At 38.8% G+C, this 288,358-nt stretch overlaps 10 protein-coding genes and 1 pseudogene across 20 annotated transcripts in view; 2 read left to right on the forward strand and 9 right to left on the reverse strand.

Annotated features, from left to right (window-relative positions):
* The first annotated feature begins 17,262 nt into the window (after positions 1-17,262).
* FAM181A (family with sequence similarity 181 member A) lies at positions 17,263-19,457 on the forward strand. The gene has a single exon (XM_085225549.1). The coding sequence runs from the start codon at positions 17,689-17,691 to the stop codon at positions 18,553-18,555; it is 867 nt and encodes a 288-aa protein (XP_085081675.1). The 5' UTR covers positions 17,263-17,688; the 3' UTR covers positions 18,556-19,457.
* A 1,817-nt stretch (positions 19,458-21,274) lies between these two features.
* ASB2 (ankyrin repeat and SOCS box containing 2) lies at positions 21,275-49,565 on the reverse strand. 2 transcript variants are annotated; one of them, XM_031553659.2, is made up of 10 exons: positions 49,169-49,560; positions 43,526-43,803; positions 41,533-41,631; positions 38,032-38,198; positions 37,254-37,409; positions 36,001-36,246; positions 33,431-33,602; positions 28,914-29,475; positions 25,674-25,827; positions 21,275-24,896 (listed from the first exon to the last, which is right to left on the reverse strand). In XM_031553659.2, the coding sequence occupies exons 2-10, from the start codon at positions 43,768-43,770 to the stop codon at positions 24,760-24,762; spliced, it is 1,938 nt and encodes a 645-aa protein (XP_031409519.1). In that variant the 5' UTR covers positions 43,771-43,803; positions 49,169-49,560; the 3' UTR covers positions 21,275-24,759. The 2 variants fall into 2 exon arrangements, 1 of the variants encoding a protein (XP_031409519.1); XR_014883738.1 differs by lacking the exon at positions 21,275-24,896 and adding an exon at positions 26,704-26,818 and having other exon boundaries at positions 25,690-25,827; positions 49,169-49,565.
* A 28,953-nt stretch (positions 49,566-78,518) lies between these two features.
* On the reverse strand, positions 78,519-97,015 carry DDX24 (DEAD-box helicase 24). The gene is made up of 9 exons (XM_003206703.5): positions 96,863-97,015; positions 94,923-95,676; positions 91,699-92,076; positions 89,102-89,255; positions 88,223-88,738; positions 86,570-86,645; positions 85,803-85,991; positions 84,714-84,843; positions 78,519-83,618 (listed from the first exon to the last, which is right to left on the reverse strand). Exons 2-9 carry the CDS (start codon positions 95,656-95,658, stop codon positions 83,383-83,385), a joined length of 2,415 nt encoding a protein of 804 aa, XP_003206751.1. The 5' UTR covers positions 95,659-95,676; positions 96,863-97,015; the 3' UTR covers positions 78,519-83,382.
* Positions 97,016-105,713: 8,698 nt separating this feature from the next.
* PPP4R4 (protein phosphatase 4 regulatory subunit 4) lies at positions 105,714-167,842 on the forward strand. Of its 9 annotated transcripts, XM_085225550.1 has the most exons (26): positions 105,724-106,434; positions 106,951-107,024; positions 128,607-128,709; positions 132,222-132,369; positions 133,339-133,412; positions 135,158-135,264; positions 136,425-136,532; positions 140,360-140,481; positions 143,005-143,127; positions 145,400-145,569; positions 146,980-147,099; positions 148,939-149,016; positions 150,489-150,572; positions 151,871-152,053; positions 154,681-154,786; positions 155,540-155,687; positions 157,593-157,737; positions 158,567-158,608; positions 158,700-158,774; positions 161,021-161,096; positions 161,530-161,610; positions 161,911-162,004; positions 162,409-162,479; positions 163,152-163,299; positions 166,385-166,480; positions 166,753-167,842. In XM_085225550.1, the coding sequence occupies exons 1-26, from the start codon at positions 106,318-106,320 to the stop codon at positions 166,775-166,777; spliced, it is 2,718 nt and encodes a 905-aa protein (XP_085081676.1). In that variant the 5' UTR covers positions 105,724-106,317; the 3' UTR covers positions 166,778-167,842. The 9 variants fall into 9 exon arrangements, 7 of the variants coding, with proteins under 7 accessions (XP_085081679.1, XP_085081678.1, XP_085081681.1 ...); XM_085225553.1 differs by lacking the exon at positions 158,700-158,774 and having other exon boundaries at positions 105,717-106,434; XM_085225552.1 differs by lacking the exon at positions 158,567-158,608 and having other exon boundaries at positions 105,717-106,434.
* Positions 167,843-170,071: 2,229 nt separating this feature from the next.
* SERPINA10 (serpin family A member 10) lies at positions 170,072-179,849 on the reverse strand. Its single transcript, XM_010711858.4, has 5 exons — positions 179,695-179,849; positions 174,056-174,836; positions 172,487-172,760; positions 171,697-171,844; positions 170,072-170,290 (listed from the first exon to the last, which is right to left on the reverse strand). Exons 2-5 carry the CDS (start codon positions 174,759-174,761, stop codon positions 170,099-170,101), a joined length of 1,320 nt encoding a protein of 439 aa, XP_010710160.1. The 5' UTR covers positions 174,762-174,836; positions 179,695-179,849; the 3' UTR covers positions 170,072-170,098.
* Positions 179,850-194,326: 14,477 nt separating this feature from the next.
* LOC100544555 (alpha-1-antiproteinase 2-like) lies at positions 194,327-204,883 on the reverse strand. Its single transcript, XM_003206705.5, has 5 exons — positions 204,827-204,883; positions 199,267-199,932; positions 198,116-198,386; positions 196,572-196,719; positions 194,327-195,658 (listed from the first exon to the last, which is right to left on the reverse strand). Exons 2-5 carry the CDS (start codon positions 199,913-199,915, stop codon positions 195,452-195,454), a joined length of 1,275 nt encoding a protein of 424 aa, XP_003206753.1. The 5' UTR covers positions 199,916-199,932; positions 204,827-204,883; the 3' UTR covers positions 194,327-195,451.
* A 19,879-nt stretch (positions 204,884-224,762) lies between these two features.
* On the reverse strand, positions 224,763-230,414 carry LOC100544713 (alpha-1-antitrypsin). Its single transcript, XM_003206706.4, has 5 exons — positions 230,310-230,414; positions 228,018-228,692; positions 227,081-227,351; positions 225,852-225,999; positions 224,763-225,095 (listed from the first exon to the last, which is right to left on the reverse strand). Exons 2-5 carry the CDS (start codon positions 228,673-228,675, stop codon positions 224,889-224,891), a joined length of 1,284 nt encoding a protein of 427 aa, XP_003206754.1. The 5' UTR covers positions 228,676-228,692; positions 230,310-230,414; the 3' UTR covers positions 224,763-224,888.
* A 5,222-nt stretch (positions 230,415-235,636) lies between these two features.
* On the reverse strand, positions 235,637-241,388 carry LOC100542070 (alpha-1-antitrypsin-like). Its single transcript, XM_003206690.5, has 5 exons — positions 241,296-241,388; positions 239,478-240,147; positions 237,823-238,093; positions 237,036-237,183; positions 235,637-236,119 (listed from the first exon to the last, which is right to left on the reverse strand). The coding sequence occupies exons 2-5, from the start codon at positions 240,133-240,135 to the stop codon at positions 235,925-235,927; spliced, it is 1,272 nt and encodes a 423-aa protein (XP_003206738.1). The 5' UTR covers positions 240,136-240,147; positions 241,296-241,388; the 3' UTR covers positions 235,637-235,924.
* A 9,849-nt stretch (positions 241,389-251,237) lies between these two features.
* On the reverse strand, positions 251,238-257,177 carry LOC100542224 (alpha-1-antitrypsin-like). Of its 2 annotated transcripts, XM_003206691.5 has the most exons (5): positions 257,105-257,177; positions 255,657-256,346; positions 254,924-255,194; positions 254,063-254,210; positions 251,238-253,400 (listed from the first exon to the last, which is right to left on the reverse strand). In XM_003206691.5, exons 2-5 carry the CDS (start codon positions 256,327-256,329, stop codon positions 253,197-253,199), a joined length of 1,296 nt encoding a protein of 431 aa, XP_003206739.1. In that variant the 5' UTR covers positions 256,330-256,346; positions 257,105-257,177; the 3' UTR covers positions 251,238-253,196. The 2 variants fall into 2 exon arrangements, with proteins under 2 accessions (XP_003206739.1, XP_031409524.2); XM_031553664.2 differs by lacking the exon at positions 257,105-257,177 and having other exon boundaries at positions 255,657-256,359.
* Positions 257,178-266,413: 9,236 nt separating this feature from the next.
* Positions 266,414-270,742, reverse strand: LOC104911228 (alpha-1-antitrypsin-like; annotated as a pseudogene).
* Positions 270,743-279,954: 9,212 nt separating this feature from the next.
* Positions 279,955-288,358, reverse strand: part of LOC100544866 (serpin A3-4-like) — a 12,572-nt gene continuing 4,168 nt past the window's right edge. Inside the window, exons 2-4 of the mRNA XM_085225557.1 lie at positions 286,388-286,658; positions 282,762-282,912; positions 279,955-281,724 (exon numbers count right to left, since the gene is read on the reverse strand). Of these exons, the coding sequence (XP_085081683.1) occupies positions 281,536-281,724; positions 282,762-282,912; positions 286,388-286,658 (611 nt within the window). The 3' untranslated portion in view covers positions 279,955-281,535. The remainder of the gene's footprint in view (positions 281,725-282,761; positions 282,913-286,387; positions 286,659-288,358) is intronic.

Consider the following 288,358-nt stretch of genomic DNA (forward strand, 5'->3'; position numbering starts at 1 on the left):
CCAGAAGGGAACATATGCTCTCTGGTCATTGACTGGCTGAGGTGGGAACAGTGCTAGCGTGTTGGAAATGTGGCCCGGGCGAGAAGGGGCTGAAGTGTGCTGGAGTGCCAAAGAAGATGTGAAGTAATGGTGAGACTCTGCCACTGACATATGGGGAAACTCCATTCAGCCTTTACAGGCTGCAACACGGAGACAAAGCTCTATATCACAGAGAGACCTGTGCTGCAAGCAGGGTGCACATAACATCCTGTGGTTGGGGTGTAGTGAATCTTGGCAACTTGCATTTATCAACATACACACAACCTTTAAGGCTTGAAAAAGTCATTGCTTTTCCCAATCTTCTGAAAAAGAGCCCTTCATTATCTATGCAAAATTGTCTAATTTTCATATCTCAGTTTACATAAGGTTGGTGGATGGATGAACAAAGAGTCCTAGATGCAGCTCACAGCCTCCTGCTCCTGGTATGCGGTTGCGGAGCCAGCTGGAGTTGGGCTGATGGGCAAAGTCCTGCATCAGGGCAGTGTGAGTGGGACCAGACTGATTCCAGCCACCTCCCTGTCTGATATGCAAAATGAAACAGGAGAGCTCAGGATTATGCGCAGAAAAATGATTTCTCCGTGCATTTAAATGAAAGAGGATGCATGAATTCATTATGATCTGAAAGCTCTTCAAACATTGCCTAAGTAGGTACCGCAGCCTCGAGTGAGCCTCAGGACTGGTTTCTAATGCGTGTACTTAAGAAAATTTCTCTGGATTTTGCACAGTGCCTACTTAGAGTTGCAGAGCTCCAGTTTGTAACACACAGCCAGGAAAAAGGAGGTACGTTAAAGGAAACCAAAAGCTGTAAAAAATATCCTTAACCTAATTTAACTCTCAGCTGTGTGCCTGCAATTCTCAGGGCTTCCCATTCACTCTATAGACAGGAAATAAACCATGCCACGGCATAGGGCTTACTGGTGATAAAGATTATAATAATAAGATGCTATAGCAATGAGCAGGTATCCTAATGTTGCATGGAAAATTAACTTTATAGAGCATAATTTTGAAGCTTAAACGATTTGCTATGATTATAAGATTGCTATCATCATCTCGTCTGACTCCCTGGTTTTATTTTACTTTTTGTATCTTTGTAAAAGAGAGTTTTATCTTGCTATGATCTTGACAAGGCTGCCAGCAACAATCTTGGAAAGGAATCAGAATCAAAACCCTGTCTTGTTGTGTATGCTCCCTTATCATAGCTGGAAAGTTAGATGAACATATACTATCTCCATGCACCAAGGTACAAAGAAAATGTGAAAAAACAAACAAAGAGGTAGAGGTGTTCAAGCTTCAGAAGTATGGTGGAACCCACACTTGGGCCCAGCTGATCTCCTCCAGCCAGTATTTTTCCTGCAAGTACCAGCCTGGGCTGCAGGGTGCCTTACTGCTCAGGGGTACAGCTCTCGCCCCTCACAGCCAAGCAAGATGGAAAGCACTACTGCTTTCCCATGATCCCTCACATATAATTTCTGACACTGAATGTGCACACCCCCAACCTCTCTCCCTTTACAGGACAAATTCTTCTTCCCAGACCAAGTTCCTGAGAAGTCCTTTCAAGTCCTTTCAAGTTTTTAAGAGCAGCTCAGTTCACTGCACATCCCCAGATGCAGCTGGTATACATTTTAAAGACAGTCCTTCATTTCTAGGAGGAAAAGGTCATGAATATCAGTCACTCAAATTCAAAAGGCTGCTTCTACCTAATCAGGGAGACAAAATGTCACAGGCTGTTCTCTGTAGCTAGCACTTTGCTTTGGGGGTGTCCAAGATGCTTAGTGGCAAAATGCATACCCCAAGTTGAGACTAGGTCTAATACAAGAAGTCCCATGCCCAGAGAAGACTTGCTCATATCTGCAATGTGGTACAGAGCTGGAGAAGAAAGTCCAAGAGAGGTGGGTATAAGGGACCTACCTCAGACTCTGTCCCTTCCAACACTTAGCAGTAATCACTCCTGCCCCTGCTATGCTGACAGGGGCTGAGTTGCCTCAGTGGAGCAGTACAAAGTGAGGAAGAGCCAGAGAGGTTAAACTGTTCACACTCAAGGGTTGATGAAGACCCTGCACTTGGGTCTCCCATGTGTTTCAGAGCATTCTCTACTTGCAATGAATATTTGTATAGAATAAGTACTTGGTGGATATGATGTCCAACTGGATCAACTTCAAGTTTAAAATTCAGGCTTGTCCAATATTTTCTCATTCAGCTTCTTGCCCTTGTCTGTGGGGGGAATGACCATGGCTTTAGAAAGCACATGGCTGTGCTGGAGAGATGAAGGTAAAGCACAGTGGTAAAGATTGCTTTCAGAACCAATGTGGATGCACCAGTTAAAATGCAAATGTTAAAATGTAAATCTTAAGCCATGGAAATCTGTAAGGTGTCCTGAAATCTTCTGCTTGGTCTGCAGAGTGGCTGCCCTGGATGTGCTGCTGGTGGATGTGTCAGTTCACAGTGGTGCTGCTGTAATTTGAGGATGTGAATAAATTACTTCATTTGTCTTTCTTTAGCCCAACCTGAGCTGGGCAACTTGTGATAATCAGATAACAGGGATCTCATGTTTGAGAATATGTAGATCTGTGGCCAGGACACTCTTATAAGTGAGTTAGCTCTGCCAGGTGAATCATAGAATTGTAGAATGGCTTGGCTTGGAAGAGACCCCAAGGATCATTAAGTTCCAACCCCCCTGCCACAGGCAGGACCACCAACTTCCAGATCTGTTACTAGACCAGGTTGCCCAGGGCCCCATCCAACCTAGTCTTAGACATCTCCAGGGACAGAGGTGAAGGTTTCTGGAACAGCTAAAGTGCAGCAGAATAGGTTATCATTTCATGAGGGAAGAGTGCAATGAGTATGAAATGGGTCAGGAGAGGCATTCTTCTCTGGTCATAGTCCTAGATGCTGGGAACAGCAAACCCACCCAGGTGGTTTTCTAAAAGAAAAGAATGTGTGGGAAGGTACTGCTGCTGAAATGAAGTGGGAGTAAGATAATGGCTGTCTGGGCCAGGTTCCTCCACCAGCAGCAGTGAGAGGAGGCATCCCTCAATGCCCTGGTAATGCTCATCTCCCAGAGGGCTAAGGAGGCCCAGCAAGGCATCATGTGTGGTCTAATGTCCCTGAGCACTGGCAGAGGCAGGGTGCTGGCAAGGGAAACCCTCTCCTTCTGCCAACCACTGTTACATTTGTCTTTGCTGCTATAGTTGGAGCCAACTGCTCCTGCTGCTTTCGTGCTTCACCCTTCTGGGCAGCCATTAACCATCTCATTTGCATGATGTTTCCAGCTGAGAGAAGGCAGCATCCTCTGGAACTCACAGCTCCCAGATATCAAAACATCATGAAATCAAATGGATGAATAAAAGGGCGTGGAAAGGAAAGGAATTCTGTCTTTTATGAACTTTGGTTTCCAATGTGCAAGGATATACACCCTTCTTTTCATCTGGGCACAGGAAAGAACTGAATCACAAACCAGCAAATATCTTTCTGTACTGAATTTTTTGTTTGAATAAAACTCTGCAGCATCCTCAGTATAAGATGCTTTCAGACTTTTTGCATTTTCCAGGCACTTAAAGGCACTGTAAATTACAATGTAATTGAAAAATGAGCTTGTTTCTTAGAAATGAAATGTAACCAATAGCCATGGTCTGCTGAGTTAATAGAGAAGCTTAACATCATTATATCTTTATTAATAACAAGGCCAGTCAGCTATTAGCAAGAGGAGTTCATTCACTGTGTGTCTCTGACACTTTCCAGGTTGCTTTTTTTCATGGTAAATGGGTGTTGCTTGTGCTCATTTTCAAATAATTCCCATTAGTGAGATAAATGCATGGGTGAAAGATCCTACTTCTCTCTACCTCTGAATAGACACTGTTAACAAGCTGATGGTAGATGGTAGGTGGAGTATCAATCTGTGACATTAAAATAGGAAGATGAGAATGGCTCATAGAGAGATTAGTCCTGGTGTAATAGAGCAAACGGAGATAAGAAAGAGGGACCAGCAACCCTGACAAAGAGGGGTTCAAGCTTTATGTTACTCCACATTTAGCTAAAAGAGACTTGCTAATGGAGAGCAGTGCTGGAGGGGCTGGGACATGTGGAGACAGCTGAACTCCCTGGATGCTTGTTATGTTTAGCTTTATTGAAAGCTCTTGGCCAAATCAATATTAGATACATGTATTCCAGCTGGTCTTTCAATCTGCCCCACAGTCTTGTTTTTAATAAACATCTCAGCGTTTGAGAGACAAGTCAGACAATATGGATATATTTCATAGACCAGCTGCACATAATATAATCCTCCTGATAGAGCACTGTGAAGGATCCATTCTGTTTTCCTCATCCCCAGCAGATGTGCACTCAACAAGTTAGATAACCTGCCTCAGAAATTCAGAGGTCCATTGAGCTCTAGGCATTGCCAATAAAGAAAAGACATCGGTTTAGTAATGTAATATATGTCCTCAGGGGGTATCTGTTAGTGTGGGCTGCAGGACTTCCTTGTGTCTCCTCTTGCTCCATTCACCTCTCCACAGGTACCAGGCATCCTTTACTGGTCAGCACTGTTGCTTAATCAAATATAACTAAATTAAACTCAGTGTGAAGTGTGATGCCTGTTTTAGATCTAAAGAACAATTTGCATGTTCAAAAGCTTACTTGCTTTTTCCAGCTGTATCAATTCCACTGATGAAATACATTTCTGCAATGTTTTGCCTTGATTCTATCTATCTAAAGAACAGTGTGAAGTCTGGTAGTCCTTAAGGGAAAAAAGCTATTTGCTTTCTGATCTAGTAGTTGGCAACCCTGCTCACAGCGGGGGGTTGGACCTAGATAATCTTTAAAGTCCCTTCCAACCCAAACAATTCTGGGATTCTCTGAAAAAGTGGATACATTCAACCAAAGTGCAGTGTGCTCTCATGTAAAATACACTGCAATAAGAACTTATTTTTCTTACAAGCCTCCCTGGAAATGGATTATCTAAATCATCCTCCGAAATCAACGTTCCCACTACCAAGCAATCTTTCCAGAGCCAACAAGTGTTCAGCCTCTTAATGCTCACTGCAATTTCTAAACACTAGGCAGATACTGCTTTTGTAGTGATGATTAGGGCTGCCTGTGCGTCAGACAGCGTTAGTAAATATTTGTGAAAAATGCTGCTGGATTCATCCCTGTTCCTCAATCATACACTAGTTATTATTTCAGATATTTTTAGAAAATATTCCCCCCTCCTTTATAATTAAGGAGAAATAAGTGTTCGTGACTGAAATTTACCCTGTACAGGTCCTGAAATGTTAAAGTTTCTGTGTACTGCAGCTGAAAAATACTGCTGACTGGTTGTTGGGCATGCTCATGCATTAAAATACAAAAACTATCTTATAAAAAAAATGTTTTTTTTTTAAATAAGTTTTACTAGATTAGCCTATACCTCTGTTTTTCTTTATTTTTAATTTTTTTTTTTATTTTTTATTTTTTTTTTGCTAACAGTTACTTTTGGGAAAGTAGTTCAGATAACAAAATTAGACAAATTCCATTGGTGATATTAGTTAATTTGAAAATTATTTAAGAGTGGCTTTTAAAAACAATAAAAGACAAACAGATAACCATGCACTTAAACTTTTTATTTCCAGAAGTAAACTTCATAAATGGAGACTGTTTCATTCAGAGCATTTGGATAGGTCTGCAAGGACATTTTCAAACTTGGTTTATCGCCTGTGCAGCTGGCGTGCAACATTCAGCCATGGTGGCTGGCTGCACTGGCCTGAATGTATTCTTGTTTTGTAGTCAGTCACACAGAAAATTGAGAATTACTCTACTGTACGATCAGGATATTCATTACTTGCTGCATCCTACCTTAAAGGTTTTGTTCACCCAATCAAGAAACAAAGGTGACACAGTGTGACACAGCTGAACTGACACAAAATGAATTAACCCAGGAGCTGGATCCTGGGCTACCAAAATCGTAGCTGGATAATTAGGGAATAGTTCTTAGAAGGAAAAAGAGCTTTATTTGGTCCCAATGAATTTTTGACAAGTAAGCTTGCATGAATACGAATTAAAAGAATAGCAAGAGGAGAAGGAAGACACTAATGCATCTGCAACAAGGCAGAGAGGATCCCATGACAGAATTCTGTGGTATTATTCAGCACAGTTTGTCCAAAAGGTGGCTGCAGTGAAAATGCTAAGTCATGGATTGAACCAGTGATTGAGCACCTGGTGGGAAGGCAGGGCCAACCCAGGGGAGCTCAGGTGCATGCAATGCGAGTGACAGTAAGGGATGAAGCCAGGATCCACCTCTTCCCAGACCTCATTTAAGGGTTGGCAGTGGAGGTGAGGGTGTCTCTTGCTGGAGATCCCTGTCTACTTTGGCTCTTCTGAAGGTAAGCAGTTTTTCTTCTTTTGTTTCTGTATCTGTGATTGCACTATTTGGGCTTGTTTTCATTTGCTGCAGCCTAGGATTGTGCTACTCTGCTATTACTGCTGTATTTTCTATCACATTTAAGTATTGTAGTGGTACATAGTATTATTAGTGTTGGAAAAGACTACTCAGACTGCCTAGTCCAACTATCAAACTATCCCCACCGTACTGCTAACTATATTTCTCCAAGTTGTATCCACACGTTTCTACACATCTGTACTCCAGAAGCAATTATATCACCATCTTCCTGGGTAGCTGGTTCCATTGCCTCACCACTCTTTTTGAGAAGAATTTTTTTTTTCTCATATCCAACCTAAACAACAAAAGTTGCTTGTGGACAGTTTAATCCCTAGATATTTTGGGATCACACCATGCTTATAGGCCTTCTCATAGATCTATCACATCTTCCCTCAACATGTGTTCAGTAGCATCCTCAGTCTCGCTCAGTGTATTACACTGATACAAACCCTGTATGGGGAACTGGCCCATGGGTGGTACAGATGGCTGTTCTTATGTGCAGCAGTCCCATTTGGTGTGGAACACTCAGATATCTGTGCTGCTTTTCATAGACTGTATCTGAATGCAACTGCCACTAGAGTGCACAAAACATCAGGCATGTGTAAAACCTCAGAACAATCTATGTCAGAATGCATTTCCTTTTTGCTTTGTGACATTGTAGAATGACAGTCTTCAACAAATTGATGTTGAAAACAACAACAAAAAAAAACTCGTTACTAGCATCAAATCTCTATTAACCATAAGTAAATCAAAATCTTGAAGACCCTGGGAACTTCTCTGAAAAACAAAAGATTCTGCTGAAAGAAAATTCCTATTTGCAGCCTGCTTTAACCAAGTCTTGATTGCTTGTGCTAGTGAACAACCCTGGTGAACACTTCTCAACACCTCTATACCTGGAAGAACAATTGATAAATGTTTCCCTGACAGAGTCCTCCTAATGTTAAATTACTGTGCATTAGTTTATTGATATTTATTTCTTCTCTATTTTTAGAGAAAGCTGTATCATTGCATGCATAGCCAGTTCTTTCTCTTGTAACATTTGTCTTAAGAATCTTCTGAAGTTCAGCTGCATAAAAAGACAAGTATGTATGTTTGGAAGGAGATCTGACAGCATGTGAGTTATCAAGGCCTGAAAGGCTGCCAATTGGGTTTTAATGTTTGAAATGAATATTGCTTATTTCACTTCCAAATAAATCATTGCAAATGTTCTTGGAGCTGATAGGGAGCTATCTTATTTTGGACAATATTTCTCCTGTTTTCCCTTGCTTGTCATGATTTATATCTGCTTGATATTTCACCTCTGATATTTCTGGTTTCCATTTATTAGAAAACAGGGAAAGGTTGCTTTCCATGATATCTTTTTCATGTTTCGTAAGTTCGGGTCCCAAATGACTGATTTTTGGCTGAGTAAGAAATAGCAAATTCTCTACTGTCACAGTCTGCATTTTATGAGGCTGTGTTGAGCAGCTGCTGCCTTGTGTAGGGATTGCCCTGTTACAGCAATATCATGTCCTTAAACAGCTGCAGATTAGCAAATTCACAGCCTTACTGAGAATGCACCGTTGCATTTCCATTGGTAATGAGTAAAACATCTACAATACTTTCCATCTGAAATGAGCTTTACTCTAAGCTAAGGATACCAGCAAGTAAGAAAAAATGTCACTTGAGGTGGCCAGCAGCCTCCTGGAAACAGTATTGATATTTCTGCTACAGGAATGGGCCTCGTGGCAGAGTCTGGGTTGAAACATCCCCTCGAGTCAGCGAGTTTCAGGTCACATGCATGTCCCTGTAGATGGCTGTGGTTTGTCCTACCTCAGGCACAGATGGAGGAGTCCCCTAGGGGACAGCTGAACTGCTGGTGTACGTAAGAAATGTTGGATGTGAACGTTGAGATCCTATGCTCGCCTCCCACAAACTTATCCTGCATACAGGAATTAGTAGGGGAATTAAAAAATAACTGGGACATCTCTGTGCTTCTCTGGTCCTAGACTATTTTGGTACAAAAAGCTCCCAAATTGATTTGATTTCCTACAGGCTACAGTAATGTTGGTGTCAGTCAAAGAGCCTGAAGGAAGAGAGTATCATGATAACTCCTATCACTTCCTTACTCTCAAAACCCCCTTCTACAGATGCAGGGCTGGATGAATTGAGTAGTAGCAATATTGCTGATTCAAGACCCCACAGGTAATATTTAAGAAAAGGAATTCTGGCATGAGACATCTTTTCAACTATTTCTCAGTGCTGAAGTAATACAAATCACACTCCATTCCGTTCTTTTTGCAAAAAATATCTGTGGTGTTTATTTCAGAAAAATGGAGTGACCCTACAGCCAAACTTTGGGCTATGTAAACAACTCTCATTGCCCCGCTACCCAAGGATCAGAAGAGGAGAGGTAGCATTTGTTTTATTCATGACCCTTGTGAGCTAAAATGGGAGGTAGTAAAGCTGTGTCTGGATTTACATGAGCAAACCACCCACTGAAATGCAATCTTCAAAAATCCTGATTAAAAAGTTGGACTTCTCTTCCAGCTACAAGCTATCCTCTCACTCTTCTATTGGAAGAATTTTACATAAATTAAAATTAATGCATTTTTTCAACTAGGTCAGTGGAATGTAAATGTTCTGTTCCGGGGAGGATTATACATAGTAATTCAGTTAAGGGACGCACAGCACAGATCAATCCTGCTCATTTATCAAAGCAGAGCTGTTTGGAGCAGAAAGCAACCAGAGTTTTTCTAACATACACTTCAAACTGCAGTATTTGAAAGCTCATGAGGCTGAGGAAAGTATTTGCCTGACTTGAGAGAAACCATAAAATCATACAATCATGGAGTTGTGGGGTTGGAAGAGACTTGTGGGGATCATCTAGTCCAATTTCCTGCTAAAGAAGATTCCCTGCAGCAGGTTGCACAGGAAGGTGTCCAGGAAGTTCATGAATTTCTCCAGAGAAGGAGACTCCACAGCATCTCTGGGCAGTTTGTTCCAGTGCTCTGTTACCCTCACAGTAAAAAAATTTTTCCTCATGTTTTTATGGCCTCATTATGGTTTATAAGCTCCTTTTAGGTACTGGAAAACAGGAGGGAGACTGACTTTCTGATTGTGATAGCACAAAGGGAGAATGGGCTTTAACTAAAAGAGGGGAGATTCAGATTAGATATTAAGAGGAAATTCTTTATTCAGAGGGTGGTGAGGCACTAGCACTGCCCAGGTTAGCTGTGGATGGCGCATCATTCCTGGAGGCATTAGGGCCAGGTTGGATGAGGGATTGGACAGCCTGGTCTGGTGGGGGGCAGCCAGCCCATGGTAGGGAGTGGGAACTGGATGGTCTTTAAGGTCCCTTCCAACTCATTGTTCTATGATTTATGTATCACCCTGGCTTGGCTTTTCTCTTTGGGCATGGAGTGCACGTAAACACATATGCTGAAATAAATGGCTGCACTGATTTCCAGCCACAATAGGGAGACGCATCAGAGCTAAGCAGGCATGTGGCTGTTTTCAGAGCTGGACTGTGGTAGTTATTTTGACAGGCTGGAGAAAAGATGATGTGACTGAGACTGTGATACAGCAACTAATACAAAATCTTCTCAAAAAGGTAACATCTGTCTTCATGATGAATGGCACATTGAATTATGCTAGTCCTCCTTTGAGCAACCTAATATTTCTTCTAAAAACAATTCACAAGTAAATCTTCCAGAGTTTCAGACTTTCTTTTATGAGCATTGAAACATAATTGCTATGAATGCAGAATAGCCCCAAACAAACTTGTAAATAGTAGGTGGAAGGAAATTAGGCTTTGCTTTTCACAGAATTTCAGTGTATTCTTTCTGTGCCTCATGCTCCACAGTCTTACCCAGAATATATTTTACCATTCCTTATGGTAACGTGCTGTAGTGAATGAAATCAAATGTTTGTCTAGTCCATCTCAGATAATAGCCTATGTGGATATTGAAGGAAGGACACAAGGACAGGGGAAGTATTTGCATTTGATTTGTATTTGATGTTCTCTTTTGGCAATCAACAGCATCAGAAGTCCTTGAGCTACAGGTTGAAGGTGAATTATTCAGTTTCATCATGGTCCTCTATGGCATGACTTTCTCTAAGTCCTTCTTAAACTCATTAATACTTTGGCAGCAAGACCCACAGATTAATGTATCACATAGAAAATTCATTCCTTATGGTTTAGACCTAGTGCATGGTAATTTGATTTATTATCCCTAATTCCTGCACTGGAGAAACAGAGATTAACCTTTTCTTCATTACCTTCTCCATTCTGGTGATGATTGTATACGCTCGAATCATGCCCCCTCAGCTTGTTTTCTTTCCAAACTGTATTTCCAACCATAAAAATGCTTCCAGACTTATGACCATCCTGGCTAACTTTTTTTATATCTATCTAAATCCAAAGTTATAAACTTTTGAGTAAGGAGAGCAAAATTGCAACTGTGTTCAAATGTGCACAAACAGTATAAACAGTGATTTAACTGCTGTTATCTGTTCTGCTTTATTCTCTCATTCAGTAATTTCAGCTATTCAGATTACCTTCTGATTGTTGCAGAGCAATAGATGAGGTTTTCAGATAACTCACACCTTTGTTTCAGTTACCTTCCAGATCTTTTGAGTGTTGCTATCCAGAGCTCAGCACTGCAGATGTGCAAGTAGTTGTTTTTTTTCCTAAGTGCCTTACATTGCACTTGTCAATACAGAATTTCATCTGGCACGTCACTGTCAGTTGGTATTATAAGTTCCTTCTGGAACAGTCAGCTTTAGCTTTGATTATTATGAATGATTTTGTATCATCTGTGAACTTTGCCCCTATTTTGTCTCTTTTACATGCAACGTACAGAGGAAGTGAACAGCATCAATGCCATCGTAAGTCTTTGAAGCACTCCTGAAGTACATCTGCCTCCAGTCCAGAGGAAATGATGCTGTATTCTGTTATTTGCACAACTACCTTTTCCATTAATCATCTTTGGTCCTTGGGATGGAGGCTGGTGTAAACTCTGTGTTGATAGCTCAGCGATTTCAAATTTGAGCTCCTTCAGCACACTTGGTTGAATGCCATCTCATTCTCATGGTCAATTCATCCAGAAGGATCTGTTTTCCAGAGGATATCAGTGCTTCTGTACTATCAAATGTGTTTCTGATGAGGACCCGTGGCATGGCTTAATAATCTCACTATCAAAACTCCAGCTCTGGGAACAGTGCAGGTACAATCACTTGTTTATCAGAAAATAACTATCTTATCCATCTTCTAGAAAAAACAGTCCCCTGTGGAAGAGGTCCTGTGTCTCTGAGTTAAGCTCTTAGACTAAGCATGATTCCTTCACCAGTTCATATCTGGGGATTCTCTCAGAATCTGAAGTTTAAATTCTATCCGTTAAACTGGGAAGATACTTTGAGTATGTTGCATTCCAAGCCTGGAGTGCTGGAATGAGCACTATACTTTGCATGTAATGCTGCAGAATAATGTATTTTTGTGAACTATTATCCAAAAAAAAAAAAAAAGACATAGCAAACTCTGCTGCAACCCACCAACACTCACATATAGATCCCAGTGAACAGAAATATGGTGATATTTCAGACAAGTAGAGTGCTAATCTGCTCTAAGTAACCAGCTCTCGTGCTTTTAACAGAAAACTCCTGGGGGAACAGAATTTCGCACCTGTAGAAATCCATGCATAAATCAAATTTGGCTTCAGTGGGAGTAACGAACTCCGTAGAACTGCCGTAGCAAACACCAGTTTCAGAGAGACTGACTGATCACTGATGCTTCACTTCATATTAGTTTTGTGATTTATTCAGTTTCTTCACTGCAGTATGTACTGCAGATCCCATTTCAATCTGAAATACCTAATGGTTTATGGAGGAAAGACTGGGCACTTTTTTTTTTTTGCTGCTTTTAAGAGATTAGCCTATTCACATGCTCACATTTATGTTTGTGTTTTTTAATCATTTTGCAGTGCTCATCAACAGAAGCTATTTGTATTTTTTGGCACTTTTCACTGATCTCAAAATACTTAATTATTTGAGAATTACATAAAGGAAACTATATTTGGCCCTGTTGCTGCTCAGTGCATACTTGATGCATGTGGAAGCAAGATTTAAATCTTGAGAAGGACCAAACCAAGACCAGGCTAATTTTTACACATTATCTGATTCACCAGGAAGAGAGGCAGTGAAAAGCAGGATGAGCTTTGATCATGTCTAATTACAGAATACATAGATATCACCATTGCCATGACCTTGCAATAGTGTTGTGTTTTTTTTTTTTTTCTCCTTCCCAGAAAAATGAAAATTTCCTTAAAGAAACAGCTGTGTCCTGCCTGCAGCCTGAAGAAGAATGGCATTAGTCACATGCAGTTCAACACGTAGCACAGTTGTAAAGTTCACTCTATGAGACTGACAGGAGCTATTCACATCAGCCCCCTCCACCATCTGCCTGAATGGCAGCGGCTGTGGGGTGGTGACAGCCCCCCCCCGCCCCAGTGCTTGGGGACAGACTCTGAGTAGGCCCCATGTGCCGTAAATCAGGGGTTGAAAGCAACAAGAGGATGTCACTCAGGTCAAAGCAGATTGTCAAGAGAAAGAAATAGAGAGGGAAGAGTCAAAGCTAGTGGGAGTACCAATTTGCTGTTCTCCTGGGGAAAGGTGTTGGCTCCAGTATGGTGAGAAGTAAAGAGAACAGCTTAGGGGCAAAATCCTATATCTCCCTCCTTCCTCACTTCCTGAACTTAGAGGACTTGGATTTGGGGACAGGCTCTGAGTTCAGAGGGCAACCTGCTGGAGGATTGAACGCGGTCAGTGTCCCCTCTTGGTATGCTTCAGGACCCCTCCTGTAGTCTAGGAAATTCAGACTGGATGAAGGAGTGAGGTTCGTTTTCATCCTGTCACCTGTTCTTTCTTCTCATTTCCAGATGGTGACTTCTCTCCTCAAAGCACAAATTCCTGCTATCAAACCCTGGGGCATGTAGCCCAGCATCCCTAAAATCCTTTCCTCTCCAATTGCAGTAACTCTTAAGGTCACCCAATTCTTGCAGTATGATGTTAAGCAACATCTCCCACTTTTATGCCACTGGCATATCATTAACATTACATCTCCTTTTTTCTCCTCACCTCTCCAAAACATAACAAACTGAAACCTTTGTTGAATTTCTAAAGAATTTTTTTTTTTTTTTTTTTTTTACAATTTCTAAGCTTTGTTTTTAAGTAAAAATCTGTTTACTACTTTTTTTTTTTTTTAAATAAATGGAGGCTGCCTAGTTTTAACTTGCATAAGGAAAAGATGAGAAGAACAGTGCTTAGCATATGCACATATCCCAGACAAACGAATACTTGCCCCAAATCAGGGAGGGCAAGAAGCTTATTTCAACCCAGGCTAGGAAGTATACTGGCACTGCAGTATGCAGCACAGTTATACTGACAGCAGGGTGAGCCCTGTGACAGTGTTTATTACTCAAGCTAAGATGGAGAAAAAGTGCTCTTTTAGGAGAGAGAAATGCATTTTGTGCCTCAGCTAGTGCCAAACAGTGATTTTTGCATCACCTCCGTGCTACTCAGATTTGCATTAACTGCTCTTTGCTTTAGTGATCATTACAATAGTAGCAGTGATTTGGGTATTTGTGTTATCTCAACTGCTCAGTGTACTTACTGCACTGCCTCCTCTCTTAATGGTTTGCATTACTGGGTCTGCTCATGCAGTCCTGGGATGATGCTGATGTTGGAATATCTGTTCTGCATGAGTCCCTGAGTGTAGAAATAAGCTGGAAGAGGTTTTAGGGTAGAATTGGCTAAATCGTGACACCAGTTACAATGAGCGGCGTTTTTAAAACACTTCTTGGGTATTTCTGTGGAAGAAAATAATTTCTCAGAGTTTCTGCATGTTAGGAGAAGCATAACTGCATCCTTTTACTGAATGGGTTTATTCCTGTGCTTCACTTACAAAAAGGAGTTACAAAATTTCGCATACCAAAAATTTCCAAGAAGACAGCTGTCAGGGGGTGACATGTCAGATATGAAGTGGCTCTCCAGCTGGTCCCTGTCTGCATGCTGGGAAGGCATGTGGAGACATTTTTTCAATTGCTGTACTAGTTTGACACATTCACAGTGGAAAATGATGTATCATTCTTGAGCCTTTGGTTGGTGGACACTTCAAAGTGCACTGGATCCTCAGAGAGGAGTGCCCTATTGTTAATTGTTCCTTTCACATGTACATTGGGATGAACATGGTGAGAGCAGTGAGGAACAAAAGGGCTCCGGTGGTCTCTTAGGGAAAACCCTGTGCAGCTCAACCTGAGTCTGACCTTGAAAGGGTGGGTTGCTCTGCTTCTTAAATCCTGCTTGCTGGTTCATTCCTCTTCAGCTCCCTGCCGTTTCCCAGCTGCAGGAGAAAGGGATGCTGGAATGGCAAGTGTGGTGAGGCACGGGAAGCTGCCACGTGGTGGCCAAGGAGCTGTGACCAGGGCAAGTGGCCCTCCTGGAAGGCACAGGCTTAGATGGACACTAGGAGAGAGCTTCCCCATACACACAGCCATAAATCCTCTATCTTTCCTGTAAATCTATAATTGGATATTGGACTCACAGTATGTGACATGAGTTTCTTAGGCCTCTGAGGACATGGTTCATTAACACCCTGAGATGTTAATGAATGTGCTACCAGGCACCTGTCCCACATCTCTCTTTTTATCTTCCTTCCCTGGACACACCACTTGGGGATAAGTGTACATGTTGTCCAGAGTGTGGTCAAATGCTCTAACACAGCAGGAAATTTGTTCCTTCAAACAGAGATGTGAACCCTTGATGTGCATCTTGTCAAATGTGCTAGAAAACACTTCTCTGTAAACTCAGCTGCAGAAGAAGGACCTGTGTCAAGTCACAAAGAGGCCAGGCCCCAGCTAGTGTATCCCAAAATAGATGCTTGAGCAGGTGACTGGAAACTCTCCCCACTGAAGATCTTACTGGAGAAGATTGCACGTAGACATGTGTCATGATGGTGTGAGGCAGATGATGGAAAGTTAGCTGCACTAGGTCTCCTGGGGAGGAGCTGCTTTTGGAATAGAAACTGGGAGGAGATAAGCACCAGTGCCTCCAGCACTGTAAGTAAGGGCAAAGCTGCTCCTCACTCTGCCAATATAATCCCGTCTCAGATAGCACAGAGGTACCCTCAAGGCTTTCTGCCTTGCCATCACATTGCAACCCACTGCAGTAGTGCAAAGGCTCTGTAGCATCTTCTGCTGTGCAGTGTCCTGGCCCAAGGTCTCCCCAGATCTGCAGCACCTGAATGCTGGCACTGAAATATACAGCTTGGGTTGGACTGGGAAAAATGGTGTGAAAATGGGGTGGCAGCGCTGAGCACACTGGCATAGGAAGACTTGAGGAGTCCTCAGCCCAGCATACAGTGGTACAGTCTAGATCTTGTCCTTCTCTAAAGAAAACTGGACTAAAAGAAATAAATGCAAAATGTTGCATTTTTCAGCTCTCAGACCTTTGGTGCCTTATGTTAGCAAAGAAGACTTTACTTGCAAAATGAAAGGTAGCTGGGACTTCAGTCCCTGCTTTCCCAGGCCTGGCAGCCTCTCCCTGGCTGTAGGCATGCTTAGCCTGCCACTGTCCCTCTCCTCCCATCCCTGGGATGCTGCAGGCAGGGAAGCAGGAGCTACCTGTGGGAGGCAGTGGATCCCAGGCTGGTACATGGGGCTGCAGAGCTCCACATCACCCATGTATATCAAGGGCAGCCATCCTGCTCTCCTATTCCCCCAGCTCCCGGTTTTGCTTTGCTATTAAGTTATTGCCACCCCTCAGGGACAAGCCTGCACGAAGGCAGAGGGCTCACATAGCTATGCATCAGTAAAGGAAGCAGCTCAATTAGCATTTCACACGCCTTTTCTTCCCTCTCTTCTTACCTTCCCTGCAGCGGGCATGCTTTCCCCTTAAAGGATTGTCCTGTTTCTGCTCCTTGCCAGCGTTGGCAGGGTGACAGTAGTCGAGTGTGCAAACTTGTGCTATTGTCCCCAGGCCAGGGGGAGTCATGGAGACCCACTAATATGACACAGGAAAATGTTTGCTGATGGCAATTCTATGGGCTTTGTCTAACTCTTTCTCCATCATGACGACTCGATTTAAGTCTCTAACTGTTTGACTACAGATGCAAGAGTACTATCCAACTCCATCCTTTTGTCCGGGTAGTTTGAATGGGTAATTCAGCTTTTGTGTAACTCAATTGAGGGGGCAAACATAAAGACAAGATTCTTGAGCGCTCAAGCTCCCTTTCCATGGATATCTGCACATCTCTTTAGAGATTTGTTCCTTTCCTACCTTTTTCTGACATCATCCTCCCCTTAAAAAAAAAGTCTCTGATGGGGAACGGTTAAAAGTAGGCTAGCCTGTTTCCCCGTATTACATTGTCCTGTGCCAATGAAGCATGGTCAGTATCAGCCCCCAGACAGCTTCAGGGAGTGCATAGAAAAGGGTGCCTAAACTTTCCTAACTCATCGTCGGCACTTTTCCTTTGGATTGTGCCTTTAAAAAAGAAAGGCCTTGGTAGGGGTGAAGAGGATAGGGGAGAATGGTAGAAATCGCGGGGAAATGATTGTATTTATTAGCTGTCTTTCTGTGGCTGTCCCCATGGTGACAATTTGTGATGGCAAAGAATGTGAGAAGGGGAGGCTGATGCCTGATTGGGATGCTTTGTATTTGGCAAAGTGGCTCCTGATTGGTCTGAGAGAGCCCCGAACTCAGCAGAGTCGATATTCATTCAGCTTGCTCAAGTGCTCGCTCAACTGCCTCCACACACACCGGCTGCCTCCGTTGGGCCTGGCAGTGTGTAACCTGCCTAACAAGATTAGCAGGAAGGGGCTCTTCTTCACCAGCACCCACCGGAAAGCCCCAGCGTGCCGGGTGAGTGTCCGCGCTTGCTTGCAGGGACACGAGAGCAGCTGCCTTGGCTTCTTCTTCCCACCTATGCCTCACCTAATGAGATTAAGTGAGCAGCCCTGTGCCGGGGCAGTGCTGCGGGGCTGCAGGTGCATGGCAGCCTGCCTGCACAAAGGTGAGCTGGCGGACAACCTGTATGCTTAGCTGAGAAGTTTGACATCTTCTCTCCACCTCCTGCAGTGTTCTTGATGCTTTTTGAATGCAGGCTTCACACTCTGAGTCTGCCCACCGTGTCTTGCAGGTTGGCCAAGGCTTGCCTGAAACGGATTATAAACATTTAATGGGAAATTCTGCACAGCACATCTAGTGAAATGGCATCGGACAGCGAGGTAAAAACCCTGCTGAACTTTGTCAACCTGGCCTCTAGTGACATCAAGGCAGCCCTGGATAAATCTGCTCCCTGCCGCCGGTCGGTGGACCACAGGAAATATTTGCAGAAGCAGCTGAAGCGTTTTTCTCAGAAGTACTCACGGGTGCCACGGTGCCACCCTGCCAAGCCCCTGGAATGTGGCCCACGCCGTGGAGCAGAGGACAGGGCCCGCAGCTGCCAGCCTGAGATGCCCGACCCTGGCCCCCTCAGTGGGGCTGCCACTGAGAAGGTGCTGCAGGCAGCCGAGACGGAGGAGAGCCTGGTGGGGGAGCAGGCTGTGCCAGAGCAAAACCCTGAGGTCAACAGGCCAGACCAGGTGCCCATGAGGAAACGACAGCTTCCTGCCTCCTTCTGGGAAGAGCCGCGGCCGCCACAGAGCCTCCCTGCCAGGGGCTTCCACCCGGGCCCCGAGGGGCTACCAGTCCCCAGGGACCCTCCTCCCTTTGAGGGGAAGAAAAGCAAAAGGAACCAAGACAGTATTGGACCTGAGAGTCATGAGCCTGCCCTGAATGCAGGGGAGAAAGACGCCACTGGCGTACTCTCAGGCCAGGTGGGTGCCTGGACCTGCTGCCCCTTCCCCTGCCCTGGGCCAGCTGTTTACCAACCCCCTGGAACGCTGCATCCATCGCCTTTCCCAGGGCTAGGGCTGTGGAGGAAGGGCACTGCCACACTGCCAGCCGAGGCACAGCCCTTCTGCAAGGAGGCAGAGGGCACAGGACAGAAACTCTACAGGCCTGTGGTTTTGAAACCCATCCCTACCAAGCCTACCATCCCTCCACCGATTTTCAATGTTTTTGGCTACCTTTAGCCAGAGGAAAGGGCCAGAGTGTGTGACACTGGACAGAACAACCCCTTAGAGGGAGTTGAGCATCAGGTTGGCCAATGGGCACAAGGAGCTGGTCGTGTGCGGAAGGAGCTTCCATCCAGAGATGGTATTGGCCCCTGTACAGGCTGGAGTGAATTAGTAACTGTACAGCTTCCATCTTCTCCTCCCATGCAGGTAAAAATCAGGAATAAGCCCTATGAATCTGGTGGTATGGCATGTGTGGCAAATCAGACCTTTTTTATGGAAGCACACTGTTGGAGCCATGGCAAGCAGGGCTCAGCCACTCGCAATTTCGCTGCAATTGTAACACCTCGGAGACCTCTTCCATGTGGGAGCATCTTCCCGGGTTGCCCTGCAGGCACAGCACTGAAATGAAATGAATTAAACTCACTGAAACTGTTTTTATACATTTAAGTAATTCCGGAGAAGTCAAGATATTCAGGTCACTTCCTTTTGCGTGCAAGAGACTGGAAGGACAGTATTTAATGTGGAAACTACATTTGTGAATTGATTTAAGCTCTTCTTGTGTGTAAATACTAAGAGAATTGAAAGAAAAAATAAAGGAAGGGAGGTAATTTTATTCTGGTGATTCTGCAAATGTAATGTGTTTACTTTTGCCCACTGAGTAGATGCGGGTTTAACTTGCAGCTGCTGGTTAGATATGACAGCTGAAATCTCTGCTTATTTAGAGTGATGTAATTCAGATTTAATCCTGGGGCTGGGAAATCAATGGGTGTTAAACTGGTGCAAATGGGAGCAGAATAATTTTCTGTTTCATAAATTGTTCCCCATCAACCAAAATAAAAATAATGTGTTATACATCAAATACAAAAACATAAAATATGATAGAGAAGTGTTTATAATAGCTTGCCCTCTTTTTTCTCTAGCAGGGATCTTTTCTTTTGTCTGATTTTAAGATACAGTCACAAGACCTGGCTACAAATGATCTGCCTATTGTTTTCTTAATTATTTTGGTGAAATGGCATGGTAAAAGCTAATAGGTGATAGTTTAAGCTAAGCTTCTCTTAAACCCATTGAGAAGGTGTTGCTAAGGCACAGAACATGAGACCTGAAAGGTTTAATATTGTGTGCCTCCATATTCAATTATACTGGAATAAATCACTGAGATCAAGAGACATGTTATGGGGGAAGGGAGGAAGAGGAAGGACAGATAATGCGCATCTGTGCCCTCTCTGGGCCTGAACCTGCTCTTCCTGGAGTGAATGGGAGCTTCTCTTGGGACTCGGCAAAAAGTGACCTTGATCTGGTTGGCCCCTGGCTATTGTAGTGCTCTATCACTCCTGATATCTCTACGAAGAGAAAAACAGGCCATGCTTCTTTCAAGCACACTGCAGTCATGAAAAAATTATCATCTTAAGCCACCAGAGTTTAATTTTGGATCTTCTGATGGGACTAGATGTTATGTAACCAGACTGCAACTGCAGTTAGGATATAAACTACTCTCAGGCTGAAAGTAGTTTATTCTTTCCCCAAACCTCTCAGTTTTAGCCACTGATGCTTATTTCAATGGAAATAATGGCTGTAGTATGTTAATCTTTCATTGTTTCATATATGTACCAAGCATGTGTAGACTGCTCTTTTAAGGAGACAGAGCGTGTACCTGCAACTCTGTGCAAGGTGCAAAGTGGTAAGGAGCTGGTCTAAGAATTCAAGGCATCAGATTCGCTCTTGATCCAAATATGAAGATGTCCTTCTGTTTTTGTCTTTTTGGGAAAAAGAATCCATGAGGAGACAGTGACCCTCTTTAATTTAGTGAACGGATAATTATGGATCTTAAATTGCAGAGCTGGAGGCAAGGAAATGTTGTATGTAATTAGAAGCACTTTCTCACATAAGCATATCTGTATCACTGTTGTAATCCACATGAAGCCAGATGCTGAATCTCATTGTTGCCAATGCAATGCACTCTCTTTGGCATTGCTCTTCATGTGGGTGACCAGAGAAGCTCAGGGAATGAACAATGGGTATTGCAGAGACTGCTGTGGACAAGTGTTCCTTCTGGAGTTCAGGGGGGAAATTTGAAAGTGGATTCCACTAGACTGTGGATTTCATCAGTATTAAAATACTTGGCAAAGTGAAGAGCTTCTGTAGAAATTTTATTTCTGAAGATACTCAGAAAAATAAGAGAGTTAAAATCAAGATTCTACCTTTTAGGTACTACATTTTTTGTTTTTCTTTTTTAGTCTTTTTTTTAGTGTTTATTTGAATATGTTTTGCTGCATTTTTGATGTAGCAGCACAGCCTGCTTTTAAGTTAAGCTAAAGAATAGAACCAGCTTGTTCCAAGTGATCTCCAGCATGCTTATATTTATCAATTTACCCTCAGATTCAGGCCAATATTATGTTTTAAAATCCTTACATTCCACTGTGACATAGGGCTTCCTTCCCCCGCACAGGGCAGGAGGTGGCCCTTGGGGCTCTGAGCTGGAGCATGGAAAGAAAACATGAATGATCAGAAGCCAGTTGCTAAGTACATTCAAAATCATAGAATGTGGATGCATTAGACATTTCAAGAGGTGTGCAAAGAATAACAACTGTCTCTCTACCAATATTTACTATTCTCTCGCCCTTGAGACTGCCATCAAAATTATTAATTGTGCAAGCTTGGATCGATTCAGACTTTTCCTGGCTGTTCTACTGTTTAGTTGTTTAATTTTGCTATTCAGGACAGCTGATAACCCTTTAGAATCTAATTGTTTAATTCATACTTTGATGAAAAGATGGAAACATAACAATCAAGAGCTGCTGTTTACTACAACAGTGCAAATTTAAACTGTTAAAACTACAATAGCTTTCATAAATAATGGTAAATGAAAATCTTTCGTATAAAATAAAATAAAAACCAAAATAGTGCACACAAACATAAAGTGAATTGCACATGTTGCAGTAGGATAAAGTACAGTAACCTGGTCATGAAATATTCCTATATTATATCACAAAAAGTTATAATCTCTGAAGGAGCTGGAACTACTGATCTGCTTACAAAGCCTAGTTTGCTTGGGATGTTGGGTATTTATCATATCACAGTTTTAGACAGATGCAGTAAATGCTCATCACATTTGTACAGATTCAGCATCACACATTAAACACTGTGCCAGTGACTGGAGTGTAGGAGAGGTAGCTGGCTCCATTTCAGTGCAAATAAATGTAAACTGGATGAGTGAAGGTTTGTAGTAAAGATCAAGCAGAAAGGGCATAATAATGTAATTACTAGGCTCTCCCTCTAACATACATCTCTCCTCAGTAGCTGTGCACACTGTGCCCTTATCCATCTCACAGCTGGTCAGTGGCTGCTGCTCAGGACAGACAGCTGAGAGCAACCAGGATATGAGTCTCTCAGCAAATATGAAGGTCTCTTGGCGGAAAGAAGAAATGGACTTTCTGTATTTGCTCCACCCAAGACCAGTTTCATCTTGTCCAAGGACATAAAAAGAAGTTGTTATTCATGAGACTTTTGTGTACATAACGATGGTTCAGAGAAAATTCCCAGTTTGGGATGGTTCATGAAATCTCATCCCTGCAGCTGGTGATTTCAAATCCTTCTGTCAGCTAGCAGTCTCCAGAGCTGACACCGCACACCAAACAAATGCTTACATAAATGGTCTCCACCAGGCCACGCTCAGTATCTACCACCTGCAACTCTGTTCTATTACACTTATTTAATTTTAACAATATTTCTTCTGATTTATATAAATGTGAGTAAGACCCGGACCTTCACTGCTCAGCCCCATTAGCTAAGGGATGCAATAATTCCACAGATGACTTTCCACTTCTCAAACTATCACAATTGTGTAGTCTAATTTTTGGGCAGTGTGGAGCTAGGAGTTGTACTCAATGATCCATATGAGTCATGTCCAACTTCGGATATTCAGTCGTTCTGCGATTATAATTACAGCTCCTTCACTGGTAGTACAGACTCCCAAAGGCTGGAGGAGTGCTTCAGAGGGCTGCTTAGCCAGCTCTTCTCCGTATGGCCAGCCGTGGTGGCCAGCTCCTAACTGGTGTCATGAAGAGGCTCCATCTTCTGAATGGCCCTACTGTGTAGGTGACACTGTACCCCCAGAGACCTCACTCCTCCTGTAAGAATGGTGGAGTTCACATTTCAGGAAAAGGAGGCAGACCCTGATAGTAATGGAATTTCATCTTATTTTATAAAGCTTTGCAAGAAGATCACAGTTCAGTGAGAATTGAAACTTGTTTTTTTCAACTGCTTTTGTATTTGGGAAGAGGACAGCTATGGACAGTGCCCTTAGCTGTGACCATTTCTGCTTCCACTTACATCCTATCCCATGAGTGCTGAATGCATTTCACACAAAACCATCACAGAATCTGGACTTTTGTGCCCAGATAGGCCTGTGTGTGTGCAACACACTTTTAGTGCTGTGTTAAGTTGTGAAACCACATACAAAGTCAGTCCAGTGCATTTTCCCTACTTATACTTCTATCTCATTCCATAGTATGCAGGCCAACAAACAAAAACAGATCTGTCAAGTCTCTGGTGGGGAATCAAAACAATCCCTACTTCACAGCTCTTATGTCACCTAAGGTAAGAATGGGTATGCTTCTAGAATAAGATCTGCCAAGACATGATTCCAAAATTAGGCTCTTCCATCCTTACTTAGGCGCCTGATCAGGACCAAGGCATTCATTAAATTTCAGTGGTTCAGCAAGTCACACCTGTCAAGTGAGCTGTAGTCACTGCCAATAACCATTCGTGGGCTCCTCAGCCTCCCCAGCTGTGAGGGAATGTGACTTGTTAAAAACTTCAATAAAAGAATTTCACGGACAATTATAGCAGTTCAGCTGATAGATGGCAACTTGTTAAGCTGCCATAAATCAGTTGTGTATCTGAGCTGTAAATAGGTGACCTAATTTTCAAAGAAGCTGAGATAATAACTTTCGTCAATGTCAAAAGAACTAATAGATACTTCTAACTTCCAAAGTCAAGAAAGTCAAGGTTAAATCGCAGGACTTATTCTGCCTCAATAATATCTGACACCAGAATTGTCCCACTGGCTTCAATGTAACTACACCTGGCACAAGAATCTTGGCACCATTTGGGCATCTGAATAAAGATTTAGAGCTAAATTCTGGGCATTTGTTTTCATAAATCTTGAAGTTTCATCATCTTGAAACACCCTCTTTTTTCTTTCAGTCATAGCATTGTTATAGTCAGAAGTCAAGGAAGTAAGAGAGGCTGAGTTTCATAGGGACAAGATCCTCTAGTGGAACAACTGATAAAGTTAGTTTAGCAGTGTTGCTGTTCCCTGTGTATCTTGCCTTTCTTCTTCATCACTGCCCATGCTCCTCTAGGGCTTTGTTCTGTTCAGACACCAGCTTCATGACAGACCATAGCTACTGTTTATAATACAGCTACTTCTAATTTACAGAAAAGATTTTATATATATATATATATATATGAGTTGCTTTCAAATCCCCAGTATAGAAAATCAGAAAATACAGAAAGTTATCTCAAGCAGAATTTCACTAATTTCACTGCCTTCTTATGTAATACAACTTGAACTGTATTTGCTAGGTGTAAATACAGTTCTTACATCCTCCTTCAATAAAGCTTTCCTGTGCTTTTAAAGGAGTCTGCACATCTCAGTATAGTTAAAAGTTCTGAGCTTTGAATGTTCAGAAATCAAGTACTCAACTGAGAAAGGTCCAAAAAATTGTTAGCAAGACAGTGTCAAACTATCAGAGAATTAGCAACCAGCACACTGAACAGAAATCCAAAAGACAGAGTAGAAACTAAAATAAAAATCTCAGTCAGTGAATGAAATGTAGTTGTTTTCCCAAATATTTTGACTCTAACAGCTTCTGAATTGTGATCACAGCAAGGATGCTAAGCTCCACCAGACCCCAGGTCAATGAGTACCCTCACTGGTACTTGCTTCAGCACTACTCATTTTTAAGCTTTGGCTTTCACTTCTTGTTCTTTGCTGACCAAGCTCTGAGGTGGATAACGTGTACTTCCTCCTGTAAAACCTGATGCTTAGATGTCCACTCCTTTCTCTTCTCACTTTCGCTCCAGAAGCATATTTCTTGTAGATTAGTCATTGGAAGACTCTTCACCAAGCCAGCAGCATGGTGTGTGCCACTGTCATGCTGATGACTCTGAGTGCCATGCCAGGAAGCTGCTGAAAGTCTACCATGCTTGAGGTCACTGTGTGTAATCATGCTGTAAGTATCGAATCAGTCTGTATGGAAGAGGCAATGTGTCAATAAGTTTAATGCGGTTTCTTCCAATCAAGCTTCGTACCTTGACACGGCAAAGATGGGCAAGAGGTCGTGGAGGCTCTGTAAGAGAGGCAGGTCAAAAATGTGAACTGAGCAGGTTTAAACTTGGGAGGGACATCCATGTCTGTGGCAAGAGGAGAATGGGAGGAGGAGGAGTAAAAACAGAGGCTTTGTCTGCAATGGTGATGTGATGTGTCTGCTCATTCATTCTGAGGCATGACATAGGGAAGGAAGTGGGGCTGGAGGATGGGGTGCTGTATCCCATGACAGCCTAGCAGTGGGCTTTCTAGGAGGATTTAAGAAAGATGCGTCACAGTACTCAGCCTCACCACTGAAAATAAATGTAGTACATTCCCAGTTCATCTTCATGCTGGACAACTAATTCTGATAATACCTGTGAAAGTCTTTGGGTCTTGTGAGAAAGGGTATTTTGGGAGAGCCATGGGTGCTTGCTGGCCTGCTGTGGAGGTGGTCACCTTGTCCACTTGCCCTGATCTGCCTATATCACAGGTGCAGACAAATGAGCCTTCCTGCTCTGGCAAGACTTATTTCCAGTGGGCCAGACCTACAACTGGGGTAAATTCAACATCATAAAGTCAACATACTCCAGCAATTTCTAGTGCCTAATACTTGGTTGAAAAATTTAATTCAATCTCAGTAGGGAAATCCTACTGAATTTAGGGGATGGATACTGACTGAATGATTCTGCAGAGGTCACGTTAAAAACCTACAGGGCTTTTCAATAGAAAAAATGGAAATGTAAGAGGAAATGGTGACTGACATTTTGAATCCAACAGTGGAAATATTTATGACAGATTCTTTTCTGAGTAACCATACCTGCTTTTTCTTTAATGACAGCCCAGTCCTCATAGCTGTCTATATGCTCCTTGAGCCGGGAACAGAGCTGGACGTTACCCACATAATCCAGGAGAACATCAATAATTGGCCCAGCCCAGCGACTTATCTCTGGAGTAGACACCATATCACAAAACTTCAAGAAAAAAACAAATTTGCAACAGTCAGTGAAAGATGAATGCACCTGTAGAAATTATAACAGCAAAAATAACCCTGACTACTTTTGTGGTCTTTCTATCAACTGTAGAGGCAATTTCCAGTTTTACCTCAGAAATTTTTTTACTAAAACCCTGTTTAATCTTCCTTATTTGGGTGTGGACCAGGCACAGCCTCTCTTGCCCATAGAGCAAGCTGCAGAGCACTCTGAGCTTTAGCATGGAGAGCTACGGAGATTCTCAAGGAGTGATCTGACTTTAAGTAGTTTCATTTCAAAACATTTGCCTTCCCACTTTAATCTAAATGCGTGCCATACCAGACAGCTTCATCTATCTCTATTAGGGTGATACATATGTTGAAGATATCTGTGGATTTGTCTACATGTGAGCAGTTAAATAAGTTAAGGTGAACTAAATCATGCTGTGCAGATAAGAGCTCAGACACATGGCCGAACTCAATTGAACGATGGTCACTTATGCACTATACATCATCTTAGTCACTGAGACTGTCTACAGGCGCCCTCCAAGTCCACTCCAGACAGGAGAGATAATGCACCAGCTTGAATCTCTTTCAGTTTAAGCTCATGTAATTAGATCACGTATGATCATACATGTATGAGCCCTAACTCATAATGAATTAAGCTCTTGCGTGGATACTCTTATCCAAAAATAAAATATTATCACATCTGTGAAGAATAAAACTACAGAAAATTGTAAGGTCTCTTCATTCAAGGTCAAAGCATTCACAGAAGCATCTACTACTCTTCTGACTTTGCTTCTCTGAGCATTCCCAGAAAAATGAGATATAATGATTTGGGAAGACCCCAGAATCCAATGGGCAATCCAGAGTTTCCTACCTGAATTGTTCATAGGAAATGTTGCTTGGGATATCTGACATTCTCCAGTGCCTACTCCTATGCCATTGCCATGCAGTTGCATATACAACATGCAAACTGAGGATCTTCACTACACCTACAAAGAGTAAATCCACTTTGTCAGAGCTTAAATGAGGATACAGTTTCAGAGTAATAAAGCACTGTATCTTACTGTTCTCTTTTTGACTCCAACCAGGGAGGTTGCCTTTTATTTTCCTTCCTCATTCAAAAGCTCAATCTAAAAATATATTTTCCAGACTAACAATGTTCCCAAACAGATCACAGGAAAAGACAGCGAACAAAATGAAGCAGAAGGCAAACCTGCAACAACAGGCCTTGGGATAGTCTCAGGAGCGAAGTAGCTCTGGTTTTGGGATGCACCGCCTGAAGTCTCGGCAGGCCCCTGAATGCCCTCTCGTGGCAGAAAGATGCTTCATTTCCTCCGCTCACGGTTTTGGCACCGCAATTTGGGAACTGGGTGCTGAGACAGCGAGCATTTTTCTGCATTCACTTTCATAGGAAATGCTAATTCAGTAGAATCAGTAATTATTTGTAGTTATGTATTTTTCAAACCAACTTCGAAGAGCTCATAGTGTTACCGTATAAAGACTAATTCTGATTTATTTTCCTTAAGTAATTTGATATAGGAAGATAAGAAATGTGCATCTTATGCATAGAAAAAGCTAAAGATTCATGAGACTCGCTATATTTTTTGGAATACAAACCATATCACAGCCATATCTTGAAGCTATCCCAGACAAGCCTTAGTTTTGTTAGCCAGAAACCTAGCATTAAGAAGCAAATTTAAAATGATACTGGAGGGAAGACACCACTTTTCCTACTCTGTGTGCAGAAACAGTCTCTCTATGAGAGACTCATAGAGACTCATCAGTTCCTCTATGCACAGATATTATCTTATACAGCTTCTGCTGCTTATGTCTCTGACCTTTCAGGTGATGATTCTGTTTTGTGTGTGACCAATTATTTTTTTAGAAATTGAAAATATGGTTAGGTGAGATTCAGAGGGAAATATTGCATCTAGCTAAGTAGGAATACCTGTTTTTGTGTGGCTGAATTATCACATAGAGTACATACAAATATTCTCTCTTTGCCTTGGATTTTCAGCCCTCTTCTACTCCACATCCAAAAGCATCATGTTTCCAGAATTAGAGATAATTCAATTTAATGCCAATCATTTATTTGGCTTAAATAACACTTTCTTTTGAATTAAACAAAAGTACACCTCAGCTTAATAGGAGTTGACTTATTGCTTCCCTAATGCTTTCCAAAAGAGAAAGAGGTCTTTGTTTTGCTGCGAGTTGAAGGATAGTAAATTTTGACAGGAAGGTCAGATTTACTTTAAGATATTTTGGAAGGAGTCAACAAGCAGAGATTACACACACACACACAAACACCCCAACAAAAAAAAAACAACAAGAAAATGTGCACTCTGCAATTCTGCAAAGTCATTTAGGGAATTGAGAATCCAATTCCAGCCCAATTGAAGCAGTAGCTGAGCTTTGAAATGGACTGTAGATATACATGCATAAGACATGATCACCTAAAACGTGTAATTGGCTTTGAAAATATGAAACCATGGATCGAAATCTCCTGGTCTCTTCTGAAAGCCTCAAATATTATGAACAGTCATATAGCTAATGTAATAATTTATGCACTCTCTCCAGGGCTGCTTATCCAGATTTGGAAACAGATGTTTACATTCACTACTTTACCCTCATAAGGTGAAGGACTATACAATTTTAATTTAACCAAGTGCTTAAATTTGCAGATAAATTATCAGATAAAACAATCATTACAGGGTAAATAACACAAACAGGTTTCTACTGCCCATTTGACACTGTCTGACAAGAAAATATCTTTCAGTTCTGGCACCTCATGTCCAGAGGAAAAGAGTACTGTGGATCTGACAATAAAAGCTGTCAAGATGGCTATCGTTCATCTGAAATTCAGGGTTGGACATCAGCAGCTTTTGCCTGTGCCCACATTGTTAATGAATGTGCAGTTGGAACACTCACTGAATCTTACAAAGTCTTATTTTTATGTAAATAAATTTGTTAAAAAAAAGGATCTTCTCTTGCAGGAAAGGTGGGAGAAGAAATAAGTGAAGTTATCAAGATACATGGCTGAGAGGTGTTCCCAAAAGTACTAAAGATAGCGTAAGGAGTGCTTACCTGCGTTATGGTTGGTTCTTTGGGCAGCTGAGGATCATTAAATCTGTCCCGCCTGTAATTTAAAGCAGGGTGTGGGCAGTTTCCATACTGGCATTGAAAACAGGAAACTGCATCACAGCCAAGATCCAGGAGATACTTCAGCACAGAAAGGTACTTCATTGAAAACATGATAGTAGCTGGAAATGTGGTGGGATGGCTTGAAATATAGGCATCAATGTTTGCTCCATGATCGAGAAGCAGTTTCATTGTCTTCAGGCAACCATGGCGTATGGAGATAAGCAGCGGGTTGATGAGGTCAATGTTAGGGTTGGCTCCAGCTTGCAACAGGAGCTCTGTGGCGTAGATATTGTTGTTATAAACAGCAAAATAGAGAGGTGTGGTGCGTCTGTCCTCGTAAAGGCAGGACCGTTCATTGGAGAGGGTGGTGTTCACCTCATAGCCAGCATCAATTAGCTCTTCCAAGATGTCGTCATTGTTGCGTTCAGCTGCTAAATGCAGGGGACTGATGCCACTGCGCTTGACACGGATGCGACTAGTCACAGGAATCAGCATGGAGACAATCCTGTCAAGTGGAGAGTCAGTGAGCAATGGTGAGTTCTAGGGGATCTACTGCAAATCCTAGCTGTATAGTAGTAACTGTAAGAGCCCACTAACTTGAGCATAGGGATGATTTGCTCTGAGAAGAATCAGTGTGAACTTGAAAACTATCTTCAACTCCCAATGCTTTTGCATTGCCAAAAATGTGATGTGTGTTATGGAGGTGTAAGTTTTTTGAAATCATCACCCAGTTTTTTGAGATAATACCAGCCACAGGGGCAATTACAATGGAAGAAACAATGTGCTTACTCCTTGCCTATCCTGCTCTAACTCATGAATAGCACAAATGGCAGACACCCAGTCAGGCTTTTCCAAGCATTCTGCACCTCTGCCATCACTCTGTGGTAGCACTGGAGGAACTGGTGCAGGTCAGAGGAACTTAATGAGGAAGCAGGGGATCCATCATGATTGCTCTGTGGTGAAGTATTTCATAGGTCACAGCCACAGCAAGAGGCTTGAGACCAGAAAGGGAATGAAACCTCCACTTCTATGGGATTGAGCTGGGATAAACTATGTATTTGGTTCCCAGACCTCCATGTCAGATTTTACAGTTCACTTTCTACTCTGGATTGAGCCCCATACTAGAGGCCCTCTGCACAGCTTTTGGCTTTGGTAAATCTGTGGGGCTATCAACATCCATCCCAAATGTTGGGAGCTAGAATGACAATTAAGAAAGGGCAGAAAAAGAAATAAAAATATTTTCCAGGCTGTTTGCCATGCTTTAGCCCAGGGAGGAAAAAAAAAGTACAGCCAAGTCCTAAACTCCAGTAATGAGGGATTGCTATTGGAAAGTGTGATGCAGCCTTAAGCACAGCAATATAAATTGAGCTGCTCTCATTACGTAATCGGAAGTTCAAACATACAGTGTACAAGGCCCCAGCTATCGTAAATCCATGAGCATTTTTATGTCTCCATAGGCACCACTGGAGCTGCATAATCAAACCCATAGGTTAAACTCTCATTTCCTGCTAATGAAGTTAGATGTTTTAGCTGAGGCACTAGCTTGCTTCTATACAGATAAGGCACCTTAAGAAATAGAATGAGACTAGAAACTGTCAAACCAAAGTCTACCTCCAGCCTATCCGTGAAAGCAATTGTCTAGCAGTGAGTTAAGACATCACTTCTTCCTCTTCCTATGCAGAAGACTCTATCTAGCAGTCAAGAGCTCTTCTAACATATAAACATGCAAAGCACATAAGTGCATCTCTTTTAAGATGCTGTACTTCTTCAGCTTGACGGCAATGCTCTTAAAACTTACATTTACATAATGAACTAAGCACAATTTAAGCTAGCCTCAGAGAAACCTTTGCCAGTGATGTGCTGAATGATCCTGTGAAAGACTGAGTCTCCACACTCCCAGCGATGAAAGAAAAGTTGAAGATGCATGACACTTAACAGGGTTATGGTGCCATTTGCATGGTGGATAGCTGATGTTTCCAAAGTCCTTTTACTTCTCATTTTTGAAACAAAGATTTTTTAATTTTTTTTTTTAACGTTAAATAAATGTCTTATGAGAATAAGTGCCTTTTTTTCTCCTTTCTTTTTTCTTTCTTTTTTTTTTTTTTCTTTAAGCAGCATCACTACTCTTATAGCACCTTAAGTCTCACCAGGGAGCAGGAATTGGGTGCTGGTGAGCTGGCAACTTTCCATTATTATCAAATGCTCTATAAGAGATGAAATAGCAAGAAGGGAGGAGAGTACTGTGAGGACACCATGCCAAGTGCCAATATTTAGTCATCCCATGATCAACTGTTTGAAGATTTAAGAGTCTGTTTTGTTCTTTCCCTCCAGGATATGTGCCTCAGTCAGCTCTTCACATCTGAATTAAAGATGTTCTGCCTCATTTCTGTCCGTGGGGTCCTGAACCTCTCTGCAGTGATGGCACACTGAGGCTTTATATCCAAATTCTGCAGTGTCCCAGACCTCAGTACAACCCCTCAGATTTTGCTGGGAGGAAAGGCTGGAAATTCTATCAGAGTCTAACCTGTTTTCTTCATCCTTCAAAGCATTTTAGTTCAGAAATGTGGCATCTCCACCACCACACTTTCCTATCTGGAGGGAGGAAGAATGTAGATAAGTGAAGATAGTCAAGACTGGACAGACAAGGCCACTGACAGTGTCTGTCACAGGGCTGTGACTCATATGCAGTTTTGAAATATTGCTGAGTTTCTCCTTACACCTGAAACCTGCTTTTGTGATTTCTGTTTGTTGGAAATTAAAGGAAGGAGGCAGAGCATCCTTAATATGAATGTGCCAAGAGATGATTGACTTGCATTTACATAATAAATCTGCCTACACTTCACAAAGTCTTCTTAGCTCCCCAGTTCCAAGGGTGAAGGAATTAAATGACAGCTTACAATTGTCTTAGAGCTGATGAGAGGACCTTTATGAACTTCATGTCAGTACTGACAAAGTGTCGTTTAAAATAAACAAACACCAAGCAACAAGAATTGACAGTTGAGCCTTGGAATCGCATTCTTGGCTTTTTGATGGTAGGGGACTTTGTGCTCTGGCAAAAAGTTGAAGTGTGGAATTCCAGCAGAATTACGTATTAAATCTTCAGGAATACAAAGAGAGGTCATTTTGAAGGGTGTTATTTTACTGAATACCAGTGGAATTAACAATAATCAGTCAATTGGGCTATAGCTTCATCATTTAGATAAATATTTATAGGAGAATATCTTTTTTCTTCCTCGTGTACTTCAGTTCATAGCAGTTGGGAAGTTGGACACAAAAAATTGTGCTCAATCTTTTACAAGTAAATAAACTCAGAGTTTGGGCTGACTTCTTATCTCATGTATGCTGCTGAGTGTTGGCAATAATAGACATGACCTCCAAATCAGGTTGGCTATTTCTGTTATAACATAGGGATGCACTCAGATTGCTGAATTTCCATGTAGATTTGTTTTCAGATTGGGCTATCTATCTACTGAGGGAAAGAACAGAATCAGAGAACGGGTCCAGATTCTATTTAGAGACTGGATTCAGATCAATTTACCATACTGTCAGATTAACTATTCTGGAAGCAAACAATTAGAGCTGGGTTTTTTCTCTGGCAGCTATCTGATCTAAAATGTGTTTGTTGTCAAAAAACTCTTTCTAAGTCAAACCCTAGAGAAAATTTTGAATCATGCCTGTGTTAGTCTATGCAAGATATTTATGTATGTGCTAGAAGTATATAAACCTTTTATATAAATTCACACTGAGCCGCCCCCTGAACATATAGCTTCCACAAAACAAACCTACTCCAATTACAGAAAATAAATATTCTTATGTCTATGAAAGTGATTTCAGAAGTGTAATTGGGCTTCCCAAATGGACTCAAATGCTAGGATAAAAGATGCTATAGGAAGGTGTAGTGCTGTCAAAAGTTTTAATTCTTCAGACATTGTGAAATATATGAGAATCTTTTGTAGCAGTTTGCAAAAACAGCTGTACTATCTAGAAATAACCTTTGCATTTGGATAACTATTTCTTGAAGGGTTTTGATAGAAATTGTGGTAATGGAGTCCTCTACAGTCACCAAAAGGTTCACTGACTGCAATTAGAAGTATGATTGTATTCTGCAAAAATAGCTGTGGGCTGTGGCAAGGAGATTAAAGTGAGTGCTAACTTCATATACAGATGCTTTTTTTCATTCCACCTCAAGTATATTTTGTGGAGTTCTGCTTAGCCTGCTTTCAAGATACATGTGGTTGTTTAGTTGTGTGATTTCTGGGCAAAGCTAATGTGATCTTTCACCCCGTATTTCTGCTCACACATCCTATTCATCCTATCCTGCAAACTCATTTTGTTCAGGTTAATGCAATCTCCCTAATTTGCAGTGCTCATAATTAGATCTAGGACATGAAGTCCTTATGAAAAGGAGAACTTAGGATTTTTACCTAAAAGGTGAAACTATAAAGTAAACTAAAACTTACTCGCAAATTCCCTTTCTGGCTGCTATGTGAAGAGGTAGGAGGCCATCCTTATTGGCTTTGTTAGCGTCAGCTCCTTGGGACAAAAGAAACTCTACAATATGTACATGTCCATTTTTACAGGCTTCATAAAGAGCAGAAGCACTATCACTGGCTTGAGTATTTATATCAGCACCTAGGAAGGAAGAAAAAAAAAATTATAGGACCAAAGGGTTGAATCAGATGGGGCAACATGCACTGAATGGACACGTAAGTCTCCATGACACTAGAGCTACACCATATGCAGAAAGGTGATGTGAACAAAATCTGATTGTAGCAAAATGAAAATGTTATACAGTTACTTTATAGATCTCCAATGGGTTTTACCATGATGTTAATTTTATGAGGGAGAGTTTATATGGGCAATCATTTTCTCATTGAGAGATTGCTGGGGAAAGTAGAATGATAAAGTGATAATGCACTCAAAAAAAGGAGAAATTTACTCAGGATAAAACAGTGGGTATCACCCATCAGCTCCCAGTCATGAATCCAGGCTCCACTCATTTGTATTTCATAGATAAACATTTTAAAATGTGCTTGTTCTTTATTCAATATGTACTTTTCTTTAGACACAACAATTCCATAAGTACTTACGTATTTACACTATATATATAGATATAGATATTGATATGTATAAAATATTCCTGAACAAGGCTGGGGACTACAAGACTTTAATACATGCTCTCTTAAGTAAATTGCTTTATGGTTATATATTTATGATTTATTTATTTAGGCTTATTAATATTGCTTATAATCTCTATATTCAAACTATAAGTTAATTTAGACTATTTATACTATATTTTAATTTTAGTGCATATCTAGGATGAAATTGGATTTTATAACAAGACATCTACATAGTAACCAGAAATAATTCTACTTTCATTTGAACAAGACTTAGTCAACGAATATTTCATTTCAAAACTCAGTACCTAAGGACCTAGTTTTTTTTTCATCAGGCTTCTATTTTGGGTCCAAGTGGTAAATGTTAGCTAAGAAAGGATGAATATTTTTAATGAGGTTGTAGTATATTTTTTCTTGTACTCTAGTGGATGCTTGTTTTAATAAACAACAAGCAAAAATAAAACAAGCCCTAATACTCTTTGACCACAGACAATCTGAAATCTTGATTTTTTTTTTCTGTGCTAGATATTTAAGGTCTGAAATACTGGGTTTTGACTGCAATATACTGCAATATGCAATGTAACTATGCTGTCCTTAGAAAGGCTGTTTTATATGTATCCTAAATGGTATGACAGTTCACTGGAGTTTTGCTTTTAAACTCCAATAAAGGAACCAATCAGTCTTCCATCAGATTGTGAAAACTCCCTGCCAAAGAGAATATTTCCTTTTGCTCTCACTCCAAAATGAAACATCTGTGTTATGTTTGGCCCTTTGAAAATGTTGTAGCTGGAAGCATCAAGAGAATTGCAGTGACAAAGCATAACATAGGACTATGTTCTTAATGAAAAAGAAATGAAAAAGAAACCCTTCTTATGATGAACATTGCTCATCGTAAACAATGCAGTGATATAATTTCTGGTATTCTCAGAGGAGTTTTAGCAGGCTTGAAACAATTGAACAGTTTTATTGGATTTTCTCTTGTGTATTTTTCTCAAAATTGAACCTTAAGGAAATCATAATGTCTAAGTTGAAACACAGATCACATTCCAGTGTAATTGCTAAAATTGTAGGCAGTTTGATGGACTAAATGGTCATACAGAACTGACTTGACAATGTTAGCTGAACAGCAGATTACTTTTTTTTTTGTTGTTGTTCCCTGTCTTTCATATCTTTCTTAGCCATAATAACTGCTTTAGAAGTTTTTCATATATTTATTGCCATTTAGCTCTCCTTTCATAAGTGCAGGATCCAATTCTTACGTACACTGAAGTATTAGTCCACTGCAGGGATAAAATATGCTTCAGAATGGTAGTAAAATCTATGCCCTTATTTACACAACTGGAGCCGTAAAAGGTAGGTTTGGTGTAAATAAAAATCAAATTCACTTTATGTTTGATTCTATATGTTTGAATATGTACACATGAGAGAAACTGAAATTGCTTCTCCTTGGTGTAAATCCATTAACTATACGATAGGATTTTGTTTTCAGCAGTATTCATTACTGGAGGAGAGCTAACCTTGTCCACTGGTGGCACATGTTTGTGAGCAGATGGGATTGGCTAATGTTCAACTTCTTCCATCTCTTACTACCTACAGTTTTCTTTTATGACTGGATTTAGACTACATGTGCACAACAATATAGGTTTTAAAAGCTGTAAGGCAATTCAATTAGAGAGCACCATATTATTTCCCAACGTAGGTGGCCTCGAATGTTCAAGAAGTACATGTGTACAGACTATGCTCTCTAAAAGACTCTGCACAAACTGCTAACTGGAGCAAAAGGGTTTCAGCAGCTCTACAGGCTAGTACTTATCTACAAAGATAGAAAAGCTGAGACAGGGAAAATTAATGAGACCTTTGAAATATCAAGAATGAAACAAGCAATGGCGTATCAGTGGCACAACTCTACTCACCACATTTTGCCAGGTATCTCAGAGCTTCCAACTGCCCACTCTCAGCTGCCACAAATAAAGAAGTGATCCCATAGGAATTTGTAGACTCAATCTTGGCACCTCCTTTCACCAGGATATCCATAATCTCAAGGTCATTTCTAGAGACAGCCTCATGGAGAGCAGTCCATCCTCGATTGCAGCGGTGGTTGGTATCAGCATTGTACTGTACCAGAAGTCTTGCAGCCTCTGCATTCTTGCGCTCACAGGCTGTTTTGAAGAAAAGGGAAGTGAATAGTACAAGCTTATGGAAAGAATCTGGGTGTTCTGGGTATTCCTTTCACAGAGCACAAGCAATAGAACACAGGTTGGCCACACTGAATAAGCCAATAGATTCATCTTGTTCAATACAAGGGGTAATGCTGCTGGCAAAGGACACTATATGCGACTTGCACAGGATGCAGCAATGAAGTCAGATTTCATTCTGGGCCTGTAGGAGACTGTGTCATTTGCAGGGCATGTGCCAAGCATAGTTCTGAGGAAGATCAAGCCCAGCTTTGTACTAGCCGGACATCACAGTGACAAAGGGAGATGACAAGGGACAGAATATAAATTATGAAGGAAGAACGTAAAATGACATAGAAATAGCATGACCTGAACATTTTATTTGCAAATTCTGAGCAAAGTTACTCTGGATCTTATTGTTCTGAACTACAAGTAAATTTCTATATAGATAAGAAAATGAAAAAAAAGGAGTCAGCAGAAAAAGATCCTTACTAAATATTAACAAGGGGAATCTATAGAACTCTGTCAGCCTGCAATTCACAGCTCAGGACCATCTTCAGACAATAGTATTTTCTTGATAATTTTTATTCTATCGGTTTGTTCGCTGCTCCTTGAAGCCCAGTCTGTCAGGCTTCCTATACATTTTTACTGTGGCATCCCAAACCAAAGGCACTTGAAATAAGCAGCTACATTTACAATTAGGTTTTGTTGTACTATGTGCAGACAGGTAGGATAGCACATTTCATAGTAGTTGTTGCCCAGGGAGACAGCAGGGCCAACTTCCCTCAAGGTGTTTCTGAAATATGTGGACGTGGCACTGAGGGACATGGTTTAGTGGTATACTGGTGATGGGTTGATGGTTGGACTGTGGTGTTCTCCAAACTTAATGATTCTATGATTCTGTGATTCTATGCCTGAGGTGAGCAAGGTAGGGTCAATACTGTGAGATCTCTCCTGGTGGAGCTCATTGTCCTGGAAGATCTGGACCTCACCTTTGTAGAGGGGAGTTTCTCTGGCCTTGTTGGAGATGTCAGGCTCAGCCCCAGCCTGCAGCAGGGCAAGCAAGCAGTCCAGATTGCCCCGACTGGTGGCCAGGAAGAGAGCTGTCTCCTCATTGAGAGTGCGCTGGTCAATCGTGCCAGGGTATGCTGTGAAGAAATCATAAGCCTGAAGACATTATGGTGTAGTGCTGTACAAATATCTGTAGCACCTTCAATCCTTATGGTTTTAGATGAGCTTTTGTTCATTCTTTTTTTTCAGTAAACAAAGTAAAGAATATACAATGAATTGTTATCAATCAAATTAATCACTGACTCAGATTAAAATGTTCATCTGTGCCCAGTAGTAATGCAGAAAGTTGTTGAGTAACTGCACTTCAGCAGCAGTTTGAAAACAATTTGCAGTAATTAAACACCTTCAGTCACTGGCAAGGAAGTTCTGGTTTCGATCTTCAGCTAGTAGGACACTGATGCCAACTGTGGATTCCAAGTAGCCCACAATAGCCAAGATTCAAGCTACAGGGTTTTACTGGGAGAAGTCTGGAGCTTGACAAAATCTATCCAAACATCACTTTCTCCTGAAGTTCCTAACTTTTAAGGCTTACCTCTGGAAGCCTATCCTCAAAGAGAAAGTGAAATTAATATGCAGTCATAGAAGCTGAATAATGCTTCAGACATAGTATCAGACAAGGACTAGTATGATACTAATTCTGCTATTTGGCTTACTCGTATTCTTCTTCCTTCTTTTGTAATCAGTTTTAATTTCACTGACCTTTTTGCAACAGACGCAGGCAACCCACTTGGCCATAGTATGCAGCTTCATGGAGGGGTAACCAGCCATCCTTATTAGGTTCAGAAAGGTCTTTTCCTGATTTCATCATGTTGCAGATCTCTTTTTCATCTCCATCCCTGATTGCTGCTACCACAGGGTCAAGTTCTCTTTAAAACAGCATTAAAACCTGATTACTGCTTCCTTCATTACTGAGAGGTCTTTTGCAGCAATATCATTTTATCATTTGAACAAAACAATGAACTCCTATAGCCCATATGCTAAGAATTTATACCTAGCTACAGGGCCTCTGGAGGTGAAATTTATCTATCTGCTCTAATTAGGTTATTCACAACAGATCAGAATAATCTCTGTCTGGAGGTGCTGATCTCTTTCCATAGAATATAAGGAAGATGTGACTAAACTTTGACATAAATATTATTATTTTAGATATCTGTAGTTGAGTAAGTCCAGTTCTACATTGTCCATGGTTGTGATAATTACATCACCTTGCCATTTGCTGACCCAAATGGCAAGACATTTCCATATATCTCAAAACCAAGTTCAGTTTAGAGAAGAATTGCCCCTTTCTACCACTGAAGATAATTTTAGTTTCGATTTGCAGGTGGCTTAGCCTTAAAGAAGAAGTTTTTAGTTAATCTTGTTCTTGTGTTGTAGAGGTACTTCTCATTTCCCTTGAGAAAGTCTGTTTTCAGAAGCTGGCTGAGCCAGACATCTTTTTTGATGTTACCTAATTCTGAACCTTTTAGGAACTTAGCAAGAGGCTCACTGATAATCTAGAAAAAGCATGGAGTACTGCATGCCACCAAGAAGTGAAGCATGATGAGCACCCTGCAGGTGGACTTCTCTCTGACAAGCCTTTCCTTTGCTAACCTGCATCCTGCACAGACCCAGAGGTGATCTGTGCCTTCCAGAACCAACAGGCTCTCTGGCTGTGCCAAGAGAATGCAGCCACTGCTTCCTTACTTTGAGGCAGCAAATTGCCAAGATCCAGGGCAGTAAATATCCCAAGGGAAAAAGTATTCTTCCAGTTCTAATGGCCACTTGCAAAGAAATCCACATGGGTTATATTTTCAGAGAGAAAATGTAAGGATGTTGAAAACCTAGGAAAGCCTGTGGTTTGGGGAGGGATGTGTGTGTCTCAGGAAGAGCATTAGCACTGCCATGGTAGGAATACAATAAGCAATGAAGGCTGTGAATGACAGCAATAGTGGGAACGTCCAGAAACTTTGATTCTAGACAGGAGATCTAGAATGCCATTGCAGGGTGAGATCAGAGACAGAAAAATATGGGTAGCTCAGTATGCATGTGAGTTCCCAAAAACCCACGTCATTGGTACAATCTCTGCATTTAGTGCAGGTTGCAGGAGCAGCACGCCAAGGAATAGAGAAAGATACCATACCCTTGGTGCCACTTGTTTTCTCTTTATATCTGGAAGCAGCAATCTCAGGACAGCAGAGTCATAAAAATAGCTACACTTGAATAAGGGGAAGATACTGGACAAAGCCAAGCATGGTACCTGATAAGATAACAGCTAGAGCACATAGCTGCTCACATAGCTGCTGTCCTGGACACAGCTGGCCAGAAGGAATCTCTTTATAGCTGAAGTGCTGATGCCCTGGGGACTCTGCTGCATCTTCATACTACCAAAAGTACCCTGAGGACTACAACTAAAATTTCTTAAAATCCCTTCTAAGGGATAAGTAATTTTTATATAGGTGCTTGAAATCCAGCATTTTGCTGCAATCAGACATCATCAGCAATTGGTGTGTTTGGGAGAAAAGGAGGTGGGGATCTTTAGCAACCTCTGGCACAAGGAGGCTGAAGCCATCTGTTATTCTGTGCAAAGGTTCACATTATATAGGCTGGGTTGCTCACCACGACTTTGCAACTGGGCATGTGATGGAGTTACCAGCACTGAATGAGTCACTGCATGCAAGGTCAGTATGGCAGAAACCCCTGGGTGGTGCTGGCACACAGCAAATGCAAGGTGAGTCACATTAGCTGAGACCTCAGTGAAAGCAGACTTATCGGTGATAGGGTTAAAAATGTGTGAAGAATCAGTTATTATTCTGCCTGAGCCCTCAGATGTTGAATGAAGTAAACTTCTGTTGAGATCCTTGACTTTAAATGATTTCTAAGTAAGAGGGGTTTGCTGGACGAGGCTGTGGATGCTGTAGCCAAGTAAATTTCAGATCAGTATAGAAAGTTTAATGAATCTCCATCTGAAATTCTTGTTTTTTGCCTAGCTCATATAGCAAATAACTGACACGTTCTGCTGCTTGGATTTCATCAGAAATAGAAAAAAAAATAGCATTAGAATGATGGAATGAGTCTGAAGTTCTGATGAAATCTTAACCTTAAGGGCCTTATCAAAAGAATTACTACATTTCAAAGGCCAGTAGCCAAGCTCATAAATACTTATTGCAGAAGAGATGTATAGCAGGGTCAGTTCTGAGTGCTGAAGAGGTTCAGAGGAGCACAGAAGGGTTCAGAAGCTCCTCCTTTTACCGGCAGCCTGATGAGATGCAGGCAGCAGGAAGGAACACCATCTCTCCAGGTGAACTCAGCTATCAGCTGTGACTGCCTCTGAGACTAGGGCCCTAAGATTGCCTTGCCAGCATGCTCCCCTGTGGCTTTCCAGCTACACTTCTGCTCTCACAGAGGAGGACTGGTTTATCAGTGTAGTCCCAGCCTTCACTGTAGACCAAAATCTGTTGAACCATGTGATGCAGGAAAAGCCATCAGCCTTCCAGTCATCACACCCAGAAGAGTACGATAAGGTATGCCAGGAGTGCAGAGCATTTCAGTTCATGAGAGGGTGCAATTTTTGTGGTACCAAGGGGAGGTGGTAGGAGATGAGGATAAGGGGGGACCCAAGTTCCAGCAGAGAGGTTTTCACAAATGTCAGGGAGGGCAAAGTCAGCAGAGAGAGGAGACAGAGCCTGGTTCAGCCCAGGTGCAAGGAAAGATGGGGGAGAATATAGAGAGGGGAGACAGATGGAAGGAAGAAGACTGGTAGAGCAGTAGTCACTGCAACCATCCATCCATGGAGGGTCTTGAATAGAATAAATAGTTCCAAACTGAGAGATAGAAAAGCTAGAAAGGAGTTTTCTGCAGGGCACAGAAAAATGCTGCTGCAACTGTTTGGTACAGCAGGTGTCTGTATCTACTCTGTCTTGAAAAGGGCTGAAATAATCCTGTCATGGTCTGGACAGTTCCACTATACCCAGACACTGGATAGGGCCACCCCCATGCAAATGGACATAGCATTCAGCAGCATTTATAAAACATCACTTTGAGAACCTGGACTTTCCCACCTTGTTTATATACTGTGGTAGAAGATTGCTTTTCACACTTTTCCCCAGAGCTGCCAAATGACCCAGAGTCCCCAGGATATGTGCACTGGAGGGATGAAGAGTTATGAAGGGAGAAAAGAGAGCAAGGGAGATGTGGAACAGGAGAAGGAGGGGAGGCACTTACATGGGCTGGGCTGTGCTGCAGAGGCTGCCGTCGTACCTTCGTCTGACTGCCCAGGCTGCCCCTGCGTTGGGCGGCTGAATGCGGCCTCTGGCTGCCAATCTGGAGTGGTGATGACATGAATGAAATGAAGAGAAATACTCTGAATAAGAGAAACAGGTCATGTTGAAGCAGAAACAGAGACACGCATCTGCAGAGGCAGAGAGAGAAAGCGTGCCGGTCAGGGCTTTGAATAAAAGCAGATGGCCACAGCTTGCTCTGTGCTGGATTCAGCTGCTCTCTCAGCTCGAGATTATTTTTGGCCCTCTGAGGAAGCGTCAGGGGATTCAAATGACCATATAAGACTACAGTGAGGTTAACCCTGCTGCCACCACACAGGAAGCAGACATACAGCAAGGCAACATTCATCAGCTCCCCAAGTGTCATGCAAGTACATCTGAGCAGGTGCTGGAGGAGGACATGTCTCTACCAAGTGGTTGAAGGACTCAGCAGCACTACAGATCTGGAGTTACAGTGCTGCAACGGCTCTGCTGGGAGGTTGAACGCTGCTGGCCTGAGGCAAAGGCAGGGGATGCAGAGAGCAGAAGATGCAGTTTTGTGCTAAAAGCAAGGACTCTTGAGGAGGACAAGACTAAATGGCCAGGGAAGTTCTTATTATCACAGAATCACAGAATTGTAGGGGTTGGAAGGGACCTCTAGAGATCATCGAGACCAACCCCCCTGCCAAAGCAGGTTCCCTACACCAGGTCGCACAGGTAGGCGTCCAGGCGAGACTTGAATATCTCCAGAGAAGGAGACTCCACAACCTCCCTGGGCAGCCTGTTCCAGTGCTCCGTCACCCTCACCATAAAGAAGTTCTTACGCACATTCGTGCGAAACTTCCTATGCTGCAGCTTATGTCCGTTTCCCCTCGTCCTGTCTCCACGTACCACTGAAAAGAGACTGGCCTCACCACTCTGCCCTCCACACCTCAGATATTTATAAACCTGGATCAGGTCCCCTCTCAGTCTTCTTTTCTCAAGGCTAAACAGACCCAGTTCACTTAGCCTTTCTTCATAGGGGAGGTGCACAGCACCAGGTCCACACAGAAGAGCTGACATTGCAAATGCACTGCAATGACCCCAAGAAGCCACAAACTTCAGCTGGAGCAGGAGTGCACTCTGTAAAGCATCCCTGTTCTGCAGCTAAGTACGCTTCCAGCTCCTCATATTGCCCCACATTTCCCAGATTTGGGATCCAAGCAAGAGCAGCAGAGTTGAGAGAAAGGAGGAGGAACAAATCTGCATTTTCTTCAGGCTTATTACAAAAATACTTCAAAGGATATTTTTGTATCTTCCTTGATTATGGAGAGATTTTCTACCCTCTTTCACCCTCTTCTAGCCCTCCTTCCCTTTTCTAACCTCCTTCCCCTTGAGAAATCAGCCTTTAAAGAAAAAAAAAGGAGAAGGATGCCTGCTTTGGCAGCAGGTTTCCACAGTTGCCACGTGGCTACATAGTGCCTGCATGGCTGGATGCCTGGAGCTGTGCTTGGCAGGGGCAGTGTGCCTGCAACCAGACCTGGACCTGAAATAACCACATCCCCCACAGCATCTAAAAGGTGGCCAGATCACACTGTTTTATACGCTGGTTTTTGGCCTCTCTCCTATGTTTTCCCATAACAAACACTGTGCTCCCTCTCTGGCAAAGCTGCAGCCTGGAGTGCAGCATGGCAGAAGAGAGTTCCTGGTTTCCGCAAGGGCTTCTTTACTTCAGGAAAACACACAGCAGTGCCCCTTTCTGGTTTAATTTATTGCTTAAACCAGACAGCTTCAGGCTGATTTTCATTTCACTGTGAGGGCGTAAATTGTTGACCTCACTGGATTTATAGCAGGCTCTGACTTTTAAACTAATGACAGACTCTCAGACCAAGCGCACGAAGCTGCTTGGCAAAGCTAATTAGAAGGGCACGTGTTTTGACAGAGGAAGCTGGCAGGCAGCACATTTGTTGCTCACTCACCTTTGCCAAGGGTAGAGGTGGTAGGGAGGGTTGTGGCTGTTGGCACGGCTGGGGGCAGCTGCCTCGCTGGGACCCCCTCCCAGTGGCTTTGGGTGTCCTTGGGCCGCTGCCTGGCCTACGGGATCCTCCCCCAGGCTCTGCTGGATGGCCATGTTGATCAGCTCGTCCTCACTCATGCTGCCGTACAGACTGTATTCCTCGCAGCCTATTGTTTGTCTTTGGGTATTTGCAGCCGTTGTAGCCATTTTTGGTCTTTTATTTTTCTTTTTTTTGCTGTCCTGTAAAAGGAAATTGTGGTGATCGAAATGTGGAAAATGAGCGAAATTCAAACATCTTGTTCTTTGTTCATCTCTGCCTCGAGTGGACCGAGTAACAAATCTTTCAGAAATCCTTCACCAGGGAGAGAACATTATCAGTCAAATCTGCACATGAACTTAGCGAACAAACTCCTTCCTGTCACGTACAAACACCTGATGCACTTGTTGATTAAAAAGGGAAGAGAGCTGCTGCACGCAAGGCAGGTTCTTATCTACTCCTGGTTACCACAGCTCAAGAGAAAAATAGGCAAAGGAAATCCTCATCAGATTAAAGAGAAACAATTCTGAAGTGAATTTATTTTGGACAACACCAATGAACATCTTTTTGTGTATATTTTGTAGTTGTTTTATTTCTTGCTGTGATGGCAGAAAATTATGGGACAGTTTGTTTGTCTGCAGGTTTTCTGCAAGGGCAGGTTCACTGCCACTGTAAAGCAACTCAGTAATTTCTTCTACCCTGTCTGGGGATCACTTTAGCAACATGCAAAGCTATTCTTTGAAGTGACTTTCTTTGTTTCACTCATCTAGCAGAGCAATGTGACAATGCTCAGTTTCAATTCTGATTTTTTGCTGTTCACAGAGAAAGTTCAAGGTCATTAGCCTTAAGACTTAAGGTAAGACCCTCTGAAAACTGGTGTTGAGAGCTGGAAAGGAGAGAAGGGGAAAACACCAGGGAACACTCAGAAATCACAGAATGAGTGCATACCTTCACCATCAAACAGACTCAAAAAAGGCAAATTACTACTGAATTTCCAGCAGTGATAGGGATGTATCAATACCATGTTGTGTGCACAGCAAATGCATACATTATGATGTTCTAGCAGGATCTTCTTCAGATGCCCAAGGGCATTCTGGCCATCAGTGTCCATGAGACAAGGGCTTATATCATGAGAGATGGTGGAAAATCTTGGCTCTTTAAGATGACAGTCCCAACCTGGGGAAAATGGTAACTCCCCATATAGAGCAGACAGCTATGTACATTAGGACACTCACACTCATTTTTTTAACCAAAACTAAGAAAATAATATAGAGTTTAAAGCATTACAAGAACTTGAATCAAGACAGAAAAAACTCCACCCTTAGATTTAAGTATTTCACCTCGGAAACAGTAATGTTTGCCACATTCACAGCTCCCTCAGGCTCCAAGCATACATCAGAGGAAGTGGGAAAGGGAAGCCCAGCAGATTTTGGATTAGTGTTATGACTCTTTGCAGGGAAGAATCTATTTTGCAGTCATGAAAACTGCCAAAATCTTCAGTTCAGATAAATAATGCAATTCGTTTTTGTCGGCTTTTGTTTTGTTTTTGTCCAGCCTTCCAAGGCTACCCCAGTGCAAGTGGATCTCAGCTCTACTCTGACCCCTTCCTGTCCCAAGGAACAGAGCCCAGGCATCAAACCACTGATAACTCCCATACAAGAGCTGCTGCTGCCCCATGCCCCAGCTGCTTTGGTGCCTGTCCTTGGCTGCACTACAACCCACAGCTGGCCCAAACCCATGACACAGCCTTGTTTTCCAGCAGCTTCTGCTGCTGCTTGGCTTGCTCAGCTCCTGCCATGCTGGGCAGCACACTTACAATCCCACAGCCTAAATACTTACCTAGTAAGTGGTGTTCTGTGGCTGTGTGAAACCCACGGGCTGGAGTCAGCGAGCTTGTTTGCAGCATTCAGTGCTGCAGTGCCCAGATGTAGGGGCCTGGCCCAGATGGTGACTCAGAGACTTCAAGTAAGCTGTCACTTAAGAGGGCAGGACCTTATCCAAAGCTCCCAATGCAGGTGGTGCACAGTGATTCTTAGGAGGAGGCAAGAACGGAGCTTAAGTGTTGTTCTCTGAGGGGAACCTGCACTGGAGGAGTTTAGGGCAGATCTCTCTCTGCATCCTCTCCAGCCCCACCACCAGCATCCTGACTGTCCAGCAGTGGCAAACTGAATTAGGTAACCCTCTAAAACACCATTGTATCTAGGTATAAAAGACATTTCTGGACATCTTACTCCCTCTCTTTGTCTTTCCTGGCTTGCTGAGGCACATTTTAATTTCACTAAATTAAAAGAACATTTTTGAATTTGGGGATTGTTCCTTTTTCACTCTTACTTTTGTACAGGTTAACTGGGATCCATCCACTCGAAGAGGAAAGGGAGAAGCTCCCCTATGTGTTGGTGATCCTCACTAGTCTAAATATTTTGACAGGAGCCCCATGCAGAAACAACAGTGCTGGCAGCAGCTCCCTCTACTGACTCATCCTGTAGGCAGAATGTTGTGGGGCCCAAAATAGAGAAAACTTTCAGTGTTGCTCATCTGACACACAACCTTGGTGTGGGTGTCAGGGTCACATGTAAAGGCCACAGGAACTTTCAGGCCCATCCAGACAGCCAAGCATGGCCTCGGCTACCCTGATCCATATCAGTTCAAGTTGGATTTGAAGCCATTCTCTGTTGAGATTCTTCAGTGAATGGCTGTGAAACCTCAGAGCTCTGATGTGAGTTCATTTCTGTTAGAAGCTGCTGAGATCCAGGAGAGCTGTGGCAGCCATCCATGTGTGTACCATCTTTTCCCTCTGGGCTGGGCACAGTCACCTGGTGCAGCCCTGCCCATTTGGGCAGCAGTGAACCACCAACCACCACCTTATGAAAGCCCATGAGAAAAATGAGCTACAGGTGCTTACCACCTGCAGTAAAGGTGCAAAAAAAAGATCAATCCTTCTTGCTACAAATGGATGAACAAATTCAGTTAAGCAAGGTATGGTCAAAGTAGTCTCCCTGAATTCATCTTGGATCTGCTTGTTTGCTTCCATACTGCCTATTGTAAATTTGAAATATTGGAGCAGGATATAGAAATGAAATGCTGGGTTAACTGTTTCTCTAACCCAGGTTTTTTTAGGAGGATTTCATGTCAGGTTGTCCTCTGCATTTCTCTGGCAGCCCAAGAATCTGTCCTCACACGTGAGCAGCACATTGCATCACTTGTACTTCAAGAGCAGAACCTGATTTTTAAAGCTGTGGTTGTAGTGCCTGTGTTAGTAATTAACACCTTGCCTTCAGGTCTGAATTGCCTCATTAGTGATCTGCCTTGTTAGAGACACATCACAGGATATTACTGCCTGTGCAACCATTTAATAGCTCAGTCTGACAAGACCTTCTGGATCTAAATTCATCATTATTTCCAGCACAGGCCTGACCCTGCTCTCCTAACACAAACAGCAGCCCCACCTGATTTGTAACTTTGCTCTCCTGGTTTCAGTTTAATTGGCTTGAGTTTAATTTAAGTGTAGCACTCAGGTCTGTTTCATACAGAGGAACTGTGGGTGCAGGTAAGGCCTAACAGTGGTCTCAGCAGGGAGGTGCTGGGCAGCCACGCTCTGCCTGGCACCATGAGCAGCTGTACCTGGCTCTGGAACCAGAGGTGCTGCTCACAGGGTGACTACTGAAGCCACTCACCTTGTGGTAAAAGCCACAGACAAACTCAATTAGGATTTGATTGTTTGTTATATTTGTACAGCGGGCTCTGTCAACATCCAGCATTTGGGAGAATGGGTTTCTGATCCTTGATGCAACATAAATAAACAATGAGGTTTACAGCTGGCTTTGAACAAGGAGGACAGCACTGTTTGACACTATTAGCATCTGGAACAACAGATCCATATAGACAGCATTTCTTTAGAAAAAAGCTTAGCAAGGCTGCCTGTTCTCCTTCATAGGACTGTAGAATGGCTTGGGTTGGAAGGGACCCCAAGGATCATCAAGTTCCAACACCACTGCCACAGGCAGGGCCACCGACCTCCAGATCTGTTACTAGACCAGGTTGCCTAAGGCATCATCCAACCTGGTCTTGAACACTTCCAGAGATGAAGCATCCACAGCCTCTCTAGGCAGCCTGTTCCAGCATCTCACCACTCTCTCTGTGAAGAACTTCCCCCTGATGTCCAATCTAAACCTTCCCTCATTAAGCTTAAAACCTTCAGTAGAGCCCAGGCAGTAGAATTATCAGAATTGCTTCTTGCCATCATAGAAGGGTAGCAGGTGAGTGAGAAGTCATCAGGGAGCAGAGCCAGGCACTCTGCCTACCACCACTCTTCATTTACCCCAGTCAACTTGTAACTCTATACAGATCCTCAGCATTTATGGCATATGGTGTGATAAACTACATCTCTAAAAACAAAATCAAGACTTTGAGAGGCTGTAAGAGGGAGAGAAGAAGAGTGGTTTGCTTGTTTTGCCTTTTGCAAGGTGCGATTGAGCCCCGGGTTCTGTGGATATCACTCCCTATGTTTGCCTTTACTTCTGGAAGCAGCAGGAGTATACAAAGGGAAGGTAAACACAGTTGGAAGTCTTTCCATAAAACTAAGCCTACACTTCAGCCCTTACTGCTACATCTTTCAGGCCAGATCTCTGCTGACAATGGAAACTAGACCAATTTACAGCATTTAAAGCATTCACATTTTTGCTTAATTTTAGGGCTGTTTCTAGCCAAATCTCTGGTATTTTTGAAGTGTATTTGTTAACTACTGCCAGAAGACAAATGATGTTTCAAAAACAGACACATTTTCAGTGCCCATCATATCTGTCAGAGCCGGAGCACTAGAAGAACAACACCTCATGCTGTCCAGCTGTGGTAACAGGCAAAAACATTTTGTAACGACAGCTTATGCAAACCGGTCAAGTTACAGCTCTGTGCTGGAGAGCAAAGCCAGGCATCCCAAAGGAATCCTCTGAGCAAACAAGTCCCTCGTTCGGCCCCAGCTGTCAAAACAGGTCACCTATCAGTCTGGCATGTGTTATGATGCCATGAAGTTCTGATTCTGTGCAAATTCTTTACTGGAAATGAATACACCTGCATGCTTTTATTTCTTCTCAGAAAGCATTAATTCATACAGTAATCACTGCAATAATAACTTTGTGTTGTATCAACCAGAAATTTATAACTGAAATAAATAATTTGCTGATGTCATCTTTCTTCTTTCACTGTGTCTTGCATGCTATCATACCTTACAATGTAATTACGACAACAACAATTATTTCTGAGTAAGTTTTCTAAGCAACAAAGATAAAAGCACTACTGATAAGTAGAAGAAAAATGAGGAAATGACAGAGCTACAGTTCTGCTGAACTCCAGTGAGAGTTTTACAGCTTGTGTGGAAAGAACAACAAAGAAAAAAATCAATACAACCACAACAACAAAAATAAACGACAAACAAAAGGAAATGACAAACTCAGAAGATTTTGTTAGGGTGTTTGGTTACGAACAGTACAAACTGCTATAAGTATTTGCATAGACATAGCAAACTGACATTGAAAATGCTAAGTAAATTCAAAACATGCATATCTGTGTTACCTTTTAGTTCTCAAATAAAAGAGTTACGATATTATTGAAATGAATTATCTTCTTGATATAGTCTTAATTCAGAAAATCCTTGTTGGTATTCATCTCCCTGTCTTGTCTGGATGTTTCGATCAACTGCAGGACAGCTTTGAAACACTCTCGCTTTGAAGCCTGGAGTTTATTTCTGGATCACCCCATGATCAGCGAATACAAGCCAAAATATAAGTTGTTCTGAATCTCAGATTTCCTGCTTGAAGATGCACTGCAGAAACTTTTACCCATTATAAAGTTCTTCTTTGTTGCATTAATGCGAGGAACTTCACTTCATCAAGCATCCTGTAGCTAAATGACACAAAGTTGACCTTTCTATTACATCATTATTTATTGTCCCTGACAAGTAGACCATATAAGGACATGTTTCTGGAACCTAAAGAAAAAAAAGAAATTTCCATATAATTTTGAAGTGAAATAAGTTGTCCTGTAGAATTTTATTTACTTGGGGAAAAGGAAGTTCAATTTACTTTCACTTTAGCTTCTACTTGTTAAATGAATTAGGTAAACAGTACTGTGGGCATTATGTTTTACAGTGGCTCATGTATTTTCAAGGTTACAAGTTCAAGACTCCAGAATTCCAGAAATGGCAAAAACAGCTGTGAGCTTGTTTCTAGAAGTATTTATTAGAGCTTATTACTGGAGCAGAACTGCTCTTAAAACACTTAAATGTGGAAGATGTCCCTCTGTCAGACTGCTTGAAGTTGTAATTTTAAAATGGTAGACATTGTCCCTAGGTCTGTATAAGGCAAACTGTCTGAGGAAGAGATAACCTTTTCCCAAGGAAACTGTCAGGCACATACAGGAGAGCTGACACTGTTGGATTAGCTGAAACATGAGGATAATCCTCAATTTGGGACAGTTACTTTGGAACACAGCTAATACTGTGAATAAAGTATAACAAATATAATACAGAATCAAAACAATATCTATCCTTTTTAGTTGAGCTAGTTCACTAATTCCTGTGGCAAAACATTGCCTATAAAGAGAACAAAACCTAGATCACAGCAGGTCTTGTTTCCTTTCAGAATACCTTGTTGAGCCTCAGCTGTACTCTCCCCATCACTGTGTAAACAACCCCATCTGTGGCTTAGCAAGAGCAATCTGGAAGGGAACCAATTTAGCAAGACCACATCATTTGCTCATGTGATCTCTTCCCAGCCACTCTTTTTGCATTTAAGGCCTTTCAGGACCAGCATCGTTCCATCTCCATGCTGCTTCTTAATCTGACATACTCCAGCACAAGATAATCGCCATTACATGACACATTCCCTTTCTCTGCTGCCCACTAAATGGTCTGCCCCTCACCTCAGTGTGAGGCAATTACTTTATCCAAAGAACATTCAGCAGTTACTGAGGCAAAGTGGACCTGGATGATGACAGCAAGAGAGTGAAACTCCATCCTAACAGCATGCCAACCAACCCTCTATGACTTTTAAACAAAATCCAGCACTTTTTTTTTTGATATTACTTTAAGATTGTCTTGGTTTAAAACCAAGATTGAGTACCTCCCAGATTTAACCCTTCTGCCTGCCTCTGAGCAGGCTCTCATCAGATCCACACCCTTGGCATTCCTACGGCCTGCATGATTACTCACTGAACTCAAGGAAAAATGTTGATACTTCACTGTCATTTCAACTTGGCAAAGGCATGGGTGCCTGAATCTTCCAGTATGGGATGTTTGATTAGAAAAAAGACACTGGGTTCAAGGTCTCAGCAGCTATGAACACTGCAGGTGGTTCCCCATTCACACCTAGCACTCTGCAATTCTCTCTTTCATGCTCCTGGGTTTCCTTGTAATGTCCATGCACTCTTCTCTCACAGAATCTCTGTGAAACATACTCTGAATCCTGAAACAAATAAGAAATGATGACTATGTCATAAGTATGGTTCATGCCTTGCTTTTCTTCAGTTTTAACCAGATCACACCCTTCAAGTTGTGGGGCACATCAGATATATGTGTATGTGGAGAGAGACATGCAGGACATACTGCATGAAGCTGGGTGTCTCTTATACCTACCCAGCAAGGAACAGGGCTGTAGCCTCTTCCCCACTACTTGTTTCAGCAAGCCAAAAACCACAGGCTGGTAGATCATGGATCAGGACTGCCAGATCTAGCTGACAAGTGAGACAGAAGCTCCAGCACGGAGGAACAACCATGCAGGAACTTCTTGCATGTGTGTCTCACTCAGTGCATGATTCTGGAAAGACCAGGCAGCATTAAAGTGCCTATTGCTGGAGGAATGCAGCACTGTGGGCACAGGGATTTGATACATTTGGAGCACCTATGAATGCTGCCGGACCATTTTCCAATAAAATCACACGACTCTGCTTCAGAAGTTCTATTTTCAGATACCATTAACTCCCCATTTTGTCTTTAGTAAATCATTTAAGTCCTCTGAGTCTCATCTGCATTACTGGAGTGGAACAGTCAAACACACTAACTTTAGAGATGAGTCCAGAAATTCTCACAAAGAGGAAGCCAGTGAGACTACTTATATGGATAGAGATTGACAAATCTCTACCTGTGAAATACTTCAGTATCCTCAGAAGAAGACCTCATAGAAGTTTGAAATATTGCTACAGAAATATTATTATGCAGTCATGAAATCATACATTTGGAAGTTGATATTTTTTCCAATAAAACAATTTTGTATCTTTATTACAACATATCCAAAACATGATAGTAACTATCATTATGATTTATTAGCATTGCAGCAGATTTGTTAATATTTCCACTGGGACTCACTTGGTTATGAATCTGCATTTTCAGCTTTACCCCAAGACATTCCAAGAGATTACAAAACATCACCTGCAAAAATAAATACATAAAAGCATGCCATTTTTTGGGACACACTTCAAACTCAGACACTGCATATTAGTTCTGTTTGCTTTCTCTTTAAATAGAAAATGGTGGAAATAGCCAACTCATGCTGACGGGGGAGTCAGCTGGGGTCTCAGAAACAGGGAGCAATAAAAAAGAGTTCAATCTGAGAGAAGACAAAGAACAACCACGTAAAAATAGAAAATGACTAAATGAACAACAACGTTCTCTTTATTCTTCATGTTTCCTAAAAATAGACAGCAGAAATCAGGTTAGGAAAGTACATTTAATATGTTATATTTTTGGATATTTTCACAGCCCCCACCTCCATTAGCAGACCTAAGTTCTTCTAAGAGCTGCTTTGTATTAAAACACAGATGAATAAAGCAACTAAAGTTGGTGAAAAAACAAAGTTCATTTGTCCATCTGAGGAGATCAACAATCCTGTTACAGACTTATTCTGTGTGCAAAGCTGGCAGTACATTTGGCACCGCCTGAAGAAATGCAGGTAAGAACGGACATCAGCACTAATTATTTTCATCCTTATTATTCTCATCCTTAGCCTGTAACTTGTAACAATGACCAACTCTGCTGCACCCAAACATTTGACTCATGGATGTCTGCTCTGAGAGCAAGAAAATATTGACTAGCTGTGAGAATAAGAATCCCTGGGCAGAGAGCATGTTTCCAGTAGATAACCGTTTTGTTTCTGCCTGTCATTCATACATAATGTTTTGAGCATGTGAGGATAGTAACTGTGGATCTACACACAGATATGATCCAGCCAAGCAGACCTCTTGCATTATGCAGCTGAATAGCAGCTACCTGATTAGGTTCCTGTTAAAATTACTTTCTTGTGTTTAAAGCAAAGCAATCCCCACAATATACTTTGCCAAAGAACAGCATAAAGAACAGCATACTGATACATGTGTTAGGTACTCTGGGACCTTTCCTTGTCCCGGATAACTTGTCTGAGCTTTTTCACTGTAGAAGGGCAGTGAGGTATTTTGGATGGTATATTTCATTGTGATTACAGACCTAGGATTCACATTTCTATATCTTTCATAATCATATTCCAGAAAGCAGAGCTTTGCTTTTCATTCATTGTTGCCATGCTGTGCTTCCATCTGACGCTCCCAAAGATCAAGTGCAAATGCCAGAAGCAAAAGCAGCTTCTCCATACCTCCTGCTATACAACTCATGTTCAAATAACAAGGAGACAGAAACTCCCACAGGGGAAGACAGTTTCCATTTCAATTTCCTTTGCAAGAACTAATGATTGCTTTGGCCACAGTACCTTGAGAGAGACAAGGAGCCAGAGGCACTTGTATGGGAAAAGGTGCAAAGTGCCACACATGCCCAGGGATAGGAAATACAATATGTAGTATTCCTTGCTGACTCTGCTGCCTCAGTACTTCACTGCTGCAAATATTTACTCTAAGAACAAAACTGCCTTTTCAGGAGGGAATTAACCCACTCCAATGGCTCCTGACTCTCACCTGTAAGTCAGGGTGCAATTCTGCACAGTGTACAACTGCCTCTTCACAGAAAGCTTTATCGTCTCAGAAAATAAAAACAGAGCCATCAATTCTCTAGAAACATGTTATGATCACAAGGGGAACATGCCATACTAGGGCCCCAAACCCCATTTGAGATATCTGATGGCTCAGCACAGAAACTGCCCTGACAGAGAGCTTTGGAAGAACCCTAAGCCATCGAAGTCACTGCCTCTCTGCAAATGTCATCGTAAGGTCACATCCGCTGACTCAAACTGAAAGAGCAACCAGTCAGAAGAGAACAAGAAATCCTCATGCAGTGTGAATGCAACCTGAAGACTGCACAAACAAATACATGTTCCTTGGAGGAAGGGGGAAAGCATAAACATTGTCTTTTAGTTAACCTTTGCTGTGCAAATATCATTTATGTTATGTTCTAATGCATGTTAGTAAGAATTCTAATGAAAGTCTTCTCTTTTTCTTGACCTTTACAAAATCCATAAAATTCAGAGATGTTGCTGCAACCCCTTTGCTCTGAGGCTTTTGCAGAGCAACAAGAGAACAAGAATGGCAACATGAAGCACAAGCAAGGTCCTGCAATAACAATGACTCTGAAACAGCAATGGTGGAAAAGTCAAAGAGATTTTGATGGGAAACTAGCTTTCTACATTTTTTAAAAGTAATATGTGGAAATATACAGTGGGAGCTCTCCATTTTATCTCATAGACTAATTTCAGAACAAAATCTCCCTCAGCTCATTCATGGTATTTGATGATTTTTGATTGATTTTTTGATTGATTTTTCTGGTAGCATCTGATTCCTTGAAGACTGATGGTTTCCAACTACTGTGACTGCTGTATATGACCTGAGAACAGGGTAGATACAGATCTGCCTATATTTTACTATTTTCTTACACATAAAAAGCCCTTGAAAACCAGAAGATGGCCCTATCTAAATTCAGCAACTTGCAAAATATACATACCTTTCAGCATGGTGAGGTTCAAGGAATTCATTTATGACTTTTCATGTGCCAGGCTACTGGAGTGGAGGCAGAGTGAGACCCTGCTGTGCACAGCTGCAGGAGAAGTGGGAAGCTTTGGTTCTTTAGGATGAGCTCCAGCTTGGACTGGGACAAATGATGGCAGTGTGTCCACCATCATCAGGCTCAGCAACTCGAAGGAAGGGACAAGCTGTCATCCCTGCTGACTCCTACCATGTAACACTGGCCTGCTCCCCTGCATAAGCTGACCTAGCAAGGGAATCATTTCTTGCTTTGCAGACGAGAGCAGCCAAAGAACCAGAATAGACTGTGCTAAAGGACACTGCACCATGATCTCTATTTACCTAGTGCTGTTTTTGAAGTGCAGTCAAATTCAAATGTAATAATTACAGTGTTTAAAGCCCTGATAAAATTATCTCTACTCTATACTGTCATTGAAATAGTTTAGCTGTCCTGCACTGACTGCTTTGAGCACACATGAGAGATTTCTTCTTCCTTTAAGTTCAAATCACAATGCAACAGGTTTGTTTTGCAGGGTTGACATTTAATTATTTGCCCTACTTCTTTCAGGTTAAATTTAGAGCTAAATTTAGGACAAGTGTCTGGACAGAATGTCATATGACACCAGCGTATATCTCTCTTGCACAACATGCCATCCAAACATGTAGCATTCAATTCAGTTAAAAATAACCATACACTTACCTAATTCAGCAGGCTGCTGGACTCTGCTGAGGTGGTAAGCAGACAGGGCAATAAGAAACCACCAGTATTTTGAGAGAAGAGACATCACTACAGGCAAGAAGACAGAATAAATCCTTTCCTGTGTTAGCTCTCTTTTCAAGCAGTATTCACTGTCCCGTAGTCACTTATGCATTACAGACTAGGTTATCTTAAGAAGAGTGTGAGCAAATAAATTACAGTGGAATTTTGGAATTCTTTTCCCACCAAAGTGAGAGATCTTTGATTCCTCAAGAGCAGTATTAACTGCCAGCTCAACCTCCCACCCTAAGCGTAGAAGAGGGCAGATCCCTTCACCATTAAGAAATGTCTTCCTAGTACAGTCTCCCAAAACACAACAGGGCTTGATAATGCCACTCAGCACAGCTGAGGCAGGGAGACCCAGATCTCCAACTTAAGCATAATCAGCTCTTGAGTTGTGTTTGGAGATCACAGCTCCAGGGAAAACCTGAGCATGTGATAAAAATAAACTGTGGAAAATCTGTTTAATACCTTTTCAGATAAGATGAGAGCAAGCATGACAGCAGAGAAGAATGCTGGAGTAATGAGCTGAATTTCAGCCAAGTTGCCTTGTTGTTGATAAGAGCTGTGAAGACATGTAGGATGCATTTTCTCCACTCAAGCTGCTGTTGTGCTTTGGTCCTTGGGCATTTATGTAGTCCCAACCCACCAATAATGGCTGGTTAAGGTGTTTTTTTCTGAGTGTCGGGGTTGCAGGCATTGCTGTCTATGGGTGATGGCCACAAATGACCTTTACCTTGGCACTGGGAATGCCAAGGGCAGCTTGCACTGCTGCCCAGCAAGCAGGGAACTGATGTGCTCCTGTGGGAGCTGAAAATGGAGAGAATTTAGTTTCAAGAGATTAGAAATGGGATACAAGCAGCTCCCCAGGTCACTAGACCAAAGCTGGTCCAGCCCAGCCAGAGGAGATTTATGCACAGCAGTTGTCCAGTAGTTGACGTGCATGTGTGGACTTCTGGGCTGCGTGGATGTGGTCCTGGGCAGCCTGCTCTGGGTGGCCCTACTTGAGCTGGGGGTTGGACTTGGTTGACCCAGAGGTCCCATCTGGACTCAGTCACTCTTTGATTCTGTGATGGGCTGCAGAAGTGTCCACTCTCCACAGCCAAAAGCTCTTATCCCCAGGTGGAACAGTCTCTTGGGACCAGAGTGAGGCATATTACCATGTCAGTGTAGGAACGTCTGTCCATCCACTTTGTGCTTAATCTCCAGCACTTTGCTATTCAGGGCATGCCAGCACAGCACCTTTTAGAAGTGCTTAAACCATGTTTATTATTTTTTTTTCCCTTAACTAGTGATTTTCTTTTGACCTGAGATTGTGAGACAAATTCAGACATCTTATCCTCATGTTCTGTATCTGTGTATGTAAGTACAACATTGTGTTAAAGACAATTTTATTTAAATACTGGAAGGAATGAGTCATTTCTTCCTTGGCACTTCCTATTTTTCATGACAATGGTTTTGTTTTCTCTGCTGTAACTGTACATCATGTGTCACTTTTGTTATTTTCACAGTTATATGCCATAGATAAATATCTGATTTAATAATATTTTCTTGTGCTCAGTACCTAAAAATCAATCTGGCCAGTGGTCTGCTTAACTAGACCCAATGGCCTGACTGACAGCGGCAGTTTAGGAAGATTTGCAAAAAACATCTGTCAGAATAGATTGTTTCTGTCAGACAAGATATAGTAGTTCATAGACTGGTTTAAATCTTCAAAACTTGGAACTCTGCAGCCCTTCCAAATGTTTTTTTGATTATTTACTTGTGAGCAACTCTGTTTTCATGTGGCACTGAGCCCAAAACTGAATCTTGCTTAATTCTTTATCTCCATGACATTGTGAAGTGATGACCCAGAGACCCAAATAGCACTGGGGCTATAAAACTTGTGACAACCTCTTGCTTTGTACCAATAGAGACCCGCACATGACTTGAAACACCAGGAACAGGGACCTCCATCTCTGATGAATGCTGATACCATGAGCCAGACATTAGAGGAAGCAAGGCTGCATGCACTATGTTAGCTTTTGACACATTGGGGAACAGAAATGACACTGAGGCATGTTTTGAACATCAAGCTCAAGTTGCATAGCAAACTTTGTAGAAAGCTTTAAAAAAAAAAACAGCCTCATACATGAATCAAAACTTCACCTTTGCAGACTGCAGCCCTTGGTGAATTTGCAGGCACACTCATCAGGGTGTGCAACACAGAACACCACAGGATATCCTTGTCTGCCTAGAGTCAAAATACTTGCATCATAAAAAGGCAATGAAAAGTCAGTGTAAATTTTCACCAGTGTTAAGAAATGTCTCCGGCTATTCATTTGCTGCTCATAATCATTTTATTTGCTTTTAACATACTAAAAGAAAAGGAGAAAAAGATTTACTAGAAATTGCTGGAGCAATAGCAGTTGGATAGTACTGTCCTCATTACTGATCTTTGCAGCCACAATCTATAGCAAATATTTGGCCTCCCGTTCACATTTTTCCTGCTCTACATCAGATCTCTATAACAAAGTATGAGAGCCAACGCTCGTCTAGTGGTATGCTCAGGTAAGCTGGTCTAGGACCAGTGAAACAGATAGTGTTACTCTATAGTAAGTGAGGACAGGGCAAACAGTCAAATCTCACTGAGGTCTCACAGAAAGAAAGAATGGATCAACCAGTCTTTTCTTTCCTCAGTATAGTTATACTTTATTTTTTATAACAAATTATTATAATTTTGCTGACTCTCCTATCACTCATGCTTGAATAAGAACTCATTCTCTCTCTTCACATATTTATGTGCATATTAAACATATTTACTAGAAATCTGCTATGCTTGGGTTAAATCCCTATCTTGAGATATTAATCACAGGTAACAATTAGTGTAGCGAGAGAGTAGTTGGATTAAATATTGCAGAAGGTGTGAACTTTCATCCAACTTTTTTTCTAATTAAAAATTCCTTTACAAACTTTGCTTTCAGATACTTTCCATCCATCTTTTACGTTCCTCACTATATGCTGCAAATTGGAAAGACCTCCCCAGGAATGTCAGCCTTTTGCATTTATTTATGTTAAAAAATAAGCAGATCTTTTCCTGGTAGTGATCAGTATAACTTTGTTTATTTTATTGGAACTGTGCTTGTTTGTTTCTAAGCAAGACACACCTTAGATCAAGGAACACAAGCAGCACTTCAGGGATTTGTGTTGCTTCCATCCAGAGATTTTTAAAAGAGTGCCTCAGGTCCACAAAATAATATGACATGCAAATTGCATTCACTGACTTGCCGTGTGAAGTTCTCACAACATTTTAGTCCCTCCTTTCAAGCTTCAGACTGATATCTACATCTGTTAAGAAGAAGACAATGCGATTTCAGGGTCTTTGGAGATGAGTGAAAGGCTCTCTGACAGTTCCATATGGTTTAGGGTAATTTGCTAAAACAGAATGACAACCACAGTTGCAAATAGACCTGGGAAAGACCTGATGATATGCTTACGCATAGAGCTTACTGCTCTGAGGAGAGCATCAGTGAAATACAAAACACAGGTGTGCATTATGCAGACAGACTGGAGATTTGCATCCATCTTGAATTTCTATTGCACGAAATTGTATTTTGCTATAATTAAAACAAAGTGGATTGGCTTGTGTTGATGCTGGCAGAAGCCATTACAAACTCTTCTAATTGAGAGAAAAGTCAGAAGTTATCCAAATACACATTTCTTGATATATAAAGGAATATGAGTCAGGAAAGGCTCCAGCTGCACACCCAGTGCATTGTGCACAACTGGGAGTCACCATTAGTCTGTCATGAAGCATTTGCTGCAGCTGCAGAACAGCAAAAGAAATGTTTTGCTGATGCAGTTGGGTAAATACAGGTAGGTATCTTCATTTCAAACCCTGACATATCCCTGAAATTGTAAGGAATCTTTATGGGGAATATACTAGCTGGGGATTCTCAGAAGTAGAAGTGTTTCTGAAGAGTTTAGGAGAAATAGGAATGACTGAGAAGTAGTTTTCCTGTATATATACATGTGGAAGAACTCCTTGTGTAAACTTAGTGCTGTGCATTTCAGAGTGGCATTTCAGAAAATAAAAACCAAACTGGGAGGATGTCATTAGGCATCCACTGTTTATTAGGAGTTTGTTACATTTCTATGCATATTCATGCTAACTGAATTTACATCTGTCTTGCAACATGGAAAAGACATTGCAGAAGGCAGTGAGATGATTAATCATTTCAAACTCAGAATTCATAGCAGGTAATATGGAGTCAGTATAAATAAAAGGACAGACCAACACCATGCATAATACGATATATGTGCATGACTGGTTGATTCAGCCCCAGAAAAGCTTAGGAGAGGTCTGGGAAACTCTGTGTGTGCAGCTGCTACTCATGTGTGGATCCTCCTAATCCGCTCCTTCGCTGTAACATGCCCACCACTGTGCTATCTGTTTACACACCTCAGACTCCAACGCATACATGTGTTGACCTGCTTGATCTGAATTACAATCTGAACCTACTTGCCCAACTGGCCTTACATCTAGGTGACTTGTTTGTGGAACTTCTTAAAATGGCAAAATAAATAAATAAATAAATAAATAAATAAATAATCCATGCGGTACTATCCTCCCAGTGTGTTCCTCATTTTTTCATCTCTTATATGCCAGGCTTATTCTCTGGCCAGCAAAAAATTAGTAACTAGGACCATATCTCATTTTCCCATTTGTAGAACCCCCCAAACCATCCAGGTACTTTCCCGGAGACTCCAGCAGTTGTGACCAGTGTATTGATCTCTGCAGAGGTGGTATATGGGAACTGTTGAGTCAGCCTGAACTACTGATTGAGCACCTGGGGAAAGGACTAGGACAGCCCTGGGAGCACAGGTGAAGGCAATTCAGCTGCATGACCAGAAGGGTTGGAGCCTGGTTCCATCTCTCTTAGACCTCATTTAAGGGCTGACTGCCACTGGGGAAGGATCTCTGGTTAGAGATCATCTTTGTGGAGTCATTTCTGTGAGCCTAGGCTTTTGGAGATGGGTGAGCACCTTTACTTTTCCTGTGAAATGTCATCCTATCTATGCTGGTCCCTTTGCTGTTACATTCCTGTATCACCCTTCCACCATGTTAATCTTTCCATTTGTAACAGGTGGTAAGACGAACATTTCACCTGAAGGAAATCCTCAGAAGCTGTTAACACCACTAACAGAGAAGGATTTGAGACATCAGACACTGAATTATACTGGTAAATATGTGTGATTCTTGCCTGTCGTTATTTAAGCTTTTGGATTTATAACAATTTAAGTTATCAGATTTTAAAAAAGATTTTAAACTTAGATTTGTTACACAAAGGTTGCCCTGCTGGTATTTGGGGGTTGAACCTTCCTATTGGAAAACTTGTCTAATTCCTGAATGCCTTTCTTCATTGTGCATTACTATACAATTTGTTTGCTTCCTGACCACTCTGTGCAGTACTAAAATATAACTTTGGCACCAAATTGTCAAGAAGCTGCACAGATCTGTTTTATATTCAGAATACAGTAATCTCTCTGTATATCGAGACTTAAAACCCCTTCGTCACTAAAAGAATCATAAACTCATAGACTCATTAAAGTTGTAAAGGACCTCTGAAAGCCATCTCCCTTGCAATGAACAGGGACACCACAGCTACATCAGGTTTCCCAGGGCCTGATGCAGCCTCACCTTAAAAGTCTCCAGGCATTTTCTTTTCTTTGCCTCTGTACAGCCCTTTTCCATTCTTACTATCATGCGAAACAAAGAACAAACATGTGCCATAGCATGTAATTACTGTTATTAGGGTTAGGCCAAGTATTATGAAAGTCATCTCTACAAGCTGATATTTCTCAAACAAGGTCTGATTCCAGGAGCAAACTCTTGATGTGTTTGTAAACATGCAGAATAAACTTTTTTAATAAAAAAAGCAACAACAAAATCTAATAAAATACACCAGATTTCCTGTTGCATTTCCATTTAACTTGATCTTAAATCTAAAAGAAAAGCTGGAATATAAAAGCCCACTGAAATGACCTTGCATCATAAAGTAAAATTTCTCAAGTAGTGCAATTGCTTTTGAAACCAACCAAGCATTATAGAAATCACAATATTAAACTTCACTTGTCAGCCATTCATATTTTTTTAATGAGCTGTTTATAAACAATCACTGAATTCTGTCTTTTGATGTCAAATCTACTAGGATGCATCTCATTGTCTCTATCCTCAGCTCCTCTAACTTACATTAGCACCAATGAACACCATTGGTTCTCTTTTAATTTACATCAGCATCACTGAGCTTATGACTTGGGCAAAAAAAGTAAATGATTGTATTCTAACAAATTCAATAACTGGAAATATTATCCAACAGAAGTTGATGTAATCTGTTGCTTGATCAGTCTCTGGCAAATAAGTGATGGTAATTTTTTTTAAAAAAAAAAAAACCTAAGTTCAGTGATTTCTCCTGGTTGGTACAAACATCTTGTCCCATGCAGGTGGTGTTACTGCCAGTAAAGACAGTCCAAGTCTGGAATGAAGATAAAACCAAGGGTACCTACAATGGCTGGGTGATAACATCAACAGTATTAACACCTGCTCAGTCTTCTACTCTGGTCTCCAGGAAAAGGAAAGAGAAATGGTCACTCTCAGCCTGCGTGTTTTAAGGCAAGAAGACTAGGTCCTCCTTTCCTCACTCCTCACATGTTGGGGTATGAGGCCAGAAAGCCTGGCAGCCCTGCATGATGTTCAGATTTTTCTGCGTGCTCTTGGGTGATGCTATGCTTTATCAGCTTTATAGAGAGGGTCTGTTATGAAGCCTGTCCTAAGGGCAAAATGCCTCTTGAAGCAGAGCCATTTCACAACATACAGATAAGTAAACAGTGAGTAAGAAATTAATGATCTGGATAAAGCTATGGTTGATTTGATTGTTGTGTATTTTCCCAGGGAAGAAGAGAACAAATGTGTCACTCACATCCCCATCATCCATGAAGTTGGATAAATCTTTCATCCCATTCATATGTCAGAGAACCTCAGCAAACTGCATTATCTCCTTAAATCAAAGCAACTGTTAACTCTTAAATTAAATGCTGCCTTCTCAGTGTATGGTACATGTGTTGGCCAAGGTCACCCAGATATTCCCATCCATTTGCCTGTTGTTATTTGGCTCCATGTTCAGGCCCCTACAGAGGTGAATGTGTTTCATTCTGCTCATCAGGAAAATTACCTCAGCATGGTGTATTGACACCGGAGGCATGGCAGGAATCCAAAGATGCAGTAGATTAAAAGTGCCTGATCAAATTTGGAACAAGTCTCATTTCTATCTGGGGGCTTCCTTCTGAGAAAATTGTACATCAAGATATTTTGTTTTTATAAATTGTTTTTATACACAGAGTGACTTGAGCAGTTATTGATTATGAGAGTAAGGTAGCAACCCAGTAATAAAATCAAAGAAGAAAAATATACTGTGTTGAGGATCTAAAGCATAGTTCCTAATTTCAGTACTAATGTTACCAATTATGGACCACTCCTGTTTGTTCTGTGGCATGTTTCTGGTCCTACCTCAGGACCAAAATGGGATGCACCTTGGTGCCTGCCTTGCTTCCCCCTCACATGAAAAGATACTGACCAGTGCTTCATGATCTTACTGCCTGCACTCCCTAAATCATGAGAGAGAAGTGATAACTCCATGGGCAGTGCAGAGCTTGAGTAGACCTCACTGATCTCTCAGGATATTTATTTTTTGTTCATCAGCTTTAAAGTTGATTAATCCTGTAATTCTGGCATCTATTTTAAATATCTAGAGCTTGCCAGGATGCTCTATGTACATTAAAAACCCCACGTAAACTTAAATCATGGTGGATCCTAGCATGGCCCAAAGATGTGTTGTGGTTTAATTTGACTAATGGGAACTTCTTAAAGCTATTACACTTCTGTTCTTGTTTGGGGTCACCACATAAGATAATGCCTGTACTGTGAGGGGATAGATTTGGATAGATTTTGGTCAGCTTTAAGACAAAAGGTCATTACACACTAACTTGGCTCTGCATGTCCAAGGGAGTTTGCTGTGTGACTTTTCTGACTTGCAAGCCAGCCTTCTTGGTAGGCTCCCAGTGAGATACTGAACAGCAGTACAAACATGTTCCAGAAGGCTGTTTCTAAAGAGTGAGCTCAAAGCCAACCGTGTCACAGCAGAGCTTATTGCCAAGAAGCAAGAAATTAAAGAGAGGGTGCTGTGTCCCAGCAGAGAACAAGTGCCAAGCACTAAGATGTGAAACATCTTTTCCCACTCTGTGCTAGGAGAGGAGCTCCAGTATCAGAGTTTGGTCCTGGTTTGGACCCTCGGTGTTCTCTCTTTTCCTTCTTTTCTCACAGGTACACACTCTGAATACAGCAGTATGAGTGACTTTCATATTTTACCATGATCGGTCACTGCTGCAGCCTCCACAGACTGAAGCTTACGTCTTTCCCTGTGCTGCAAAGTGTATTGTATTGGGTTCAGCAGTGACCCTGGGGACAGTCCTCACATGAGCCTCTCCCCCTTTGCTCTGTTCTCAGTGTAGGCATGTCAATTGTTTGGGACTTGATCTGCTGGAAGCTAATAAGACTATCCAGGATATTAGATAATCTGGCAACACTTCACCCAAGTCCCTGAATACAGTGCCTTATTCACCTTTTAAATTGATGATTTCATTTCTCTTGTGCCAAATCAGAAACTGAGCTTTTAAGTTTGAGAAGTTTTTTTAAGAATGGTGACATGAAGAGAAGAAAAGCAATCCAAAGTACCAGACAGAAGTAGAATTGAACGAAATGATAGAGGGAGAAAGCAATAAACTATAATACAGCTTGAAAAATTGCTCAGCCTGAGCAGTGCTGGACATATGGAGTTGCAGAGCTTGCAGTGCCCAGAAGACCTTCAGTGCCTGCAGGCTGTGATGTAGGCATCTCCAGTCTTGGAGGGCACTCAGAAGTGTGTACCCGGCAATGATGGTGCACAAAGGAACCATTGGTGGCACACACATCCCTAGCCCCAGCTACCATATAATAAGAAGAGAGAGACCTTGGACAATAAATACATCATCCAAGGTCTCTCACTTCTACTAGAAACTTTCTTCTAACTGATTTATGGCCCTTTATTTCTTTTGCTGCCGACTCTGCTGTTTAGCTTAACTGGCTCCTCTTTCTCTCTAGTGCTATTACCTTGCTTTATTTATAGAAAGTAGAGGTATCCATCCTGGGACATGCTCTCGCTAGCACTAAGCCAAATTTCCCTTGCCCCAAAGGAGCTCTTAGTTTGCCCGCTCTGGTCAGCTCTCCCTGCCTGCACCTGTCTGGTTCAAGTTGGTCCTTCCTGAACATTGCATACAATGTCTAGGAGCAGATCTCATTAGTGTCTAGTACCACAGGACATTAGTACTTATCATTATTAAGTATTATGATTATTATCATTGCAATTATTTCAGGAGGCCATTGGGAAACTAAATTGTGTAGCTTCACGGTGTGAGCTAGGAGCACTTGCTTCTCTAGTCAACATTGGTGCAAGAGACAAGGATACTTGTAGCACAACAGCTATGCTTGGAAGCACTAAGTCGGGACTGCATTATGTAGCTGTCAGGCATTGCAGCAGTGTTTTTGTGATGTCAGGAATTGATTTAGGCCAAGATATCATTAAGTTGCTGAAGGGGTTCACAAAATATTTGTTTAATTTCTACCTTGCTGATCTTGTCGCTATTGAAAGCTCTTGCACGGAACTCTTCGATCTGCAAACTCCAACCATGTAAATTGGTCAGAAAAGATGCTGTGCATGAGGAGGATGCAGTGAGGTTGGATGGCTCCACCATACCACCACTGCAAGCAAAGGCCATGAGTGGTTATGAGCACCCTGGGCATCCTGATCCTGTTCTTTCCATTTCTGTCATTGGTTGATGCTGTTGACTCTATACAACCCTACAACATTTGGATAGAGTCAATCCTGAGAATCTACATAGACAAGCTAGAGCCCCCTGACCTTTCTTAGGACTTTTCTCAGAACACACAGAAACATCCTTGGCCCTCAGGTTTTAGATATTTGTCCCCTCTCCCTCCAGACAATTGTGGAACTTGCCCTAAAGTGGTTTAGGGGCACATGCTTGCATCAGAGCAGTATGGATGGGAGACATCTCCAAATTTGTGCATCTTCCATTTTGTGAGTTATTTATCAGAGAATTAAAGTTGCAGTAAAAGAGGCTCCATACTGTTTTATAGCTCAGTATTTTTCAACAAATTTGTTGTGACCCCTATAGCACCACGCAAGGCAACCAAGAGGACTGTGATATGTTGAAATATTTATTACACCATAGAATAAACTAAGTTCTGCTCCTTGGCCCTCCCCAACATGTCTAAGGTCAGCTATGCTCTGTCAGCTTCTCCAAACAAGCAAGTTGACCCAACAAGCTTTGATAGTTTCTTCTTTTGCTTTTATAACAAACATACTAGGGTCAAGGGAATATTTGTGTTAGCAAGAGGGGGTCCACCATGCAGTGAATGCTGTAAAACATTTGGTGCATTTGTTGTAGCTTGACCCATCTGCTTTCTAGTACTGTGTTTTAACATTTAGGTGAAAATTCATAGATAGGTTATTTACATACATGTAAAAAATGACCTAGCATTTTAAAACTCTTTAATCCTGTTGGGTTGCATACAACTTAAAGAAGATTCATTAAATGCACCTTCTTAAATACATCCTAAATTCTACGTGAATCTTTTTATTCATTCTAGATTTTGCATATTTTATTCTGGTTTCAGTCTGAAGTGATAATTCTGCACCACAATGTTTACCACTAGCAGTTATTTAACACCTAGTCAGGTGTTAAGCCTATAAATAGTTTAGCTGTTGGCAACGTTTAGACCCTGAGCCATGAAAAGTCACTGGCTTTCTTTCACAATGAGGTCAAGTCTATTTGAAGGAATAGCCTATTCCAAGGACATAGAAGTCCCCATACCAGCATTCTTTTCTTTTCTTTTCTTTTCTTTTCTTTTCTTTTCTTTTCTTTTCTTTTCTTTTCTTTTCTTTTCTTTTCTTTTCTTTTCTTTTCTTTTCTTTTCTTTTCTTTTCTTTTCTTTTCTTTTCTTTTCTTTTCTCCTCTCCTCTCCTCTCCTCTCCTCTCCTCTCCTCTCCTCTCCTCTCCTCTCCTCTCCTCTCCTCTCCTCTCCTCTCCTCTCCTCTCCTCTCCTCTCCTCTCCTCTCCTCTCCTCTCCTCTCCTCTCCTCTCCTCTCCTCCTCCTCTCCTTTCCCTTCCCCTTCCCCTTCCCCTTCCCCTTCCCCTTCCCCTTCCCCTTCCCCTTCCCCTTCCCTCCTTCCTTCCAACAGATTCTCTTTAAAATCCATTTACATAATTGGTGTGAAATATCACACTAGATTAATTTCTTTGTTGGCTCACTGCAGACTGTCTCTATTAATTCTCCATTTGTTACTTTAAAGTAACAACAAATACTTTAATAGGTGAAGAGTTTTCCTCTTTTCCATTTTTGTCACTGTGATTGCTAGAAATTAGATTCCCTGAGATCAGAAGCTTAAAGCCCTCAACAGCAGAGGTATGAAGTCCAATGCATTTCCTAACTAAACCCCGAAATTCAGTCACTTCAGCCACCTTATTTTCTTACCTCTCTTTGAGAAGAATGAAGTTGCTTCCTATTGTGAGAGCTCCTCCAGCAGAAGCACTTTACATAACCTCAGACTAGCTGATGGTTTGAACTCAGCAGCAATCTCCACTGTTCAGGCAGGGGCTGGGGGAAAAAGAACAGTGGGTATTTTTTTCTTTTTCTTTTTTCTGAGCAACCTGTTTTAAGCCTCTTCAAAGTTTCAGGGAAAGGTCTTGAAAATGCAAAGTTCCCACATTTAAGAACTGGTAATTGCAAAGCAGTACCAATTTCTATTTTCAGAATTTGTGATTGACCTCAAGATGTGGTAGAGGGGAGAGCTGAGTGCTGACTTCTGAGTGCTCCTAGCTGATTATCTTGAAGCAATTCCCACTGCTAGACATTGCCCAGCAGTGAGATTAGATTGCTATGCAATCTATCCTGGTCCTTTATTGGTATTGCAAGGTGCAGGCTCTTCTGCAGAAGTCTATAAGCAGTTGGAATAACAGATACTGTAGGAAGAAATCTGTGTATCAGCAGGGCTTGGCACTTATCATGCGGAGACAGCACAGTAAAATATAGGTGGTAGGTGGTAGGTTGTACCTATACTCACTTTGTTGTCCATTTCCCTCGTGTCTTTCTACTGATTACCTGGAATATGGTGAGGCTTCATGGCAAGAGCTGTCATTGGGAAGCATGATGCTCTCTCAGCTACAAACCAGAAGCTAATAAAGAATGTAGCCATCCTATCAGATGATTACAATAAAAGGCAGATGATCTTGAAGCCTTGCTACAGGAATACAAAGCCAGACAAATTGCAGTGTTATTAAGCATATTGTGTATAGGTAATTGAGCCAACAGAGTCACGGTATCTAAAATATAAGGATTTTTTTTTGTGATGCTGAATGTCCTGCTTTTGCAAGAAACCCTAGAAACCCAGAATAGTATATAACAGCTGAAGAGGAGAACGTTTCTTCAATTTTTCTGATCGCAAATGTAAAATATATTCCCCTTATGTGAACATGCTAGAAAAAATTACTCTTGTCAAATGAGTGGTGTCAGTGGCCACTGCTCAGCCTGGACTCCCTTCCAGATTGAAATCTCTCATAGGTATCAAATGAGTTCCTGGAAAGGGGCCAAGTGCAATCCCGGCCACGGCGATACACAGTGTCTGAAGCCTAATTTTGAGCCATGTTTATAAAATGTTCCTACTGAAGCTGATTTCTACAGTTAAAATATTTCTCCCAATATTTTGGTTAAATTAGTCCTTGTTATTCATTATTTTAATTTGGATAAAAGGAGAAAACTTGTCCCAGATGAGAAAAGAAAGCTGTCTGATCTGATGTGCCAGGATAGCACCCAAAAAGGTCAGGAGGGTGGCTCAGGTGGTACCTGCAAGGCCTGCTGGCACTGCTATGGAGCTTTCCCTCCTGTTTGTCAGTGGCTGAATGCTCATATTGTGCTGCTTGAGGTTCACCTTGGCACTGACGGGAAAAAAAGGTGGTTCTGCAGATGCAGAAATGCAACAGCCCTTTAAAGAGCCTCAAGGCTTGCGGAGGCCCAGCCTACGCTTGTGCTGGCCCAGCCTCAGAGGGAGGTTTGGTAAACATGCAGAGACTCTGGGCATCACATGGAAGCTATTTTGTAACTGGAAGCCATCATAGGTGGCCTTCCATCTGTGAGCAAGAAATGTAGCTTCAGGAAAGCATTCTCATTTCTTCCTCCAGACATAGTGAGTGAGCTTTCTCAGCTTTAGATGGATGGCAACTTACTCAGAACAAACTGGAGCTACACATCACCCTTGAAAAAGCTCACTTCAAGTGAGCAGGCTGCCCAGAGACCAGCCAGATCATGATGGGGAGGGAACAGGGACAGGGAGAGCAGCAGCAGAATAATTAGGAAGCTCCCAAAAGAAAAACTGGATCCCCAAATGGGATTTGTATTCCTTGTGTCAAATAGGATAGAGTTAACTTTTTTCCCGGTACCTGGTATGGTGCTGTGTTTAGGATTTAGGATGAGAACAATGTGGATGGCACAGTGATGTTTTTGTTGTTGTAGAGCAGTGCTTATAGTAAACCAAAGACATTTCAGCTTCTCTTACTGTCCTGCCAGCAAGGGAAGGCTGGGGGAGCACAAGGAGCATGGAAGGGACAGAACCAAGACAGCTGACCCTAACTGTCCAAAGGGATATTTCATACCATATGGCATCACAAGGAACTACAAAACTGAGTGAAGTTGGCTGGCAGGAGGTGCAGATGCTGCTCAGGAGCTGCCTAGACAGTAGCCAGCAGTTTGCGAGCAACTGAGTTGTACATCACTCATTCTCTACATTCTTTTATCATTATGATTATTATTTTTCCTTACTTTTCTTTCTATTAAATTATATTTATCTTATATTTTATATTTATATTTTATCTTTTTTCTTGTTCTCACCCCCATCTCACCATAGGGGGAATAAGCAATCACCATACGTACATCTACGTGTGCAGCATGCACATTGCACAAAACATTGCTGGTCTCATCTTGCTGCAAGTCTATAACATGAACAGCAGAAGATTAGGCTCCTTTTAGTCAGTCTGGCACTAGGTAGGGTGTAAAAACTGTTCTTGGCTGAGATATGTCACAACATGTTTTTCAAAACTGATCTTTTCAGGAGTCAGCCCTGGGAATGTAAACCTGTGGAGTATCACTGCAGAAAGCCACAGAGCACACAGGCTGCTAGAATGAATAACTACACTCAGAGACTGCATAAATTTAGCTATATATGGACACTACATAAATTTAGCTATATATGGACATTTCTAGAAAGTGAGAATTGCTATAGTTTTTCCATTGGTATTTCAAGGGCTCTTTTCAGCCTGTCTCAAAGCAGTTTGGCAGAGTAAATCTCTTACCAAGGAGATAGCAGACACAGAGAAATACTTGGTCAGAGGCGGTTAGGGGAAGGGCCACAAAGAGTTTAAAGATGTTTTTCCCAGGCTGCTACAGCCTTGGGCCCAGCTCTGCACCTTACCTCAACTCTTTCAGTCATGAAGCAAAATCCTGAAATACCGAAGCAGGACAAAATAATTTACCTTACTGGAGTGAAAAGTAAAGAGGAAATCAGTTTAGCTTATAGTCTCAAAGCCCAGATCATGGAGACCTAGTCTGCATATCTGTGAGTTTTGTAGTGAGGGCAGGAAACCCTACAGGTAGTATAACAACAATAACATTAAATTATCCAGTACTGTATAGTTGATGGGATACAGTCAGACCCCTTTTGCACTTTTTCTGACCCACCCTCCCTGCATTCCTGGCTAGAGTGTGCCAGCAGGGATAGCCTCACACCCACTGAATGGAGTAGGCTACAGGGAGGGGACTCAAACCTTACAGCTTCTGAGATAACTGGAGGCAAGTAGTGGTATCCTGTAAAGAATCCTCTTCGTTTCTGGAATAGAATTGTACAGAACCTGAGCAACTGCAGTCTGGTTTTGGTGACCAAATTCAAAGCAAAAAGTTACCAAGATGTTACAAAAACAGCCATTTGTGAGCAGCTCTGCACAGATCTCCTCATGCTGCAGGATCCCTGCACTGTGTTATCTCAGCATCCATAACCCTGCGTGGGAAGTGACTTCTTACCTACAAAACATGGTGGTTGGACTACAGGATTTTGGTGGCCTCTTCCAACCTTAATGATTATATGAAACATGGGAGATCTGCTGATAGCTGGCTGGTGAACACCTTGCCCGAGATTTACAATGTCATAACAGCACATTCAGTTCACAGTCCTGCATGTTGCCAAGCCCCTGTACGAAAGCAAGGCTGCTGGAAAGCACAACCAAATGGGATAGGAATCCTCTCACAGTTCTTTACACTGGAGGGTAATGAACCAAGCCCTTGATTTCTTCCTCATACCAATCTAAGCAGAAGAGCTGTTTATGCTAAAGTTTTGTTTATGAAGACTCACTGAATTAGACACTCCTAAGTGAGTCACTGGTTGATGAAACAAAAGGCGCTCATTGCAGGCAGCATCAAGTTCATTCAGATCTAGCTTATAACTTTTCCTTTTTTCCCAGTCCAAGGGTAGCATCAGTTTTAATAGCTCCAGCCACTCCTCAAAATCAGCCCTCCTTGACTCACCAATTACCCAGCTAGTAAAAAAAAGAAAAACATAGGACAGCAGATGAATACTGCTCGTGCTCTTTGCCAAAACACAGGACAGTGGGCTAGGCAGGCTGGCAGGCTCAGACTGCCCAAGGTGACACTTAGTATGACAATTGCCTTCCAACTACACAGAGCATAAAAGAATTTTCTTTTCTACAGCTGGTAACACAGCTGGGAGACCATCAGCAATGGCTTCTCCTCTTCCAGAAAAATACGATGTAGCAGTTCAGTGGCTCAGCCATTCTGATTCTTCTAAGTTCCACATTTCAGATTTTTTAATGATTTTCTGATACCACAGTTACCTCTTATATTGCTGCTGTATAGTTAAAGACCCAGAATGAACCAATATTGTAGAATCATAGAATCATTAAGGTTGGAAAGATCAATAAGATCTAATAATAATATTAATAAATATTATTAAATATATAAATATAATATTAATAATAATAAAAGATCAGTAAGATCTAATCCTTCAATAAGTGTCTGTGATCACTCTAGTCCATGTCACTCAGTGCCTCATCTACTCTTTTTGAGCACCTCCAGGAATAGTGACTTCAAAACGTCCCTGGGCAGCCTCTGCCAATGCCTCACCACTCTTTCTGAGATGAAGTTTTTCCTAAGACTTAACCTGAACCTTACCTTGCACAACTTAAAGCAATTACCTCTTGTCTTATTGTTGTTACCTGGGAGAAGAAGCCAAACCCCACCTTGCTACAACCTCCTATCTCTGTGGGCTCTACAGACATAAAACAACAACAGCAGCAGCTGCAACAACAACAATAATAATAATACTAATAAACACCTGTGTTCACAGTTTTTTGGAGAAGGACTAAGACTTTCCTTCAAATTTCACAGGGCACTCTCCTCATCTTATTCTCAATACTTATCCCAACCTGGATTGATGTACCTGAGTTTGTCAACTTTCTCTCACAAATAAGCAGCAGTTAGTCTTATGGTCAAGGCACACGAACAAGACCTGGGTACTTTGTTCTTCTTGAAGGGCATGAGTTAAATCAGCTCATCCTACATTTCTGCACTTATAAACTGATGTGATATTTCTCCTCTGTCCTTAAGTGGTGTGTGGGCTCAAGTCAACAGCATTTGTAAGCTGGGTGAAAAATGAAATTTGCATGGTCTTTAGAGCTACAGTTTGCTCTCTGCCTCCATCAGCTTTCCTAGAGGGCAGGGCACTGCACTGCCCACCCCACATGGAGTGAGGCCAAGGCCACCCAGAGCGAGAAGGCTGAGGGGTTATCTGGGGATCCCAGACCCAGGGACGTGGGAGAATGACAGCTGCAAATGAGAAGCACAATTGTTAAGAGGCAATGCAGTTCTGGCTTTGACCATGGTTTTCATGTTTTTGGAGAATAAGTCAGAATTTTTCACTGAATGAAACAGTTCAATTTCGGCAATAATTTCCCTTGCTTCCCCCCACCCCCCCTAATTAAATGCTTCAAAGGATTTCAACCAAAACTGCAAGCTTCTGCCTATAATTTTTCTTTCATTATTCTTTTCTTTAGGCCACTCAGAGTCCCTTTTTCCATGAGAAAAGCAAATGCTTGGCATCACTCTGGACTTTGTTTCTGTGGCAGTCCTTCTACAGCAGCGCAGTGCCAATGCTACACTTGGTTCCACTAGCATAAATCAAGAGCCCAGACAGTGTTATGGCCAAAACTCAGAAGCCTTTCATTTCTCCTCATTGCATCCCTATATTGTAGCCTGTGTAATGTATAAAGTACAACCAAACCGAACAGGACTCAAATCCTTTAACAGATGATTCGCAGAAGTTAGTAGGCCTGACACCTCCAGACTGCTTTATGATGTGAAAAGAAATAAGTTAAATGAAAAATCAAACTTTTCCAGGCTCTGGCAAAGCTGTTTGTTTATAGCATGAGACTTGGGAGGATGGCAGGGCTATTTGTAGACAGCTTGTAATAATGTTGTGTAGGTTCCCTTCCACCCTCATGCTACAGAGCTGGCTTCCAGAATTAACCACATTTTACAATGAGTCGTAGCTACAAATCAAGTTTATACACAGGAATCAATATGCTTCTGAATCAAAGATGTGTTTAATGATGCTATTAAGAAATGACTGTTTGAGTACTGGCTTTACCAGCTGAGTGAAATGGAGGTAATCAGGTCTCAGAACCATTACAGCTGGATTACATTGGGATGGATGCTTTGAACTGTCTCTTTCTGCCAGAAGTCAAGAGGACTGTTACAACTTAAGATGTGGTTTTCCCCTCCTGTTCTTACAACAGGTTGCAATGGTTCAGCTTATGATGTATTGGTGACTTGGAAAACACTGAGGTAAAAATGCATAATGCAGAAGAACAGAGAGGGCATGTCACCAATAAAATGCTTCCTATGTCACATAGGTATCTGTATAGCAAAATCAGCTATGGGGCTGATAGACCTTGGGTGCGGGGCTGCCCCAGCGCAGGGATTTTGGGAGTTCTTGCAGCTGCTTGGGATGGTGCAGTTGCTGTTAGCATTGGAAGTGACAAGTGTATAGTTAGCCACACCAGGTCTGTGGAGGTTCTTGTTTGCTGGAAATTCTGAAAAATGCCAGTTTCTACCCATTTTGAATCAAAATCAGACTTTTAAAAAATCCCCAAATTTTCATCGATCTTTCAGTTTGTGATTATCTCTGCTTATTACTTGTATGCATAGCTTTTCATGCAGTAGTGTGACTTTCCTGGGTAGAGGTTAAAGACATGCAGCGACATTTGGGATACCAAATTCAAGAACCGAGAAAGAGGCAAAAGTAGAATTCATAGAATCATAGACTCATAGACTCATAGAATTACCAAGGTTGGGAAAGACTTTCAAGATCATCCAATTCAACCATCTACCTACTGCCAAAATTTCTCCACTGTGTGCTTCCCACGTCCCTCCGTACAACATCTAAATGTTTCTTGAACACCTCCAGGGACAGTGACTCAACCACCTCTCTGAGCAGCCTGTTCCAATGTTTAACCATTCTTTTGGAGAAGAAATTTTTCCTAATATCCAACCTGAACCCTCGTACAATTTGAGGCCAATCCCACTAGTCCTGTTGCTAGTTATGTGGGAGGAGAGGCCAACCCCCACCTTGCCACAACATCCTTTCAATAGTTGTAGAGAGTGTTAAAGTCAATCCTGAACCTTTTCTTCTCCATATTAAACCATTCCAGATCCCTCAGCCACTCCTCCTAACACTTGTACTTAAGACCCCTCACCATTTCTGTTGCCCTTCTCTGGACATGCTCCACTGCCTCTGTTTGTTACACTTCCTTTTGCCTGGCTCATGGGCTCGGTTTCTCCTACTATCAGTATTTAGAGCAAGAAACCAAAGACAAGAGAATGGAACCGCTGAGGAGAGCATCCCCTGCTGCCTTTCATGGCTGTGCCAGAGCACCAAAGGGTGCAAGGACTTGGCTGGAGAGCCCATCCCTACTGCTTTTCCTTTGTTTTGTTCATACTTTCACCCGGGAGGAACCCTTAAAGGTACAAACACTGTCAAGACTCTTGAAGCAGAGTCCATGGCACCGGCAGCCGCATTTACCGGAGCATCCCTGCCACCCAGCGTCTGCTCCGCGCTATTGCCAGGCGTCCCCGGTCTGATCCATCCTGCAAAGGGATTAACCGGCGAATTGCTGGGTACTTTGGCTGGGTAGAAAGATACTCAAGGGGGAGAGACACAGCCTCTGTGGCTTCCCCAGGCACACCATCATCGAGCCATTAGGTGCAAGGGAGAGACAAACACAGCTACGTTATTCCTTCTGCCCATCGTTGTTCCTGTTCCTATATAATCACAGCTTTTGTAAGCCTCTATTCAGACGCGTCTGCACAAAGCAGGGTGGTCTCTGCTTATCAGAGGCCACAAAACCCTTACTCATGCTTTTACAGCAAACTTGAGATCTTCAGTGCAAGATGGTATTTGACCAGAGGAGAGCAAATCAAAACAGGTATTTTCCATGTTGGATCGTACTGTAGCAGGCAATTCTGTGTACATCACTTGGATGTTCTCATCTAAAAAGCTGTTGTGATCCACAAAACAGAAAAAAAGGGGAAAACACATTTACCTCAAACTTAATTTCGGTTAGCCTGAATTTTAGTGTGTTTAAGCAAGACACAGTCCTGTTTACTTTTTTCCCCAAGTCAATGGAAATAATGGAGCAGTTTATCTGACATCACATCTGTACAGCTCCAGAAGTCACACACACACACACACACACAAAAAAAAAAATTAAAAAAAAATTAAAAGAAGTATTTTCCTGGCCATATAAGCTGTACTTGAACTCTGTGTAATAGATGCAGAGCACAGGAGTGCAAGAATCACTCACTGAGAAAAAAAAAATCCTGGAAACAGCTCACATATTTTGATGGTAAATTAACAAGCCTATCAAAGCTCCTAGCTGCAATAGCCTGAAATAGCTTTAATGCAATGTGTCACCTTAGTATGGCTGAAAGCTACTGGGCAGCACAGCCAGGCTGCTGGGTTGGGGAGAGCAGATGGATGCCCCTTGGATGCGATGAGCAGACATGCAGCTGGGCACTGAACACTCCTGCTTTATTTTATCTGCAGGTGATGCCACAGAGCGCCTGGTGGCTGCCACTATCCCACCAAAAACCCGCAGCTCAACCCAGCTTCATTGTGAAAGAAATAACCCCATGGGTAACACCCTCTTGTAGAGAATGGGACAAAATACTGGCAATGTTAATGGTCTGAGAAGGTAGTAAGAACCCAAGAAGCTTTCCTGCTTGTACTACAAATGTGGCTGGCTGAGCATGTTAAGCTGAAAGAAAATTAAAGAGTTGGGGCCTTTCTAGAACAGTTTATTTTCATAGAATCATAGAATCCTCAGAGTTGCAAGGGACTTCTAAAGGTCATTTAGTCCAATTTCCCTGCAATGAACAGGGACACCACAGCTAGATCACATTGCACAGGTCCTGATCCAGCCTGGCCTTTAAAGTTTCCAGGGTTGGGGCATCTGTCACATCTCTAGTCAACCTTTTCCAGTGCCTCACCACTCTCACTGTAAAAGACTTTTTCCTAAATCTACCCTTTTTAAGCTTGAAACCATTTCCCATTGTTCTATCACCACACATCCTGCTAAAGAATATTTCCTTCTTTTCTTTAGCTCCCCTCTAGATACTGAAAGACTGCTGCCAGGTCACTTTGCACTTTGCAGGTCACTCCTCTTCTCCAGGCTGAACAGCCATCCACCAGTACTGCCAGGTCTTTTTTGTCAGGTATAGCAGAAATGCTGAGTCATGGCTTGAACCAGTGATTGAGCACCTGGTGGGAAGGCAGGGCCAACCCAAGGGAGCTCAGATGCATACAGTGCAGCTGAGTGACCAGAAGGGATGGATCCTGGCTCCACCCCTTCCCAGACCTCATTTAAGGGATGGCAGTGGTAGTGAGGGTATCCCATTTTGAGATCCCAGCCTGCCTGAGGACTTTTTAGGCCTTCTAAAGGTAAGCAGCTTCTTATTCTTGTGTCTACTGATGTTGCATCTGAGTGGATTTGCCTTGTTGTTTTGTCTTTTCTATTGCATTATGGCAGGGCTGTGGGTTTTTTCTAATTTTTGTTTTTTTTTTTTTCCCTCCCCCTAAGCCATTTTCCATTCTAGTCCTGCTGCAAAGGCTAGGCTTAGAGCCTCTGCTAGCTTATTTTTGTGTGTTTTGATGCACTGGAATAAGTCTGCTGAAGGGCCTAGAACAGTACTGCTTATGTGGAAGGGACCTGAACAGATTATCTTGCCTAACTGCTTGTGGGCTGATGGTTAAAGCATGTTACTGGGGGCACTATACAACTTACTAGGAATACTGATGTGCTTTCTCTGTGGTGGAGCTTACACCTAGATGCTGAGAATTTTGTTTGGTAGAGAATGCTGATGGGAAACATAGTACCCCAAACAAAAAGTTCTAGGGGCTTAATTAAAACACTACTGTCCTATTTTGAATTAAAAAGAAAACTAACATGGGACATCTTAACTTAAGTGTTGGCTTGGTTATAATTTCTATGCAATGAATTGCCAGGAGCGTAACCACTCATTCCTGAATAGCTGGAATGCAACTACAGCTGGCAAGAGTTTGTTCTGGTGTAATAGCTAAATAAATATATGTAGATGAAAAAGGAACAGGAGAAGCAGTAGGGACGTACATTGGTATTTTCATTATCAACCACGATGAGCATCAGCCAGAAACAGAATAACACCTCGTACTTTGTTGCTGTGATAATGCCTGGAGAGGTGGCACAGCAAGGCAAGGGACTTGGTGGCAATAAGATACCGAGACAGGACTCGGAGGACAGAGAGGCTTTTCCTCTCTTCTTGTCATGCCTCATTTTTCTTTTACAAGAAGCAGACAGGGCTCCACCAAAACACTTGCTTGTACAGCCCCAGTGCTCCGGTCTGTTTTGAAAGTATAACAGAACTGGACCCCCTCTAAGGCCTCTATGAAACACAAACATTGCTGTAATCTCCCAATTTGTTGGCTGCTACAGTGCATGGTGCACTTTGTAATCTGACAGCAAAGTGGATTTGTTTACTTAAAATTCAGTGCTGGTAGGGAAAAATGTACTGCCAGATTTACTGGAACACATACAGCCAATGAACACAGCAGAGAGGAGACCTGCTTGTTGATCTGACACCCTAATGGGCACAGCTCTGCAGGGTCCAGCCCACCTTCTGCTCACTGCCTGTAGTGCGGGGAGCAGGCAGGAGCTGCAGCCCTGGCCAGGTATGTGCCACAGCATAATGACAGCTGGCACAGACAGGCATCTACCACTCAAACTGTCACTGCAACCCCGTCCCTCCTCAGCACCCAAAAGTACTTCATCAATTTTTGAGTGTTTACTTTTCACAGAGTCCCCTGAAGAGTTATGTGGGATGAGAGAACACGTGGTTCTAGCCACTACCATGTTACAGAAAGATTTGTCTTCCTTCAGCTTCCTCCCTCCCACCTTCACCTTGGCCATTTGTGGCACGGCACGCTCACTATCTCTGTGCCTACCTGTGCACTGGGAAACAGTGATATGCATTCAAGATCCTGACTTGTTTTTCAGGGCATACAGCACAGTTATAAATGCAAGTAAGGAAAAGAGCAGGAATGTTTATTTACAGCACTGGTTGCCTCAGCAGGAAACCAGTGTTGCACAGCTTCTATTCTTGCAACTTCACCCTATTGTTGCAGCAGGAATTCACTACAAGCTGAATTCTGGTCTCAGCCCCTGTGTGGGAGAAAGTTAGTTAAAATGCAGCAACAAGGGTAGTTGCCACTGCCATATGCTACACAAACCTCTCTGTCAGATCAGTGCCCTACAAGAGTCAGTTTTTGTTTGTTTTCTTTTTAAAATGAAGTGTCACAGGAAAATGAAAAATGCTAACCTAATGGTAAGCAGAGAGCTGCCCTGGCTACTTGTGACAGTCAGATTCCTGTGTACAGAAAAGTGCAGGGATAATGATAGTACCATTTTCTAATTAAGCAGCTCCTGATAAGCATTGTTCAATGTTTATTTGGTTCTATCATTGATTGTATTTTAAACAGAAAGCAACATGAAATTTTACCAAGCTAAAGCTTTTTACAACTCCAATTTCAGGTCTTGATTCCCTTCTTAATCTTTTTGGGCCAATGAATGTGTTGTGTCAAGTTGGGAAGAAGGCAAGTTGGTATCGGGTATGTTCTGCTTCAAAGGCTTAAAGGTGCTCTTTTTTTCTTCAAGATTTAGCTGGGACTGAATATTGAAACCACTACGACGTTTTCCAGTTAGTTTTTTTTTTTTTTTTTTTCATTTGGGAAGCACATACTTTTCTTTGAGTGAAGAAGACTTTTTTTTTTTGTTTTCCTGTTAGCTAAAAGCTAGGTATGTTGCATGTATGTGTACACACATAAACAACTGAATGATCTTAGAAAATGGACTTCTGAAAACTTCTAAGAAAAAGCACATTACACATCATGAACATGATTGGGAATACATGCAAGAATAAGCTTCATTCCCAGCTGGAATTTAGGAGACCTTAAGAACCTGGGAAAACAAGTTGAAAGAAATTATGAAATGCTTCAACAAACTTAATTCTCACAGATTTTTTAAAATTGCCAAGAAAATCATGCTGCGAGGTCATCTGAGAGCTGTGAGGATGGAAATGACTTCACTTGAGCTGGCTTAGTGACAACACTGCAGTAAACAAGCACAAAATAGATGGAAAATGGATTGGCAGCTGCAGCTTCCTTACACCTTGCCCCTCACAGCACTGTCATTGCCAATACAGGTGCAGAAATCTAATCTATTCCTGTCAGTACTAAAATTGCTTATATGGGGAAGGTATTCCCATGAAGAAAAAAGAAAATAAACTCTGCTCATATAGGAGTATCCACAGTACCAATTAGACTCCTATAATTACACCAGTAATAAAAGGACATCATACCTCTAATTAAACCAGGTGTACCAAAGACCACGTGTACTTTGCAGTGCTCTCTCTCATTTTTGAATCTAGGATTTGGAGTAATGTTCTGAAATTGTAACCATTCCCTACAGGAAATTTGGCAGTTTGTGCCATCAGGTTGGTTGCTCTGGAAACAGGCCTCCATTTCTTCCAGCTTAACAGCACGAGCTGTTGAACTCCAAGACAAACACGTACAACAGCCCTGTTCCCTTGCTTTCAGAGGCCAATAAATTTGCCTCAGGAGTAATGGATTACTGCTTTTCTCTTTCTTATCCATTCTGGTGAGGCTGGCCCCATGAGGAGCTTTTGACTCAATTGATGAAACACTGGTGCCCTTAAATACCTTTCACAAAAGTAATCTGGAACAGATGATCTCACATGGGCAAGAAAAATATCAAACAACTGCCTTAGTAGCAGAGGGGAAGTATCTACAGAGGGTTACGAAACCAGCACAATTTCCTGCAGCAGGAAAGCCTTTTCTCCATTGTCCCCTTCTTCTGCTCCAATCCTACATCATCCTGCTTCTCTGCGAAGATAACTGGATATCACTTTAACAGTGCTTGCTGGATTACCAGTCCTTTGTTAACCACTTGACTTCATAGTCTTCTGAGCTTCTTCCTTCATCAAACCAGACAGCCTAGAATTAGGCACCCCAAAGGGACCCTGCTAGCACAGGATGTATCGTGCTTTCTTGAGTGTTAAACTACTACTTTTTCTTACCAGCTTTTTCTCTTGGCATCAGAGAGCACAAGCTGGAAATCATTGGGAATGTGCTTTGCTTCCTTCTTTCCTCCTTATGGATGTGAATTTGCAAGCTGGTTGAGGAGAGCTGAGCAAGGGCAGGCACTTGCCCTTATCAGCTGCTTAATTGCTATTTTTCCCTCACGCATGCCCTCTCCCTGTGGTGAGCGTGGTGATTGTGTGGTGTCTGGCCTGTTCTCAGGGAAGTGCAAATTATTTCCCACATGCCATGTAGGAGATGCACGCCAGGACTCTAGCGTGTGGTAAGGCATCTCTCCAGTTTCTGCTTTGCTGTTTCATTAACATGCAGAGGAAGAGAGAGGAACACTGCAAAATTCAGGAAACTTAACTGTCCAATGTATGAGATCCCTTCCAAACATACTCCCTCGGCAGATGTCAAACCACAGGGACTCTTCCTTCTTCTGATATGTGTGTGAAGTTGACTGACCTCCCATATTCATAGCATAAAAGGGAATAAAAGGCTCAGAAGCTACTTGGTTTCAATTTGCTGTTACGCAGTACTGGTGGCTCCGTACCAGCTTGGCCACCTCCAATACTCCACTGCATTTGTGTCTTAATTAATCTCTTTGGAGATTGCTCTTGCAGCCTAAAAAGATCTAGGTAGTCTGTATTTTATGGGTATTTTAGTAGACGTAAGCTGCCACAAAACACAACATTACTTGTTTGAAGCCTTAGCATAACTGTTGTGCCAGCAGGGCATTACAGAAGTAACTTATTACTACAGATTTTATTAAGTATTGAAATTAAATTCCTCATAGGCACTTGATATACATTTATTCAAGTCTAATTTGCACCACTAAAACACTAGCAAATAATCAGAGCTGGAGAAAACAATTTCTCTCCCCTCCTCTCCTCCTGCAGCAACCTACTCCACACTGGAGGAGAGCAATTAAGCAGAACTATTTTCCAGTTTAACAGTGTGTTTAAATTTGCTAAGACATGAATAGGGTTCTTCCTACAGGTAGAAGATTCAGGGTATTCTAGTAGGAGACTGACAAGGGAAAGCAGGCAATCAAGAGAGCTTGCTGGATGCTAGACAAGTATCCTTTTTAAGACAGGTATTTTAGGGTCCAAGCATTGCTTGGGCTCCTGTAGGGGAGCATCATCAGTAGATTAAGAACAGAACTCGCGTTGAATGCTTCAGTAGAGTGTGGGAGAGAAGAAACAGCAGAGCATGGCATAGGCAAACATAAAGAAGGTGAGGAGGAGTGCAGAAGTGTCATGCTACATCTTAGGAAGACTCAGCAAGATGGTGGGTTGAGGGCCAGACGGAGGGGTGGAAGTGTGATAAGTAGGCTGTTAAGTACAAGAAAACAGAAGAGCTGAAAAACTTCACAGCAATGATCTCTGAGAAGAAATAATACTCTCCCTATCTTCCAGGTCAATTCATGTTGCTATCATGTGGAATTCCAAGTTGCCAAAACTGTCCTACCTCATGCAGATTTTCAGATAAGGAGGCTCTGGGGTCAGCATCTTGACTTAATTTTGTCCAATGAATCATAAGCAAAAAATATATCATAAGGTAGAGAGAGGGCCCACCTGGTCTTCAGGCCTTTATCAATGCAGGAGAGATAAGGCATGCATGGCTTTGCTCAGTCCTTTTTCCAGCTTTCCATGCAAGGAACATTCTTTTAACTGTACAGTTCTTCAGATGTCACAGTGACTCCAAAGCTGTTTCATCTTTTCATGTGGGTGAGAATAAAGAACCTCACAACTTCTTCCTTTCTCTCTCTCTCCACCAAAAACTCACCCTTCTGCTCTGAAGGACATCAGATGAACAGTGTGTTGCAAGAAAAGCTTCATATAGAATTGATAAGCTTTGTATGTTTATCATAAAAATTGCCACTGCTTTTCTTCCATAATGCAAGGAAGCAAGTGAGAGAAGTCCTCCCACAGATGAAGGAGTAGGGGAGTGTTCAATTCTTTACAAAGGAGCAAAGACCTTGTTTTTCCAGAATCAGCAAGTAATGGGAGGGGACACAATTCCATACACAAATTTCTCTTGGATTAGTTGAGTCAAGTGGTGTGCTTCCTAGCAGAGTAGTGACATTGGTTCAATATCTGAGATGCAAATGCTTTGCTCAATCTAGTGCTGGCAGGTGGAGATTCCTTGTGCTCCCACCGGTACAGATGTCTCTGCTGTGTCCTACCTGTTGGCTGGTTTTCTCCTGAATTCTCTCACCTTGTCTGCTAAGTGTGAAGGGCATGAGCTGAGAAAAACTTAGAAATCTCAAGTAATTGAAAGAAGATACAGGCTTTGGATTTTATATTAGATACAATTTAACAAAAATTCAAAATACATTTTTTTTTTTTGACATAGCTTAAGAAATATTTTTAGAAATTATTTGCCCTGAAAAGGTAAAGTGATTTAAAAGTACAATTATAAAGATATACTCTCCAAAAGTGACATTTTGCATCCTTTTCATTAAAAGAAAGGTTATGATTCGAATATGCTTTCAAACACAGACAACCCCAGATAATAATTAATAAAATCTTTCATAGCAATAATCATTCCTGAGAAATCTGCCTGGATTGCAAATCTCCCCAGATTAATCCTGGACCACGGCCACCTTCACTTTTTCCCCCACATTCTGAAACATATTAACAAAGGACTAAAGTAATTAGACAGTATGTAACAGAATTGAGAAATCAAGTCAGCAGAGGAAGAAAACTGGGAAACGCTCCCATCACTGGAACTATAGGCTTGTTGGTAACACTACCTATATTTGCTGCCTTTCTTACTGAACTGCAGTACAAGCCAGATCTGCACTGTCAGCAGCTCAGCCTGTCCTGTTACCTGTACAGAGCCTGTGTGTCCCTTTCCTTTAAAATAAAATTAAGTCTGTTTGCAGTCAGCTTTACCCAGTAACTTTTACGTGTCTTATAAAGAGAAGCAATGAACAGAACTATTCCAAAACTAATTAAATTCTAATAATATAGAGAGTAAGAAAAAGAACCTAAGAAAATAAAGTCAAAGACAAGATTCAAGAGTAACTAACTCCATGCTAACAGTGCCTTCTAGATGAACGTTTTGCTGTGTGCCTGCTCTCCCAAGACAAAAGCACCATTCTGATACTGTGGTTTTCTAGCAGAATATCTTGTTGGCCTTGATAAGGATAGTTCTTGATTCCATTGCAACAAGTGAACTTGCCCAGTCTAATTTGATTTTACTGATTTCTTTTTCTTGGCTTGTTTTTTTGATATAATACTCAGAGCAGTTTCTGAATTGCCAGCTGAAGTCTGAGGCAGGAGTAGTTTCCCCGACTGTGTTGGATACTTTGTTTTCATAAGGACTTTAAACAGTGGTTGGGACAGCATGTATTTCAGTTGTTTTTTCATTCCTTTCAGCATCTTTTGCTTCTGGCTTTCTTCTTGCTCACTAGTTTTTTTTCCTTTGGGGAGAAAATCAGAGACAGTGTTAGAACACAAAGAACTTACACTGGCCTGTTTCATCAGCCTCTTGCAGTGGTAGGGGCAGATACTAATCTAATCTTACTAAGATGACCACTGAGCAGTCTTCCAGTCATGTATGATATTTCTAGATCTCCTAGGTTGTTCACCAAGAAAACAAGATCAAGAAGAAACTTCACTACTGAGGTTTCCAGGTTATCATTCTGCTAAAGCATTCACTTTGCTCTCAATCCAGAACAGACTTGCAGGAACAAAAGGAAAGGAGGCTTCTAGCTCTAGCAGAAACTTCCTCTGTACTTAACAGCATAAAAGGGAAGGTACAAAAGAGAATCAAAGTAGTCAACAGGATCAAGAGCCTAAACTGCAGAACAAACAAAATCAAGGTTATCTGTAATGTAAATTGAAGGGACATTAATAAATCCTTTGTAACACTCTGAGAGAAATTTTATTTATGGGAGGTATGACTGAGACTTGAATTTGTCTCCAACAAGCTATGCAAGAAATAGAGAATGAATAACTGGCAAGATTCTGGGTGGCAATTACAAAATGCTTCGCTCAAGTGCTTGGATTAGATGGGCTGTTTTGAAATTCATCTCAAAGTACAGAATACTCGGCTTGTGTCGAAACAGAGTGCTAATTGCCTGAGTAATCACAAAAAGTTTAGATAGAGCTGTTGCACTGCCAGGCTCCTGACCCACTGCCAGACTATAGGTGGAGGGACCAATAAGCAGGAGTGGATAAACAGCTTCTTCTTTGACACAGAGGGAAAGGACTCAAACAGCACACACCACATCGTTAGATTATCCCAAGACGGTCACTAGAAGTTTAACAGTTCTTTTCCTGAGCTCTGTAGACTTGACTGTGACTTTCCACAATTGTCACACCTCTCTTCCCCACTGACTGCAGCACTATCTACTATACAGTCATTCTGAAAACACCAGCAATATTGCATACTAAATAGCGACACTTTTGCTTCTCCTTCTGCCCTGCAAGGTTTAACAGCTTTTGTGCCACAGTGGCGCTCCTGCACACTAGTGCTACAGCTGATTATCCCCATTACAAGGTTTTCTACTTGCCCATAAAAAGGTCATCATCCAGATCAACTTCAAGAGCCTCTGCAGCCTGCTGAAGCCAAGAGTCATGTTGCTTTGCTCGACCGTTGAAAAATTCTGCCTTCTCAATCTGCCGTGCCAAATTCACCCGCTCCTGCAACAAAAGTGCATTTCAGATATTCTAATCAAGTTTAAACATGGGGCACTCTTGCAGAATCAATGTTTGAGAGCATACATTATAGTGCACTTGAGATGTCAGTCCTGCAGTTCCTTACTGCTGTTCTAGTAGACACCTTACATAATGCAGATGTCATCATTTGCTAAAGTGATACCAGATATCTGTGATTGAAGCAGATAGCTTCTTCACTTGTCCATGATGGAACTGGACTCCTAAAACATTTTCAACTACTAAACATCTAAATGTTAGTTCCTTGTTTTTTCATCATAACAAACACGTCAGAGACATCAGGAACAAATCATGATTCAGACACCAACCGGAATATTTTTTTAAGTAACCAGAAACATTTCTAATATCTACTTGTACAACTGTCAAGATTTACAAAACATCCTGTGAGTGACAGAATGATTAAGTGTTCCTTAAAACAGGCAATAGGTTGGAAAACAAAAACAAAAAGGTAATGATGCCTTTTTCTGACAGGTTTCAGTGGCAGCTGAGGCCTCACAGCATAGGAAAGGTTTAGGAAAAGCAGACAGCTCAATACTTTAGCTAAGAAGAGACTGACAAAGACCATGGAGGGTCCTGTTCTAGTCTGTTCCCAATACAAAATCTTTAAATAACCCAACAGAGCCATCCTAGCTTTTCAGCGAGAAAATATATTCATGCCCTGTATCGTTTTGGGAAATCTAGTAATAAGCAGCTCTATGTAATAAGTAAGAAAAAATGTAAGTGACATTTACATCTAGACATCTGGGCTAGTTATTGAGAAGAAACCACAAATATTGGTGAAAAAAGACAAGTGTGATTAACTTCATTTTCAAATCCAGGTCCTGAAGAGTAAATGTCACCTGAAACTTGTAAGAACGTGACTGGCAATGCAGTAATATAAATAAGCAAGCAGTTACTTAGGATGCAAAGAGATTATTTTTCTTTACCTTGATAGCAGTCATATACTTTGTTTCAACTGGGAAAAATGGTAGCTCTTCACTCTTCTCCAAGGTTTTATAAATTTTCCTAAAATTGATCAAATCATCAGGGCCAATCAACAACAGGCTAAGGCCTTCATTGGCAGCTCGAGCTGTTCTACCACTTCTGTGTACGTACAACTCAGAAGTACGGGGGACCTGCAAATATTCAGACAAATCAGTCATGAAGCTGGTCACAGGAGGTTAGCAGCAGTTTGTCATACTTTGACCAAGAGGTTGTCAGATAGCATCAGGTCTTATGATAAATTGCTTTCCATATACCCCTGGCACATTGCATGTAACACAGCTGAAGCATGAAAGATGTTGTCTAGAGACAGTTTCTGCTTCCTGTCTAGTACTCTTCCTGGCATAACCTCTTATGACCCTTCTAGCCCTCTGCCAAGAAGGAAAAAAAACCTGTGACTCTCAAAGAATTACAGGGCAGAGCCATGTGACACTTTTTTTAATCTTGAAATTGAACAAAAAGCAAGGAGAATCTTGTATGTTATGTCATTTCTTATATATGATCACGCATTCATAAAGTACTACACATCACTGACACTGAGTCACTGTAGCAACAGTGCAAAGTATTACAAGATAGTTAAATTAAAGGTGATGAAATCCCTGTACTGTTAACACAGGACTAAGAATCACAGCTTTGTAGTTTTGGGGCTGCTATCAAAAAAGCTTACTTCAAAACCAAAATAGTAACAGTAAAATCATCAAAGATATTTAACCTGGTAGTGGATGACATGCTGCACATTGGGAATATCAAGACCACGAGCTGCAACATCTGTTGTCAGGAGGACACAGCTGAGGAAGTGATAACATTTAATGAACATAAAACTGAAGAGTAAACCATCTGCTAAGAAACATAAAATAAATGACCCAGAATTCTACCACAGCAATTTAAGAAACAAATTTGTACTATCTCATCTGCTGGGACTATACTATGCATTTGCCACTACAGAAAAACAAAATCAAATATTACCTCACAGGCTGTCTTGAAAGCAAAAATAATGCAAATGTTACCTTCAATGGGTTCATTCTGTTTCCAATAATGAAATTCTCTACTTTGCTGGATCCTATTTTTCTATGCTTTTATTCTCTCCCAATTTGTAGCAGCTAGCACAAATCACTATTCAACCAAAAAATCCAACTACTTGGTAGGGGGGTAAAAGCTCTCCTTCAGTACATTTTTCAGTGCTCTGCCCAGGCTGTGTTTAGAAGTATAATTAGTTTAATATGATCGTACCATTAATGATACAGTTGTCTCTCTTTTGTCTTTTAATTTTTGGCAGGACAGAAAGACTATTACATGTTTCACTAGTCGAAGAAATCACATTATTATTAACATTAAAGATTTAATTAACACTTCTGGGGGCTAAAGTACCAAGTTGCACTCAAATAAGATCTCAAATAAGTAAATTGAAAAGTAGAAATTTAAAGTGGCTAATTCTGTTCTGATAATTTTTCCCTCACCCTTCGGAATGGAGGGCTTCTCTCAAAGTCATTCTTTTACACAGACTGTTGCACAGACAAAAGTCTGCCTAGGGTATGGAACAACCTGTTTAAAAACAATAAATACATCTCCCAGCAGCTGAAAAGAGTTAGCTGTAGACAGCAGGAATTTGTTAAGATCTTATGGCATCTGACTGCATGCCCTATGGCTACAGAGATCAAAGCAGAAATAAATAGAAAATTCTGTGGCATACATTCTGCAGGCAGCTGTTATAGATGGTTTCACAGATTTCCCCTTGCCACGAAAATCAGTGTACTCTGAAAATGCTCGGTCTGCCTCTGCCAAGGCTACTGATATTACATTTTGCAAAGGGAAATTGCAGATCTGTTATGACAATACAATCTCTGTTTCTCCTGCCCAAGTCTGCTACCAAGGTACAATTTCCAGTATAATCAGATAGCTGGTTTACTGAAACACTGATACCACTAACATGACTCTCAAAGGCTAATCCAAAGCCAGAAGGAACCAAAGATTCTTAAAATGCCAAGTCAGGCAAACCAGGGTAAATGTGACCGCCTTCTTTCATCACATTGCTCTAGGTTACCTTGACCCTCAAGAAACTAATTCATCTAAGCAAATCTGAAGCCTAAGCCAACAAAAAGTGTTTTGTTTTTTGATGCTTTGTGAGATGGAGGTGCTGCAGAGCCAAGGCTGAGGGCCAGAGCAGGATGGTTACAAAAGCATACGACTGAGAATGGGGCAAGTAGCAGATCCTTCAGCAATAATCATCTGGCAGGCTGTAGAGTAATTCAGACTCCAAGGTGACTCCCCAACCCACTCCTCTTCTAACAGAGCTGTTTCTGTCTATTCCCCCTTGCCCTTTACATGATTTCTTTTTCTTTTCTAGTAGAACATAGAAACAACTTACCTCTCTCGCTCAGCAAACCGTTCTAAGTTTTTTAACCTTTGCTTCTGGTGCATGTTGGCATGCAAAGGAAGAGGATCACAATTTAAGATTGTGAGGAGAGAACTGAGGCGTTTTATACAGTCTATGCTGTTTGCAAAGACCATAGTTCTTCCTGGATACTGGAGAAGAAAGTAATAAAGGTAATAGTCCTTCTCGTTTGTATCACAATGGATTCTGGTCTCCATCAGAGTCTCAACAGTAGCCTCTTTCCTTGTTAAGTCTATCACTTTGGGTTTGCCCTTTATTCCTACTTTTTCCATTAACATTTCAAGTTTGGTCTTCTTGTCTATCTTTTTAGCATTCTTTTTCTGTAAAATTCTTGTGGGAATCTGATGGACTAATGTCAGAGTGGCAGAAAAAACAAAAGTCTGTCGTTTAGGATTGTATTGTGAATCATTTAAGACTTCTAGCAACTGAGATAGCTCCAAGAAATGACCTCTTTCAACCATTCGGTCTGCCTCATCAATCACAAGGCACCTGTCAAACAGAACACACAGTATAAATAGAGTTGTGTAGATAAATACGAATCTGACATACTTCTAAAGAACCTTTGCTGCTAAACATAGGGAAATTTCTGCAAATAAAACCCAAAGGAACGCTAGATGTGCTAGCGTAGCTTTAGTAGTTCTCACATTTCTTTTAGAAACCTGTGATATCAAAAAGAATAAGTCAAACTTTTTTAACATTTCCCTCTCTTAACATAACCACTGTGCACTGCTCTAAAATATTCAGGCAAAGAAATAAGTTATCTTAAAAAGTTTAAATTGCTTCATCAGTTAATCATACAACGCAGTAAAACCCAGATCAGCATTTAGCAGTTAGTTTAAAAGGCAATTTTACCTGAGCTGACGAAGATTTGAGAGATGTGGGTGTTTTTCTTTAATTAGCTCCCACAGACGGCCTGGGGTTGCTATTACAATTTCTGGCTTGCGATTCAGCACACGTTCTTGCTTCTGCGCTGCCATGCCTCCAACTAGAATAGCAGTCTTAATGCCTAGGAGATATAGATAATAGTCTTTGTTTAATTTATCAGTACCTTTGCATATATCCACTCACAAAAGTCTGTATCACAATTAGCATTAAGGTTCTCAGCCAAGAAACTGGTGAAGTTTTATATACCACTGAAAACTTGATGGCAATGCTGTCAACTTTACAAAGCAATTCTTATTTTAGGAAGATGCTCCAAAATACCCAAACCAAAAACAACATTCCTTTTTCTAGTGCATACAGTAACCTTTCTTTTGCACACCTTCCAAAAAGTGACAAGAATCATATATGACCTCCACAGCTGTTAGTTTTGATTAACAGTACTTCAGAATTTTGTCAACTGTACCTACGTGAACAAATCTGCATTAGAAATAATGTGGCCAGCAGGAGCAGGGAGGTAATCATCCCCCTGCTTAGCACTGGTGAGGCTGCACCTCGAGTTTTGTGTTCAGTTTTGGGTCCCTCATTACAAAAAAATACATAGAGGCCCTGGAACGTGTCCAGAGAAGAGCAATGAAATTGGTGAGGGGTCTGGAGCACAGTGGGGTGGCTGAGGGATCTGGGATTGTTTAGCCTGGAAAAGAGGAGGCTCAGGGGAAACCTTATTGCACTCTGCAACTTCCTGAAGGGAGGCTGTGATGAGGAGGGGTTTGGCCTCTTCTTCCAGGCAACAAACAGGACCTGAGGAAATGGCCACAAGTTGTACCAGAGGAGGTTTAGATTAGACATAAGGAAAAACTTTTTCTCTCAGAGAGTGGTCGGGCACTGGAATGGCTGCCCAGGGAGGTGGTGGAGTCACCGTCCCTGGCAGTGTTCAAGAGTGTTTGGATGAGAAGCTACGAGATATGGTTTAATGGATTGTGGGAGCAGTGGTAATGGGAGGACGGTTGGACTAGATGATCTTATAGGTCTTTTCCAACCTTGTGATTTTATGACTTTATGATCCTATAAGCATGTTACTATTAAGAATAACCAGCAGATTCTTCTAAAAATAGGACTGAGAAATGTCTGTCTTGCTAATAACTGTTCATTTGTTATGGACTAGTTTTAATAAGAACATCAGTCCCCAGTTAATGATTCTCTGGACAGAAACCTCAAATTAGCCTTAAGCAATTTTCAGGTACAGAAGGAGTTTAGCTCTGAAAGTGCATAGCACACACTCTGCTTCTTTAAAGGATATACTGACCCATGTGGTGAACTCAACGCTTCTGTGCAAGGTTCTTCCAGTATCTGGGCTACCTCACATCTCTCTTCCCTACTTCTTATTGTATAACTCCATGCTTTTAGGTAAGGATTTATTCCAAGTTGATTATAGACAAAGCAGGCACACATCAAAACTGTTTCTCTCGGACTACAGCAAATATATAATCACGTGGGCAGTAGATTTGTGTATACAAATAGCACCACTTTATCAGAACTGTACTGACATAAATTGATTGTTTCAGGCTATGAGTTAAAATTAGCCTTGTAATCAGCTGCAGACTGATGAGCACAGCAGGTTGCATAGACACCAAAGAAAGATGTGCTTAAACAGTTCACTGCACTGCATACCCTTTTCAACTGTTTAATTGCTGCTGTTGGAGAACGGGGGAGTTAATTCCCAATTCTCCCTATCTTTAGTACTTTCACATCCTCACTCATTCACTTAACAGATGTGCTAACCTTTGATTTGGAAGAGAAAGAAGCAGGATGAATCTGATTTCATCAGATATGTTACCCAGCAACATGCCTAACTACTGTTGGAGGTAAATCAGATAATCCACCTTAACATTTATGGTTTTATTATCATTATTATATACGCAGACACATATATAACTGTGGCTGAGTATCTAGTACTGATTCTATTTCTAAAGCACAAGTCAGTAATTACTTGTACACAAAAATACTTTAAAGCAGAATGTCCCACACTGTTAACTTCCACATGCATTTCTCTGAAGAATCTTAATGCACCTCTCAAATACTAACAACTGGGAGCCTTAGGCCTTCAAACACCATCCCAACTTTACGATGTGGAAGAAAGTATATATAGTGGAAATGCTAAGTCAGGGCTTGAACCAGTGATTGAGCACCTGGTGGGAAGGCAGGGCCAACCCAGGGGATCGCAGGTGCAGGCAATGCAGCTGAGTGACCAGAAGGGGTGGAGCCAGGATCCATCCCTTCCCAGACCTCATTTAAGGGTTGGCAGTGGAGGCAAGGGTATCTTGCTGATGATCCCTATCTGCTGGAGGCCTTCTAAAGGTAAGCAGATTTTCTTCCTTTGTTTCTGTGTCTATGGCTGCTGTATTGGTGCTTGCTTTCATTTGCTGCAGCTTAGGATTGTGCCACCCCACTATTATTGTTGTCCTTTCCATCACGAGATAGCATCATAGTATGTTATACATTCTGGCTCAACACCAGTTCTGAGACCCAAACTTGGTGTTTCTGGAATGTAACCCCTGAGGTCTACATACCTGTAAACTTTGCAACTGCATCGATGTGGTGCTTCACTTGCACAGCTAGTTCTCTTGTAGGAGTAAGGACCAGTCCTAGAAGAGGTCTCTTTTTATGGAGGCCAACAGTATGTTCTTTGTCACTAGAATCAAATTCAGCGTTTTCCTGCACCTTCACACAGCCTGTTGCAAAAGATGCAACATCTTCATCTCCACTATCTTCAACCTCCTGATGGTTTGGTTCTTCTGTTTCACCATCACTTTCCCATCTCATTTCATCAGGATGCTGATAGGGCTTTTTAGAAACACTGTCACTTATGCTCACTGAGCTATTTGATTTTTGCCATTCCAGTACGCAGTGAATCATAGGAATTGCAAATGCAAGCGTTTTTCCACTTCCTAAGAAACAAACAAACAGAGTAAAGCAGTCTGACAAAACATGAAGGTTATTTGAAAAAGATGAAAAAAGCAACAGCCAATCACACACTGTTCTTAAAACATGCAGCTGTAATGGGCACAAACTCTTCTTCTGGAGAAAATCTGAAACTTGCAACAATTGCAACTTGTCTCCCGTTCTCTTGATACATCCTCTTCAGGTTAACAACAATGTATTTCCTATGGAACAGGTATTTTTCCTATCTCTAGCAGGCCAGGCAGATTCATTTATTATCAAAGTAGTTTTAAAAAGCTGAAGTTACAGTCAAGATCTTTTTAAAGAACTGTATGCCTGTAAGGAGATATATGCCCTAATTGACAGTTCTGATTTATGCCCTCCCCATAAAGGAACAACAAATGAGACCAAGGCCAAACTGGAAAGTACTTGATGGATTTGCTTCCATCTTTAATTCACAGTAGCGTTTACCACTTCCAGAGACAGTATTTTGACGTAATCCAGCCTATAACTTCTTGATCTATTACCTGCTCACATTTTTATAGTCAAAATGCACAAATTTGATTTAAAATAGATAAGCCAGCCTAGAGAGAAGGTTGTCAGGAAAAAAAAAAAATCACAGTGATCCCAACTATAATTTCCAGGGTTCACTGCAACAAAACGTGAGTCACATCCTTGATACGTATTCCTTCCTGAACTATTACCACTAACAGAGATGTTAGGAGAATAACACAGTAACCTCAGCTAAGCTTCTCATAAATATCAGTTCATTAGTCATAAAAGCAGCATGCAGAGCTCAAGACACTATTACACTATTCCTGGCAGTACGCTGCTGCTGGAGAGCAGTCCTCTGGAAATCTCAATTCCTTGGGCAGCATTTGTTCATATTACAAATGCACAGTTGTCTGCCAAAGACAGCAGTGCGATATTTTCTCTATTGAGAGAAAAGCACTAATGTCAGTACCGCTACCCTGATATTAGCGATCCTGAATCAAATGCAAAGCAATCAGTGTGGGGCTAATATCAGTGTGGCACCCAAATAGATTATGGCGGTGATAATCAGAACCATTCTGTAGATTCTAGATTCGCTCACAAATTAATCACTGCATGGAACGTGTTATCTTCACTATACACAGATCGTAATACGCAATACGCCGTAGCCAGATCTGCAAAACCAAAACAGTCTGCCTTTGTGGTCCCAGATCTGAGAACATAAGCTAATGTGCATCCTTTTTCATGATTTTAGATTCTAAGATTTTACAGATAAAATCTGGTTTCTTAACTCAAAATCTTCACTAGTTCTTCACCATAAATAGATGGTAATGAACAGAACTAGTTAGTTTCACTGCAAAAAGAAAGAAATCTTGATATGGTGGTGGATCCCTATGGGGATCAGACACAAAAACATCAAGATCTTGCTATCGTCTCTTATGGTGCTACCAAAAAGCAAAGAATAGTTCTTTCATCAGTCAGTGTCCTCCCTCAGGCCCAATGCTAAGGGAAGCTGCAGGATGTGGGAAAGGAGTGTTTCACTTTCTCCCACCTGCAAAACTTTGACAATTGCTCACATCTCTGAAGTTTCTGCAGGAATACTGATAACCCATTGGGCTCTCAGGAGGGAACCAGACTTTCTCTCATAAAAGAGCAAAAGAAATGAGCAAACTAGCTCAGGGTTATGCAACATTAGGACAGTAAGAGCACAGCTGACCACTAACTGTGCTTTCTATTCTGCAGCTGGAGATGAGAGAGATTTGCTTTCCTGCACTGCCAAAATGGCACCTTTTTACAGCACAAAAACACCATTTAATTTTTCAGTTTCATTTTCAAAAACACGCTCCCTGTGGAGCTTTCCAGTCTTATTAAAATGTAGTAAGACTAGCTTGGCTAATTAAAATAAAAATGCAAAGGACTGCATATCATATTAAATTAGTAACTATACCTCTATGCTTAAGAACAGTAAATGGCTTTACAGTGAGATAAGGCAACTGTAATAGACGAGAAGAACGTGAAAGAAATCTTTAAGCAACACACCTTGCATTTGTGCTTCCTATTTTTAGTTTTTTATGGGGAAGACAGGTTGCAATGTACAAGTAGACAAAATTAAGGAGCGAGCAGCAAAAAAGTTAGCAGATCAGAGACTTCACAGTATTGTTAGATAAAACAGAAGCTATAACAAATAGCAAACAAAACCAACAATGCTCAAAGAAAAAAGGCACCAGATGGCCATTTGGACATGAGATTGTACCTTTACAGTCGGTAGAATAATGCTTCAAACAGAAGCTGAGAGCAACACAAGCTGATAACAACTTACAGTCCAAAGACAGGGCACCTGGTGAGTCTGTTTTGCTGCAATAATGCTATGATATCACAGGCTATGCTCACAATGCCTAATGCTCTGCACGTGGTTCTTCCTATTTGCTTCTTCAAGCCAGTACTGAATCATACCCAGAGAAGCTGGTTCTTTGCTTTGCCTTGACACAGGGACATTCATAAAACTGTACTGTTAAAACATGACCCTGTCTGTTTGCTTAACTCTGTGCTTTGTAGCATATCACTTTGCAGTTCTTAAAACAAGAGGCAATTTGAGAAATAACAAAAAAAAAAAGAGACTTCTGTCAAAAGCATAAAAACTCATTGGGAATTCAAAGCTTTGCACAGTCTACAAAGTATAGTATTAAAATCTTGTAACTGACAAGCATATAATATTCTATCTTTACAATGAACCACTACTAATTTATTGGACAAGCAGAATCTACAAGCCCTCAGCTTGCATACAGAAATTGTTAACAAGCTGCATCTGAAGAGGGGAAATAGAAACTTCACTGCATGTACTACCAGGCTAACAGATTCATACCTGTTTCTGCAGCACCAAGAATGTCCATGTTATCCCGGATGGCAGAAGGCAAAGTTAATGCCTGAATAGGAGTTGGAGCACTAAACCCCAGGGAACTCAAGGCCTTCAACACTGGCTGAGGCACAAACAGGTCTTTCCATGCAGACACATCAGCTTTGTGATCAGTTGAGGTAGACAAAACTTCTGTTGTCCAGTTTTTTACTTTTTTAGATGTAGTTACTGCTGGAAAAGCATCCTGAGCTTGAGAAGTCTTATTTTTAACTACCTTCTCTTTCTCTTTCTTTTTCTTTTTAGCATTTTTTGTGCTTGAAGTGCTCTCAGCTTTATGCCCACAGTCCCTATGATTTGCCTCTTTGACTATTTCTTCACATCTTTTCTCCTCATCAACTGGCACGTCAACTTCTGTTGCACTGGTATCACTGCTTTTATCTGCTCTGGTTCTCAAATCTTTGCGCTTCTTTTTCTTTTTGGGAGGGACGACAGCTTCTTCCTCCTCCTCGTTCCCTTCTTCTGAAAGATCCTCGGACTTTCTCTTCTGCTTGTTTCCTTTCCCCACTTTGTCAGAACTTACTAGCTTGTACTCTGTAAGCTCCTCCAAGCATACTACATCTTTAAACTGCTCGTCAGCAAGTAGATTGGGGTCAATTTCCACAGTTTTCCATTTTCCCAATACTTCAATACCCTTTCGCCTCAGTTTAGCAGAAGGCGTAAATCTCCCTCCTTTTCTGAACTTCATTTTTTACCTAAAAAGACACTGGGAGGGAGTAAAAACAAAACAGGACATCAGATCAAAAGAATGAGGATTACACTGAGAATACTAAAAAGAAGTGGAAACAAAGCATAATTATTTTCCTTTTTTAAAAAAACTTATGACTATGAAAAGCCTTGAACATAACTTTAAAAAAAAAAACCAAACAAACAACATAAAACTTGCTCTTGTTTCAGCACCATAAGTACTGAATACCTCCCTTTCCATCCTCTACTTTCAATACTTATTCAGAAATATAAGGCCCATCCATTTGACTCCTACACTTTAGATATTTATAAACAGTGAGGTGATCCCCTCTTAGTCTTCCCCAGGCTAAATAGTCCCAGGTCTATTAGCTCCAAGCCCCTCTCATCATCTCTGTGGCCTTCTGCTGGAGATCCCTGGTAGTTTTGGGCTGGGGAGCCCAGAACTGGGCATGGTGCTCCAGATGTGGCCTCACCAGGGCAAAGGAGAGGGAGGAGGATAAAAATCACAGAATCCTTAGAGTCGGAACAGACCTTTAAAGGTCATCTAGTCCAACTCCCCTGCAATGGAACATGGACACCCACAGCTAGATCAGGTTGCTCAGGGCCCCATGCAGCCTGGCCTTGAATGTCTCTAGAGACAGGGCTTCCACTATGTCTGATAACCTCGAGCTGCCGGCTGTGCTCTTTCTAATGTCACCACGATGACACTGTCCTTGGCCACAATGGCTCATGGTCATCCTGCCGTCCACCAGGACCCCGGGACCTTCTCAGGGGAGCTACGCTTCAGCAGGTCAGCCCCTAACCTAACCTGTACTCATGTATGCGGTTATTCCTCCTCGCCAGGTGTAGGACACGACACTTGCCTTTGGTGAAGCTCATCGGAATTAAGAACAACCGCAGCGTGCACCCCACGAGAGCTACGTGACAAATCACCAGTACTGAGTACCCTAAATCCCGTTTCACGTTATGTCCACGTGGAAATTAACCCTCTAGCAGCGCCGTGGGTGGCTCAGCAGACGCAGGCAGAGCCCCGCGGAGCGCTCTCGGAGCCCGGGAGAAGAGACGCCGCCCTGTCCGGAAACCCACCGGGACGCACTGGCACCAATTCGCGCACGCCGCCAGGCGCTCCAGCCCCCCTGAGATCAACTCACGACCCCCGCAGGAGGCTCGAGGTGCCCCCACCGCCCCCTGAGCCCAGCGCTCACCACGGTCACGGGGTCAGGGCGTGACCAAAGGGCTCGGCCTCGGCTGCCGTTAACGCCGCCGCCCGCCGCGTGCGCTCCCCGTGGGCGCCGCCATTACAAAGTGACGTCACTGCGCAGCGCCCGCAGTGCGCCCAGGGGACGGCGGGAGGTGGAGCGTAGTGCGCATGCGCTTGTGGGTCCAGCGTGGGCCGGCGGCGCGCTGCCCGCAGCGTAGCGTAGCACCTGCCTGCGGCTACGCACGCACCTCTTCCGTCCTTACGAGTACTCTCGTAGCTATGGTGCTGTTTGCATACATTATACTAAAGCATGCATTAGACGGGCTGGTGCAACCTTGACAAAGGAAGAATGGGAAAATTTGCCTTCCTGCAAATGGAATTTTTCTTTCAAAATACAGTGTCAGCATCCCCATAGATGATTTCTGTATCGTTGTGTGCATAACAGGTCTCATTCAAGTGAAAATGCGCATCTTAAATTTCAACTCTAAAATTACCAGCTAAGGTTGTGTGTCATTACCGCTTTCAGTAGGAACTTTGTCATTCTGTTTTGCTGATGTGTTGCTGTGTTCTTCATTATTCCCTGTTCTAAGTAGCATTGTGGTGAAGTAATGCGATTTGCAGAACAGCTGCCAGCAGCTGTAGAAGCAAATGTACTGCCAACGTCACAGCGTGGGTCTTTTTTCCAGTGTGATCAAATGCTGTTTGAAGCTTGAGCTTGGTGGGGGGAGATGGCATTGTGTATTGTTTACTATGATTATGGGAGATTTTATTTCTGCTAAAAGATTGGCAGTTGTCCTGAGAGGCTTTATTTTGTATGAGACATGAGGGGGAGAGAGAGAGAGAGAGAGAAGAAAAAAAAAAAAACAACCACATTTTGAGGTTGGAGAGACTAGGGTATTAGATTTAGATGCAATTACAGCAGCAATTACAATTATTTCTTCTCGGTGGTATCTGCGGATGTTTCTTGGTTCTGTGAGAAAATAGGAAAAGTGAAGGCTTTTTTAAAAAATTTGTTAAGGCCAAGGACAGAAATAAGAACATTAAGTCGTTTGAAGGATAGTTTCAGTTCCAGATAATCCTCATTAATGCAGATCTGCTAATTCATAACACAAGGAGTTGCTTCCAGTTCATATACTCCTAAGAGCAATTGAAATGTGACGCTGTGTCCTCCTGTTACGCAGAAACTGAGTTAAAATCAGTGAGAATCTGCAAGTTCAGGAAGCAGGATCTGATATAGTTAAACCTGCAAACCTTATTTATGTATAGTGAACTGGAGATGTTGATGACTGCTGGTACTAGTGAACTGGTAGAAACTATTGGAACTTCCCAGCCAACCTAAATGAGAGGTTTCAGCAGTCTTTATTAAACGTTACTTCATTCAAAGTATCTTTCTCTCCAGACTGTGTAGGTTCAAGCTTATCACTGAAACTTTTCCTAGTTTAGAGTTTTACTGCTTCATTTCTCTCTATTTTACTGGATATCAGCAAAAACAAATTTGCAGAAACAAAAGAAACTGATTACTCTCAAATTTAGATGTGGCTGCTTCTGAATAAAGAGTTAGATAAAATGTGGACAGTAGGGTACTTGGTAATTTATCTGTCCTTAAATAGCTTCAGAGTTTGTACCTCTGTCTTGAAGGAAAGATTTAACAGAATAATGACTTGCCAAACTATGTTGAATTATGCTTTTTAATTTAATTATGGACATATCTTTACAGAGCGTAGGAGTTTTTGAGATTTTTTTCCTTCAAAAATCTGTTTGTTGGTGCAGCTGATTTCTATGTGTTATTTATAGACAGAGGGACAGTCCCTAAATCCTAGTTTGAAAGAAGGCAGATTACTATTTATATGAGCACTGAAGTTCAGAATGGTCTGTCTACAAAAGAGGTAGCAACTCTTCTTACTACCATGGTATCAACTTGTTCTATAAGAGGCATTAAGGTTCTGAGTCCTTTTGAAAAGGCATAAATGTTTGCTTAGTTTTACAGTAACATTAATCTTCCTGAGTATAACCTCAGAGTGACACAGCTTTGGTATTTAGTGACAAGAGTTTCTCTACAAGACATGCACATTTCTTTCACGCAGGAATGTTAGCTGTTACACAGTTGGTAAATACAGTTCTGTTACTTGCAGTGCAGAATGAGCTGTTGGTTAAAATGCCAATGAGAAACAAAGCTTCTGAAGATCTGCTTTTCATCTTGGGACTTCTTTAGATCAGCAGTTACATAAATACCAGGAAATTGTTAATTGGAAATAATAGCTAGTATTAGTAATAGTTATGAACCATGCCCCTTTTGTGTTTGTAAGACTCAGAACAGTTCTCCTAGAGTAGGTCAAGCCAGAGATGTCTTCTACCAGTACCTTTAATTTTGGGATCAGTGATATGGTAGCCAAATTCAGGGCTAGGTACAGCTGAATCTGCATCTGAGCAACTGACGTAGGTTTTCAGTTAGTATCAAATCTGTACTGCTTTAGTGTATTTTTGATTTTTCTCTTTCTCTTGCATGAAGATCAGTAGTTAAGCAGGTACTGAGATCAGTATCTGCTTAAGAACTGATCTTATTAGCCACTATAGCTAATAAAAGAATGTCACTGTATCATGATTTATATGGATACTGACCTTATGGCACATTTTGCATGACAGAAATGTAGACTCTGGCCTGTGGGGTACTTGGAGTCTCTTGTGATTTGCAGGCTGTAGAATCGGATCTTCTGTTTTTTTTTTATGGAATGTCAGGTTAGGCTGCTGCCCTGGTCCTGGGATGGGAATGTAAAATCTTGGTTTTCTTGCTCTCAAGGCCTTTGTTTCCATATTTAAAAGTTATAGAATAGCATTCTAGACCTGGCAAGATCCATTAAGACATAGCACCATAAAAATAATAGCTCTGAGAGAGAGAATGTGAACTGGGGGAGAATTTTATCTTGGATTTTTCTTTCTGTCTTCTACAGTATTCTGAAACCTTTTTCCTATGTTTCTCTAATTTATTTATTTGAAAGCATATAATCCTTTGACTGCACTGCTGTTTTTTGTTGGTGTTTTTTTTTTTTCTTTTTTCTTTTTATCTTCCTCCCTCTCCATGCTTTTAACTTTGCAGCTGATTTGCTTATTTACCTGAAGTATTTTTGGTATAGAATACACCTTGCCAAAGACATAGTGCTGTTTCTTCAGCTGATGGACTCAGAAAAACAGGACAAGATAATCTCCAGGCATGAGTTTTAAGAGCACTGGCACATTTAACAGTAGTTACAATAGAAAAATACTTTTTCAAGTACGGATATCAAGGTTAAGATTTTTCTGAGTGACTAAATAATAGCAGAGGAATCTTCATTTAAGATGAGGGAAACATTTGCAGTTGTTGCAGATAAAGTCAGATGCAATAGGTACTTGAGAATGTATTTTGAAGGAAAGAATAATAAAGGAAGTAATGAAGATAAGGAATGAAATAGAATTCTGTACTGCTTAACAAAGTGGAAATGCGAAATTAGGCTGTTTTACTTGACCTCTTATTTTTGAGGGAGGGAAGGAAGGAGGTAGGATAGATTGTTTTCTGGGCAGAAAAATATAGTTCATCTGATATATCTGGACACGGTCAAAATATTTTTATATGAAAAATGGTTAATAACAAGGAATAGATGAGAATTTTGAGATGGAAAGAATAAGCTAAGAGGGAATGAAATGCACTTAAGGGAGCACACTGGTTCATAGGTTAATCTATCAATCTGTGCGATGTAGGGAGCTTACTTACGGAGTTTCTTAAGTCTTGGCGACTAATCTTATTTCATTAATAACTGTGATACAATATTAAATTTGCTGATGTCACAATGTTACTAATACAGAAGGGAATTAAGTTATCTGCTAGAAAGATTGAAAGGACTTGGAGGACCAGAATAATGGGATGGTTTTACTTCTGTGAAATGCAGCACCATTCAGCTAAGGCTAATAATCAGAATTTAGACTATTAAGGCAGGAGTTAATTAGTGTTAGATGATTGTGGACCTTGTGTATTAACTGATTACAAGATTACTATGACCTGCCAATGTGTATGTTTGCTAAACTAATACCTGTGCAGTTCTTCATGGAAGGTATGACTTCTCTGAGGTTTCACTATGTAATACTATATATTGTTCTGGTCACTGTTATTCTGGAAAGATGAAGTGAAGCTGCAGCAGATGCAGAGAGGGCTGTAAGGGTGACGAAGTAAATGGAGAGCCTACTCTAGAGGTGATGTCTAAGTGCTCAGTTTAACCTAGGATTTGTGTAGGTGTGAATACAGTCTTTGTCTTTCAGGAAAGGATGAATGAATTAAAGTACAGGACAACACTGGCACAAAAAGAAATTCAGTAAACTGGCCAACAGTAATTTTAGGTAGAAAATGTGAAGTTTCTATGGCAACCAGTGAGTAAAGATTACTCAAAGACAAAAAGTTGTTAGTTTTAATATAAGATTTGACATATTTATGGCAGATCTTGTTCATGGTTGTCATAGCAAGGAGCTAGACTCACTGGCTTTCTTTGTTAGGAGTGTAACAGTGTCCATCTGGCTCTGAGGTATGGTAACTGATGTGGCTTCACCGGGTCCACACAAGCAAACTCCTTCACCTCCTGAACTGGGGCACGTGCATTCTTCCTGCCTATAGGGAAATGTTGGGGCTACACTGAGCTCCAGCCTCTGTACCATGCCCAGTGTCATTTGATCCATGTTACAACGTACTCCAGAGGTGTACTCACACTTCTGGAGATGTTTTCCAGTTCCTTCCTCATTAAAAACGGTTGAGAAAATTCCTGATAGAATGTTGTGTAGAAGTACTCCCTGCTGAGGAGCTGATGTCATTGAGATTTTTAACATTATTATTCCTACTTTTAAAATGTAAATAAATTCTGCCTTATGTGTATGAATAATTAGTAAACCTGGGCACACAAAACAACAACAACAACGAAAACCTATTCTTTTTTAAAATACAAATAAACTTCATGAAGTAATTTGCTAGTAGATCTTACTCTCACATCAGAAATCTTACAAATACCTGTAGAGTATCAGAAGAAACAGAAATGTCTATTTTTTGTGTTGTTATTCTGTCTTTGTGGAAGTGCAATTAACTGTTTTTGAACAGTAGCTAGCAGATTAGGCACTGTAGGAGAACAATGCTAGTTCTTAAGGAAGGAGATGGAATGCAGCTTGTTCTGTTACAAACATTAAACATTACATCAAAACGAGTTTAAAGATCTTTTCTGTGTACACCCATTTATTTTATTTTATTTTATTGGAAGTCCCTATATTATAGGAGAAAATAGGAGAGGCCACTTTACAGGTGATGACAACACAATGAGTACTTTCCAGTGTTTTCCCTTATACCCCTTTTAATTACATAGCTGTTACAATGAGTTGACCAAAGTAGCAAATGAACAATCAGAATTTTTCTGCAAATGGCAATAGGAAAATGAAGCAACAGTTTCTTAGCAACAAAGTGGAAAATATGCTAAATAATAACCTTTTTTTTTCCTGCGGAAGCTTTGTATGCTATGTTCCAAGCATTGTTCTGAAGCAGATATGGATTTTTGTGAGTGGCTCTGTTAGATGAATATTCTTACAGATTTGCCTTGACTTGGAGGTTATCTGATGAACAGCTGTTTGTGCACACATTCTTACCTGGAGTAAGAATGGAATAGGAAAACCTCTTTTTGCAAGGCTAAGGCAGTAGATTAAATGTTAAAGCTGCAATTTTGAAGGATTTGGTGAAAATAAACCAATGAAAACCCCCAAAACAGTCCAGTCAGAGGTTGCTTATTTGAGAATGGTGAGCTACAGCTGAAGCAGCTCCTGCTGTCTCTTGTTGCCTGATGAACAGACAATCAAACTTCTGATGCTCAGTTTAGCTGCTGAGTTCTGAGCAGAACTGTGCATAATCTACGTAGTGTACTGCATGAAAGAGCATTGATATTTTCTGGAATGTTAAATTAACAGGAAAAAAAAAAAGGGGGGGGGGAGGGGAAGTGACAGAATGAAACATTTAATTTAATTTTGACCTTTAAGGAAATTCTTCATTTCAAAAGGAAGTATTCAGCTAAAAGCATAGTGTAAATTAGAAATATGTAAAGAAAAAAACGAAAATATTAAGCCAAAAAAAATCTGGAGTGCTCACAGTGTCTGAAAGCATTTATTGGCATGCCCTTCTGCAGCCTCCAAACCAGTTATTTTATATTCCAGCTGACTCAAACATTGCAATACACATTGAGACTTCCTGAATTTTCAATTTCTCTGTAAATAATTCAGTTTACAGGTTAATTCTTGGGAAGGCGTAACAAGTAGATCAAGGAATCACAACCTTTTGAAAGCCATTTCTAGAAGCAGGCACCTGTGGTGGGCAGCAAAGGAGAACTGTGCATCTGTGCAACACGGCAAATCCCCTCACCCAGAGTCCATGGGCTGAGTATGCTGATAGCAAAGTCCTCCTCTCCATCTTGTATTTTTTTCATTTGTGATGCATACTGCATTCATAGTTTATCTCTTTAGAACTCGTGAATAACACTGTTTTTCTCCTTCCACTTCATTTTCCCAGGTGCTCTGCAATTTTCTCCATCAATGAAGGATTATTTAAAATCAGCCCTGTTTTGACTTTCACAAGATGACACAGCTCCTGTGTTAAAATGGGGGTTCCAATTCACTCTGGATTTCATAAAGGCACTATGAAATATCTCTTCATATCATTGTAATAGCTGTGACAAGGTTGAGAATGAAGCGAAAGTAGAGCTTTATTTGCAAGAAGAGAGTAGTGGAAAAGTGGAGTGCTGAAAGCAGCAACAGTGTAAGGGAAGTCATGTGACTTTCATCACAAATGAGGATGACAGATCGTTGGGAAGAGTAGATTTACTGCTGGGGGGATTAACTTATATATATGTGGTTTTGGAACAAAATGTGCAAGCGTTGTTTTCTTTCCGTCTGGCAGATGTGTGCATCAAAAGGGAATAAGTTTGTATTGAATTCAGGCAACTTAATTCCTCCTGTGATGCTCCTTCTGGACTGGTATTTAATTAACAAGAAATTTCTTTTAGTTTTCCTCTGCTTTTTGCATTTTCAAGATGTTTATAAAATTGTACTACAAAAATATTTCACATACTTACTGACTTTAAAATTTACTGGAGTTGTGTCTGCACAGCGTGGCCTGGGCTGAATCATAAGCACTGACTTTTAAAGGCATTAAGGGAGTTGTCTGCATCTTTGTTATATATATATAAAACAACAGCCTGTTATTTTGTGGCTTGTAAAATTAATATAAAATGAAATATGAAAAACCATCCTAGTTGTAAATCTTAACGTATTTCATTCTTTAAGACTGACTTTTCCAATATCTGACTTGAAGACTGCAATAAGTTTCTAATTTGAAGAACACAAAAGGAAACTTCTTTGGTCTCCTAAGACCTTCAAGATTCATGAGAGCCATTTGCAAGATGAAATAACCAGAAAAGAGTTGTGAAAGAGCTTATAAAAGGGTTTTCTTGAATAAGATTTGAAGATGTCGGATGTCTCCAGAGACAGGACTCTGAATTTGAGAACATTTTATAAAGTTCTTATTATTATATATATGTATATATATATTTGTTATTTTCCATCTCCTGGAGATAGTTAGTTGACTGCTTTGAGATAAATTCAGTTATAACTTTTCAGTTTCCTGTCTGGTCACTTTCCCTATTTCCCTGTTTACAAATTTCCCTATTGCAAAGGAGATTTTAAAAACTGTTTCACTGTACTTCATCACCATTCTTGAAATGATGGACTGTTTGGGCTTTCTATTACATAACATTAATTATTTGTACTTTTGATCACTTTTTTTTTTTTTTTTTTTCCCTCTTCCTGCTGGCAGTTTTGGTCTTATTATTTTGAAATAATGGAGATTTTTTAATTTAATTTAATTAATTTATTTATTTATCATTCCATTGATTTAAATGAGCATAGGGTTTGTCCTATACAGTACACAGAGAAATAAGACACTGTTCATTTCTTACTAAATAAAAGCTGAGATACTGATTATAAAATAAAAGTTGATCAAATTCTCAGCAATAGGCTGTATAGCATTACCAAGCTCTGGAATTACATTTTTCAACCAAACTTACTGAGTCATACACATGTATCAAAGTAGCAGTGAAATGTTGCTAAGCTCTCAAATAAACTTTTACAGAATATTTACAGATATGTTGTTTTATTTATTTACTCTGATTGTTTTCATTGTGATAATTGCCACTGTCCTGAAGCCCAGACAACTGCTTGGCTACTTGAATGCTGGGTGCTCTTGTCCTGTCCACTCCCACAGGTGTTGTCATACTGAATTCTTCAGAAAGAGAGCGTTTTCCATGTTATTTGGCCATCCTTAAAAGGGCGAAAATTGGCTTTCTCATTTTTTAAATACTCTCCTCGTATGTCCAGTGTACTCTGTGAAGAAGAATAAATCCTACAGCTGCCACGGTGCAAGTAGGTGCCTCAGAAAGAGTCCCCGTGCCAGAGAGGAGGTAAATGGCAGTGATGTTAGGAAAAGTGTGAGTGATGTTGTCGCTGGAGGATCACAAATCACTGCCACGTTTGCCGGTTATCTTACTTATTAATGGAAATTGAGTTTGAAATCATTAGTCGGGGGAGGAAACTGCTTTGGGCTTTTCACTAAATTCACAACGTTTCCAGCTTCATTCTATGTTTGCTTCGAAATGGTTTGGGCGAGGGTACGGCTGAGGTGCTAGGAAGCACCGGGCCGGGGGGGAAGGAGGTGCTTCGGACGGCACCGATGAGTCAGAAACACCCGGAGGGAGGTCTGCGTGGCCACAGCCGCGCCGGGAGAACGCGGGCTGAGGGGCCGCGAGGGGGCGGCGCCCCCCCACGCGTTCGGATCTCGCCGCGCTCGCAGCCGTTCTGCCCCGCGGAGGCCGCTGTAGCGCCGCGTTGCCCCGGCGACCGGCTCGTGCTGCTGGGGCGGCCCCGCTGCGGAGGCTGCCGGCGTGCGGGGCTGCCCCGGCCCGGCCCGCAGCTCTCGCCTCCGCGCTGCCTACTGCGCTGCGCGGCGCGTCCGCCTCGGGGGCTGCGCTGTCGGAGCGGGACGGAGGCGGGGAGCGTCACTGCGCCACGGCGACCGTCCCTCCCCCCGGGGCTGGGGGGCGGCACCCGGGCTGCGCGGTGAGGCTGCTCCGCTCCGTGCCCCGCGGCGAGCGGTGGGACCCGCGGCCCGGCACTGAGCGGCGAGAAGGGGAAAGTTGGCTCCTAACAGCCCCGCTTGCGGGGTACCGCGAGGGGCACATCCGGCTCCCTGCCCGGCCGGGGAAGCGGCCGCACAAAGTTTGGCGGCGGGAGCTCGGCGGGGCCGTGCCGCAGTGTGCCGGGCTCCCGGTGGCGGTAGGCACGAAGGGGGCGTTGCGCGGTGCCGGCAGTGCGATGTGAGCCGCGGGAGAAGCGGCGGCTGCCGGGGGCTGCGGCGCGTCCATGCGCCCCGTACCGTGCTCCAGCGACATGGATTTTGGGCAGAGCAATCTGTTCGGGTACATAGAAGACCTGCAGGAACTAACTATTATAGAGCGGCCGGTGCGCAGGAGTCTGAAGGTATGTGCTCGGAAATAGAACGGTGCTTTGCAGTCCGTGTGAGATTGTCGCCGGTTGTGTCTGTGGACAGCTGTGCGGATAGTTGGTCTGTTTTACAGCACCGGGGTATCAGAGATTGTTTTCGGTCATTTTGGAGTAAAGCGTATTGGACTCTATGTTTTTAATATTTTTGTCATGAGACTGCTATGCTGAAAAAAAAAAAAACAAAAAAACAAAACAAAAAAAACCAAAACCAGACTTACTTTGGCTTTTGGGTTAACGTACATGTGACTGGTTTATACTTTCTTTCAAGTGACGAATAGCGGTAGTGTCTGATGTGGGGCTGTGCTTCAATTCTTGCCCCTCTTTCCCCCAGTGAGGGGTCGATGGGACTGAATTTGAGATGTTGGCTCAGGGACATTCAGATCACTCCTGGAGCATCCCTGCGTGTGGGGAGGAGGGGGTTGGTAACAGAAGATTAAAATAAGGCAATGGGAAGGCATTGTGAACTCATAATCTCTATTTCACACTTGATAGACACCAGAAGAAATAGAACGACTGACAGTTGATGAAGAACTCAATGACATTGAAAGGGCTCTTTACCTGCTCAGGTATTTCCTTCAGCATTACTGTGAAACATTACTTACCTCTGTGTTTACATATAGCTTTTTTAGTGCTGTTACTTTTCATTCTCTTTGTTTTCTGTCTTGTAGTAGTTGTTGTCTTTTACTTTCTGCTATATTGGATGTCTAAGTAATGTAAAGATAGGTACTGTAATAGTATTTTTTTTAAGTTGCAAAGACTCTGATGCCTGTGCATGTGTACCAACATTAGAGTTTCTATTATGGCCCTCATTAACAGTGAGTTGTACTTCATCATCTTTTCCCCAGCAGATGGTTTTGCAAGAACCTTGAGTGTTAACATTACTAATGCCCTTTATTCAATGCCTTCATGTTCACTCTGAGTGGTTACACAAGCTGATAACAGAGCTGCTTGAATACATCTGGGCTTTCTGAAGAGAAAACCTGAGGGATTAGTTTTGTAGTCCTTATGCAATACTGTGGAGGCTGCTTTGTTAATGCTTCCCTGTGGCTTTTCATTGTACCTCCTTGCAGTTACTAGACAACTTAAATGCTGATATTCTAAAATATAGATCACTTTCAGCAGTTGCGTGTCATTTTTGAGATTACAAATGTTCTGATGGATTTTGATTTGAGTATTCGTTTTTGCACAATACATGGTAATTGGAGAACCAGCTGCAGCTCCCTCTCAGTTTGCTTATTCTGCTGTTCTAAGTGTTCTTCTGGTCTATCACTGCCCTCAGTGTTTAAAGTACATAATCCTGATGCTTTAGTTTTCCCTTTTTGAGATGTGTGGCATTTTATTTAGCTAAGCATTTTTGTCTGCTGCTATTACTTGTAGTGGTGAGTTCTTTTGATGCTAAACTTTATTAAATACTGATTTAGAAACTTTTGTATTGGAAATTGTTCCTGTAATCAAAATAATCTGAAAGCAATCTGTTGACTCTGGGGAAGTTCGGAGAAAACAATTTGCATGCGCTGCATATCACTGGAGAAAATCACATCAATTTCATTTTGTACCTCACAGCAATCAGCAGGGCTGGCTTCCTCCCATTCCCTTTATCGAGTCCCCTCCCTGTAGCCACAGATTTCTTTGTTCTTTTTTTTGCTCTTTTCTCAATAAAAATGATGTTTCAAGCAGTATGTCGTTACTGGATTGTTGCCTGGTTAAAGGTTCTATGTCATATCTTTCATGTTACTAATTACTTTTGAGCTTGGCCTTGAACTTCTCTTGGTATCTTCATCTGCTTTCTCTCTACATGAACAGCTGTTCTGGGGACAAAACATTCATTTCCTTGTGCTGAAATTTTCATTTTTTGCCTCTTCATAGACATTTGTACTGAAAGGTACAATGGCTTCATCTCTGCTTGGTAAGCTTTCTATAAAGCAATCACTTGCTGTGATTGTCCAGGTATGTTAAGACACTAATCCAGTGGAAGTTTTTGCTCTATGCTGCTTTTCTTGCACCAAGTAGGATATAAGTAGAGTTGAAAAGCTGCTTGTAACACAAGTGGTATGCTTTATGTAATGCACAGAGGTATGTGTTTTTGGCTTCCCTGCCTGTTCCTGTTGGACAGTGACGTCAACTTGGACTTTTCATGCCTCGTTTTCTCACGCAGATGCATTATTTGACTTCCTTCAGGTTGTCCCTTCATTTAATAATAATAATAATAAAAAAGCAAGAGCAGTAATAAAAAGAATGTATCTTACCTTTGGTACCTACAAATAGTATTGAAATGCTTAACATTATGTCACACTGGTTTTTATATTGTCACTTATATACATAACTTGAATCTTCTAGTTAGAAAATTTTAGTTTACTAAGGGGAGTATATTTAAAGTAGTGTTGCTTGTACACGTTCAACACAATGGAGCTGAGTAATACTGAGTGAAGTCTTTGTATGATCCAGCAAAGCTGACATTTAGTAATTAATTTCTGTGCAAATACAAAAAGAGCCCTCATTTTGTAATGGCTTTCACTCTAAAACAAACAAACAAAAAAATCAGTCACTTTCTTCTCATTTTCTGGCCTTCATTCCCTCCAGAACCCACCTCCACCCTCTTCTTACCACCCTGAAACTCAGATCCTCTTGTCTGCTTATACGCAGAGCTGTTGTGTTTTTTAGTAGAAACTCCTTCCCCACAACACCCCCTCTAGATTTCTGCTTCCAAAACCTGAACAGCATAGACTGAAAACAGATGCATTGACATCCTATTTGGAGAGAATTATAGTCTTTTCTCTTTGAGGTTTTTAGCACCTGAATAGCATGTACACGTTTCTTCTTTTTCTTCTTATTCTCTTTTTTTTTTCCTTCTATGTGTATGTCTGGTTCCTGCTACTGTATATATGAGATTTCTTTCCTAGCTCTCCTACCAGTCTCATGAATTCATTCTTTTTTCATTTCTTGTGTTACTTCTCATTTGGCAGTAATACTACAACATACTACTGACATGCTCTTTTACTTATTAGTGTCATTCTTTATAAAGCTATTTGTTTTTCCTGGGCAGCACATATTCATATCCATCTCATAATCTTTCTTTCATTTCTAAATGCCATCTATCTGTATCTAGCCACAGTGTCTTGTCATATACTTTATCGATTTCTGTTCATTGTCTTCTAAGTATATAAATCATCTAGTATATAGTATATAGATCATCTAGTTCCAACCTCCCTGCCATGGGCATGGTTCCCAATACATGTCTATGCATGTACTTATTACACAGTGAATACACTGACATATTAATGCTCATTGAAACATCACTTTCAAAGGGATGTGATTTCATTTTAATTGGCTTTCTGTTGTTACATACTGTAGTTTGGTTTTGTCTTCAAAGTTACTAGTTGCAATTCTGATCATTCTAACAAGTTTGTTACATAATATATATAATTTAATATTATGTATAATGTATGTTTTATTTTTGGAATGTGAGTGGCTTTCTTTTCTGCTGCATTAGTTTTCATCTTCAGATAGCTGTGTAATGAGGTAGGTTGACAAGATGATCAAGCTAGAGCTGATTGTTTTTAGTCAGAATAGTCTTCATCAAATGAGCTCCTTGATTTGGCTCATCAGAACTGTTCAGAAACAGTTGTGCAAGTGAAATGAAAGGCTCAGTAGCTCCCTCAGTGGCCAGAGTCACTTCAATATGATGTAAGCATGGGTGAATGGTAGCTTTAGTATGATGTTACTCAGAGTACTCAATTTTAATGAGATAATATTCTTCAGTTAAACGTATGAAGTTCTAACTTAATAGGAATGCGCTGGAAAATCAGACTGTCAGTCGTAATCTCAATTAACCTTAATATTCTGATCGAGAAACTGGGCTTCTTTAGACTGGATTGTCAGGAAAACTTATGAATTTTTGTTGAAATCTAATGGATTTTGGTGCCCCATAGAAGGAGATGCATCTTAGCATCTGGAGTTTAGGTTTCAGAGCTTTAACCTGAATGCCTTGTGTTTTCCGGTGAGTCTAAGCGGAATTACCTAGAAACTGTATTCTGAATGTGTTTTGGATATTGCTGGCCCTAGAGCAGAACCAGGAGAGAAGAATAGCAATGTTTATCTCATCTGTATCTGTGTCAAGATGATCACTTATCATGGGAGGCCACCAGCAGATTAGGACAAGCTGCCAGACTTACTGCTGAAATGACTGAATGCTTTAACTCCATGACTCTTCAGGACATCATAACCTCTGCCAGGAGACTGACCAGCAGTGAAGCAGCTCGGGGACAGCAATTTTTGTTCTTACAGCAACTTTTGCCTGTAGTCTTTATTTCCATGATTTCTGATGTTTAATGGGACTCTTCGCTGTCTTACTGGAACTAACCCTTTTGTGGCAAAAAGTCAATAGTAAAGTATGTATTCTTTGTCTGGTGCAAATCTCGTTTGCATACAGGGATATTCACTAGGACACATTCTGTACAGTGGCTTGGTTTTTTTTCTGAAAGCTTTTCTGATAGGTTTCCCCAGGGGTTTTTATAATGTTTTGTGCATTGTATTATTTTGTATTCAGTTACTTTGGGTTAATTTGTGCCTGCTTAATGTTAAAACTTCCAGGCCCTGACATTTCTGTTGTACTCAAAATATCAGGGTAATAGTGAGTTATCAAGGTGGAAGATTGAATTATTCACTCTTTTGGGAACACAATATACTTTGTTTTTTGGAGTGGTTCTGTCAGTTTAGAAAGCAACTCAACTCCCCTCCAAAACATTTAGTATGGATTTTGAAGACAGAATAGATCTAGGTTAGAAAGAATCCAATGCTTATAAACCTAGCATGTATCAGTAAAAATAATGAGTGTGCCTTATTGTAGCTCTCTTTGATTAGCAAGAGTATTCTCAAATTCTGAATGTCTCTTTATACAGTATATGTTGTTAAATGTGAGCATCACAACCACCAGTTACTACTTCAAGGATTGTTATTGTTTTTTTTCAGTCTTTATGATACTAATTGCTCAGATTTTTTTTCTCTGTAGATGCAAGCAACTCACATTTTGAATTAAACACTGTATAACGTAACAGATTATAAACATTATCTAAAATAAAGAGATCATGCATCTTATGTACTTATGGTTCTGGTGCCTAGATAGGATGCTAAAGGATCCAGCTGTCACATCAAATGTTTTAGAAAATAATACTTCCAGCTAGACCTTTAAGCTGTAAATGCTATCCTAAAAAATACTACTTTAGTCTTTATTGAAGTATGCCCAAGATAATAATGTCTATTTTTAACTACAATTTATATTATGTAAAAGTTGCACTCACTTAATTGGGTGGATAAATTGATTGACCTTGACTCTGTTACACATACATGTATATGAAATAGATATTTTTGCTTCCTCAAAGTGAAAGGTATATCTGTATTTTTCTGAAACAATACAAAGTCACATGCTTTTATTAAAATTTAGACTCATGAAAATATTTCTGTTGGTCATATTTGCTGATTTGAAATGACATCTGAGGAACCAATGGTAAACGTACACATCATAGCTTAATATAACGCTCTGAGAAACCTCAGAACACGACGGAGAGAGAAAAATCTTCATTTCAATTTTCTTGCTTCTCTCAGGAATATGGCAGTGCCAGTTGTTTCACTGTTCCAGGCTTTGTGCTCTGCCTCAGAGGCACACTGGGGAATTGATTTGAGCCAAACCATGAAAATAATCATAGAATCATTGAATGGCTTAGGTTGGAAGGGACCTTAAAGATCACCAAGTTCCAACCGCCCTGCCATGGGCTAATTGCCACCAGACTGCTCAGGGCCTTGTCTAACCTGGGAATAATGGTTAAAATAATGGTTAGTTTGAAAATAGATCACCTGAGAAAAGACCTTTGCCAGCATGAGAGAAATGGGTAGCAGCATGGGAACAGGACTCTGGAGTGGTAAAATGGCTTTGGGCACTTTTAGACTTGGCTGGCTTATGGTGTGCATCAAGCTGAGGTTTTCTGGTATAGTTTCAACGTCAAGCTGAATGAAGCTCTTGCTGTATCAGACAGAGCAGTGACCAGGTGTTGCAGTGCTTTGTGTGTGCTGGCACTAATGGGATTGCACCCATGCAGTCTCAGTCTGATTAAGGAACTGACAGTCATGTTAACAAATTTTTCAGGTACTCACTTCCAAAAAAAATGTGCAACTGCACAACTATTCAAGCTAGTAGGAGGGGGAGCATGAGTGGAGAGGAAGTCACAGCTGACAGATCACTTTCCCATCAATAGCAAAATAGAACAGATTTAAATCAGGTTGTGCTAATCGCAAATTTATGCTCAAAAGTGTTTGGACTTCTGTACAAACTGAAAAGATTGGAGAGTATAGTGTATCAGCTGCAGAGTGTTTAATAAGCTCTTTGTCATTAAGTTAGACTTCCAGAAGTCTACAGGTGATATGCTGGGGCAGTGGTTGCCCTTCCTTATACGGTTGACGCATTCTCCTTTGGAGGTGCTAATTCAGTTTGTTTCAGAGCATCTTTGGGCACAACATAATAAGGAGGAACTTGGTAGTGTGTATTTGTGGTTTTTCATAGTAAACACAGTTGAAAGAATGGTGGGTTTTTTTCAACATCTAAAAACTGTTCTATTGACCTCAGAAAACCTTACTCTTCTCCCCTAGAAAAGATCTGGAATATCCAGCAAGGTATTTACAGTGCTGCTTTATTTCTACACGAGGAATACCATGCAAAGGTGACATGTTGCTCAGCAGGAGAGTGAGTTTGCTTTGTTTTTGTTTAGATAAGCATGATCACTTAATAAATAACTTTATAACAGCTGCACAATTCATTTTGAAATGGCATAATTAATGTGCAAATATAACAATTCTCCTTTGTATTACCTTTCTTAGAAAGCTTCAACTGTTCGTAACAACACTGTGTACTTTTAAGGAGCCTTTATCCTCATGCTTGCTCAGCATTACCCATTTATTTTTGTATCCTTTGCCTGTTTTGGCAGTGGGTAATAGCATTGCACAAGTTTTTCAGAACCTGATGATGCATTCAGTAGAAATGGCAGGAGGATGCAGACGGGTGAAAAACAATGTTTTGTGTTAGAATACACAAAATGCAGGCTCCTCAAAGGGTAGGTCGATCTATTCGTTTATGTAAGTCTGAGAACACTTTCACAAGATGGTGCCCCATAGTGTAATGACTGTAATATGACAGTGACTAAAGCTAGTAACTAGGAGATTTTATTGCCATCTTCTGTTGTTTTTTTTGTTTTATTGCTTCATGTGTTTTTAAATTCGGAACTCTTGGAGATGCTCCCTAATTTCCACAAATTAAGGTGGATAAAAACTCCATTATGCATTGATTCACATTTCCACAGTTTGTAAAGGGGAGCTTGCTTTACTGGGGTGAAATTCTGGTTGTAATTTAAGGGCTTCAGGAACTAGGACTGCAGGCTTAAATCTGTGCCTCAGCTGATATACTGTGACAGGAATAATTTGGAATGCAAAAAGAAATAGTTCCATCAAGATTTAAAATTAATCCTGCTATCTGGGGTATACTTGTATAACTATTTTATTTAGCTATTTTTAGAGTTTTGTCTTTGTTCCAGCAGCTTCTGGTTTAGGTGTCAATAGTGTGGTAAGGTTATACTGACTCTATCAAGCCTCAGTGCCTGAAGCTTTATTTTTCAAAAGATAAACCAGGATTATTTCATCATTTAAGCAGAGACTTTTACACTGGAGTAAGCATGATGGGAATGTAGATAGTTCTTGAGACTGAGGAATTCTAGGAAATCTCCTGTTATCGTTTAGAATTTCTAATGCTTTGGAAAGGGATGTGTTGTTTTATTTTTCAGAGGCAACTTTTTGCGCAAGAAAACTTCTCTTTAGGTCTTGAATGCAAACTCACGAGAAAATTGGAAGCAATTTCTACAGTATTGACAAGGTCTGGAATAGAAGATAATGGCAGAAGAATCAGCTGTCTATATTATATACAATTACATGATTCTGTGCCTTAATATGAAGGTTGCTTCAGATTCTGAAACTGAATGGCCCTGTGCTGTGCTGGAACTTGCATCTCTAACCAAATCCAGAACTCAAGGAAAGGTTTTTAAAGATAGGGTAGTGATTCATAAGTAGCAAAAATTATTTCACTGAAATAATGATGATGATATTCATGCTGTGAAAGTTAACATCACAGGCATTCTTTTGCCTTGTTTTCCTTCACCTTGTATAAATATCTTCCAAGATCAGCTTGTGTACAGGCCTTGGCAGACTGAACAATACCAGTATCCTTCACAGTCTTTGGAAATAAGAACCCTGCAAGCTCTGTTCGTCAGTCTGTTCAAACTAGTTTTACATAGCTGTCACATGCTCCTCACTCCCTAACCTTGCTGATTCATGGAGGCACTTCTTGAAATATTTCCTATTGAATGTGCACTCCCCACAGCTACCAGACGGATGCCACTGTCTATGGAAGAAAGATAGCTTTCTGCTTTGAGTCATAATAAAACAGAATGAGAAAAGAGACAAAGAACCGTTTGGAAACTTCTGCTGGATCTCTTAGAAACATCTATCTGAGGCCAGCCTTATTGCTTCTGGCTGATACTTTTATATGAGCAGGACAATATTTCATATCCGTCTTACTGTTTGAATGGACTCTTGATGATACAGGTATTTGTATTTAAATTCTACATTTTTAGTTTCTTTTGCATGCAAATCAATATTTCTGTATGCTACTTTTTGCAGGGTTAATGTTAAGGAACAAAGCAATCAAGCTGTGGATATGTTCCCCAGTATCTTGATAATGGTTGTTTCAGGAGCAGCTTTCTTTGTTCAATGCTGTCGTGTGGCTGTAGGTTCTGTGAATGTGTACAACTCTAATGTGTAGATGAGCTGAGTCATTCCTTGTCAGTTGTGTCAATTCCCAGCAGGACTGAGTGAAATTGCTGTGCTTTCTTGAAGCTGTTGACTGCAGTTGAAAATATCTTACCCATTCACCCCGTATATACTAAAGGATTTTTAGATACCTGTCACTTTAGTAACACATTCTATGGACAAACTAAGTATTTCTTAATCATTGTGTATCTTCCAAATTACACATTTTTTGTTTACAAAAATCATGTTAAAGTGTGATTTTTAGTCTCAATGTTCTTCTCTGTAATTTCTGTTTTGTTTATATTCTTCCATTGCTTTACTATAGCATAAAAAACTTACATTCAGACTTTGTGTCAGCTGGGATAAATTAACTGATAGGAATAGAATTGCAACATGATAGTGTTGTGTGTGTGTGTGAATCCAGGCTGAATGCAAAAACTAGGGGTATTGCTCTTATGGACTTTAGTTAGTTAGAGGGATTAGGAAAGTATTTGTGGCACATCAGATGTTTTTAAAAAACTTACATATTCTTTAAGCTTATGTAAATAAATGTTCCCAGCACCACTGAGTGGTAATAACATGTAATGAAAGATTGCAACCTCAAAGAGCATAATCTTACATGTTTCTAATGAGGAAAAAACTTGTTTACCCATCCTGCTTGTCCTTATCCTTTTTTCGATAATCATCCAGTTTAAGAGAATTCTTCTGGCTTTGCAAATGGATCAATACAGGATTTTCTGTGGCAGTTCCAGGGGCATGAGAAGAGCATGGGCAGAAAGCCTTGGAGGTTTGAGTCTACGGCTTGAAGTAAAAACAGTGAATTAATTTTGGTAGATATCAGTTCTGCCCTCCCTTCTCTCCTACCTCCAGAAAACTCTTGCTGAACAATGAAGACAACACTGGAGCCATCTGTTTATTCTTAGATAAAATGGTAATTCTTCAAAGCTGCCATATAACTGCTCGCTTTAGCAGTTGGATAGGAGCAAGAAGTTGGATTCAAGCTGGATCAGAGTGTTGATAACTCCACTGACACGGAGCTGCAAAATAGGAATCTCGTTGCACTCAGTAATAATACCACTGCATTTTGCTTGCAAGGGGTCGTGTCCCCAGAATGGGGTGCTTTACTGTTTGCTTGTACTGCTTGAGAAGTACAGCTGACCAGCTTGTGGGGTGACTTTCCAAAGTAGGATATACTCTTCTGAAAGTGCAGGGTGATGTCTACGTTACAGTTTCCTCACATATCAAATGGATATGAAACTGCTCCAGTTTAAGACATTGGTATTTTTAAATTACATTGGAAAGGCTAGGTTAGGGACAGTAAATAAATACTGAAAAAAAAAAAACCTAACCATGTTTTTGCTCTGAGTATGAACTGTATTGTCTCTGATAGAGTAAATATATGTAAAAGAGAAATGTGAAGAGCTTTTGCTTTAGTATGCATGTCTACGTGGTAATATTACTTATGTTATTTTGCAGGCCTGAAGATTAAAAAAAAAATGCTGGCTTTAGAGGGAGAAGAAGAAAAGATACAGTTTTCACTGCTGAAATTGTAACTGAGCTTTTTGAGGAGGAGGATTTATGTCCATATTAAATAGCAAAACATGAGTCATTGCCTCACTGCTGTTTGCACCAAAATGCTTCTGTTACAGTTAATCTCCTTTATGTAATTTCATTTAAAAGTTCAAGAAGAGAGTACCTATTTTTCTGCCATTTTGGGAGCTAGACATTTCTTAGAATACATTTCTCAGGTCAAGATTTATTTTTACTCTTGCCTTTTGCATCAAGTGCGAACCACTAAACCGTCGAGGAGGAGAGCAATAACTACAAATTAACCTGCTCATTTAGTATAATTATTAACCCAAGAGGATGTATATTTCCTCTTATTTTAATTACTATGTAAAGCCAATTGCAGGTGCATTTTAAGGGTTGCTTATAAATTCTGAACCTTGCATGCCTGCTGTATTATACGCAGATAAATTACTTGTGCTATAAGTTTGTTACAAAAGATTAGATGCATACCAGCATGGAAAATAAACAGGAGGGAGACTAACTTTTTTTACATCATCTGTTGGTGTTAGGACAAGGAGGAATGGTTTTAAACTAAAAGAGAGGACATTTGGGTTAGATCTTAGGAGGAAGTTTTTTACTCAGAGGGTGGTGAGGCACTGGCACTGCTGCCCAGAGAAGCTGTGGATGCCCATCTCTGGTGGCATTCAAGGCTAGGTTGGATGGGGCTCTGGGCAGCCTGGTCTGGTGGGGGGCTGCCAACCCCCAGCAGTAGGTTGGGACTGAGTGGGCTTTCAGGTCCCTTCCAGCCCAAGCCATTCTGTGATTCTATCCTTCCACTTTGATCACTGGAACTGTCCCACCTATTTGAAGTCAACGTTGTAGAGAAGTAAGATAAATAAAATAGATACCAAGATCTTTGAATCTTATTTATTTTATTGCTAATTCTGAAGACTTTAAGTACTTCCTTTTCCAGTACCTTATCTTCTTGACTAAATGAGGAGGAGGATGCCTTTTTAAAAATTGTTTCTTGCTTTGTCTAATTTTAGTGAAGGACTCTAATAAGTACTTTTTTATTCTGTTGCTCTTTCTTTTTGAGTCCAACATGGAGAAAACTGCTTTCTGCCCCCCCACCTCTTATCTTTCCCCCCCAGTGCCATTCCTTTCTTTGCAATTTCATGTATCTTATTTTCTTTTTCTTTGCCATCATCCAATCAGAGGAGGAAAAAATGTATTGCATCAGTGCTTGCCCTTTACTGTAATTTTCCTTTTCTGTGTTACTTTTACTTCCATGGAAGGATACTGATGATAGCATAGTAAATAGATATGCTAGGCAACCTGGTGGTTAAAACTGATATACTTTGAAGGATCTTTGCAGTTCAGTATATTTGAGATGCATTGAAAAGGGAAATGTATTCTTTTCTTCAGAGATGATTCTGAGCTAATTTTAGTAAATGTGGGTGGAATTACTGGAAAATGCTTTATTTATTCATTCCATTGCAGAATGTCAAACACTTTTTGGGATAATTGTACCATTAGAAATAATTTAAAATATAATTATCTGAAGGGGGAAAAATAGTCTAACAGGAGCCTATTTAAAATTGTTGTGGTGATTTTGAAGGTAGAGAACATTATAAAGACAGGCCTGGGACTATAATTACCAAAACCTGCTTGAGTAGGGGGAAGGATATTCTGATGCTGTGCTTTTAATGATTTTTAATAAGAATGTAAATTCAGATAAATTATCTGTGTATGTATAATATATATTTGAATTTACTGTTTGAAATTATTCTGCAAAACACATGGAAATTTGCAGGACCTGTAATCTCTTCAGTTTGTTTATCATGTTCCCTGGATTATATGCTTGGTTATCTGTCCAGTCCAAGCTGTATGCCATCAGTGGAATAAATCTTTCATGTTTCTGTGAGGCATGATTCTTTCTTCATTTTAATTAAGAAGGTGAATTTTGCCCTACTTTCCTAAGAGAACATGAATCAAGTAGACCACTTCTTTGTTTGACTGGATGTGAATTGGCAACAGCTTAAATTGAAGTGATTTTTAGGTATTTGCACATTCCTCTTGGAAGTTGCCTTTGATCTGTGGTTGCTGCTGATGGATGAGGGAACTGTGCTACAGTCAGCTGTTTGACTTTGTATTGCTTATGTACATAGCTGCTTCAGTCTGAAATAGATGTCCAGTACTATTTGAAAGTATTTGAATAATAGAGGCAGAAAAAGCAAGTCTTACCAGCATTTTACAGGCTAGCTTATAGCTTATGTCAGGGTTCAGTTTGTTGTTCTGTGCTTTGTTTTCTAATGATTTTTTTTTTTAAGGGTCACTAGACTCTTTGACTATGATATCAATAAGTTGGTAAAAATTTAGTGTTATCAGTTTGATGTCATTCTGAGTTCAGTTATTCTGAGCTCTTTGGCTGTGAGAAAAAGAACTGCCTCTATAGCTGAAGCATCAGAAGAGTTTCTAAAATTTCACATGCTTTTTTTCAGTGCTGACAATTTTACTCCCATATTTTTCTAACTGAAACAGAAACTCTGCTTATTATGTGTACCTCTACCTATAATATTTCTCTAGATAAATCTGTCTTGCTTAAATGTGAAAATGCTATAAGAAATAGCTTCAAACCCTTGAATTCAGTACGGCTGTACCATTTTCATTTTTTTTTCTTGTGGCTTTTCATTCATTCACTGATTTTTTCTGCATCAACATTTTAAAAATATCTCTTCTTGTCTCCTTCATTTCCTTTTTGGTTCAATTTACTGTGCCATTTCAGAAGTAGACAGTCAACTTGCATACAAAATACGTTTCACGTACGATTTGTCCAAGTTAAAGCGTCTGATATATAAACTTAGTTTGTTATTCTGGCTTATTCTGCTTTTTAATGAAGCAGTGCAGATAAACAGACCAGTAGCATTAGCTTTCCTAACCTGTGATATGCTTTACCTAATGGTATGCTGATGGAGTTAGTGTAGCGTAGTTAGATTTTTAAATAAAGTTCAAAGAGACTTACACTGAGAGATGAGGTTAAGGGAAGTGATATCTTCTGTTAGATCAGTCACTACAGTGTTTGTACATTTAAATATTTATGACAAGATTCTTATCTACTTCCACAAGTGTCAGATTAGTGCTGCTATGGAAAAACAATTTAGAAGTGACAAATTATGAAATGTGTTATGTTTCAGGAGGGATGAGTATACATGATAAACAGACACACAGTGATAAAAGTGGGAGCTTTTGGATCTGATGTGTACGATGCCTCACAATAAAATGACTCATAAGTTGAAGAAGACTCTAAGTTGACTTAAATACTCGATAGGTGATCTGAGGCATTTATTTCTTCCATGCTATAAATACATAGCTATCTCTATGGGTGATGCAGTGAATAAACTGGAGAGGTGCATATTTGGATAATGTAGTATGATCAGATTAATTTCTTCTTCTTTTGTTTCTTTCAGTGTAGAATTTATTCATATTTGCTCTAAAAATATGCTGGGCACATAGGTACTAAGTAGAAGACTGAGATGGTGATTTTGGAAAATGCGATGTTTGGGTTTTTTTTAATTGTATTTTTGAATAGAAAAGTGTTAGGATGCCAATTGTAATAAGATGGTCATACTGGGATATTACTAGGAACTTCCAATCTCATTTAAAATGAGCATTGGTTAAATGTTATATTTTCAGATTCATCTTACTTTCGGCAAATTTATAGAAGCCTAGTAATAGGAGTTTCTTCTGTGTTTAATTTGGCCATAAGGTGGGAGTGGTTGATGGGCAAAGCTTCTTGATGCTGCTTTGGACACTGTCCTTTGGAGAGCATTGAGCGTAGTTCAGTCTGGTTTGTATCTTTCTTCCAGAATCTTGCATCTAGGGTAATCCCTAGTTTTCTTGAATGTGAAGGCTGGTGTACACAAATGTTAATGTGCCTTCTACAGAAAAAGGCTACTTGCTTCTAGAACAATTTAAATTAGTTCTGAGGTTGTTACGTGCTTCCCACAGGAATCTGTGGCCTTGAAAAGGTGTTCTGACAATGGAAAATAGTGCAGTGTGTGGCTTAGCAGCTCCCCTATTGGATTTTAATATGTAAGACTCATAGAATAGCTGATATGATGCAAAGATTTGTAATTATGCAAATGTATGTATGAATGAGAAGTGTTTTTTTTTTAGTTCTTACACTATTTTTTGAAAAGGATCCACGAAGGGTTTTACCCTTGAAGGCCAACTGTATCCTGGGCTGCATCAAAAGATGGGTGGCCAGCAGGGAGAAAGGGGTAACTCTCCCTCTCTGCTCTGCCCTTGTGAGGTTCCAACTGGAGTACAGTGTCCAGGCCTGGGGCCCCCAGCACAAGGAAAATGTGAAGTTGGAGTGGATCCAGAGGAGGGCCATGATGATGAGAGAATGTCTTATGAAGATAGGCTGAGGGAGTTGGGCTTGTTCACCTTGGAGAAGATTCCAGGGAGACCTCATTGTGATTTTCCAGTACTTAAAGGGAGCTTATAAACAGGAGGGAGACCAACTTTTTATGAGAGTAGATAGTGATAGGACAATGGGGAATGACTTTCAAGTGAAAGAGAGGAGGTTTGGGTTAGATGTTAGGAGGAGATTCTTTACTCAGGAGGTGGTGAGGCAGGGGCACAGGATGCCCAGAGAAGCTGTGGATACCCCATTCCTGGAGGTGTTCAAGGCTAGGCTGGATGGGATCTTGGGCAGCCTGACCTGGTGGGGGGTAGCCAGCCCACAGCAGGGGGGTTAAAACTAAACGCTATTTAAGGTCCCTCCCAACCTAGCCCATTCTATGATATTCTTAAAGATAGTTATCAGATATATCCCAAATATCTTCACATTACCAGTGATCAGATAAAACTTTTGTTTTGATTTCAGTTACTTTTATTTGTCACTTACAGCATGTTAGATAATAATATACAGTTTTTTTTACAGCCTTTATGTTGTCTATAAAGCTTCTCTTGAAATGTGTATGTAATTTCAAAGCTGTTAATATTTCTACAACTCATTCTTCTAAACTTTTGTTCAACTGAGACTATTAAAGGGAGTTATTTTAATAAAATGACAAATCCTTCCTTGGAACTAGGTCTGCTTATTATACACTTAAATATGTCAAATAGATGTTTAGACACTCATATAATTTATGCTTACAGAAATATGCTTGAAACGTAAGCGTAGATAGCATGAAGTAAGAGGAAAATTACTGCGTTTCAGATATGCCTTGGAGTAGTGTTAGGAAAGGATTGTGTTCTTCAAGAAAATGTAAGATTACCTTTTATCCAAGGAGGATTCATCTTGAAAGACAATCACTTGTGAATATTCGTAATTTCAGGACATTTTTCTTGTTCCCAGGATTTTTTTCTTTCTTTCTTTTTTTCTTTAGAATGAAACAAAGTCTTAAATTAACCTATCAAAGGTAAAATTTAGAAAAAAAAAAAAAAAAAAAAAAACAGACTTGTGGAAGCATTAGTTTACTTAGCAAGAGTAGTCCTTAAAAAGCAATTTAGTCAGTTTTAAGTCTGTGTCTCCTTTTTTGCACAAGAAAAGCTTCTATATAAAAATCCTTGCAATAAACGCAAAGAAGATTCTCTAAGTCTTATGGGTCAAGCACCTTTTATATTACTGACAAATATTTGTCAGGATTTCTAGTTTGCCTTGGCAACCACTGAACTGGAGAACAGAAATCCTGGAAGGACAATTGCTATTGAAGGATTCTGAAAAGGGCAAAATCATGTCAGATACTGAGCTTTTATATGAGGAGGAGGTTATCTATGAATCAATCACAGTATAGAGATAGGGATCTCTGCAAGTCATCTGTTTGAATGGCTTGCTCAAAGCAGTGCCAACTTCCCAACTGAATCTAATTTATTGTTGAATTAGGTTGCTCAGGACTTTGTCTGGATGAGTTTTGAATGTCTCCAAGTACTCTCCAACTTCTGGGCATTCTATTTCAATGACTGATAATGCATCTTGTACGTTTATTTTTTCTAGTTGGGTTCTAAATTTTACTGTATGAGGCAAAGAAGAAATTCTGTAGTAGTGATCCATATCAGGTTGAATTTGAAGAACAGAATTACTAGGTACCTAAATTCTGTGAGTGAAATCTAAGGCACTGGTTTTATATTTTCAAAGTCACCTAAAGTATATGTGTTTTGTAAAAACTAAGAATAAGACTGAAAAGTGTTTTCATGTTATTCGAATGCCTCATTCATCGAAGTAGGTGAATTTTTTTTTTTTCCCCAGCGAATGCAGATTTGGACCAACACAACTTTTTGGAATTTTGCACTGAAAATGATGTCATGATGAGTTAGTGCAGTATTCCCATGCAGTTATGCATCAGAATTTCTAGGTTTGTAAAACTAAATTATGCAAAGCACAGATTCTAGTGCTTGATTCAATGCTACTTAGCAAATCATTTTTGCTGAACTACAAAGCAACAGTACTAAACAAAATCTGTTCAAGCACTGTACTTCAGTCCTCTCTACAATGTTGCATTCTGCTCCTGTCAGTGTGTTTTTGCAGACTAGAGCCAGCAAAGGAGTAAGTTGCAAATCCTTCTCTTTTTCAAGGTCCCTTGCGGTAACATTCTCCTGGGGATCATTCAGTGGCTAATTTTTGTTCATGCTGTAGAAGGAGCTGTAGTCTTTTTTTACCTTTCCAGATACAAGTATTTCTAATTAAGTATCCATAAACTCTTTAATTTTTTTTTCTCATTTTAAAGAATCAGTTTTTAAAATTAAGCAGAAGTTGAACTTTTGAAGCCTTTATTTTAAGTATTTACTTGTAAGATAAGAAATCTTATTGTTGGCTGGGAGCTAATCTGAAAATTTGCTTGTATGGATGGAAAAAAGTAACCTGCACGTAGAATCGTGACCATACGTAGAATCAATAGAATTATAGGCCCTTTCTCTGTGATTGGAAGAGAGCTTTGGGGAGCTCAAGGCAGGGTGAACTAGGGCAATATTTTCAAGGTATTGTCATGACCTCCGGGTTGGAACATATCTAAGGAGAGACTCCACTGTATGCCTTGGCAACTCATTCCAATGTTTAAAGAACTCTGATGTTAAAATGTTAAAGACTTTTTTTTTTTAATATACATTTTATTATTAAGGTTGAAGTGGAATTTTCTGTATTTCAGTGCCCATTGCCTTTTGTCCTGTCACTAGGCACTGAGAACAATATTAAATGCTGTAATGTCTTAGTCATTTTAGTGGATCTTCACTGGACTAGCTCCGGTATGTCTATGAGACTCAGAGCAATTATCTTTTCCCTTGGTCTGTTGGTAATGTTCTTTATAATACATCCAGGATGCTGTAGCCTTCTTTGCCACAAGAGTAATTACTGGCTCCTGGTCAATGTGGCATCCATCAGACGTCAGGGTCCTTCCTAGGCCTAGGACCTAACCTGTACTGGTGTATGGAGTTTTTTCTACGTAGCTGCAGGACTTGCTTTTCCTAGTGTTGAACTCTGGGAGATCCTTGTTGGTCTATTTCTCCAGGTTATTGGCCACTCCTGGTTTATATCATCTGCATACTAACTGAGGGTGCACACAGTGTCATCATCCCGGTCATTACTAAACATGCTAACCAGTAATGCCTCTAGTATGTACCCCCAGTGTAAGCCTCCAGTGACTGGCTTCCAGCTGGCTGCTTTGCCACGTCAATGGTTCATCCAATTTTCAGCCTGCAGCAGTTCCATTTATCTTGCTAGTACTTCTCTCATTTTGTCCATGAATATATTATGGGAGCTAGTGTCAAAAGTTTTGCTAAAACAACATCCAACATCTGGGCCAGTCGTCTCGTAGAAGTTGTTAGGTTGGTCAGGCATGATTTCCCTTTCATGAAGCCTTGTTGGTTCTCTCAATCATCTTTTTGTCTCTTGTATGTTTGAAAATGGATTTCTAAGTGGATTTTATTCCAATTGTAAGGTGGTCTCATGTAGTGTAGACATCATCATATGCAGGTATGTGGAGACAAACAAGCAAGAATGAGTGGAGGAGCTGAAGGGAGATGGCCCACTGCTACTTTTGCCCTTGAGAAGTACCAGGTTTTTAATGAACCTTTTAGTTGAGTTGCTCTTGTGTTGCTGGCTTGCAGTGGTCAGCTGGTGTTGCAGAGATGGTGAGAATTAGGATGGGAGTGTTCAGGTGTGAGAGTTTTCATCCCAGGATGATAATTCCCATCATTGTACAGTCACTGGGATCTCCTGTAGGATAAGCTCAGAAGATGACTCCTGAAGTTTCGTATTTAAATTGTATTATCTGTAAGGTTTTTCCTTGCACAAAAAAGATTGAGCTAAATTGCTACTAAGTATAGGGCTCTGTTAATATTCTATAATTAGCACAGTTAATAAAGGAATAGCACCTGCATAATAGTATAGGACTGAAGAGAATAACTGTTTAGTATTTATTATTAAAAAAAATCTTAATCTGAATGTTTAGCAATAGTTCACTTTAATCCATGAGGCCTTAACATTTAAAGGAGAAGGAATCTATGGTGCAGTTTTTTTTGGTAGGAATAGAAGAAAAATCTTCCACAGTTGGAAAATTACAGGCTGTGTAGGTGTTGAAATGCCTCCTGCTTCACATTGTTAATTGGCAGCAGACCAAGTGCTCAGCATTTCTGTTTTAAAGGGAAACGCTGCCCTTTTTTTTGTATTTCTGACTGATGAAACTGGTGGTATTTTTTAGTGGTTAGGATTTCTTTTACCTTGATACAGACTGAATGAAGTATTCAGAAAATATAGCTTCTTCAAGTATCTTGACCTTTTATATTATTACTGGATAATATAAAGGTATGCATCTTTTTCTTTCTGAGACTGCAAGCTGCAGTGAAAAAAGATGTGGGCCTCCTCTCCCGTGACCCTTTTCCACTTTGGGGACCCTAGATTTCCCAATTTTGCTTTAAAACTTAGCTGGAATTAGCATGTAATATACAGAGAAATGTGCCATGCAGATGAAAGGCTTTAATATTCATTTCATTAAAATATCTAATAATGTAATTTTGAATAATGCAACAATAATGAAAGCTGTGAATAGATTATTTATTAATTTAAATCCCTTTTCAGTGGCTGACATAACACTGTTCTATCACTGAGTTTAGATGATACCGAGAAACGTGTTTTTATTGAGAGACCTTGCACATGTTTCCTAATAAGATTGTAGGGATGCTAATATTATAATCAGTCTGAAAATCTGTACTTTTATCCATTATCCATTCATGGTTTTGAATGGTGCTAATAAGGGTTTTAACTTTGCTCTGTCAAAATTTGTCAACTGTTTTGTGTTTACAGACAACACTTAAAACAAAACAAAACAAAACAAAAAAAACAACAGTCATAAAATTGGCTCCTTAGATGTTTTCAAGAAAACCCACTTAGCTTAGTTTTGATTAATCAATAGTAGTCTTAACAGAAGATCAAAAAATAACAAAACTGCTGATAACTTTTTTTTCAGTTAGAATAGATACTGTATTTATAAACAACAGCAGCAACAACAAAAAAAGGTGGATAGAAAGAGGAAAAGAACTTATATTCAGAAATACAGGAAATGTTAGTTGTTTTTGTATGCTGTGAAATCTTCTGAACCTTGAAATCTGAAGTTAGTCCTATTTGCAGGCAATTGAACTTCGTTTACTAAAGTTTTGTGAGTGGGTTCTGGCATTGTGAATTTAAGTGTACCTCTTAAATATTTTACTAAAACTTTATGATAGTTGAGAAGAGTGAGGAACTTCACATGATACTGAGTTGTAGAAAACGATATTTTAAATTGACCACTACTGCTGTGAAGAAAATGGAAAGCGAAGGAAGAGAAACTGGTCAAGACCGAGGTACTGGTATTAAGATGGTATTAAGGCCACATGATAAATCAGTGGTATGGAACTCAGAATCTGCTGACCTTAACTTTGTTAGCTTTTCTTCAGATCACATTCTCTCTGATAAACTAAGAGGGATGAATTATGTATAAAAATGTGAAATAGGTGGATTTATCAGAAAGGAACGCTTTTGGATTTCTGTTGACAAAAAAGCATAGTTCTTAATATTTTGTGGTAACATACATGGTCACAGACTTCACAGAAAAATTGTCCTAGGGGTAATCTCCCACAGTCTGAAGTTTGCATGATTCCATCACAAGTTTTTAACTTACAAACTTCATTAAAAAAAAAAAGAAAAAAGAAAAAAGGAGAAAGACCTAAAGACAATAGCATGATTCCCGCTATCTGGAATGGAATGTTTTTGTTGGAGAGGAGGTTTTCAAAGGTTAGGTTCCTTACGCATGGTGATGGTTTGCATTTGATGATTCAGTAATTACTCCTGTCTGCAGGATGGTAACCTAGCACAGAAGTGAGCTGTTGTATGTATTACCTTCCAGCTTGCAGAGATTGAATGAGAATAAAATACTTCTGTTAGGCTATGCTAGTTTGGATTGATTTTAACCAGAGCTTTTATATTTGCTTCTTGCTTGTTATACAAACATCCTTGTTTTTTAAAAGCGCGTTTGTATGCACTTAAGAAAACAGATTTAAATCGGCCTTCTTGAATGTACTTATAAATAACTATCATTTCCCCTCAATTTTTTGATATATATAAATGTTCAGGATTACTTAGCATTAGTGCAACGTGCAAAACCTTTTTTAGCTCTAAATGCTGCAGAAAGACTTTGCATCTTGACTATGAAATGCCTAATATACTTAAGTAGCAGAACAAAACTGGAAGACTGTTGTGTAAATCTACTTTATTGTGACGAATTGGTGTGCTTAGACCTGGTGATGAATTCGTGTTCAAGTAAGACAACTTGCAATGACTATCAGATGGGAAGTGGTATATGGAAATACTTTTAAGTAGTTTTACTATGACTTTCTTTTTAAAAATATATGTATAATTGTATTGTGCACTTAATTGTAATGTTACACTGTAAGAAAAATGTTCATATGTGCATGGTTGACTGAAATGTGCATATTTAAAATAGAGCTTCTTAGCTGTTGGAACAAATCTGAATTTATTTAGAAAAACAGGTTTTATCCCTAGAAGCAGGGGAAAGGATGTATTATATTTAGTTTTATTGTTAGTTTTGGTATCCAGTTATACTTGAACCTGGCTCTTTTGGATTCCATTTTGGAAATTTATCAGCTTGGGTAGTTTTTGTTCTCATCTTGTGCATTTTCTTCATTGATACCTATACCTACCATTACCTACCATTTCCTTCCCATCTGCCTTATGTTTTTGGTTTTTTTTTTCTTCTCTTTTTTTCCCTCTTTTTGTTCCTCTTTAAATTGTGGGATACCATCCAGAGACATAGGTTAAGGAAAAATGTGAAAGATCTGTAATCTAGTCAAGCTTTTGCATGCTTCTTTAATCCAATTTGATAACACGCATCTGATTTCCCTCAAAAATGCAAATGGGGTAGGTTTCTGTTATAACGTGTATCTTCTTTCTTCATATGCTTTATCACCTGTATTCGTATAAAAGAGAAGCTTCCGTAAAATCACTGCCTCGATCATCCAGTCTTAAAAAAAAAAACATCTTTAAGGTTTTTGTATGTTTTTTTTTCCAAAGTTACACTAAAAAATTATTACATTCCATATTAGAAATTATACATTACAGCTTTTATGATTGAGATGCTTTTAGTGCTGTTTTCTACTATTTATCTAAAAAAGATAATGCCTTTTGATGTATTATGATGTATAACCTAAGGAGGGTGGCAGAGGGCTGTTTTCTTTTTTTAAATAAAAGTTGTGAGCTTGCAATAGTCTTAGAAAGTAATCTGTATACGTATTTTTGTAAGTTCTGGCCAGGATGTCCAAGGAACAAGCGTGGTGGCAAATCTTCCAGTCCTGATGCGACAGAATCCCGCAGAAACACTCCGTCGAGTTTTACCAAAAATCCGAGTAAGTTTGTGTGTAATGAGGTTTGAATGTATCTTTTTCCAGCAGTACTTCAAAGAGGCAAAAAAAAAATCCTTAGTACTTATATTGGAAACTTGCTCGGAGAGCTGTGCCTATCAGATCTTCCCTATTAATTGACTGAACTTAAGTAGCGTTGCAGATAGTAGTATCTGTTTTGAAAAGTGTTAAAATGGGAAAAGAAAGCAGAAGTATACTTCTGTATATACTGTTTATGTGTTCTGAAGATTTGCCAATGCTTTGACAGCTTTTTGAGAGCTCTTTCTGAGGACCAGCCAGTCACACTGGTTCAATTTTATGTTCTCAACCTCATTCCATCCAACATCCTGCTATCCAGAAAAGTACGCTTTGCTTTTAGCTGCCCTAAGATTCATGTGCTGCCCTCCACATTTTTAGTAAGCTACTGTTGGCTGTGGTAAATGCATGCTGTCCATGTAATGTTAAACAATAATTCCGTACACCTATTTATTTGTATAAGGAATATTTTAAGAAAAAGAATGATCTCTGTTTGTCTTCTGTCCCTACTGTACCGTGGAAGAAATGAAAAAGTGCATTTAAGATGTGGTTTTAGGAGCAGCTTCAATCAAATGAGACTGCATTTCAGAAGCAGATGTTTATTCCTATTTGCTATATATAGCTATACAAGGCAACGTTAGGAGTTAAGACTTTAAATACATTAGCATGCTTTTTAGAGTGGTTTTCAGTGATTCTAAGACTGTATTATTTTTGGCTATCAAAATATCTGAAAGTTTATTTTGATAACAGCAAATTGCTGATTTATCTTTATCATTTTCCTTTTGTCAGGGTATTGTCAGTCTTCTGCTTGTACTGTTAACATTTTGTTTTAGAGCAGTCTCTGGCCTGGTTTAACACGACTGATCATTTTGATTTAAGCCTGTTTCTAATTTATATAAATTGTCACCTAAAAGACCATTGTGTTTGTGTGAAGCTATTTGGGTGAATGTGTGCACTCTATATGGGGAAAATAGGTAGAAAATCACATGGATTGCTTGTAGAAATTGTTTTCAAAGCACTGTGTTCATAATATTACGGACAGTTTCAGTAACAAGAAACAGAAGAAAGTATGTGTTATTGTTTTTACTGTGTCAGATATTACGTTTTTCCATCAAGGAAAAACATTTTCACATCATGTTTTCAGGCTATGCTTCTTTAGTGTTAATAAACTGTTGTTTTTATGCATTTATATAGGAAAAATATTAATGTAAGAGTTGAGATTAAAAAGAAAAAAGCTGTTGAAAATGAAAATTCTGCTTTAATTCTGCAACAAAATAATTCTTGGATATATGAGCAGGAAATAACAGTGTGGAAGCATGGTAGTCTTTGCCTCTTTAATAAAATATCTATTATGGAAATACAGTCTTCAGTTCATAGTTTTCTATATAAGAATGGAGGAAAAAACCCAAATATGGTCATTAGCATGATCAGGGCCTAAGGCCTGGAAAATATCTAACAGCGTGCTGGGAATTAGATCTTAGTACATACAGATCAGGAGGTACTTAATTACTTTTAAAAAGTATCTTCCTGCATAAAAGACACTTAATTGAGAGCACTGCGTGAAGAAACAAGGTTTAGAAACCGAAGACAGAAAAATGGTGAATGGAGGAGTCATTGTTAATAATAAATATGATCAATCTTTAATCAACTAACTGAAAAGCAGTGTGTTTTTCATCATGAGGTGTCTTAAATCTAAACTGAATGCCTTTCTAGATGATAAATGAAATGAAACTTAAGTTAATGGGCTCGAGGCAGAGGGAAAAGAGTGAAATATAATGGCTCCTGGAATATAAAAGGTCTAAATCTAAGTGCTCCTTTTAGCTTTAAATGTTACAAATAGTATTTGTATAATCTGGTTCACTGATGTACTATGTACCATAGTCTGATGTACAGTGAAGTCTTGTCATCCACAGTATGCATGTGGCTCTTTTGATCATTTTGGAAGTGTTTTTGAACAAGAAAACCAACATCCCAGAATGTATGCCCACAACATTTGTATTACAGAATCCATAGCTCCTTATTCTTCGCTGTGGATGTAGTAGCAATGGAGGAGCAAAGTTTGTGAAAAGAGAGTGGTTCCCAAGGTTATTGAATGCAAATATTTTATCATACTTAGATCAGGATGATCCACAATGCTGTGTTTTGTGTTTGGTTGTTGGGTTGTTTTTTGTTTTTGTTTTTTTTCCTGCAGAAATAAACAAAGCTGTTGAGAAATAATGAACTATAAGTTACATGTTTGCTGTACATTTGCACGTGCACACTGGTTGACATCTGTGTAATGAAAACTTTCTTGTTTTACTCTGAAGTAAGCAACTAATCATTTCTCAGATGATCTCTGCAGGCTGTATGTTCTCAGCATAATTCATCTGTGTAATGCTTAGGTGCATAGTGGGTGTTTTCTTGAACATTTAGCTAAGAGTATCAGTATATTTTAATACATGACCTGAGAAAGCACTTCATCTCAAGCACATTAAAAATGAGAAAAAACTTGTATATAGAGTACTGATTAGGAAATGCAGACTTTTAAGTTGCTACAGAGTTTGAAATTATTTGTAAAATGGTTGTAATGTTGTAGTAGTAGAGTAATGCATTTAATTTTCTTGTGAGGCAGAAGGATACAGTTAGAGAAGTAAACAGATGGAGTTTTCATGGAACTAATAGATGTCTTCATACTTGCAACGAATGCTGTGTCCTAGAACAAATCCTGCAAGCTCTTCGCAAACAAATGTTAAATTTAAATTTGCTTTTTGTTTCATTCTGCAAATTTAATAATATTTTCATATTATCTGCGTTTGACTTTGGAACTGACGCTTCTAAAGACAACCCAATAGTTTTCTTATTTCTTGTATGTTAAAATCTGAGTACTAGTAGATGCCAAGCTACCTGCGTAAATATTCTGGTACATCCTGCTCTATGTTATGATCTGTGTATATGTGTGTGTGTATGTACATGTATGTGTGTATATATATACGTGTGTATACGTATAGATATGTATACATACGTGTGTGTATATATATATATGTGTGTATATAATTTATATATGCACATACTCATTTGTGTTCCATGTTGCCTGGCAAGGAATGAAATTTGAATTACATTCTGTTATTTTAGTATTACTCACTGGATGAATGAAATATCTCTTATAATTCATACGCACAAATAGCAGAAGTGAGGTTGTTGTCTGGTCTGTTCTTACATCTCAGTTTATGTTGTAGAAAAATCCACTATTATGTATTGATGAAATTGAAGGTCAGAAAATATATTTTAATTAACTTTATTTTTCTTAAAAGGTTCTTGCTATAGTATCAGATATTATAATATCTCCAAGTAATTGTTGTTAAGAGAAAATAATTTTTAGCCAATTTTGTAGTTTACTCAGGTTCTTGCATACTGATTCTTCAAATGAATGTTTTTGAGTTCTAGTGTTCTTTCAGTTCATTTCTGCTTTGTGTTCTACATTGATATAATTTCTAATTATACAGGAGGTGCTGCATGTTGCAGGAGTGGAAATGCAGTTAACAGCTGCTGTTTCATTTTTAACTGTACTGCAAGATGAATCGGTGTCCATTCATACATACTCCCACTCCTTCCTACACATCATTCTCCAGAACTTGGAACACAGGGATGCAGGTCAGGGCTGTATAGCTATGCTTATGGTGACTGATTACTTTTGCGTGTTTTGTTTCCTTAGTGACAGTACAATACTGTGTAAAGCAGTGAGCAACTTTGTATCTAGACTTGCATGAAATGACATATTTATGCATGCTAACCATGTACACAGTGATATTTAAGAGTAATTGTTGCTACTGATTGAAATGATCAGAAACAATTTATTTGAAGGACTAAATCTAAAAGTTGTTACAGGGTCCAAACTTCTACTAAGTAGCAGAATTCTGTGGAGGAGACAATTGTGAGAGAAGGGTTGATGTTCTGTGATGATTACGTTTCTCTTAACTTCTTTGACACTATTTTGGGGATTCAAAAGAAAAAAGGCCTTTTATAAAACTAGAAAGATTTATAAGAAAAGATTATGCTTCTGAATGAGGAAAATTTTCTTTTCAAAGCAGAGTAATTATTTTCCCTTCTAAGAATTAAAAACACGAGGAATACGAACAGAATTTGCTTCTTAGCTATCTTGCTGCTTAATCATAGAGACAAGGAATGGCATGGGTACGTAGGATCCTTAAATACCATCTGGTTCCAACCCCCTGCCATGGGCAGGGACACTTCCAAGTAGACTAGGTGGCCCAAAGCCCCACCTGATCTGGGCTTGAACATCTCTAGGGATGGGGCATCCAGAACCCCTCTGAGCAACCTGCTCCAGTGCCTCACCACCTTCACACATATCTAAATCTACCCAGTTTTATTTTAAAACTGTTACTCCTTGTCCTGTCCTGACAGAGCCTGACAGAGTCCTTCTGCAGCTTTCCTGTTGGCCCCTTTAGGTACTGGAAAGTCAGAATGACCCCAGAAAGTTCTTTTTTTTTTTTTTTTTTCCCCTCAATCATCTCTTCAAGTAGTAATTTTGTAAAACTGATGGGTGTTTTCTTATACTCATTATATGTACAGCATAAAGTATAGCTCATTTCTTTCTGACAGGTGTCAGCAACGCATGGCTAGAAACTCTTCTTGCTGTAATAGAAGCTTTACCCAAAGAGACTATCAGACATGAGGTAATAATATCATAGCATCATTGAATGGTTTGGGTTGGAAGAGACCTTAAAGATCATCTAGTTCCAATCCCCCTGCCACAGACAGGGTTGCCAGATGCTAAATCGGGCACCAGATCAGACTTTTTGGGTCTCCATCCAACCTGGTTCTGAACACCTCCAGGATGGCATTCACAATTTCTCTGGGCAGCCTGTGCCAGCACCTCACCACCCTCTCAATGAAAGATTTTTTCCCCATTTATGCTAACTGCAAATAAAAGATGGTAGTTCCCTTCCATCTCATTCATGTTCGTAAGATTTGTGGTAGTTCTGTGCCTGTGAAAACAGTAGTGCTTATGGAACATATAAGAGAGGAACATGCTAGACAAATACAGGAGGGTCACCTTGACAAGTTTTAGTATTCTTCAGGGATATTCATCCTTCAGATAAAGTTTATATGTTTTGTAATATTTCCCTTACACTTAGTATTTTTAGTAACATATTTTCATGTATCCTGTTTTGATTTATGGGATAGTATCACATTATGTGTAGGAAGAGGAAGGACATAGATCATAATGTTTCCCCTTTAGTCAACTAATTTATTTAGTTTTATTTTGAGAATTCGTATTTTATTGTTAAGTTTAAAAGCTTTGAGACAGTGATAATTTTACTGTGTTTAGAACTATATACAGTTGTAAATATGTGATCATTTCTGTGATTTAAAAATACTCATTAAAATTAGTAATTAGAATCTGACACTGTTGAAAAATAAGCTTCTAAAGGTAAAAAGAACTTATAGTCAGCTCCAAAACCTAGTGTAGAGTTACTAATGTGGTGTGTTTGCTTTCATATTCAAAGATCAGATGAGTAATAAACTGTTTTCCATATAACTTATGAAATATTTGCTTATGAAGTATTATAGTGAGCATAACTTTTTTCACCTTAGAATTTCAATTAGTAAGGAGAAAAATACTTTAACTCTATTGTTAGACTTTGCTGCCCTGTATATATATTATCCTTTTGTGGAGCTATGCAATGAGACTGAGTTAGGAACTCTGGCAGACTGCAGGAGAACCCTCTCTGTAATGCTCTCCCTGGCATGGCACCTGTATTTCCATGATTATTTCTGGGCCAAAAACAGTATATCTAAATGTGGAGTTCTGCACATCTTAGTTTGTGGCACCATAGAGGTGATCCAACAAATGACAGAACAGCTCCAGTTAAACATAGAGGTTTTCTGAATCTACATAGGAATGAAACCTTTCCCCAGTTATGCATAATCAAGGGAAATTCTTGCTTCACAGCTTCACATTAAAGCTGATGTTTCCTGAGGAAAACTCAAGAAAAAGAACCTCAGTGTTATTTCTCTAATAATTTTTTTGTTGTTAGCAGAACATATTTAACAGCTGTTGTGAAAATTACCAGCTAATAGCTATAAATATTCATATACAAACTTAGTCTCAAAATAAAAACACAAGTAGACAGATGTAAAACTGTGGCTGTGATATGAATCGTGAACTGCTATTCGGGCCAAGATTTAATGTTTAATGTTTTTCAGTTTAATATGCTATAATTAACTGAATAATAAAAGCAGGTTTTCAGTAGACTATTAATGTAAAAATGCATTATTATTTTTAGTAGTAATTGATTTCATGAGAGGAGTAGGTGACATCTGGTATATATGTTTTTCTATTTTTTCTTTTTTAATATTTTTAAAGAAGGGGAATGCATGATTTACCTGTGACATTTCTTCTTTTTCCCTTGTGTAGATCCTGAATCCACTTGTTTCCAAGGCACAGATTTCTCAAACACTTCAGTCACGCTTAGTTAGTTGTAAAATCATGGGAAAATTAGCTAACAAATTTGAATCTCACATGTGAGTAGATTGCATATACATTTTCATTCCATAATGTGTATCAGTATTTCCTTGTGGACAAAAGTTATGGAGAGAAGAGTAAACTATTGCAAAAATCATGTTACAGATTTCTTTATCAAGCTAGTAATAAGTAATAACAAAATGTTCACTGCAAAACTAGCTTTTAACTTCAGCTTGTATATTCTTCCATAGATTGATGTGGGTACCATTTTCATGTCACTCTTGTTTGTTGTTCTTATTGCTAGAAAATAAGACAGTGGACGTCTCTGCAACTTATGGAGACAAAACACAATTACTTAGAGTTTATTATCATGAAGAGAAAGCCTCTTCTTCCTAGCATCTCGCCTACCCAAATTTCACATGTTGATATATATATATATACAATCTATGCATGTGGAGATGCACTAGGAGCCACTGTTTTTGCCTAGTAATATCCAGTTCCTAAATTTGGTGTGTGTGAGTTTGGACAGTGGTGCACAATAGGGAAAGTAAATCTGAACCCCTTATCTGCCCCAAGCGGTTGGGGCAGATAACAGAACATTTTTGGAGGGTTTATTCAGTCTTACAGTAGTAAAATATTTTCACCAAATGTGTTTCCAATCCATGGACCCACCACAGTGTGTGAATGCTGATTTGGAATGTCCTTGGTATATATGGGAAAAGATTAATTCTTGTCCGAATCAGTAGAGCTGTCCTATTTTTCAGTGTGATTTCTGACTCGATAAGCAACCTTTTATTAGCTTTCTGTTTTATTCTGTACTTTCCGTTTTCAAAAAAAGGACAAGATTAATTGGGATTTGCACTTCCATTTATATAATTTGTGGTATTCTTACAGTGTGTTCAAAAATTGTTCTGAAGATAGTTATTAAATGAGGACAGCCGTAAATGAGGACAGCCTACCTCCTACTTCCATAGTGTAGACTACAGTAGGTGAAATATGAGCAAATTACAGTGACTGTAAATAATCCTTTTTCTGTTAGTATATATTTGTGTCTGATGTACAGTGTTACAAGTTTTCAAAAAATCATTTGCCACCCATGATAAATTAGTAAAAAATAAAATTGGTGTTAGAAGTCATATATAGATAAAATGTGAATGCTATGAAGTGGATTCTATATATTTTTGTTCTATATATTAATCAAAATTGTTTGTGTATTTAGAGTTAAAAGAGAGATTCTTCCATTGGTAAAATCACTGTGCCAGGATGTAGAGTATGAAGTAAGAACTTGCATGTGTCGGCAACTGGAACCTATAGCTCAAGGAATAGGGTGAGTACAACTTGCATACTTCTAATTGCACAATCAAAAATAGTAATGGTAACCTAAAAATTCTTTTTAAGATTTCTGACTTAATTCATGCATTCTCAGTAAGGTATTTGGAGTGTACGACTTCGTTCCTAGAGATTGTGGTTGCTGTTTTATATTTTCAGATTGTTATTTGTGATAGTAGAACTGCTGAACCATACAAAGAATGCGTCCTGTGCCAGGAGTTAAAAAAAGCAGTACCTGGTTTTACAGACTTGAAGAAATAATGAAGTGAGTTTCCTTGTGCCTTGTTGCAAAGGTGGATAGATTAAATCTCGATAGTCCCTCTGGCCTTTCCAGCTGTGAATTTATGAGCAGATTCAGTGATGAGTCTGAAACTGAAATGTAATTTGAGAACTACTGTAAAAATGCACTTCTGTTTGTTAGCACTCATACTTGTGGACATTATTTCTGTGCCTTTTGAATATTTTTTTAAATTATGAATTATGTTGTGATTTAGATGCTGAACTATAAAGAAACAAAAAAAGTCCAAACCAGCACTATGAACAGAAAACCAAAAGCAAAAGCACCAGAAATTCTTGCAAGCAATGCTACTTACCTCTCAGCTATGAAATATCAGAAAAGTGCATGTTTAGGCTATGTTTTAGTGTACTCGGATATAGGAACGGATATTCATGGTAAGAGCAAAGGATTGTGGTAATGCACTTAGTTTCACATTGTTTAGGTGAGGTCATGCAGAACAGTAATTTCTAAGTTCTCAGGTAAACTTTCCTTTATCACATATGGAATAATTTTATATTTGTGCTTTGCCCTTCAAAAGTTCAAATATTGTGAATGAATTTGAAAAGAGTGTTATTCATTTTTATTCATAACTAAGTAGTATTATTAATTTGCTTTTGTATTTAATTTCTTTTATAACAAAAGGTAGATTGGAATGGTAAATCATTGTAACATTTTTCCTCATTGAACAGCTTTGGATTTGAAAGAACATATGATAGAAGAAAAGAAAGGCTGAATTGGTTGATAATTTTGAACTGAAAATTTAACACACACTTTACTGAACTGAAGTACTAATTTGAAATCACATTTATTTTTACTGCATGTGTGTATCACGTGTACCATTCTATATCTTAAGACTGAGTTCTGTTTAATAAGAGACTAAAAATATATAAAAGAGAGGGTTCTATCTATATTCAAGGGCTGATCACGGTTTTTCTTATTCCAGAACTATAGTTTTGCAGGGAGGAGTTGTCTCAGCTGTCATATTAGAAATTTTTCAATGTCACCTAAACAAATAAAGCCATAAAAATAAGTTTTCAGAACATGCCTTTTTTTTTTTTTTCTTCTTTTCCTTTCCTCTCTACTGTGCCTTCATGTGGGATATGGTCCTTTACTTATCTCTTCTGACACTCCCTATATTGTATGTTCTTATCTTCTCCACTCATCTTCCTTCATTTTTTCTTGTTTGTTTGATACCACTATATACTTAATACCACTTAACACCACTTTGATACCACTATATATACTTAATATACGTATACATACATATACATATATACATATGTTTACATATACACACACATATATATGGGGGTTGTTTGTTTGTTTGTTTTTGCTGTTTCCTTATGAGATCCATGGATTCCTCCGTTAATTTCTGCTATAGTCAGGAGCAGAGGAACAGTCATATGAATCTGTCTTTGAAAATGTTTTGTGACCAACAGCAAAGCAAAATATATATTTTTAAATGATGAAAGTGCTATTTTGAATAAAATAACTCTTATCTAGAATATGGATATGGTTACAGAGCATTGCTTTCACATATGACTGGAAAATTTTTAGTGTTTTAAAAAGATGATAGCTGCACGGATTTTCTTGACCTGTGACTCAGTCAGTCGAGAAGAAAATGGTTTTCAGTAGTAGCTTTCAGGCAGCACTTTTGTGAATCTGTGTATTTGCCCTCAGCTGTTTTCTTATAGATAGATATATGAGCAGACAAGTGTTGAAATAAGAATGCAATGTGTTGCGTTTATATTGTTTTCCTCACTCCTCCTCCAAAAGCTGTTTAATTTCAAGATATTCTAAGAGCAAGAAAGAAGAAACAAAAAAAATTGTTTTTGTGCGTAGCAAGAAGGCAATACATTATACTAATAAATGACCTTTTTGGAAGGAAAATAACATTTTCTGCATGCTGTTGAGTGTCTTTAAAATTAATTAAATTCAATGTTTTATACTTGGGCGAGGAAAGCCTAAAAACAACATAGGTATTGTGCAGTGGCAAATGGCAGTATTACTGGCAATTTACCCAGCCTTAATGTAGTGGCTCAATAGAGCTAAATGCATAACTATCAATTAAGGGTCCATTCTGAATAATTTTCTTTAATTCTTTCCTCTCCACTGTCTGTTTTTATTATTTATGTATCTTCATACACTGCTTTCTCTGTCAGTTTTCTGCCTGATCTCATCATAATGATTTAGATACTTTAATCTCATAGAGATGGCAATCTGTATTTTCAGTGTGTAAACTGTTGCTGTGTTTTATGTTGAGGATGAATAGGTAGTAGGGAAATAAAGACAAAATAATGGAAATGAGCATGTTTTCTTGTGTATGATGAAGGCACAGTGTGACAGCAGATTCAAGACATGTTGTTACCGTTTAATGATGCTATTACTAAATTGTATCATGTAATTTTCTTGTAATACAATATAAAAAAAATCTAAAAACATGATTAATCATCTGTGTGGAAGAATGCTATTTAGCTAATAAACTCTCCAAGGCATGAATTAGCTAGTGCTAATTACTTGTAAAATTTGAAAATGTTTGTATTCACTTACGTACGAAATGGTCTGATTGGATGTTCTTATTTGTTAAAATCTGTCAGCCTAGAGATTGTGATTAGTTTTATATTAAAAACTGTGACTGAAATGACAGAGTCTAAATTCTCTGCATGGAGTTGCTCAAAGCGTAAAACATAGCTTAGATTTTGCCATTTTGGTTAATGCCTGTGTATATAATTTTATCAGTGTTTCTCTGCAGTTTTATGTTTTGGACAGTATTATAAACACTGAGGGCCGTATTTGTGTCTATTTTAAATTGCTGAAGTCCCATTGTGGTGCTTACAACAGTTTTCACTAATGGCTGAGCAGATCAAGAGCTCATTCATGAGAGCACAACAAAGCAGACTTCTTAATTCGAATACGTACAAATTCAAACACTTAAAAATCTTGAATTCTATTAAAAAAAAAAAGAAAAAGAAGTTTTTATATCGAAAGTCTTTCATTCCTTCTTGTGTTGAAACCCTTTCATTACAACTTTAAAACAAACCTAAAAGCTAGTGTTTTTAAGGGTGAGTGAGGAAGCTTCATGTTCTCTGTGCAGCAGTTGCTTACCCTCTGCAAAGAAGGCTCGTCTTTGGTCTTCAAAGCATAAGATTTTTAGATGCTTCAGTCCCACTTGATATGTATTTAATCATTTTGACTTGAAATTGACTCATTTGGAACTTCATTGAGGAGTTCCTGAATATTTGATCAGAAGTTTTCTTAGTGACATAGTGAAATAGCTGGACTCCTTTGAATTTTTTCAGATTGCATTTTCTCTTTTTTAAGTTAGTTTGAATGCTTTTTTTAGTGATGAAGTTTCATATTTTAAGCCCTGAGATGAAATGCATGTTTCTATTTAATTTTCATTTTCTTACAACTTGGTCAATTTTTCCTTCTTGAACACCCTAAGAATAACTAACTCAATATTTCAGGATAGTTTCAGAATTCTGTTTTGTGATTGCAACTTTGATTTATTATATGTTTTCTCTTTAAATACTTACCTCAATCTGCAGGACAGAACTAACCAAAACCGTGGTGCTTCCCGAATTAGTGGAACTGGCAAGAGATGAGGGCAGCAGTGTACGCCTTGCAGCTTTTGAGACGTTAGTGAATCTGCTTGATATGTTTGACTCAGGTAAGGACTTCATTTTGTCCTAGTAGCCCAGTTTTTAACTCTTCAATGCATCTTATAAATGTAATTGAATCTTTGTTCTACCTGCATTTTTAACACATATCTGATTTTATTTTTTTTCTTTTATCTTTTATGTATTTCGTGTCTTGCAGTGCTTTAGTTTTTTAAGAAAGGTGAACCAGGTGTTATTTTCTTATTCTAAAGAAAAAAGCTGTTATTTTCTTATTCTAACTTTCTAGTATAATTAAATGAAACCAAATTAGTAAAACTAATGTACAAGTGATAGGAGTATTGAGTTGCTACTATTTACTTAAAGCTATTATACATAACACAATACAAAGTGTTAGTTCAACATATGCAGATACTTGTGGGTTGTTGGGTTTGGCTACTTTTTGTTTGTTTGTTTTTGGGTTTATTTTGCTATTAACTGTTTTTTTTTTTTTTGCCTCTTAATTGAAGTAAAGCTTGTTGTAATTACAGACTGCAGCTCCTGAAGCCAGGCTGAGGCAATGATGTGAAATTTATGTGTGTGTCAATAAACTTTGCAGTTTTTAACAATGCTATATGTTGAACACATTCATAAATTTTGGGGCAAAAAAGTATGTCCAATAAATTGAAGTGTGCACAACTGATCTATTTAGCAATTGCCATTTAAAACACGGTAAACTTGTGGGTATGTGATAAGGAAAGCTTTCTTCTTTGCAACAAAGAAATATGTGTGTTATATAAAGCTTTTCATTGTGTTTAAAGTGGAAAATGTAAATGCTTGTAATTTTTCCGGTGCTCAATATCTTTCCTTTAAACATGAATATTTCATCTTCTCCACATGTAGGGGTTCCTCTTTGTTGTCTTTGGTACTCTTAGTGATGGTGAGTTGTCCACATTCATGGTGCTGGAGTTCCCATCACAGTTCAGTTCAGCAGTGATTGAGCAAATTTTAAGAAGAGTTGCTGGCTACTCTCCAGTAGGGAATGTTCTGGGTAAATGCAGCACCTTGTTCTGCAGTCTGTACCAAATTTTTCAGGTCTATGTGTAAGACAGTGGTAGGCAGCTTTTCTGGCTGAATGTTAGTTGCATTCTCCGCTGCTTTTGTACAAACTGAGGTGTACAAGGAAGTGAAGTACATGAAAGATCCTGTCTATAATGTGTATGAAAAAAAGTGGATTATAAGCTCCACGAGTGGTTGATGATCATTGCTAATTAATTGCCACTTTGCTCTTTATACATTTTCCAACCTCTTTAGTTGTTTATCTTCATTAGTAACTCTGTATTTTGCACCGTATTTCCCACTCCCACTCTCGTGTTACTGACTGTACGTCCTGACACAGAAGTGAGGAGCAAATATTTACTTTACAGGAACATAGTGATGAATTACTAAAATACATGACTGCTTATAAGCCATATGGAGAAATACATAAAGAAATAAGACTTGGGGGAGAATGTCATCAATGGATTTTTTTAGCAGTTAGTGCTCAAATTAGCAAGTAAGCTGGCAGGTTAACTTTCAAATTCTCAAGCCATTCTGTTGATACTGTCATGTTTTTGCTTCTTTTTGTTTCTGCCCATCTTTCCTCCACCTTTCTAATTGCTACTGCTTTTAGGCATGAAAAAGGAAAAATTAAGAAAAATAGATTATGACTTCTTAATAGGTTTGCAAGGAATGTGTCTGCAGGTGTTTGGTTTGCGTAGGTTTCATTTTATGGCTGAAATACGAAACAAACTTTTCAAGGTAGATGACTCAATATTGTATCCTAGGGTTTCTCTCTCACAATATCACAGTGTTTCTTCAAGTCAATATAAATGCTTTGTTCATCCATTTGTATTTGCTGAATATGGGAGTTAAATTACCATTAAAAAAAAATCCAAATCCATTTAAAATTTGAATATTTTAAAATACAGTGCTTTTATTTAAAATAATTCCAAACATCAATTTCTTTGAATATTTGCTCTTTATTTTATGTGGGAACCGAGTGCTTTGGCACTCCTTGCTGTATTTGACATTAATTATTTCTGTTGCCCTTAATTATTTTGTTTCTCTGTGAATTTATTGTTTGCCAGAAGATTTGCAGTTTTCTCAGTAGGTTGCAGAAATTCACTTCTGTCAGACTCAGATTTCTCTTTTTACCATCATGGTCATGTTTGGTCATAACCTTGCTGTCTTCATACTATTATAGGAATTATTATTGCTGGAATACTGCTGTATTCTTTAACTCCCTATATTCTTGGTGAGCAGAGAAGTTATTAGCTGTTCATTTATTCTCTGTCCCAATTTTTACTGGTAAGTAAATTTTCCCTAAAAACACACAAAGATTTAGAACAGGCATGGTATTAAAAATCTGGACTTCTACTGTGGTAATGTTCATCACCCTGCCTCCTGTTTTCTGCCTTCAATGAGTGTGTGCCAAAAAGACTCCTGAGCATTTTAAACAATATTTTTTGTAACTCGTTGTAAAATCCCACTCTGTGTGGTCTTTTAGGATGTTTCATAACAAGTGGTTAACTTTAAAAGTCTCTTTTGTCTTTCAGATGATAGAAGGCAAACTGTGCTCCCCTTAGTGAAATCATTCTGTGAAAAGTCCTTCAAAGCAGATGAATCCATCCTAGTTTCCTTATCTTTCCATTTGGGAAAACTGTGCAATGGATTATATGGTATGATATAGTGTTCTTTAAAAATAAAAATAAAAATGAGGGAAGGTCAGAAAATTTGAAGCTCTTGGAAAGATATCCAGATTTCAGTTAATTGGATGAGATGATAGTTCAGAGAGAAAATAAAGCATCAAGTCTGAAATCATCTATCCAGAAAATATTGGGTTTTGTGAACTTCCACCTAAACTGTCCATTGGTTTATCGTTCTTTTATGTTTAAGCAGGGACAGAAGTGGAAGCATGATGGCTTTTATTTATTGGTTTGACTGATTTATTTTTATACCTTGTTGGATATTCTAGATCATCTGAGTTGGATGACTGAATTTTTGAAACTAGTGCTCTTCGACAGTGCAGTATGATGTTAACTTTGTATATTCATTTCTGTGCTTGATATCTTTTTTTGAGGCGTGAAAGAAAAAGTGCAGCCCATAAGGAACTTCAGGGGAAAATGGGGATCTAACAGCATGTGGATTCCCAGCTTCCCATTCTGTACCCCTAGTTCCTGTTTTCTGCACCTCAGCACTTTGTGCATGGAAGATCTTTCTGTGATCATTCTGCCCACTTTTATTCAGAACTTACCTGGGAAGGGGGCACACACAATTAAGCTGTAGAGAATTTCCTCCTGGACTCTTAAGCCCTTTGATATTTCTTGCAAATCTTAGAAAAGGTCATTTATTGATCAGGTTTGAGATTCTCAAGGTGACAGCTGCTTCACTGCAAATAACCTGAAAGGGCTATTCTGTAGTGCCAAAGTGTTGTTTACAGAACATCAGAGTTAGAAGAGTCCATCGTGTTTTTATCGTGTATTCTCAATCTTCTTCAGATTGACTGACTATAATTGCTGATCTCTCTACACCTCTGAACTCTGTCTAGCTAATTCACATTTTGTTGAATTGTTACGCCTTAGGAGACCTGAACAAAATGAAGGGGCAAGACATTCACATGTCTTGCAAGCCAAATTGCTGTTTATATTAACTTTGAAAAAGTCTTTTTTTTTTTTCCAGTAGTCTGCAGTAGTTTAATGTTATTTGTTCAAATGCAGGCTATGAACAGAAGTAACTCCAAAGTTGGGGTTTTGTTTCTTTTCTTTAAAAAACACTGGTGCCTATTTAGTCTTTCCTGTCATATCTGACTAAGCATGGTACCCTGTTGTTGTCTCTTATCAAACAATTTTGAAGCAACTTTACAGATCTCTCTTTGCTTATGAAAATGTCAACAGGCATGCCTTTTTACTGCATTTTCTGCTATTTGCAGGTCCTGTTAACCAGTACTAGAAGGAAAGGGAATCTGTTTGAGAGATTTTGTTCTTTCTGTGTTGACTGTTGCTCATTTTCTTGTTTAATTTTTGGTGTTTACAAGTAAATTTTGTGATTTTTTTTTTATTCCATTTTTTTTTAAACCGTTAAGTTAATCTGAATAATCTAAAATTATATGACTTGCTCTTCCCCTCTCCAGCTATTAAATGCTAGTATCGCTTCAGCCTTTTTCCAGTCTGATACGGCACTCATATGATTTCATCAGCTAGTAGTTTTCATACTCTTTCATACTAGAATAAAGCACATCTGACTTTGCACATTTTGAAAACCTCTTGCATGGTTTAAGTATGCACTGACCTTTTCCTTCTCTTCTTAGAGCTTGTGTCTTTGGTAATCCTATTACTCGTACTGAAGCTGAGTATTATAGCAAAGTTTGAGGGTTTTTTTTGTTTTTTTGTTTGTTTTTAAAAAAGCATTTAAGTCTCTTGGTACCAATCAGTGATAGCTTTCCTCTGTCTTGATTAGTAATCTCAGTTTTTCCTTGCTTATTCGCTTTAAATGTATACTTACAAAATGAGCTTTTTAAATTTTTGAAGTCATCTTATTAGTTGCTTTCCAGTTCATGTTCTATAATTTCGTTCTTACACTCTTTACTATCTGGTGCAATGTGGTCTAATTTTTCAACTTTCTGCGAGCAAGCAGTCTTCATGTGACTGACCTCTGCAGTGATCTGAAAATGGAATAAAGATGAAAATCCTGTCAGTGGAACAAAAAATTATATTTGCAGTCCTGCTGCTAAATTCTTAGTTATTCCAAGAATTACATAAGCAAATCAAGATTCACTCCATTATAGGTAGCTGCCATTTTTCTTTAATAATCTTTCCTGTATAATTTGTACTGATGATACAGGGAACACAACATGGCAAACTTGGTAGATTTGCAAATGGTATTTGTTTCTTGAGCACTAGTTATAGCATTTCTAATGAGAAGAGTAATCTTATTCTTATTTTAATTTTGGAGGCATTTTTACTCCTGAGCAGCATTTACGGTTTTTGGAATTTTATAAGAAGCTTTGTACACTGGGCTTACAGCAGGAAAACGGACACAATGATAATCAGCTACAACTCCAAACTTTGGAACAGGAAAAGAAGTATATTTCAGTAAGGAAGAACTGTGCTTACAATTTTCCAGTAAGTAACATTAATTTCAGATTAACTAAGTAGTGTTGTGCATATAATTCACTAAATAGGACTGCAAGAAGGACAGAGAAGGTATTGACAACAAGTTATTAGCTAGATTTTAGCTCTTCCCTGGAAAATTCAAGTTAACATCTTGAATTAGAGGTTGACCAAAAGTGTTTCCAGGAAAGATTCATCTTTGGAGATTCACAAAAAACTATTGGAAAGTTTTGACCGAGAGATTACTATTTCAAGAGATAATTGATTTCATTCTTTCATAGAATCATAGAATTGCTTGGGTTGGAAAAGACCTTAAAGATCATTGAGTCCCACCACAACCTAACCATGCTACCCATATAACCCTAACTAACAACCCCCCACTAAGTCATGTCCCTGAGCACCACATCCAAACGGTTTTTAAGCACATCCAGGGATGGTGACTCAACCACCTTCCTGGGGAGCCTATTCCAGTGCTTAACAACCCTTTCTGTAAAGGTTTTCCTGATATCCAACCTAAACTTACCCTGGTGCAGTTTAAGGCCATTTCCCTTTGTCCTGTCACCAGTGAGAAGAGATCAACTCCACTCTCACTTTCAGATAAAAAGGTAAGCACCTTTCAGATATTGGAAGAGAGCAATAAGGTCTCCCCAAAGACAGGATTCCTGTCTGTTTTCTCCAAACAATTAGTACAAAGTCCTTGAGAATGTGCCTGTGAAACAGGGTAGCCAATTTCAAATCATCCAAAGCTTTTCACATTTTTTTGTATGTCTTGAGAATGCAAGGACTTGGAGATTGAGTCTGAATGATTAAATTCATGCTTGAATCATGTTTCTGCCTGGATTCAGAAAGTATTTGCAGGTTTATATGATGTCGTTAAATCTACCACTCATACTTTTGCATATCTATTTTGTATTTTGACATACAACGTTTATAATTAAAGAAACTAAATTTGTACCAAGAGCCAATAAATGGGTTATTTTTATTCTACCTTTTAAAGGTAACACCAACTATGTAGTAGAAATCTGTTGGTTTAGTTGAGCAAATGCAAGTGATGTACACACACAGTTATGTTGAGATTCACATACTTTAGTGTTTGCTAAAACATTGTGTTGCTCTGGTCTTCAATTGCAGCTTCTCCTAGTTTACTGAAGTGTTATTTATAAAACAGCTTTTATTGCTTGTGGTTTTAATCTGTCTATAGAATAAAAGCTTGCAATCTGGAAGATCTGTACAACCAATTTAGTCCTTAATTCTTTAACTTGTCTGATGCCTTGTTTTGACACAGCCATCAAAAATATCACACTTTGTCCTTAAAATCACAACTTGTTAACTTCCAAGTATTTCACTCATTGTAACTCAGTATTTTTTTCTGATAATCTCTGATTAGCAATACAGTTAATAGAAGACTTTATTTTTCCACAGGCCATGATAGTTTTTGTGGATCCAAAGAACTTCCATTTAGAACTGTATTCTATATTCTTCTGCCTTTGTCATGATCCTGAAGTTCCAGTCAGATATACTATGGCCATAAGCTTCTATGAAGTATGTCTACAAAAATTCTTTGTTGGTACTGAAGTGTTTCTGTTTTATGTTTCGTTCTTTAAGCTCATGTTTGTGACTGTTCAACCTAGAGAAGAAGACTTGTAAAAACTTGCTAAAATGATTTATTTCATCAGAAGCGTTTAGTCTCTTCTAATATGTAATTATAGCCCGTAAATACTTTAGCCTGTTGTGTGACATTGTCTACAAAACTGTACTGTGAGGTTAAGAAGCAAAAGCTGAAAGAAACTAAAGATAGCCTGGTACCACCAACAAAAGCGATTGTAGTAATTAGATTATTTGAAGGTTTTGAATGCTATTATAAAATATTGACACAGACAGGGGAAAAGGAGCTTGTCACTTCGGTCCTGAAAATCTTTAGATCTAGACAGTCTGCAACTATACTGTATTATGTGAAGACTATTTGCTTGTATTAAGTCTAAGTTAAACACTCAAATTTAATATGAAAATACTTGGAAAACTATACAGATCTAAAAGCACATATAGTCTTATTATTCCACTCAATTTACATAAGTTCCACTGTATTATTTTTGTAAAAGTTCAAAAAAATCTTTGACTGCATATATATTATTAGCAATATGATGTGAATTGCAGAAATGAATATACACTCTCTTCTGAATGTTGCAGTCCATATCAGAGATCATCAAGGTTTTCATCGTGTTTTACAAAGAATCTTAGTAATGAAATCCTCGAACTAGCCTTTTATGCCACTTTTAAGCTGAGGAAAATTGTAAATTAAGCAGCTTGCTGAAAGTATTTAAATCAAGAGTAGAGAAATAAATGAATCATAGAATCACCAAGATTGGAAAAGACCCTCAAGATGATCCAGTCCAACCACTCACCTACCACCACTAACTGTCTCTTAGTACAGCAGCTAAATATTTCTTGAACACTTCCAGGGAGAGTGACTCAACCACTTTCCTGGGCAGCCCATTCTGAGGCCTGAGGAGGCCTTATTTCTGTCTTAAATTTGGATGGATTTCCATTTCTCTGTGCTTGTTAATGCCCTCTCTTAATAAATGATAATCCAAGCTAATTATCGAGATTATACTGTTAGCATATCATTCTACATAACGTTTTGTCAAATGTATAACACTTCTAAGGTTCTGTCTGAATATATATAAAATATTCTAGTTCATTAAAAAAAACCATGTAAAGTTATACTTTAGTTACACTGCCAGTCAGTGTATTTTTTAAACCATAACTAAGCAACTACATGACAGCCAGATGTCAGTAAGTTATGGCACTCATTGATGGCTGGGTATGCTTTTCAATAACTGCCTGTAGCTGTTTCCTTGAAGTTTAATCTTGATTATAGAATATATTATCTTCAATTGGCTCATATAAACAAGGAAAACCATTAAAAGTCATAAGCTAAATATGCACTATAGCAAAAATCTCATTCCTGAAGTTTTTCTCATATTCACTATAAAACCATTTTTGCAATTTGGAGATGGACTTCTAGTGTTTTTTAGAAGTTTATACGTGATTTAGGAATCAAAAGAAAAATAAAACAAATAATATAGGAGTGAAAACTTTAAGCAGTTAAATCTTTTTTTTTTTTTAAAGTGTGACATAGCGTTAAGACTAAAACCATATTTATCAGTTAAGTAACAAGTCTGTTTCTTGTTTCATGTTCTCTGTATAAGCATATTTTTAGTGTGATCAACAGGGAAGTACACGACTAGAAGGCTGATAGTAAAAAATTGTTCTGCTGACAAGTAAGCACATGTAGGGTAATCGCTGTAGTGCCAGGGAACTGAAGTATGGTTTGCCTTGTTATCTTATTGTCTTTTTTGTTTGTTTCCCTGTATGTTTTAGGTTGCTAAGCTTTTAAATTCTGGTGTGTATACAATTCAAAAAGAACTGGTTACGCTATTACAGGATGAGTCACTGGAGGTAATATGCTTTCTTTGGAACTTAATTTTGCTTGTTACATTGAAGCAGAGCACGCTAATGTTTAGGAACTCTGCAGTAAGACGGAACGGTAACTGCCACAATCATGATCAACTTTCTGTTTTGTTCTCTTCTTAAGGACGCAAGCCTTCTGTGAATAGAAAGGAGGAAAATATGGTGTTTGGATTCAGTTAACCCACACTGCATTAGTTTGCTTTCCAGAACATTCATTTTAAATGTGTTATTATTTTATTATTTATTACCCTACAGATTATGTGGAAATATTTACTTTTGATACTGCATTGGAATATTTCTTGGCAACATTCCAGGTTTTTTTACTTTCTTTTATTTATGTTTCTCCGATCGAAGAAGAGATGAAGTTGTGTGTGGTTCAAAGATCAACATTTTTAGAAAGAATTCCGGTGCAGAACCTGTGGCCATTCCTGAGATGGTTCAGTTTAGTTAGCTTTGGTTTCAACCTATGTGAAGAATTAATCACTTAAGTATGTTTAACAGACAGTATAGCAAGAACTGTTTGGATTGGTCTTTTTTTGTGACAAAGTTGGAGTTTCCTCTGATACCAATACTTGAGCATTTCATGCTGGTTTTATTTATTTGTTTTTCTATCTGGAGGATCTTTGGATATGGCGTGGCAAATTGAATTTTCCTTTAACGTGCTGCTTTTTACTTTGGTATCTTCTGTTAAGCATTCTCAAGGGAATTAATAATGTTTGTAGAACATCTACTTATAGCTTATAAAATTCTGATCTGTTTTAAAAGATTTCTCAACTCCAGCACTGGAAAGCTGAGACTCAGAAGCAGCTGGTGATTTTGAAAAATTTCTGAGTTATCTAAATAGTAAAAATATTCAGTGCTACAGAAATCCAGATTGGTACCAAGTAATATTTAGCATATACTTTTATAGTCTAATTTCAAACCTACTTTCCTACCTTTGAATTTAAGAACATTACTAATTACTATATCACTAATAAAGGCAAAATATTCTGTTCTAATTTATTGAATTGTCTTTTTTTTTAAGGCAGGAAAAATTGCTTTTAAGATTTAGCTGGCAAATATCCAAAATACATTTCTTCGTGGCTGTTGAGACTGTTACTTAACCATCTGTGAAAGACAGATCTTTTAGAATGCATGAATGTTCATTTTTAAATATTGTACTCTGTGAATGTTTTAGAAATCACTGACTGTGGTATTGATGTAAATCAAAGCTATAATTCTGTTTTTCTAATATGAAACCTATAATACTCACATTTCTATATTAAAATATCAATTTTAAATTCCAAGCCTCATTAGTAAAAGTAGGTATAAGTTGCATCTTTAAAAAAAAAAAAAATCTCCTGCATTGGTGTAAGAGAGCAATAACATAGGAGATGTCAGCAGGGATATTATTGGTGAGAAACATAAATTGGCACAAGTTAATTTATAAACCTCATTCACACAGCCTTTCTTTTAAATAGGTTTTAGATGCTCTGGTAGGTCACCTTCCTGAAATCCTTGAACTAATGATTAATGGAGGAGAAAACAGTGGATCAGAAAGCAAGGTGGGTGTTCTCATGTTTCATAATTTACTTTCTAAATGTAAATGGGAGGTAGTAGGAAAGTTGTTTCAGATGTGTGAAGATCGTTCTTGATCATTTTCTGCTCTGGGGAATTTTTTTTTTTTAAATATATTTTTTGCTTGTAAAATTTAATATGAAAAAATATTTTGAAAGATTGGATTTAGTGTAAGAATGAACAGCATATATATGCTCTTTTTCCAGTGAAACACAGATTACCAGAAATAGATCAGATTTTGAAACAGAGTCCTTAAGTTGAATTAAAATTTGCAACATTTTAAAAAATTGGATTCACGTTAAATGAGTTATTACCAGTTATTTATTTGTTTATTTTGCATATTGGTGTGGCATCTACCTACAGTTGCCATTTTCAGACACAGTTGCTGGCAGGAGGTAGTATATTTCCTGAGGTAAAGGTACTGAATTAGGACTTCAGAGATCTGAATTCAGTTCTCAACTTTGCTGATTTAATTTTATTTGGCTCTGGATGATGGTTTATTCAGGAACTCTTAACATGTAAAATGTAATGTAAAATATCATCTCTTGTTTCAAAATGATGTTTTAAACATACTTCCCAAACATACAGAAAAACTGAAATATTCCAGCAGTACAAGAACTGAATGTATTTTTTTCTTATTTGGATACAAGTTGAAGCTGTATTTTAAAATGTGGATTTGTCAGATTACAACTGTAAACATGTTATATATGTGACAAGTGCATGTCAGATGTGGTAGTGCATATTTCACTTAGCTTAGTTCAAAAGACAATTTATCTTGACTATTATAAAATCGTTGCCTCCTGATGAGAAAAGGTGCACAATTCCTTTCAGAATGAAGTGAGAAGCTGAGAAGAATAACTGCAAAGTTTGAGAGTTGAAGAGAAAAAAGGGATTTATTTGGCTTGAGAATGAGAAGACAGGAGGGCTGTTTTTGTCTTCATAGCTGTAAAGGATATTTCAAAGGGAACACTGATCAGTTGTTTCTCTTTGTGAGATGAAGGGGCTGGAAGTGAAGGTGTGTTTATTTAGGCGCTGGAACAGATTTTTGAGTAGTTACCAGTAGAACTTAGCACGTATGAGAGGCTGTGTAATCCTGATCAGGTTTTACTAAAAGAAATGAAATCTACTAGAAATGGTCACAGTGTAGCTAATTCTGGCTGAGTAGAGGAAGTAGTTGGCCACTTAAAATCTTTCCTTCCTTACATTGTTGTGCCTTATTTTTAAAGTTTAGTAATGTGCCATACAGGTAGAAGGTGTAAAATTATGTTAATATCTTTATTTCTAGTTACTATCTATTCCTGACTTGATTCCTGCATTGACAACAGCAGAACAGAGAGCAGCAACTTCCTTAAAGTGGAGAACTCATGAGAAGTTACTACAAAAATATGCGTGTCTCCCTCAAATCATATCAAGTGATCAGATTTATTACCGTTTTCTTCACAGAATGTTGACAATCATTTTGACAAACGTGAGCCTGCCTCTTTCTGGTTCTTCATTTGTTTAGAGTATTTAGAACACTTACCACTAGGTATTTTTAGCATTGTTTGTAAATTTATCTTAAAGTAATATTTCTCATTGCATATCAGACTGTTTTATTTCATATAAGGCTGATAAAATGCTGAGAACTTCTTTCCCCTAATTTGAGGAGCAAAATTTGTATTGACAGGTTATTGTGTTCCTTTCCCGACACTCTTCTTTCCTTTCTCTGTGCTCATTATCAGTTTGCTTCTAGGTAAATTGAAAATCTTTTTCCTGGTTTCACTGATTACTTTGCATCATGTTCCATTCTTAGAGAGAACACTCTAAGTCTAAAAGTGAGCAATCATTTAGAGCTACTGATCTGAAATTATTGTGAATTGATTCAAGAGTAAAATTGTTCTAAGAGATGTTGTAAGTTTTATTTTCTAACGCCCACAACATAGCAGATGCCTACCAAACATGGAATAATTTGAGAACCAAGTAAATAAACAAGTTAGAAAGAATAAAGAAATGTCTCATAAGTTGGCTAAACTTCCTTTTTCTCACTGATGTTATGCCTATTTTATTCTAAGATGTATGTAGGCTTCTCCGAAAGTAATGCCTCCTATTTATATCCATTGGAACAACAAACAGGTACATATAGAACAATATGATTGCTTTGATTGAGCAAAGTCTCAGCTACGAAGCACTATTTTTCAATATAGTCACCACTATTAGCTATGCATTATGAGCCTGCATGCCATGCTCATAAATATCTGCGCCAGTGGAGGTGACCTAGTTTTTCACAGCTGCTATGGTGGTGTAATTGTTAGGAAAATGTTGTCCATGCAGCCCATCTTTCATCAGCCCAAACAGATGGAAATCAGAAGGTGACAAATCCAGACTGTACAGTGGGAGTGATAGGATACTCCAGCCAAGATTGGCCTTGTGCTCCATGGTCTTCAAAATGGTAAGGGGTCTGGCGTTCTTATGTTGCAAGAGAAAAACTATCTTCTCTGGTTTGACTCTGGAAGTTCCAGAGTTTCTTCGGCTTAGCCAGTGTTGCGATGCAGTGATCAGAGTTGATGGTCCTTAGATCCAGGAAATCCAAGAGGATCACGACTTTCCTATACAAAAAGACAATGCAGTTGTCTTGATCTTTTTCTTTGATGGGGAATTCACGTCATCGCTCTATGGAATGCCATATTGACTCCAGCTTGTTGTCACTGGTAATGATGTGGTCCAGGAATCTGCCACCTGCAGCCTCCTAATAGTTCAATGGGTCCTGACAAAATTGCATATGATATTCTTTCTGTTTCTGCATGAGCCTTCATTGGACCCACCTTGAGCAAACTTTGCAGTATTCCAGTGTTACCAGCATCTTTTTCAACACATTGAAGCTGATATTCAGTTCCATATGCAGTTCCCTGGTTGTAATTCTCTGATTTGCATGGATGAGCTGATTGAGATGCTCTGCTTGGAGACTGGAACCTAGATGATCCCAAACCCAGACCATTCTATGGTTCATTTTGTTGTGTGACAGCTGTATACAGCCTTCTGAGTGCAGTTAGTGTTTCACGTCACTGCTACCACTGCTGAAACACACCACCCACTATTTCATTTTTTTCACATCCACTGTTTGATCTCCATAAATGTTTAGCAAGCATCAGTGAATGCCAGTGAGTACCATTCTTTCCACGTGGATGAATTGAATTCTGCACCTTTGCTTCATCCACACTCCCATGTCAGGTGCCATTTTGTCAGAGTGCCCCTCTGCTGCCATCTGTCTCATGGCAACAAAATGTAATAGAATGTTGGTGGGAAGGTTCAACCTCTACTACCATACCACTACCATCTGCCTCTGGTGTTGTGGGCCAACATCATAAAATAGGAGGCATGACTTTTGGATCAGCCCTTGTATTATTGCAATGCTTAAATGCTTTATATTTATTCTTGTAAAGGTGAAATTAAGATTGAATCAGGATTTCTTATTTTAGCAACAGAAGTAGGAGGTGAAAATTCAAATAAATCAATTATAACTTCAGTATAATCATTGAATAAAGCTTTTATTTCTTTGGTTTTGCCTCTGATATTTGAATTAAAACATGCATAGTTAATATCCTGTATTGGCATAATCTTTACCAATCTGATTTTGCATAACAAACATAACTTGATTGCTAATAAATACCAAATAACTTACGTTTTTCCATAACATCTCTGTATGTTGACAGGCTTCACAGGAATTGTATTTGAGTTGGCTCGTGTTCCTATTCTTCCATTCTTGCTAGGCTGCTCTTTTCTATGCTAAGTCCTAGGCTTTATTCTCACTGTAGGGAGAAAGCCTTGTGGGAAGTGAAGATAAAATGGTACAATATAGATTGTACTTGATTGAAAGATATGGAAATTTAAAATTTCAGGAGCAAATTTCCCAGTAAAAAGAAAAGCATTTTGCAAATAGTTGCACTTACAAAGGTGTCTGTTATATCAACTATAAATCTATTCAACTTGAGAAGAGTTTGGGTTATAAAAAGTAATAGAAATCTGAAAAGACTGCATTTGTAGTTAAAATTGCACTGAAGAAACATGAAATTTTGAATGCCTGTTGATCTTGACTGTGTTTCCTTTATTTCTCTTAAGAATGTCCTTCCAGTCCAAAAAGCAGCTGCTCGAACTCTCTGCGTTTATTTACGTTATAATCGCAAACAAGAACAGAGGCATGAGGTTATTCAGAAACTGATTGAACGTAAGATAATTTTTCCTTGTTTGCTTAGAGATGCAAGTTAGTATTGGCTAAAGATCAGTTTATGGTTATATGCATTCAGTGTAATTTCCTGCCACCATTGGTGGGATTGCACTTAGAAGATATTCGGCTGCTCACTCTTTCACCACTCAGAACAAAATTTGGATATGTGAGGAATATGTTTGGGTGAAGGAACTGGGAAGAGGCAATGTGAGAACTGATAATGTACCAGCGCCCCTCCAACCCTACCTCTTGAATCCAAAATTGTTTGGTAAGAGGCGCTGCAGTGCATCACCGAGTTCCTCTATAGAAGTATAATTCTCTGAAGGCTTCAACATAAGAAGTGCTGAATAAAACATCCCAGAAATTAATTTTTGAATAAGTTGGTCAGATGAGTAAGTGGAATTTTTGGCCAATGTTATGTGTTTTAAAGACAGATTAGAAGGTTCAGTTATGCTCATTAACAATTTTTAATGTTTGCTGAGTGATTTTAATGTGCATGACATCATCTGAAAGGCATACCAGGCTTTGTTCAACAAAGAAACTAGTTCATTTGCTATTTTTCATTTTTTCAAATGATTAAAAGAACAGATTGGATATCTGAAAAAAGTGCTCACTGGCAGAAACAGTTACTGAGTTCAGAGCCTAGGCTTTCATTGAAGAGTATCATCTTTGAGTCAAATGCTAACCTTTGAAACGTGCTAGCTGACAATAGAAATGTTTTACAGATAATGTTTGTGGATTGTTATTTTACAGAACTGGGCCAAGGAAAAAGTTATTGGAACAGACTTCGTTTTTTAGATACTTGTGAATTCATTATGGAACTCTTTTCAAAATCATTCTTCTGTAAATACTTCTTTCTACCTGTGCTTGAGCTTACTCATGACCCAGTGGCAAATGTGAGGTACTGTACTATAAGAGTGTGTAACAATGTACAGGGAAAAACCTAAATAATGCATCAACAAATATTACATTTTTTTTATGGTTTGTTTTAAATAACTGAGCTTAAATAAGAATGTACAGTGCCTTATGTGTGATCAGTTCTAAAGTTGTGGAGAACGTAAGGGCACGATGTTAAACCACAGAAGCAGGTCAGTCTGATTGTCAGGGAGCTGATCAAAAGTGCTGAGCTAAAGGTAAGAAGAGAAAAATAAACTATTTTGTGGTTTTGAGGAAATAAACTTAACTTCACTTTCCATTAATTTCCATCAATTTCAACATACTGATATATAAAGATAAAAACACAAGTAATTATTTCAGTGGTCATAGTTTAACAGTGAGCATAGGCTTTATCTTGTGTGGAAGTTTTCTCCTTTATTGTTAAAGTTAACTGAAAAAGAACAGAAAGATATGAGGATTTAGTATGTTTTTCATTTTTATGCTGTATTTTTTCTTTAATTTTATAGTGACTTTTTTTTTGTTGTTGTTCTCTAAATAGCCTGATACCAGGCTGTTCTGAGACTAGAAGAAAATTTTATTTTGGTGTTCTTTTTTCATGTATTTTGTGTGATTTTGCACTTTTGTTTCTGATGTGAGTAATCCATGTTGTCATCCTTAACATGTCTAGATATCTAATAACGATGACCTATGTGTGCATACGTGTGCATTCAGTAAAGTTCACTAAACTCAGTTTATTGCCAAACAATCAGCGTTTAAGTAGATCTTGTGTTTATTATAGCTACCACTTCTTAATTCAACAGGGTCCCAAAACTAAAAGTATTGGTTCTTTACATGTAGATTTCATGTTCATGTGTTAAGATGATAACAGAAAAAAAAGAGAAAAAAACCCTAATTTTTTGTCATCATAACTAGCTTATTGCTCTTAAAAACATTTAAATTGAAAGCTCAACTAACATACTATTAAAATTTAATGGAAACTTAAATCGACTCATCCTTTAACTGTGTTCTATCATAATTCTTTGTGAAGGTTAAAGATTTTGAAGGTATAAAAAACAGGAAAAATTCATATAAAAAAGATCTTTTTAGTGTTGTTCATCACAAAGCTATCCTCCCTGACACAGGACTGTCTCTGAGCACAGACAGTAGAATCTGAGAACAGCCATATTGTCCTTGATTTTTTTAAGTTTAATTCTTCTAGATTAAAACAGTTTGCTATGCAAATGCAGAGTATTTTGTTTCTCTTAAATGTATGAAATTCTTTTTATATAATCCATAGTGCCTTTCAATTTTAAATTTATAAAAAGCAATACATACATTTTCCATATAACCTGTTTAGAAGCAGTATCTGGGGATTAAGGCAGAGAAATTACTTCAGTCCTTATGAATTTGGTTTGAAAGCATCCGCACTTGAGTTACACAGAGGCACTGTAATAACAAATGAAAGTTCACTGCCAGGTTGTCAGACCAGAAAGGCTCTTAACTTTGAATTTTGTTCTGGGTTAATTTGTATAAATAATTTTTCTCCCTGCATTTACTGCCTTCTGTACTTCCTGGAATTGCATCCTCACTCCAAATAGCAACTCACAACTTCTACTGGGTGTGTAGATCCTTTTGAAAACCTAGAGATCAGCTTATCTTGTGAGGTTTAAAAAAATAATTAAAAAAACCTGTTGAACTACAAATTCATAGACTGGCTCTGGTCCCAGTCTATGAACAAGTTTATTGAAAATATTTTAGCATATCTAAAAACAGTGCGTAAACAGAAATTGCTTTTGAATAATAACACCTAATAATTATATGCCTTGTCTTCAGAGTTTAGGTTTTTAGAGTCAAATGGTAGCATGCAAATCAAAAACTAATGTTTATTGAACTATCTGTATCGAAAGGTGATTTTCTTTTCCTTTGGTAGAATCAAGCTGTGCTATTTGTTGCCAAAAGTTAAATCTACTCTGAAGATTCCCACTGATAAACATTTGCTTCAGCAGTTGGAGTTATGTATACGGAAACTTTTGTGCCAAGAGAAAGACAAAGATGTCCTGACTATTGTAAAAAGAGTAAGCAACATTTTGTTTGGGGTTACTGTTAAAAGGCAAAGATGATCAAAGTTTTGCTTTCTGTCTCTTTATGTAAGAACAGGAGACTAAAGACCTCTAATTACTATTTGTAATTTTGGATAATTAAGAGAAGATGTAATGCGTTCTGTCAAATTTAAGAGAGGTGGTGTTTTCCTGGTTACATACATTACAGTTATTTTCTAGCGACTTGAGTTAAAGATTGTGTGTCAGTGGAAAAATAGATATGGCTCAAGACAGGACTAGGATGACCTAGTAAAAAATCATCAAGAGCCTTCAAGATAATTGTGTTGGGCTAGTCATTTTATCTTACAAAAACAGAGAAAGCATTTGCAGGACTTTCAAATGTTACAATACCTTTATAAAGTAAAATTGTCACAAAACAGTTTAAGTCATGCTTGTGCTCAGTCTCCAAGAAGCTGTGGAGTAGCTAAAATAGGTAGTTCTCTCATGGGGCCAGTCTGCAGGAGGGACTGGATGAGCACCTGCCTGCTCTGCCTTGGTTATCCTTTCAGTCTTACTTCTTAGGCCTTTGCTCCAAGCTCCCCTTTAGTGTATTTTGAGTTGCGTATTGGTGGTCTATTAATCTTTCAGTGTGAAGCGTAGCAGTGCTCTGAAAATTCTCTGACAGTTCTTGAAATTAAGCATTTGTAGCACAAATATTGAAGCATAAGCTTCAAATGTTTAGGAAGAAAGGACGTGCTTAATTTTGAATACCACTATTCTAAGCTTTCTCATCTCCACAGATTCTGAGTTGGAAGTGTGGGTTGCTGTTGAGTAAGGATAAATAATACTTTGATTTTCTTTATAGACAGTGTTAGAATTGGACAGAATGGATATCTCTTTAGATGCTGTAAGTACTTACTAGTTTTAGTATTTACTAACTACTTTTTATTCCCATTTTCATGTAGTGATTTTTTATTTTTATTGATTTTATTTTGAAGTTTCAGAAAAGATTTTACGAAAATGATTTATTGGACCAAGAAAAAGAAAGACAAGAACATCTCCTTTTGGAAATGGTATATTTTATCAGTACGATGTCTTTTCTTTATCTTTTTCAGTAGTTTGTAGCTAAATATTACTGAGGCAATAATTTTCAGGTAGGGAAGGCACATGTTACAGAGAAACTCGGTAGATTCACAATCTGTGTATGATTTCATTTTATATTCTAAAATAAGGGTAAGTCCTTCAAAATATCGTGCAACTTTTTTTTTCTTTGCTACCAAAATTTCACTGTGTCAATTAGAAAGGTCAATTGGAATTACTTAATAAATATTCAAACATTACGCCTCTGTAGTTCTTTAGTCCCAAGAACTACAATGCACCTTTGAAATCTTCAGGGAGCTTACTCATTTGTCAGGTATGTATGATGTACTAAGCTCAGTATTGAAACATGTCAGAATTCATACACAGCCTCCATAAGCAAACTTAAAATCATAACATCTTTTTTCTACAAGGATGCTGAAGGAGGTGATGTAGATGTTACAGACTTCCCTGTTAGCCAGAAAAGGACATCTGCAACCTGACCAGAGGGAGTCTGAGCATAGGTCTTACAGAAAAAAGCAACTACAAAATACTTAGGATTTGGAAGAGAAGTCTGCAGAATACTTCTCCTGCTTACAAGGCTAATTATCATCAGCTGTGACTAAGCAAAAGAGACAAGACAGTAGCCCTCCTCTGCAGTCTAGTGTGTGAGAAGCCAAGAAGCTGACAGGCTTAAGAAGAGGCCAGGTTTCATTAGCACAGTTCTTCTGCCTTCCTGCAGAACAGCTTCTCTACAGTGAGCCGGAATAGGTTCAAGATTGTCAAGAAATTGTTGGTGTTTCCTCAGCGGAATTGTTACAAAGCCTGCATTTGTGGCCAACTTTGATATCAAGAGGTGCTATAGTCTTTCTCTTGCAATGCTAGTTTTCTAAATCCATGATATGTGTCTCATATACATCCTGCCTCCTTGCACTCAAGGTTCAAATTTTTGTTCTCAGGATACATACTTGTCTGAACACACATTCAAGTCTTGATCTTAGCTTTAGCACTTTTGGGGCAGATACAATTATTGTTTCTTATACTGGAAGCGTTTGGAGGTCTGTGGCAAAGTAGTTTCCAGTGAGCTTTGTGTTTTAGTCTTTGATAACATTATTTTTTTAATCTGTTTATACAGCTAGACTTCAGAAGAGTGCCTGTGTTTCTGTCACGTGTGAGATAGATATGGGCGTACCTTCTGTATCACAGAGATCTTACTTGCCATATTCTGAGAGGCATATTTTTGAATAATTGGTGGTGTACACAGAGAACTGTGGCAGGTCACAGTCCTGAATAGATGAGAAGCTACAGATTTTAGTAGTGCTTAATAAGATTATTAATAAGTTTCCTTAATTTTAGTAAGTGGCTTAGTAAAATCTGTATTCCAGCAACCTTGACCTAAATTACTTACCCATTTTTGTGTGTGGAGATTTACTTAGTTTTTTTAATCACTTAGTAATTAAAGTGAAACAAATGAATGTCGTTAGAATAGTTTGGGTTCACTTTGCATTTTTGTTCTGAGTGTAGTAAAGAAGATAAAGCTAATATTGTAGCTTTTTGAGCTTAGATTGAAACTCATTGACCAAGAATCCTGAAACAAGTATTGGCTGGAAATTGTGTGTAGAGCTGTATTGATGCCATATCCTGTATGTGGATGTGCTTTTGGAAGGTATTCTAAGGCTGAGTAATATTGCAAAAAGACAAATATATTCTGTAAATTGAAGTATTCTAATACTTAGTTTTGTTTTCCATAAAGTCCTGTCAACTTTGGATGTTTATTTTAGACCTTTAAAAAGTATGTGATGCACTTTACAGTTTGAGAAAAATATTAATTGATATTTGAATTAATAATATATTCAATTACAGTTGGACTAGTATCTCATTGTACTTTAGTCACATCTAGCATTTTGTGCATGTTTGACTATCAAAGAAAAGTTTTGAATGGGAACTTTATCTCTGAGCCTCCTTTGTAATTAAAATCAACATTTTTTGTGTGATTTATATAGTAAATGTACCCTGATTTCACTCTGTACTATTTAATTTATTCTCTGGATATTCATTAGGCTCTGTAGTAAAGAGCCTTTATGTGGGAAAGAGCAGAAATTAACTGTTGTTTTTTTTTGGTGAGTTGGAAGCATGCCCTTTTTTGAAAACTTCCAGCCTAGCTGTAAAACAATTATTATTAATAGTAGTACTATTATTATTATTGGATGAGTAATACTAAAGTAAGTTATTCATTTCTTAGGAACAATTAGAAAAAGAGAAGCAGCAAAATGAAGGAAGATCTGCAAATGTTAATGATAAAATATTTGAAAAGAAGCGTAAGTTTATTTGTGTGCATGTTGTTTGTACGTATTTTACTCTTACTTTTACATAGGTAGGAGAAAAGGAAGCAGAGAGGAGATGCTATTTATGTTGTTAATACCAGAACTTTAGAAAAAGTAAAGTTTTTTTCTACATTCTTCTAAAGGTATTTATGAAAACTGGCCCAGTTGTGCTAGCAGGAAAGCTTTTGAGTTTATTAATGAAACATCTGACAGCTTTTAGTTCTCTGATATCTTTCATTTTAGGATGTAAAAGCTTGTCAGTGATATTTCTGAAATATTAGTAGAACTGGCTTAAACATTATTTCTACACACTGCTGGACTTGTAATATGCTGTGGTTCTTTTTTTGTATTTCGAGTAAAGCTATTTAACACAGAGAAATATTCATACTATGCTTTTTTTTTTTTTTTTTTTTTTTCCTTTTTTTAGGTAGAGATAATAAAACATCATCAGTGTTAGTAAAAAGTATGACTCTTTCTTCTTCTGGGAGCTCTTCTGGTACCTCAACAGGTGAGGATTCTTTAAAAATCCTCCTAGAAAGTGGTTAAAACCCAACTGTCATTTTTTGGGCCAGAGTTTCAGTTAAGCAAATAGGAAAATTGTTCTTAGAATGGAATGGATTTACTGCCTTTTAGTTTTATTTTATTCTTTGGTCTATAATAGGTAACATAATGCTTACTTATTGTTATTGAGGTATTTGAATCAGTTTCTTCAGCTAACATAGATTGATAGAATATTATTAAAAGATGTTATTTACTGAGTAAATGCAATGATTTCCACACTAAAATTGTTTATTACTTATAATTTTAGGCAAAGAAGACAAAAAATCCAAGCTGGTTCGAAGCCAGTCTTTCAGTACTCAAGCACTGCATCCAAAATACAGCAACATAGACAAGTGTTCTAAGTATCTTTTTTATATTAATTGCTTAACTGATAGGAAGCTGTTAAGAAATACATGCACCGGAATCTCTAGAATTCAGTGTGTTCTGCTCACTGTATTATGACCTAAATTTTCAGCTGTTTAATTAGATAAAGTATACAATTTTGAACTGAGGGAGAAAATAGCATCTTAAGGCATACTACAAAATTCTTCAGAATTCCTTTTAAGTAAATGTACACCATTCATATATTAATTTGTTTTCAATATTAATAATTTGATCTAAATTGTTTAGGAAATGTCAGCATAACTCTCATTTAATTTTTTACAGGTAAACTTAGAAAAAACTTCAAATATTATCAAACAGCAGGATGGAAAATTATAATATTGAGAAGAATAATTATGAATTTTTCTTTTGTTTGTTTTTTAAGTAAAAGCTCTGCTACAGGATATACATCTTCACTATCAGGAATGGGGAAGGGTTGTATGTTATCCTTTAGTGGTAAGTAGGTTATTGCATTATATATACGTTCATTTTTTTTTGAGGTTGTTGAGTATGTGGGCACCATCAAACAGGCATACTAACAGATAATATATTCCTAAAGAACATAAAACAATAGATACCCATATGATTGAGCAGTTAAGTTTTAGTCTAGTTGGTCTATTTTTCTGATTTTTAATTTATTTTTCTTTACTTCCTATTATTTATAGTTAGAGCAGAATTAAACATGAAGTTGGCATTTCTTGATTGGCATTTTAGTTAAAGAAAGTTGTTTTTGCAATTTGCCTGTCTGACGTGAAAAAAAGACGTATCATGTACAACTTCTAATGAATTAATTGAGAGAGACCACTGCCAATGCCTTTCGCTCTCTCTGCTTTTGAAAAGTTTGAATGATTAGTTTAGATTAGAGATGAGAATGAGATTAATTGTTTTCAGGAGGAACTTTCTTCCATTCACTACCAGTAGACATTAGATAATTAACTGGTTTTTCATAAAATTACTTAAGAAGTTAAGTGGAAACTATTCACGTACAGCAAGTTAATCTTTTGGATTATTCCTATAGGAAATATCCCACTATTGCTATATTAAAACAGCTAATTCTGTTCATTCTCTGGTTGTTATTTTGTTTGTTTGTTTGTTTGTTCCTTTGTCTAAACTTCAACTCTATTTCAGATGATTCATTTCGGACTCGTTCCACTGGTAACAGTGGGAATGCTACCTTCTCTTCCAGTTCCTCCCTCATAGCTTCTCACAACTCATTTAACTCAACTGACCAAAAGAACAATGGAAATAAAGAGAGCCAGTCCCGAAAGATGAGCATGTAAGTGGTAGACAAGAGGTCAGATTAAACTTATGGGTAACATTTTCAATGGGGACTCCGAAGAACGCTGTAAAATTAAGCCTATATTTATGATTTTTTTTTAAACAAGGTTTTCGAATGCAAAAATAACGGGATAGAAATGCGATGCATGCAATTACAAGTACTTTTAAGATTGCTTTACCTTCCCTTTTTAATTAGTGTTTCCCGTCATTTGCTTTGCATGTGTTCACTTTCAGCTGGTAAAATATGGGGAGGGTGAAAAGGGACAAAGTGAAGGATAATGCATTTGATTTATAATAATTACAGTCACTGTGATTTAGCTCCCTGTAGTTGGAGAAACAGAATGCACGTATTTAATTTTTCCTTTCCCTTCTTTATGTGCATTTATATATGTTTATGTATTACTATCTAAGCATTAAATGATGAATTTTTAAGAATTATAATGAACTGGTAATGCTAGTTGTTACTAAGGGTACCTTTTTTGCCTTATGATAAACATTTAGATTTAAAAAACAAAAAACAAACGTATCCTAGGTATCTCTCTCAGGATGGTTATCTGTAAACATCAGCCTAAACAGTTCAACGTTTTGCAAGACTAAAATGAAAAGTAAATTTGTTTGCTCCTGAAATAGAAATGCAACAATTTTCTTAGAAAATCTCTGGGTACTTACTCAGTCAAACCTCTGTAGAATGTAGTAGCTAGCTTTTTTTCAGATTCCTTTTGCACAATAGTTTGTAGTTCTGAATTACTGTCATTGGACTAGCTATAATTTTGGACTCAAACTGAGATTATTCTTTGCGAAGTGTTTGCTTTGCCAAAGCACAGTGGAGAATGTGTAGGAGCCAGATACATGAAGAGAAGTTATTTGGGACTAGTAGATTTGAGTAAAACAGAAAATACAACTAGCAGAAAAGGAAGGGCCTTAGAAGTCTGAAATGGTAGAAGAGACTGAGAAGGAAAGGAGTGTCCAGAATTTGAGACTATGACTTGCTGGGTAAAGATAATGGAGCTGAGATATGGAGGCTACACTAGACAGGAAGGAGGAAAGACCTGATTTTCCAGGTGTCAATGGGAAACAATAGTGATATCACTCTTTCTGGTGACTTAAACTCAAGGAACGTGTAGATATAGTACTGAGGGACATGGTTAGTGGACGTTGTGGTAATGGGTTGATTGCTGGTGTTGATGATCTTAGAGGTCTTTTCTAGCCTTAATGATTCTATGATTATAAGAAATAAGCATCTGTATGAACTCCTATTTTTTTACTTCAATGTTTTCCTTAAAAAAAAAAAAGTCAAAACAATACTCCCGACTTTACTCACAGATGTGAACTTAAAAAATTGCAAAGTACTAAAATTAAACCCTCAAAAGTTTAAAAAAATGTCAAAAATGTTTGTCTACTTGTATGCATTATATTATGATGCAGTCTCATACTCTTTCTCAACTGAAATTTTATCACCTTAAGTGTACAAGAAAAAGCTTCCAGTCACCAAGAATTTCTAAAACTGTATTTTCTTTGTAGAAAAAGTTGGAAAGCAAGTACTAAATAAAAATGAGCACTGCATGTTGAGGATATGTTGCTTTCACAGCAAAAGTATCTTCAGAAGATGCCAAGTCAAATTGTGCTCTATTCCCGTCCTTGGCAAAGCTTAATGAACTCTCTGAAATACTTCCCACAGTACTTGCTTTTCATAGGTCATCAGTAGGTGGTCACTTATTTCAAAGTTTTTTTCTACCGGTAATTTAACATAAAAACTGATATATTTTGTTTGAATAAAAAGGGAAAGAAAGAAAAGGCTAATAGAGAGCATCCAATATCTTTGAATTCAGACAGGAAAATGAAAAATAGGATACCTGGCTTCCAGTCTCAGTGTGCTATACTCACATGAATACCTTAACAGAGTATTGGAAAGTAGGTATCTCATTAAGCACAATGATCTAATGCTTTCTTTTGTTCAAAAGTCCCCAAAATGCTTAATGTCAGAAAGCAAGAGGATATACCAAGGGAAGAAAAAGGTTTTTAGAGAGAGAAGAGAGGGCTTAGCGTGACCTACATTTAGTTCTGAATATGAGTTTTAATTTCTATTTTCTTATGGGAGAATGCATTTCTCAAGTTAACATAGTGTCTGTTGCACTGTAGAATCAGTTTCTCTTTTGTAATCTGGTTAAGTAATTAATTGTTTCCATAAAAAAATTGGGATTCTTAGTTAAAAGGGATGTATATTTGGGCAAAACATTATTTTTCATTTTTTCCATAACACTGTTCTAATGGATATCTGCAAAGGTTCACTTCTGACAAGTGTACTTGTAAAGTTGAAGAATTTCTCTTTTCCTGTATTTCACGTGTTCATACAGTTCATACAAAGGAACTTTTCAAAATGCAAAGTTAATTTGGTGCAGAAAAAGGTCTTTTCTTTCCATATTATTTCTACTTCAGATAATTGTACGCAGATTAATATGTTCCCTCTTCTTTGAAAATAGTATAATTGGAAGAAAAAAAAATTAATAAAGCCTGCTTTACTGTTCACAGGCAGGTAGCAGGAAAATGGCCATTAGATTTGGTGTTGTTTGCCAGACCTTTAGTAATACACAGGCAACAGAAAATGAAAGAATTGTGCTGAAGGACGTACCTGTATACAATAATGATGGAGCCACAGAAGAGATGAGTCCTGATTTTAAGCATCTTATGGAATAGGAAAGAGTCACAAAGAACACTGGTTGAGTATTTTATCCCACAAGAGACCTTATGTAAGCTAATTCACAATCACAATGTACTGATTTGACTTTTTGTTAAGAAGTGTCCACTTAGAACACAAATCATTTCAGAGCAGAAATTGGGAAGATTTGCAAGCACCAAGGTCCATAAAGAAGTCTAATCTCTTGTTGTTATACTGCTTTGGTTTACTGTTTTCTTTTAAACATTTTCGTTGATGAGTGAGAACTGATGTTCTGCTTGAGGTTGTAATACTGTAACAGGACTGATTTCAATATACATTAGGTAAAACCTGGAATTTTTCAGTACTTTATAAATTTACCAATAAAAATATCCAGCTTTATAGGTATCATTTTGCATTTTGTCTATAGACGCACAGTAAATCTTTGGATTTTATTAATCTTCCAATTAAAACAGTGGAAATTAACTTCGAGAATGAGAAGTATGGATTTTCCATCCTTTAAAAGGTGGGAGTAGATTTATTATTGCATTGAAATAAATTGCTTAATGATAAGCTAATATCAATATTTTATTAAATTCCTACAACTCTTCTGTAAGACATCCTCAGTAGTGCATAACAATTTTAAGCTTTCACACAGTCACTTAATTGCTTTAGGAAGTTGAGCGTATGATTACATAGTTCTTCCACTGATTGGTTATAATAAAATACACAATAACATTTTATTGCTTTACTTAATAATATAGCAACAACTTATTGTGTTTCTTCTTTTCCATGAAGAAAAAACAGAAAGTCAAACTCCTAGATCTTCTGACAGGTTAAGAAGAGAATGCGTGACTGCTGGAAGCAGAAATTTCACGTGATAGCGCTGGAGCAGCACATGGAACTCTGTAATGCCTGGGATGACCAAATGCATCTTGCAGTGTTAAAACCTTTTAACTTTTAAACAAAATCCCAAGTTGTAAAATAAGTGATGTAATGGTTGCAGACTTCTAATGTTGTAGTGAAATGTAATGAAATTGCAATTTCAGCTATGTGCTTTTCACTGCTGCAGCTAAAGAGAGGATTTTGATTTCTTCAGTTATGCCTTTGTAGTTCAAATTCTTGGATTTAGAATGCACATATCCATTACTTAATTGGGTCAATTTACAATTTTATTAATTCTTAACATCCATACTTTATTCAAGAAATAGAAGGAATTGTCATGAATATGAAAAAGTAATCCCGCATCTTAAAGATCTTTCAAACCTAATTTAAGATCAAAATGCAGACCCATTGATTAGTTTTATATAGATAAAACACAAACTTCAGTAGCATTGTACTGTGAATTTGGAGGTAAAGTTTTTTACACGTACAAAGTAAAGCTCATAGAAATTCTGTGTAAGTTTCATAGCAGTCTAAAAGGAGATGTCTCCAGGTGATATTTAAAAAAATTTCATAAGTTTTGTTGTATAAATACTTGCTTTAGTTTTTAGTATTTCAGATTGTATTTTCACTTGAATAATTTATAATGATGAATCTAGTTTTTAATTAGCTGTTATTGCAAGCAATCATGCTTCAGTGATGTCATCTGCATTAATGCTAATGTTTCTATCAAAATATGTCTGTGGAAAAACATTCAATTCTATTTTAAAAAGTTCTATTTACGTCAGTACTCTAGAGAGAGCATATGAAGCTATTGTCAGCTTCTCTATTTCGAAATGGAAGCAACATAAATATATTAATATAAGAAATAACTGTTTTTTTTAACTCTGTTGGTGTATGATAAAGATGATCTGATTTGTGAATGCATATGCGTGTGTGGTTACTTTTTATAATGTAACAATATGAATGATGAGTTTACTCAAAATAAAACTAGGACAATGCTGTACATGCATGTTCTTGAAATAAATATTTTTTCTCAGGGAATCTTTTATAACTAAAATAAAAGTATTTACCTATGGAAAATATTTATTTAACATAGTAATAATGCTAGATTTATGCTGTTTTGTGTGAAGTGCAATATGTTGTATTTAGCAGCGTTTTATTATCTAAATATTTCAGCCTCTTAGCCAAAGTTGGATTTGTTTTTTCTTTTTCTACAGTCATAAACATGGTTTGGATTCTGTGGAAACACTCAAGTTTCAGTCTGTGCTGCAGCTTGGTGTAGGCTCCTGCTAATCAGATTCCTTTAAAAGCTGCCTCAAGTACGGTGATGTTTTTGACATTCGATGATGCAGATGTGCTGGCTCTTCCCAGGTTTGGCTTCTATTTCCCTGATGCAAACAGATACTCTCCCTTTCCCAGGGCTTGCTGCCTCAACAGCTGTGATCCTTGGGCACCAAAGACTGCTTAGTGTTCTCAGTTTGTCTTCTGACAACGATCAATTGAAATCAGCAGTACTTAGCTGTAGAGCAGGTCTGTAACTGTTTGATACTCAGATAGCTTTATTAGAACACATCAGAACAGTTAGTGACTTCCTAGACTTGAACCCAAGCTATTTCTCCCCTCTATAAGTATATAATGAGTTCTGCTTTGTTTGTCATCTATTTCTTGTTAGCTGTCATTTGTCATTTTTTAACAACTTTACTCAATTCTTCACTCAATAACCCTACCACATATTAAAATCTCACTGTGTAACATTTCAGTGCTCTTTTTAAACTTTTTTTCAGACTGCATGTCTTCCTTATATAGTACTCCTGGTGTCCTGTGCATCCTTCCATCAGCCCTTCCTGTGTTACTTCTTCTGGATGTCACCAGTACTTCCCAGTCTGCAGCATTCTTTTACCTAATGCTCACAATACCAGCACAGCTCAGCTGTGCAGTGATGACTATAGCAGCATTCATTCTGCTAATTGTTCTGAGGCAGGAAGCAGTGATTCTTTCTGGGTACATACATCCTGCTGTGTGCACTTAGATTAGATATGCCTTATTGGTGCAATCAGGTACCAGAGCCTCCTCCGTAATTCATTTTGTGAGTGGCTTACACTAATGTCTGAGTTTCTGTAAATGGACAACTAATTGTTTCTGAGTTTTTATTTTTAGAGCTGTTTGCCAGCTTTACCCTATTTTTACCCTGTCATCTGCACCAAACTCTTCTGTACCCTTTTGGACAGCTTTATTTTTGGGAAAAATATAAGCTTAGGTCTTTTAGTTACATAGTTAGGAGCAGCTTTTTGCATTGTTTCAAAGTTATACATAGAACTCAATTAAAATTTACTAAATATTCATGATCTGGCTGTTCTTTCTGTAAATGCTCTGTTGGAGTCACTGCACTACTTGAATAAGGTGATTTGCAATGGTTTTCAGAAATATTTGATCCTGAAATCCAAAAGATGTTTCCAAGCTATGCGAACAGTTTTATTCCAGTTTTGTGGAGGTATGTTTTTTCCTACCAAAGTCTGTCTTCATTTAAGTGTAGAGTGCCGTGTCCTCATTCTCTCTAATATCTAGACGATAATACACACAGAAATTCTGCTTTTAGGAGAGTTCCAGGTTGGTGTTACGAATACCTGAATAATATTCGGAATTATTTTGTCTTTTGGAGAAAGAATATTTTAAAAGCAGGCACATCATGAAGTAATTTGAAACGCTTTGAAAGAAGTCACTCTCCTGGACAATGCAGACTTCATGATAGACGATTTCTATAGAAATAAAGATCTCTATACAGGGGCTGTAAATCCTTTTTTCAGGCTTGTTCCTGCTTCTGTTGTTATAAGTGGCAAAAAATGTTTGACAGTGATGTAAGGCTCTTACGCCTCAGTACAACAGAAGATAGCACTGAGAAATATCAAGCTGCAGTGTTTGGGAATGAGTTTTCTGAATACCTTGGCATATCTTTGATTTTCATTCAGATTTGTCTTTAAAGTTTTGAATTTTGAAAGTTTAGTTCTGTACGTTTTGTTTGTTTCTTTCTAATTTACCTGATAGCTTTTGCAAGAAATACTTTTGTCATTTTATATCCTCATTCATTGATCCTGTCACATAGACGTTAATGAAATATTACTAGGATGACCTACTTCTAGGTGGAGAGACAAAACAGGTTTTCACGTTTTCATACTTTGCCTTTTATTCTAATGTAAATAATAGTTTAAAGAAAATAAAAATAAAGCCTCTTACATACCACAATAAAAACCATTACTTTTATTCACATTTCTGTTGGATCAACCACCCTGCCAATGAAAAGTAAAGTTTTAAAAGTTTCTTCAAAAATCATAAAAAGAAATGGTCGGTCCACTTTAATGACAGGAGGTGCTGAGAATGCAATTATTTCAGACCCGGTAGCTGCTGCAGCCTCAGTTCCTTTTTCATCCACTTCAATGACTGCCTTTTGGACAACCTGAAATGCAATGCAGAGATAAAATAGATGACAGAAATAAATGGAAACATGAAGAATAAATTTCAAAATGCCAGGGATTCAATTGAAGTAGGCCTCTCCTGAGGGTTACAACAAGTAGGTCTGCAATCTAGCACTGTATGTTACTGTCACTACGTATGTTGTCTCCTTCAGAAACAGGAGTCATTATGGTCATCATGACTGCAATAATTAGGGTTCAGATCATTACACTTTTCCACATTCCTGAAGCTTCACTTCTAGATCTTGTTCTTGAAGCTGGTAGCGTGAAACAACTGATGCATTTGTGCAGTGCTCCTCTTTGACACTGTACAAGATTTTCACAAATGTGGGAGGCATGATTTCATTTCTCGCAAATTCTTAATTGCTGGCTGTGAACTGTCATCCACAGTTGATTTTGTGAGAGCTTAGGCAAATGCATCAGTCTTGTATTTCTCCTGTGTATTTCTAATTCTCGCAGTTGTTAGCACAGAGTAAATATGAACAGCCCTGAACTATGGTCTTGGATTGATCTTAGGACTGCAGCCAGAGCCCAGCAGGATCTGATTCTTTTCCCTTTTCTTTCCTGCACGTACCTCTGAGTACTTCTCCTTTATTTAGGTCTCTATTGGTGACCTGCCTAGGCAACTTGTGCATTCCTAACTCCCAGACTCTAGGAATAATTTATGTCAAGGAATTCTAGGAATGATTTATATCAAGGTAGTTGAAGGGCTTTGCTTGTGTCAAGCTCTGTGCTAAATATCCTTAATTAATGAAGATAGCCATCATGACTCGCACTTTGTAGCTGATGCATATATTGCTTCTAATATCAGCAACTACTTTTCAAGCAAGATCAGTTCATGGTAACACAAAGTGAACTGCCGAAAATCAACAAGGAATAGTTATAGATCAAAAGGAAAGGAGAAAAGTGCTGCGAATTACCATTGCAATTCACAAATGTTAAATAGTTTATTCCAAACTGAACATCACTGCAATTTTATGCATTGAATGTTTATTTTTTCTGTGATCGGTTTTCTCAGAAAGGTGGGTCTTTTTTGTTGTTGCAGTTGTTTTTTAAGACATACCAGCACAGTTTTGAAAAACTGTATTTGTGGTTTTAGAGTTTTTGGAACTTAAACTTGCCTGTTTACAGTATTGATCTTTATAAATTACAGTGTATGAAGCAGTCCATTTGGTACGGGTTGGAATACAATTGTGTTGTGATGATGCTTTCAGGTTCTGTTTCACTATGACAAGGTGTATACTTCTATAGTGGGATGCATACTGTTTAGGATGTGCAGATTCCACATGCTTGTCAGGTGAGGCTCTTTCCTAATAGAGGGTCTATATGACGTAGTACATGGACCCTCTGTTACTATAATCCAAATAGCAAATAATACTAGAAGGCTTACCTGGGAGACTGTTACGTATTTTTGATCTGTGAGATGACTAAGATCTGCTGTACGTGCAAAGAGATTTTTAATTCCAAGAGCATAAAGCCATTTCTTCATTTTATATTTTTGTTCTAATTTGAACTTTGGAAATGAAATATCCGTATTTCTGTTTAAAAAAGAAAAAAAAAAGAACGTTAGATATATATTAAGTTATTGCTGAAAGACGTGGAATTAAGCTTCACACAAACAGTAAAAACAAGAGGCAAAGGTTAAAGATTCTCAGCTGGAATTTAGGCTGCCAGAATATCATCTCTACTTTGTTGAATATCAAAGATGCTAGAAATCATTTTCTTCTCAGTATAAAACTTCCATGAGCACTTCTAGTGCCCTAATGCTGGGATGACACTTTCAGTTATTGACCAGTGGAGAGGCCTGTCACTTCAGGAATTACATTTAATAGGAGTAATTTGTTTTTACATTTTCATATTCAAATTTATCCGTTACTCTGGATTTTCATAGAAAGTAAAGTTCCATAAATATACACATTTTTATATATATTTTAATATATATTTTATAAATATTAATACAGACATTTACGATGCACTTTGCCTGGCTGTGCAGAATTTCAAGAGAGAAGGCATATGGCAAAATTTGGCAATGCCCTCAGAGGCATTTCTGACTGAGATGACCAACAGACTTATCGCCTCAGAGTTGAAGCTTTTTCAGAACAGATAATCATTGTTTTGCTTTTTTGCTTTGCTACAGTGGAAATAAAAAACACAAAGGCTAATGGGTGTCATAGCAATACCTGCTCTTCATGTTTGCAAGCCAGGATTCCACAAGCTCCATTGTCAAATGGTCTTCAAGCGAAACATAATCTTCCCCCTTTTCTGGGATGACAATTAGCATGTAGGCTTTGCCTTTGTAGGGTAGTTTTATCACATTGCACCTTAAATTCTCATCATAAGTTGAATTTACTTTATCTGACTTGAACATCATGGGTACTTGCACACTTCTGTATTTGTTTATGTGGAAAGTTTCAATTTCCGTGAATTCTGAATTGAATGGATATAGCCACTTTCCTGGAGAAAGAAAAATGAAATAATTATGTGAATTCAGATTGGTTCAACAAAATGTTCAGAAGCCTTTTAAAAAAATGTAGAATCCTTTCTGCAGCAAGTTAAAGTGGATGTCAATTGTGTCTGGGACAGCTGGATGATAACTGCAGTATACTTAGTGCATGTTCTTAAAAATTTTTACAGCAGGAGAATGCACAAAATAAACTGCTTCAGTTGCAGGGAAAGGAGGGAAATATTATTGTATGGTGGTTTAATTGCCAGTCAAGTTCAGAACCCATCTGTGTTCAGAACCATCAAGTTCAGAATGCCTTCTGAGCATCTGTCTTTTATTAACATGCCATCTTCTCTGAAAATTTCTACCAGCTGTTCAACATCCTGTTTTTAAGTAATTATACAATCTCTTCAATGGGAATTCAGCAGTGCATTGTCTAAGAAGGTGCTTTGGAATGTGACCTCTTTTAGGCTATTGATTCTGATTTCTGCACTCTCACTCAAACTGTATCACAGCCATTTATATCTTTTCTCTGGTTTTCTGCAAGGGGAAGTAAACTTGGCATTGGATAAATCGCAATCTTTTCAATCTAAAAGAATAAATGGATTTATGGCTGCAAGGTAATTTATTTTGTTCTCATACATGTTTATTTTAGTGGGGTTTCCACCTTCCTGAGTGCCTTGGACTGCAGCAGTGGCTTAAGCATGGGTTCTCTGCTCAGCATTCCTCTCTTCTTTTCTGCTGTCCTAGCTCTTCAGCATTGCTTTTACCTAACCTGGTACCTCTGGCGTTCATATGGCTGTTTGCAGTCAAATGTGGGCCATGCTCTCTGTCCCCAGAAGGGAGTCCTTTGTCTCTGGTTTCTCTCAGGGAAAAAGGTTCTTGATTGGAATAGGGAAACAATTTTTGTTCTCATTAACTTGTGCACTATGGAAAGTCAGACAATTGTTTTTTATGCCCAGCACCTTGTATTTAAAAAGCTGTTATGATTAGTTTCATTTCATTTCAGTGGTGAGTAAAAAATTGAAATTTTTAATCATGAAGAAGGATTGTCCATGGAATTGATATAGGGCCTTGTGTTCTTTATTACTCTTTGTTGTGTGGAAGAAAATATAAAAGGATAGTGGTTCCCTATCATGAGAAATAATTTCCTGTTAAATAAACTTATTAGAAGAAAGTAAATCTATTTAGAGATGTATGCAGAGCAGGAAATGTTAATTAATTTGAGCTTCCCCTGATGTTGGTAAAGTCAGAGTTCTGTTTCTTCTAATAAATAACCATTTTACAGAATGAAAACAGTAATTACCTTTAAAAAAAATGTAGTCCAAAAGTAGCAGTTTAGAATGTCGGTCAACTTCTTCAAAAAGCTCTGATATTTTTCCTTTGGTCCTTTGTTTAATGTTTTGATTTATAACAGACTTCGCTTGCGTGATGTTTTGAAAGTTTACACGCAGGAATTCCATATCAAAGTACTGCTTAGACAAGTTGAGGAAAGCTTCCCTGACTACAAAGTCCTTTTGGATAAAAGAAAGAATACCTTGCACAAAGAGAAGTTCTTCATTCGTTGTGATGTTATCTTTCAGTTGTTTAAACAGTGTTGGTAAATAATGGCGATCTCTGTCCTCCAAAGGATGGAGGTTTAGAGCTTTTGCTATTTGTCTGTGTGTTTCCCCTTCAGCTGCCAGCAAATATGTAGCCATGAGGGTTGATACAGAAAGGGGAGAGATAATTATATTGTTATCAAGTTTCATTGCAATTTTTCGGTAGAGATTAAATCCAAAATTTGCTGTCTTTTCAGTGAAATTGTGAAGAGTAAGCTCTTCAAAACTTTCGTCTTCCAAAGGCTCAGAGTAATTTTTATGTTGATGCCATTCTTCAGAAATACTGTTGTTTTTATTTTTTCCTAAGAAATTCAGCCTCTTGTCCTTCTTTGGAGATTTAGGTTTGATGTCAGCCTTGCTGATTTCAAAACAGATTTCGCATAAAAGAAGTAGGTAAATTCCGATTTTCATATTGGTATCCAATAATGAGCTTTTTTCTTTTTTTCTTTCTTTTTTTTTTTTTTCTTTTTTTCTTTCTTCCCCCTACTAAAGAAAATGGGGACAAAAGAGTGCAACTTAGTGATTTTTTAGTTTATTTGATTCACAATACAAAGGTCATGGATGTAGCAAGGTGATATTTCTAAATATTCAGTGTACGTACTAAGATGTTCCTAACTGAAGAATCAAATTTAGACCAGTGGGAGAGAGGAGTTTCTAAATTTAGTAAAAGAATTCAGACAAAATGCTATGATCTGCTATTGGCAGTTCAATTTGGAAATATTTCATTGATTTTCCCTTGTAATTTCTAATTCCTTTAGAAACTGATGTCATCTGTAAGCACAAGCTCTCCAAGCAGCAAATGTCAGAAGTGGCATTTTGCCTGAATGGTTCTAACAAAGACTAAGGGTGATCTACTGAGGAGATGAGACCTGTAACTTCCTGTTCTTCATTGCCACTGACAGGTGACTTGTAATCTCCTTTTATGTATGGGTCTTAATCATGGTTGCCATTCTTATGAGATCCATCTATTGGTAGTGACCTGAGAGTTACCATTCCTTTGCTCATTCGTTACCTCAGGTGTCTTATATCAGTGGCATGCCACATCAACAAGATTCAACTCCTTAGGAAAAAAACAAAAACAAACAAAACAACAACAAAAAACAAAACAAAACAAAAAAACAACGATTTGAGAAACATAAAAATCATCCAATCTGATAAAAGCCAATCCAGAAAACATGTCCTTGATAGTTAGAGGTTGTTATATTAAAAGAGACACTTAAATCATATTACAGCCACTAGGTTTTGTTCCAGAAGTGGTAAATTCCAAGAACCAATCAGAAAAATACTTATGTAAATTTTAAACATTTTTTAAATGATTTGGAGCATTCTGGAATTCCACACTGCTCATTACTTTTGCAAACTTTGAAAATCAGACTTCTGCCCTTTAACTTATGCCTTGTTTTCCCAGGAGAAATTTTAGAAGGATATATTTGTCTAGTTATGTAGAAAACTAAAATCAGGCAAAAACAATATATCTTTAAAAGAGAGAAGATATTAAGCCAAGCTCATTAGAGTAAATCAGGATTAACTCCACTGACAAATACATTGCACAAAGCTGATCTAAGGTGAAACAGAATCTGAGCATATGGTACTTTTACCCAGTCATTCATCCAACTACGTAGAAAAAATGGTCTTGAAATAGGTATCCATAGTTTAGTAGGGAAATAAGCAGTAATAACAGTCAAGATGAGCTGTCTTTCACATGTGTGAAATAAAACAAAGATCCTGATGATACTGCGGCACCAACAGCTCTTTGTCAAATACATTATTTGAGGGACGCTATTATTGAAAGATTATTATCCTAAAAAAAAGTAGGGTTGAGTACTTTTTTACTTTCTCGTGTTCTTTAGTTCACTTGCAGAAACATTCGTTTTGGCTATAAATGAGAGAGAGTGCAGATTTTAGTAGTATCTGTAATCATAACTATTGCTGGTCAGCTTTTCTTTGATACATCATGGAGAGCTAGGCTTTAGATACACTTTTGACAAGAATTAAAAAGCTTCTATCTAGTTCCTTTTCAGGATCACTAAATCATTTGGAGCTTTGTATACAAGCAACAGGTTAAGTACTCCTGTAACTATGGAGTATATTGATGTGGCCCTGAGGAAGCAGGAACAAATTATGCAAGAAATTTTTGCCAGAGAATATGATTGGCACTCCACTGCCAAAAGCATCAGAAAGAAGGTCAAAATTCTGTGAAAGCCCAAATAAATATTGTTAAGACATTCTAGGCGTTTTGTGCAATACACAGGGCAGCACTCAAGGTAATGTTGTGGCTACAGTGTTCAATTCCCTGGTGATAACCTCCCAGTATGTGGCTGTATCAGAAAGGCCAACTTCTATCTCATCAAGAGAACAAGGCTGAAGCTTTAACCTCAATGTCATGTAGAGGAGGGGGCCATAGCTGCTAACGTACTCCTGCTGACAGCCCAGTATGTACAGTTATTTCTAGTAAGTCAGCATGAAATTTCATGTTACTGCTTATAGGTATGGAGCCCTAGAAAGATTATGAAGCTCAGAACTGGAAATACAATGTCATTATGAGGAATAATTGCCTTTCATAATTTCAATTCACTTCTCTTCCGATACAGGTTGCTTATTACTCCATTCAGATCAATCTCTTGATCACTTGACATAAGATTCCCTGTTAGTTTATGCTTCATTGTCCAGCAAATACTGGAGCAGGTTTGTTAGTGCCGCCTCCTGCCTGAAAGTACTGTGTTTCAGTGTCAAATAGCATGAGGGTGAAACAGTTGTTCAATGGTTACAAATTTATAGATGTTGTAATTCTGAGCAAATTTAACAGAGGTTCTCTCATCACCAAAATGCTTGGAGAGATCTGGACATGTTTTCCCGAACTGCTTCAGGCAAATTTTAGTATCAAACATGCAAATATGCTTTTCAAGCATGAAATGCAAATATGCTCATCATTCATCTTTCCATTGAAGTGATATGCGAATTTAGCTCCCATAAAGTGGCATTGAATTACTCTTTATAGAAAAAGTCTTGAATGGAGGTGAATATTCTCTTTGCAGACTGAACAGAGTGTATAAGATCACTAAGCCTGCACAGAATCCATGTGTGTAGCAGTGGCATGATAATAGATAAAAGAGATAGAATCATAGAATTAACAAGGTTGGAAAGACCTCTAGGGTCATCTAGTCCAAATACCAACCCATGACCCCTCAGTGCAACCTTTACCCTTTTCTTGATCACCTCCAGGGACAATGACTCTACCACCTCAGTGAGCAGCCTGTACCAATATCTTGGCTCTCTTTCTGTGAAGAAATTTTTCCTAAAGTCCAACCCGAGAGGAAAATATTGATTGTAGGGCCCATCATTAAAGCAATTCAACAATCTAGAAAACACATGGCAACTATTAACTACGGCTGTTTAGTTAAGGCTCTATAAAAGTCATTGTACAATTTGTGATTTAGCATATGGGAAAGCTGGTTTTATTTGATTGCCATTTATTCAGAGTTCAACTGAATTTCACAGTTGCCTGATTCAGGCTGTGGGAGTTAATCCCAGAAAGGTACGTTGATGTGAGTACAGGGACATTTGGGTGCCAAGTCACAGGGTGTTTTTGGCAGCCAGGTGGTATGCTATTTTTCTTGGAGATAATAGGTCACGTTCTGTACTTGATGTGACACAGATGGTCTGTAATGACTTAATGGGGAGGCAGTGAGATCTCTGAATTTTGTGCCTTCTCTTGAGTGCATGGCAGTCAGGGAACACTGAAATATGCAGCTTACTGTGGTTGTGAATATTTTTTCTTTCTTTTTCTTTCCCATTAACTCTTGCTTTATCTTTAGTAAGATGAGGATCATGAATGCTTTCATGCTTGTTTAATCTGCGTTTGAGGTAATCTCCAAAAGTCAAATGAAAACCCAGCTCTCAATTTTATGTACTGGCCCTCATCTAAGCTGATGTGCTGCACATCATGGCACTTGGGAGGTCTGGATTCAGCAGGGGCAGAGTAGGGAAGGGTTTGCCTTGAGTTCACCTCCTGCCTTGGCAAAAAGTACATCAGCTGCTTCTTCAGATTTGGGACACTTACTCTCCCTGACCAATCATAATGCAAAGCTGTTAAGAGCTCTTACAATTGCCAAGCACCTCTATTCTTTGTGTAGTCACCTTCTTCTGTGGGAAGTTAGATAGGCATAAGGTACTTCTGCCTCAATTCTATTGCAACAAAAAGGACCTCTCTGGACCTGAAAGCGTGTGAAGCTTCCCCAGGGAAACAACCCTTCACCAAAAGGATGCTGCAAGATCTGACACAGGGACTGGAAAGCATATCTTCTGGTAGTATTCCATCACAGAGGGCAGTGAGGCACTAGCACAGACTGCCCGGTGAAGTTGTGGATGCTACCCATCCCTGGAAGCATTCAGGGCCAGGTTGGATGGGTGCAACCAGCCCATGGCAGGGAGCTGGAAATGGGAAGGCTTTCAGGTCCCTTCCAATCCAACCTATTCTATGATTCTGTGATATCCTCCATCTCTTCTGTGCACAGTGCAATTTCTGTGCAACACTTGATGGTGCTGCCCTTGACAGATGCCATTGCTGTATCTTGTTCTGAAAGGACTGCTTGATACTTGGCTCAGAAAGGCTACCAAGTCTTCCCAGAGAGATGCGGAAACCAAATAGAGAATGCCATGAGTTGCCTTCCAGGTTGCTCTGCTGTCCCAGCACAAATAGATTTCAGACTGAGAAGACGGGCCAGCCCTTGTGTATAGGCATGCCCCCGACCATTCAGCACTCAGGGAAAGAATCCTGCTTTCTCATGCACACAAATGCCCATGTGTTACACACATCACAGGAGTAAGAACCTCAATATTTCACTAAACAGTCATTGCAGGACTGAGATTGGAATAATGTATCATAAATATTGCATCAGCTTTGTCATTTAGTAACAGAAATACAGTATGTCCTCTAGGACTAGGAAAAAACAGTTTGGGTAACAATAAGGTTATATTTTTGCTCATTATAGGCTTGCATTTTTACATTCCTAAAGTGAATTAAAGTTATTAGTGATATTAGTGAATATTACTAGTTTTGAGAGCTTCCTTTATAAAAGGAGTAGAAATTTAGTTAATAAAAACATGATAGAAAAAAGTTACTTTTTCAGGTTTTTTCTTTTGAAGATGTTATAGTAAGAGAAGGAGTAAGAGAAACATCCAATATATTATAATGCTGATCAAGATCTACAATCGTTTGAATCATCCTATTTAGAGAATATATGAGAAATATTATCTATATATAATATACTTAATAATATTAACATACGTAATAAAATAATCCTCCTCTTTACAATCCAATTCATTCAGATAAACTTCGACTTACCTATTAGGTAGTTTCTCTGTTACTTAATCAACTATGTTTAAAAACCACGTGAAGGTGACTGTCCCATATAGAAGATTTTCTACAAATATTTGCTCTTCCAAAGAGTGATCTTCTGGTTTTGCCTGTTATAAATTAACTGCTTGATAAACTCTGAGTGACGTGCTTCCCATAAATGGCCTAAAGAGGGAGGGTTATATTCCGGTAAATACGTTATATCTTTCATGGGAAGCAAGTGAACAGTAAACTCTGCATGCAGTCCGTCAGCAGCCCAATGGGATTTGGCCCCACATGTCCAATGAGAATTGGACTGCCTGTGAGAATTATTTTATAGACAGGCCCTAAGCTACTCAGCAGCAGAAGCAGTATCCAATCCTGTTTAAAATGTGCCATTTCATAAAAGGATACATCTGTATTCACTGGGGCTGAGCCAAACAAATGGAAGGGAGGGAGCAGATGCTGAGCATTGCGGGGGTGTTGCCAGCTCCCTAACTTTTCAATGTGGCCATTTCCTTTAGAGGAGAGACCAGGGCTTTGCTTCCTTTTTCAAGAGTATACCAGCTATTCAGTAAAGTATTTATGAGTATGCCAAAATTAACTGAATGGTAAGCGCAGAGTGATTTTCCTCCTATAAATGACCAAATGGGGGAATCGAGTATTCATAGAATAAGAGAATTGTAGAATGGCTTGGGTTGCAAGAGACCCCAAGGATCATCATGTTCCAACTCCCCTGCCATAGGCAGGACCACCAACCTCCAGATCTGGTATTAGACCAGATTGCCCAGGGCCCCAACCAACCTGGCCTTGAACACCTCCAGAGATGAAGCAGCCTCTGCCTCTCTGGGCAGTCTGTTTCAGCACCTCACCACTCTCTCCGTGAAGAACTTCCCCTGACATCCAATCTGAACCTTCCCACCTTGAACTTAAAACCACTGCCCCTTGTACTATCATTGTATTCCTGCATAAATTCTCCAGAGCTATGAGATACAAGAGTACAGAGTGTTCTTTGGACTTCCAATCTGATCTTGCCTGAACAGATTAGACAAGTTGCTCTTGGAGCTTGAGCACTGTTAGTTGGGCAAGGCACTACTTTAAGACAGATAGTTATATAGCTGCTATAGTGTGGACATGATCTAAACTCTTCCCTGTTTTGTTCAATGGCTTAATTCCCAGTAAAGTGTAAACACAGAATTCCTCATGCTCCTAATTTGCTTTTAAAAACCACTCCTAAATGAAATAGAACATTTCATTCTGATTTGGATTGTAGAAAATAAATTTTGGCTGTAAAACTTGACATAAGAGAATTTGTCTCTTTTTGTCAATTGAATTGAAACAAACAAACAAAAAACCACCACTGCTTGCAGTTTAAGTGAGAGCTTAGCCAGATAAAAGGATGATATTTTGGAAAGACAGTAAAGGAACTGAGCATCCAGAACTCAGTGCAAAAAGGAGTTGTGTGTTGCTGGTAAATTATTCACTTGATAAAGTTCTTTTAAAAATAGCCTTATTTTTAAAAGAAATTCTACTAATAAGCCTGAAGTACAGACAATGTCTTAGAGAACACATGAATGTAATGAGTTAACATGCTTAAACATCAAGATCTCCACTGTGAATGCCACAGTGACTTTACTACTTCAGTCTTTTGATGAATTGATGTTTTTTTCTACTCCGTAGTCTATATTTATTTGTGGTTAATTCAGATGTATTTAAGATTGAAATTTCTTCTCGCTGCATGGAAGAAATTTACATCTGACATGGCCAAACAGTGGCTGTGTTTCCGCAATGTGGTGATAAGTCTTTGCGTGGCTGTAGCCCAAAAAGACAAGACAAGGAAAAATTGATATGCACAAAACCACACGCAGCTTTTATTCTTAGCAAAATTAGCATAGTTATTAGCAATGATAATAGCAACCAAGTCTTCCTAGTCCTTACTCCAGGATCTTGGCATTCACAGTCAACACTGAAAGCTTTGCTTGAATTAAGGCTGGAGAATAGCAATACTGATATCTGATATTCAAGAGCTGAAGTCTTGTCTATAGATGATGTGGTTGTGGTGAAAAGATCATAAAGTTTTCTAGTCTTTCACTTCAATCTCTTTTGATGCACATGAAACACAGAAATCTTATTTTAAATGGAATACAAAGGAGACTGCTATGAGAAGTGTTTGCTCTGCATAGAGCTCTGAGTGAGCTGCATTGTTCACTAGTTACTCATGAAGCCATTGCTAGCTTTTCATGCTGTGTAACACCTTGCTGAGAGTATCTTCCGCACACAACTGGGAGTAGCATATTCCTCCCACAAAGTACTATTTATATTGTCAGTCATCCCTTGGATTCAACAGAGCTTTTTGAGCAGTAAACCAGCACTCAACTTATGGGTGGCAGCCAAACTATACATTTGAAGAGTGATTTTCTGCAAGAGCATTGCCAGTGTGTTGCACTGGCTAAATTATACTTTTCTGCAATTCCACTTTTTTTGGGTTTTCTGGCAAAACCATCCCTGAGGCCAGAACAAACAATAGCAATACACGTGGACTATCACCTAGTTGCATTTCTACTAGGAGTTTTGTCCAGCACAACACTGCCACAGTGCTGAGAATGGGCAGCTGGCAACTGAGATGTCAGCAGTGGAGCTGAAGACCATCTCCTCGAACTGACAAGTTTATTGGATGCATATACAGCTCTGCGTAACCCAGCAATGCTAAGTAGTCTAAGATCTCACAAATACATTTGGCAAAAACCCCACAAGTCCTGGCTACCTGGAGGCTGATTTTGCAGAAACAGTCTTACCTGCTTGTTCCAAATATGCAGGTGATCTCTTTTACAAGTCCTAAAGTCCCTTTCATCCTTTTGCAGTACTTCTTGTGGTGCTGGCAATTCCTCTTCTTCAGCGGCTGCTTTATTATATTACTTTTCTCAATCTGGTTTAGGAAACTTTTGGTTACAGGGAAACAATTAGTCATCCTATTTTATGCTTTATTTTGGGCTTAGGTCTTACTTGCAAACTATCGGGTCCTTTCAATTACGAGCTCCTTGATACAGCATCTGTGTCTGCTTAGGCAATGTCAGTTTTTCACATGCTATGCTCCATTTCAGCAGAGGTCCATAACTTGACAACAGCTAAACCTCAAATGCCCATATGATGGGTGTAGTGAAAATGCTGTCGTGGCTTGAAACAGTGATTGAGCACCTGGTTGGAAGGCAGGCCAACCCAGGGTATCTCAGGTGGATGCAATGCTGCTGAGTGACCAGAAGGGGTGGAGCCAGGATCCACCCTTTCCCAGACCTCATTTAAGGGTTGGCAGTGAAGGTGAGGGTATCCCTTGCTGAAGATCTCTGTCTGCCTGGAGTCTTCCAAAGGTAAGTAGATTTTCTTCCTTTGTTTTTGTGTCCATGGTTGCTGCAGTGCCTGTTATTATTGCTGTACCTACTCTTGTATTATGGTGCCACAATGTGTATGATTACAGTCCTAAGAGGTCAGGCTCCAGAAAGGAAGCTGGTTGTTTAATTAAATGTATACCTATCAGTGTCCTAGTAAGAGATTTTGGAATTGCATTTCTTACCTTATTCAAGGTTCTTTCATGCTAGAAGCCAAGTAGATACATTCACTGTGAAATTCTGTCCTTAACTAGTTGCTAGTTTGGTTTCTTGTGCTTACCCCAAGAAACTTTCTTTTGTCTTGATGGAGGTGGTAGAGGTCAGTCAGATGTTTAGCCTGGAGTTGGAGTTTTCTTAGAAGAACTAAGGTGAGCTTGTTAAACTTGCCAAAAGTGATCTAACCATGTTTCTTAACCTAAACAAATATCAGTGCACCAGGAGTAGTGTAGTAGATACACAGTGATAATTTTCAAGAATCTGTATTTATTCTGAAGAGTTACAGTAAAATTACTCATAATGCATAAACTAATATGCTCTAACAGTTATGAAACAGTTCTTCATACAGTCTGCTAAATGTAATTTGTCAACTAGATGACTCATCAAGGTGGCTGCTTCCCCCACTAAGTGTGTAGTATAATTGAAATCAGTGGGATGCGAGTACTCTGATGGCTCCATACCTATGGAGCTTATCTTGACCATTTTCCTAGAGAACTAGGCTCATGAGACTGCCCATCTGTGGTGACTGCTGTTACAAAAGCACCTTCAAAATGCATGTATTTCTGCATCACATCTGGGGTAGGCTGGGTGTGTTTCTGTGCCTAGTATTGCCAGATACATGAAGCGGTAATGCTGTAAGATTCTGTAACTAAAGTATCTCCTTTATGTTTTCAACTTCATGGTTAAATGCAGCCTGATTCGTCTTGAATACACAAAATGATAATTGCTTGTAAATCAGGCATTACTGTGAAAAGCCTTACAGGGAATGTGAAAACAATAAAGTGAGATAATAGTGTGTCCAGAGAAGTAACATTTTTATTATTATTATTATTATTATTATTATTATTTGTTAGAACAAACCACCATCAGCAGTGATTGAAGTAGCATGAATCCTGCTTGTTCCAGGGATTGAGTTAATGACCTTTAGAGACATTCCTACCTTAATTTCCTGTCATTCTCTAACTCACAGTGAAGAAACATTTTTATTCTCATTAGTTTAGTTGACTTGTGTTTTTTACATATAAGAATCAGACCTATGGTAGGGGATGGCAGGTGTTTGCCTAGTCCCCAGCAGATGTCATCAGAACCTTTATTTCTCTGACAGAAGAACTGTAATGCCCTTTTCTGTGCTGTACTAAGTCTATATTATGAGGTAGATCTTAAGCAGGCAGGAGACACAAACTTAACTCTCTTTAAAGTATTTCTATCCTCTTGGGAAGTCATCTCAAAGTTTATCCAGTAGATGTGAAATATATTTTCTACATTGGATTCCTGAAAGGATCAATGGCAGAAAATTACAAAAGGAATAAGAGATTTTATGTTTAGGGAAAGGAAAAAGAAGGCATTATTGCATCTGGAAGTCGTATAAAATATTGACATTGACTATTATTAATCTTCTGAACTTGGGATTTGATATATTTTCCTGCTATTCCATGTTTACATGCACTGTGAATATGCCTCCTTACAGCTGCAATAATTACATTGAGACCCTGTGACTTGCAGTCTTTGACTATCTGGTCTGAAGTAATTAAAGATTCCTTCATTACCCTGTCCTTTGGCCTCTGTAAAAGACAGGCAAGAGATGCCCTCCTGTACCTGTGAATTGTGATTAGGCTCACTAACTACCAAATAAGTGTAAATAATGTTAGCTACGCCACTCAGAGTGACAAAGAACTATTCATTATGTGTACTGCTTGCTTGTTTGTTTTCCTCTTAAACATAGACTCAAGTATTGTAACCTGCTTCAGTTCTGGTACTAGTTCTCATGGCTCTCAATAGGCTGCATGGAATGGCTATTTAAAGCAACTCTTCTTCCTGAAAATGTGTGTATGTATCTGGCTGTGCTTCCACAAAATATGCAAAGTATGTAAGCAGGGATTCACTTTCATTCAAGAAATACTGTCTCTTCAAACTGATTAGGCACTTTAAAATTCTGAGCTTCAGTGAGATGGGCAAGTATCAAAGCACACCATCTGTTTCCTGATCCTGGGGCCACTCCCCTCCTGAGATCTCTTTTTTTAAATGATGGTGTCTGAATTCATCTGAAAACAATAAAAATAAGGTGGGGGAGGAAGAACAAATATCTAGGATGATGTGAACATGTCTTCAAATAAGATGTTTTCATATGGCAGTAAGATAGTTCTTGGGAATCTGAGCATTAAGTATAATAAATCACAAAACACTACACAAATGTGATATAATGATCAGCCTCAAATGCAAGACCAGCGATATTGTACAGTTTGTATCTATCACTCGATCACTTGTACAATACTGTTTTTGAGAAACAGAAATGGTATATTAAAAGCCTATCAGTTAAGGGAGGAAAAAATAGTTACTACATAGTTTTTATTCCTGTGAGGGGAAAATATTTAGGTAATGGAATAGTCAAATGGACAACAATCCCTGACTATGAGCCTTGTAGGGACTGAAATATGATTTTTCTTTGTTTCATAAGAATATTGCATTTAATACATGGACAGTGCCAGATGTGAGGTGTTAATTATTCATTTCTTGATTTAAGTGCTAATGTCACTTAGCAACCTTACTTATCTTTTGAAATTGAACACTTTATGGATGCACATAGATTTCTAGTGAGAATAACATATAATAGAAAAATACTTTGAGTTGAGATGCATGAACATCTTTTGCTCCTGATGGCATCCAGTTGAAAATTTTCATTCTTTTGAGAGGCTTCCATCAGAGAGAGCACTATAGCACTTGATTGCTAATCTGTTCCTGATATTTTCTGGCTAAAGTATCCTCCAGCTTTGGAATGTAACTCGGTGATATTTCAATTTGATTGTTTGCTTTAAAATGTAATTTAAGATTTTATTTTGTCTTTTTCTTTCCTTTTCTCTATCACCCCCCAGAACTATACTCTGCATCTAACTTGAATAAATAATGAAAGTCTACAAAATTCATAAAACTGAATGACTTTCTCTGGAAGGGAGATAATCTCCTCCAGCCATGAAGGCTGTAGAAGTATGTGTTTGTCTCTGTTAGTCAATAGAGGATATACAACAGTGTGGAATTCAATTCTACACCTTTGCTTCAAAGTCCTTCCATGTCAGATGCTGTTTTATCAGACTGCTTGTCTTCTGCCGTTTGTTGCACAGCAACAAAATGGAATGTACTGTTGTTGGAAAGTTGTTCAACTTTTGTTGTCACACCACTACCTCTGATGTTACAGGCCAGCACAGTAAATTAAGAGGCGCTACTTTAACTTCTCTTGTATCTCTACATCTGGAGGTGGAAGGACAGGTGGGAGGAGAAGAGGGAGCCAAGACTTCACTGAACTGAGATCATAAATAGAAACCACCCTAGCTTAAACCTGGCCATTAAATGTCTGTTCCTTGGCTAGTGATAGGACTTGGCCACACTGCTGCTGTTGGCAATGCAATCTCTTTGAACACTGACTCATTTAGAGTGGAAGGTTGTGCTCCTGCAAGACATGGACTATGGGCCAGTGTAAACCATCTTCACTATCAAGGCCCATGTGAAGAGTCAGCAGTATGTAAATCTTGCTTTTCTGTGCTTCAGCCGTAGGCAATATTTCAAGCACGATCCAGGGAGATTCCCAGTCTCCTATGGTCAAGATTTTTGCAAATGGCAGAATTTAAAAGCCAGTGATTCCCTGTCTTATGTATTTCTTTGAAGAGAACAGTGTCTCCAATGTAATAATAATTCAGATCACAGTTAGAATAAATCACTGAACACATCCACAGCATCCTTCCTACCTTCCAGAAGGTCTCACATAATGTCTTCAAGTTATTCCTTCTTAATTTTTTATTTTTTTTATTTTATTTTTAATTCAAAGCACCTACTTTGTTCACTATATAATGAAATTTTGGAACCCACAGAAGTCCTTCCATACAGAATTATTACCTTGGTCAACAGCTGATTATAGAATGAATGAGACTTCTGCATCATATAACTTGTATTTCCTAAGAGTATTCATTTTTCATTTTGGCATTATAATGTGCATGGAGGTATTTGCATTGACAGAAGGCTTAAATTACCATTCACCTCTCATTCTTTGCTCAACAGTGGCATCTTCAAGTTCCAGTCATTGTCGTTCTAAAAAATAGTCAGTCCTGTGGTCAGACTTCTTGTCAGCCAACACTTCTGCTTGCTAGAAAAGACATGTAGGGAGAAATTATATTCCAATTATATTTTATTGACTGAGTGACTGTAGTTAACAAGACTTTACTTTCTGTGACAACAGGAGAACAAGTGCTGTTGTGAATGCCAGTGCAGTAATAGCATGAAATCAAGAACTATTAAAGAACAGAGAAATTGAAAACAGTGAGCATCTTCGTCCATGCAACTTTCACCCAAGCTTGTATCTACATGACCATATCTATCTTGCAGCTTAGGTGCATAATATCCATAATAAGCATTGGAAGATCTAAGTCTGGACACAGGAAAGTCCTGCAGTCCCTTTTGTAGTGTGAATGTAAACACTGAACCTACTTCAATGTTTGTTGTAGGCCAGACTCACTGATAATTCACCTTGTGCATATTCTATACAAATCAGGTTGTATGGATAAATGAGCTTGTGATGTTTGCTCCAATATGCTCCAGATGACTACTCAACTCCTTTTTAGACTTGTATATATTTGTGACCATGAGCTCAGACATTCATACCCCTGAAATTATTTACCAGATCGAATTGTTCTTCCCAGGTAATGTATAGCATGATAGGATACAGAAGGTAGGAGTCTGCCAGCAGGCACAGCAGAAGCACTAGAGAGAACATACAAAATCTTTCTTTTTCATCTGAAGAAAGAAATCTATAAGACATGGATGCTCAGTAATAGAGACGAAACAACAGGTTTCTTCAGTGTAGACGTTTCATTATTGCATCAGTAATATTTAACTGATATAGGGCTGCTTATATTTAAAAAAAAAAATACAGAACCATATGGAAATATGTTATTACTCTAAATCCTTGTATGGACTTTCATTCTTGAATAAATAGAATAAAAATGAATGAGAAGTGTTGTCTTATACCAGAGCAAAAATTTCTGTTCAGATAGTTTCTATTCCAGATCTGTCTTGCCTTAAACCTAAACCTCAATTGTGTGCATACAGTTGAGATGGGAAAGTGAATTGGTTTTCAAAAGGATGCTTTACTGGAAACCAATGCTGTTGCTTGTGCTTGTGCTTTTTTTTTTTTTTTAACCGAGCTACAACAGGCAATGTCATGCAAACCTGACAGCTTCTGCTATCTAGTACAGTGGGAACTGTTATTTTTCCTGTGTGCTTATGATTCCCATACTCAGAAGAGGTCCTACCCAAGGTGTGCAGACCAGTCACAGTGGTTTTGAATTCTTGCTGAGAGAACTGGGAACTGAGAGCCCTTCTGTACAAGTGGTTATACTGGTACAGCTGTGCTGACAGCTCTGCAGCTTGTGCTGCACAGACTCCTTGTAAAGGAAATTTCTGATGTAGCTTTATTACTTCCCTGGACTGGCTGTGGGTTCAGCTGTCCTTGCTCAGGAAAAGGCAAATTCATTCATTAATTATACATGTCACAGTTATATTGGTAGTGGCACATCTAATTCAAGTGAACATGATGGATGCAGGTGTTGAGGCCACTCTGCAGCATGGTACAGAAAGCCTGCAGGTAAAGGAACTCAAACAGATGAGGTTGCAAAAACAGAAGTTGAAGCCAGCCTGAGGACTTTGTCCTAAGCACTAATGAAATGTAAATGCTGCTTCTTTTTCAGTACTGCTGAAAAGGAAAATAAGATGTGCAATGGAGTCTACCCAGAGTTTTATCTCCTAGTTTAGAACCAAGCAAGAGGGCATGGGGGTGGAAGAAGCATGCAAAGTCAGCATGCTAGCTGCAAAGCAAACATCAGACTTATCTTAAATTTGCCTTGAGACTGGAAAACAAAGATATTAACTAGCAAAGCATTTTCTCATAGGATAATCTGCACTGTGCATTGCAAGCATCTTAACCACTGTCTTCTATAGAGTTATTTGGTTTGGTTATAATAATGGCTTTAAATACTCCTGGAGCATGAAACAAAGATGTATGTATGTGTGCATGGGTTTGCAGACACATCTTTTCTAGAGATGCATTCGTGTACAGAAATATGATGACACTGAACATAAATAAAAGCGTTGATATCAAGCAAATGGTTGCAGAGATGATGGGATGTGCCTGGAATGTGTCCCTCTGTCCCTTTGCCAGGGTTTGTTCAGGAGAATCAGTTATAGACACCTGCCAGCACTGGTCAGGAGTAGGAAGGGAGAAGCAATGCTGTTTCTTCTGCAAGGTTATCAGAAACGTATCTGGGCTGGAAAAACAGAAGCCTGTTCTGAAGTGCATGTTCATAATCAATATCAAAAACATCCAGATTTTGTGCTGCCTTGCTGCATGTCGCTCTCCTATCTGTACGGGGTTGGTCCAATAGGTAAAACAACTAAGCTAAAAGAAAAGAGTCAGACTGTCTTGAAAAACTTAGTGTTTTCCTTTTGTAATGATTTGGTGAAACGTTCTAAGCCTAGGAGGAGCAACTGAAAGTTGGTGTTTCTCCTGTGAGCAAATTGTGTTTGCTCCTTGGGGAGGGCAGGGGTATGGAAGGGTGCATCCGCTAGCTGCGGACACTGGAAGTCTTGCATCATGCCTGCTGCCCACTTGGCAGCAGAGGCTGGGGTTTACAATCTTGTGTCTCCTCTCCACAGCCCACATATTCTGGTATATGGGGATACCCCATAGTTTCCTGACCCAAGTGGGTTCACACGAGACCATGTCCTGGTGGTCATGGGCAGAAGTAGGCCAACCACCTCCCTCTACTAATCTAGGAGAGTGATCTTTCCTGCAGCTTGCCAGTATAAACATACCCTTTGTGTCTTGAACCTTACCTTTGTATTTCACAGATCTGTAACTTTTAGAAAGTTTTTTTGTTCTGTGACCAAGAAGGTCTACTTCATGAAGAAAAATACATGTGAGATCAAGCTGTTTGAAGGCTGCTGAGTTAGTCAGGCTCTGCTGACCAGTGTTCATGGGTTATGTGAGACAGCACTGCCCTTGCTGCACAGTGCCGCAGGGTAAGCTCATTCCCACTGCGGAGCTATACCACATGTCTCTCTTTCCCCCTACTGTATGAGGAGTCAAATATATTAGACTTATTTTTCATATAGTCTCCAAATATATGTTGAGAAAGCTTTAGTAGAGTCTTGGATATTTCATTAATATTAAGTAATAAGAAACTTTGATCTGTGGCCAAACATGCCACACTATTTAAACAGTTATCTCTCTCACTTTGAAGTCTGCAGTTTCAACACACCAGGCAGTCTGATTATCTCTGAGCTGCATCATTTAGCAGGCAAATAGCTTCTCTGTGACAAAACATAGCAATTCTGTAGGTATGAAATAATGGATAGAATTACATCAGGCTCTAAAACAATTACCTCAAATCCATATTTTCAGGTTGCTTATACTAGGATCACAGACAAAACCAGCTTCTCATCCTTATGTGCTGAGACTAACAACTCATACTGTCAAACTCTCACCCAACCTGCAGAAGTTTATCCTTAAAAATGCTGGCTGCCCTCAGTACCAGGCAAGGCCCTAAGAGTCAGTAGAGCTCTGTTACAGGTTTCAACTTTGGTTCTGGTTACAGACTGAGTCCTCCATGAGTGGTGACTTTGACATGTGGACTAGTACACAGAGCCATGGACACGGCTCCTTCTGCCTAGCTGTAGCAGACATATTCAAGGGGAAAAAGAATGTTTTTAAATAGTTATTTTTTGTGTAACTAGGAAGAAAGTGATCAACTAGAGATTTTCGCTGTGTTTTTATTGTTTTTGTCTCCACAGTGAGACACTTCCATTTCAGTGAACAGAAGCAGGCTGATGATGCCTTCCACCAATTTGTAGCTGACTGCCTCAGTTACTGGAGATAAGACAGAATAAATAATGATGGAAAAAAAGGTGCTTTTGGTAAAGTTGCTAAATATCTAGTGACTGAGTAACAGAGTGTCAGCAGGTCAGATAAGATAAGGAGGCAAAGAAAAGGAGTTTTGCACTGCCTTCCTCTTTTTTCAGGGTGAAGAAGATTAAAGCTCTGCTAGTAAGACAGGTTTCTTCTGACTGCCCCAGCCAGGGGACCCTGTTAGCACAAGAGTGGTCAGCCAGCAGGTCCCTGGTTGCAGGACAATCCTCCTGGCTGCTGCTTTGCCTCATTTGCCTGTAAGGAGTGATGGTGGTGAGATCCTCATCTCCTCAGTCTTCCTGTTCTCACTGTGAAGCAGGCCTTGTTTCTATAACCATGCCTCTTGGTTAAAATCATGATGTATTCTTGCTATAAATACAGTACAACCTCAGCTGGAAGGACACTGGTTTGTAGAGATCGCAATGTACAATGTTGTATCTAGAACAGCTTTGTGATGAGGACCCAGCACGAAACAGTGTGTGAGACTTTTGCTTCTCTTTTCAGGAACCCCTGGGACTGCCAGCGTGCCTGATGTGAAGATGAGAATTTACCAGCAGACTTACTGATATCTCAGCATTCTTTCCTAAGAACTGTAATTAGTCTAGTTACAAAACTAAGATATAGTACAGATTACTTGCAGTTAAAACTAATACAGGGAAAGGTTTTAGTACCCTCCCCACACCCCGAGTTTTATTATCACTGTTTCTCTGCCCTGCTTGGCTTCATCCCTGAGAGAAGGGCACAGTGGGACAGCTGCATCCTGATCCTTGATGAGAGGAGCGTGAGGGTTGTGGGTACTAACTATGGGATCCATCTGGCATCACTTTTGTTTTCTATTTTTCTGTACACTTTGCCCTTCCTTCATTGGTTCACAGATCTTCATTCACTGGATCTTACTACCTGTGGTGTGCCTTACATGCACTGAGCACTCAGTCTGTGTTCTGTTTATCTCCGAGACTGGATTTACCCAGCTCCAAAGGCTACAGTCTTTTGAAGGTCAGTTATTGTACACTGGTGAGCTGTTTATGGCCCTGAAGGCACCAGTGTCATTCTGAACCTGAACTCTTAAATCTCCTTACCATCGCTCTGCACCTGTACCCTTTCATTTTTCATTCTAGATCCATAGACAGAACATATGCTCATTCTTGATGATTACTGATTACAGAGATTTCTAGTGATGCATAGATGTTACACAATTATACAAATCCAAGGAAAATAATAAATTAGATAACAATATGTATCCAAAACTGTTACACATAAAGAGGCTAAGACAAAACTCCAGGCGGGCCACATGTAGCCGAGCAGAGCCTGACAGATGGAGATGTGCACCCCATGCTCTTGCAATGAAAAGGGGCTTTCCGTCTCACCAGAATTTAGCCAGGTCATCAAAACCTGGGATGGCCGTGAGTGCAGCTTTGTGCCTCACCCCCTGCTGTGTCAGTAGCTAATGAATGTGGTCCCTAATTACTTCTGAGTTGCCTCTCTGCTTCACTGACAATTACATCAAAGGGAGCAACTCTGTGAAGGGGGAGGGCTGAAAATTTACGTTTTACCCATACTTTCCCACTGCTGTAAGCACTAAAGGGCTGATTGGCAACAAGGCCCCTTGCCTCCTGTCACCCTTCCCATGTTTTGGGAGTAGGAGGAAAGCGAGTACTGCCTAGCCAAGCCAGCAGCATTCACCTCCTGCAGGAATGGTGCTGATGGTGGGAGGAGAAAATGTCTGCAGGAGGTGGAGTGGGAGGCTGTGAACAAGAGCTGGTGCATAGAGGAAATACAAAGAGCAAATGTAAAAGGGAAAATCTGTTTCGTGATGCTCACTGTGATGAGAGCAGGATTCTGAGAGTAGGACTTGGTGGTTGGAGGAGAGATGAGGATGAGGCACATAATAAACAGCACAGCATGGACGTAGGCAGGGAGCAAGCTGTCTGCTGCTCTTTTGTGCTGAGTGTGGTGCCTGCCTCTACTTCAACACTAACTCTGGCAAATCCTGTAGTGGAAAAATCATAGCAAGGTGTCAGTAAACCAGGGGCTGTTGCCTGATGAAGCAAGCCTGGCAGACAGCTCCCTAGTACTGATAATGACACTGGCAGGAAATACCTTGTGAGGATGGCAGACACCTATTGCTAGCTGTTGCCACTCTATTTTTCCATGGTTGGCACCCAGATTTTGCATTGCCTGCTATCCCTGCAACCTCCACAGCTTAGAGAGGTTATCCAAGAGAGACATTGCAGAGCACTAGTTCTGCATGGCAGCACATTTGCCTCTCTCTCTCCTTTCCTTCCTAGAGGCCTGTGGTCTTTTTTTTTTTTTTTTTTTTTTCCAGAGTATAGAAGAAGAAAAAACTCCCACATCCTGCTTGTGACTAGGGCATGCGTCTGCAAGGGTAGGAAGGAAAGCAGTCTCTTTCCCAAAATAGAGATTTACAGCCTGAAAAAGCTGATTCAGCTGATGTAGGGGATTCTCTTGATCTTCAGATCTCTCCCAGTATCATGTGGGAACAACCGTCTTCCTACTATGTTCTATTTATAAATATCCATTCCAAAATGGTTCACAAGCAAGGGAACAAGATTAACCTTGTGGGTGCCACAGATAATTGTGCATCTGGGACAATGTGTTCCTTCCATATTTCTTGATGTGAACCACAAACCATGCTACTAAAATCAAATACATCACTTTTTTCATCCAGAGAAAATTGGCATGGTTCTCAGGTGCTCAAGAAATCTTACTTGAAGGTCTGACCTCAGTGAACCCTTCATCCCTAGAGGTTTCACTGTTGCTTCTTTGTATGTCAGTTAACAGTAGGAGTGATGATAATGGCTAAGATTGGTCCTGTTAATTCTGTATTGTGCAGTTATATTTCAGGAAGATGACAAACCTGCATGGTCAGATAGGTTGCCTTAGGAATTGTGTGCGCATGTTGGGCCACAGAGCCACTGTAACAGATGGAGGTGAGTGCAGAAAGGAGCCAGGAAAGTGGTATAGTGCACATGTATCTCATTCACTGGGATTCCTGCTATCAGTGTTTGTGATCAACTGACAAACTTCTCATAGATTATGAGCAGTAAGTCAAAAAGCCCAATCGAGGACCAAGTGTGACAGTCAACAGGAGAATTTTTATTAGAAACACAGAACAGAAAGGGAAATTTCCTTTTGGTTGTAAAGGAGAGAGAGTGCTTTGGTCATCTTTATCTGTGTCAGGCTGAAAATCACCCTTGCTCTAATTTCACAGAGACTGTTCAACATGTGGCTGAAGCTTTTTGCATCCCAAGCTGTTTGGCTGCTCCTGCAGTGTTTCCTGATATGGTGATACCATTTCACTTCCTTTCAAAACTACAGTTGTAGTTTAGAGTCAGCTGTGCTCTTTCTTATACCCATTTTCAAAGCAAGTCTGTTGAAAGAGGTTATCATTCTGTCCTCAGGCTGCTCTAACTCTCGTGGTTGGCTATCGCCACTCCCTGGGTCTGGGGATCTGCTCAAGGGGTGATGCCTACATAGCTACCTTGGTAGCTATGGAAGGTTGGCACTTCACTAGACCCTAATTATCTCAGCTGACAACATGCCAAATACCTCACCTTCTCATCTAGCTACATTCTCCTGACCACTGATGGATACATGTGAAGAGTCAACTATTAGTTGTTGTATGTGCTAAGTATGTCAAATAGACAATACTTGTTTGAAAGTCCTCAGGCTGAAGGAAGGTTTTCCAGAAATATTTCAAATATTTGCTGCTAGATTAACACGAAAAGTGATAAATGATTTATGGAGAAGAAAAGAGAATTCTCTCTCCTACTGAAAACAACTTCTTGTGTTCCCAGTGTTGACGGAAGCTTCAGTCTCCCATGACCCTATGTTGTTGATTCAGCTTTTCTCATTTCTTATTTACTTGCTTATGTATTTATGGTAAATTACAACTGCTTATGCTTTGGTTGCAGAAGCGTTAATCGTTTTATCTGATATTCTAACTGACAATGAACTGCAAATCGTAGCAGGTCTTTCCTTATTTTTCAGGCAAATAAGAAAGTCATTCTTGGGTAGAAGAATTGAAAAGGTTTTTCATACTTCCTCCTAAGAAAGTGTCACAATCAATACCTAGAGTTTTTGATAATGACAAAGAATAAAAACTCCTGCTGAAAAAGAGCTGTACATTACGCTGGTGCAAATGGAAATAAGCATCATGCAGTTCACATCTTCTTTAATTAGTAACAATAATTAGAGTTCATATCTCACTTCTGCTAGTGGTACTTGGGTTAGCTATTTTTCCTATGAAGAGAGTACTGTTTGTGTCTCTGTCAAAAATCAGCATCAGGAAGGGACGGTTGAATTCAATGGACGGAGCAAGAGTGAGAGCCATTATTTTAGGAGCAGTTGTTGCTGCTACCTCAGTACCTCTCTCATCAACATCCAGAGCAGCCTTATGGACAACCTAGGAAGAAAGAAAACACGGTCATCCAGGGCAGCAACAAGCCACCTGAAAGATAAACCAGTTTCTATTTAAATCACTCCTTGGGCGTATCCTCCATAGAGAACTTGTAGGAGCAGAAGAGATGTGAGCTGCATTGCTGTAGGCAGCTGCTTTAAATGAAGACCGGGATAGAGCAGCAGCAATCTCCTCAGCTCCTTCTGAGATAAAGAGAACAGACTCTACTCTTACACTGCTTTTATTTGCCCAGTTACATCTGAGGAAAGGAGGACCTGAAGAGGAGGCCACTACATTTACAAATAAAAGAATTAAAGAAAAATGAGAGAGAGTCTCTTTTATCCAAATTCCATCCCTCAATCTTGAAATTTCCCTTGATCTTTCTTTCCCTTGTGTGCTTTCTACTGCTCCTCACCAGTCTTCCCTCCTCACGCTGAGTTAAGAGAGGTGCCTGTGCCCAGCTGGCCCCCAGACCTGGTAGGGCTTCATTCCTACCTCCAGCCATTCTGTGTCAAAGTAATCAGAGTGCTACTCTGCTCTCTTGTCTGCTTTTCAGGCACGTATTAAGGGGGGCCACTTCCAAAACTGAGTCAACAGAGCAGTAGGGTGGGCTGTGGTGTGGCTAGGAACATTAACGCCTCTTCCTGAGAAGCTGAGGTTTGGTGTTCTTATGCTCCAGATTCACCCTGGGAGATCTTACTTGAAAACAGCCCTGGGAAAAAAAACTGTGCATCAAACTAATCTGATCATTGTCACTGGCAGCCAAACTCCTCTCAGTTGTAAACTTACAGGCTGAAACCAGGATAATCCAGGATATAGCAAGCTGGAAAGCCAAGAGCTGTGTTTAACTGATGTTTCTGGACACCACAGGGGTGTGTGTTTGTGAAAGGAAGAGAAGGGTTGGTAGAAACAGACTTACTTTAGAAACCTTCAGCTCTGGGACACCAGTGATGCCAGAGAGATCTGCCTGGTTGGTGAACACGTCCACAATTCCCATCTTGTTAAGTATGTTTGTTATTTCATAGCTCCCAGAGATAGAAAATTTGGGGAAGTAGAGCTGTATTTTGCTGTTGGGCAGAAGAAAAAAACAGAGGGTGGTAAGAGATCTTTTGCAGAGGTAAGTGTTCATGGGAAAGCTGTGTAATTCCCATGGAAATAATAGCAGGGGCCTGGACCATACAATAAAAATACAATGAGCACTAATCTGTTGGCTCTTCTTACAGGTGCTGTAACTCACAGTAGTAACAGTGATATTTATCTGGTGTTTTGCTTTAGCAAATATGAGAGCACTCAACAAAGGAGGGGAGTAACGAGAGTCTCTTTACATTTAGGAAACATGAGACACAGAGGTGACAGCCTGTATCACTCAAGCACGGAGGGGCATGAAATAGGGTACAGACAGATCTGCCTGGGGAAAGATGTGACAAACCCCAGGAATTCAAACCAAAGGGGAGGTTCTTCATCCTGACACTTGCACTGGACAACCCATCTTCTCCATTTTCTAATGTCTCTCCTCTGCACACTTGCTGTGATAGAATCTGTGTTTAACAGCAAGAAGCAGAGAGATAGGGTAGACATGCTGAACAAGTTCTGTCCAGCTCCAAATGATTATTTAGATATGAGTTTTCCTGATTTTGCAGCTGAGAATTACATTTTTATTTTTCACAGCTGAGGCATCACATATTAGCTCATATCCAGTTTGTTGCCCATTACGTCTTCATTAACTGTATCAGTATCTCTCTGGCATCCACCAAGAGTCATGGGTGCGAACTGCAAAGCCTTGTTGAGAATCAGGGCAGAGCTTGGTAAATTAGGCACGTATTACCTTAATATTACTCATCAACTGGTGCTTAGGTCTCTTTTTTCTCAGTCAACCAATATTGTAAGACATACTCGCTCATGTTAGTTTCAGTGGTAGGAGCTGACAACCTCCTTAGATTTTCATAGTTTCAGAAACAGAATTCCAGAAAAATCAGGGGACCTATAATCAGTCACCAGCTCTAACACCCACTGGGTACTGCAGCGGTAAGGACAACATCTGTGTAGGGCATATTATGAATTAATACAAAGTCATGCTTTATTTAGGGTTTAGACGTATTTCTGAGTCATATTGTCAGTGACATATATAAGGTAGAACAGCTTACATTAGACCATTAGCTGAGATGTGACTAGGGGTTTTGCCTTAGAACTGCCACTTTCTCACTCAGTCAGTGGACTGTTTTGGAAATCCTATATAGGGTTACTGTTCAGCACTCGAGCCCTCATGAGGATGGTTTCTGCTCTGAGGGGGTCACTTAGGCAAAAACAGGGGAATAGTTAAAACCAAACAGCTGCAAGATTTTTATAGCTAGGATGCACAAGAAAAGAATAACCCACTCAGTTATCAAAATCAGCAAATCTGTAGTATTGCATTCCCAAAAGAGTAAAAAGCATAGACCCCGCTGCAGCTGACTGGCAGATTACCTCTTGAATAGATTGTCCGACCATTTCTTGACTCTTTCCTTGTCCAGAGTTCGCTCTAACTGCTTCATTTTCCCTTCTGCTGGCAGAACTAGAAACGCAGTAGCACTTCCATTGTAATGAAGACGTACCACGGTGCAAGGCAGGTCCTCATCAAAATACAAGTCAAATTTGCCAACCTGATACATCATAGGAACTTTCACAGTAGTTTCAGCATCCACGAAGAACTCCCTTTCTTTAGTGTTCTCTGGTTTAAAAGCTTTTTCCCAGTTGCCTGATACAGAAAGGGAAACGCAACTGAATATGCCATGTCTCATCTCATCATAGATGGAATGTTATATAACTAATCTTATGCACCTATCCTTCCAATTCATAAATTCAGTTTTCAAACTTACCATTTTAAGATGTATGTCACAGTAAAGCAAGAATCTCTTACTCGGTCAAGAGAGCGTATTAGATTCCATTACTTCTCTCTTCAGATGATCTTAGTAATCTTTCTGTAAATTGTAATTTAAGGGCTCACCTGACAGCATCTGTACTTTGTATACATTTGATTTCTATTAGCTTTAATAAAAGTCTGTCTGTAGATAAAATTGATGTAGGATCTTATATTTGAGTGCTGCTGTGTCAAGCTTAATACCACATCATGAAATCCACATTGGAAATATTGTTTCCACCTTGTTCCTTAGAATGCCTTCCTTTAATCATCAATAGCTTCTTTCATATATAAACATGTTTGTGTGTATATAATTCAAAGACTTCAGAAGGAAAAAATAGGATTTTACAGAAAAATCAGCTAATAACTAATAAGTTAGGCTAGTGAATAGCACATGTTTCTACAGACTTCTAAGAGATTAGACGTACTCATGCATTTACTGAAAACTGAAAAAATGGGGCAACTGGAGCCATGAAAGTGTGCTAGGGCTGCACAGAGCTGCATCCCAGAGCAGAGCTCCTGCATCTGCCTCAGGCAGAGCTCAGCCTTCAGGGTTCTCTTTGCGCAGGGTTCTGCTGCTCTCCTCAGCCCAAGCACACCACAAGGGGCTGCAGTCCCACCAAAGAGCATCTGAAATTTCTGCTGGAACAATTTCCCAGTTTGGCAGCTGATGAGATCACTTGATGAAAACTATCAACAAAAACATTAAATGACTTGCCTCTAAAGAAAACAAAGCTAGCCAGGAGCATTACAGTCTGTGGATCGATTTCCTTAACCAAATTAGTAATCTTCCCTTGTGTTTTCTTCTCTATATAATCATTGATCTCCTTCTCAGCCTCTGTGGGATTGTTGAAGTCAGTAGCTAAAACCTGTAGTTGATACAAAGGTTTGGCATCATCTAAAAACTTTTCTAGTGGTTTCAACTTCTCTGTTAGAAAGATTGCATTCCCCATGTTGAGCTGTACCCCACTCTCGGGATGGCTCAGCATGTGCACGAGATTGTGGAAGCCTTCATGTATCTCATTCTCCTGAATTTCTGTAAGGTTAAAGGCAAGTCCTTCCAGGATCTGAGTCTTGGTGATTGACCTAGCCCCCAGGGCCAGCATTGCAAAGGTAGTGGAGATGCTTACAGGAGAGAAGAAAATGTTCTTATTAGGTTCTTCCAGCGCAACCTCATTTAGAAATTTAAATGCAAAGTCAGCATTGTTTGGCACTAGTTTGAGGCAAGCAACTGCTTCAGCATTGTGATGCGTATGGTCATTAGGTTCATTTGGATCATGTCCATTGCGGTGGTTGGCTGTAAGCTGACCATAGGCAAAAGCATGAAGCCCAGCTAGAAGCAAACATATATAAAATACAGTCTTCATCTTCTTGTATTAAAATCCTATGGAGAAAAGGAAAATCTATTATTAAGGTAAATTAATTAATCAAGTAGAAAGAGTTATTTTGTCATTCTCACTAAAAAAGAGCTTGTGTTTTTCTCGTCTCAATTTCCTTTAAAAGAAAAAAAAAAACCAACACCAAAACATCTTTTGCCAGGCATGATTTTTTTTTCTCTTTTGTTGTTGTTTGTTTTAATTTCCCCTGGCCTTCTGACAAGTCTTCCAGAACTCTTTCTGCCTCTCACTAAATGCCACAAAGGCAAAATTCAGCACTGATTTGCTGAATACACAGCACCCTCAGCAGGCTAGAAAACAGAGCATACCCCACCAGAAAACATACCATGACTAATCATTGGAGGACTGCAATAGTACTGCGCTTTTGACAGTAATGGTCTAAGATAATTCCTGGAAAGAACATCACAGAGCAAGTCTGGATGTTCTGCTAGTAAGGGAAGAGAGAGGAAATTTACACAAGTGGACAGACAGCAGTAGCTACATACAAATAGAACAGGAGCAATTAGTCCCAGAGATCTTTAAATAACCTTTTGGTCAGATTGATAAGGCCCTCTATTTCAAGAGAGAACAAACAATGGGGGCTGTAGCAAACTAGACATGAAGCTTTATGTCTCTAAGGAATAGTTCTCTTTCTTACTCAATAAAAGTGATATGACACTTAAAACGTTACTTTGGGTTCTTATTTTATTTCTTAACAGACAAACCAAACCATTGGAGAGGATTCATTTTCAACACAGCAAAAGGAGTCAATGACACCAACAAAAGCAAAGCCTTATTTTTATCAGATGCTCTACTGGTCAAAGGGCAATACATTTATCTTATCCTGTTACTCTTGGCTGTGTTATCTACATTTCTTTATAGAGCTGACACTGTAACAGCTCTTACAATTGAACATTGGAAATGTGGAGCCCCACTGGGCCTCATTTCTCAGGAATCTAGTGCAAAGAAATGGTGAGAAACTTGCAAAGGATTTGTGGAGATAATGAGCCAGATTTGCTAAAACTTGTGCAAGGAGAGACTTTATCTAATTGCACCTTTCTTTTCTGGTATTATTTGACTTGAAAGTTTGTGGTCAGAAAGCGATATGATCATGGTCCTGATTTCACCGTAATATTAAAATGATCACTTCTCATTAGTATTTGAATATCTAGTTATGATTAGACTTGAATAAGAGCAACAAAATATTTTGAGCTATTAATCAGATATTTAAACAACTGCAAGTCTGATGAAAGTATTTCTAAAAGGAGGTCCTGCTTGCAGCAGCACTATATTATTGATAAATGGAATGGCCATGAGCATCCCTGGTAACTGCATTTTCAATTACTGTGCACAGTAGTTTTAAATTATATTTTGGCCTCCTCCTTTGATTCTGCTCAGTATAACTCATCATAAAAGCTCCTGTTCTGAATATTTAAAGCCAGCTATGTGTGATCCAATGTGTTAGTCAGACTTTGAAATCTGCTCCCAGACAAAAAGCACAAAATGTGAGTCTAATCTATTTCCATGTATCTAGAGGTCTGATTCAGAATCTGCCTCTGAATAAATTACTCACTGTGAATTTACTCAACTGCAGGCATAATTTATTAACAACATGAACACAAAAGAATGAAATATTTCATTTTAAACATAAGTCACTACCTGTTTCCCTGTCTCATCACATTTACTATCTATAACAAAGCACAGCATTTAGGTGGATTTTTGTATATAGGCATTGAAATGCCAATTTCTTTTTATTTGGAGTGCAATGTAGGAATGGAATTTAACTAATCTGGCCTCAAAATTGTAACTAATGTGTGCATTAACAGCTTTGTAAAATATTGGTTATAGTTTTCAGAAGGATTTTTCTTCTATCCTGATTATTTTTGCTCTATGCAGTTATAACATATTTGCTTTTTGTATTTAGTATTCACAGAATTAATTTCATTTTATTATAGCGCCGAATTCACCGATAATTAACTACAATCTGAATGTGAATCATCCATCTGTTACTCAGCACTGGCCAATCACAAATGTTCAAGACTTATGAGTCAGTTTTCACAGAAATGTTGGTAATGGTTGATTTTAAAAATCATGCGATTATGAAAGACTCAGCAGCTGTAGCGTGTAGAGGTCCTTTCTTGTGTGTATGCTTTTTTTTTTTTTTAAACCCTTGAAGATAGAAGTGACATTCCGTTAGGCTATTCTTTGTATAATGGAGGCACTTTCATAATAGAATTTAGATGCTGTAAGCCTTTAGAATATGACTGGGAGCTATTACTTCATACTTTGTATTTACTATTCTAGTTGATGTTACTGCACTTTTAAGTTAGCAGAAGATTATCCAGTGATAAATTACTGTTTTGTTATGGAACAGAAGATTCAGATTTTTAGGCTACCCTCATGATTGAGTTTTCCTACCAAACATACTTGCTATCCACTTATTAAAGAACAAAGAGCTGGGAATTGCTGCTTAAAAAGCCCTTAGGGAATTTCCTGTCTAAAAAGGATAAGATAGAAAGCTTTCTTCAAAATTAAGGCTCATACTGTCTCCAGAAGAACAGTTTGCTAAGAGGCATTCTGTCAGATTGCCACAGACATGGGAATACAGTGAAGAGCTATTCAGTTGCAATTCCATATTTACATTAATTTGTTGAATAGCCTGGAAGAAAAACAGTTAATTCTCTGCCTCTTTTCTTCCTTTTGTCTATGTCAGGCTATGACAATATATTTTCGGTATTCAGGAAAAGGTTTCTTTCATGAAATGCTTTCAGTCAAGCCTGACAGTGGCACAGAACATGCCAACACCTGCAGGATAGTGATGTTTCAAGCAATTTATCTGTAATAGGCTTGGTGATAACATTCATATATTACAGTCTTTCCTACCATGCAAACCAGAATGGCAGTACTTTTTTTTTTTTTTTAAATGCTCTTTCCTAGAAAGAAAATGGAAAAAACTGGGACTGGCTGTTGCCTCAAAATAAGTCCACTAGAATACCTAGAACAGAATGAGGCCAAATTTTCAAATTGACAGAACCTGATTCTTTGTGGATACAGTTAGTTTATCTATTTGAGGGCTGATTTTTGTCTCGGTGATTTGGAGATGAGTATTCATCCCATGTTGTTCCTGTAAGGGATCTTCACCTATACTCATTTTAAACAACACGAACATTTGCAGTATTTGAAAATGCATGCAGGCGTGAAATAGAAGAGCTATTTGCTCACCAGATGGTGCTGCTTCCCTCTTAGAAAAAAAATCAAATGAGGAAATCTGAGAAACCTTTGTCCTGACAGCTGGTCCCTCGGGGGACCAGGCATAACAAGACATGACCCCACCACCATCAGTAGTGTCTGTTGAACTCATCTCAGCTACTCATGGTCATATCCAAAGAAGAAACTAAAAGAATTCAAGCACACAAAAGTCACAAAAGAAGGACGTGGCTACTCAAATGTTTGTGTGAGAAACTGATATCAGAAACCCTACTGCCCATGATGGCCTATTTACAGGAGCACCACAAATTCGCTTGTTCTTTACTTGCTGGCCTGAAAGTTCTCAAGATACCTCCCATCATGTGCCTGGACAAGCTCAGGCAGTTGTCAAGAGTGATAGCTAGACATTTATTTCTGAGATTCAGAGTTTTGATACCTCTGTACCTGAGACCTGAGAAGACTGCAAGCACAAGTTGAGGGTATTGGATTCTGTAACGAATCCAGTCATTGTCACTGTTTCATTAAAGTAATTATTTTTGCAATAGAAATATAGAAATCGATTTTAGAACATCCTTTAGAAATGCATGTAATCCTACATGTGTGTAGGTGAATGATTTCTGTAATCGGGTGTGTTACTTTCCTCTGTATGGAGTAAACTTCTGTTAGACATTTTTGGGTAAAATTTCTAGGAAATTCTATTGAGTCCTCTGTCAAATTTGCTTACATAAATCCAAACAAACCCTGGGAAAAGGGAAGAGACAGAATAAAAAACAGAGCTGTTGCCAATGTCACCTGTCTTCTGCAAGATAGCTTGGGATGTAAGGGCTCACCAGGAATTGCAGCCCTCAAGAGTGGCATCACCACTTCAAGGCTTCTTTTACTTGGAAACAGGTGAACACAATCTCTCACTCTTAGTATTTACTTTTTGGATCTGTGCTACTGCACACACCTATGGATAAAGTATTACTGAGGCCAGAAGAAAAAAAGAAAAAAAGGAAAAGTGCAGTATTTAGGGTAGTCATGAACAGATCAGACTGAGTTCCTAGTTTCTGCTTTCCAGTGTACACCTGATCACTACACAGTCTCTACGTGAACATTATAGTTTGGCATCACTGTGATCTCAGCTCATCTGAGCAGCTGAAGAACAACTTTTCCCTCCTTCCCGCTCAATTATCCTTCAGTCTGATGATTAGAGGATACAAGGAGATGTCTCATCTGAAAGAGAAGTACAGCTCAGACATCCTATTCTCTAAGCAAAGATATTACTTCTAGCCTTGAATATCCTTCAATAAAACTATTTTAAAAAATATTATCTGTACTCTAGGCACCCATCCCCAGGCTCTGAACAGAACAGGGCCTGTTCCCTCTAGCTGGGAAGAGCAGGAGGTATGTCAGGGGAATTCCCTTTTTTAGATTTTGAAGATTTGTTGGCTCCAAAGATCACCTTGCTTCCCCACAAGGCAATGACATCCTAGTCTGCCATTCTTGGTTCTCCTGCCAATCACGTAACAACATACAGGCAAATGCCTAAATGGTGCCTGTGTGCTCTGTATCCAATTGGCCAAGTAAGCCTCTTTACCACTGGAACAGTTGCTAAGACAGATTTAATATGCTATAAAAGTCTTAAAAAAAAAATCAATTGACTGCAATATGATACACTTTTGAAATCTCTGTAGGAAAAAAGTCACTACTTACAGCAACTTTCAAGGATCCTGCTGTCCTCACCAGAACTACTCTGCAGCACCCTCTCTTATTTATACTGTTAAATAGCATTATGAAAGCAAAGTGTCCTCTAGAAAATATTAACCAAGGCAGACAGGTGTTATTTCATTAGGAATGGAGCAGAGCAAACAGAGGAGACAATTTTTTGGAGAAGGCAGCTGACTCTTGCTGTATACACGTGGCCTAACCCTGCCTTTGCTTACAACAGCTGTAAGAGTTCTCCTGCATTTCTGTACTGTCCCCTGCTGGGAAATCAGCCCTTCACTCTGGCAAATATTTTGCATACACCATTAACTTCTACAAATAGCCTGACTAACTACATTAGAACTACTGAAATGAGTAAAATTAAACACATCCATAATACTAGATAAAGCATTAGGAAAAGACTGCTAGATGCATGCCATGGTCAGATCTCATCTCCATATTCTTCCTCTTCACACCAGAATGTGAATAGGTTTATATGGTTTATTAACTTTAAGTTATCCAATTATTCTTAATTATCTAATAAGGGACAGGTGTTACGGACTTCACTAGTAAACTTAAAGGGGTAATATCAGTGTATCTAGTGGCTGAGGGTTGTTGTAAGGATAGTGATTTGGTGACAGAGATGGGTACTATATCACCCGTGCTACCCCAGCCGGTCTGATGTGACCATGCACGTAGGTGGACAGTCAGCAACATTATGCCCTGGTGTACTGCCACCAACTGCAAATACACCCAAATTGCAGGTGAGTAAGCATCAGGCTATTAGCCTAGAACATGATTTGTATGAAGGTGGACCCATCAGGAAGGCCACTTGTTTTTTATACAATCCTTCTTCACAACAAACTCCTTGCAGAAGTCTGTAGCCCTACAGCACTATGGAGGAGCATTAGGATCTGTGATAACGCGAGACTGGAAAATATAACAGGTCATTGCATAGCTGAGCACCTCACATCCAGCAGGAGCATCCCAATGGCAAATGGGGGATCACAGCAGTAACTTCATCTTAAAAGAGGCATTGCTGAAGCTTCTATGGATATTAGATATTGGATATTATTACATTCTGCATGGCTGTGGTGGTGTTACAAATTTGTTTTTCTAGGCTTCTCTGTGCCTTTCACACATATAAAGGCAAATAGTGTTGTTCAGTATCAATTTGGATCCAGACTGCTAGAGCATTTGTTTGTTTACCAGTAGTGAAATGCTGTAAGGCAGCTGAATGCTTCAGTGCGTAATACAAGTGAAAGCAGCTCCCAGAAGTACAGAGCTTTACCTTAAGTGTCTACAGGTGAACAATAATAAGCACCAAGAGACAAGTGACAACACAAAGTACAAAAAGTACAGCTATGATTAAAGTTATTAAAAATGTGAAGAAAAAACAACTGACTTAACATGATTTCATTTAAGAACAGTTTATTCTAGCAATGAAAATTGTCCTTTAGCTGCTGATATCTGGATGAGAATAGAATGCAAGAGGGAAAAACAAATAAAATCTAATGCGCACCAATCTCTGATGTTATCAGCATCGATGCCTGATTTTTTTCCCTTGAGCATCCAACAGTTTCATCAACCAGGTGTATTATCCTGAAACTTGCTGACATTCTTTTTCAATATTTGAAAAAATAATATTAATACACAGCATTTTATTTTCTAGAATTAATGGGCTGCTTCTCTGCCATTTTGAAAAATAATTCATAACAGCGCTTCCATTTGCTCCTCTAGATCTGGGTCAAGCTACATTAGGCATCTTATTATTTTGAACTCCAATTTACTTTTTTTAATATTATTATTGCAATATCGTAATAACACTATTTCACCTTCAGTAAGTTGTCTCCATTAACAAAAGTCATCCAGCATGAATTCCCTTAGAAACAGACTGGCTGTAGTCCAAAATAAATCAATTATTTAAATTAGAAGAACTGCATGCTTGCTTCCCTGGTGGAGGAACACTTTGATCTCTTTAAAATATTTAACTGGTTACCCTGAAACCCATTTGAAACCACGACGGATTGCTTATGATGCAATCTGATGATACCCTCTGGAGTACAGTGAACACATATGATGCACTGGGACAACATGACAGCATAGGCTGAAGGCTGCATTTCTGTATAATCAATGAATGTACAGATGTTATAGTTATGAAATATACCAAAGAGTTTGGCTATGCAGTTATACCAAAACAGAATAGATAGAATGCTTACCTGTATCCTAGGCTCACTATGAAACTCCTGAGGAGGGGAGCTCCAGAAGAGATACTTCCTTCCTAGTAGTCAGCTTTTAAATGGGTGTAGGAGAGGTGGAGCCAGGCTCCACCCTTCTGGCAGCACAGGTGAATTGCCTTCACCTGTGCTCCCATGGCTGACTCACTGCTTGCCTCAGGTGATCAATCAGAGGTTTGGGCCGCAATTCAGTGGTTCCCGTACACTCTCTCACTCTCTTTCTCTGCACACATCTATATGTAATTTGTGTACCTCTGTCTCACAAGGTGTTTCAAGGGGAACTGCACTCTTAATTACACAAACAGATCAGAAGTGACTTCTTGGAGGAAGTTATCCTCAGTGGCAATGAAGAGAAGGTACAGCAGTGTCAAGGCTCTGCTCCAGTCCTTTCAGGCAAAGATATGACAGATCTTCACTCTTAAGCTGTGTCTTCCTCTATTTTGTGTTGTACATCTCTTGGCTTCTAGCAGCCCCAGGCAGGATGTTCCTGCTCACTCCAGGGCTTCTAGATCTCTCCCCACCTTGAGAAAATAGAAAAAAATGACTGGTTTTCCACTGATCAATTGATCAGATTTCTGTGTGCTCACAGGTGCTAATACTGGTGTAAAGAAGGAAAGGAGAAGATACTGCTTAGAGGCCAAAATCATAGAATCTTTTGAAGGGATCCTTAAAGGTCATTTAGTCCAATTCCCTGCAATGAACAGGGGGACCTAGAGCTTGATTAGGCTCAGAGTCCCGTCCAGTCTGATCTTGGATGTTTCCAAGGATGAGGTAACTACTATATCTCTTGGCAGTTATTTTTGGGAAGAGTTTGTGCTCAGATTTAATTTGACTTGCCATGTTCAAGGCTGAGTAAGAAGTGGGGCCAACAGGTTAAGTGAAGTGATGATTCTCCATGATAGTGTGCTCAACGTCCTCCTCCAGCCTGGGTATTACACTAGACTTTGCTCAGACCGACAGTGAGCACAGTGCTGATTACACTCAAGATCTTGCTAAGACAGAAACCACACATCTGTATCAAACTGGGTGCTGGAAGAACTGATGGCAGACACACCTGCTTAAACAGATGAGGGACAACTGAACGTGTCCTAAAAATGTGACTTTTTTTCAGTCATCTTACCTGATAAGTATTAAGCAGCCCAAGAGCTTCTTGAATTCTACTGCTTAGCAGCCAGTTGCACAGCAGGATCTCACTGAGAGTAGGGGCAGCTGTCGAGGTTATGGCTGTACAGAGATCCCTTAAACCTTAATGCTAAGATGCCTTGCCAGTATAGATACTTGGTAAGTGTCTAATTTAAGCTAATTTAAGTTTATTTAAGCTTTGTTAGCTTTGCTGAGGTTATACTTTTGAATGATTGTTCACGTATAATCCCTTAGACATAAACTGTTGACCAAGTCTAGGACTAGGAGTGGATCCAGCTACACTTAGGCTCCTTTCCTTTGCAGTTCAAGAAGTTTGGAAAGCAAGGAGGTTCTGCTTTGAACCTCATCACTCAGCAGGAAGGCCTCCTTCACATTTTAACAGAAATTATTGACCAAGCCTGGTACTACAAGAGGATTAGGTTGCACCTATGCTTCTCTGAGTAAGACCTTAGAAAGAAAAAGGGTCCACTCTGAACCTCATTTCTCAACTGGAGGGTCTCCTGGATTAATGTGTTTAACCCTACTCTTTATGCTGTTTATAATCAAGTGTATCTTACCATCTTGAATCTTACTGTCACAATCTGCTTTGTTAATTCACTGTATTTTATCAGTAAATACATTTCTGCTTCTCTCTCATCAGTGAAGTGTATTTTCCCTCCATGATGTTCTGCTCTATGTGTATCTGCTCTATGTGCATATGTCCCCTTTTGGGTTCCTTTGTGCAAGAGAGATGAGAACATCCTGAGTAAGAATAGTAGAGGGACACCAAGGTTGTTGAAAGGCTGGAGCCGAGGACAAAGGTGGGGAGGCTAGGATACCAGGACTTATTCACCTTGGGGAAGAGAAGGTCATGCAGGAGGGCGTACCTGCAGTCTTCATCTGTGTAACAGGTAATGTTAGGGAGAAGATGGAGCCAGGATTGCAAAGCAGTAGTATGAGTGGCAGAGGATGCAAGCTATAGCAAGGGGAATGCAAATTAGTTCAAGTAAAATAACGTTCAGGGATTATAATCAAACATGAGGACAGACTGTTCTGTGAGGCTGTGAAATCACTGTCCTTGGAGACATACAAAACCTGGCTGGATATGGCCCTGAGCAACCTGATCTAATTTCCAGGCTGATGCTCCTGTGAGCAGGTGGTGGGATTGGATGTCCTCCAGAGGTGCCTTCCAACCTAAATTATTATCATAGAATCCTTAGAGTTGGAAGAGACCACTGAAGGTCCTCTAGTCCAAAGCTCTTGCAACAAACAGGGACATCCACAGCACATTGAGTTGCCTGCAGCCTTATCCAGCCTCACCTCGAAAGTTTCCAGGGACAAGACATCAACCACACCACTGGGCAGCGTGTTCAAGTGCCTCACTACCCTCACTGTAAAAGACTTTTTCCTTATATCTAACATAAATTAACCTCTTTGAGCTTGAAGCCATTTCCCCTTGTTCTGTCACCACACGCTCTGCTAAAGAGTCTGTCTCCTTTCCTGTAGCTAATCCAAATGACTGTGAAATCCCACTCCCAGGAGGCTGTGCTTCCATTCACGCAGCAAGTTTGCATCTCAACCCTGCTGAGAAACCTTTCTGCTTCTAACCACGTGACTCTGGTGGCTTTTCCCAAAACACTTGGGAAGCTGCCATCTCCCTCATCCTATGGCACATCGCAGCAGAGCTGGCACAAGGCAAGCAGGCAGCCTTCACTGCTCAGACACAGCCTCTGCCAGGGCTCAGCACAAGGCATGACACTAAGAACAAACAAATCTGGCAGGCCATCTGCCCTGTTCCCAGCAGGTACACATTCCCCACCACAATAGTGCCCAAGCTTAGGCTGTGCTTTTCCCTTCTGAGACCTTGGAATTTCATGGAAGTAGTTGTGATCTCAGTAGGGATTCATGCAGCTGCCTTGATTTTTCTCTACACCTGCCTGTAATAAAGTCCTGCTAATGATATGCTTTTTAAAAGCTTAGGTGAGAGGGGAGGAGTGGAAATGTTGAGACTCAGAATAGGCAAGCTCGAATGACTATTTTAAAATCAGAAACACTCAGCAGCCATTTTCCTTCACAAGTTTCCATTAAGATGGTCAATTTTCAGATACATCCTTAGTGAAGCCTTAAAGCTGTTCAGAAAATCACTTTTTTAACTCCGTTTATTTCCTTGAAGTTGCACAGCACACATAGCTGCAAGTGGCTGAGCAGATCTGGTTCTCTGTGATCTAGTCTAGGGACAGACAAAGAATTCCAAAGATGAGCTTGTGTGACTGTGGGAGGAGAAACTGTCTGATTATTGTCAGAGTTTGAACAAAGTTTGGAAAATATTCAAATGCGTATTAATTTGTTTTGTGCTCTTAGATTTTTTTATTATCTGAGTAGAGTTCAATTCTCCTTTTTTGTGCTGTTGTAAAAAATATATGAGAGCGGGTCTGAGAACAAGTGTTGACATTTCTCCACTATTATCTGAGCAAATTTCATTTCTCTATCTGTTTGCAGTTATTCTCTCTTGAGAGTTGTAGGGAAGAGAAAGAATCCGTTCTTTTTGTGCTATAAAATGTTGTGGTCAGAACACCTTCAGTGTTATATCTTCATTTTGATCATGCCTGGTTCTTTGGCCAAAGGATACCCACAGGTTTTTGCAATTTAACAAGATTTAACAGATTTAACAATTCTGCACACCTCCAGCCCGTGTTGTGAGATGGATAGTCCGTAAGAGATTTAAAACCAGGGTCAAATGCCAAAATTTAAGGTCTGCACACGTCCTGTAGAAACACTTTCTTTCAAGTCCTTCAAAAAAAAATTTCACCTCTGCCAAGGTGCCCTTATATCTCTCTCAAATGGCCATGAAGTTGGAGTCTAGCCAATTAAAGAAATTTAATTTTAGTCTCCTCTCCCAGGAGACTAAGACTAGCTTATTCTTTGATTTGATTTCCCAGAGATCTACTGTGATCTGTCTGTTACGCTGATTGCTCCAGTGTTTGCATTGTCTTCTCTTCCTCCAGAATCTCAGTTTTTGTCCCATCCACCTTCTGTGCTGATTGTATACCCCAGAAATTGGTAGTATGGGCTAGTGCAGGCGGTAAAATCTGAGTCTCTTGGATGGGCTGTCACTCTGTATGGCTTAATGGTGAGATACATCAGCTGCAAATTCCTGCAGTTATGAAATGCCAGCATTTCTTAATGCCTTTTAGCCAAACAGGTGGGACAGATAAAGAAAATATTGAATCACACTACACCCAGAACAATCAAGGAGGCCTGATTTCTCCTTAATTCTGGATCACTGGATCCAATCTCAGGATCTCCAGAATCCCAGGCATCCATACAGATTGGAAGGAGCGGTCCGTGAGAGTCAGCCCCGCGGAGAATGACCTGGGGGTCTTAATAGATGAAAAACTTACCATGATCCAGCAGTGTGCCCTTGCGGCTTGGAAGGCAAATGGTATCCTGGGCTCCATCAGAAGAGGGGTGGCCAGCAGGGACAGGAGGAGATTGTCCCCCTCTACTCTGCTCTTGTGAGGCCCCTGGAGTACTGTGTCTAGGTCTGGAGCCCCCAGTACAAGAAAGACAGGAAGCTGTTGGAGAGGGTCCAGAGGAGAGCCACGAAGATGATCAGGGGACTGGAGCAGCTCCCCTATGAAGACAGGCTAAGGGAACTGGGCTTGTTCAACCTGGAGAAAAGAAGTGCGGGGGACCTCACTGCAGCCTTTCAGTATCTAAAGAGAGCCTAAAAAGAGGAAGGGAATCAACTCTTTGAAAGGGTAGATAACAGCAGGACAAAGGGAAATGGTTTTAAGTTGAGGGAAGGAAGATTTAGGTTGGATGTCAGAGGGAAGTTCTTTACAGAGAGAGTGGTGAGGTGCTGGAACAGGCTGACCAGAGAGGTTCTGGATGTCCCGTCCCTGGAGGTGTTCGAGGCCAGACTGGATGGGGCCCTGGGCAGCCTGGTCTAGTATTGAATGTGGAGGTTGGTGGCCCTGCATGTGGCAGGGGGGTTGGAGATTCATGATCCTTGAGGACCCTTCCTACCCTGGCCATTCCATGATTCTGTGATTCTGTGATTCCGTATTTCTGTGAATCTCAGAGCACTTATTTCTGTACTTTATATAAGAGTAGGTCATATAAGACAACAGTGCCTTCAGTGCCTTACTAAGCCCAAATGTGACCTAAGTATTGCTTAGCTAAGCTGTACTTTAACTCAACTATTTGCTAATGACAAGGCTTGGTACTCTGCCATTGGAGAGGATTAAGTTGGTCTGATGTGGTCAGTTTTCAACAAAACCAATTTCTTTTTGTTATCTTGTCTTTTTTTCTTGCTATTTGTCATCTTGATGTTTTCTAGATTGTTCTGATGGTTTTTATTTTTACCAATATTCCCAGTATTTTTCCAAGAATTGCAGTTGGTTTCAATGACCTATAATTCACTAGCTGTTCTTTTCTTTTTTTTTTTTAATCCTTTTCCAGTGCTCTGAAAATTTCTTGCACTTCTGCATTTTTTTTCTTTTTTGTTTCTTTGATTTGTTTTCACTTGGAAGCACAAAAACTCCTCTGCCCCTTTGCAGGGACTTAGAGGGACATCGCAAGCTCAGAAGAGCTGTGGGATATTTGTGATGATGGTGAAAGGCAGGAAAAGCTGTAACTGGAGATGCAGGAAGATGATCTTCACATATGCACACTCCTTCTCTCTGCTTCCTCAAACTACTGCTTGAGTAGGAATCACACACAGGGGCAAAGCCGAAGTTCTGTCTCTTTATGTAGAACTCATTGCAATCAATGCTGGCAGTGCTGAGCTCTCTAACAGAAGGCTTTTAATTAGTAACAGATTAACCACTGTGAAATGAACATCCTGTATCTGATGTAAATGTACTTTACTGACCAAGTGTAATCAGTACATTAGAGTGAAGCAATACACATTTCCAAGTATGGAGTTTTCCAAAGGATTTACTGCTTCCCCTTTGTCAAGGGTGCTGCTGGTCAACTCAATCAACAGAGGGAGGCAGAGGATATCAATTGTACAAAGAGGGAACTGGTCCTGCTGATGGAACTGGTTTTTGAAGAAGTACTTGTAGATATAAATTGTTCATAAAAACATTGTTCCCTGAATAGACAAATCACAAGTGTTTTTCACTTGAGCAAAGAGGACTGTTCCTGTACTCTTGGTACGGGAAAATATCTCCCCATGCTGTTTTGGAAAGACTGCTGAAAGATCACACAGCATCAGGAGGTCTGGGCACAGTGGAGAAGGTATTGTCTTGCTGAATTGAGCTTGGTGCTGGCAAGGAAGCCTATGCTGGTGCTCACACCAAGACAGGCAGAGAGCAGAGGGGTTCAGTCCTCTATGGAGCAGGTGTAGGTTCTTAACTGGGAAAGATGCATTATTAAGTATGTCAGGTACATGGGTCGTCTAGGCATTTCTCATCTTCTTGGAATACTACCATTTCTCGTTCCTTACAAATGTCAACTTTTTGGTGAATGCGTGGTCTCAATTCATTTTTCTGGGAAAGTCCATAAGCTCATGCAAATTGGACAATCTGGGGCTGCACAAGCATCTGCCATTGCTCAGAAAAAGCACCATATAGTAAAGTTTTAAACATTTAAGTGTCTGTGTTTTTAAAAATATCATATGATAATTTCCATGCAGGTATTACACAAAATCTCTATCAGTGACAAAAGGCTGCCACTTGTATTGATAAGGAGAGAAGTAGCAGTATCTGACACTTGAACATATTAAGGTAAGCAAATGAAGGTTTTGGCACAGGTCTTGTTTCACTTTCCTATACTTATGTCATGTTCAAATCAGTATCAGCTTACATATATTACATAATCACCCATCTGCTCCAGAGATACAGTGACAGTTAGTTCCCTACCCCTAACCTCAACAGTAAAATATGGCTGTGGTGATCTGTTAAACCCACAGAAAAGTAAATAAGCAGACAAGGGAGAGAATGGGAAGAAAAATAGCAAGTTCTGTCTGAAAAAACTGAATAGTTTCACTGAAATTCACCATGAAAAAGGATTCACTGTGAACATTTATTAAAAGCATAAATAGCAATGACTGGTGATGGAATATTAGTATCTATTGCATTTTCACATGGTGCACAAGGCTTTTCCCAGTAGATAAGTTATAAATATGTTATAAAGGAATCTCTGAGGACATCTGGGTGATCTTCAGCATTCAACAAAGTGAAACACAGAAATACAGTTTTTGTCAGATAATTTAGTCTGATTTAATCTCCTAAAAATCCTAAAGGAGCATGGTAGAGGTTTTGTCCACTTGGATTCTAGAAACTGAAGGGTTAGACAGAAGAAAGTTGGTTTTTTTTTTTTTTTTTTCCAGTGCTTAGATGTTTGTCTTACTCTACAAAAAGAACAAAATGCCATAATTTCACATTTTTTCTCTAGTGTGAAAACTGAAAGAAGAATCAGGAATGTGTAAGTTGTTTCAACAGTGTTTATTGAATAAAGTTAGTTAATCTTTACCAGAATAGGAAATTGATTTTTTCTTTACAGTCCAAGCGAGCTTTTACTTCCCACGTGTTCCTGCTTCTTTGTGGTGTGTCCTCATGCCTAGATACAACCTGGCCTAAGGAAGGCCAAAGAAAGCTGGTCTGATACAAAAGCAGAGCGCAAGGGGGTGGAGGAGCTCATGTAGGTACCACAGCTTTCAGCACAGCACTAGATCAAATGCACGCTGAAACATATTGCCAGCTGATACCTGAAAAAATTTTGATTTCCCTGAGGGAAGTCTTTGCCAGCTTATACCTAGCCACTGTACGTTATGATAAAATTCTTTGGTTTTGCTGTAAAGAATCTTTCAAGTCTTTTTCACTGATCCCTTGGCATTTTTTTCAGCATGTTGTCTACATTTGGAGATTGCTGTGCTGTATTTGGAAAGATTACAGAAGCTTGAATGTTCTTTTTCTGATGGGGCTTTTCCATTGTGACGTTTTCTTCAGAAGTACTAAAGCATTCTGAATAGAATGAAGCAGCTACAATATATAATGACCTTGTTTTTTTTTTAAGTAATATTTTATCATTATCTTTCTGTGTATTCTACATTTTTCCTTCTCACTATAAGCATGGGCAAGAACATTTGTAGTTGTCTGTAGCAGATGTTAAATAATAAATAAGAGGGCTGCCCCAAAAGTAAAGCGTCCTATTTTTTTTATGTTTGTCCATGACATCATAGGCAGATGTTAGTGCTTTAGCAGTAGAGGTTGAATCTTCCAACCAATATTCCAGGGATGGGGCATCCACAACCTCCTTGGGCAACCTGTTCCAATGTGTCACCACCTTCTGTGTGAAAAACTTCTTCCTAATATGAAACCTAAGCCTCCCCTGTCTCAGTTTAAGACCATTCCCACTTGTCCTATCACTATCCACCCCTGTAACCAGCTGCTCCCCCTCCTGTTTGTACGCTCCCTTCAAGGCCACAATGAGGTCTCCCCAGAGCCTTCTTTTCTCCAAGCTAAACAATCCCAGTTCCCTCAACCTTTCCTCATAGCAGAGGTGCTCCAGCCTTCCGAACATCTTAGTGGTCCTTCTCTAGACCTGCTCTAAGAGCTCCATATCCTTCCTGTACTGGGGTCCCCAGGCCTGGATGCAATACACCAGATGGGGCCTCAGAATATCTGAGTGAGGAGGACAATCACTTCCTTCTCCCTGCAGGCCACCCCTTTTTTAATGCAGCCCAGAAAATAGGAGGCATTTCCAGGGCAATAATGAATAAAAAATATGTACAATAATATGTAGTGTAGAACATTGTAATTATAGTTATTAGGGTGTAATCAATACAGCTCTTAAATCTCCATGATGACTCTGCATTATGAATGATGCTGGGAAGTCCCAGTGATAAAATCCTGCCATGCCTGGCTGTCCAAGTATCTGACAGTGAATTATCTATGCACTCTTCAATATCATCTCAATGAATTTTCAGCATTTTACAAATGGCATAATTCTATCTTTACAAGTTTCTTAGAGTATAATTAGTGCTGAATTGCTTTTATAAAGGCAATCAGCCATTGGATCTCCAGATGCCCTTTCTTGAGGAAAAATATCCCACTTCAAGTATTTTAGGCAAATATGAAGACTTTTACTTTTGAGGCTATGGACAACATTAGAAACTTGACTCATTTGGGGTGAGAAAATGTGGTGGATATCTGGTATTTCTTGCATTAGAGCTCAGAAATTGTATCTCTTACTTGCATTTTTGCAAATTATGATTGCTTAGAAGAACCCTAACACTACCACTGCTGCAAATGATATAACAAAATTGGCAAAGAAATCTAATTTCTATTTATTCTCTGACAAACACATGCTGTAGACTCACACTTTTCAGAGAAGATGTGATTGCACTCATTTGCTCACAAATACTCATCAGTATTCACAGTTTTGTAGCCAAAAACTGCATGTTCTTTCTCTCTGAAAAGCCTGAGGCAGGTTTCTCTGGAGGATATAGTACACCAAAGTTCCTGGTTTAGAGAAACCTCGTCATTTTTCTGGCTCTACCCATGAAGCTCCAAGTATATGTCCCTCCCATTGGGTAACTGACAGTTGATCACGCAATTGTCACATGGTGGGTTGCTTGGTACCTGCATTGACTGCATAGTGGTCCTCTCCTCCAAGGTGACCCCCATTAGTCAGGTTGAATGCCCAACAGGAACAAGGTGAGAATTATTTACTCAATAAATTGAATTCACATTTAAAAATGAGTGGGAAGAAGGGGAGATTTCTAGTAAAATAGAAGAGGAAGAAAAACATCAAGGAACAATAGCTAGCCCGTGAGATGATGAACTGCAATGTGGAAGCTGCACTGTCTAAAGCACACCATTTATAATCTCTTTCAGTGGTGCATCTTGTCCTTATACTTGAAACATAGCACTTTGTTAAAGTCCTTTCAATGGAGGCAAAGCAAATGCACTGGAGTTGTTTTGCCTCCATCCCTGTGACATTTGTGTAGGAGCTGTCTAACCTGTTACTATATTAAGCAAGGTCTTTGCTGCATATCTGAAGTAATCCATGATGGCAGAACTTAGATGGAAGACAGATGGGAATTGACTAGACACTGGAAGCAGTGGGTGCAGATGGCCACTGGGTATGCTCTGCTGCAGCTGACAAGCACTATTACAGCTCTGTTCTCAGGGGATCCCTTCCATCCAGAGCACAGTGTTCTGCTGGGAGCAACTCAAGTGAGCTACTTTCAGTTTGAGAGTTTAACGTGAGTTAACCTGGACATGAATGATGGAGCTGGTGATACCACAGCTGTGTGTGATGTGGACAAGACGCTCCATGAAGCAGGACTAAAACCACCCAAATTCTATAAGGCTGCATCTTCCAGACTTCCTTCCTATTCTATAAAGAGAAAAAGTAAACAGCAAAGAACGGAATTATTGTGAAGATATTTCATATAGATTTAGATGGATATCTATGTTTCCCTCTGAAGCTGCTAGTGTTTCTGCAGTTGATGAACTATGAGCTATAAGAATAGGAGAGGAGAGTGGGATTATTGTTCATGCAATATTGCTTTGCCCTTGTAGTGAAAGCATGTTGGGTCCCCGGTACCTTCTTTCCTGACAACTTAATAGCCAAGGAAAATTAAATGTGGCCAGGCGTTTAGCATAATCAGAAAAATGAGATGCACTGTAGATGTCTATTAGTGATGCTACTGAGTCATCCTAGACAATTTCCTATTTTTGTCTGTGCATGAAGCAGACCATGAAAGGCAGAGACTGAGTTACAGTCAGAGTTTTCCAAGTCTCTGCAATTTTTTTAACACAAGACTCCCTGGATCCCTTCCCACTGTTGGGGCCTCTGCTCTGACAGTCTCCATCTGCTGAAGTATAGGTAGTTTTTGTCTGTAGATACTGAAGCTCTTTACAAACTTTTCTTTACAAAAAAGACTAATCCTTCCTACAAATCCTACAACTTTCTATTACTTGTGGTCAGTGTTTCATGTTTGCCCATTGCTGCTTCTTTAAAAGTTTAATTTAAAAAATCCTTTTCACATCAGTGAAACCCTCATCTACCTCACTGGCTGTCTAAAGAAGAGCTTCATTTTACAGGATAGATTAACATTGCTTTAGTGAGTTTTATCAACTGCACATGAATGAATTAATCTACTGATTGAGTTAAACTGTGAAACAGATAGCCAATGTGAATTTAATGTCCCTAGCTACTAAAATAGAACGGTATCTGCAGTGTTTTTAAAAGGACCCAACTTTGATCATCTGACCTTTACAGATTTTTGCACTGCTTTTATATTGTTTGAATAGGCTTAACCAGTAAGCACACTGTTAGACATTAAACAGAGCAAATAGAGTTATTACAGTAGCATTGCTCTTCAAGACACAGATAATACCTGATGTATGCCAGCATAATAAACAGCAAAATTAGCATTTACTGGAGCATTCTTGGGTCTCAATATCTCCATTGTTTCTTGTCAGGGTTCATGCCAGGAATGAAAAACTTTTGAATTTTCACATAGCTTCTGTTGGACACATGCTGATAGGCAGGGGCAAATATTCTCCTTCCCCTGATTTTCTGATCCACAGTCTTCAGAGGAAAGCCAACAGGAGTATGGCTCCAAGATCAAAGGAAAAACCCAGAGTTAACAGAAAGAAAAGCAATGTGCAAGGGATGGCAAAAATTCCTTCAATTCAGTCCATACTGTCCTAAGAAGAACAGGGCAGAAATGATCAGACCTGTTAGGTATTAGTCATGGAGGTACTAGTGGTGAAGAACGCAAGTCATTGCAAAGAACTTTGTTTCAAAGATGCTCAGAGGAATGTAAAGTTGTTAATAATGGTGAGGTCAGTAAATGCTTGGGAAATCTGGGCTCCCATACAAAATAACTGTGGATGAAACTGTATTAAAAAAGTGATATCAGTCATGCTTGCATTTGCATCTACCTTTATACAGCCTTTGCGGTTTGCAAGTCCAACAGCCATGTCAGTGAACTTGCTGGGTTGCCTACTGGTGTTAAACCAATTTCAGTCTGAGCCAGCACTGTCAATTAGAACCAGCAGTCAGGTGGTTGTGGAAATAAATATATCCACAGGATGCGAGGGATAGATATTCCTTTCCTCTGGACTTCCCAAATACAGATTTGTTAGCATTATCATTGCAGTGATATCATTTCAATTGCTTCTCTTCCATTTCCAAACTCTTCAAAAACTCTCCCCAACTTTTCTGTCATCTCCCATTCAGCATCCAAATGTCAACCTCCATGTATGATTCACTCTTAATGATCATCTCCATTAGTTTTTTTCAGGCAAATAGTTTATTTTACACACCATATCTACTGATCTGCAAACTTATTTAAGATAATCTCACAAATTACTCAAAGTTTCCCATTTGAAATGAACACCAAACCAACAAAAATGCAGTATAATGACTATTCCTTATAGTGTTGAAGGAGATAATTAGGAAGATTTATTGCTTTCCTCTTTGCAGTCTGAGTTAACAGGTTTTAATCCAGAATGAAGAGGGGAAAAATTTTAGTTGGGGTATGATGTCTCCTTCAACATGACTGCTCTGGGGAAAATGCCAATAGAATGATTCCCCATGCCCTTTTTTACCAGCTGCTTAAGATGCTAAAGCCTGTGAGGGAATTGCAGAACGTGACCCCACTGTTCATGGATAGAAATATAAGGGGAAGGAAAAGCCTTCATCTCATACATGTCATTTGGTTCCAAGCAAAAGCAGTTAGTACTTCTCCCTTGCAAAGAAGATATTTAGAGTCAAAAAGGTTTAGAAAATTTATTTTAAAATGTTTTGAAGTGTCTATGCAAGTTCTTTTCCAAAAAGAATGAGAAATGCTTTGCTCTCTTACTGTTCTGCAAAAATTGAGAGACCAATCTGCATCTTGTATTATCATGGCATAGGCCTGTTCGAGCCTCAAGTGTATCTCACAGCTGATGAAGATTTGTACTCCAGTCATTCTTTTTTTCCATGTTTACGTAGCACTCATTCCAAAGGGCCTCCTATATCTGTTTCATTTTCCCTTCTGTAAAATAAACAACAGAACTTTACTACGTCTGTGGGATTCCACCACTCAGGCAGGAAATCATAGAGTGCTCATGGGGCTCACTGTAATTTCTACTCAGATTGGACCTGATTTGGGCTGTAGCAAGTATTTTACCATCAGTAAAAAAACAAACATGATCCATAGTTATTTGTAATGAAATTCTTTGTTTAAGAAGCTTTTGAGAAACTGTGAGATACGATCAACAAGTGTAAGAGAAAACTTTATTTTTTGACTCTCTTTTTAATATTATGGTTTTTGGACCATGGAAACTTCAGTTCTGCAGTGTTGTATCTACCTTGTAACCAGCTGACTGGATTCATCAAGCACTACCCTCAATTACTGATGCACTGAAAGTTTTATTAGCTAGTAATATTTCTGCCAAAAGGCAACATGAGAAATGAATAGGAAAGCTGAAGTTTTCTAAGTTGTTTTTATAAACTGTTTCTGTTGCCACATCAAGGAATTTGCATGTGCTTTGGATCAGTTCTAGATCAAACTATTTCATTTTAAAACCCTCAGAAATTACAAATGAATCTTCTGTTTCCTTCATGCTAAGAATTCTTCCCCTGAAGCTTTGTGTTCAATTCCTGAGCCAGAGAGCAGGATCATGTTTAAGTTGTATCTAATTTACTTTCCTTGTGTAACAGCAGGGGGAATCAAAGAGATAAGGAAAGTGATGGGCTTTCGAAGTTGTTCCTCGAAATAACATTTTTTTTTAGTTTTGAATTTTTTATGTTGTTTAATTTATTTAAAACATATGAGAAGACAGCTCAGCCTCAGCCTGCAACCCTTATGACACCAGGCTGTTGTGAGGCAAGAAATTTTTTTGTTCAATACTGATTCTTCTAGGGGAAAAGGATCCTGATGCTTTCTCCTGTCCCCATCTGCATGCATGCATTGGCCTCCCCAACAGGACTGTACAGGAGAGAGCAGGAACATTGGGGAACAACATCTCAAGTGTAGTTGAATGTCATGTATTATTCTGACAGGGAATATTTCTTCATTGTAAACTGCTTCATTGGAGTCAGTTTGACCATCTCAAAACCCTTCATTTACTGATATTTTTTTGGTCCGATGGTAAATTTCAGTGGCTTGTAGACTGCCGCTCACAGAACAATAGGAGATACTAACTTTGGACTATTTTATTCTTGAATGAGTGTTCAACAAGGATGATTGGGAAGACACTGCATACAGTGAGACGCTGCAGCAGTTTGGAAAAAAATATTCTGAAATAGATATAAGTCACGGACTTATGTGTCCTTTCTTAGTGCCATATTTAAACGCTAAAATAAATTGTACTTGCAGTGCAGTCAGTACAAATCTGTAGTTCCCATTAACTTCAAAGCAGCACTCAGAAAAGCAAAATTTTTGAGTAAATGTGATATGTTTGCCTAGGCTCACAGATTTGCAAACAGGGTCTAGGATGTTTATTAGAAATCAATGAAAAGACTAGAAGTAATTACAGCCTTAAAAAACTGAAAACTTCATGTTTCCCCTTTGCTACAAGCTCCCCTGCACGTTGCCTGTACTGCCATGTCTTTAAAGAAATATAGCTGGCAAGAAAATCCACTTGACTCTGCAGACAATAGCAACTGACTAAGTCAACAGTTTTCCCAGGGGCTTATGGAAAATTCCCTACTTGGCTTCTCAGCCACCAGGGAGCTCAGGCTGTTGCTAGAAATAACTCTGAAGTCACCAAAAAGCTTCTGTCAACAGCCAAAAATTTTTGGAGCAGTTCTGGGTGATCCAGGTGGATTACTGGCACCGGCCACACCATGAAGAAAGGCTTTTGAGTCACCTCTCTCCTGAAGCTGTGGTAGCTTTGGTCACCTCAGGGCCTGAATGTAGATGAGATGTGATCTGTACTGTGCAATGCCAGCTTCTGAGGCTGTCACCAAGTGTTCCTTAGCTCTGCAAAACAGGCAGATTGGGGTGAGCAGCCCCCATCAATGTTCAGCTCTCCATCTGCTGCCAAGCAATGTAGGTGCTTTGGCTTCCTCCATGGTCTTATGGAAGTCTTTTAACAAACTTATATCTGAGGTCCTCAGGTAAAAAAAGTGTAGTCCCTTCTTTGCGGAGTATTTGTAAAGATGAGACCCTCGTAAACTGAGAATTACTTCAACCTTGCTGAAAATTGGCACTTGAAAAATTGAGAACAGAAAAACTCCAAAGTTAAAAGCTGTTTTAGTATATTTTAAAAAATTATATCTTAGCAAATGGCAAACCATGTTTACCTTTCTGTGCTTTTCTATTTATGCATCTGTATGTTGTTATTAATTCAGTAAGTGCATTTCAGATAAATCAACAGAGTTCAAAGTAACTTTGAGTTGCAGCATGCCTTTGATGAAATTTGCCAGTCTGCAGCCTCCACCATTCCCTACTGCTTCTCGTAACCTTTATTTTTAATGGATGTCAGGTCATATTGTTGGAAATAGAAAACATAAGTGGTGCTCATATAATTTCCATTCCCACTTAGAAGTGCCTGTAGGCAGTGTCAGGTCAACCTCCCTGTGACTCTGGCAAGAACTGTGCTGTCTCTGAGCACCTCAGTAATGCTAATTTATGACTGGGTCTTGACACCAAAAGTAGTGGAGAGTGACGCTTAGTGAAGACACAGAAAGCCCTGCCTGTCGAAATATATGCAAAACGGAGGTAAACCACTGTAAAGATCCCTTGCAGATCTCAGTTCTCATGGATAGTAAGGGTTTGTGGTACGTATGGTATTATTTCAGATAACAAGAGAAGTTATAAAAGACCAAAATCCACATCTCTGTGTCTAATTACCTGCGGGTGGCCTGCTGGTGGACAACAAAGTGAGACATATTATCTTATGGTAATACAAGGGTACAGTACATCCTTAGTTCACTCCATATACTGTTTTTTGAAAATTTTGGTGGTTGCTCTTCTTGTTTATAGCTGCAAGGGAGTTATGAACAATTTCTGGGAAGTATTCTCTCAGCTGAAATATTTTTTCCATCTTAAATATCTGCTTTTAATCATTAGGGCAGCAAGTAGACTTGCACTATTTTCCATAAGAAAAGCTCACAACTCTTATAAGCAGAGAATTTTTCAAAGGTTCTTATTTCAGACCTCTTGTATTTATAATTAAGCAATAATAATTAGGTTGTGTCTGGCTTTCATTTTCCAGAAATTTCAGAGGGGAAAGCAGAAATTGAAATAATATGAACAGTTACCCATTTTCCTTCATTCTTACCTTTCCTCTAATATGTGTCAAACATTTGACTACTAACCTAAATCCTACCACTCCCAAAGCAGGTGAGCAATGATTCTGCAGCTGTATGAGAAGTTGTGGATAAGGAGTGTAGTAATTTGGTGCCTCTGTGCGGAGATGAAATCCTTGGTTTAGCCCCAGTGGAGTCTTGCTTTTTCAAGACCTGTTGGAGCAATTAATTTGATTTTCTTGAGAGCAAAAATGAATTAGACAGTTCTGTGGAATGACTGGCTCTGTGGCATCTAGAAGAAGCTGTGAATAACTTTTAATGGAAACAAAGGAGTAATCGCAGAGGAGATAGCTGATGGAGAATAACATCTGAATCATGGAAGACCAAAGCTGAAAAGAGAAGCTACAGTCAAACACCAACTATTTAAATTAGACATCATTACTTTGGAATTGTTGGACCACAAAATCTTGTTAAAATTCCTACAGTTGTTTTAGTTGTTTTTGAGTTACTGACTTGAGCAAGCCATGTGAGAGTAAAGATGGCTCCAGAAAAACTGGAAGTCAGATGTGGCATCCTGTTGTGGCAAGAAATTTATTTGGTCTGCCATTCATCAGCTGTATTTCCCCAAGTGAAGATGACCTCAGAAAGCAGGTTTTGCAAGTTAATTTAGCAGTACATATTTGGTTTTGCTTTTTTCTTTTCTTTTCTAGTTTTTTCCTGCACGTAAGTGTGGAAGGATAAAAACAATGTGCTTGAAGAGGACAGCTTTGCCATGCAGGCCCAGTAAATGCAGTTCTGTCATGGAGCCCAGGCATTACTGCATGTGCACAAGAACCTTAAGGGTGACCGTTTGTGCAGTGACATTCAGCTTACTCTTACTCTAGAGAAACTAATGAGGAATGGAGATGGAAGCAAAGAATCTGTGATGGTAGGAGGCAGTGGTTGGGCTGGAGGGAAAAGGGTTGTGCTGAACCTAGGAGCATCTGTCATCTAGGCAAGGAGATTTCAAGGTTTGTGTTTCTGTTTCCCTGCTTAGTCACTGATTACTTAAAAGGTTTCAAAGACAAAGAAAAGACAAAGACTTATCCTGGAATTTACAATGAGGGGTAGGATGGTTTCTCAGCTGATGCTGGTAAATCGGTGAAGTTTCTGAGTTGAGGACTAGACATACAAGATGTGGGAGGCAGGGAAATTTTCAGCTGGGAGGATGGTTTATCTGCATGCAAGGGGCCACGACGCCAGCTTTGATTGAGTGAGCTAGGGAAATGTCTGTAAAGATCCCACTGCTATATGTTTATCTTAGGGCATTTCATAAGCGTGACCTGCTTCCATTTTTCCCAGCTGCCTATTGAAAGATAAGAATAATATAATACAAAATATACTTTTTTTCTTTTTAATTTTTAATTAGGGATCAATTCTGGCCTTTTTTTTTTTTTTTTGCAAAGAACTCTTTGAGATGTGTACAAGCTCTTCTTTGTTTGCTCTTTCTTTGCAAGTGCTCTGGCCTAGTCTTCTGTGGCAGCTGGGTTCACAACTTTCCCCATGAAGAGTATACTGTTGGTGGTTTTGTCAAAAATCATCATCAAAAAGGGTCTGTTGAATTTGATTTCAAGAGGAGTAACCATTGCAGAGAAAACCTTCATTTCTACCATTGTCACTGCAGCAGCCTCTGTGCCATTCTCATTAATATTCAACTTGGCCTTGTGAATTGCCTGGAAAGGAAGCAAAAATTAAACATCAAGGCACAGAACAGTGAGAAGCAGTGGGTGACAAACAGGTTTGCTGTAACATTGAGAAACAGCAGTTTTCAGGAGAGAGCACAAAATGAACAGAATTTGTGAGAAAATGATTCTCTTGTTCAGCCTTTTCAAGACAAGAAAAGTTTGCTCTAAGAAAAACATTTCTTTTTCACTCTGTCAGAGTCAAACTTGGCTGCTTATTGAGCAGAGATTGAGCAGCATGGAGAGCATTTATTGTTCAGTGGTTTCTTTGAGTAAGATCTTTTCCATGATATTTAACACCAAGGAGGAATGTTTTCATTTTGCATCAATTTATGTATACATAATTTTTTTTTTACTGTTGACACAATGATGACAAACCAATTCTGAGGTGCTCAGCTAATACAGTAAGAAAGACTCTATGGAATAAGAATGATCATTCCTAAATTACTGTCATAACTATGATTCCAGCATTAATTATTTACACAAGACTTTTGTGAAATTGTTCCCATTATCCTTTCCAGATCTTTTCTCTTTGTCAGGAGTTTTTAAGTGAAATTGTGGGATAGTTATGTAGGAAACAACGTCTTGCTAACTGCAATGAACATCAGCCATCTAACCCCTAAACTTCTTGTATTGCTGTCAGTGAGACATTGTTGAAATCTAGAAATGGGATCAGCCTATTTTTTAAGATAAAACCATAATGTAATGGGGCAGGCAATTTCTTGATCATCCTGCTCACATACTTACCTTGGAAACTTTGAGGTGGGTATTTTTTGCAACTCCAGAGAAATCAGCATTGTTACTGAACATGTCCGTCACACCCATTTTCAGAAACAATCTCTTGACATCATAGGAGCCAGAGATGGACAATTTTGGAAGATACAGGTCGACGCTTCTTTTTTTTAAAAAAAAAAAGAGAGAAGAGAAGAGAAGAGAAGAGAAGAGAAGAGAAGAGAAGAGAAGAGAAGAGAAGAGAAGAGAAGAGAAGAGAAGAGAAGAGAAGAGAAGAGAAGAGAAGAGAAGAGAAGAGAAAGAGAAGAGAGAGAAGAGAGGAAGGGAAGGGAAGGGAAGGGAAGGGAAGGGAAGGGAAGGGAAGGGAAGGGAAGGGAAGGGAAGGGAAGGGAAGGGAAGGGAAGGGAAGGGAAGGGAAGGGAAGGGAAGGGAAGGGAGGAAAGGGAAGGGAAGGGAAGGGAAGGGAAGGGAAGGGAAGGGAAGGGAAGGGAAGGGAAGGGAAGGGAAGGGAAGGGAAGGAAGGGAAGGAGAAAGGGAAAGGAAGGAAGGAAAGGAAAGGAAAAAGGAAAGGAAAGGAAAGGAAAGGAAAGGAAAGGAAAGGAAAGGAAAGGAAAGGAAAGGAAAGGAAAGGAAAGGAAAGGAAAGGAAAGGAAAGGAAAGGAAAGGAAAGGAAAGGAAAGGAAAGGAAAGGAAAGGAAAGGAAAGGAAAGGAAAGAGGAAAGGAAAAGAAAAAGAAAAGAAAGAGAGTTTATAATTGCAAGATCCTTCAATACAAGAGCTGATACAAGTGGTGTGAATCTATCCCAGCTATCTGAGAACCATAGGCCTGGCTTTCTAAAGCCTAAATGTATACCACATTAGTGAAGGAGAAATTGAGGTACCAGTCCTACCACCCACAGACTGATCAGTGGTCATCCAGACTGGAGAAGAAATTTCATTTTCTTTCAGCTGGATCTAGATGAGCTAGTCTAGATGGGCTCCCACGGGCTGAGTTTGCAAGCGCAGAATCCCTGCAGTTTGCAGCATTCCCATTGCTGTGGCTGGAGAAGCTGAGGAGAAGGTTCCCCAGTGAACAAAATCTCCTGATACTTCCTTTGAAGTGAAGGAACTGTGCAATGCTTATTCCTCAGAGTTGTGTTTAGCATCTCCTTGTGGCATCCTACGATTTACCTTGCCTGCATGAGTATTTATGGCCTTTTAAGTGCTTAAAAAAAAATGACAGTCAAAAGAAGTTGAAGGATTACCTTCCTTCAAATGACTGGCTCCAATTAGACACTGTATCTTGTAGCAGAGCATCTTCTACGTGGTTCATACTCCCTTCATCAGGCAGAACAAAAAGGGCAGCAGCATTTCCTGTGTATGGTATTTCTACTATCCAGCAAGACAGCTTCTCATCCCTATGGATATTATAGTATGTACTTTTATACATCATTTTAACCTTAACAGGATGCTCGGCATCCACAAAGAAGTCATCATCTCTGGTGTCGTAACTTTCAAAAGGTTCTTCCCAGTAACCTTTTGACAAAAGAATGAGAATAGAGTTGAATAAGCTGAAAAAATTGCAAGTAAGTGCATAACACAATAGTTGATGCTCAGAGTAGTATATTTGAATGGTAAATTCAATTACAAGCCTATCTCAGTTTAAGGATTCTTGTACCCTGGCAATAGAGAGGAGCTTTGAATCATTTCAGTCATTTGAATAAAAATCACACAAGGAAAATACAGGTTGAGGAAAAGCCCTGAGCCTTCATCTGCTAGGTCAGTGGTGAAACTTCTATAGACTGACCTTATGCATTCTCTGGACTTACTCCTTTTATATGTCTCATCCATGTTTTATTTTGACTGTATCCTGCACAGCCAAACAGCTGTGCCTTTCAAAAAATGATCATAAGCTCCCAAGCTTGCCCTTTTTGAATACTTTCAGCTCTGAGCCTAATTTGAGATGATATACTATTGATTGGTACTTCTACCTATTATATTTTTCCTTTTTATTTTTTACTCATAAAAGATGATTCTTTATACCTGATTTTCAAGTATTTCCTTATATCATTTAAAAGAAGAAAGATGTATTTTAAATCGGATGGGAGGGTAGATTCACCATGGGAAAAAACTTTTATTCTTGAGTTTGGATCAATCTTTTAGAGCCTATTTTTATAACCTTAACTGATGTTTTTGACTCACCTTTAAAGTAAACGTAGTTAGTCAGAATCATCATAACATCTTCATCAAGACTGTCCAGTAAGTCTACAAATTTACCATGGGTCTTTGCTTTTATATAGTTATTGATTTCCTCTCTAGCATGTTCAGAATTTTGGAAATCCATAGAAACAGCTTCCGAATAATAAAAATTTGTGACATCATCCAAAAATTTTTGTTGCAGTTTCAGTCTCTCATCTATGAACAGAGTATTGCCCATGTTCAATTGAATCTCTCTGTGAGGGTCATTCAGCAGCTGGAGGAGATCCTGGAAGCCCTCATGGATTTCCTGCTCTTCCATCTCTGTCAGGTTGAAGGAGAGGCATTTGTACAGCTGGCTGAGTGTGTTTGATCTGGCCCCCAGGGAGAGCATTGCAAAGGCAGTAGAAAGGCTCAAGGGAGAGAAGAAAATGTTCTTGTTACCTCCCTCTTCTGTAACCTGCTTGTAAAACCTAAATGCAAATTCAGCATTTCTAGGGGTTATCTTCATGTGAGCCGAGTTTTCACTTTCCACATGGGAATGATCTCCTAGGGAATGAGGTTGCTCATTCTTATGTTTATGTTCGTTGCCGAGGTTGGGTTTAGGAAGAGCCTGGACTTGAAGTCCAACAAGAAGCAAACACAAATACAGTGTGGTCTTCATTTTCCTTCTGAGGAATTCTGTTGAGAAAGGAGAAATTATCTTGTAGAGAATGTTATCTTTCTTGCATAAAAACAATTTATTTTGTATTTGAAATACTGATTTTCATATGCCAGTGTTCAGGATTTCTACTCTGCTTTCCATTGGGTCTCATGGCTAGTCCTTTTCTGGTCTGTTCTATTTGTTTCCAACCAAGATACTAACATGACACCACTAGGGAAGAATTGATTCTGTGTAGGTTTTTGTGAGGTATCTTATCTGAAATTGTCCTTGTGTCTGACCAGTATGGCATTATTGCATTTCTAAGGATGTCTGTGTGCACAACTAAGTTCACATATTGTTCCTATATATTCAGTAAGCACTTCGGCAGTGTATAGTAGCCATGATCTTTTGATGACTTGGATTTTCATGCACTGCAGTAATACAGAGAAAACATCACTTATAGTAGAAGAGAATCCATCTGATGGTTCACCATTTAAACTGTATCTTTCTGCCTCTGGTGCAGCAGCTCTGAACTCAAGAACTGTGTCATTTCAAACATTATCTTACATGTTTCAGTAAAACGAGAATAAAGCAAGAAAGTTTATTATGTCTCTTCATTGCACACAAAATATCCATAAGGCTGCAAAATCAAACACCCAAGAGTTTAGGAAAAGCTAGAGCAGAAGCTTCCTGAATAGCTCAAATGCAGCCTTGCTGTGTATGTATTTGGGTAATTGGATGACCTTTCCTCTTCCTTAAACCGATACAAACAAATTCTACATAACCCTGCAGTTTCTCTTCTCTTTTCAGGAGATATTGGGGAAGTATGTTCTCCATAGAACATCTCATATAAATTATCTCAATCACAAATCTTGAAAACACGAAGGAGATAGCGTACTGCAGCAACAGAGAGGTGATGTTACTGTTCAGAGCAACTGCATAATTATTCTACAGTGTGTGAATCTGCCTCATGGTTTGCTGCAGGTTGTGTCTGAAGCCAGGTTTGGGTCTTATATCAAACATTTCATGGGCAGTTATTAAATCTGGGTTTCCTCTTACATGGCTGCCCTTTATGAAACACTTCAGATGTGTAAATGCTGAGTGTGGGAATTGTGCTCAGTTTGTCTAAAATGCCAGATTAAACTATGGATTAAAAAAAAGTAAAATCTAAATGAAAGCAATCCACTTTGATCCTGTAAATACTCTTTATATAACTCTAGAAATCTGTGTCTGAGACTAGCATCAACTCCAGTGCCACTTAACTCTCTGTAGTGTTTGAGGATGTTTGTGGTATAAGTTATGTTACCCTCAGCTCCTGAACTAGTCCTGCATCAGTCTAGAGTATCTAGGATATTGAGTTGCAAGTGAATTTACTCCTCTGGTAATAGAGGCAGGGTTCAGTGTTTCTCCTTGGTGTCAATGGCAGCTGAATATTCACTTTGGACCTCATCTCCCTGTCATCCTGACGTAGTATCTAAGAGCTGCATCACTGACTGAATCCTGCTCTTAGTGTATAGATCATGCTCCCAGAAGATAAATTTCCAACTACTTATACTAAATAAAATCATCTCATAATTAAATACTATGTATTAAATTACAGAGATCATAGAAAATATGAATTCAAATTCTTCTAAGGTATATAATATAATACTTACAGTGTAGTTTAAAAAGGGTCTGCTGGACCTCTCATTCACATTGCTACTTCCCTATTCTCCGTCTTGCTCGGTAATATTAACTTAATGTTCACTGGTAAATATTAATCAAAGCAAATAATATTTATTTGTTAAGCAAAGAATGAGTTAGCTACTTTTTTTCTAGACATCAAACATTGTAACCCTGTTTTTCAGCATATAAATGAAATGATGCCAACGTCTGTGGCTCAGAGTGTAAAGAGCAAGGTTCATACTACTCTTGCATTTAAACAAATCTGTGGGCAAAAGAACTTTACAAGACAGTGTAGCTGAGCACACTACCTTGGGCTTTTGAAATCCACACAGTAGGTGAATTGGAAATCTAAGATAGGTCCTGAGTGATGTCTGGTTGTGAGTAGGTTAGTTTGCCCTAGGGACTCTCTACATGGGATATCCTGATAGAAGGATATCATCTAATCATCTACATGAAGCAGCAACAAGCTTGGTCAGGAACAGCTCAGTGCCTCCACACTGCCCTCCATGTCGCAGGGCAGATTGTAAATATACTCTAACTACCTAAGTTGCTCCAAAAGTAATGCCTTTTATTTCTTTCCATGGGAAAAAAAAAATGGGTACAAAGAGCTCAATAACACTATTTGGTAGAGCAAATTCTCAGCTACAAAATGCTATTTTTTGCAATAGTCACCACCATGAACTGATTTGTGTGAGTGAGCTGATTGAGATGCTATCCATTCCATGGTGTGACAGCTATGACAGACAGTATGCCTGAAACGTGGCTTATCTTTCACACAGCTATCACCATTGTTGAAATGCACCACTCTCTGCCTCGCTGTGCTCACCTCTCCTGAAACATTCAGCAAATGTTGATGAATGTCAATAGATGTACCTTTTCTACCTGGAGGAATTCAGTGACATACCTTTGCTTTATATGCACTTCCATGTGAAATGTCATTGTGCCAGACTGCCTCTCTACTGCAATCTGTCAATGGCAACAACATGTAATGGAATGATATTGAGAACATATATTGAGAACATGTATTACCTCTGGCATCATGGGTTAACATAATAAAATAGGAGGCATTACTTTCAGAGCAGCCCTCGTAGCATTCTTCAGTCTTCACTAAATTGTTACTTAACTGCTTGTCAAGAGAAGTAGTGGTTAGTTTTTTGAGAGGTTGTTGATGAGTATTTTGGAAATTATTGAAATAGTGAAGGAGAAGCAAAATAACAACATGGCTTGAAAAGTTGTCAAAATAAGAAAATGGAGAACTGACTTTATCATGGCAAAACGTTAGCTGGAGTAAGGAAAGATTTTATATTTATACAGAGGAAAGACATGTTTTATATGCCTATTACATACGACTTACTGTGGAATCCCTCTCAGTGAGCAGAGATACAGAGGCACTGTTCAGCTGTTTAGAAGGTTATTTAAGATCGAAATACATGACACTAATCCTAACAAACAATGACTAGTTGTTTCCATTGAATGTACATGATTTAACTCTAGGTGAATCTACACGTCCTCTTATGCATAAGAATATACCGAAAATATTAATGTTATGTCATTTCTGTCTCTTAAAAGACAAATTATATTCAGAGAACTCTTTCTCATGATGTATGCAAGCAGCCAGAAATTTTACTGTAGTATTACGTAATAATCAAGGTTCAGCAGAAGCAAGCATGCTGTTGCTTAACTCCAGCAAATACAAGTTATTGTTCTCAAGTCTTGGCTTACCAATGTAGATAATATTTATCTATCAATCCAACCCTAATGCCTGGCTAACCATCTGAAGGATCCTACCATTATTAGGGAGGAACCACTGGGAAGAGCAGCAATTCTTCTGTTTTCTTCCAGACCATGCACTGACACTCAAATGACAGAAACACAGTGGGAACATGTTCTGAAACTGCTCAACAATCCCAAACACTGCTTCCTCTTACCCTCCAAGATCCAAGTCTCATCATAGACAAGATTTAGACCAGCAGTCACATCAGGCTTACAGATGACAAGTTTCATCTGCAAACTTGGAATAAATCAGTTTCTCCATGATGCCAGTTAGATACCTGTGCTCAGTCCTTTGCTGAGTATGTATCACAATTAGATACCTTGGAAAACATAATTCTCTCCTGTCAAATGTAATAGAAAATAAGAGGGAGTCACCCTATGGATACCTATTAGATTGCAGCACTTATGCTATCCCAGGGAAAATAAAGGGTTTTTTTTCTTTTTTTTTCTTTTTTTCTGAGCACTGTTGCAAATGGCTGCACTGAAATCCCTCTACCTAGAATGGATGTCACAAAGAAACAAGAAATTAAGCTGGGAGTCCTGTGTGGAGTTTTACAAGAAAGAGATGGGCATCTAGATGCTTCTAGGTAAGCAGTGGCTGGGATGGAGGAACTCCTCCTGCTCCGGGAGCCATGGAAGTCTTACAAGGGACTGAAAAAAGTGCTTTCCAGTTGGCCTGATAATGGTCTATGTGCAAGGAAGTAAGGAATAATTTATTTCTTTTCATGCTGTTTGCCAGTAACTGCTGAGTTTGGTTCCTCTGATGTGTTTAGTTCCTCCTTACAAGAGCAGTTTTATGACCAATCATTAAGCTACTCCAGTCCTTGGTTGGTGTTCAAATTATGGTGTACCAGTGTTATAAGTCATATTTCTAACTTTTTCAAGGTAGAAGATTTTTGTATATGGAAGAAAAACACCAGCAAGAGGATAAGGAAGAGCAAGAGAAATATGAACTTCACGTGGTAATGCTTCATGCAGGCATTTCTTGTTGTCTTATAAAAATATATCTCTTAAGATCTGCCTGCATATACATAAACCCCTTGTCATATATAACTCAATTAAAATCAAGAGATTGGCATCATTGCAAAATTGCTGCAGCTAGAATAAAAATCAATTCATCTATGTATTTTTATTTATTTCTATAAAGGGCATTATAACTATAAACTCTGTTTGTCTTACAAATATTCAGACTTATTGGATAAGGAAAATGTTGCTGGCTTCAATTGCAAAACAACGTGACTGACAGAAGGAAAAAGAAAGTTGAAGGCCAAGGAGAAAGTTAGTGACAGAACTGAGAATAGAAATCAGGCTTCTTCTGCTTTGTGCACTCCCTCTTTTACTAAGTCAGTAGGAATCTCAGAACTAAAATTTCACATGAACTCATAGTTTGCTAGATATAAGTCACACAAAGATCAAATAACACCATTGTTTTCTTCTGTGCAGAATCCCAGAAGGAAATAGGGTTGTTTTATTACCAGAGTGTGATTCTATTTCACATAACAGAAATTTCACTTCAGGTGATCATACCTCCATCCCTGGACAAGCCCAGACTGGATGTGGCCGTGGGCAGCCTCGTCTAGTGGATAGTGACCCTGCCCATGGCAGGGGGGTTGAAACTGGATGATTTTTGAGGTCCTTTCCAACCGTTTGGAAGCATTTTGAAAATATCCATGCATTTAATGTGGCAGTAGAATCAAAGCACTGGTCAGAAGAAAGCACCAAGATACATGTATAGCAAATGCATGTAGTTCTACAGTTTTTGGCTTGCATTTGTTTCAAAGATCAGTTCTTTTCCTGAACTGATTGTTTGTTCCAAAGATGGAAAGACAGTCCCTGGCCACCTTATTTTTTGCAAGTAGCTGGTGAAGGCCTTTCAACTTGACTAGAGACTAAGTAGCATTCAGAGAAATGTCACATGCTGGGCAGGAGCTTCTAGGGCTTAATAACAGAGGAGGGTTCACATTCCTCTTTGTTATTCAGGCTTCATTATATCAGGTAATTCTAGAGCACAGGCCTGACCATCAACCTACAACCACTCATTTTCTTACGTATTTAACACAGTTCCTGATGCAGGTATTGTTCATGACAGCTGCAATCTTTCCAGACTTATCATGGGTGTTTCTGGGAGACTTAATGTAAACAAAATGTTATTTCCAGTAAACATCCCTTGTGTCTTGTAGGGTCGGAGTTAGACAACATGGAAGTGAGCTGTGTTGAGGCAGTCAAACCCAGGACTGGAGTACAGACCTCAGAGCATTTTATTTACAAACATAGGTAAAAACTCTGGGATACGAGTATGAACACTCTTCCAGGTATTCATAACCTATCCTTTCTGAACTATTATTTCTTGATGAACCAGAGGTTTAAAGCTATATAGCAAGGCAAGTAACATTTTTTGAGTGTCTGTTTTAGTCACTGCTTCCATTAGGATGCTTGTCAAGGGTTCACTGCCTTAAAGGTAAACTTGAAGAACACAACACAAGGCTGGCAGCTCTGGGCATTCATACCACAAGCTACAAATGCTCTAACTGAGAGCATGGCAAAAAACTTGTCCTTCCAGTGTCTGCAAGGGAATGATCACTATCCTCCCACCCTATAATTTGAAGTTACATCTCCTTTTTCCTAGAAGCCCATACCAATGTTTCAGATTATCATTGCTTCATCCACCATCCATTCAACAGCACTCTTTGTAGTGTTCATCAGGATTTATTTGCCAAACTCAACATTAAGCCATCCTCCACTCAGGGAGGAGCAGACATGGATTTCTATCCTCCAGGAAAATATCCTTAACAGCACTCCAGATCTAATGCTAACTCTTGCAGTTTCAGCTTAATTAGAATGTTGGAGACACAGGATTGTCTGTCTTCAGGCAAGGGAGGATTGCAAACATGAATATTCTTGAATATCCTGTAACTAAGTCAAATGCTCTGATTACAAAGATTGGTGTGATGGGTAGCAGTTGCCTTAGAAAGGTCAAGTTCCACAAAGGAACTTTTCTAATTTCAAATTGCCTTCATGATCTGTAGAGTCAAACTTTAAGAAAATGAGGAACAATACACTGAGAAAGATAACTGTATTTAACGCTTCTCAAATAGTTGCTGCTGCTGAATGCAAAAGGTGGAACAGAGATGGAGTCAGGCTGATATCACAAAAGTCTGGCTGTGTTTGTTAGCAGGTGTTTCTTTTCTTGGTGCTCCAGCCCCTCATAAGTGCCAAGATTTGACTCTGAATTTTGACACTACCTTGGATTCATCAGCCTACATAAGGAGATGTCAGATTTGTACAGACATCCTCAGAGTGCCAAGCAATCATTTTCTCATGCAAATACATGATGACTTTTTCCTATCAATAAGATCCACATGAAAGAGAAAACCTAAGATATCCCTAGGTGGACTGCATTTATATTCTAAATTTCCACGTCATCTCTCCAGGGCCAGGACCTGGTAAGTACTGCAGACAGCTGGAGAAAACAACAGTATTTTCCTAGTTTCCTACTCACTACTCAGTAGCAGCCTGCTTTTTCATTCATTACATACTGAACAGGTTTTAAACTGCTTCTCTCAGCTGGATACTTACCTTATTTTTCAATGATAGCATGTATTAGTCATTAGAAGACTGATGTATACACTACTTCGTAAGTCACTGGTGAGCATATCATGGTAGTTGCTTTCCACTGGAGGGAGCAAGAACGGTGATTTTAAGAATGACTACATTCCTGTCTTGATTATTTTTAGAAAAAATAAAATTATTAGTAAAAGATTTGATATAATGTTAATTACATCAGACTATTAATGCATAAAGTGCAATTCAAATCAATAAGACCTGTCACTAATCAATCATTTTTCAGTGGGTTTACAATTTTTCCTATGAAGAGGATACTTTGAGTGTATTGATCAACAATCAACAGCAAAAATGGACGGTTGAACTTTATAACAGGAGGAACAGAATGAGGAGCAAACTCTGTGCCAGTGACTGCTGCAGCCTCTGTGCCATTCTCGTGAATATTCAGCAGAGCCTTGTGAATAGCCTACAAGGAAACACAGCAAGCATTACTGTACACACAGTATGGGAGTGGAATGACTAAAATTGGCATAAAGTTAATTCACCTCCTGTCTTTCAAAGAAATGACTGGTAGGTCACGAACTGCAAAGAAGGAAACTTAGTCCATGGTAAGTGTTCTAGCAATGTTGTCTCTATGAGTTTGTTCCACTCAGTATTTCTCACCATGTGTGTCAGCGCAGAACGCTTGAATTCAGAGCAGGAATTACTATTTCAGAAGGAAAAAAAGTCAAATTCCAGAGCTGTTTTGTCTGTATACTTAATACCTCATGGATTAAACTTTTGTCAGTAGAAAACAAATATCCATACAAATTTTTATTTTTATTTTTTGCATTTTCAACATTTGTTTCATTAAAACAGGATATTATAATGTTATAGTTACTGCTTTTGCAATGCCCATAAGATTGTTAATTTATCTTTGTATTATCTGTTCTTCCCAGGAAACAGGAGGCTTTCCTGTAGCCTGGTCCCTCTTATGTGATTAGCTCTTGCCAGAGCCTTCTATGGAAATAGTTTGAAAGTCCTTTAAAATTATAGAATCACATGCATGCATTAAAGAAAAGGTACCACTTTTTATACTAGACATGCTCATGCAAAGCAACTCCAAAAGATGGAGTCTCCTTTTGCATGCTAAAAATATTTTGTTCCTGGAAAAATTTATAGAAGCCTCCCAGCCTTTGCCACAACTTTAGGCTGCCAGAAGGAAGGCATCATTTTTATTTTCAGATCTTGAATAAGTCTGAAAGAATTTAAAGTTGCTCTACAAGATAAAATGTTTGAATTCACAGAGTTATCAATCATTCTCAGGACTAAGAATTATTCTGGAGCATAACTTAAATCAAGGCAATTGACGAATCCACAGACATTTCTGTTGACCAACTTACTCTTGAAACCTTCAGATCGGACTTTCCTGTGATTCCAGACAGATCAGCCTGGTCAGAAAACACATCTGTTACACCCAGATTCATGACTATCTTCTTTAAGTCATAGGTGCCAGAAATGGATACTTTTGGAATATGCACTTCCATCCTCCTATTAATTTAAAAGAGAGTTATGGTGGTTATTACGATCAAGGTATAACTTGAAGTCTCCCAACTTGCTGGTAATTCTGTGCTAAAATGTTAGTCTTCAAATAAAGAAAAAAATGACAGCAAAAATGTGGGAAGACAATGGTCAGGATGATGGGAAAATGTAATATGAGAAAGACATTACTTAGAGCTTGTTTCCAGTCTTAAAATCACCCCTTGAATAGTCAACAAGCAGTGGTAGTGCCAGCACCTTTGTAGGTACATTTGCATCCATTAGCTAGTCCTCAAGATTTATGTTCTTTTAAATCATACCCCATACTCTCTAAGGGATCTAGTTTCTATGTCCAGTTGTACCACTGTTAACATATTATATTTGAGAAAAGAAATGGAGATACTGAAGATCAACTAAAAAATGTATAGAAAAAGAGGCTGTTTCCTAGCTCACAAATCTCTTCCCTCATGACAAAGCAGTGCTGCTTCAAATTGCTGCTGAGTGTCAAATCATCAAATTATTAAGTCTGTTCATTTATGCCGGTCCCATTACTTAAACCTCTAATGAAAAACAACCTTATAACTGTAAAACTTGATTGCAGTGTTTAGAGCTCAGGTTCCGACTACTGTGAAGCATCAAATTATAATTTACCGTCTTTCAAGTGATTTTTCCCATTTAGACACTGTGTCTTTCATCAGACCATCCTCCAGCCATTTCATTTTTCCTTCATTGGGCAGAATGAACAATGCTGAAACATTTCCCTTGTAAGGAATCCTCACCACCTTGCATGACAGCTTCTTGTCAGAATATATGTCATAAAAGCTATCTCGAATCATCATCTTCACTTCAACCAAGGTCTTTGCATTCACATAGAAATAATCCGTGTGAGTCCCCTTCATATTGAAAGGATTTTCCCAGTAGGCTTAAAAGTAAAAGAACACAGTTGCATGCTTATTTCAAGGAGGATATATTAGTATAGTCTAGTCTAATTTATACCAAATACATCCATATCTAAAGATTTATGCTCATAATTGAAGATTAGAGGAATTAAAAATTTATTCAAGGTCTTGTTCCATATCATCTCCGCTATAATATGTTCAAGTAACAAATATCCAAGATTAAACTTCAGAAAGGTGTTGCAAATTAGATAAATCAATGAGGTAACTTCATGATGTTATCTTAAATTTATTTGAAGAAGAGGAAAAATTTGAAGAAAAAGAATTGCCTTGCCAGGATCCAATGAGTTAATTTACAAGCACTTTTCTTGTTAAGCAAGTTCCACAGCAGATGACTGCCTTTTTAAACATGGCATGTTAAGCTCCTTCTATGCTTTCTCATCTATTCCTCATCTGGTAGCACCAAGGAAAAAATTCAATGAAAGAACAACCTGAACTTTCGGGTCTGATAATAACTTCATTACAGTAAGTGGAACGGGGCTTCTAAAGCTTTAACCTTCCTTCCTTCTTCAAATGGCTTTTTAATGGTATTCTACTTGTATTAAATCAAGTTATTTGAATGCACACAGATCACAGTTTGTCATTTCAGAACTAAGTGCACTTGTTTTTTAAATATTGAACAGAAACAAAATAAAATTGAAATATAAGTAGTAGAATATAAACTCTGAAGTACTTTAACTACTTTATGAGTTTGAACTCTTTCCTGTCCCATCATAAGGAAGGTACTTTCAGACTAGGGTACCTAGATTTAATAGAGTACTTGAAGTGAAAGCTATTTTACTCAATGCTGCTCTATTTGCACCTCCTGCACACTGCTACAAATGGACATTATCTTTAAGGCGTTAACCATTGCTAAAGCAGCACATTCTCAAGTACCTGCTGGTGTATATATACAATGTGATGACTGGCTGTAGAACACTTAGAGCCCAACTCCATAAATATGTACCCATTTAATAAGCCTGGATTGTAGGTAAATTAAAGTTTTGTCATTTTTTATAATCTTTGGAATTTATTTTGTTTCTTCATATAGGATATATACATACGGCAGAATAATTTTTGCTATAAAACAAAAGTCTGATAGAAAAATCCACAAATGCATGAATTTGCTGTGCTCTGGTAAGTCCATAAAACCTGAAGATTGCAAATAAGTGAATTTTTGTGCTTACAAACCTAAAAATACGCCAGAAAAATGTAGATGTATTAAGAGGTTTCAAAGCATGAGAACTTGCAATGTTTCTTATAGTTTTAACACTGTTCTTCTTTTAAAAACAATTCAGAAATAATCTGAGATTTTTTTTCAATCCAAGGCAAACTTGGATGTTGCAATAGCATCTGTATGACTCAACTTACCTTTGAAATAAATATAGTTAACAAGTACCATTAAAGAGTTTGGATCAAGGTCTTTAAGTATTTGATTTATCTTCCCATGGGTTTTGTTTTTTAGATGATCATTGATCTCTTTTTTAGCCTCAGTAGAATTCTGAATGTTACTAGAAATAATTTCTGCTTTGTACAGTTTTTTTATGTCCTTCAGAAATGTTGTCAGTGGCTCCAGGTGTTTGTCCACAAACAAGGTATTTCCCATGCTTAGCTCCACCTGTCTGCCAGGACGGTTCAGCAAGAGAAGGAGATGATGAAAGCCACGGTGTATCTCCTCCTCCCTGTTGTTGGTGAGATTGAAGGCCAGCCCCTCCAGCAGCTGAGCCTGGGTTGTGGCTCTGGAGCCCAGGGCCAGCAGGGCAAAGGCAGCAGAGACACTGACTGGAGAGAAGAAAACATTCTTGCCAGGTGCTTGGACAGTTGCTTGCCTGTAAAACCTGAAGGCAAAGTCTGTGTTGCTGGGTATTATATGCTGGGAGAAAGCAAGAGAATCTGCCTCATGAGGATGCTGCTCATGGAGGTGAGTTACCTTGGGCTTTTCATTGTGATGGTCAGTCTGTCTCATGCTGGGGACTGCAGGGTAAAGGACGGCCAACAGCAAGTATAGCAGGAGGATGGCCTTCATCATACTTTTCAACTACTGTGTGGACAAAAATAAATTTTGTTGGACTCTGGAAATGGCATGTGAACATCTCATCTTTTATTTCTATCTGCTGCTGCCTACAGAAGTTATTAACACTGTTAATCTCCTGGCCTGCTCCTTTATTATGACATGGTTTTGAAACACTCCTGCTTTGATCTCAGATGTAATTCATATCAATTACTGCCCACTTCAGTTCTGCTTTCCTCCAGCTACACAAGTCTCTTGTTACTGGATGCTTGTCGAGAGAGTAGCATGTGATTATTAAAGGAAAACATGATTCAGAGGGAGAGAGTAAATTAAAAGGTTCATTGTTTTTTTCATCTCAATGTAGATCCATTTTATGATGTGGTGACACATTAGAAACAACTCTGACGTCTTGTGTCTCTCACATGAGATATGATATTTGTGATTGTAAGAGGTTTACGTCAAATGACAGAGCTATGTCAGTGGAAAACAATAAAGATTTACAACAGTCAAAACATCATCTTTCTCATTCCTGATTCATTTTAACACATAAAGTGAGTAATCACAAGCGCGCTAGTGACATTTTCCTGCTTTAACATCTGATTAGATCAGAATACATTCCTTTATTCTAAAGCATCACTCAACTAATGCATGTCTTCCAGATGGGCTCATCCTCTATTCGTCCAACCCCACAACAGTGGTAAGATGGTGAGGCCACCAGAGTAGGCATGGCCTATCCTGTCTGTCTAAAATTTGTATGACTAGGGAACCCTCCTCTCAGCAAACTTAACTTTATGTACCCTGCTTATTATTTATACCATAGTGGTGTAAATAAGACACCTCATTTACCTCAGAGCTTTGGCTATCACATCACAAACTTTAGAGAACCTCGGTAATGACTGTTGGAAAGTCAGAATATTTTCCCTCTCCTTAAGATGATTTCTTCTAGATTTGAAAGAGGTGTTTTGGATAAATATTCATAGCAGAGTTATACTTGTAGAACTGCTGTAATGTATCTCCACAACTTGCTATTCAGTATTTCTTGGAAATTAAATTCTGCTGTCATTTGAGTGCTTAGAAACCAAGTTTCACCTTTGAAAGCAGATGTGCTTTGTGACTCACTAGCTAAATGTCATATAGCTGCATCAAAGTCTTTAAAGTAAAGATATCTGGGTACTTACATTGCATTCAGAAGGTCCTGCACTTGCATGGATTGTGCTCTTTCTTGTTGCTTTACTCACACTGCTGTTTTCCTCTGTTAAACATTACATGGCCTCAAATACAGATAATCTAAAAGGATAAAGCTAAATGCTGATGAAGCTAATTTTCTTGGCTGCCATATTCATGTGAACACATCTCTACTCCAATCAGAGATAAGACCATGGGACAAAGCCTGTCAGTTGAGAGGTGTGTTATGCTCCATAAGGGTCATAAAGCAATGCCTAAGCAAGTATTAATTGGAAATGAGATTTTGTGCCAAATACAGCTACTTTGCTCTATATGTTATCTGAGATAGAAACTGCCCTTCCTCTGGAGATGTACAGTTCTGCCCAGCACTAAGCTCAGACAGCCAGGTTCAGGGTAAGAGAGCTATGGGGAACACCTCTCCTTCTCAGTGATGCTGGTTGGCCTACCATATACTTGACATTTGTGAGAGCAATATATGCAGCCAGTTCCTTTACATAGATACTTTCCTTGTTTCCCAAAGTTAGCATATTTTTGCTGAAGCACAAAAAGATTTGTTCCTAGCCCTGATAGTACTGGAATTAATATGCTTTTCTCTAAAGCTGCATTTCAACAGAAGATGAAAAACACCATTGTTGGGGGTTATGAATGATTGCACAGTCACTTCATTACACTAGAAAAGTATCATATTTGCACTTCAGAGATAAATATATCAATTCTGCCAATAGAGTTAAACCTGCAAGAATTGCAAACTCATTAAGAACAGCCACAAAATGTAACATGAACTAAGTCATACCTGAAACAGTGAAGATCTGCAGTCAGGATAGGAGCACAGAAATGTATAGAATAGTCAAGGAGCTAGCATCTGCTTGAAGGATTTTGGTATATCTCTAGAACCTCCTTCCAGGGAGTTGTAGAGCTATAAGATCTCCCCTGAGCCTTCTCTTCTCCAGACCAAACAATCCCAGTTTCCTCAGACGCTCCCCAGAAGGCTTTTGTTCCAGACCCTTCACAGCTTCATTGCCCTTCTCTGCACACACTCAAGTGCTTCAGTGTCATTCTTCTACTGAGGGCCCCAAAACTGAACATAGTACTCAAGGCATCATCAGTGCCAAATACTTGGCACTTGGTCTTATTAAAGCTCACACAACTGGCTTCAGCCCATCAATCTAGACAGTTCAAATACCTCTGAAAGGCCTTTCTACCCTCAGGAAAATCGACACTTCCTCCCAGCTTGGTGTCATCTGCAAACTTTCTGAGGGTGCACTCAATCCTCTCATCCAGATCATCAATAAAGATATTAAAGTGGATAAGCATCAATACTGACCCTTGGGGAACACCACTTGTGATTGGTTGCCAGATGGATTTAACTTCATTCACCGCCACTTTCTGAGACTGGCTCTTTAGCCAGTTCCTTAACCAACAGAGTGTACCTGTCCAATCCAAGGCTGACAGCTTCTCCAGGAGAACACTGTCAGAGATAGCATCAAAAGCTTTAATAAAATCTAGGTAGACTACATCCACAGCCTTTGCCTACACCAGGTGAGTAACTTGGCCATAGATGGAGATCCGATTGGTGAAGCAGAATCCGCCTTTCATGAACATCTGACCACCCTCTGAGTCAGAACAGATCAAGTACAGACAAAGACAGCACTGAGAAATTAGACAGGGATTGGGAAACATAAGATACCAACAAGTGCGCAGAATAGTTTCACCACCTAAGAGATAGTGGAATGGGATGCTGACTTACACGTAGTAGAGGCACTATGGAGAACAAATGGCACAGAGAACTTGTTGGATCTGGAGACAAGCTGTAAAGGAGAGAAATACATCCTTCTGGTACACATGAAAGTAAAATACACACCGTCTTAAATTCAGACATTTTGGGAGCCTCAGAGGATACATTTCCCAGTCCCACATCCTCTTGGTACCAGGAGTCAGAAGTTCCCTTCACTTCAGAAATCCCCATTTCTCAAACTTCACCTGCCCTCCAGCAAAATATCTGGGAGCTCACACTCTTGAACCAGCAGCATCTCATTTGAGCCCTTTCCTAGCAACAGCTGAAGGAATTACTGATTCTCCCTAATCAAGAGCCAGCCAGTATACAAAGCTTAGAGCAACCCTGGAGGAAAAGCAGCTAATGACACTATTTGGAAACTGCAAGAGCCTGTAAGATACTACTACAGCTGGTCCACTACATGGTTCTATTTCCAATGAGAGTAACCTTCAAAATGTGACTACACATATACTTTGTCTTGTATCTAAGTTAATTCCTGGACATCTGACTGCACTCACACTATTTTACTCCAAGCACCTCTGGAATAGGACACCTAGTTTCCTTTGTCAGCAAATGCTCTGCAAGCCTTGCAACCTCAGGCTTTTCCCTGCTGAATGTCATGTCCACCCCCAGAACCAGTCTATATAAATATTCTCCTAGGATGTGACACAACTTTCTTGTTATTTTGGGACACTGAAATGCTGAAACAAATGTAAAACAAAAAAAAAAAATGACAATGTTTCAAGGCAGTAGAATCTTATCCTTTACCAAGAGAAAACTCATAATTCTAGTGACTGCAGAACAGGTACAGCCACCTTACTTCAAATAATCTGTAGTATCTTTGTTATATATCACTGATATACATATCAGGTACCTAGAGTGAAACTATGGAGGAGATTTTGGGTTGAAGAACATACCTAGAGTATATACTGAAGGCATGCATGGTTGCAGCCAGATTTTTTGAAAAGAGTGGTAGGTGGTTAGACATTCATGATCCTTGAGGTCCCTTCCAACCCAGGCCATTCTATGATTCTGTGAACAGGACTAAAAGGTCTGCAAGCTCCATCCCTTAATTCAGCTGTCTCTCAGCAGGGAAAGAGGATGCACAGAAGATATACCATGCTCAGCCTGGTGATGATTCACATAAAAATCTTCTCTGCATTTCTTTTCCGCAAAATGTTTGTCTTATCTTTGTTATCCTGTTTGGCAGAGCCTTCATTCTCATTTAAATTGCAGATAGATATTGAGACCTATAAATCAGGAGTCTTTAATATAATAATTTACATAATTTGAAGATAAACATATTCATTTCCAAAACTTGCAATGGAAATTACAGATTATCAATGGATTTATCAAATTATCCAGAAGAAAGATCTATGATTCTTATTGTGTCCTGACAGAACTGGGATTCATGCATCAGTCAACCATAGTACAGGGGGAGTTCAGTTCCTGATTGCCCTGAATTTCATTTCACAGTTTTTGGATGTACTCAAGATTTACTTTAGTCTTCTCATAATAGTTACCTATCTGAAAACTACTCCCAAACAGAGGACAGTGAGAAAATAAACTCTATTATAAAGAGATAAGCCATCTTTCATAGAATTTTGACATTGCAAAACTTCAAAGATAATACTTCAGCTCTAAAATCTCAGTAAAAAAAAGGATACAATCTCATTTTGTTCATTAAACCCCCAGAAGTTTCATGATCATGTACAGCATGTGGGGATTGAGAGAAAAACAGCAGAATTTATGTAGCAGATCTCCTCTGAATGTAGTGTATCCTCTTTTGTTATGTTGTCCACGGTGTTGGAGATGGGTATTGTAGAGGCTGAACCTTCCCACCACTATTCCATTACATTTTGTTGCTGCACATCAGATGGCAACAGAGGGGCAGTCTGACACAATGGCACCTGAAGTTCATGGGTGGATGAAGGAAAGGTGTGTCACTGAATTCCTCCATGCAGAAAAAATGGCACCCATTGATAACTATCAACATTTATGAGACCAAAGAGCAGACATGAGCACAGTGAGGTGCTGCATTTCAGCAGCAGCAACACTGACATGAGCGAGAAGCCATCTTCAAAATGGCTGTCACATCACAAATTGAAGACGGTATCGATCAGCCCACTTACGTGAATCTGTTGAATGACTTAAGTGAATGACTATATTGAAGAATAGCATTTTGTAGCTGAGAAATTGCTCTATCAAAGAGAGTTGTTGCCTTCTCTGTATCTGTTGCAGTTTTCCTGGAAATAAATAGGAGGCTTTACTTTCGGTCTGACCTACATTTTTTCTCATGTCTGTCATGTGAAAGACAAGTCCATTACAGTGTAATGACAGGAAATAAAGTCTCTAAATCTTCTTAGGATCCAAAACAAAAATATGTTCATCTTTACTTCATACTTTGACTTGACAGACTTGAAAGAAATGCTATGGTGCTTGATATCTGAAGGCCAAGTCACGTTTTTAACTAAGAGACCTGCTGTGGGTTAAGGAGTGTAATTTTAAAAATTCAGCTTTGAAAACTACAGTTACACGAGTGGGAAGTTTGTCTAAATAAAAGTCTTATTAATCCCAGGTATCTGTAATTTAACATTCTGTTTGAATATCAATGATTGGCTTAAAAGAAAGTTTTTTACAACAGCAGCCTAAAATCATACATTAGGCATATAAGCATAGGTTCAAGTTCTGAATGCACTAAAATGTCTCTCAGTCATGTGCTTCATTTTTCTCTTTAGCACATTTACTGAAGAAACACATTTTTTCTGTTAGCTCTAATATGAACACAGATCACACGTTGTTCTTATCAGATGTATCATGTTTATACATCTTCAAAAGAAATCCATATTGATTTCTGTAACTGATATTAAAGAGAACTCAAGTCTCTTGTTTTCATTTAGCTTCAGTTGTAAGAACTGTCAAGTGTCTGCAAACAGTGAGACAGTGGCTGGGTTCAGTAAGTTGTGCCTAACAAAGTAATAAAGTTTAATTAGCCCTAATTTGACAGTTTGCTGCTGGCACACTATCTGCTAGTGCAGCGGTTAGTGATACATATGTTGGTATGAAGTAATGATCACTCCTTGAAAGTTTGTTTTTCAATTATTACGTGACTAAATCTTGCATGTTCAAGTTGTCTTCCCACATAAACTTTGCCTACTCCAACTCTCAAATTTAAAAACAGGTCTGGATTTGTGTCACAGTACCAAAACCCTGAGCCCAGCACAGAGCTAGGCTTCTCAAAGCAAAATTAGATCCATGCAGAAAGAGTCACAGATTTAAGACCACAGTAACTTCTCTTATACCTCAGAAATTAGACTTTGTTATTGTTCGCATGTTGATGCTTATGGCAGAAACATGAAAAGTGAAATAGAAACATGGATCAAGAGGCAGAGATGGGATGGGAACCTCCAAATATGGAGATTCCACAGCCTTTCTGGGCAGCCTCTCCTAGTACTGCACTACCTCATGGCAACAGAAAAAAAGTACTTATTTAGAATTTTCCATATCCAAACTGTTCATCTTCTATTCAGTTTCTGCCAACTTCAGCATCATTCACCTCTTTGACATTGAACTGATATTTCTGGGTTATCATTTTTACTGAGGATGTTGTATTTGCTCAGCTTGAACTTGTTTAGTAGGAACTGAAGGAAAATCTCCATGGCTCTGGCTGCTCCTCTGTCTCTATCAGATTAAAGGTGAGGCCTTTGTATTCCCAAATCCATATGGATAATCTGGACCCCAGGAGAGCATTGGGAAGGCAATCTAATATCTCAAAGGAGAGAATAAAATGCTTTGCCAGCTACCTTTGCTGTGACCCACTTGTAAAACCTAATGCAAATTCAGAACTGCTGATGATAGTCACCTGAGATAGGACAGGTTTCAAATACATTGCTGCTTTCCAGGGAAATGTTGAATTATCTTGCAGCTCTTGAGCTATGCTAGTCACTGAGGTGACTAGTGAGTATGTGGGAATGGACTTGTTTGCTGGCTGCCATTTAAAATGTAATGAGGAATAGAACCTACAAATTGGTAAGAAAGCATAATGAAAATTACCCATCTATCCATGTAATGCCATCATTATTAACAGAGGTTAATTGATTCTGTTTCAGATTTATGACTGAGCTTATAGGACATGCTTATAGGACAGCATGTATACAATGAGAAAAAATAATTTTAATTAATGTTTTTGAAGTAGTTTCTAAAGAAAGACTGGAACACCATTAAATCCACTATGCCAAAAATACTTACTCAGTTTTAGCCACAGAAATGAGATATAAACTTTAGGCCTCAGCGGTTAGTTCAGTGTTGCCAAACTCCATGAATACTGATGTGTTTAGAAAGGCTGTTTTCCCCTTAAACTTCTCTTGACCTTTCAACATCTTTCCCCACCCAAATTCTACCTCCATCCAAAGCATACCTGTCACATCCAACTTGAGTGTTTTGGAAAGAAAACAGATCTGGAATTTCTGGGGGAACTTGGGATGAACTATCTGGGCGATCAATGTCAGTAAAAGAGAAATTATACGAGCGTGGACTTTGCTATTAAAAGCAATGGAAACATGAAGTAAATCAGACCCTTTACACTACTTCTGAATTAGTATGTTACTTTATGCTGAATTAAATGAAAGTTTTTATCTATGATGTCTTAGTTTGTATAGCAACACAGCTACAGAAAGGACTGTTTTTAGAAGAGAATCAAGTATTATAATTATATATGTTTACCCAATTAAGATTTGGTCCTCATTTTTTCTTCATTTCTTTTTAAACCAGGAAGTGAATTATTGCACTAAGCAGCCTCAACATCTTACACCATTCAAAAACTGGCCAAAAAGTGAGTCATCTGAGATTGAAATAGCTCTGAGATTCTTTTGTAATTCATCGGACTTAAAAGAACTTAAACCCAAAATCTTATGTATGCAGTACAGGAAGTGCAAAAAAAATGTCACATAAAAATGGCACAGAAATAGAAATCTTAGAAAGTGATCAGACAAGACTGAATCTTTATTCTGAAGCAGATATTTTCCCAGTCCATGTTCTGCAGAGAGATGGCTCCCTTTTTCACTGCTGTCAACCTCACTCTTTTTTAAAGGGAAAATAGGAATCTATTCCATAGACAGCATATGTAATATGCGTAGTAGCACAAATGTTATCTTCTCACAAGGTACCTCCTTACCAAGGTGTCTTCTTCTCCACTTTGTTGTGTTGCTTGCACTCCATACTGTATAAAGCAACAACAATCTGTAAATCAGCAGCTGAGAAAGCTCTCCCATTTTCCTCCTTTTTAATCCAGGCATCTAGTTGGTTTACATGCTGTTGAAGATATGTAAAACAAGTTTGAGAAATATTTCTCACATTACTCATACCAAACGCATTCAGACACATTCAGATCCATTTTAATTGGAGAAATCTCTTAAGAAATGTCAAAGCCAGCTACGCAGATGGAATGAGTGACATGAAGTATGTGATGGAAAGCCAGCAGCCCTGCTAAAGGATGCATTGCTTCTGGAGCCATTCATTTCTGATGGACAGTAAACCTACCTTTTTTCCCACATTGAACTGGTTTATGACTGAAATTGTTTCTTACATAAAAAAATTTTGTGGTTCATAACATTGATAGATTTCTAGAAGTAGAAGCATATTGCTATTCCTGGGAAAGTGAAGTAGGAAGAGGTAGCGAGATGTTCAGTCTGAGTCCATAATCTGGAAGCAGTTCATGGAAATCAAACTGAACTTCAAAGCCAGACATCCTGTCAGTTTTTGTCTGGAAGAATGCTGCAGACATGGCCTGGGAAAAGGTAAAGTTCAGTATGCACAGAAGGGATATTTCAAACAAGAGAGTAAAAGAGTGAAACACAATAGTACTTCAAGTGATTGTCTGTGTTCACTAATGTTTTTATTGTCACAATACAATTATCACAATATTGCAATGTCTTCACGTGTATTTTCCTAATCAAGAAATATTATGACATATAATAGATTTAAAAAAAAAAACAAAAAACCACAAGCAAACAAACAAAAAATAAGCCTAGCCTAAACTATGCTGTATTTGAAGAAGAGAGATACAACTCTTTGCCAAAGATTTTCAGGAGTCAAACAGCCACAGACCTTTCATCTTGTCCCACAGATATTTTTTCCTGGCCAAATGACAGAGCATATGCCAGGAATCTAATAAATAGCAGAAATGCTGGGTTAACTTCATGTCAGTGTGAATTACATCATTTGTTTTGTTCTCTTAACAGCCACTTATTTTTCAGCAGTGAAAAATCACCAGAGAGCTGAGAAATTTATGTAGTATTGCTCAGAGATGTCTGTTAGTTACCGGTTGGATTTACTATTATGCTGAATGCATAACGAAATACGTCATACCTGATTTTGAGAAGTACAAAACCCTGAGTGATGGGGCTGGGATATGACTGGCACAAACCAATTTGTGGGGATAAATGGCAAAGAAGACATTGTGAGTGTGTTGACCACTGATCAACACTAGGACCAGTAGGCTGGCATTAAGCTGAGACTCCCCTCTCATTATCATTGGGGCATCATGGGGACTGTCCACACCAGAACTTCATAAACTTTGCTAACATTTTTCTTTGTCATTGTGTCCTGAGGACAACGTGGAGAAAGAGCAGTATCATATAGCACAGGACCGTAGTGAGTTATTCAATATCAAGATAACAGTAACAAGATCTGGTGAATTAGTTCTCATGTATTAGAAAACAAATAAAAAGGCAATTTGGCTGTGGTGTGATTCTGTGATATCTCCATTTCTGATGAGAATACACTGGCATCAGAACTGTGTATTTCAGCTTTGTTTTTCTCCTTAAGCAGCCTCTGCTTTTTATTGTTATGTGTTCCTATTTGTTACTGCATTGTATACACAGCATCAGTAGGTTTTCCAGTACAATATGCAATTTGCTTTTCAGTTAGTGACCTTTAAGGCTGTTGGCTATATTACATGCTGTTCTTAGCTGATACCGCACAGCTATGGGAACAAAGACCTGTGCATTGGCACTGGCTGCTGGCTGTTTGAAATATGTCATTTTCCTTGTTTTTCTTCAAGCATATTATTACTTTCTCTGCCCCCACACACAATCCTGACTGCATTTTCTTCTTCTGTGTTCTTTAGCACTACTCACAATTGCTGTTGGATATATATTTTTTCGAATTCTTTTCAATGTCCTAAGGATTAAGTGCATCTCCACCATGGATTGATCTTGGGGTGTTTTGGGCTTTTTTTTCTTGAGCTCTTTATTTATCTTTTTTTGTTTTTTTTTTGTTTTGTTTCACTTTTGTAGATAAATCTTTGCCAGTTATTACACAAGAAATACATTAAATTTTGCTTTTTAGATTGGCGATTCTTCTATGGCTTTTAATATCTAACAAAGTAGCCTTCTCTCTCTAGAGTGCATGATTGAATGACTCAAAATAGAGCCATACAGTCATTCACTCTACGGAGGATTTCTCTAGAGAGAGAAGACTGCTTTGTGCCATGCAGACATGCAGTTCACAGTTAGCAAACAAACCAATCAACAGAAATCCAGAAAAGAAGAAAAACAACAGCAGATTGAAAGAAAAAACCCTCCCCTGAGCAAAACATGAGCACACTGAACTTGCGACACTCATAAGAATTACAGCTTTGCAATTGTTCTATATTCATTACTTAGCACTCAAGTTTGTTGAGAAGAGTAAGAAGTTCTGGTGAGAAATATTTTCTGAACTTTATCAAATTTTATCTTTATTTTTAATCACAGAGAACCAACACAATACACTGTATATGGTCCCCACTTCCATTTGAAGATGACTCTACATGAACAACAATTTCATTATATTTATTTGTTACTTGGTTAATTCAGGGATAGTTTAATAATACAGAGAGTGCTAATGATAGAGGGACTAATCTTCACCTGGTCTCATTTTACTTTTGAGACTAGGTATCCCAAGAATAAAGCATGATCAAAGTCAACTTTTCTTCTGTACTTGTATCCTGGTACATTTTCTCTGAAAGCTGAACTAATGCTTCTAGAAAGCCTGATGCTAAACTCAGAATCTTAAGACAATAAAGTGCATGTGGACAGATTGCTTTAAGAATTATGAGAAAAGGAAAAATAGGTTATACATATTTCATGATTACCTTTTTTTTGAGAGAGAGAGGAGAATCTAATACTTCAATAATAAATTTATTTATTTATTTATTTATAACCATGGCTATATGTGATTTCTAAGCATTCCTCTTATACAGTATGCCTTCTTTGAGAAAATAATGTAGGAAAAGGTCCCACTGTATTAGAATTTAACAAAATACCTCATGGCATCTTTTCATACATAAATGGAAGCACAAACTTTGATTAATATTCCCGTATGATGTTTGATTATTCCTCATCTGCTTCCAAATAGGTCAGACATCAAACTTGTCTCTCAAAGAGAGATCTGATTGGCAAAATATCATTTAAATTTTTTTAATGATAGCAAATAGTATTGATCTGGGGTCCACAATGAAGAACAAACATAAAGTCTCATGATATTTGCTTACATAGTTGTCACTGCAAAGCTGGACTTTAGCATGCTGTCCTGAATTAGCCCCATAATTTGCCAAGTACTTTTAAATGATATTTTGTAGAATCAGTTTATCTGTATTATACCGAGATTAAGTCTGTATATATGCCATGTTCTAGCCAGCAGCTTTTACTAAATACTGAATAGATCAAAAACAGATGTCAGTAGGGAAGTTTTGTCACTATTTTATGTGGTTTTGATGAGGGCTTTGAGTGTGAACATCAAGCAATACTTGGCTGACATACAGCTACAGCCCAGTAATACTGATAGTGGTAATTTAACACCAGAGACAAGTCAAAATCCCCCAAACAATCAGGACAATATTGTTTCAGAAATAGTCATCATTATTTTCATGGTATATTATTTCACATTGTAAGAGACTAAAGACTGCAAAGTTGCTATTTGTATTTTATTTTTTTTTTTTACCAATTTGAGATATTCTGTAGTGAAAGATCGAATAAATATTTAACTGCTTTCAACATCTTTGCATATTTTAATAAAATAACACACTAGCAGTACACTAGACTCATGAATCTTTAAAAGAAAAGGTACAAATTTCAAGTAACTATATGTTTTTATTCTATAGTATCAATCCACTGCTAAAATCTAGTGTGACTTATCAAATACTGCCTGTATTTGATGTACATGTCTATGATAGCTTTCTGAGTTCAAAACATATTAACAGTCCCAAGAAAAGCTTTGCTGTTTCCTGTGAGAAGATAATTTCTGTACCACAGTCTGACTTGTCTATCTGGAAGGTGTGATAATGAAGTTGGAATCAGTAAGAAAAAAAAGAAATGAAAGTGACAGCAAATCCATAAAAAGAAACTGGTGCTATAGTGTGGAATATTCCACCATTTATTTTATCTCAGTACATTGTCAATACCCCAACAATGAAGAGCAACTTAATTGCCTGCATGAATAGGACTTCCACAGAAGAAGACAACAGCTAAATTAATCGTAATGGTCAACCCTTTACATTATTGTGTATTCCAATGTTGCAGTCAGTGGTGATGTAACTTCATTCTAATAAAAACCAAACCAAGCCAGCCAACTAACCAACGAAGCAAACAAACAAAAACAACAAAGAAAAAAATGAAAAGTCACTCCAATATTAAGATATTCTGCATTTTACATCAAAAGTCAGTGGATTAAACTGACAGGACGTACACCTTCCATCTCTTTTCCCCATTTCTCTTCTCCCAGCCTCCCCTGCACACATTTTGGGTGTAGAGTAAAAGCTACATCATCCATGAAAGAGGGTACAGATCTCATATACTGGAGAGTGTCTGGAAGGGATTATTGCAGAACAGCTGAACCAAATCTTAACAGCTGAAAAGTGACTCATACTTTGTTGACAATACAAGTTACATACAGCTGTAGACCAGAGAGGAAATACCCGTGTCATTTGGACAAGAAAAAGTAGTTCTTGCTTTTCAGGGGTTAGAAATGTATATAATAACAACAATTGAAAGACACCAGTACACATTGGTGTACGCAAAGTTATTACCGGATCACAGGATCTTAGGTAGCTATGTGCAGAAGTACCTGTCCTCTGGACAATCAGTTATTTTTTCAGAGGATTTACAATTTTCCCAATGAAGAGGATGGTATGAGCATATTTATCCAAAATCATCAGGAGAAAGGGCCTGTTGAATCTGACTCGAGGAGGACGAGAAATATCACCAGATCTCCATGTAATCTCCTTCACTGTGACTCCTGCTGCTTCAGTGCCATTCTCATGAACATTTAGCACAGCTCTGTGGATCACCTGTGAGGATATAAAGCACAACAACCTGCAGAGGGAGACCTGCCTGGGATGGGATCTAGCAACAGCAACCTGGGGAAGTTCATCTCCAGCTCTTCCCTGCCCACTCAATCAACAATAACATCAGCCCTGAAAGCCTCCATCAACTGGGTGCGCAGAGAGAAATCTTTGTGCAGCAGATGGCCAAAGAGCATTCAAGATGACTGATGATGAGAAGTTCTGGAAGTAAAGAAAGCTGACAATTTAGCCTGGACTCAGTTTTACATTTGGCAGCTTCATGTGTTATCAGAAATCTACCCTATCATCCAGCTGAAAAAAAACCCCACTTTTTTTAGAGCACTAGAAGGGCAAGAGTAATAGCATTTTTGCCCTCTATTAGAGGGTATTTTACCAAAATTAATGTGCTACCTATAGATAATTTTGTTTAGTATCCAAAAGAACATCCAATGATACGTATATCTTCCTTGTTCTTGATCCATGTGTTTATAACCCCTTATCTGCGTGTTTGACTTCAGTTTTAGAAAAGGTATGTTTGACTTTGTAGCAGATGCTTATGATTAAATCTTGCTTCAGAAAGACTGGGATAAGCTTTTTGTTTTATGTCTGTGATGGATTCCCAGAAATAAAAAAATTCTGTGATCACTGTATTTCATGTGCTGACTTACTTTTGAAACCATCAGTCCAGGATCCTCAGTAATTCCTGACAGATCAGCTTGTTCAGTGAATAGATCAATTATACCCACTTCTCTGACTATCTTTTTCACATCGTAGGTACCAGAAATAGAAAGTTTTGGAATATGTAGGTGTATTTTTCTGAAACATATAACATCGAAAGGGACAAATTGTCATGTAGGTAATGTTTTTCAATGGCTTCGCTTCAGTGACAATTCTCATTTATATTTTTTTCCTAAGCAACAAAAGTCTGCTGTTAGGTTTCAAATAGCCCTTTCTACCAGTATAGTTATGTAATGCAGGGAATTGGAGCAGTATGAGTCCATGTTAACTTCTACATCCACAGTGGGTTTCAAGGATTCACAGAAGACATAACTGTATGTAAACTCTGCTACAAACAAAGCCTCACTAGGCAGTAGGCATCTTATAAGAACATGACATGTTGTCCTAAGGCTGTTTGAACATAAAAATGACATGGGCCAGCACAGAAACAGCTTCAGTAACAGTAAATAAGTAAAATTCATCTTTCATGCACAACACTGCAGATCCCACCAGGCCCTCACCACTCTAATACCCAATACCTCAGAAATAGCTACTCCATTTAAATTTCACAGTGCCCGTATAAAACAAGCCTCTGTTTAACTTCATCACCACGATGCTGAGGATAAAAAGACCAATGCCCTGTTCACTATCCAGATGTATTTTTCATTTTTAAGCTAAGAAAGGGGAAGTCCTGCACAGAGAGGGACTTATAAGTGAACAGAGTTCTGTAAAATAATTTGACTTTTCAAGCTCAATCTTACTGACTGCTAAAATATGATGTAGTGACCTCTCACACTAGGAAAATCTCTTACCTATCTTGGAGGAGCTTTTCCCATTTGGACACAGTTCTTTTCAAAAGAGCATCTTCCACCTGTTTCATCTTCCCTTCATCAGGTAAAACAAATAATGCTGCAGCATTTCCATTGTAAGGAATCTGAACCAGCCAACAGGACAGCTCTTCATCAAAGTAATTTCTGTAGTAACCTTTCCGATACATCATGTCAACTTTTACAGATGTTTTCTTATCCACAAAAAAATCTTCTTTTTTTGTGTATGAATCACTGAAGGGTTTCTGCCAATGAGCTTATGACAAAAAAAGAAGAAAAATAATTCAATGGAATACAAAGACAAATCTTCATTACGAATAAAATAGAATCTAGTCCCACTCTTTCCCTTTGATTAGAGCAAACATTGTTTTTACCATATTAACTGCACCCTTTGGTGTTTAATTATTTCCGAGATGCCTGAAGACAGTTACAGAGAAACGATACTGCAAACTACATCTTTTACTAATTCATGAGTCAGTCATCACATTAAATAATTTACCAAGTACAACTGAAGTATTTTCTAAAAACAATCCTGTCTTTTACTCAAACAAGTAAGGACATCCTTACTCTTAACACATGTACATGATTTCATTGGAATAATTTTTAGATACTGAACATATTTTCCTCAAAATAAATACTCAAATTACAGTTTCTTTCCTTCATTCTCTGCAATAAGTGTGTCTAAGTTACAATCTTTGTACCCTTCAGTAATTCTTACCTTTAAGGAAGACATAGTTAACAAGAACCATTGTGGTGAGAGGATCAAGATTTTCTACTAGTTTAACAATTTTCTTATTTGTCTTTTCTTCAATATAACTGTTGATCTGGATCTCAGCACCAGAGGAGTTGTTAAAGTCAGCAGAAAGGACTTCAGACTGATAAAAGCTTTTGGCATCTTCCAAGAACTTCTGTAGTGGTTTCAGTGTCTCTTCTATAAAAAGCGCATTGCCCAGGCTTAGATGAAGATTGCTATCTGAACGGTTCAGCATGTGGAGGAGCTGACAAAAACCTTCATGTATTTCCTGATCCTGAGTCTTTTTCAGGTTAAAGGCAAGACCTTCCAGAATCTGTGTTAGCGTTGCTGACTTGGCACCCAGTGCCAGCATTGCAAGGGAAGCAGAAATGCTTATGGGTGAAAAGAAGATATTTTGATCGGTTGCTTCGGATGCAACCAGCTTGTAAAATGAAAATGCAAAATCAGCATTGCTGTGAACTACTTTGACAAAAGTTTTGTTTTTATTTGGAAAAACTCCTTCCCCATGAGAAATGCTACCTGGGTAATGTGCTCCTTTAGAATCGTCCTGTTTATTGTGGTAGCGAGGACGCTGATGACATTGGGCAACAGAATACAAAACAGCCAGCAGAAAACACAAGGAGAAGGTGGGTTTCATTTTCCTTTTACCCCTTCCTGGAAAAGAAACAAACACACCAAACATGGCAGGGAAATAAATTTCTTCATGCTTGCATGTTTCAGCCAACTAAAATGAAGCTCTCAAAGTACAACTATCTGTTCTCAAAAATCCCTCCCTTTTGTTTCACATACCTCATGCAGCAACCCCCTGAATGAATATGTCTCCAGATGACCTGTGCATTACCACATACTCTCACAAAAGAAACAATTTTGATCATAATAACCAGTAAAATATATATAGAAGTGGGGTTTTTTTTGTTTATCATTGTTTTTAAATCACAAATAACACAAAAGACACAAAGAAAGTTTATGACCTTTTCTCCAGAGAAAAGAGATGGGAGTCACTTTTATACCTCATACTGCTGTTACTGCAGCTCTATTAGTTTTTCTCCCTTACTCAGAGAAATAGATAATGAAATATGTGTTAAACTAAAATGTGATGTAAACACACATTGTACAGTTTAAGGCACAAAGTACAAAATAAGCCATTTTCTCAAAGATAAAATATTGGATCAATGTAGCAGCAAAGTCTCTATATGGATCTTTGCTAATTCCAAAACATTTTTTAATTGGATGAAGTATCTTCTGTGCTAGTAGGCAGTTCTTGTTTGTCCTTGATATATTTTGAATCTTTTCATAATGAATTGTTATGCATACATTACTTGTATGTGAAAACACTTCCTTCCCAGGCAAAAACACAAACCCCTGAGCTGATATATCCAAATGATCCAAGAAAATATTGAAAGAGTACTTACAGTGCTACAAGAGGACCCTGCTACATTCACCTTATCTGCTCCAGTGTTCTCTTCATTGAACAAGATTCACCAGAGCACCTCCGTTAATCATTAATTACTTCAAATAAAAAAAATATCAATGAGGATACACAGCAAGCAGTAATGATGTTTTAGACATTTTGTCCAATCCAAGCACAAGATAATATTGTCAGATGGTAGGGCTCTGATGAGAGGGACCATATCTTGTGGTGTTACCATGTTTGTGGGTTCTTGTGAGATGCTTGCTGTGTGGGTATATTGACAGAGCTGGGCCTATCATGGCTCCAGCCAAGGGTGGTGAATCCCCATGAAGATTGCCTGCAGCCTAGGCATGGTGCAGATGGCAAGAAGACCTCATTACAGCTCCATAAGAGCACAACCTCCCCATCCATCATCTTCCTCAGTTCAGTGTTGGGGAGATAAAAAAAAAAAAAAAAAAATGGGGCAAGGCTACTGACAGAGGTATAATCTCTCTATCGGTGACAGGGTAAGCTGCCTTTAGATTTGTAAAGCCCTTCTACCTTACCGTGCTTCTTTTTAACGTAACATTTACTAGAGGGGATTTCTTAAAGGGACCAGATTGTGTGCAATTAGTAATGGTTTCTAGATTCTTTAGTGAATAACAGCAACAGACAATGTGGCATTACCACTCTAATGAGACATTTCTAGCAGGTGATGCTGATGGTGCTGATGACCATAGCCTGTGACTGGGTAACAGTGAAGTGGTGGTGTGGAAGAGTTTTCCTCCTGGTTTTTAGAGAAAACAAAACCACAAATAACCCACAAAAAAAAACCAAAACAAAGCAAAAACCAACAGACAGAAAAAGCATAAAAAGAATAGTGTGGAAGAAAAAAGGGGCTTGGTGGAAAGCTTTCTTTATCAGCACTGCTGTGTGAAAGGCATGAGCTGTAACTCCAAAAAACCTGCTGGTGCTTGGCCAGCTGCCAGGAAATCAATGCTAATTTATTCAGAGCAACAGTAGGCAACTGGTAGTTCCACCCTGGGAACATAGTCTTGTTTAAAGGAGCACTTGAATAGGTACTGGACACAACTATACATAGATCATGTGCTCGATAATGGTGATGCCTCCCAAAATACATTTGAGTTCCCTATGTTTCAATGTGTGGCAGGAAACAAGGTGGGAAAGCACACCTGGTACATCCTGATAAATGTTGGAGAAGGCAGAGAAAAGAGTGGGCAGACATGGGTACAGAATAGAAGCATAGTAACCATTAGAGTATATCCAGTCCCAGAAATGAGACAAGAGTTCAGGACTTCTGAGTATCTCTATAGCCCTGTCATTATATAGATGGTAAAATGTGTGATGCCTATTCCATTTGCCATTGTTATTACATCAAGGCTAGGCAGTATTAATTCTGGTATTTCCTAAAACCCAAATGTTTGGCCTTGTAACCCTTGTAATACTTTGCTAACATTTTTTAGTATATAACAGACAAAACTATACCCTCAGTCTCTCAGTGTGTTACTAGAACATCACGCAACGAATTGCTGTAGTACATCTTAACTTTAACAGAAAAATACAGGTATCCATAGTCTCTACTGAGAATTGCTACATTTTGTGTTACTCTTTATTGTTTTCTTCACTCAATAATCAAAAGATATTTTTTCAGCCCCAGAGACTCTGGAAGCTGTGTCTGATTCAAGCTTTTTTCTGATACTAACTAGGAACATATAAAGTAGGAAAGAATATGTTGCTTGCAATAGCAAAAACACATTTATTATGGTTTATAGTCACTGTGGGATTAAGAGAGAGCATTTCAGTGATGCCAAGCTGCCTAGCAAGTAGCTAAGCTGTCCAGAGAGAGGACTTCATTTTCCAGGTTTCACTATGCCAAAAAACTAGATGTATAAAAAATAATGCATATAATTCCTTCTTAATTTCCCAAGATAGACAAGATTTATTCTTCTCTGTTTTCTGGTATGTGTTTTTTGTTTGTTTGTTTGTTTGTTTGTTTTTATTTTTATAGCTCTACACTTTATTTCCCTTCGTTATCTATTTTTCTACCTTGTCAAAACATTAGAGGGAGAGAGGAAAAATAATCCCCGGCTAAATAATATTTCAGTGTGTAGAAAAACAGAGCACACATCCTCAGTAATGTTAATCTCAAGGTTTTCTGTACTTATCATTCCTAAATAGTTTCTTAGAATAGCACTAATCTAACTGTCCTGTTGACAGTTAGTTCTCCTAAAGGATGAACATTAAGATGATATAGGCATAAACCTGGAAGTTGGGAAACAGATTTCCCTCCAGGAAGTCTCCAAGCATGCTGCTGAGGAAACAAAAGTCCAAGGAATTGTTTTTGAATGTACTACTTGATTGTGTAAGATGTGAGCTACTAATTTTAGTCATATGAGTAGTATGAGAGCAGTTCCACTATGGATAATCATTATTGTGTTAAATCTGAACCAATGACAACAATTAATGCGTCGTGATTTGAATTGAACAAAATCTGAAGAAACTGTGTCTAGTTATGAGCTTATATTAATGTAAGAATCACTAGAAAAGCATTTTCTTTGAGTGCTTGAAAAACTGCATATTTTCTGGATTTTATATGAGGAAATTTCCACTTTCTAAACCATTTTTTTACTAAAACTTAGAAAGTTTTGCTCAAGTTTAGCAAAAAGAATTCTCATCATCAGAATGGAACGTATCGTTAGAAGTGAAAATTTTAAATTTTAGGTAGCTGCAGACTCCTCCCATCAAGCGGTGAAAAAGTAGAAACACCTGTCTTTGCCTCATCTTTTAGTATTATGATAGATTAGAATCCAGTTCCTCATTTGAGGCAAATTGTCCTGTTATTATCATTAGCCCCTAAACTGCCCCAAATAAATTAATGACATTAAAAACCTGAGTTTATCCCTCTATTCCATTCTAATGCAGGTTAAAAGCATGGTGTCAACACACAGTACTTCACATCCCACAGTAAGTCATAATACAAATGTATATATACTTTGCCCCCAAATAGCACTTGGGTCTCTCAGCCACGTGCATACTGCTAGCTGCTGCCAGCAAAACTTACAGCAGCAAAAGTCTTGCCTGCCACCCCCACAGCAGGAGCAAAATCGGATTTCACCAATTTTCAAATAGTAGCATAATGGTTTTTCAATTTCCTACCTCTCAAGAAAGCTGTACTGAAATTTGGCAATAAACTGCATTGTTATGACGGGTTGCTAAGAGAAGGCGGGTAACTACAAACGTGAAAATTTGAGGCTGTTACCTTTGGAAACCAAGCCTGTTGTTTTGTTTTCTTTGTGTTTGAGATAATGACAGTAAAATTGTCTCAGCTTTCACAGCTCATGTGATTCTGTTTCTCATTATCATTAATATTTTCAGCATCAACATTTACTTATGAAAAATCAAGATATTTTATATTATCTTTCAATAATGATATTTCTCTGTTTTTATCACCATTTGCTTTATTTATATGTGCTTTCCAGAAAGTATATGTTTTATTTCAGTTTCTATTGAATTAGCTGAGATATACCATGGAAGAAGAGAATTTTAGAAATCAATTCCTAAAAGCCTAACACTCCCGAATCTCATATTTACTCTATCTACCTGATAAAAAAAAGCTATTGAAGAACTGCAATAAAGTAGGTTTGAGAAAATATTCAGTCGGCAAATTGAGCAAGGATAAGTAAAAACATGGTAAATGATACACATTTAATTAGATATATAATGATTGGAAATTCTTATTATCTTGAATCCACCTTGGAAAAACAGACTGGCGATACTTCCATATATAATTAATCTAGAACAGATCAGCCCAGAAGTGCTTTATATGTAATTGTTTGTAAGAGAGTTTAAACGGAGTCCTTTAGAACCACTTTGGAAAGGTTTTACAAGTGTGAACAGTTGATTACAGAACTGGAAAGTGATGAAATGATGCATCTTTGAATGGTTGTTCATTGTAAGTTTTGGACTGAAATTCATTTGCTTGCCAAAGAAGAGGAGTTGACCTAAGTTTCCACTGCACTACCTTCAGTATAGAAACAGTAAGGATATATAGCAGTGAACGTTTGTATAGAAATACATTTCTAAGGGAAAAGGCACCTGTTGACAGGTCATATTTGTCTAGAGCCAGCATCACTGTAGTGGGAGAGGGACACAAAGTATTGCTTTCTACATCCTGTAGCAGTCAGTACGTCTGCTGCACCTGGGTAAACAAGCCTTTTTCAACATTTCCTATTCTGTTAGTTCATGTCCTTTCTCAGCAAGAAAAGTTTTGCAGTGCAAGAGATAGCTAAACAATGCTCATTTGGACTCCTTGGAGTCTGAGTGTTCTCACTCAGTGGTACCCAGATCTGTCCTGCAGCAGAGCACTAAGAGATGAGCATGAGAAACACATTTTGAGCTGGTAGACTTTTGGGTTGCAGGATCATATTGCAATGTACCACTCTACATACACTTTCTGCTGTGTTCAGAAATACCTTTTGTTGGCTTTGAACCTGGCTTCTCCATGCTGTAGTTGAGAGTCCCTAGCTCCTGCATTAGAAGGACGGTAAAAAACTCTGCATGTAAAACTTCAAAAGAAAATCAAAATCCCTACTGACACAACAACAATCCAGATACTGATCTTTCTAGCTTCAAAAAGTGACAAAATCTGTCTTGTCCATTCCTTGATTTTACCAGAAGACGGTATTTTCTTGATTTTCCATTCCTTGATTTTCTCCAGAACGTGAAGCTCTATGCTGGACGATCCACCTGCAGAAAAATGGCCAGCAGAATCAGACTGCAAATTTGTCTTCTTGCAGAGGTGTTACTACTCATAACTGGTATACTGAAATGAAAGCAACTTAACAGCAGTTTTTTATGCAGACAACTTTCAGAGTGACAAGTTCAGGCAGGAATAAAGTTCTCATTTTAGAATGAAGTTATCTTCAGCCAGAAGAAAAACTCAGCATTTCTATTAAATTTAATTTTCTGTCATATATGTCTATTTTTCTGCTGCAGACATTATCTTATACAAGCAGTAACTAAATTTCTTATGTGGGCATTTTGAAGTTACCCATGAAGCTTTTTGTTCCCAAGGATAGGTAAAAAGCATTTGGAATAACCTTTGCAAAATATTGTCATTTGTGGTCATTAAATAAATTAATGCTGCTTGCATAACAGAGAAGATGTCAGAGCAGCTAGCTCTGAATGAAAATATTCTATAAAATGAAGTTTATGATATGATTCCATTGCTCATATCCATTTCCTCAAAAAAAGTCTTCAACACTGTAAACTTTTGGGATGTTGAGGATTCTGACAGATTCCGTGATATTTTATTGCATCTGCCCTCTCCTTTATTTCAACAGAGGAAAAAGAACAAACTGTGTGTTTGACCTTATCTTCTCAGTTAATGTTCTGGCAGGTTAGCAAAATCCCATTTCTATCAGCAGCTCATGTTAACATACTACCACAAACCACTTTGATATTGAAACTATGCCTACATGGCCTTTCTGTTGTGATTGCAGGATTGTCTTCTCTATTCTACCAACCTAGAAGCAGCTAAAAGGATGGGAAAATATTTGCCTCTGTTTGATGCCTCTTCTGAATCATCTCTGCTACAACTCTGAGTATATCAAAGCTATGACACGCAGCACTATGTCCAGCACTGGCGTAAGGTGATAATCTCCAATCAGGGCAGGTGGATTCAAGATGTATTGAAATCTCTTCCGTAAGATTTGCCTGAGGGATAGGACTCAGACCTGAAAAATATAAGGAACAGAAAATAAATTCAAATTGTACATTTCTTTACCTGTTTCTTGAATGTATGAAATGAAGCGTGTTTTTTTTTGATGCCTAAAGGATCTCTTTGCATATGTGTGAACAGTATATCAACATATACGTATAAAGGAGGTCCAGGTAATATGCTGATTTTTGCATTCATAATGCATTTTAAAACCTACTTTTCATTAAATCTTTAAACATAGCCATGCACAAACACTTTCTCTTGCTCTGAGAATCTTTCTAGCTGCAACCGAAGTTCTTATCACAACTTAATGAAACATCATTTTCCAGTGTTGTTTTTCTCCTTCAAACATTTACCTTCAGCAGAGCATCTTCCGCCTGGTCCACGTTTCCCACATGAGACAGAGAAAACAATATAGCAGCTTTTCCTTAACAAAACAGCTGCAAAAGTCAGGCAAAGCACAGTGCTCTTCAGACCTTCCATGTGAGCATCATATTGATGTTAACATAAGTTTTCCAACCACAAAGTAATAAATCGTAAGTTGTTTGTTGCCAGATGACTTATGGAATGGAAACTGAATGCAATCAGACATAAGAGAAATAAATAAGAGTCATTTGTATAAATCAGGCTAATTCACTGCTGATAAATTCATCTGTAGGAGTAGTTTTGAACAGAAAACATAGTTTCATTATGGAAATTCTCTTTCACGAAAAGACAACAAAGTCATTTGCATAAACATGTGTGCTGAGCTGAGTTTTTGGAACCAGGATATTAATCATAGTCAAGGGCATCTACATGAAATGGATGAATTATATCATTTTCTTTAAAACTTTTAGTCTGAGGAAAACACAATTACTTCCTTATTTAAAAATAGATTCTCTGTAAAACCTGAGACTGAGAAAATACCAGGGATATTTCTGTATCAGTCATTGTTGGTTAACAGTTTACAAGGAATGGATGTTGTCACCACTGTATATGTGCAAGGAGTTTAATCAAAGCAGTTCCATGTGGGTAAAGGTAGAGATGTACTACACAGCAGGGGCTGCTAGGAGAAAGGTGCTGGTGAAAGGTAGAAAAGCAATGGACAGCATTACCCCTAAAATCATGCTGCTTCGTGGCTTATGACTACATATTTAATAGACCCTGCCAAAGGGCAGTGTAGACAGAACAGAAACTGACAGAAACTGTCCCATCAGCAAACAGCCACAGTGGACCATAAACAAGGTCAGACAGAACAAATTTACTCTCTTCCCACAAGGCTTAGAGACTGCCAGGAGAAACTTGGCACTAAGATCTGTCTACACACATCTAGGCTGTTTTTCAGGGGTTTAGACCAGTGGGTGAATCTTCCCTTGCAAGGACACTAAGCTCTCTTTATTTAAGTTTTTTTTCTTTGGTCTTCCTGTAAGTATTTCAGGTCGGAGTAACAGACTTGCAGGAGTTCATTTGTCTAGGGTGGGTATTGTAGAGACACTGTAAGTTGTACTTTCCCTTCTACTGACTGTCAGTTCAGCAAATCAAGTGAATGATACTTTGTAGGGTGTATAGAAGCTCTGTGCATCATTCTGGGCTTGGTCTAGTTCCAGCTGTTGTGCAGACTGGAGGAATGAATGTGAGATTGAGCCATACTAATCAAGTCAGGCTTTGTTGTAGTGGAAGATAAAATGAATTTAATAGACATACCTACAGATAAATGAAAGAGTCCATAAAATACATGTGCTTATCACAGATAAAATGGGTACACAGTCCTTAAACGGAAATTTTGACCTGTCTGTCAGAACACCGTTTCTTTCTCTACCACTGATATAATTAGCATGAAGAAGAACGTTCCATATCACCCATTAAGAGAGACAAAAGCAACAATGACAGATGATACAGGCCAGATAGATATGATCAGGTTTTCTGTGAATTAGGACAAAATGTCATAAAACGTTGACAGAATTATTCCTATTCTTGCAGAACATCCTCAGGTCTTTGCTGTGAATAACATCAGCCAGGTGCGTTTAGGTATCCAGACTGTATGAATGCTCACATTGTAAATTATAGGTATTTGTGTTCCTTCTTCATTCATATGGCAAATGACTTGTTTGTTTTGTGCTCTTTCCACATCTTATCCTGGCAGAAAATTTTGTGACAATCTCTCTTCCCACTCCCAGTCCTGTAACTGCTCAGGCCAACCTGCTTCTCTAGGTTGTGAAGTTTCTCAACTGGAAGAAAGTTGCGATGATGCCCCATGTGCTGATAGATACTTCCCAAACCCAGCATTCAAAGTCTCCCTATAGGAAGCCAGATTCTTGGCAGAAGCAGCAAAGTGCCCTGTTCCTCTCACTCCAGTGTGAAAGCTCCCATTGTAGCTCTCCTCCTTCAGCTCCTTGTTTCTTTTCTCAAAAGCAAAGGCCTGGGAGGCAAAAGGGGCTGGAAATTGCTCCATGTGTTATTTCCTGAAGCCTCTGCTCTATCCCAGCAACCATGGGAATTTTTCTAACCTCTTTCTCTTTAGCAATAGGTCTGGAACCTGTTTTTCTGCCACCCTGCTCTGATAAAAATCTCACCATCCTGCCTTGTAATCAGTGCTGGTGCACCAATTTATCAGGGTGGGATCTCATTGGAACTGCTCCCAGATCTTTTTGAGTTCATACAGATATTGCAGAGCAGGCTGCCTCACACCATAGCAAATTATCTTTGATCTCAATACTGTAAAATCTGCTGCTTTTACTATCTCCCAATCCATTGAGAGATGGTATCACTCCAGCATAAGCAATAGCTCAGGGCTTCCATGGAGTTCTTGCTGCTTGGAGCAAAAGGACTCCTCTTTACAAACAAGATAGGAGCCTCCAAGTCTGTTGAGTCAAAAGCATAGCTGTCCCCCATACACTAAGCCCACACTACAGACACCGATAAGTCCCAGTAAAGCACCTCTGAGGCTGGACCAAGTTCTTGAGTACAGTTCAGAAGGTCAAAGCCTCATTAGCAATGGGGAGTTGTTGATGTGGGGCTTACATAGCCTTCTCAGTGCTTGCAGAACATTGCCAGAACAACCGTAGTACTGAGCAATGTACATTCTAGAGCATCATTTTCCCAGGGCCAGGGACTAGCCTCCACTTGCAAAACATTTATCCAGGGCCAGTATGCAATGGCATGAATCAAAGGGTGTAGTGAAGTGGGAGAATAGCTTTCAAAGCAGGCGTCAGACTCTCCTTGGGTCTGTAACTGCACAATGAAGAGTTTGGTGTACAGATCAGCAAGACTGAGCTCCACTGCTCCTCTGCAGTAAGAGTGGGAGATCTGCTGACCAGCAAAGAAGAAAGAGTGTATGTGATTTCTGAAAATAGGTTTTATTCAAGAAAGTACATAAGGAGAGAATGTAAAGAACTTCTGTCTCCATATAAGAAAATATGGACTCCTTTACAGTCTTTAGAACATATTTACATCCAGCCTACTATGTTAATAAGTGTGACTGAAAGTCTGTGTTGATTTTAAAAGATTTATAGCAAGAGACTGAAGACAGTGAGAGTTAGTGATGGGTTTAAATCAATGCTTATTTTATTCATCAACCATAGCAATAGTTCATGGACAACATTGTTGCAGGACGATTCTTTGACAGTTTATACTTAATGTCGCCATCTTTCATCATTTTTTGATGACACTGTGGACTAGAAAAAGACACAGTGCTACAGTAGAATGAGTCTGTTCTCCTGAGAATTTTCTTTTTTGTTGTTAAAGTCTTTTTAGAATGACATTGACAAAGTGTTTGATTGAAGGATAACAACAACAAACTAGGCAGCAAAGAGATAGGTAAAGAAGAAAGAACTCTGTAGGGACTACCTCGGGTGACTACTGATATCTGCAATCCCAGGATAGAGATAGCTGCATTATAAGTGGTTTGTTACCCACTGGAGCAAAGCTTGTGTTGAATAACTCAAAACTGAAAGTGGTCTAACAGAACTGCTTAAAGAGAGAAAATGTTTATTGAAACAACAAAACTCTTTACAAAAATCTCTCTTCCAAGGAAAATATGTAGAATTTCTTGATAACTTGAATTACTCAGCAGTGGAAAATGTTATATTTTTAAACCATTCATTGGTTTGTTTGTTTATCAATTTTCTACTGAAATTCTTCATTTAATTCTAAATATTTCTCAACCAGTGGCAAAATTAATCAGTCCAGTGTGCAAGCACGGCTGCCATTATAACTCATGCCAAGTGCACTTCCAGTAACCCAGCAATTACTTCACAGTAGGACCAACAATTTTCCCCATGAAAAGTTGGTGCTGGTTGCTTTGTCAAAAATCAACACAATGAAGGGTCTGTTGAATTTGGTGGTAATATAAGGAAGTGAATCTTCAGTAAGGATTATCCTGCAGCCTCAGTTCAAGTCTCATCAAATTCCAGCAGAGCCTTATGAATTGCCTGGAGGGAAAAGGAACAAATGTTGTGGAGATACTATACAGAACCACAAACAACAACAAACAGGAGGTGAAGATCACCTCTTTTCTGGACCAAACTCTCTTGTAATAGTGAATCCCCAATAAATTGCAAGGAGTGTTTTCCTTGGCAGGACTGAATAAGGAGAGCTTGGTGAGAAGACTCAGGCTTACCAGTCCTGAGTATAGTGGGATGACAACTGTTGTTTACTTTCTTAGATGATTTGGACTTTCACTGGCAATACTTTATCAATTGTTCCAGGGCTCGCTTATAAAATTGATCAGAAACACTAACAGCCACCCCATCACTGGATCTGTCCATCCATTCGCATGTGAAACCTGCAGTGTACAACTGCTGCTAATTCCAGACCGATCAGCATTACTAGAGAATATATCGGTAATGCCCATTTCCATGAAGAAATCTTTGACATCGTAAGACCCAATAATGGAAATCCTTGGCAAGTGCCTATGTAATCTTCTGTTGAGCAAAGAAAACAAAACAGTGGTAAAGCACTGTAATCTTGTTTCAGTCAGAAGGCTGGATAGAATGGAGTTCAATGACAGTTGATAGTATTCTTCTAATTCCTAATGTGTTTGCTGGTAGCATTTATGTGTGGACACCCAGAGAGATGCCCAATCCATTTTCTTGTACATACAGTTTTTCTTTGATTTTAGTTACATTTGAATAAAAACAAACTAATATCTTCATTGTCACTCTTTCATCCCAGTGTCAAGACATATGTCCCCAGCAGAATTTTGTGGCTAGAAGACTACAGAGAAAAAGCAGACCAGTTGTAGAAAGCCCAAAAGGAGGGAAAAGGAGAACAAAATCTAGGATAGGGTGAAGCAAATGAATTAGTTATTAACAACATACAATAAAAAAAAAAAAATAAAGAAGTATAGTAACCAAAATGTAGCCAAATAAGTCTTGAGTTAATCATTGCAAGGCCATGTCCACTTCTTTCAGTCAGAGAGATTGCAGTTGCTAATCAGTCACGCTCCTCTCTGGGTTATCTTTGGAATAATTTAAAATCCCATTTATGAAATTACTACACTAAATCTAGGAGAAGGAGATCTGAAATTGATGCATTCTATTAATACTGTTTCCTAAAATATAATAATTAAACTACCTAGAGTTACCTGGTTTCAATTTACCACTGTTTCCTTAGAGAAAGCATTTTCCACTTGTTTCATCTTTCCAGCATCAGGCAGACTGAGCAATGCTTGTGCAGTGCCCTTGTAAGGCAGCTCTACCACCTCATAAGAGAGATCCTGGTCATACTAGCTGTTGTAATCACTCTCATGCTGCATCATGTTAATTCTAGCACATTCATTTGCATTCACAAAAAAAAAAAAAAAAAAAAAATCATCCTCATGGGTATTTGCAGAATCAAAACAATTTCCCCAGGCAGCTAGTGAGGAGAAGGAGACAATGTTGCACTTGATCATATGAATATCATAAAAATGACTAATATGAATCAGACCACATGTGAGAAAGCTGAGAAACTGTTGATGAGAGAGGAATATTACTAAATCACTTCAACATACTGCTGAACATACGATTTTTTACTGCCCATTTTCGCTGGGCAGTAAGTTTAGCATAAAGTCCTGTCTTGCTGAAAAACAATCAAAGCTTGATCAGGACCAGCTGAGAAAGAGAATCTTGCTTCTGTTGTAGCCATACTTCCCTATCTCTTGTTTCTTTTGTTACTTAAATGCGCCTACTTTAAGACTTGGCCACAGGATTACGTTATGCTTTTCTTGCCCTTCCATTTTCCCATGTTAGGAGATGCGCCAGACCAGATGCACACTGACTGCCCTTGTCCTGATGAGGAGTTCTTCAGAAGAATGAAGGATTCTAGCATCAAAGCAGGGCTTCAGAAGAACAGATCCTCAACCTAGGTCCCAACATTTTACACAACATATCTAATAGATCTATCGTTGTACTAGAGATTCTGACAGTGCAAGGATGTCAGTCCCCTAATAGATTGACTGGCACAATATCGACATTTCAGAAACATCCTTAGTTTCTATGTCACAGACCAGTGGTACTGCAAGCTATGAGGTGTCCGTGTCTATGAGGCAGCCAACTAGAGTGAGATTTCTCTACATACAAATTTTGGACAAACTAGGCCAAAATCAAGTAATTTCTCAAAAATCAGACACTTTGCTTTTGACAAAATATAATCCTTACTTTGAAAGTCCTCCACAGCTTAGATCTTTCCCTACAGTTCCTTTGTTTTGCTTCAAAATCATACATTGGAATATAATATTTGGTTTCGTACCTTTAAAATAAACAAGAACCAATATAGTATTTGCATCAAGATGAGCAATTAATTCAGGAACTTCCCCCTGGGTTTTTTCCTTTACATAGTTTTTGATTTGCAACTTAGTTTCTTCCGATTTATGATAATCAGTAGAAAAAAATCTGCATCATAAAATCGTTGAATATTTTGTAAAAATGTCTCCTGTAGTTCATAACAAATAGCTGGGAAAACATTTCCTATGTTTAATGTGATGTTAACATCAGTACAGTTCAGTACTGCTAAAAGTTTATGAAAATTTTCGTGCATATCGTGTATGCAAGTCTCAGTCAGACTGCCAAAGCCCAGTCCTCCAAAAACTGGGTCAGGGTGGTTGACTTAGAACCAACAGCTAACAAAGGTAGTGGAGAGGCTTATGGGAGAAAAGAAAATGTTTTTATCATCCTCTTCTGATATAGTCTGCTTGTAAAATCTAAATGCAAAATCTGTGTATTTGGAGCCTTGCTTTTGACCATTATGCTTTAATATATTTTTTGTTCCATCAAGTAGATCTGTATTATTGACTTTATGGCAAACATTTTCACAGTGACACTGTGTGACAACACAGACCGGCAAGGAATAAACACAGGTACAGGTGATACTTCGTTTTCTTTTCAAATCATTCTGTCATAAAATAAACAACCATTAGATGAGCACAAGGTAATGATGAGCTTGGTAGTAAGAAATAATGAATAGTTTGTCATGATAAATATTATATAGCACAACTGTAAATATCCAACTACATAAAATATTTAAAGTAGACAAGTAAATAATATTGTGTCGTTATTAAATTCAATTAAGATCTTGAGGAAAACATCAGGTTCAGTAAAATCATAATTTCTACTGTAACTGCTCTGAAAAGATAATTTTCTTCCCTACTGGTAATGAAAGTGTAGAGTCAAAGTCCGTAATAATCTCTGTTAATAATAATATTTTATTTCCTGGATCATATAGGAACAACAAACCACACTGTTATGAAGTAAAAAGATGTGTGGGTTTCAAAGACTTTTCATACTCCAAAGTACCACCTAAATGCAGTTTGGAAAACACAAAGAATCTCAAGACAGTTCACAATCAGTTATCATAACTATTCAGTGCACACTAAGTTCATACTCCTGTTTACTTCATCATTGCTAACTCATGGCCAGTCATTGGCCACAGCTGATAAGTGAAGGATGAAAGCTTCACGTACATCTACATAAAGTTCAAGGCAAAATGCAAGGCAAAAACCTGGAAGAAACTGATACTATGGCAGCAGGGCACTCAAAACTGGGTATAAAGATATGGGAAATACCAGAGAGTGAGGGACTTTTTGGAACAGAGAGATCCTCTCTTTCAGGGTATGCAACAAATGCTTCTAATTTGTTAAAGGGACTGCGTCTCTCACCTGATAACCTGATAGCCACAGCTTCGTAGGATATGTGGCTCCCTCTAGAGCAGCAGGAAGTACCTGAGTCCATGAAGGCAAAAGGAGAACACATTCCATTCAGAAATCAAAGGATATTCTAGAATAATCCCCTTAGAAATGGGTGAGTTTTTTCTTCTAATGCTGGTATGGAATGATTCACACAAGCTTGCAGTCCTTCAGAGCAGCTGGAACAAGTCTCTAGTCTACTGAATTTAGTTCTCTATTTTGTGGAGGTATCCCCCATCAGATCTTTTTAGAATTGAGGAATCTATGAAAATAAGCTTCTTTTTACCTCACAGATTTGACATAAAATCTTTTCTCCAGCTTTTCTATTGTTACGATTACTCTTCTTGTTTCCAACCAAAAGTCTATTAGAATTCTTCTCTTCTAGGAATTTATTTTCCAAATTCTTAATAAGGTGAGGTCCTGTTGGTCTCTTGTTCATTCCCAGATCCACTCTACCTATCTTCTAAACAAGATCTAGGTAAAGTTTCTGTTAGCTGCTGTAGTTGCAGGATTCTTGGCAATTAACCAGTTTATTTATTTCTTTATTTGTATGGTGGTTTTTACTGTTTGTTTTGTCTTGGTTTGTTTATAGATAATGTATATACTAAATCTATGATCTTACATTTCCTGGAATATGCTCACTGTATTTGACAACTGCTGTGACCTGCAGTGAGATGAGATCATGTTAAATTTTAATATCTCTAACAAAAAATGTGTAGTATGGATGTAGACGGAAATGTGAATCAAACATTAGCAGCTATTTTAATCAGAATTTTCTCCCTTTCTTCCAGAAAAAAATGAAATAAAATCCTCCGATATTCCAGATAAATGAAGAAACAACATCGTGCACAGTTTCTTTCAATAGTATTTGTTATTTGTCATAGACTATCCTTCCCTAGCTATTTGAAAAATCATGAAATTAAGTGAAAAACAGGATGGTTTTTTTGTCTGTCATGACCACTTATTGCCTCCATATATGAATTAACCTAAATTGGAAAGAATTTCTGAAGTAAAGAATATGGATTAACTGCATTTGTTAGGCATAACTTTGTTCTTAACTTCTACTGATAACAGGCTGGTTCCAAAACCTCTCTTAGCATTACTTCTACTAAAACTTGGAATGCCAGAACTGAAATATTGTCACCTAGTTTTCCCCACATAACTTTCTCTTTAGAGATGTTAATCATATTAACTTTAACATTCTGAAATTAGAAAATTCAAGCCACTAAGATTTTTTGGTTAGCCAAGAAATCATAAAGACATTATTAATTCTGGGATGTATTTTTAATTGGAAATTCAGAAATCAATTCTGTGCTAAACTGCAGTTTAGTTCGTCTATGAGAATAATAGATGCAATTAAATTTAAATTCATCCACCCCTGCACTCAAAACAGTCCTTACTAGAGAGCATGGCCTTAGCAATTTGTCTGGTTTATATATTAACTCAACAGAAGAATTTGTATGTGGACCTAGTTGTTCAGTCACTAGTGGGATGATGCTAATTTTGAGTCACAGCATAGCTGTGATTTCATCAGCATTCTGCTTTGCAAACCTCCTTAAAAGTCCCCATGACTTTGTTGTTTGATTCTGACTTCAGATTGTATTCCCTTAGACCAGTAGGTCCCACTGGTCCCTTACTTACAAATTAATATTTCATAGCAACATCCACACATAACAAATTTACAAGAACACAGGTATAATAAACCTAACATGAAAAGTCACCAAGCACAGAAAGCATCACTTTCAAGTCTTTAAGAAAAGTGTCTTTGCAGTACTTAGAAAAGCAGAAGCCCTTCTGCAGTCAGCAGACCACGCTTTTTTCCACACTGTTATTTGTACTGTTAAATCATCTTAATGCTTAATTTCCACTGTTAAATATTAAACAGACCCGATATAGCATGGAATAGAACAACAACAACAAAAAGACGGGATGGAGATGGAGGTGAGATGAGAGGAGAGCAAATATTGATTACATGGTATTTCCCAACATAGTTCCTGCAATTTGGTCAAGCCAAAAAATTTTTGAAGCTTTTTGAACAGTGACTGTGATTTTCTGTCTGTTCCTCCTGATGAAGTGGAGGAGCTTAGCGTTAACATTGTGTAATTGAGACCCTACCGAAAACCAGCTATTTTTGCCTGGAACTAATGCTTAGTGTCAACAGTCAGCAAAATACTTTGCTGCAGTTCAGTGCTCCCCCAAAGTCTGATCACAGCCAAATATTCCTCCTGATCTTGAAACTGAGTATGGACACCAAATTGTCTGTACACTCTCTGTCTGACTGTAGTAATGATACATCAATGGTCACGTGAAATATATTTCCCTATTTGTGACCACTTTCCCCTTACACATAAATAATTTAGTCAATACATAGATAAACAAAGAGAACATTCATGGATAAATCTTGTCTGGACATTCACCCTTCTTTGTTTTTCTCTTTCCTTCTTTTCCTCCTTTTTCTTTGTACTTATTTCCTCTAATTTTAGCTGCAAAAGCTCACAATCACAGGGATTGTTTTACTTGTCAAAGCCTAGGTGAACAAATGGTCATGGTTGTCAAGGACAAACTATGCTACAAAATGGATATACACCTCTTGTTTTCTTTTCATTTGGGAAGGTCTGTAATTACTGTCTAGTTTACAATGATGATGGGCTAAATTTTAACAAGGTACTTCCCTTCTATTTATTTATAACAGCAAAATAAGATGCAACATCAATTTTAAACTAAAATTTTGTGTGCCAGGTGTGACCTTCAATGCCATGAGCCAGTAACAGTAACACCTTCCTGCTAATCACAATTTCAGCTCTCAAACTATGTCATGAAACCACATTAACTGGATTCATAGCGGTCATTCCTCTACTGTAGTAGATCCTGCTTCTTAATTATTTGTAATGGGAATAAAATTCCAGAATACTTAAATAATCAAAGATGTGTTGTTTACTACTGCTGATAATTAAGACCACAATCAACTTGCTACAAATTCTACATAACTATGTAATCTATGTTATTGTTCTGCACTTCATGTATATCTGTATGTATTCCACACCCCGTCTCACACTTCAACATCTTTAGGAGAAATCTAACTATACATTTCATGCATTTAATGACATTTTGCAAACAGATTCCTGACAGTTTCTTTTGTTTCAAACTTGCTGAGTGTTTCTGGAGACCAAAAGTGGATGTGAACACAGTGAGGCAGGCAGTGGGTAGGGCGTTTCAGCAGTGGCAATAATGATGGCAGGTCATCTTCACTGCTGCAGATTTTTATGATCATGACATACAGGCTCTTGTAAACCTTTGGCAAAAAACACATAGCTAATGGTGGCGACTATGTTAAAAAAATAGGCTTTTGTAGCTGAGAATTTTCTCTATCAAATAGTACTATTTTATTCTTTGGAACTGCTCTACTTTCTATGAAATAAATAAGAGGCATTACCTTTGGAGGGACCTAAACACTGCAGTGATAGCTATACGTTAATTTCCAGCTTTTAGGTTACAAGATCAACTCCAGTTACAGATTGCCTACTACAATGTAGCAGGTGTCTTATATGTATTACACAGCAGTAACAAGTAAACCTCCTAATGCTGCTTCAAAAGTGTGCAGGTTGGTGTACAAGACAGAATTTTGCACGTGATGGGAGCCCTCCTGGAAAGGGAGCAGAAGTGTAGAGAGCATGTTCTAGCATTAGAAACCTTTATTCAGACCTCAAATTCTTTTAAAAGATGGTCAGTTTTTCACTATTTTTATGTTTAGCAGCTTCTCTGTGGAGATTCTTTTCAGATTTGTGTATTTGTGTAATAGTAGTATTTGTTAAAAAAAAAAAAAAAAAAGTATTCTGAAATTCTCATGTTTGAACGATTTCCAAGAAAGGAAAAAGTATTCAAAACAGTTGACAAAATAAAATAAAAACTAAAGGTTGAAATCTTACTTATTATAAAGATCTTCAGGAATACTTTTCATTGTCCAAATAAAGTTGAAAATATTGGAGTGACTTCAGGCTGGGATGGACTGCCTGAGGAGCAAAGTACTGTTTTGAAAATTCCAGAAGAATTGCCAGCTCTGTTGAGCAGCTGAGCTTTAACTTTGGAAACATCACTAACTGTTGGACTTCAGTTTCCTCACTAAGTTAGGTGAGTATAACACATTAAGTTTCTTCATTTAAATAAGATGAAAAACAGTATGAAAATACAAAATTGCTGTCAGTGGCCTTGAGCATCATTTTACTTCTATGGTGTTTAATGAAAACAAGGTTATCTTTTATCAATTTCAGACCATGTCACTTTCCTTAGTAACAGTAATACACAGTTTGAAAACCAGTGATCTACAGGACCACAGCTTCAATTATATAGCTTCAAAGTGAAGTTGGAAATATTCTTCAGTTGTAAACTTCCTTAAAATTAATGTGCTGATGTGCTTACAACAGGCATCCAAGAGGTGTTACCTGCATAGCAACACAGAAGGAGATGACAAAACACAAATAAACTGCGAATAGTAATAATTTGTATGCATCACAGGACACTCTGAGCCTATGTTTTTACCAAAACTTTTTATTTCATGACCAAGAAATGCAAATATTTGTTATCTGTTCAGCACAAGTGTACTGTACAAGAAAATAAAGATGTATATAACTGTTGTGTTTAAAATGGAAGGCTTTTTCACCTTCTATTTTGATGTAAAGACCCTGTCAGTTGGGAGCATTTCATCTGAACCTTTTCTCTTACTGCCAATCTTTTGTAGATGTTGTGCTTTTAAGCTCAAGTTATTTATCTACAGTTTGGCATCAGAATCCTGCACTGACAGTATAAACAAAGAATGGAAGGACTGTCATCCTTTGTCAGTAGCTATATGCAGGCAGGAAGCTAAGTTTATATGGGCTGAATCAGTGGCTGAGCTGGGAAGGAAAGCAGAAACTTCCAGGTCCCAGCCAAATGCTGTAATCAGTGGCCCATCCTTCTTTCCTAATAATGTTCTTGAATTAAAGAAAGAAAGAAAATAATCAATTAATTATGGATTTCAAGCAGTAATATAGTACTTAAAATTGTAATAAATATGTTTCTATACAACATGAAAATATAGTTAACAGGAATCTTTCCAATGACTAATTCAAGACTTAAGCAACTTTCATTATTTTGAAAGCCTTCATTAAAATGTTCTTCTTCATCTTCCAGGTTGGTCCACTGACCCCACTATCTGGGATCATCTCAGCTGACCTGCTTCCTATACCTCCTTTGTACTTCTAAGCAATACCAAATTGAGTGCCTACCTTTAGCCATGCTTTTGATCAAGTATGGCTGATCAAAGTGGCTTGAAGTAAATACCAATGGCGTTATTGTGTGACTCAGAAGCAGAGCTGCCCAGGCACGTGATATAGACTTTGGCTAACAGCCAAAGAAAGGACACAGAATGCGGTTGCTAGACACAAAGGTAATTTGCCTTTTTTATTTCTCCCAGTCAGTCTCTCTACTCATACAGAAGATTTTAATTGGAAATGTAGGTAAAAAAAAAAGAATCCATCTAGTAGAAAACACAGAAAGGTGTCAGCTTTCAGTTTTGTTTTGAATAGTTATAGAGTAAATTCAGCTTTCTTCTGACTATAACTTCTAGCTATGTAGGAAGATTTAGGCCAACATCATGTGACTTATAAAAGCACTACTTGAAACCATAAAGAGCCATTGTTCCACAGAATTATGCATTATAATTACCTCAAATCAGTTAATTTTAACAGAAAACTGTTTGAATTGTGACTATTTGATACTGAACCTGAATTTCTCTAAAAAAAACCTCTTGACCTATCTGGTGTTGCATCCTACATATTCTTATCAGTTCTAACATTCTTTTTCAACAAGTCACTCTCATCAACAGATAACTCTCATCTCCTTGTAGCACCTAGTCTCTCTTCTCCATTCCTTCCATACTCTTGGAGGGAGTTGGCCAACAGAGCCCTTAGAAGAATCACGGAGAAAGCATTTCCTAAAAAATCTCAACGAGATCCTTCATCGAAACTTTTAATGATGAAGGAAAGCCTGGATTGATATTCATTTAGTACCCACGTGTGTTCCTCCACAGAGCAGCGGAGCATTACAGCAGTCCTAGGGTTGGGGTCAGTGAGATAGGACCCAGATGTAAAGACCAGAAAAGGGTAATTAGGTCATTAGAACTAGGTGACAGTGCCCTGCTCTCAAGTTCATTGATTAGGCAGTGAGAGTGTGTGTGTGCATTGTTTTGTTTTGTGTTGTTGTGTTGTTTTTTTTTGTTTTGTTTTGTTTTTTTCCTGGATGATGCAATGTTATTAAATTAGTGCCTTTGGTTGAGTTTAGGCGGGTGGGGATTATGGAAACTTGTTTGAACTGGTCTCCAGCCTTTGTGAATGCTCCAGCTTTCCTACTAATTATAATTGAATAAATCTCTTAACAAACACATTTGTTTTTCTAATTCGCCTCCACACTCTTAATTGCTGTAACTTCAAACCCAACACCCAAATATTACAGCATAGATGACAATTAGCATCCCTTGCTCTTTGGAGACCTCTGAACTATTAAGATGCCTTCTGAGGTAAGATTTGAAGCACAGCAACTAGGATCTCTTCACCAGAAACTGAATCCAACAAGCCAGGATAAGCCTAAGAAGATGCATCATTTCCAAAGGAGGAAAATCTTTTACCCTTCTCTTCATAGTTTACTATAAAAACCAAGTCTATCAAATCTTTGAGATGGGAATCCTGATATCTGCTTTTTTGATGACAGTAAGCTCATAACTGAGCTACAAATCCATGGTCTGAAAATTACTCATTTAGTACAAAGTACATCACAAACTTCATTTCTTTCTGTACTGAGAGACTTTCAGGACTTTCATGCAAGTAGACAGATTCTTCAGTGTGCCTGCATCGCTTATTGCCCATTACAGTTCCCTTAACATATTTTTCTCGGAAAAACTTGGAATTTGTCTGAGGATGTTATTTCCATTTAAGGAAACATACACAAAGAAGTTAGAACATTTTCAGGAATGTTTTTGCTTTGATGGCAATTTCAAATTGAGATGATAAAGATGTTCTACACTGTTTTTTATCAGATGCTACCAAATTAAAAACTTTTCTATTATTTATCAATAAAATGCCTTTTTATCAGCCAGTCATTCAGTACAATGAAATCCCTATATACAGTTTTTTGAAGACCATGAAGAAGGTGGAACCATCAGCAAAATCACCACGAAATTCATTCCATTCTGAAATGATCTCCGAATTCCCTGAGAGATTTCCTGAACTTATTGCTTATAGACTCACAGAAGGATCTTCCCTCTGCTCCTAGCTTATATATTTTTAAAGATCCTTATGAAGAATTCCTGCAATATATCGACCAATCTGCAGTCCACACACATATCAACAGTTTCAAAGAATTCTTCAGCAAAGCCATATTAATTCTTGAATGTTTTGTCATATGTATTCACATGACGACAAATTCTAGTTTCCAAAATTCAAAAATTGGGCTATGTGATCTTCATTTCACTACATGTTTACATGCAAAGTTTTTTTTTTTAATATTACGTTCGTAACTTTTTTCACTCTGATATAGAAACCAATCCAAGTAGTGCAGAACAGTGAAAGTTCTAACATTTTTCTTAAGACAGATAAGAGCTCTTACATAAATACTTAGCACTTTGTTGTTACTTTCCTTTCCTCCCCTTCCCGCCGCCCTAAAATCTCTTCTACTATTAATTCAACTTGAAATTTTTCCTAAGGCTCAACCACTGCAATGGAAATACATCTGGAAAGGATTGAACTTTTCTACTCTGGCACTATCCCATTGAACACTCCTTTGTACACTTTGAACACGAGTTGGCCCCTCAGGCTCTGTGGCAGGTTTCTGATGTCTATGGAAACTAATATATTATTTAGCAGCTAGAACTTCTGTAATTTTTTTTTTCCTCTCTCAAATCTGTTTTTTTCCTGTCTTATTCCAGTTTTTTATTTTGTGTTTTGGTGTCCCATTCACCAGTTCAACTTCCCCAGTTTGATCACAACTTCCATTTTCTGAAATTTTTCTTCATAATTCTCATTAACATGTTAATATATCTTTTTTTTTTCTTTACTTTTTACCATTCTTTTTGAAGTTTCTTGGTTTGTTTTTTTTTTTTTTTCTGTTTGGTTTGGTTTGATTTCTTGTTGTGGTGGTGGTGACTTTTGTTTTTGGTTTTTTTTTTTTTGGGGGGGGGTGTGTACATCTATTACTGCTACATATTTTTAAGGAAAGCAAGCTGCAATATTTGATTATATCTTAATACTGTGACCTGGAATGATCTGCAGTGTGCGTAGATAAAGGCAGAATTAAAAGCTCTCTAAGAATTGTAGAAAAATGCCCTCTGTAAAGATTATCTATAGATCCAGTGATGTGATCAGAGACAAAGCTGAGTATATCTAACTTTATTTTGGGAGCCCATGAGTCTATTTTTCCTTATTGTCCAATTTGAATACCACACAGATGAGTTTTTCTTCCCTGCTGTATCACTATGATTTTATTAAGAAATAGTTTCCCTACAACAAGCTGATAGATCCTAAAGAAATTATCTCAATTTTCTTTAGAAATCCTTAAAAGTATATTTTTTTAAATATTGTGATCTATGTTGTTGATGATATCAATTCAATACAGAAGTTAAGAGCAACCATATTTTGTTTATGGAATAAGGTACCTGAAGATACAAGGTCCAGAGCTCAATACACATACCAAATGTCATAACATAGCTCTCAGAGAGAGCTGAGAGAGACTTTTTCAGAATAGATATGATGAAAGGCACATATGAAGCTAAAAATTTGGTAAAATAGAATAAGCACACGTTGTACATTGCCTTTCAAATAAACACTGCTTCATCAATGGAATGTCCAACCCTCTCAGCAATTTCTCCTCCTAGGAGAAATAACCTAGGGAGGTTATGCACTGAACAGTGCTATGCACTGAACAGGGATTTTCTGCTCAGACCAAAGAGAGTGAGCTTTCTTAAGATCATTACTGGTATTACCATGGTGATTAGTGTATACGAGCACTATATGGACAACTGCCAATAAGAAATACTGGTCAAAATCCTGCTTGAACCATACTTCGTAATTTATAGCTCAGAATTACAGGAAAAAAAATAGCAAAACTGGAGACTTCTAATGTCATATTTATTCATTGTTTTTCTTCTATTGTAGTACATTTTTCTGTGTAGTTCAAGACAGTACAAAGACTGTTGTTAATGCTTAACACCCATTAACACACAAACCCATTTTAGTCAATAATTTACCCTTCCTGCAACCAGAGATCAGATATATATCATGAACATGGGTGCAGAAATAAAACACTGATAGATGTTCTGAAAGAAGAAGTAAAAGTAGACAGAAAAGGAAAAATAAATAAGCATGTACATTATGAATGTGACTTTCGGTACCGTGTATCCTAATAGTGAAAACATATCCTATAATATTGCTGTTATACTAACCATGAAGCAGATGAGAAATGGAGTACCAATATCATATTACTGGATAGTCTGGGAACAGAAGGGTTCATGTCAAAAGACATGGTATAAGTCACCAATGGGGTATAAGGTGCTACCAGTAGGGTGCTCTATCCTACAAACAATACTGCAGTGGTGCTTACTACCGTGGGTGATCTCACAGGGCCAGATGGTATTGCTCTATGGGCACTGGCACCTTGTGGAGATGGCTAGTGTTTCCTCTAGAAGCTGGTTTAGGTTCAGGCAGCAACTGGAAGAAATTCTGTGGCTGCTGTAAGCTGTGTATCTGGTTCACAAAAGTTTGCTCCAGGGAGTTGAACTGCAGAGATCTAATCTACATCTTCCTTTCTTAGACTCAATTCTGACATTTTTAACCTGGAACAAGTATGGACTGGAAAGTCTTACAGAAACAGTGGACAGAATAGTGTATACATGCAAGGGAAAAATACATTTTTCTCGTGATCTCTTTGTAGCAGCCAAGCTACCACAACAGCCAAGATGCAATGAAGTAACAGTCACTGAAAAATAGCACTGTGCAAGGTAGTAAGCACTATGTACATTAAAAGCTATAATAGACTTGGTAGGAAAATGGGCACAAGTAGCTAAGTGCCATAACTTACACCCATTTGTCAATCAATGCCAAAAAAAAAAAAAAAAAAAAAAAAAAAGAGAGAAGGCAGCCACAATTGTGAGGGAAGGAGCAGGGTTGCACAATTCTCTCCACTCACATGCTCCTCATCTTCCCTGTTTGAAAATTTATCTGTGCCGTCACTATTACACGGGCCTATTCTGTTCCAGATCTAACGATAATTTTGCCCGGATGCAACCTTCATCTTAAAAAAAAAAAAAAAAAAAAAAAAAAAGAAAAAGGTCCAAACAAATATGCAACTATGACAACTTAAATTGATGAAGTGTCTCATCTACAAAAAAAAAAAAAAAAAGAAAAAAAAAAAAAAAAAAAAAAAAAAAAAAAAAGGAAAAGGAGTGAATAACATAGTTGGGTGGAGAGCCCTCTATAGCCATGCCATGAGCATCAGGTGAAACACTGGATTTAACGGTGGTGATAACTTCATACCTAATGTGTATATTAGCTTAATCTTTTTCCAGAGGGTTCACAATTTTTCCCATGAACAGTATGTTGTCCCTTAAAGTTATGACCAATAAGAAGGGTCTGTTCATTCTAATGACAACGGGAACGGACATAGGCACTATTTCCATGCCTGTGGCAGCTGCTGCTTCAGTGCCAGTCTCATCCACCTTTACCACAGCCTGATGAATAGCCTGTGAACAAACAGATATGTTACAAGTCAAAATGGTACAAAACCAGTTACCTTAAGAGGAACTGATCCAGAAGTGTCTGGAGAAGTTATTAATAAGAAATTATTGTCAAGTGGACAAGTATGAATCTAATGCACAAAAACAGCAATCTCAGGGGAAGAAAAATCAACAGACTACATTCAAATCACATTGAATTTTTTGACAAGTTTATACAGTTGAAGAAGTAACATACAAATAAGCACAATGAGTAGCATCCTGAAATTATTTTTTTTTCATCTTCCTTAAAATCTTGTAACAATTAGGGACAAATAAGGAGTTCTATAAATAGAAGGACAGAGCAGAGAAACGTGTAAGTTCTAGTTTGAAAATTGAGAGGTTCAGAGATTCTAATTCACTAACTTTCATCTGCAATTCCACCTAGTTGTTTTGCTTATATTTGGCAATGAAATTTTCACTGCAGGGTAGCCCTGATCATTGACTTTATGCATCTTGACGCATGACTTATCCATAGATTTTGCCTGGGCCTAGCACTAATGGAATTCATTGTTCATAGGCTTGAGGCCAAATGTTTTCTTTTTGCAACTGCATTTTTCTTTCTCCCAGAGTTTAAAAGTAGTCATTGTTTTTCTTCTGCCCTCCCCACTATAATACACAAGTAATGATTCATCCTGCGTCTCCCTATTTATCCACAGACAAGCTAAAGAAGGTAGACATACGTAGAAGCGGCAAAGTAGTGGCTGTAACAGTACAGTGCAGAAAGACATTTAAGTGTGGAGAGGCAATGATTTTGTCATGTTTGTTTTATAATGTGTCCCCATACAGATAAAAAATGCCTCCCAGATTTGAAACTTGGAACCTACTCCAATACAATTCCACTAACGGCCCAAGTAACACGGGTGAAATATTCTGTGTATCAACTGCTGCCTTTTCATGTAAAGTGAATCTTCCTCATGTTAGTATTACACCATGAATATTCAAAAACAATGTAATGTGAACATCAATAACCATAGGAACGGAAAAGAAAAAGCACTATCACTTACCTGGGAAATTCTGTGCTGGGGTTGTCCAGTGATACCAGATAGGTCAGCCTTATCAGTGAATAGATCCATTATGCCCATTTTATATAAAATGTTTTTTAGGTTGTATCTCCCATGAAGAGTGAATTTTGGAAGATACAAATTTACTGAGTTGCTGGAAAAGAAGTGCAAGAATAAAATTAAACTTTCAGGCATGATATCACAGTACAAGGCAGAGTCATTTTGCTTCTCCCTGAAGATATTTTGTTGGTAGGGTCACTCTACTCTACCCAGGGGATCATCGAATCATGGAATGATTTAAGTTCCAACTCTCCTGCCATTTGCAGGGACATCTCCCATTAATCAAGTTGCCCAAAGTCCAGTCCAATCTGGCCTTAAATGCTTCCAGCTATGGGGCACCCACAGCTTTTCTGGGCAGCCTGTGCCAGTGTCTCATCTCTCTCAGTGAAGAATTTCCCCCTAATATCTAAATCTACCGCTTTTAATTTAAAACCATTAACCACTCTCCTACCACTGCTCTCCCTGATTAAGAGTCCATCTCCAGCTCTCTTTTAGTCCACCCACAGGTACTGGAAGGCTGTAATGAGGACTCCCCAGAACCTTCTCTTCTGCAAGCTGAACAAGCCCAGCATCTCATTCTGTCATCACAAGGGAGGTGCTCCAGATCTCTGAACAAATGTGTGACCCTCTCCAACAGGTCCTTGTCCTTCTTATGCTTCAGAACCCAGAGCTGAATACAGTAGTCCACTGCAGGTGGAGGCTGACAAGACTGAAGTACAGGCATACAATTGCCTCACTCTCCCTGCTGCCATCCCTCTTTTGATGCAACCCAGGATGCAGTTGGCCTTTTCCGGGTTGCAAGCATACACTGCTGGCTCATGTTGAGCTTCTCAGAACCTAATACTCCCATATTCTCCTTGGGGCTGCTCTCAATCCACACATCTCTCAGCCTTTGCTCATGCTTGCGATGGCCCCAGTCCACGTGCAGGACCTTGCACTTGGCCTTGACGAACTTATTGAAGTTAATGAGAGATATAGTGGTATTAATTCAGAGAGAAGAAAAGAATGTTTATAACAAGCAGCAATGATGGTTCAGAAGGTAGAGTCTCTAGTCTGCAGTGAGCCAATGCTACAGTAAAGATGCACCTCCTAAGCTCCTCATATGATATTGTCAAAAGTTAGCCATACGTTGCTACTTCAGGAAAGATCTCACACACACTCCATTACTGGAGGATACAGAAGATATGCCTTATGAAAAAGATTCATTCAGGTGTCTCAAATATCACTATTTAAAAAAAAAATAAATGCTGTGCCATTAAGTTTATCATACAAATTAAGAACAAAGAAGATAAGATACACTGAAGTTGCAAGGCAATGTGTAGCTGACAAAGTAACAAAAAAAGTACGCAGACATCAACTACTTACTCAACAAGATAATTGTATGTCATCTGATGCCCAATTTATTCATTTTTATTCTACTTTATTTATTTATTTATTTATTTATTTGTGACTACTTTAGTCTTTCAGTAAATTAATTACAGCTCCATTCCATTCCATCCCATCCCATTTCTTCCTTGTTCTTTCAAGTAGCATGCTTAATCAGAGGTCATTCTGACAACGCTGATTTGTCAGTATAGTTTTCTGGTCATAAACCAGGTTCAGGTTTATAGGGCAAGAAAGTGTGGAGCACTTAGTGAAACTAGCCAAAAAGCAAGCCATGCAGTGAACAAGTGGAAAGGGAAGGGCTTTTGCTTTCACCATAGCACGTTCCACAGATTGAATGCAAAGTCTGGCTGGTAATCAAAAATGAGAGTTCTAGTGGATTGAAAATGGCTTTCTGATCTCCTACTTAATTTCTGATGGTGCTGATTACTGACTCAAAGGAGATGCAACTATAATTGCATCATCTTTCTTTCTATTACGTACAGACATTCATTCACAAGCCCCTACTTGTTTTCAACATGCAGGAAAGGGAAAGCATATAGCAACAATGTGACTGGGCAAGAAGCACTGGTATACACTTTCCAGAAGAGACAGGAATGTTTTCTCCACAGTTCAACCACTAAACTGATTTCAGCTGTCTGTAGTCAGCTGCACTGATACTTTGGCACTATCTCCCATTCAGCAGCCAGCACTAACAAACAATACTACAAATTGGGTCAATATCAGCTTGCAGATATAAAAACAGAGAAAAAAATAGCTTGTCCCAAACTCTTACCTCATTCCATATCCCACAACAAAGACATTTATTGATGCATCCCAGAAGCTCTAAATGACAGCAGTTACATTGAAAACTACAGGCAAAAAGGGGAGGAGTTGAAGTTATTAGTTTGCAGGAGAGAGTTGGCATGAGGAAAGATGGAGAGCTACATAGAACAATCTCACGATAGTGATGCATTTCTAATATTAAAAGTGCTATATCTCCCAATTCACGGCTTTAAAGAAAGTTATTTCATTTGGGGAAAGAAAGGAGATGAAACAAAAAATGTGTATTTTATTTAGAATCTCTCATAGTGATTTTAAAGGTAATTTGTGCTTCTTTGGCAAAAATGCTTCATAAGTAACTTGATTCAGTTTCTGATTTGTCTTATAGTGAAAGTGACCAATCACATAGCTGCTCCCAGAAATTTAAAGATTGTAAAGCTGCACTGAAAAATACGCATTTTATTTCTGATAATTTTTTAAATGGAAAATACATTTAATTTTTTTTTTTTCCTGAAAAGCTTTGACAGTGAATCAGAGTAAAAAAGCATGAAACTGTTTTAGATATTAAGATATACTCTTTTATCTTGAAAATTGGTAATTCAACACAGTGTTCAAATGTGGATGTGTGAAGGTCTCTTATGTGATGTATTCATAAATTTGAAGAATACAAGCACTTCATCCTGCAAACATGTTTTGCCCATGCTTGTACACATATTTTGCCCCATCAGAGACTACTACTACATATAACACTAATGGATACAGAAGTCTAAGATGTGCTGTTTTAAAGCAAATGAACTTTGTCTTCTAGACTCAACGTAACCTTGAAGCAAGTGTGCCTTAATATAATATTGCCTTTCTAAGTCTTCAGAGAGCCTGAATTCAATGGCTCTTTAACATATTAGATTCTCTATACACTTATCACTGAACTTTGTCCTCACAATTGTTGCATGAACATTGCTATTTCAACATTAAAAGTGTAATTACTGATAAAAGTAAGGAGAAAAAGGAAGACCCAAGAAAAATAAAAAAGTCTTAAGGAAAATAATATGAATTTAGTTGTAAATAGAAGAGAGAAGCAGAAGGCAGAAAAAAAAAGAACCCCCGTTCCCACCCTCCCCCCCCCCCAAAAAAAAGCAATTAAAGGTATTAAGGCACCTAACCTGGGACCTGCAGACAGTTGACATCAGGAAACAGAATGTGAGAGTAGCAAAAGTCTTGTAGCAGTGAAAGCTTTCAGTTCATGCAGTATGAATGTGAAAACACAGGAGTATCAGAGAGTAAAATTTCAGATTTGCTCAGAGGGAATTTTTGAATAGATTAAAATAGAATTTAAAATAGTACCCCAATTGTTTATCAGAGCTCAGCAGATTAAAATGTATTTATCTCCTTTCTTACCATCTGAACCAAGAACTGCAGAATTTTACCTTTTTGAGACTAATGTTCTCCATCTTGCCATACGTTCACAAGACAATTTTTTTTCCAGCTTCCTCATTCTTCCTTGATCAGGCAGAACAAAAAATGCTGAAGCACCTCCTTTGTAATCCATTTGCACCACAGTGGAAGACAGTTGTTCATCATAGCCATGCTTGAACGCACCAATTCCAAACATCATTGGGACTTCAACAGCCTTGTTCCCATCCACAAAGAATTTTTCCTTTTTAGTGTATTGTGGATTGAAAGGTTTCTCCCATTCAGCTTAAAATACAAGAGATAGAGTTGTGGGATACTGTGAGATACAGGATATAGGAATGACAGGACACAATTGCAGAGGCATAAACTGCTATATTTGGATAAGATTCAAAGATAAGTCAATTTGCAATAAGCACTTGTATTCACTGAATACTCAGAATAATTCAATAACAACACAGTAAGAAGACTGTGATGTACAAAATCCTCTCTTTTCACAGCCAGACAGAATAAATTTAACTGTATTATCAAGTGTGTGATTTTCTCTATGAAGATGGTTTTACAGTGCCCCATATAATGCAACTTTTAAATGGGAGCTCAGAAGAGACAGATTATTTCCTTTCCTTATTTCCACACCTACGGAACTTATGAAGGGGTAAATTCTATAAAGAAATGAACAGATTCAGGTTAGTTGAAGAGAGAAGAGTTTTATATGCCACTTTTTCTGATGGTCAATAAAGTCATGAAGAGTTTAATTCTGTCATACTGCTAGGTTAAAAAACAAAACAAAATAACAGATACCCTTCATACTGTCATACTCAAAACTTCAAATTTTCAAGAGCTCTTCACTTAGTTGTGGTGAAACACACTGCTCACACTGAATCCTCTCTAGATACAAATTCATAAATCAAATTCCAACTATTTGTCTCATACATTTTGGAGATTGAGCTAAAAAAGTCTGGAAAATAGTTTTGGATTTGTTTGTTTTGTTTGCTAGTTTGTTTTTAAAGAAAGAAGTGTTGCTCTACAGTAAATTTTACCTTGAAGAGCAAAGATCATTTTTGGTTCAGTGAGTAAAGAGAAAATAAAATAAAATAAAATAAAATAAAATAAAATAAAATAAAACAAAACAAAATATAAAATAAAGAAAAATAAAACAAAACAAAATAAAATAAAATAAAATAAAATAAGCTCCATAAGAAAACAAACAAACAAACAAAAAACATGAAACAAGATCACATTTGAATTCTGGTTTCTTTTTAAGCAATGATTACTAGGCAGCTTGGTACAAATTAACTGATCATTTACTGTTTCCACTATTTGTGGAACAGCATGTTCCACAACAATAATAATAAACACTAAACATAATAAACTATAAACAACATATGTACTATTCTGAGGCAGTGATATAAGGTTGCATGTGTTGAGCTATGAAAATATAAATCAACAACAGTTTCGACTACACTTTCATATTTCTTAATTAATAGTGACCACAGTAACACAGTTTTGATGTCACAACTGATTTTCTGTAAAACCTTCATTAAAAAAACTGGGGACATCTATCATCAGACATACAATAGTTAAGACTTCTGTTTTGACGTGGTTTAAGGAAAAAAAGCAAAACCAAAATGAATCATAGAAATGTGACAAAGGCCTGAAAAGCTCAAACAAATTTCATGTAGTGCTCCAAGTAGGGAGAACATCCACTGATTTCAAAGAGGGCTTTACTTGATTAAAAACTCAGGATTTTAAAACAGAGGGAAAAAAAAGTCCTACATAGCGGAACACCTGTTGTAATGGTCTCCTCTTTCTTAGGAGGCTTAGGGATGGCACCTCTATCAAAAAAAAGAATCATTTTCGGGTGATCATCCTAATGAGGCAATAATAAGGGACTGTGTACTGTATTGGAAATTCATGCCCACTGTTGGAGAGCCAGGAAAACATAGCCAGAATTTTGTCCTAGGGAAGGACTTCTAGAAACTAAGATA

Source organism: Meleagris gallopavo, chromosome 5 (assembly GCF_905368555.1).
Source record: "Meleagris gallopavo chromosome 5, MGAL_WU_HG_1.1, whole genome shotgun sequence".
NCBI lineage: Eukaryota > Metazoa > Chordata > Aves > Galliformes > Phasianidae > Meleagris > Meleagris gallopavo.

Coding starts and splice junctions, on each gene's coding strand:
- FAM181A (XM_085225549.1), top strand. CDS start 17,689: ATGGCATCGGACAGCGAGGTAAAAACCCTGCTGAACTTTGTCAACCTG.
- ASB2 (XM_031553659.2), bottom strand. CDS start 43,770: ATGGCTACAACGGCTGCAAATACCCAAAGACAAACAATAGGCTGCGAG. Junction 41,632..43,525: donor CACCTCTACCCTTGGCAAAG/GTGAGTGAGCAA, acceptor TCACCACTCCAG/ATTGGCAGCCAGAGGCCGCA. Junction 36,247..37,253: donor AGAAACTCCCCTCTACAAAG/GTGAGGTCCAGA, acceptor TCTTCAAAACAG/CCTGTGAGCGCAAGAATGCA.
- DDX24 (XM_003206703.5), bottom strand. CDS start 95,658: ATGAAGTTCAGAAAAGGAGGGAGATTTACGCCTTCTGCTAAACTGAGG. Junction 88,739..89,101: donor TCAAATCTTCGTCAGCTCAG/GTAAAATTGCCT, acceptor TCTGTTTGACAG/GTGCCTTGTGATTGATGAGG. Junction 83,619..84,713: donor GGATGATGACCTTTTTATGG/GCAAGTAGAAAA, acceptor TTCTCCCCAAAG/GAAAAAAAACTAGTGAGCAA.
- PPP4R4 (XM_085225550.1), top strand. CDS start 106,318: ATGCGCCCCGTACCGTGCTCCAGCGACATGGATTTTGGGCAGAGCAAT. Junction 106,435..106,950: donor CGGTGCGCAGGAGTCTGAAG/GTATGTGCTCGG, acceptor CACACTTGATAG/ACACCAGAAGAAATAGAACG. Junction 152,054..154,680: donor TGACAATCATTTTGACAAAC/GTGAGCCTGCCT, acceptor ATTTCTCTTAAG/AATGTCCTTCCAGTCCAAAA.
- SERPINA10 (XM_010711858.4), bottom strand. CDS start 174,761: ATGAAAATCGGAATTTACCTACTTCTTTTATGCGAAATCTGTTTTGAA. Junction 171,845..172,486: donor CTTGCAAACATGAAGAGCAG/GTATTGCTATGA, acceptor TTTTTTAAACAG/AAATACGGATATTTCATTTC. Junction 170,291..171,696: donor AATACGTAACAGTCTCCCAG/GTAAGCCTTCTA, acceptor ATTGCATTTCAG/GTTGTCCAAAAGGCAGTCAT.
- LOC100544555 (XM_003206705.5), bottom strand. CDS start 199,915: ATGAAGACTGTATTTTATATATGTTTGCTTCTAGCTGGGCTTCATGCT. Junction 198,387..199,266: donor TAGCTTTGTTTTCTTTAGAG/GCAAGTCATTTA, acceptor TTTCTGTATCAG/GCAACTGGGAAAAAGCTTTT. Junction 195,659..196,571: donor CAGAGCTGAAGGTTTCTAAA/GTAAGTCTGTTT, acceptor CTTTCTTCCTAG/GTTGTCCATAAGGCTGCTCT.
- LOC100544713 (XM_003206706.4), bottom strand. CDS start 228,675: ATGAAGACCACACTGTATTTGTGTTTGCTTCTTGTTGGACTTCAAGTC. Junction 227,352..228,017: donor TAACTACGTTTACTTTAAAG/GTGAGTCAAAAA, acceptor TTTTGTCAAAAG/GTTACTGGGAAGAACCTTTT. Junction 226,000..227,080: donor AGCCAGTCATTTGAAGGAAG/GTAATCCTTCAA, acceptor TTTAAAAAAAAG/AAGCGTCGACCTGTATCTTC.
- LOC100542070 (XM_003206690.5), bottom strand. CDS start 240,135: ATGATGAAGGCCATCCTCCTGCTATACTTGCTGTTGGCCGTCCTTTAC. Junction 238,094..239,477: donor TAACTATATTTATTTCAAAG/GTAAGTTGAGTC, acceptor TTTACTTTTAAG/CCTACTGGGAAAATCCTTTC. Junction 237,184..237,822: donor GAAAAATCACTTGAAAGACG/GTAAATTATAAT, acceptor TTAAATTAATAG/GAGGATGGAAGTGCATATTC.
- LOC100542224 (XM_003206691.5), bottom strand. CDS start 256,329: ATGAAACCCACCTTCTCCTTGTGTTTTCTGCTGGCTGTTTTGTATTCT. Junction 255,195..255,656: donor TAACTATGTCTTCCTTAAAG/GTAAGAATTACT, acceptor TTTTGTCATAAG/CTCATTGGCAGAAACCCTTC. Junction 254,211..254,923: donor GAAAAGCTCCTCCAAGATAG/GTAAGAGATTTT, acceptor TATATGTTTCAG/AAAAATACACCTACATATTC.